Raw genomic sequence first — 288,358 nt, forward strand, 5'->3', positions numbered from 1 at the left:
TCTGTGCTCCCAAAGCTCCAGCCCAAGGCAAGGCTCTGGTGCTGAGGAATCTTGTGCTGCTGTGAAACATGACATTTATAAAGCACAGGTTCCTTCTTTTGAAAATCAGCCTTTTCTCTCTGTGTCTGTAGAAGACACCATGTGAGCAGGCTCACAGCCCCAGCTGCTGGAGCTGTCCCCCAGACATCACTCCCTTCCCTCCTGTGCCTTTGGGGTTGGGGTCTGAAGGTGTACAGGGCTGCTCTGCAGCAGACTCCAATTGCTTTTTGTAGGTGGCTGCCCAAAATAGGAACACTTGAATATTTGCATTTTTTAGAGGATGATTCCAGTCCTCAGCTCTGACCACTTATATTCTTTATTCCGTGCTGGATCTTGAATTAGAAAGGATTTTCTGTTCATTTTGCACTGGAATAAATTGAGCATTGGTAGGAGCAGTGATTCTGGTCAGTGGTGATGGGAGAAAAGGTCTCTCTTCCCCTATTGCTGCAACTCTCCTGGCTTCCCTCCAGCTTCCATCTGTGCAAAATCAGAGGGAGGACTGTGAAACACCCCAGCAAACAGTGGTGAAAATATCTTCTCTGGGGCTTTGGCAATTCTGAATGGAAACCCTGGGTTATTCCAGTGCTGGACATTGTACAGGCCAGCCTTATCTCTGCTGATATTTCAGTTCCTGTCTTAGACCCAGCAAGATCATCAAACTTCACATTGCCCCTGGGATCTGTCCTTAGGGGTATTTTTGACTTTGAATCACTCAGTCTCATAACTTGGCTCTTCTCTCACACTTGTCATGAAGTTGCATAATCTGGGGTCTCTTGCACTGGGATCTTTTCACTGATGTTTTCCTTTGGCTTTAGTTTTATGCAGTTTTATTTATCAAATCCTTCACAAAGCTTCCTGCTACTGCAGGCAATAATTATTCTTATGTGTACAGACACTGCACTAGAAAAATTTCCGTTGCCTCTGAACATACCTGTTTAGTATTAAAATATGGAGTGTGGCTATTTTTGGCAATTGCCTTATAATGGTCTTTGATGCAGAGAAGTTTTCTGACCACTGATTTTGTGGTCAATGCATCCTTCTCTCAGACCTGAATGTTCTGTTGCTTATGGGTTTGTATTTTACCATTGCCACATCTCCATCTTTAGACATTCATTTCCTTCTATAGCTCTGAAGAGCAACACTTTCTTTAATTATTTTTCTTCTGTTACGTGACAAAACAATTCTTTGTTGATTTGACCACTAGCACTTTGAAACCTTTTGCCTTGTTTTCATTGTTTTGTTATGTCTTGCCTGAGCCAGTGTAGCTCATCAGCTTTAATTGGGGAGAAAGCACAGGGTGTGTTTGCTTTTCTCTGAAAACCATTTTCTGCTTCATAACAAATTTTAAAGGCCTATAAAATTAATTAATAGCCTGCCTGTGTGCAGCTGGTGCTGAGGGGAAGCACAGCCTGCCCTGTCACAGAGCAGCAGGGAGTCCACCATCCTCTTCCCCCTTTCTAAAGGGGATAAAACACACACTGTGTGTGTTTTGGGGCTGGAAATGCTCTAGGAGTAACTCAGCAAGCAGCCAACCCTCTGCATATCAGCAGTATTTTCTGCTTGGAAAGAGAGGTAGGGTATCTCCAGGAGTGGGTACAAGCTGCCTTTCCTCCAGCAGCCCCTTCCCAGCTCCCATCCCAGGGCTGGGGGACCAGCAGGACTGTCTGGAGGGGAGCAGGGGCTCCCCTGGCAGTGAGACAGTTTGATTTCAGCTCTCTGGGGGTTCAGGGAACATTTATTTCAGTTTGGCTGCAGCTGAGCCCCTGGTGCTGCCAGTTCTGCCCATGGTGTGCCCACACAGCCACCAATTGCTCGGAAAGGTTCACAGCAGGGATGGTGGCTGTGCTCCCTGCCTTCCTCTGTCCTACACTGCTGCAGCCCCACAAGCTCAGGGCTCTGCTCAGGCTGGCTCAGAGGCTCTGGCTCTGGACTGGGCTGTGCACAGGACCAGCCCTGGATGGGCAGGAATAAGGGGTGGAGGGGCAGGAATAAGGGTGGAGGGGCAAGAATAAAGGGTGATGGGGCAGGAGAGAGAAGTGCCTGGGGAGGAGGCTGGCACTTGCCTTGTTGCAGACATGGTGCCGAGTTTTTGCCCTCTCTGATGAAGACACAAGGATTTCCTTCCGAAGGAGAGCTTGAATAAGGGTTTTGAAGTCCTGGTTTAATGTACCAAGGACAAGCACCTTAAGCAGCTGTGTTATTGCCTGTCCTGGACTGAGCTCTCTTTTGCAGCCTTGGTCCCTCCCAAGGACCATAGCTCCTTTCTTGCAGACGTGATTTCTTTCCATAAGCTGTTGCAGGGAGTGGAAAGGTCAGTGACTTTAATGCTTTACTCTGGAACACAGATGGAGGAGTGCTCCAGCCCCTGCACACCTTCTCCCACTGTTGAGAGATGCAGAGTTTTCCCAGGCAGGTCTACAGTGGTCTCTTAGTGTCTTCTTACTGATTTATCCTGACTCCAAAATCTTTGTTATTTTCTTGAACGCTTTGTCTTCTCAGGGACCTTCAGGACTTTTGACTATTAAGTTGTTTCAAAGTATTAATTTGCTCTGATAAACATTAAAAATAGCAAAGAAAAGGCCACAGTTGACTTTCTCATCGTGTGACTTGCAGAAATAAAACCAAGCACAGGCTCATTTGAATTTAAAGAGGTGTGCTCCTGGCTGGACAGCCCTGAAGGGTGATGCCATGGGTCTGCAGAGCAGGGCAAGCAGAGGGCTGAGGATCAAGGCAGGTGTAAGTACAATAGGAGGGGCAGAAGCACCCCGTGTTTGGGTGAAGTGTGATGGCCCAGGTGAATATGGATATGTACTTTAGATCAGCTGTGAATTCCTGCACTATCCTCACATGCTCCTTATGGAGAACAGATCCTCCTGGGTGTGAGGCCTCTGCTGCCTTGTCGTCATCTCTTGTCTGCTGAAAGCCCCACAAGCATTTATCTGGGCTAAGTAATAGCCACAATGAACACACCTCAGTGCAATCAGAGCCCAGCACCTGGCCATGCCGATGAGGCTTGGGCAGAAGCCAAGCTGTGTGGGTGGAGGGTTTCCCCAGAGGTCCTGGCAAACGCAGGGCCAGGCCATGGATTGATTACAGCTGTGTGTGAGGGGTTTAAAAATAGCTCTCAGCTTTCCAGAGGAATGTATTTGTTATGGAGTCATTTAAAGGCTGTAGTAAGAGATCCAGGAGCAGCCTCTGGGAGCGAGCCAAGAGACAGAGCTTCTTCTGGGCACAGTGCTCCCTGGAAAGGCAGGCCTGGGCTGCTGAGCAAGGAACCTGCTCCTGTTTGTTTGCCCTCTGTGTTCAGGGAAACAAGGCTCTGTGGATGTCTCACAGGATAAATAAACATTGCTGCACCAAGGATATGCTTGAAGTATCATCCATTGTATTGCAGTGGAAACAACCTGGCAAGACCCCAGTTATTGGCTAATCCTCAGGCCAGATGGAGGTAAAAATATGTTTCAAATGTTAATTAACTACTTCATTTCATGTCTGATTTTCTGGTTTTAAACAAACAACTAAGGAGGCTTGGTTAGCCAATATATTCATTAGTGCATCCTGGTTCACTGCTCAAAACCACGAGAACTCAGCCTTAACAGTGAAATTGTTAGCTTGGGTGTAACAGCAGAGCTAATCACTAACATGTGGGGAGCACAGAGCCAAAAATCTGCAAATGGACAAGGCAGGGAACTGAAATAAGGGACACACGTTCTGCCACTCTGCAAGAAAAAGAGGTTTCCACCTTTTAGATACACAGAGATCCTAATTGACTTTATGATTATCCTGGTTTGAGGTACAGGTGTCTGCCAATAAAGGCAGGAGCTTCTCTTTGAAATGGAGAATGTAAACCCCCTCCCTCCAAATTATTATTGTGACTTTGAAATTAAAGGGCTCTCAGGCAAAGATATGGGAATTAGGAATAACAGTTCTTTACTAGGAAAATTAAAACAGAAATACAGTATTACAAAGAACAATCCCAAAAAACATTGACAGAGTCAGAATACAACCTGACACCCTGTCAGTCACTCAGGGTGTTGGTAGCAGTGCCATTAAATGGTGGCTGCATCCTCCTGCAGTGGCAGATGTGGTTCAGCTGAAGCAGTGCTCCTGTAGAAGGTGCAGTTTTCCTCTGAAGCTCCAGGGATGATGTGGAAAGGTCCAGTTTTTCTCTGGAATCCAGTGGAAAGAAGTTTTCTTGGTGTCCAAAATCTCAGTTTTTATCTAGGTAGGAAAGGCTTGGCTGCTCCCCTGGCTGGAGCATCTCCCTGTGGGATGATGTAATTTTATCAGTCATACAGTGGGACTCAATGGGCCAGCAGCAGATGATATCTTCCTGGAGGGAGGATGGGCTGTGGAAAAGATAAAGATGATTGCCCCAGCTGGTTTTAAAGATGGCCCATTAGCAGATGGTATGTGTCACAGAGATAAGGAAATCACTGCCCCACCCAGCTTCAACAGATGGTGATAGAATACACATTGCTGGCCATAGCAACACAATGATGGTGATGCATTAGGATGAAAGGAGCTCCCATGAGTGTGGGAATGATTCACAGGTTCAGGTGAGTGTTTTCCCAGATAAGATCCCCAAACCACATCTCCAGCATACACACTAGGATGGGTGGGAAAGAAGCAGTGACATTCAGGTTGGCTAGGGCAGAAAATGTGTATGGCTTCAATGGAAAGGCTAGAGATCCCTTAATTAAGAGCAAAATAGAAGCAATGGTTATGACCTTTGAGGGAAGAAAAGGAGATGGAACAGTTGTGCAGGGCAGGGGGAGATGGTGGAGGCCAGGCTGGGGGGATCCCAGTGTAACACCATGGACTGCAGGGTTTTGTGATCTTAGTGCTGTGATAGACTCCAGTGAAGTGCAGACCTGGCAGCACAGAGGAGCAGAGGCACTGGCCGTGTGTGCAGTGAAAGTGGGTTAGTCCTGTTAGGAATGAGAGCTTGCTGAGACAGAGGGGAGCTGGTCCAGACCTGTGGCTTACCCTGCATAAATCCCTGGAATTACACTAGCTGCACCAGCACGAGTGAAAGACCTGTTTGAGCCTGGGAGGCTTTTGCTGGAGAACAAGTTGGCTTGTTATTTCAGGGATAAGTTTTTGGAGATGGTCACGAGGAAAATAACTTTAATTGCAAGCAGTAGGCATTTGCCTGGTTGCCTCTCAGAGACCAGAGCTTTTGCAGTGCTCTTGAACGTGGGTTTGCAGATGATAACCTCATCTTTTGGCCACAGCATGCTGTGGGTTTGCCTGCAGGGTTACATATGTTCAGGAAATGACAGGGAGATAGATGTGTAGAGAGATATCTCACTGTGCTGACTAGATGCAGGCAAGCATCAGAGTGTCTGAAGGCTTTGTGCCTGTCTTTTGGGACCCTCTGCTAGTGGACAAATTCCTCCTTTTGGTGCATCTTACACCCCAGCAGCTGGCACAGAAAGGCAAGGCAGAAAAACATCCATGCTGTAAGCTGCACATCCTTCCAGCGGCACCAGCCTAGAGCTGTTATTCAGTCTCACATCTCAGGGAACAGATTTGCCTCCTACAAAGAGGCACATGGAGGAAAAAGTTTCTCATAGTTACAAAAAGATGGTGTTCATCAGCTTCCAGACCTGCTGCAAGGAGGAGTCAATTTGTAAGACACAAGGAAAAAAAAATGATGTTATCTTTTTCCAGACAAAAGATGTTTTTTGAGTTTTGTACGATCAAGTAAGTGCAGAAATGTGATTGTTTCTTCTCAGGTTGAGCCTTGACTTCTATTTCCTGGAATAAGTGCATGCACGGAGGTCTGAGTGCTCCCAATTAGATGACATAACCTTTCAGCCTATAAATCTGCATTTTTGTGAGCACTGCATCAGATTTGTTTTGAGAAGAGCCTTTGAGCTGTCTCAGAGCTATAAAAATATTTCAGAATAAATTTTTTATTTTATTTTATTTTATAATTTAAGAAAAATATTAACATTTGCTGCAACAAATTCAGTTGAATTTTGAGACTCCAGTAGGACATGTTGCTCCCTTTCGTGGCTTTTCCCAGCATCTTCCCATAGTGTGGACACAACCTTGGCTCTGATTGCTCCCAGGAGCCCTGCCAAGCACCCAGCATCACTGGGTGAACACTGGGAGCATCCCACACCATCCATTCCTCTTCTTGTTCTTTCCAAGGAAAGGGACAGGTAAGAAACATACCTGGCTGCACAGAGCAGCAAAATAGTGCAAGATGTAATTTTAAGACATGGGTTAATCAGTGCCAGGGTGGTTAGCTCACACTGCATTCCTATAAGCAAGGGCTCTTCCACCCTGAAAAGGTGTCTGCCTGTTGGTCAGACATCTGGCATGCTGGGCAGCAGAGCTGAAATAGTGCTGACAGCAGGTTCCAAACACTAGGAACAGCAAGTAGCAAGTTAACTTTAGGTGTATCAGTGACTAGATATGTCATGCTTTGGAAACATTGCAGCAAGGTGAGCTTTGAGAAGGAATTTACAGGCAGAAATGATAGCTGCAGGTTATGTTTGTCTGGAGTGGCCTTCATCTTATTCCCTTTTCTAAGGGGAAAATAGTAAAAATGAGGACAAAAATAGAGGTTTTATGTTGGCTAAGCAGCCCTGAAAGGGTTAGAAGAGAAAATCCAAACAGCAGAAGTGTTGCTTAAAAAACCAGTTTCATGATATTTCACAAAATCTGAGTTTTTCCTTAGCTGCCTTCAGTTACATAAAGGCCTTTCATCTACCCAGGTCAGTTGATCTCTGATCAAATTGCACAAAGCAGGCAGCTCATTAACTCTCATTCTGCACTCAGTGTTTTGATGTGCAGATTGCTGACAGCACAAAAAGTCCTTTCTGGCTGTGTATGTAGGGATAATAGCAGTATTGATAATGGGTACCTGCTGCAGGCAAAACACAGGGGATCCCCCATCTCCTCAGCATTTCATCTCAGGAGTAATGGCCAGGGAGCATGAAGAGTGATTGTGGAGCTAAACCTAATACAAAGCTCCTGTAATTGAAAGCCCATTACAGCATCTCAAGTCAGACTCTTGAAATAAATGCTGGCTTTTAAAAATTCCTGCCATTACTAGCTAGTTATTGATTAAAATAATGATGCATTTTGTTTTTATAAAGGTTTTCAAGCTTTCTTGTGTACAGAAGAATTCTCAAACACTTAACAATTCCAGGCATGAACAGTTTATTTGAACATTCAGCTTGCAACACTGGAAACTACAAGCAAAGAACTATTGTGTCGATGTAGGGAGGCAGAGAGCTTCAGTCAATTAACTGGAGTTAAACAGCATAAGCTATAAAACATTTACATTTAATGGATAATTTTTTAACTAGAGGATGTTAGACATCAAAGCTGGTATCTTTTAAAAGAGAAATAGTTGGCAGCACACCTGAGTGCTCGAATGATGGGCATGCAACTTTGTGGTTGTGCTTTGATCTCTTTCTCTCTGCTCCAAAATCATGAAGGACCATGGAGAGAAGTCAAATGGCCCCATTAGAGTCAAATGCTGGTGTTCACTGAAAGAACAAAAACAGAAAGCAAACAAGAAATGCATTGCTATGATGCTTGTGGGCTTGGGGCCCCCAAAAATCACAGTCCTGCTGGTGGCACAGCTCTGCAAGCACAGCATAGGCATGGGCTGCTGTGCTGCTGCTCACAGCCCTTGCAGCTTGTGCAGACAAGCAGCCAGGGTCTGCAGCTCTGCTGCCCACATTCCCAACTCCAGTGGCCCAAAAAACTTTGTCTCTATGAATAGCAGTCAAAATTAGACCTAAGGAAAGTTCAGCTTTAGTGTCAAGTGCCACTGTTTCATTATGTGGATTTTTCAGAGCTCCAGCCAAACCGGTCCAGTGCTGCTTAATTGCTTAATATGATAAATTATGTCTTTTGCCAACTGCTTGCCTAATTATGTATTTTATTCCTTGTAAACATCATCTCTGAGACGATGGAAGGGAGGCTGTGCAGAGTTTCCATAGCCAATCTGATGGGCTGGAGTACAGCAGCCATTTCTGCAGCTATATTTATCTTCCTCTCATCAGTGTGACTGACATGGACCTCCAAGAAGTTATCTTCACTCTTCAAAATGAGGACTCTATTTGTCACTTCTCCAGGGAAGCTGTTTTGGAATCTATTACAAAAGGTTGTTTACCTCATCTCCCAAGGACTTGCATATTTTCACAAAATATCATTTGGCCTCTTGCCATGTTTTCAAGCCAGAGTGTCAGAGGCCAGGCCAGCTTTGGGCAAGAACTGGGAGGCTCCTCTCTGTCTGAACTCCTCCTCCATCACACCAAGACACACAATTTTGGGGATTTTTTGGTGAATTTTAGTGAGGACCAAGCAATTCTGACAAACTAGAAAAATATTGTTTCTGAAGCCAGTAAAAGTTGAATTTCATGTATGACCAAGCTTAGTTTTTTAAGCTGGGGGTGCAGGGACAGGTTGCAGGTGGATGCACGAGATGGTGCCAAGCACTGAGCAGCCCAGAAGGGCAGCAGCTCTGCCCCTGGGAGCTCCCAGCAGGATGTCTGTGGGCAGAGGGATCCAGAGGAAGGGGCAGGGGGAACTCACTGTGGGTCATGTTCCGCACATCTCCCACCCCATTCCTCCTGTCAGGCAGCTGCTCCAGAGCAGCAGGGGTCGAACAGGCAGGACCAAGAGTGTCCCCGGGGGCTCCACCACTGCCAAACCCTCCCATCCAGCAGTGCCTCGTGAACAGAATGCAGCTGTCACCTACAGACACTCTGCTGAGCTTCACACACATTAATGTTCACATACTGACTGCTCTTTCTCATCTTTAATCATAAAATAAGCTGAATTTCCTATTTTGCTCTGCAATAGGAGCTGTACTTAAAGTAGTGCATTTTCCTGCTGTGTTCCTGCTATGTTTGAATTAAACTTGGTCATAATAGTAAAAAAGAAAGCATCAACCTCTACATACAATCTATTTGTACCAAGGGAGGTGCATAATGCTGTGCTTTAAAGTGGTGATCATTAGAAACAACTATTTGGGACATTACAGCTGAGGAGAAAAGCACCCAAATCATCTCTATCAGAACTGCAGAATATAAATCTCTAATAAAAGTCTCTGTTTCGTTTATCAACTGCTGAAAACAAGAGGTGTTTAACTTCACAGGATTTAATATCAGTTTGGATTTTTTCCTTCTGGTAGTGCACAAGATGAACCATGCCTGGTTGAATTTTGAGAGCAGTTCCAATCTTGCAGATACACTGTTAAAAGAGAGCAGATCACAGAAAAGAAGACAGAGGTCTCTTTACAGAAGTCTGTATACAAAGTGTGGGCAAAACTGCAGAAACAACCATCAGAGTCACATGTGACAGCTGAACACCCTGCCCACAGTTAGGATAAAAGGGCAGCTCCCCCTGGGCAGCAGCTGCATGATGGATGGCTGCAGCTCACTGCACTGCATCTGCACAAGAACCTTGAGTATCTTTTTTATGCACATTCATTCATGTGAACAGAAGCCATGCTTCCTGTGTCGAAAAGAACATTAAAATATATTTCCACAGAAATTCCAAAAGTTATTAGATTTATCCTTGCTTTCTGTGAGTGATATTTATGTGCTTCCCAGCTTTTTTATTCTTGCTTCCTTTTGTCCCTTTTTTCTTTAGGAGCTGAATAATTCATCATAGAAGGAAGCACATGGATTTTCATTTTTTATTTTAGTAAAATAATACTTCAAAGAAAGCAGTGTCAGAGGTTTGCTTGTTGTGACTCAGATTTATGGAAAAGACACTTCAAAGTCTCTGGGATCTCATTTCATCATGGACATATTTGTAGGTTTACTCTCAGTCTTATGTTTTCTCATTATAAGCTTGCAAAAATTATCCTCAAATTTAAGGAATTCTGCCACTACAAACTGTATAATTTGACTGACAAACATAATAAGATCATGTAATTTCATTCTCTGGTCAAAGCAAAAATTTTTAAAATATTTTATTGGCTTTTTCAGGTGTGGGGGGGGCATGTGTTAAGCTCATGCTGAATAAATTAGTAAATTTCATCAATATCAGCTGAGAACTCTTCAGCTGAGGAAACTATGCATTTTTGGAGACTATCTTAGCAATAAAACTGCCAACACAAAATTCAAAACCTTTATCTTTTTTATCTCAGTCACACTTAAAAAGCAAGCTATGTTTGAAGGAGAAGTTTGTGATCAGGTGCTCCAAAATTCTCTGTTTAGAAGGTTGACAGTTCAGTACTTCACATGGGACCAACACCAAGAGCAAAATGGATCATCTTCAGAGAGAAGGCTTTGGTCAGCACTGACTGGCTTCAGAGCCAACATCTTCACTGCCCACTGTGATATTTAGCTCTTCAATCTGTCTGACACTCGAGGCTCCCAATAACCTGTTTATATGACCATATAAACCACTTGGAAGGTCTGAACACAGCTGATCCCTACCAAAATCTAAATCTCATGTGTCTAACAGGACTAGCAGGATTGGAAAGGTCTGGGGGAGTGAGGAGCTGTGACACCCGGCAGGGAACCTCTGCTGACCACACAGGCTGGCAAGCACTGTTGGTAAAGCTTGCAAATTCAGATGAAGTAATTGGCAAATTGTCCAGAAAGGCAGGGTATGCATGGGTTAGTTTTGCTCACTCAGTGTCCCACAACAGGATGTAAAGTTTGGGTAGGAGATGCTAGAGGTAGAAGGGTCTTAATCCAGACTTTCCTTAGGGTTTTCTCTCCTGTATGCCCACAGAATGGTCCTGTCTTTAGTACATTCAGGAATTAGATCAGAGTCTTTGTTTGTAGCTCTTCAAGACAAAGTGCCAGACCCATAATGTCTCTGCAGCAGTAGAAATGATTCCTTCTGCCTTTGCAGCCCATGAGCTGTGGATGCTTCTGGCAGGAGAGGCTCTCACAGCTGCAGGTCCTGCAGAGTCTTGGTAAAGCCAAACCTGACAGGGACCAGCTCAGAGCCTCAAGGGATAGCTTTGTTTGGGTTTTGGCTCTGCTGTTATCAGGTGAGTACAACACATACTTAGGCACTCATTGCACATCATAGGTGCATCTCTTTTATTGAGTATTTACCTTTTAAACCATACTGTTTAAATACCTACTTTTTCTTCTAGAGGGTAGCAAATTCTGCTCACCTCCTGCTTCTTTGGGATTACTGGCATTTGTCAGGGATCTGACACACTCAAGTCCATTGCTCTCCAAGGCACAGAGATTTGGTTTCCACTCAGAGCTATTATTCAGGGCTCAATTAGTCTTTATCCTGTTTTGCCTTCAGCAGCTCAGCAGAGCTCCTTGCAGTGTGCACTGTGCCATGTGGATTGTTTGGGGACTGTGCTGGCCTCTGTCTAACACACCAGCTTGCCTCACCCTCTCCTGGATTTTCTTCTGGCCCAGCAGTTCTCACCCAGCTGTAACTGTCCCCAGGATTTCCCAGAGCCAGCAGTGCATGTGGTGTTTGCACAGGCTCAGAGGGGAACCCTCTGTTGCCAGTTGTAGGGGCTGACAGGGCCCTTTTTGTCCTCCTTATGCTTTGCATGTGAATTTTGTATTGTTTCCAGACAAAGTGAGACTCAGCTGCGTGTGCAGCTGTGTCTGGAGCCCAAAACATTTTTTCTTTTCTTTCTCTTAGAATTGCAACGTGAAAAATGTCTTATGCTCCTTTTAAAGAAGCTGAGCTGATTGATCTGACATCAGTGACATTAAGGTGGGCAGTGAATGGACCCCCTTGTACTTGCAGAGCAGTGGAGGCTTTGGAGCAGGGCTGCAGGCTTGATTTTTCTCACCCAACAAACTCTCCAGTGACATCAGCTTTTTTTTTTAATAATAGAAATCTGCAGTTTTGGGTGAGGATTCAGCAGTACATTTGAGGCATAGCTCTTACTCCCTTAAGGAACAATTGAAGCACATTTTGAAGCAAACACACTTCAGCAAAGTGCCCACAAATACTGCAGTGAGGGAAGAGGCTTTAAAAATCTAAATTTGGATTGTTAAACTTTGGTTTGGTGTGGCTCTTACTTTGAGACTTACCAAGAAATGCAGGCAATGTGGGTGGTGCTAAAAAAAATGTATTTCAGTAACATTTAAAGTCTTCTGACTTTTTCCTTGTAAAAGTAGATCATTCATTTTCTTCCAGGCTGGGTGAAAGCTGGGTTACCCTGAGCCATGGGTGGCAGCTGGGCAAGTCTCCATGCCACTTGTCATCTGGCATCAGCAGTACACATCAGTGCATTCCTTCTCAGGTGAGTGGAGCTGGGGATTGTGTCACCTCTTGCATAAAAAACAAATCAATTAAATATTTAGTCTTTGTGACTGTGGCAACTTCTTGAGTTGTTAGCTCATGCTTTTTTTTCTGGCCAATTTTGTGCATGTTTTGTGCTACAGAAAGCAGAAGCATTTTGATCTATCAAGCTGAGACAAGTGCCCTTCCTCACGCAGCATCCAGTTGTGTCTAAACCCATTAGCTCTTTTTTAAAATGCTGTCACCCTTCTTACATAAATAAATACCCAAGAGAGAATGAGGGAGGCAGGGGACAAAAACATACTTAGGTGTGGATATCCATGTAGAATTTCTTAAGGGTGCCTTCGAGGTAGGGAAATATGCAATTTCTGACTAGCATTCCCTCTGTTGCCTTGCTTGGGGCTTGTTTCCCCTACTTATGGGAAGGGCAGAGCCTAAGCTATTGACAGAAAGCAGCAGAATGGGCCAGAGAGCCAAAAATCTAGAAGAGAGTTAGTCTGGTGTCCTAGGTTACAATATAAAGATATGCCCAAAAGTATGTGTACTATCACCACCTGCTTCACCAGGTGGGGCAGTGATTCCTATCTCTGTGGGAGATATCCTCTGCTAATGGGCCAGCTGTTAAAACCAGATGGGGCAATCATCTTTATCTTTACCATGACCCATGCTTCTTCCAGGAACATATCTTCTGTTAATTGAGTCCCACTATGACTGATAAAATTACATCATCCCATTGGGAGATGCTCCACCCAGGGGGACAAGCCAAGCCTTTCCTACCTAGATAAAAACTGAGATTTGGAACACCAAAGCAGCCCTTACCCACTGGTTTCCAGAGCACAAGAGCTACTAGATCTTTCTACAGGATCATTACTTCAACAAGAGCACTTCCTCTGGACTCCAACCACCACCCTAACTAGCGAGGTGTCAGGTTGTATTCTGACTCTGTCAGTGTTTTTATTTCTTTGTACTAGTGCATGTATTTTATTTTTCTCTTTTTTCCTATTAAGTTGTATTTCTGACTTGGAGTCTCTCACTGGTTTTGCTTTCAAAACCATTACATCTGGCTTGTAATGCCTGTAGGAAATCAGTATGGTGGGAATGCCAGTTCTTCCCCTCCTCACATTTTCTAATTGCAAATGGCCCCATCCTTCACCACCTTTGTTCTCAGCTTGTTTGATGGACAAAAGAGCAGGTCCTGCTCCCCCAGAGGGTTCTGGCACTCCCACCAAGTCAGCTTCTCCTGGGCTTTGCCTCCAGGAGGGAGCTGAGCAGGAGTGCTCGGAAAATGGGATTCCCATCTGGGGTACCCAAGAGACAAGACCAAATGTTGGGAACCTGTCCTGTGCTGAGGGTCAAAGAGGATTTCCAATTTACCTGAGGGCATGTGCACTCCCTACCCCTCAGGAATAATTGGAAATACAGAATATACACAGCACAGCCACTGTGTGTGTAAAAGGGAATGGTAGACTCCCAGTCTGGGGAGTGAAGGTTCCCCAACCTCTCTGTGGTTGTGCTTGATATCACCAAAAACCACCAGGGCATAAGATCAAATGATGCATCTTGTGTCCAAACTGTTGGTGGTCAAGAAAGAGGGCAAGAGGCCACACAGAGGCTCCTGTAGGAGGGACACAGAGAGTAAGGACGTTCCTGTGCTTGCAAGGGAACAGCACCAAAAGCAGTTCTCAGGTGTATTCTCACTTCAGGGATGTTGGTAGAGTGGCTCTGCATGCCAAGGCTAAAGTTTGCTTCTCCTTTTGCATGTGATATGAATGGCTTCCCCCACTCTAAGAAAAGCCAGCTCCTTTGAGACGTCCCATGAGAATAAGGAATATTTACTTTTTCCAGGTGCCAACCCTGCAGCTGGATACAAGGTGAGAAAGAACAAGGAATTTCCTTGCCTTGTTATCATGGGTTTAAAGCCAACACAGCTGACTCATGGATCTGGTAAGAGATCCATAGGATCTCTCCTGTCTCTGACTGGTCTTCCAGCAGTGAGTTCCACCCACCCTAGGAGCCCCCTGTGGAATGGACATCAGCCTGGTGGGATGGGACGTGGTCTGGGGGATGGAGGCAATCCCTTCTGCTCAGCACTAGGGAATGTGGGGAAGGGTGCAGCCTAAAGCAAGCACAGGCTAACCCAGATACTGCCTGTTCATCTCCCCATCCCCTCTCCTAAGTACCAGCCCAGGCTCTGGACCAAACCTGGCTCTGCCCAGAGGAACAGCTCCCAACCAGGGACTGCTGTCCCTGTGTTAAATAGACACCCATGAGCCCTGTGCAGTGCTTTGTGTGTCTGCTGTCACAGTCTTTGATTTCATACCTAATTTAAGGTAGCTGATGAAACCTTAGATCACTTTGATTTTTCTATTTCCCTGCTCTGTTTTCTCCTTTGTTCAAAGCTTTGTTAATTCTCTGTATCACCTGGTCCCCTGAGCAACTTCTTTCATCTTGGGAAGGAAATTAATTTAGCAGTGTTTTTTTAAATTCTTGTCCTATGCCCCATAGTGTGAATAATGTATGTGCTACCAAAGCCATTTGTAATTAGTCCATTGTGCTGCTAAACAAAATCTTAGGACCCAGGGTTTTGATAACAACAGATAGGAAGGCTTTTGGCAAATAGGAGGGCTTTTGTTACTGGTTATTTTTTTGTGCTTCACTTTTTTTGGTCATATGCTCTTTATCTCTGGTATTGTGGTCTGGTCTGGTCTGACTGGTTGATAGTTTCCATTTTTAAAGAAGAAAATCACTCTGTGAATCCATGATAAACAAAGACCTCAGATAAGTGAACTTCAGTGGGTAATTATTTCATTGTTGTAGTAACAAAAATGAAATCCAAATATCCTCAATAGTTCAGATGAGGTAGCAGCAGGGTGAGTGACTACCTGAGCCTCAAAGTGTGCCTCTGTTTTGCTAAGAAGTCCTTGAATTCTGGTTGATTATTTTAAATGTTATTATTTATTTCTCATAAGTTCATAACAGTGTGCCTGTCATCTTAAAGATATTTACCAGTAAATTTTTGTGTTTGTTCTCTTTCTCTCTCGGTCTGGATTCTGACACCAAGATATATTTGTGTGGGCAGTCTAAAGCCTCCTCTGCAGCCAGCCATTATCCAGGAAATGCTCTGAAAAGCCTTTCCTGATAAATCAAAAAACATTTATACTTCCAAAATGGCTTTTTCAGCTCCAAGAGAGAGCAATAACTATTTCAGGTACATGCTCCATTAGCCCAGTTATGGTTATTAACTACACTAACAGCTTCAGCTAATAATATGCAAAGTTTGAGCCTCAGGATCATTTCTGATAGTGAAGAAAATATGAATATTTATCAGGGGGGAGATTTAGCTCTTTAAAAAAAAAAAAAAAAAAGGAAAAAAAGTGTTTTTTTAAAAAAAAGCAGTTAATTATATACCTCAGGTAAAATACTGACCTAAATGGCCAGGTTTTTACCCTGAATTTTTGCCTTATGTTTCTTTTTAATTCCTAACCAAAGCAGATAAGGATGATGCTAATTGCAGGGTTGTACACAGTTTCCAAAGTGCCCTGTGGTACCACAGGTCAGGCTCCTCCCCTCTGCTTTGCCTGCACCAGGGAGGTGGACTTTGTCTGACGAGGAGCACAGCACTGCCAGCCCCTTCTGAGGCCAGAAAAAAGGTGTTTATTGCTAAAAACACTTGCCCTGCTGCACAAGCAACCTGCATCTCACACTGCCCTTTGGGATAGCCTGTGCTAAATGGGTTGTGAAAGGCTGAGCAGGGACAGGGAAGAGTTCTAGAAAGTTGAGGACCAGCTTGGCAAAATTCCACTTTCTCCCATTTGACACCTGATAGGATTTTTTTCCATGCCTTGATCAGATATGTTGGTTAATAAACTCAGGTGCAGGGCAGCAGCTTGCCTGATGAAAATCAGTAATTATGTTTCACTTTCCTTGACTGGAATTTTGATAGCCACAGACATGATTAATAGGATTTTCTGACCATTTCTTAAAGAAAGCTTTAACTCCCAGGAAATCATTTAGCATATGGGAACTGTTACCAGGCTTTAAACCATCAGCAAAGGTGAGGGATAGTGACAGACTGAGGGAGCAGTATCATCAGAGGAGCTCTGACATCTTATAATTATCTTGGAGAATAAGCTGATGGGAAAGGACACAAACAGCCTAGTGACAAATTGGACACTCCACACTGCACCAGTGGGGCTGCAAGGCATGGATATTCTTCAGGGGACTGGAAATAAAATTGGATCTGTGATAACTTGGAGGAAGTAATACCACCCCTTCTTTTGGAGTGTTTAAGGAGGAGTTAATATGAGGAAGATGCCCATTTATCAAATAACTTTATTACAGCAATCAAATACAGTTGAATAAACCATAGCTGAGTGTTGGTATACCAAGCACGAAGAAATTGCACTGTGTTCTCAGAAAGAATTTTTTTTAAATAAGCTTTTCATCTTCTTCATGTTTGAAATATCTAACACTCAGTTTTAAACTGGCACTGTGGCAAGAAGCAGGACTCAGGAGCAGAAGTTCTGGGGGCCATGGTTTCCATTTACAGCTGTGCAGTTTTCCCATGCATGATGAGCTGCTCGAGGGGAAGTGTTAACCCACACAGCCCCAGTGGCTCTGGAGCTGTTCAAGCCTGGATTTTGAGGACAGAGAGCCTTGCAACAACCTGGTTTTGGTAACCAGGAAAGGCAACTTTGGCAGGAGCTTCCTGTGCACTGGGGGTGCCCCCATGGAAACCCAGAACCCTGAACCACTGGAGACCTCCTGGAGGGAGCAAGCAGCCCTGGGGCAAGAGAGGGGCTTTGCCTGGCTGGGTGCTGGCTCCTTCCAGCCCTCCTGCCTGTGTCAGGGTATGTGCCACACTCCCACCACCCTCCCTCCATGGAATCTGCCCCAGGGCAGCCCTGCTCACAATACTCCTCTCTCTAATGGTATCTCCTCCCTGTCTCTTGGCCATCAGGTGAGGAGCTCTGCATCAGTGCAATCAGTGCCCTCCTTTCTTGGAGTGCTTGGCAGGGGAAATTTCTCTTTAATGACACAAAGAAAATCCAGGACTTGCATTTCAGGAGCTTTAATTCCTTTATCACCTTCTTTTTTTGGTTGATTCTTTGTCAGGAGACATGGCTTCTTGCTTGTACTTCATTATTTTGGGTTCTGCATTCTTCCACTCAGACCATTTGTTCCTTTACTCTCTTCTAAAGGGTAAACTCCCCTTCCCACCAGCTTCAGTGAGATTTAGACCTTGTCCACCCATTCCCACTCTTACATCCAAGCCTGCTTTCCCCACGGTGGTCCTTCCTCCTCCCCCTCCCCACACCTCTGTGACTCCCAGACTTCCTCTTCAGCCTGCCCATCTCCTTTATGGTCCCCACCTCCATCCATTTTCCTGTGTCCCTCTGCCCGGGATCCTCTTCCAGGATGTTCCAGGATCTTCTTTCACCCCCTCCTGCTCCTGCTGCCACTCCCTTCCTCTGGCACTCACCCACCAGCCCTGGCACTTGCTCCTCCTCAGCAGCAGCCAGACAGATCCATCCTTCAGGAGTTTCAGGTCAGGGGAAGGACATGGCAAAGAGAGTCCTGGTTCCTATTTTCAGGGCTTGATACCAGAAGCTTGGCTGCTCCAGAAGTGCCTGGTTTTCTCTGTTCTTGTGGAAGTGCTTCCAGAGGGGTCACCACCATCTGCATCTGGAGGGGACAGAAGCAGGCATCCACCAAGCTAGGACAGGCTCCCAGAAAAACTTCAGCTGTTGAGTCTTTGCAGCTTTTCTTAAAAGCTTGCAAGTGTGGTTTTTCAGGCAGCCTGAATTTGGAGCTCTGCATAGGTGGGATACAACCCAGAGTTTATGGAGCAACTGCTGGCATCTCCAGATGGGTTACAACTCTAGCCACAAGGGCAGGAGGGGTAATAGTCTTATGGGAGAAAATATTTGAAATGTTAATGGTGGAAAACAGTTCTGTTGTTTTCTTGTTTATATCACAACTGCAAGAATAGCTTGGGTTTATTTAAACAAAAAACAAACAAACAAACAATAAACCCAAAAAAAAAAAAAAAAAAACAAACCAAAAAAAATCCAGCCTGTAATAGCTGGAACAGCAATCTGTAGCCCACTGTAGCCCAAATGGCCAAGTGCTGCCATTCTTCTAAACATCTCACTGTGGCATCTCATAATGAGAATTCCAGGCAGTTTTAACAACATCAAATGTACTTGGGCAAACTTTCAGAGGGATTTGGTGTCAGCTCTCCAGCCTAATTGTGGGTCTTCAGGAGAAGCCTCATGAATATGTTATGTCTAAATAGCTGGAAATATGCTGTGACACTCAGTTAATTCTCCAAAATGTAGATAATTGTGCAGTCATGGTGAAGACTGATAAGATGTATGATTACTCAGAAAAGAGAAATCGGTTGTGAATATCCAAGCTGAGTTAGGCACATGAGATGATACAAGAGGGTTTCCTACTCAATAATAACATTCTTATCCCAACTTCAGCTATTGAGGCTCCATGATGCCTCCAAGACATTTGTCTGAATTTCCTGTGCCAGATAAAAACATGGCTGATAAAATATTGAACTATGTGTTGGAGCACTTTAAAAATGTCTCTGTAAGACCAGAAACAAAATACTTCAGTAAACAAAAGTATTTTCTTCACCATTGGATAGGATGGAGGTAGATAGCAAGGGGTATGTATGGCAGTGGCAATGTATGTGACCTGGGGGAACTGTTAGAAAAAGGTTTAAAAATTATGAAATTAAAACTTGGTTACATTTCTGCAACCTTTATGTGCTCCTCCTGCTGCAGCAGAGAACTGCTTGTCACTGTGCCCTTCCCAGCTGGTGGCCTTGTCTGCTTGATTAGAACAGTTCTGAAAATGCAGAACTCCTGTGAAATGTAGTGTGCATTTAGGAAACAATCATAGACATCACCAGTCCAAAGATACAGTGCAACACCCCTTCAGTACTTAAAAAGTTATTATGAAGAAATTTGCCACTATTTTTTATTAATGTATGTCTTAAAGACCTTTTTTGTGTATCCTATAAAATTACCAAAATGCCAAAGTGAGGGGAAAATAGATAAAAATGTTGATGAACAATTCTATGGGGTGGTCAAATGTACTACAATACTCTCAGCTAAAATGCATCAGCCAATATTCCTGTCAGTTTGAACTCTGCTGAATGACACTTTGTAATGATTTCTTTCTTATAATTCTTTACATGCTACAAATTTAATATTTTTTCTGGAACAATTATGCAAATCTCACAATAAATAGAAGTTGTAATATATTTGTGTGGTAGCACCTAGGAAAACACTCTGCAGTTTGTCTGTGTTTGAAGGATAATTCTTGTAATACAGGTTTTGAGGGGAGGTTTGTGATTTTCTGCTGACTAGGTTAATTATTTTGTACCACGTGCTACTCTGCTTTTCTGAGCAGCTTGGTGGGAATGCAGCAAACTGATCTGGCCTTTCACATGTGAGACTGAAGTGTTTAAGGTGCTGCTCTGAATGGCTGGTGCTTGCTACACTAGGCATTCAAGGTTTTTCAGTATAGTGATTTGGGGAAGAGCTCGCCCCAGCCCTCCAGGGTCTGCCCATCAGTCTGAGCCTGGTGTGGACACAACCAGAGGGCTGTGCACTCTGTTTGCCAGCACAGATAAGCCATTGAAGGCACAACAAAAGAGGTTTGTGCTCCAAATGCACTTATGCTCTTTGGTTTAGTGCATTTTATCTGGCTGCTTTGAAGCACAAATAGTCCCAGAGCTACATGGAAGGGAGACTGGCTTGTTCATCTAGGAAACCATGTGAATGCTTGAGTATAGCAGAGCAGCTGATACAGAGTGAAGCAATCATGTTTTTTTTTTTGCCAGGCTTGAAAGTAGGTGGTTCCTGCTATGAATACCAGATGTGTCACCAAGTGTTTCTGTGGAAAACCAGCCATCAGTCCTGGAACCACATCACCACTCTCTCTTGGCAAACAGATTTACATCTGTTAGGTCTGTCTGGCTTTATCCTGCACCATCTGAATTTGGAGGACAGAAGGTTTAGAAGTCTCACCTGTGAAGAGATTTCTGCCTTGCTCTGGACCATTTTAGTCTTCCAGCCATCTTCCCAAAACCTTTCCCTATACAACTCTCCAAAAGGACTTGCTCAGGCTCATTTATTGACTGTCCTATGCTCCCTTGTCCTTGGTGAGAAGAGCCATCCACACCAACCTGTGTGAAGCACACATATAAATGGAGGAAGGCAGTGTGCTGTCTTGCAGGTACTACAGGAGAACATGTATGGTTAGAGCCAGCCCAGCCCAGTAAGTCCCAGGAAGTCAGTTATTGATAAATCAGAGTGTGTTATTAAGGTTATTTTCATTAGCCAGTGAGAATATGGGGTTGTGGTTGCAAAGTGCCAAAAATATGCCTCTTTTCATTTGTGGTGCATGGGGAACAGTTGCCTTCTTGAAACCCCAAGAAATAATGCATGAAGTCTGTGTCACATTTTGTGAATGAAAAATGTGGCCAGAGTCTAGACTAGAGAGAAATGCATTTCAATGGGAAATGAAGAGAATGCATAAGACTTATTTTTCTGCAGGCTCTCAGCATTTTCACTGCCTCTGATTCCACTGTAGGGTTTTCTCTACACCAGGATCTTCTGAGCTGGCTGTACCATCAGATTCAACTCCCAGTCCTCCTTGTTCTTATGGAGGTGGAATAAAGCCTTCATTTCCTTGGAAAAGGAGCTTGCTTCCTGCTGATGTTACATAATACTTGAGCTTTTCTCTCCCCAGACTCACGTTTCCATCTGTGGTATTCAGAGGAGTGTCCCTGGAAATTACAGAAATGGTTGTGTCCCTGCTCCTGACATGATTGATGCAGATTGGCTTCCTTGACATGGTGCATTTGGGCACTCAGGTATGGTGAGTCTGGCTGGTGTCTGCCAGGGTGACTCTGGTTTTGAAGGTGGCCCTTTCCCTGTGTGGTTGGTGGAGACACAGTGACTCCAGAAACCAGTGCTGAGTGACATCTCTTGTAGGAATTTGACCCTGGGAAGTTTTTTTCCACTTCTGATATATACAAAGCTGCATTTCTGTTTCAAATCTACTTGCTTTAATAGTAGTAGTATCTCTACTCTTGCCTTCAACACAAGTATAGGATGTCTGAAACAGAGATTTTTGTCTTCCCCTTAAAGTGCATCTTCCTTAGGTATTGGGTAAACATCTTCATCCTTGCACTTTCAGTCTGGGCAGCATCCTCAGACTGAATGTCTCTAAAGGTCCTCATATCCAGGCAATACCCACTTCTTGCAGATTATTTCAGTGCAATTTTTCCATATTACTGTCTGACTATTCTCCATCCTAATTGTCTCATCCAGATTTTCATATGTCTCAATTATTGCAAGGTTATTGCCCTGCCAGGATATTCACCCAGATCCTGCTAAGAAGGTTGTTTTCCTAGCTTGCTGTTTTGAACATGCCAGCTCTCTATCCACCCTACCATCAGTTTCCCTCCTCTCCTACAGTGCTATTCCATTCCTTTCCCTGGCAGCATCTCTCATACACTGTCAAAACATCCGTGCCTGCCCCAGCAGGATTGCCTCCCACCCTTTCTCCCACCATCTCCCGCTTGTTCCGTTTTCTTACAAGCACTTATGTGTTGTTTGTGCTGGAAGAAACTCCTTGCAGTCATCCAAAATGCTGCTTTCACACCCCTGAAAACTTTCTGAGCAATCTTTTTTGTTCTGCCACCTGTAACCTGCTTAGGATAGGAAAGTGGCTGGGATGTGGACAGAAGGAAGCACTCCCTGCTTATTGACCAACACTTTTGGGCTGCTTACCTGAATTTATCTTTTTTTGACATTTAAGGGCAGATGTTAGAGTCAATGTGATACCTAATGGTTAAGGTAAACAAGAACTGGCCTTTTGTGCCAATCACTTAAAACAGTGCTTAATTCTCCTAGGCACGGCATTAATACCAATGAGGACAGCAAAAACTCTCCAAACACACCTTTTCTCTGACACATTTTGAGAAGTGCCGTTGTTTCCCTCCAGCCCTCAGCCACAGGTTGGCCTTTTCCTGCTTTGTGAGGCAGCTCCTTTGGCTCAGAAAGGCTCCAGCTGGGATCTGGCTGCTTACCACTGCAGAGGTACTGGCTCAGCACGGATGCAGAAGGCAGAGTGAAGGAGAGCAGTGCATGTGCAAGGAGCTGCTCTTCCTCTCCTCTGTTGGCACTGACCACAGCTTGTCCTCCTGTCACTCAGAGGGGCAGTGGGACTGCAGCCCCCACACAAGACAGCCCTCTCCCATCTCCCCTGGTCATCCATGGCTCTCCCCAGCCTTGCATAAAGCAGGGATATAACACTGCTAGGAATTGTTAAGGTACACAATCAATTATTAAGGTCAGAAAAGACCTCCAAGGTCATCAGGTCCAGCCATTAACCTCACACCACCATGTCACCACTAAACCATATCCCTACGAGCCACATCCACATGCCTTTGGAACACTTGCAGGGATGATCTCACCATTTAAAACTGGTTAGAAGACCTTTGTGTTTTATGAACCAAAGACTAAAATACTTCGGCTGTGTGTCTTGTGTTGCAATACAGGATGTGGCCAGCAATGTGTATTCCATCACCATCTGTTGAAGCCAGGTGAGGCAGTGATTCCTTATCTCCATGGCACACATTATCTGCTAATGAGCCATCTTTAAACCAGCTGGGGCAATCATCTTTATCTTTTCCACAGCCCATCCTCCCTCCAGGAAGATATCATCTGCTGCTGGGCCATTCAGTCCCACTGGATGACTGATAAAATTACATCATCCCACTGGGAGATGCTCCAGCCAGGGGGAGCAGCCAAGCCTTTCCTACCTACATAAAAAAAGATTTTGGACACCAAGATACCTTCTTTCCACTGGATTCCAGAGGAAAGAATCATCCCTGGAGCTTCAGAGGAAAACTGCACCTTCTACAGGAGCACTGCTTCAGCTGAACCACATCTGCCACTGCAGGAGGATGCAGCCACCATTGAATGGGACTGCTACCAACACCCTGACTGACTGACAGGGTGCCAGGTTGTATTCTGACTCTGTCAGAGTTGGGATTGTTCTTTGTAATACTGTATTCCTATTTTAATTTTTCTAGTAAAGAACTGTTATTCCTAATTCTCATATCTTTGCTTGAGAGCCCCTTATTTTCAAAATTATAATAATTTAGAGAGAGGAGGTTTACATTCTCCATTTAAAAGAGAAGGTCCTGACTTTATTGGCAGATACCTGTCCTCCAAACAAGGACACTGTGTAAATAAAAAAAAAAAAATCATCACCTGATTGAAAAAAATCGTGTCCTTTTAAAAATTAATCTTTCTAAAACTTAATGTTTATTAATACTAATAGTATGAATAAAAAAATGGCCAAATTTTTAATTCTTAAACAATGTGCCTCTAAGAATGTCACTCTAAACCTTCATTGCAAAAACTTTTTAAAAAATTTCTGTTATTTATGTCTGCATATCTTGCAGTATATTATGACGTCTGGGTCATCTCCTGGCCATCACAAGCCCATTCAAAGCACCAGCCACTGTCACTTGTGCCAGTGCTGTGCAGGTCCCTGTGACCCCTGGACAGAGTGTGCAGAGCAGCCCTCTCTGTTTTTCACAGTAAGTGCTCTAAGCTGCCTCTTTCCCCATGGTTTAAGCAGTCCCTGTTTTCAGCCCTGCTGGGGAAGGTGACACCCCTGGCACAAAGCAGCATGCCTGGCTCCTCTGAGTCACCATGGCTGGGTGCTGGCTGAAGCCACAGCTCTGCCAACATGAGACCCAGGGGTGGTCTGAGCAGCCCAGCTCAGGCATTGGGTCCCCAGGTGACCTGCAGGGCTCTTCAGTGCTGTGTGTGAGAGAGGAGAGCACAGCTAGCAAGGGGCACACTAATCACATAAAGGGCTTCATTGCCTTCATTATCCCAACCACCAGCACACCTGGAGTGCCTGGCAGTGCTGTGGGGCAGGGGAGGGGGTGTAAGGGTGACCCTCACACCAGGTGTGCCAGATGTTTGTAGAGTCAGAGGTTCTTGTGGTGGGGGCACCTCTGGGAGACAGACTGAGCTGATCTGGCTTGTCAGTCTGAAAATGGGGTGACGGGGAGGTACAGTGCCACATGATCCTCTGATGAACAACTCCTGCTGTGGTAGTGTTTAAGCAACAAAGCTCATCAAATATCTGATCATTCAGATGATAAATGACCAGATATTTGATACCAAATTTGGGTTTGGTATGGGATCACATGCCTTAAATTTGCCCTCCTGTTTTCATCCTGCAGGCTGGACTGATGACTTAAGTGGGGATTTCTCCTTTCACATTCTAAAAATATAACCAGAAATACAAGTAATGTCTTTTTAAAGGGAATACTTCTGAAGACAATGAAGCTAGATAAAACAAGACAGTGTGTATGGCTTGAGCTATCAGTACATTTTTGATATGCATACAGAGAGATTTTGCTGCTACTCTGTCCTGTTACAGCAGAGGAGTCTCCATTGCTGTGCTGGCCTACATGCATTCTACTGCTTCAAGAAATCAGACACTCAGTAGGTTTGGATGGGTTTGTCTTTTAGTGAAGACTTGCTTCTGGAATTAATCCCTCTTCAGTTTAAAAAGTTCAGAAGTTGATATGGAACTTCTGGGCCTCCCTTAGCAGTAACAGATGCATGAACTTTGAATATGTTGCTATATAAATTACAGCCTCATATTGGTACTTCTTGGCAATTGATACATAAAGGAGAGAAAACACAGCCTAATACCAATGTAGAAATTGCTTTATATAGCTTACATTTCTCTTTGGAAGCACATTTTATTTTTAACGTTACACTGGTTATTTCCAAATATAGACTGTGGTGAAATGCAGCCAGGGGAGAGAGAAATGAGCATTTGGCTTTCCTGCTCCTGTCCACGTTGGTGCTGCTGGGAGTGAGGCACCTGTCCTGCTGCTCCTCTGGTTTCTGTCCCACACACTCCTCTCCTTCCCAAAAACCAGGAGCAGATCTTGGACCTGCATTTCACACCTGCCTGTGCTGGGCCATTTCTCCCATCACACATCCATTTGAGGGAGGTTGTAATGCAGTGTGAACGCTGGCAGGCTGGGAGAAGGAGTGTGGCCCAGGGGTGATATTTTGGCACAGAATCCAGGGAATCACACGTGCAGTGATGTCCCTGCTGCAGGTGAGCAGAGCTACTGCCCTGGGTGGGCAGAGTGCTGAGCTTCAATACTTGCTCTGGTACAGGTACCACAGGGACTTCAAACTGAGTTTCCTTCAGCCTCACAAGAGTTTGGCCATGCAATATCACAGCCTGCTCCTCTTGCTCACTGGGATGCTGGGCAGGCTCATGGGCCAGCTCAGAACAGCAGCACCCTGTAAGCTGCAGGTCTGGCTCAGGGGCAGTGGGCAGCACTGTGGGCATCCTGAGCCGTGGCTGCCACTTCATCAGACGTGTGGAGGAGGCCCAGGAGAACCAAAACTTGCTGGGGGAATCAGAAGGGGAGGACTCTTCTTATTATTAGCCCTGTCACCCGATGACAGCCACACCTCAGACGTCCACCCACGGCACTTCCTCCTCCTCTGAACCAGCTGCTCAGCTTGGCTCCTCAGGAAATGCTCAGCCAGAAGCTCATCATCCATATCTGACTCCCCAGGGTAAAATTAAACCAGCCTGGTGTCAGAGCAGGGAGAAGGCACAGCTGGTGCTCAGCTTGGGCTCCTCATGGCCAGAACTGAAGGGTCCAAGGGCAGTCAGTGGAGCAGTGGCTTTCCTGGACACCCATCACAGCAAAGCCATTGCTGAGCTCCTTGTCTGATGGCAACTCACTTCTTTTCATTTTCCTGCCTCTCCTACATTTAAACATGTTCAGCCTTGCACTTACCTCTAGGAATTCTTCAGCATTTGGGATGACATCCAGGATAGCACCTTTTGTTTGCAAATTGATTTAGTCACCTCTCAAGTCCTTAGCATAGGGGCTGTGCATTAGCTGGCAATGTTACACGTGCTCTGCTGGGGAATTGGAGATAGATGAGAAGTTGGGGGTGTTTCAGGAGCTCTCCATACAGAAAGCCTGGGGGACCATCATGACTATAAAGTCTGGTGAGAATTCCCCAGTGGCCTACTAACACAGATTTTTAAAAAAGCAATTCATAATTAAGCTTTTCCTTGAGCTCCCCTTGTAATAGTGCTGGTGCTTCTAATGCTGTAGGCAGATATCTCTAGGGGAATTCATATTTCTTAAAAACCCAGTTCTGAGTGACATCTTGCTCGTCTCCTGGAAATCTCTGGGGCAGAGGCTATGGCAATCCAGGGGCATGAGATAATACAGGCATTTACAGATGGCAGATGAAAGGAGCCTGATCCTAACCTGATCCCAGACAGCACCCCAGAATGTGGACTCATAGCTGCACCTATGCTGCTAAGCTCCATGGAGACATAGGGGCAGCAGGAGTCCCTCCATTCTCCTGTCCCTTGTATCAAACCTGTTCAACAGCCTGTTTAAATACTAATCATTTGCACTGAGCCCCTTATTTGCCACTGCATGTGCCATGCTCTGGAGGATCACAGATCTCACCCATGAAACAGGGTGGTTTTGGGGTTCTCCTGCTGCAAAACTCAATGTGTGGTTTGTACCTGTTCTCCTTGCAGTGACTCTGCTGCTCTCCTGGATCCTGGAGCAAATGGTGTTTTCATCCCTGAGGAGGGCTTAGCAACCCCACCTGGGCTTAATGAGTAAACTTTTATTATCTGATAACTATTTGGGGGATTTTAGGTGTTTTAGTTGTGTAAGATAAATCTGTGCAGAAAGTTCTACCACCTGAACCCAAGTTCAGGCTGCCCTGGGAGGTTTTGTTTGCAGGTAGGAGGTGCAGTTTGTTCAGCTCTTTGGAGCAGGAAGGATCCCTGCTGAGCATCAGCCTTGGGTTTAGCTTCTGCTGAGGGGTGGCAGGGAAAAGGGGTCCCTTTGACAGCCCTCTCCTCAAACCTCCCTCCAAGGTGAAACTGCTGTGGAGAGAAAGGCTTACTTGGCTCCCGGTGAGTTACAGCAAGACTTAAGAGACTCTAAAATCATCCCTGCCACTGTCTGGCTGCCTCATCTGAACAGGAATTAGATTTTCCAAATTGCTATTAACAGTTTGTCACTTGGCATAGAAAGTCTGGCTGTGGGTTCAAATCTGTGTGTATAGTCTGGATCTTGACCTGACTGCTTAGAGCTCGGTTATTTTAATAATTTTTTTTTTTAAGTTTCTTTACTGGGTTATTTTATTCTATGCTATGCTAGTCTATTTTAGATGTTATGACTGGTTGTGATTTTGCAGCCTGGACAGTACTGCTGGCCTTGGATGGAGGGCAAGATAGACATCCTGCCTGACACCTCTCCTGGAGGGCTTCAAGGCAGCAGAGACATTTTCCTCATGGTGCAAGGGTCTGCAGCACGACAGAGGACACTGGCTTTGTTTTGACAGAATGAATTCCCAGTTGCAGGAGCTGTTCAGTGTCATTAGGCATGAAGGCAAAGCTGGTGGTAGGTGGATGCCTACCACATGCCAAGGATTCCCATCAGCTGGCAGAGTACCTCACCCCAATCTTAGCTTGACCTGGTTCAAATAAATCCTCTGCCAGGGATTGTCTTTGCTGCTGGCTTTAAATAGCAACATCTTCATTAACTTAAACCTTCTCTTGAGCTTTGTGGCTGCTCTCCCTCTGAGCCTTTTCTGTTACCCCAATCTCTGACTGACAGACCAATCCTTCCTATGCCTGGTGCTAAAGGCTCCAGGCTTAGGGGGATAGTTTAAAGCTGGTGTGTGGTCCATGGGCAGCAGAAATTTGCCCTGGGAAAATATCTCCAACAGTCCTCACAGAGGAGCAGGCATCTCCCTCCCTTCCTTCCCTTTCAAGGTGCCAATAGAAGGTCTCACCCAGCTCCTCCTGATCAGCTGTAGCACACACCCTCATTTATTACACAATGGCACCTCATTACACAGTGTCACCCTTACAGGTCTGCCCTTTTATTCTAACCCATAAGCTCTCAGTTTGCTCATCATCCCCCCAGGACAGAGCTCAAAATCCCATCACTGTAGGTGTGATTTCCCTGGGGACAGGACATACTGCCACCAGGTTTTGTAAAGCCATAGCCTCTTTCAGTGTTGAGAACTGCAGCAGGTTTTCAGTGTTAAGAACAGGAGCAGTCTCATCTCATCCACTGGGGTTTTTGGGAAGGGGGGATATGCTTCTCAATCCTGCATGCATAAATCCATTAGTCAAGACTGGCAGACAGAAATGTGGAGCCATGGATCACCCTGGCCATCTCCACATGACATCTGAGGAGGGTCATGAAACCACTCAACCACGAAAAGAAGCTTGGATGGCCTCCAGGGAATGAGGAGGATGAACCCTACAGCTCCCTCAACTCTGAAAGGGAAGCCAGATCTCAGCACAATGACAATTCATATCCCCTTGGAGATCTGAGCTGTAGTGTTTTTATCTGTGCTAAACTGCAAAATAACCTCTCAGAATACTGGCTGGGGAGTAAAAACCCACCTGCTGAGATGGGTAAGTGCTGTAGAAATGGAATAATTTATATCCCTCTTTGCCAGAGTGAAGCAAACCAACAAAAAGCCCATTCATCTCTTTAATAAAACCTTTTCTACGTTTTTGTAATCAATATGGCTCAGTTCTTTTTTATGTAGCACAAGCCTCTAATTCAGCTGAGTAAAAAGTGTACTGTAATTTTGAGAATCTACAAAAGCTCTAAATGTGATGTATTTAAAAACATCTATTCTGACTAAGTAGGAAGCAGAGAAATTACTTACATGACCATTAGGGATGGAGTTTACTATTTCAATAATTACATCTCTGGTAAATTCAGTGGCTTCCAACAGTGTGGACACACTTAACCTTTTCCTTAAACCTTTACTATGTTGAAATAGCCATTTAAATAGAACTTCTGAGTCAAGGCATGATCTGATTCTTTCCATTCTTCTTCAAATGCATTCACACCCAGCACTGCTCAGTAAGCTAACTTGATCTGGAACAAAAACTACACAGATTTTTGGTACTCATGAAAAGCTCAGTTTCAAGGCTGGAGAGCTTTTCACCCCTAAAGCATAGCAAATCAGTCAGGAGAAAATGGAAGTGGCTCTGGGCAATCTTACTTTCTCAGAATAAGTTAAAATAAGTTTAAAATAAAGTTTAAAATAAGGAGAGAGAGGTGTTTATAGACTCCCTGCCATCACCACTGGCTCTGTGACAGGCTCTTGCTCCTCTGAAACCCCAGCCAACAACTCAGTCTCTTTCCAAGGACTCTTCAGAAAGGCTGGAGGGCAGGGAATACTGCAGCTGTGGGCAACCCTCTGGAGCTGGCTGTGGCTGGATCTGCTGCTCCTGCCCATTTCTTTCCACATGCTGCATGCAAGGCATCATCAGCACCCTGTGAATCTGCAAATCCTGGAGAAAACCAACCCAACTTAGTGTATTCCCAGGCATTGCTACAACCATTGGGTTCTGCAAACAAAAAGAGATTCAGCTCCCTGGTGAATCCAAGCTGCAGTTTGTCTTTCTTGTGCTCAGGCATGGCCACAGAAATGGGGATAAACTGCAGAGCTCAGGGCAGGTGGTGCCACCACCAGCACCAGAGATGGGCCAGAGAAGAGGCTGGAGTGTTTCCCTGCACACCTTGGAGCAGACTGCACAGTTTAGTTCTCATTCCTGTACAGTTATTCACACATGCAAGGAGGTCTGGTGACACAGGCAGGGCTGCCAACCAGCCTCTGTGTCACTAGCCAGCTGCCCAGTGCTGGGCTGTGCCTGCCTGCAGCTCCTGGCCACTGGACACACATCCCAGAGGGTGGGTGACACCTCATGGTGCAGCTCCTTGTGAGAGCTTTGCTGAGTGGGTACAATTAATGGCTGGAGAATGACATTTAAACATGTGTTTGATGCTTTCTCCTAGAATTAGGGCAGGATTACACTACTTTGCACTCTGATTAATTCTTTCAGCCTGCAACTGACATCAGATTTGCATAAGCAGTGTAGTTCATGCTTTCTGCTACCAAACCCCTAAAAGCAGGATGTTTTTCAGCTAATATTTTGCTTTCAGTATTTCACATTTAATTTCCATGGTGCATTTGTCATCGTTCAAGAACATACAAGAACATTGCCAGCTCTGTCATTAATGCCAGCTCAATAGAATAGTGTCAGAACAATGATGCTATCTTGCTTGCATGAATTTCTGCTTTTCTGATAAAACTAAAAAATTCTGAGCCTTATAAGGGTAATTTTTTTCTGACCCTGCATGTTGCTCTCTGCCCTACAGACCATTTTGTTTAGCCCATGAAATTCTGTGTATGGACTCCCTCACCATGGGGATGCTCAGCCCCAAGCCTGCTGCTGGCACATTTGGTGCTCACAGTTTTAAGACTGTTTATGCAAAACAGAAGATTGCAGCAATCATAATAAAAACATCACAACACTGCAGTGAGAGGGCTCTGAGGTGGAGCTCATGCTCTCTGCAGGCTCCCCTGATATGCTCTGGAATACCTGCACCTGGCAGCCACACCCTGTCAGACCAGCAGGGTAGAGACAAAAGCACAGGAAAATAAACTAGGGAAAAAGAAGATCTGCTTTCTGCCCACTCAAGGTTCTTGTCTAGAAAGGGCATCTTGCATTTGTTCCAACTCCTGGTTCATGAAACACTTCTCCTTTCTGCCCCATGACACACAATATTTTCATTACATTGCCCACCAATAAATCCCCAAAAGAGGAAATATTTTCTTCATTTGGGAAGTGTGATTAAAAGACCTTGATGTAAAGCCACGTTTTCATATGAAATTTTTGTGCTTTTATCCAGCAATGCCACTAAGCCTTTACCTGCCAGGGAGGGACAAATGAAGCATTCTGTATTTTTCTGCTGGAGGACAGATCTTTCCAGTAAACAGCAGTGGGTGCTCAGGTGTGGAACTCTGCCTGTTCAGACTGTTATTTGTGAATATTACAGGATGGCTTTGTTTGGGGATGTCATAGTTGGTATTTCAGTTGCAGATGAAGTGCCACTGCTCTGGAGGTCTGTACAGTCCCTCTGTCCCTCTGAGCTGCTGTCAGGGTCACTTGTCAGTGTGGGACTCATAAGGGAGATGAAACATCTACTGATTTTTCCATATGTCACAGACAGAGACAGATGCTCCAACTGAAGGCTCCCACAACTGAGAGAGTGACAAACCTCCCTGTTTGTCCAGTCAGGTGTATAAAAGTAGAATCATAGAGTGGTTTGGGTTGAAAGGGACCATCTAGTTCCAACCCCCTTCCATGGCCAGGAACATCTTCCATTAGACCTGGCTGCTCAGAGCTCCATCCAAAGAGCTTTGAACACTTTCAGGAATAGGGCATCCACAGCTTCTCTGGGCAACCTGTTCCAGTGCCTCACCACTCTCACAGTGAAGAATTTCATACTAATATCTCATCTAAACCTACCCTTTTTCAGGTTAAACCCATCAGCCCTATGGAAGTACTCAGGATGAAACAATAATTAGCAATAATTTCCTTGTTTACAGGAAAGGCAGAGTTAGGTCATCAGTAAAACAAAGCTTCCTTGCTGTAGCACTTGCTCTAGAGATCAGCAATACAGGGTTACAAGACAATTCATACAAATTGGAGACCACAATTCTCACACTCCATTCCCCACTGCCAAGCTTGGAAGAGCACTGGACAAATCACTGGACAACCCAGAAAATCTTTGGCTTTGAAGAAAAACTTGCAAACAGCAAAGAAGGGACCTAGCTGCTCTGCAAACCAAACCCTGTAATCTGGAAATAAGTGAGATATTGTGGCCAGCAGCAGTCTCTGAGCAGGAAACCAGGGAGCTGGAGAGTTATCCTGCTGGTCCAATGTGGGCTGTGGGAGAGACTGAGAGGATGACATTACAAAAAGTTGAGATGGTCTGGGGATGAGGAATCAGTAAAAAATGCTTTGGGGCATTGAACAGAATGGGAAAAGTGAAGAACAATGTGAAAACAGGAACCATGTGAAACTGTCCCTTCAAAAAGTGCTCTGAACACAGTGCCCTGACTAAACAGAGTGGATCTCTTCTGCTTTGGAAATGTCAGCAGACTCGCTGTGGCACTGCAGTTTTGCTGGGTTTGTGCTCAGTGTGGATGCTCAATTCACACCAGTGCTGCCATGGTGTTGAAAGTCAAACACTTCTTGCTGGGCTGCAAATCACCTGGCAGAGCCAAACCCCAAACTGTCCCTACTGCCCCTGCAGATGTTTGGATGTAGTGAACAAGAAAGAAGCTGAAGCAGTTTTATCCAGAAGCTCACACTGACATTTTTATCCCATTACAGTCACACACACACTCAAGGAGTCCAAACACATCAGGCCAAAGGGCACTACAAGAATTCAAACAGTTTCAGTCTCTTCTGCAACTGCTCAGTCTTGTTATATCTCAGTGTTATTTCTCACTGAGTATTCAAGCCATAAATTCAGACACAAAAGTTGTTTCTTCCCTCTCCTCCCTTGATTAAGCTGCATGGCCAGATTAAGCCTGTATGGATGTTGTAATTTCCATGGGTGAATACCAACCTTTCCTGAAGAGCAGTGGAAAGCTGCTGGGCTGTGTTCAGCCTATTTGCTGAGCTCTGAATTTACAGTATTGTTTATCAGATTTCTCAATATTTACACTCAGTTCCCATCTCAGTAAACAGATGACATATTATATGATACTACTCCTCAAAAATCCCAAGGAAATAAAAAGCAGAAACCTTTTGCAGGAGAAACCCACAAGTGCAAAAGATGTTGAAATTATCTTCCTTCCAATGCCTTTTCTTTGTCCATAATTCGTAGATAACATGCAGTTCATATGTATGTAGAGCATGAGCACTGTTAGAAGATAGGCATTGCTTGATGGGCTCAGATTCTCAGTATTTTTAACTCACACAGTGACAATTTCCAGATGCTTCAGGAGAAAGATTTCTGTAAGGAATGATAGTAGGAAGGCCAGCCCCTAAATCAAATTCTTCATTACTGAAAACTTGGTATGTGACAGAGGGTGAGGAATATACTCTGCATTTTCTGAAGCCCAGTTGGGTGGAGAATGAGAAAATGTCCCTGTTCATCTATCACTGCCTGGCCCTGTCTGACTCCTGCATGGTCCTGGCACACTCCATGATCCCTGGGCATTGAGTAGCCCAGGTGAGTGTCTTTTCATGAATGTGTTTGAGATTTTTCTTCTTTTACTAGAGTATGGTACTGGCCATACCTTTCACTTTGCTTTGTATATTTCTTTTGCACTATTTCTGTTTATCTCTGTTGTCAGACAGTGACCTACAGCACTTGGTGATGCCACTGCACACGAGCTGCCATTGGCCTTTCCACCTTCTGCACAGGAAAACCTTTTGGTAGCAGCCCCAGACAAACCTTCTCCCTTAAGGGTATTTCATCTGTGCTTTAGAAGCAAGGAGGACAGCTCATGAAATAAGGGGTGTTTCCAAATCTGTGCTGCATCCTGGTTTTAGCTGCTGTCCCTGCAATGCTGCTGAGTCTGAGAAGTGCCCCAGGGAGGTCTGAACAGGACAATGTGGGTGAGCACAGCTTCAGGAGAGCCAGGCACTGAGAAGGCAAACAAATCCCTGGCTGGGATAGGACCATGGTATGTGGCTTTTCCCTCAGAGGGAGAAAATCCCTTTTACTTTATTGAAGGAATGCTGTTGCTACTTCTGTATTGCACTTTTCTGTTTTTAATTAAATTGAATAATTTTACATAGTAAATCAAGAGGTGCACCTGCAGTAAGCAATGTAGATTGGGCAAAATGTTGATTTTAATTATGCTAGGTTTATTCAACCGTGTTAATGCCAATAACTCCATCTGGCTGGAGCAAGAAGCATGGCTTAGCATTTATTTCCAGGTATACAAAGCTTTAGTTCATGCAGACTGAAAAAGAGATGAGTCATTGAAGGGAATTTGATTGCAATGTTTTATTTAACAAATTAATCTTAAGCTTCAAGAACATAATAATAGCAAATAACATGATATGAACTTCATCTACATCACAGCTATAGAGGGGCATTCCCTGCATATAAATTACCTTAATATGGTGCCAGTTTTGACAGTGGTTTTAATTCAGTAATCTATACCCCAAAGAGTTAAACAAATGAGGTGATTTTAAAGATTATGTTTTATTGAATAATAATGTAATGCTTTGTTATAATACAGACTAGCTGCTAAGATGTGGCAATTCTCTTTTGTGTTTCCTGGTTCATATTAATTCAGTTTTTGTTAGGAACAGAAGTTTTCTTCCTTTCTGGTGCACAAAGGAAGGTGAACCACCCAGAGACAAGAATATTTTCAGAGGCTGCAAAGCTGTCAGTACAAACTCATTCATTCTGCATTTGGACTCTGAAGAATGTGCCAGCGATGAAGGCCCTATCTGAAAGAGCTGTGTGCTACTTTTTAAGGGAAAAAGCCAATGTACAACCTCATTAACATGAGTTACTGTTGTTAAATAGCCAGGAGATATGGAAAGAAGCTGCAAGTTGGCAGGCCCTTGTGGTTCATGTGCCAAATGAGTATGGAATTGAAGAGGCTGCCATGAAAAGGTAACTTCTTGCACGGTGAGTTACAGTGCAAGTGCCTGAGCATAAACAAGAAATACTTTAGGGGCTGGGAAATACTGAGATTTAATTTTCTTTTTATTATTAAATAAATTCTTCCTTTTTAATAGCAATTTCTGTAAAGCTGCTTTTTAAAGAAGTCAGCACACTAGATACAAAGCAGATATGGGATATGAAGAGCTCAGCTTCCTAAAAGCTACCACAGTTGTAGTCCCTAGCCCTGAAGTATGTGGCTAATCTCACAAGTATTTGCACAGGCTATGCCTGAGATGTAAGATTTACAATATAAACCATAATGGAAAACAGTCTCTTTTTCAGACAGAGGTTTGCCCAAAAAATACAAATAGTTACAGTGCTTCATTCTCAGCTGATTTTGTGGAAAGCAGAAAACCCAGATCCCCCTGGTCTTCAGGCTCAGCTGATTTTACCACAGAGTTTCTTCTCTTTCATTAGAGAACCCCAATGTACAAGAAGCAAGAGCTGAATTGCTTCATATTAGGGACACAGCTGCAATCAAACAAATCCCCTCTGGTGACCAGGCTCTCTCTCCTGTCCAAGGAATTATTCAGAATGTGCAGGACAGGACTGCTTTGTTCCAAAGAACTCAGAGACCTGGGAAATGTAAAATACAAGGTGGCTATTAAGAAATGGTAAACAGAGGGATGTGTACATTGTGTTGCCAGTACTGGGCTGGGCTCAGCCTCACTGCTGAAATTATATCCCTAACAGATGTCACTATGGAGGGAAATGGTGGAAAAATAATTAGTGTTAATGGCAGCTTAGTAAATTAAACTAGCAGACTCAATTACTTGGCACTCCTGTCTTTGTAGGTGCTCTGAGAATCCCTAGGATGGCAGATAGATGGGTCTGGATCATACAATCACCAGATGATATTTGGGTTGAAATGCAAAAAATGAAGACACAAGTCCCACCATAGCAGCAAATGTGGCATCCTTTAGGCACAAATTTTGGATACTAGCTTGTAGATTAGTGTGGTCAGTTGATCCTGGCTGGACCAGGTGTCAACCAAAGCTACTCAGTTACTGCCTTCCTTAACTGGACATGGGAGAGAAAATATAACAAAAGGCTCATGGGCTGAGATAAGGACAGGGAGATATAACTCAGCAGTTATTGTTATAGGCAAAACAAAATCTATTTGGGAAAATTCATGTATTGTCAATCACAATCAGTGTACGGTAATGAGAAAATAAAAAGCCATAAATTTTAAAACACCTCCCCCTCACTCCTCCTTTCTTCCCAGGTTTAGCTCACTTTTGAATCCTCTGCCTTCTCCCTCCCAGCAGCACAGGTGTGCATGGCATGGAGACTGGTCAGTTCATCATGGGCTGTCCGTCATTCCTTCCCCTCAGGCTGTCTGTCATTCCTTCCCTTGCTCCAGGGTGGGGTCCCTCTCATGGGAGACAGCTCCCAGTTCTCCAAAGTGTCCTTCCACAGTTCAGCACACCCTGCTCCAGTGTGGGTCACCCATGGGGTGCATCCTCCAGGCACAGCCTGCTCCAGTGTGGGTCCTTTCCATGGGGTGTATCCTCCAGGCACAGCCTGCTCCAGTGTGGGTCCTTTCCATGGGGTGCATCCTCCAGGGACACCCTGCTCCAGTGTGGGTCCTTTCCATGGGGAGCATCCTCCAAGCACAGCCTGCTCCAGTGTGGGTCACCCATGGGGAGCATCCTCCAAGCACAGCCTGCTCCAGTGTGGGTCCTTTCCATGGGGTGCATCCTCCAAGCACAGCCTGCTCCAGTGTGGGTCCTTTCCATGGGGAGCATCCTCCAGGCACAGCCTGCTCCAGTGTGGGTCTCCCCTGGGTGACATGTCCTGCAGCAAACCTGCTTCCATGTGGGCTCAAGTCTCCACAGGAGCTGCTCCAGCATGGTCATTCCAGGGGGTCCCAGCCTCCTCCCAGCACCCACCTGCTCCAGCGTGGGGATCTCCACGGGTGCAGGTGGATCTCTGCTCTGCTGTGACCTCCACAGGTGCAGGGGCACAGCTGCCTCACCACAGGCTGCCCCAGGGCAGCAGGGGAATCTGCTGCAATGCCTGGAGCACCTCCTTCCCTCCTTCTGCACTGACCTCGGTGCCTGCAGAGTTTTTTTGCTCACATATTCTCACTCCTTTCTTCTGGCTCCTGTTGCACCACCATTTTCTCCCCTTCTCAGGTACATTATCCCAAAGGCACTGCCACTGCCACTGATGGGCTTAGCCTTGGCCAGTGGTGAGTTCATCTTGGAGCCATCTGGCTCTGGTGCTCTCAGACACAGGTGAAGCTTTTAGCAGCTTCTCACAGAAGCCACCCCCATAGCACCTTGTCTTGGTTTGAAAGACAGGTGTTTGCTAAGAAAGGCAGGAGTCTTTCTTGAAATGGAAAATGTTAACCCCCTCCTTCTAAATTATTATAATTTTGAAATTAAGGAGCTTTTAGGTAAAGATGGAAATGGGAATAACAGCTCTTCACTAGGAAAATTAAAATAGAAATACAGTAATATAAAAAGACTGGCAGAGTCAGAATACAGCCTGACACCCTGTCAGTCAGTCAGGGTGTTGGTAGCAGTCCCATTCAATGGTGGCTGCATCCTCCTGCAGTGGCAGATGTGGTTCAGCTGAAGCAGTGGAACTGTAGAAGGTGCAGTTTTCCTCGAAAGGTCCAGGGATGATGTAGAAAGGTTTGGTTTTTTCCTGGAATTTAGTGGAAAAGTGTTGCCTTGATGTTCTAAATCTTAGCTTTTATTCAGGTTGGAAATGCTTGGCTCCTCCCCCTGGGTGGAGTATTCTATAATAAGATGATGTAATTTTATCAGTCATACAGTGGGACTCCATGGCCTATTAATAGAAGACACATCCCTGGAGGAAGGATGGGTCATGGAAAAGATAAAGAACACTGCCCCACTTGGTTTTAACAGGTGGTCTATTAACAGGAGATATCCCCCTGGAGATAAGGATCACTGCCCCACCTGGTTTCAACAGATGGTGATAGAATACATACACACCTCCACTACCAAAACATGCAATCCCAATACATTCAGGGACCAGGGAGAGAGCTCCTCACCCCATGATGTAAGTCTGAAGGAGGAGAGAGGGATGGAGGATGAGGATGAAGGACAATTCAGAGTCTGAACTGCATCTCTGAATTAGGGTTGGAATACAGTGCCATAAGAGGCAAGGAGAAGGCTGCACATCACTGTGTCTCTCACTGGAGAGGACAGAGTGTCCATTTCCAGTGCAGCATGCAGTACATGCTGGAAAAAATTTTGAGAGGAAGGAAGGGGTCTGGTTTGGATCATTGCTGTGACAAAGCCTACAGAAAAGGACTGACATTATGCTGGAGGACAAAAAATAATAACCCCCTGTTTGTCTGCCTCTGCAGAGCATGGAGAGGGAGTGGGAGCTGGGCTGCTGCCCAGGCCCAGCATGGCCCTGCTTTATTCAGATCCAGATCATGCTGGAGAGGACAAGAACTTCCCCACCCACTTAGGGTCATGGCCACGCCAGTGTGCCCCAAGGAACATGGTAACCCTGGCAGGGGCAGGGCAATCAGGACACTCGGGCAGACATGCAGGGGAGAGAGCTTCTGGTTTTCTTAATTTTTGTGTCACATCTATCCAAGCAGTCCTTTCCACTGTGAGACCTCTGTTCCCTGCTGGAGCCAGCATTCCTGCCCTGCCCCAGCAGCACTGCACTCCCTGCCAGGGCCTCTCTGCTGGGACAGGGCTGCTGCCCACGGGGCTGTGCAGGGACATTGTGCCCCTTCACTCAGCATGTGCTCTCCAGAGCAGCTTCATTTACAGGAGATGCAGAAGGGAGGAAGATGAGCATTTCTGATGGCATTGGGCTGGTGGTTGCCTGCTGAGACATTCTCCTATATTTTGGTGCTGATTTTTGTTTAATATATTGCCTGTCTGTGTTTATTTTACAGGTGTTTATTTTGGATAGGGCTCTGTTTACATTTCTGTTTTTACGTGGAGTGCACATATGTTGATGTTTGCTTTGCCAGGACTTGGCATTCCTCCTCCTCCCTTCCTCTCAGCCCCCACTGTGGACAAGCCACTGGCCATGGCCACCAAGCTAAAGGCTCCTTTTCTCTCAGCCCACTTTCCACTCACCAGCCCTGGGCTCCTCACCAAGTCAGCTTTGATAAAGCATGTTCATGCTTCAAAATCCTTCAGAGCATGGTCTCAGCACTGCCATCCCCTCCAGCTCTCTGTGCACCAGAGGAGGACAAATGTGACATTCTGCACAGGTAAAGCATTGAATTACACCACTGCAAAAGGCCTTTCTGCTTCTCCTCTCCTGGCAGTGACCTGGGCTCAGCAGGAGCTTCACCTCCCCCTGGGCCATGTCTGCACAAACCCAGCTGCACTTTTTCCACTGATTTGTGCTGAGGTGCTGGAAAAGCTGACAAATCAGATCTTTCCTGTCCAGCCCGTGAGGTTAGGTAGGTGGAGCTGAATTATTTCTTCAGAGGGAAGGAAGCCACTGAATACCTTGTACATGAGGCTTCCCCCTCTGTGCCAGCTAAAAAGGCACAATGAGGATGTGCTACACACTAACTGAGCTCTCACTTACCAAAAACCACAACTGAAGTTTCTAGGAAACAGGGAATAACATTCACTCAACCCTCACTTGTGGATGAGCTCACTCCTTTTCTCCAAGTTCTTTTTGCAGCAAGCTCCTGTTTTACTGGCAGCTGCTTTCCAACTCTTCTGTTAGAAGTTTTGGATTCTCAGCCTCTTGTCCAAGATGTGGGCTTTGCTCTGTGGTCCCCCTCTGACACCATGCCACCATTCCTGCTGTTATACAGCAGCCCTTACCAGGTTCACTGGAGCTCCAGTGATGGGAAATCCAGCCTGGTCACTTGAGGGCATTGCAGACCTCTCCAGAGCAAACCCTTGAAGTGATGCTGAGGAAGGGCATTGTGAAGTTTGCAGCACAACAGATTAATACACTGTTACTCCTCTGGAAGAAAATCCATGACGTTTTTATGACTCTTACAGGTGGATGCTGAGATTTGACAATTAAAAACTTGTGACCTCTTGTCTATTCTTGTGTTTTTATATAATTCATGGGCAAGAGCTGTGTACATGCATTACATGCACTCAAAAAGTCATTCACCTGAATGTGCACATGTATTTAATATCACTTGAACTAGCAAGCTAATAATCTCATTTGAGTATGATTCTTCTGTAACACAGTTGATTAACAAAAAAAAAAAGAAAGAAAATCTGATGAGAGAACTCTCTTCTGATGGTCAGTCAGGACAGTGTCACAGACCTCAGATCTGTACTGAGCCCACAGCTTCTCACACTGGTGGTGGCAGGTGACATCAGTTACCTCCTATGGGGTAACCTCTGCAGATGCCACAAGAATAGCTCTGGTCAGGAAAATTGTGTTTCCAAGCACAGTAAGATAGGAACACATGTAGGAACATATATAATCACTCTGCCTGACTTTGAGAATGACAGCACTGCTCTAGCTCTTGCAGGGACACCTTTCCCCAGTTCTTCTCACACCTGGATGAATGCCTGTTGGATGCCTGCAACCAAGGACACCCATGGGAAGGCATGGGTGAGGAGGTGAGGAACCACTGTGGAATTGTTCTTGCAAGAGGCAAGGATGAGCCTGGGTGAAGGAAGAAGGATGATTTTCTGGATATGGAAGTACCCATAGCATGAGGCCAAGGTTTGGGTTTGTGTGCTTTAGGGACATGCAGGAGGGACAAACTGGGGACTGGTGGATTCTCCCTGGGGACAGGGAGAGCCTTGGAGCACAGAGCAGGCAGCCTCAGGCCCTGCCTCACTTGCACTGTCTTCCTTGTGCTCTCTCCAGGGCAGGATTTCTTTTACTAAAACCAAGGTCCAAACCTATGTGTCACTCTGAGTGACTGCAGGAAAGTGGAGCTCCTGGAGCTTCTTCTGACTGCAGAGTTTGGTCCATTTCTGTCTGAGAGCACACAGGTACTGAGACCTCAGGAGCTGGTACAGAGATGGAGTCAAAATGTTTTTAACTTCACTGGAAAAGGGACAAGCCACTCCCTGCAGGCACCTTTCTCTCCTCTGTGACTGTGCCAGGGGCTGAGGCGCCTTGCTCAGATGCGATCTGGCATATTGTATATAGTACGTACATATACAATATATATATATATATATACATATACAATATACATATATACATATACAATATACATATATACATATACAATATATATATATATTGTATATAGTTACAAGGTTATAACACATATAATTAAAACCAATTTCAGACTATTGTTGGGGAGCTCTGACACTTGAAGATCTTTTAAAAAATCTAAGTTATGGTGGTTCTAGACTGAAGGGATGCCAAATTCAGGATTTTAAGTAGGATTTCTCATTACACATTCTCTTGACTTTGTACAGCCTCTCTCATGTTCACAACAATTTATTTCTTTTTATTTGAATGTATTTGCAAAAATACTTGTTTCCTTTTCTCTGCATGCCTCACCTGCATTCAGATAAACTTTTTTTGGCTCATAAATGGGACAGTTTTGGTTTTCCACTACAGACTCAGCATGTTTGCAAAACACTTAATGACAATAGACATATTTTAAAGTTAATTACTGAATAGAGATTGAATAGGGGTTCTTTTCATATTGCTGCAAATATGCCCCACGCCTCTATTTCAAATATTGTACTTGTTAGTCACTTAGGCCCTTGTCCAACAACTTTTAATATCACTGGAAAGACTGACGCTGGCTGCAGGGACTGCTGGATTAGGCATTACAGTGCAATAGTTCTGACACTTGCAAGCCTTTTAAAGCTGTTTTTGCTCATATTATTGTGAGATGTGAGGCTGGTTGTGCTCCCAGCTCCATGTGTAAGGAGGGAGGGGTAGCTCTGGGGGGAATCCTGGCACCATTCTCCTCGTTGCCATCCAGTCTCCCAGCTTCTCACTTTATGGTAATTAAGAGATTTGGTCCTCACTGCTCGAGTGGGGCTGCTCCCAGCCAGCTAAATGATATAAAATAAGCAGACATGAGGCCAGGCATCTTGCAGGGCAGCTGGCAGTGGCTGGGAAACCTTTGCAAAACTCCTGCCATTGCTGTAGGTCAGTGATTAAGTGCTCAGACAGCAGATTAAGAGAGGCTGCTGGGGACAGCTCCGAGCCACCACTGGCAGCAGCAGAAGTGTGAACAGGCACAAGTAGCAGGATGTGTCTCCTGAAGGGCTACAGATATGTGAAACCAGGTTCTCAAATCACTGTCAGTGCCTGAACACACCACAAGTGCTTTTGTGTGCTGAGTGAGAAGAAAAGTGCCTCCAGGTCCTGAGCCAGCCCTTGAAAACCACCCCCAGCCAGGCACTCTCTGCTGCCATGATCCCTGCTGAAGCAGGACTTTCCTTAGCAAGCTTGGATCATCGTCCTTCTCTGCTTTTCCCTCCTCCTGCTTCTCCTGGCTGCTCATCCTGGGCATCCCACCTCCCAGTTCCCAGTCACAGCCCAGCTCTCCATCCCCATCCTCACAGTCAGCTGATATTGGCAGTACATCCCACAGTTATTAATCTGTTACCAATTTATAAAATATTCCTAGAATTGAACCTAAATCTTGACATTTCATATTTAAAGAGGAAGCACTGTACTGCAAAGCAGCTAAAGGTTGTGCAGGACCCCTTTCACACAGAGGCTGCTCCAGGATATGGGACCTCCCCAGGGTGCAGTAGACCATTCTTCTTATTTGGGAACTGGCCTCTGGGTGAAGGAATAGACTGGTCAGAGATCTGGGCAGGGGGTCTCACTCATTTCCCATCACTTTGCAATGATGTTGGGTGCTGGACCACATGGCCCTCAGCTGCACAGACTCCAGGTGTCTGGGTTATTCATCATCCTTCCTGCCCTCCTGCTCCTGTGACAGCTGCTGGCACCTTTTCTTCCTGGGATATATTGTTTTTGGAAAGAACACAGGTGCTGATTAGGACTCAAAATAATAGCAAGGCAGGGTTTTAAAAGGTGTGGTGGGAGGATTAAATAGAAATAAATAGAAATAGAAATAGAAATAGAAATAGAAATAGAAATAGAAATAGAAATAGAAATAGAAATAGAAATAGAAATAATAGAAACCCAAAGCTTTGCAGTGTAGGTAAACTTTCAGTGGGGTCAAGGGGAGGGGGATGTGACACCTGCCTGTCCCAGCAGGTCTGTGATGTCTGCTGTGTTGGTCACACACATGCTGAAAACAACTCCCAGTCTCCTGAACTTGTTAAGTGTATCAGCCCAGTGAAGTTGGTCTGAAACATTTTTAACTGTCTGACTCTGGGTGCATTTCCATTCTCCTTGGACCAAAATCTGTCTCTGACTATGGTGAACTAAGCAGTATGTGTCTGAAAAAAACCAAATAGTTTCCAAATGTTTCAGGCTTGTTCATGTAAAGAAGTGTCTCATAAATATCACTGAGACTTTACAACTAACCTCTGATATAATTCATTTACTGAAATCAGGGTCTGACTTGAAGGGTCTACACTCTGAACCACCACAGATGTAAAGTATTCAGAGGGAGCAACATCCTTCTCAGCTCTCTCAGGGCTGGTTTTGGCTTTGGGTATGAATCTCTTCAGAGGAGTGATATGCCCTGCAGCAGCTGTGTTGCTGTCCCAAAAGCATTTTTCATTTCTCTATTGATTACATCTGGACAAGCTTCACTGGGTAGGAAAGCCCAGTAAGAGAATCAGCTCTGTGTGCTGAAGGCTCTGGCAGAAAGCAGGAGCTGCATTACAGCTGTGCTGCATTTCTGTAACAGGGTCTCTGGTGGTGCCACTAATGGAAATAACTACCACATTTAAAGCTTTGGTATACTTTCCCCTGTTCCACAGTATAGGTCATGTATCATAACAGTTTGGAGGCAGCAGGGGCCTTCAGGCTGCCCAAGGTCTACTGGTTTTAGTCCCATTCAGCCCTGGTTCCATGTGATGCAATGTAAGTCTGTCCTGGATCCAGCTGCTCTGGTACTCCAGAGAACCTCCCATGATCTGGGCAGAGCTGTTTACACCCATGTAAGTAGGAGTGGGACTGCAGATTATAGATTTTTTTTTTTTTTTTTTTTTTAAAGCTAATAGGGTAGCGAAACCAGAAACAAAGACAGCTTTGATGATAGTGAATAATAGACTTCTCCAGACTTCTGACACAGTTTATCCTACAAACCCTAAATTCTGGAGTGTCACTAGCCCTCCTGTTTAGTAGGATGCAGAGTGAGCTACTCCCAGCACACACAGGACAGGCAGGACTGCTCTCCCCCCAGGTCCCAGTGCTGGGGCTGGTTTAGCTGGGCTAGATCTCAGTGCTGGGGCTGGTTTAGCTGGGCTAGATCTCAGTGCTGGGGCTGGTTTAGCTGGGCTAGCTCAGTCCTGGGGCTGGTTTAGCTGGGTTAGCTCTCAGTGCTGGGGCTGGTTTAGCTGGGTTAGCTCTCAGTGCTGGGGCTGGCTTAGCTGGGCTAGCTCAGTGATGGGGCTGGTTTAGCTGGGCTATCTCTCAGTGCTGGGGCTGGTTTAGCTGGGCTATATCTCAGTGCTGGGGCTGGTTTAGCTGGGCTAGCTCTCAGTGCTGGGGCTGGTTTAGCTGGGCTAGCTCTCAGTGCTGGGGCTGGTTTAGCTGGGCTAGATCTCAGTGCTGGGGCTGGTTTAGCTGGGCTAGCTCTCAGTGCTGGCAGCAGATGAACAGGAGGCAGAGACTGTAGGGCCCATCCAGAAGGTTTGCAGGTCTGTTACCTGTGCTGTGACCCAGTTCTATGGGGCTGTACAATATTTGGAGAGAAAGTAGCAGGAACTGTTAAGCTTTAACTTGAAGACAAAGAGGGTGGGACAGCTCAGCACGAGTTGAGCTCAATGCAAGTTCCACACATTGAAAAAGAGACCTTTGCAGAAAAATCCCCTGAGAAGAGCTGCTAGATCTGAAGATCAAAAAGCTGCCAAAGTGAGGAGGATCATTTGCCTGGAAAGCTGTGAAAATTACAAACCCCTTTTCCATTTACATTGCTTTGTGTCTCTTTCAAAAGGGCATTAAATGACCAGCTTGCACAAGATGCCAAAATGTCATAACTCTTTCTTGAATGCAGCAAAACACCTGAAATTTAGGAAATCTGCCTTGAAGAGACCCAGACAACACAAGAATTTTTTCTCCATGCTGGACAGAGATGTATTCCTGGGAGCATGGTTCCTGCCAGAGGATGGCCCAGGGACAGCAGCCTGCATGCCCCAGTGGTGTCTGTCCTTGTTCCAGAGTGGTTGGACTGGGATGGAAGTAACTTCCTTCAATTGTTAATGGTTCCAGAGCTGCTATGCACAAGGGAGAAAATCAGGCCTATATTTTCCCCAACATGCAGATTAATCCAGCATGAAGATGGCTCTCGTAAAGTCTCTGCCTTTGTTGTATTGCCCTGCTGTTGAAAGTGCTGTATCCCTCTGGAAGATTCTTTTTTTTTCTTGCCAACTTGCCAGTTTCCACAACAGTTTTGACACTGTGGGGCTTGTTTCACAGACCCTCTGAGCTCCTGTAGGACTGCTGGCATGAGAAGAGCTGCAGAGAGTGTGTCCTGTGGGTTACCTTCTGTGAGGGCTCTATGCCAGACTGGGTGCCACATCCAGGATCTGCTGTGCTGTATATTAGCAGGAGCAGAAGATTGCTCCTTTTGCCCTGCTTGGCAGCTAGAATGGCATCTCTTTGATATACTGTCTTTGAGCATGTCTTCATCTCCTGTCTCACTGTGCCCCCCGAGCAGCTTTTGAAACCACTGCCCAAATCCAGTCAGACTGGCAGAGTGTCCCTGCTGGGGAGATCTGCCCTGAAAATACAAGTTCCTCTGTATTCCATGAAAACTAATACCTCATTAAAATAGATCCAAATTAACAATCTTCCACCCAATGATATACAGAAACATATCAGACCCTTTTTATGCAGTTTAATCAGTTCAGACACACTGCTAAACCAGCATGTGATGGAGCTTACCCTTACTAGCATTATCCATGTCCCAAACCATCAGTGTGGGGTAGCAGGAGGCTAAGGCAGAGCATGGCTGGTCTGTGGGCACTGGGGGTGAGCTGGGTGCCCCACAGAGGCAGCTCAGAAACAAAACAGAAGGACTGGAGGGATTCTGGAGCTGTCTGCAGATGTGAGGGAGGCTTGGGAGCCTTGTAGTGAAGAATCAAAGGGGACATGGGGCAGGTCTGGGGTCACTGGTAAGGAGCATAGGGGCCATAAACACAGCTCCAGAGGAAAATAGGTATTTGCTTTAACCTCTTTCATAGCAAAATAGATTTATGTCAACCAGTAGCAGGAATCAGTTCCTGCTTATCCTAGAGCTTCCACTATTGCCTTTCCTAGCACAGCTTTAATTTTAGATATATTTCTACTGGCTTATTTTGCTTGCTATTTCAAAAATGAAAGGCAGTGCTCATGATAAGACAAGGCAATATTTTTCCCCTTTATTTTCACCTACTCCCTTCCTTTTGGTCAGCTACCTTGATCTAGTCCTGTCCTGTCCTGTCAATGTCATGGTGGCACTTTCTCTGTTGTGTAAATTCAATTTAGTGTGTACCCACAGTTTAACTGCTTCATGTTCATTGTTGCTAATCCACCAAAGACCTTAAAATCCTCTAAAATTGCCCTTTGGCAATGTGAAAATCTCCCTCATCCAATTCATTTTCCAACAGAGAATTTCCAAGAGATAAATCCAGGCTTATTTTATATTGTTTTTGTTTTTGCATTGCCTAGTTATGAAAAGTTGTGTGACAACAGTTCAAAACGGTGACTAACTACCAGCATAGTGGAACTTGCTTTTTTTTGCCTTTTAGAAATGATTTGTGCCTTTTTTCCAGAACAGATGTACCTTTTGGTAAAACAATTCAAAAGAGATGCAGACAAATATGCAATTAAAAAGCTTGAACTGTGTCTCCCTTATATTGTGGACAGTATTTTCAAGGAGTCACTGCTCTTTGCCAAACATATATTTTGAAAAGGAAAGTTTTGAGTCAAGTCTAACCAACTCAGCAGTAAGTGAAAGGGGAAATAAGTCATTGCCTCCCTTGTATCCTCAGGAAAGTGTCCATGGGATAATCAGGATGTGCTTGGAAACAGTGATGGCCACTGCTCCATAACCTCCATACCTTTTTGAAAAATGTTTTTTTTTAATCTTTATTTATCTTACTGTATGCAGTCTGACCAGAGCTGAAGGGAACAGAGCTGAGAACTAGCTTTGTTTCCTCCAGCCAGGTAGGCTTCCCATGCCTTAAGCATCTCTGCCCCTTCCTAGTTTGAGTTTGTCTGTCCATCCTCTGACACTGTGATCTTCTTGCATGTAGGCAACACCTCCATCACCATATTTCACCAGCAAAATATTGCTTTTTGTGCCATTATAAATTAGAGCATTCCCAGGCTCCACCCTTGAGGATCTCTGCCAGCCTGCTCCAGCTTCAGGAAGTTTTTGTCCACAGTTCCTCCTCACCTAACAGTTCTTGTAGCTTGTATCTTTTCTGTTTTTTCTGATACTTACCATATTGTATCATGTTGGGTAGCTCAGCAGGGTCTAGGTAAATAACATTTCCTTTGGCCATTAGAATCCTTCTATAAAAAGCAGATATTGGCTAAGCTGAATGCATCTGTTTCATAAAGTTATGGGCTTGTATTCTCTTCTTCTGTGTTTGTTCCTCCCTTAAAATCTGACTTTATGCTTTTTATGCTTTTTATGCTATAAAGACCAGATAAAGGAACCCATAATTGTGAGCATTACTTATAGTCCTTTGACTAGAAACAGCCTGAACTAGAAATATTTGTTAGAACCTGCTGCCAGACTTGCTGTTTAATTTGCCTGCTGTTTTAATTATGCTTTGCTTCTTAGATACAGATCATCTGGTCTTTTGATTCAAACACATTAAAATCCTTCAAATGTTATTCCACTGGTAATATTCATGCCCATATTCTAAGTCCTATCTTTGCTCCTTGTTCATTGTCCTGTTGTACCACAGATTGAGATGAAGGATTAAATTTGTTTTGGGACTATACCCAGATCATCTTTAGCTTGGATGTCACTGTTTCTCTACATAGTAACTCTCTTTGTTCTTGTCTTGCTGGGCTGGCTTGCAGCACTTAAGTACTTGGGTGAGTTTCATTTGCAAAATTAACATTGTTTGTTCAATACATTTCAAAAACTTCAGTCTCTTTTTCACCAGTTTCGGGTAACATTTTGTCAAATTCAGCATTAATAAAACTTCTCTCTCCCATTTGAATCTTCCTGAAGCAGATAGAACATGCAGCTGTAGCACCTTGCACAGCCCTGGAGAGCACAGGGCTCTGCTCTCTGGCCCCAGGGCAGGGAAGGGAAGGGCTGTGAAGGAGCAAACAGGTACCACTCAATGCCTGGGAGGGTCTGTGACCACCTGGGAGAGGAGGCTGAGCAGGACTGGGTGACAGCAGCGCTCACACTCAGTGAGTCAGGAGCAGAGATTCTTGCAAATACCTGTGTTTGTCTTGTCTTTGCATCTTCTTCAAAAGTTAATGCATTTGTAGCTTAGAAGCCATCCTCAAACTGGGGTGGCATTCACGTCCTGAATTAAAAAACAGGGTACACCAGCTGGAAAATGCTGCCTTGATAGCACAGAGGAGGGGATGAGGGCGAGGCTTGCTGAAGTCCCTCTCATGTCAGTGACAGCTTCCCTTTTGCTCTGGTTTGTTTTGTTTTGATGAGTTTGGTTGCTGGGATTTAACACAGCTGGGTGACTGTCCTGCTCAGAGATAATGTGGGAAAGCAGCCACAGTTTTCAGTCTCTGTGAGAGTCCAGGGACATCTGCTGTGCCTGCAGAGGGACTTCTCTACCAGGAACAGGAAGGTACTTGATGCAATGAGGCCTTTCACTCAAAGGACAGCATAGCTCTTAGTTCCTGATAAGGACAGATAGCAGCCATAAATGCAGCAATATTGGTAACTGGATCTTAAAGAATTTGGCTGTTCCTAGGTTGTTTTTATTTTATTCTTGGGGCATTTCTACATGTTTCCGGCAGGCAGTTGTCAGCTCTGTCTTACTTGTGCTCTGCACTAACCAAATACTGAGTGTGGCTGCCTTCTTTGCTTGGTTTTGGTGAATTTTTTTTTCCATGTAAACCTCACTTGTGGTTTCCAGTCAATTCAAACTGGGGCAGAGTGAGCTCATACCTGCCTGTGAAAAACCATGTGTGCTTGCACACCCATGGAGTCAGCTAAGGCAGCAGGAAGGCTGAGTTGATTTGTGGGAGCCTGCCCTTGCATTCCAGTTCACTAAAGCACTGTTGGGCTCAAAGCACCTCTGCCTGTTTATCTCTGGGGTCCTATGGGGGTACCTTACATGCAAGATTGCTTTTACATGGGGACAGCGTGCCATGGCATCTGGTCTGGTTTCAGGGGAGACACAAAACACCAAATGGAGACTGGAAAGGTCTCCAACACTTGGCTCAGAGTCCAGAGTCCGAACAGACTCTGTGTTTATCATCATCTGTGGAGTGCAAGATGATTAGAGAGAGGATATTCTGCTGTTGTCTGCCCAGAGACTGACAGCTTTTGGTTTTGCTGCTGCCACAGATGCCTGGCCATGCAGTAATCACTCCTGCTGCTCTGTGCCTTCCTCTCCTTGCAGTGCCAGGCTGCAGAGCCTGCAGTATGAAAATCCATGCACTTGCCTTTGGGCAGTTGCTGTGGGCTTGCACTGCAGGTTATTAACTGGCATCCACACATTCATCCTTCTCACAGCAGGTCAGGGCACAGGCAGCAGCAGGTGCTGGAAGAGGCAGAAGTGAGAAAAGGGATGTCAGAGGATGGAGCTGGCCACTGCTGTTGCAGTTGCTGATCAGGCATGGCCAGGTCCTCCCTCTCAGCTTGGACAAAGAGGGTGCTGAAGCAGTGGAGGTGGTCTGTGTCCCAGCACAACAGCTTCTCTGGCTCCTACTCATCTGTTTAGGAAATGTATGACAAATTTATCACCACCTGCCTTTTGGATATCAAGAGGAGAAAGGGGAAAAGTATCTGTGATCAAGGAAAGGGCAGACACTTGGTGTAAGCCAGAAAACAGTTGCCAAAAATGCTTTCATTCCTATCTCTTCAGCAGCTACTGACACCAGGAAACCTTTCCATATTATCTGTGGAAGAAGAAGTTAGGGAAGCGCCTGCCAGAGACACTGTGTAACAATGAGTGCAAGGACAGCAAGTTGCATTCCAAAGAGCAAAACTCCAGAGCATTCTGAACCCACCCCTTGTTCCATTCTGACCCCTGCCTGCCCAGGCAAAGCTGGCAATTTAGGCTTTACCCATCCAGCAGTGAGGAGCAGCAGAGTTTAGCTGCTGGGGCGCTGCTGGTAACTGGGAGGGACACAGAAATGTCCAGGTGAGGACTGGCAGAGCATGGCAGCAGAGTGGGTTGCTCATTGTGTCCCAATTCAAGGAGATTTTCCTCATGGCATGATGGTGTCTGGGTGGCAGTCTGGAGCTGGGTGAGGAGGAGGAGGCTGGCAGTGACCAGCCCATGTCCCCCAGGCTCCCTGGGGCTGATGTGCAGGCAGAAGCCTCCTTGGCAGGGGTGCACACCTGGGGTGGGCTGCAAAACACCCCCATCCTCTGCAGGGGAAAGCAGGTTTCCAGTGCCAAGGGCTGCTCTGACCCCGAGGGCTCCAGAGCCATGGGAAGTGCTGGTACACTGTGTGTCCATGAAGGAAGGATAACACATGCTCTCCTTCCTGAGGGTGGGCAGTGAAACTCCACCTCAAAGGTGTGCTGAAACTCACTTTTATATAAATTGGGCTGTTCACAAACTGGGGTATTTAACAGAAGTGTGATGTAGCATTTCCATGTGAAACTGCAGGCTGGTGGCTGGTGATTTGCTATTACAAATTAAATACTAGCAGCTACTCAGATAAGATAAACTGCACGGAAATGGACAGCAGCAGCTCAGGGGAAGGGGGAAGAAAAAGAGGGAGTGAAAACACAGGAAAAGAAAAGTAAAAAAACCCAAAAACATTTGAAATTTGCCAGATGTGATTAACACTGCAAAGAATTTTTTAAAAACTGTAAGAGTTCCTTTCAATATATGTGGGACTAAAATACATGTCACCAAATTCCTGTCACTGATTTCTCTTCCATTCTCCTTACTGGTGAAATATTTCCTTGGGAGGAAAAGGGTACTTCTATCTTGTTTCTTTGTTTTTCTGTACTGCTATCTCTCTGTGCACAGTTGGTTTCCACGATGCTGTCAGGCACTCGGGCTCCCATCCAGCAAATACTTAAGCACACGTGTAACATCCCAGCCAGGGTAAGGTTATCCATGTGCTTAGATGACTTTGGGTCAGGATCTTGATATCTCTGCAGCTCAGATGTGACTTCCACACAGTCAGGAGGAGAAGCAGAAGAGCCAGACAATTAGAAAATGTTTTTCTGAGACCACAGAGATCCTGGCAAGAAGGCTCAGGGGGTGATTCGCTACCTGAAATACAATTTCAGTCTGGATGAAAAACTGGTAAATCAATTATTCTCCAACAAGTTCTGCTTTCAGGCATTGCAAACCATCAGCAAATTCAGGCCAAATGAGCTGGGCTAGGTTAGGCAGTACAAATATCAGAGTTTGAGAGGAGAGGGTGGTCTGTGCTTCCAGCCAAAGAGGACTCAAGGATGAGGGAGGGTGACCACCAGCAGGGCAAGTAATGCTGGTCCTGCCCACACAGGTCTTGGCTGAAGTGCCAGTGCAGATGAAGACCTTTGTTTCCAAATATCCTTAGCCTGTTTTAAAATGCCCTAAGTGCTTTCTTTGATCCAAAGTGCATTTTTTCCCTGCATGTTGCCCGTAATCAATTCTTCTTTGATCCAAATTACTTTTCCTTCTTTTCTTTCAGTTTGGCCCCTAGATAAGGACACACAACTCAAGTGCATCAATTAATGGAAAGCATCCATCCACATTCAGCAGCTAAATCAGTCTTCTGGCTGGTCCTTTAGGAGGCACTGTGATTGCTAGATTATGGGATTTTTTTTCCATATAAGAATATTTCATTTTTTATCTAGTCTCTTAAGTTTTTGAGCTGGTATCCTGGTGGTTCTGTGCCAGTGAGATGGGATTCCTGCAAGGGTGATTCCAGTCTGGCACACTGGCTAGTGCTCAGAGGCTAAATGACTGTTTTGGCTGCCAGCCTCAACTCCCCTCACTGTCCTGGCTGTGGTTCAGGGAAGAGCAGAGGTTTGAGGTCCTTCACAACAGGAGGAAAGGCATGAGGCCACCCTCCTGGGGGAGAGGTTTGTCTCTGCAGGCTTCAGTGGTGCTGTGACATCTGATCTCTGGTCCAGGAAATGGGTCCTGGCTCCTTTTAGCTGCTGGGGTAGGTGCTGTCCTGGAAGAAGTGCAAGGTGCCAGAAAGTGAGTTTTATCTTACTCTATCTTTTAGCTTACTTAAATTTTATACTATTTTGTCTTTATGGTTCAAGATGCTTTTCCCATCTAAAGTGAGGGTGAGGGAGTTCCCCAGAGTGAAGGTGAGGGCACTGCAAGGGAAATCCAGGAGAATAAGTCGAGAAAGGAGAGGATGTAGAGACATTGGCATAGGAGAGGAGATGCAGGAGGGATGCACAAGCCCCAAAAGTGATCAGTTCCTATGAGGAAGCAGGTGCAAGCAGAACTTTTAAAAGAAGCTGTTGCATATCTCAGCAGTAAAAACCATCAGTGCAATACTGCCTAAGGATAGATGATGGCATTATTTAGGCTCAAATGCCAGAAAAGTTGTTGCAGACCAAGTGATCCCTTCTACAGAATATGTCACAAAAAGGCAAATCACACTGAAGAGCTTTTCCCACCCTCCAGCAGCCATGAGAGGCTTTGTTGGGGCCAGGTCCTTGCTGCTGATGCTTACACCCTCACAGTCTCCCTCCAGGCTGGGGCTCTTCTCACCATTAGGAAGGGTGCTGGGGCATCCCCAAAGCCACTGGTGCAGCACAGGAAACAAAAATCACTGCTTTGGAAATCAGAGTCTTCATCCTCCCTGGGAACAGGAACTAGTGGCAGTAAAGAGCCATGACAAATATATGGAGAGTGCAGGATCTTCTTACAGTACTGCATTCCTGGGAAACCATCTTCCACCTGATTGGACTCAAACAATAACCCTTTCACTGAGTCTCCATCAGTGAACAGGGTGGGCTGAACCACTTTCCCTTCTTGTTTTTGTTTGAAACCCCCCTGTGCTAGTAGTGCCATGACAGCTGTATCGAAACTAAAACGTCTTTTCCTGTGGGTTTTTTTCCATTTTGTTTTCCTATGAGAGCAAAAGTCAACATGACAAGTTTGCTGAGCCCTGTTTCTTTCTCTTTTTTATCTATGCAACCAATGCCAATGGAAACATTAGCCACTTTTCCAAACAGCAAGCTGCAGAGGCCAGCAAAACACATGTGGTTTGTTCTTTATATTTATTAAATCAAAATCATGCCTACTTGCCTTTTTCCTTCCTTTTATTTTTAAAAACAGTGAAAAGTAATGAGTGCTTGAGGGAAGATTCCAAGATGAAACAATTTCTAAGTGTTGTTTTGATAAGAGGAAAGCCAGGAGCAGATTCTCAGCTGCTTGCATGGACGTGGCTCCTTCCTGAGAGCGGGGATTGACGCCAGGGAAGATCTAGTCTTGTGGGTTCAAAGATCAACCCATATAGAGTTTCTGCTCCCTGCATGTCTCCCATTTTATGGGCAAACAAATGGTATCTATTGTTAGCTCTGTAGAGACAAAAGAAGTGCAGGGGGGAAAGCAGGATGGTGCCCTACCTTGTAGTGCTGCATTTGTGTGTAAATTATTACACAGATCCTGGTACATGTGTGTTATCTATGATACATGTGAGATATCTATGTGTGTATTATGATACATGCATACATGACACAGTTTCTGCACCCAGTGAAGTTCTGCAGACTGTCCATCATCTAAGGATGAAGGAACCCCTGTTTCCTCCATGGGCCCCAGACCCAGAGGGGTGGGAGGGACAGAGGTGCTCCCAAATGTGACAGAAACCTCTCCCCAGGAGGCAGCAGGAGTGCCTTTGTACCATGGTCCCAGATGGATGCAGTGCATTTGTTACTCAGCAGGCTTCAGATTTTAAACTGAAGAATGTTAAGGGTTGGAAGGAACCCCAAAGATCATCCAGTGCTGACTCATATTCAACTTTCCATTGACCAGGACCCCCAGGTCCCTTTCTGGGGTGCTGCTTTCCAGCCTTTCATTCCCCATTCTGTACATCCTGGGTTACCCCATCCCAGGTACAGAATCCTACACTTTCCCTTGTTGCACTTCAAGTTGGTGATTGCTCAATCCCCTTATTTCTCCTCTTATTTGCTCCTTTTGATGCAACCCAGGGTTCAGTTGGCTTTTTGGGCTGCCAGCTAAAACTAAACCTACTAACCTAAATGAATCTAAACTAAACTAAACTAAACTAAAAAAACTTTAAAAAACCCTAAGCTTTCTAAATTAAACTAAGATACTCTAAGCTTTCTAGACTGCCAGCTCATGTTGAGTTCTTCATCAGTCATCAGTCACAAGTCCTTCTCTACACAAAATACCTGTTTTGTATTTTTCCTGTCAGTGCCCATGTCTCATTGCTTTGAGCTCACTTGTTTGATTGAAACTGTAGAGGAAGCTGTTTTAATGTTGGGGGTTTTATCATAGAAAAGCTAATTCAGGGAAGATAGGTTTTCCTGCCACTTCTAGCAGGATACTTCAGCTCACTGAGGGACAGATGCTGTTGCTTTCATTTCTGCATCTATCTGCATGGTGTAAGGTCTCCTTTGACCCTAGTCCTGGAAAGCTTTGACAGTTGCACCATGGAGAAGCAGGGATTTCAGTCAGCAATTCAGAAAATATCCCTGTGGAGGAGCCACATCACTGGGGAGGTGCAGGAAAACCTCTGCCAAGCCTTGGGAACTGGGAACATCCAACCCTACACTGCCATTATCACCTGTTCTTCAGAGCATTGGTCTTTTTTTTTCACTTAGTTTCTTTCAGCTGGCTGAAAATCATAACCCTCTCAACATATAATTAGTATCCCCTTACAAACACTGTGCATGTTTTAAAAACTCCTCCAAGCTCTTGTGCTGCAGCAGAAATAACCTGTAAAGGTGAGTGAAAGGGCTGTTTTTATGCTGGAGGATGAAGGTGCTCTGCATGTGTCTGCAGGTGTGGAGGAGCAGACTCACACAGAAGCAGGGCAGGTGCAGGTCCTTGAGTCTCTGTGAGAGTTGAGGTTCTTCATCCTGGAGAAGAGAAGGGTCTGGGCAAACTGTAGAGCAGCCTTCCAGTACCCAAAGAAAGATGGAGAGGGACTTTTACAAGGGCATGTAGTGACAGGACAAGGGCTACTGGCTTTAAACTGAAGGAGTGCAGGCTGAGATTAGATATTAGGAAGACATTATTCTCTGTGAGGGTGGTGAAACACTGAAACAGGCTGCCTAGAGAAGTGCTGGGTATCCCACTCCTGGAAGTGTTGAAGGCCATGCTGGATGGGGCTTTGGGCAACCTGATCTAGTGAAATGGAAGAAGGATTGAGAACAGGTGATCTCTAAGGTCCCTTCAAACTGGAAGCATTCTATCATTCTATGATCCTGCCTGGCTGTCTCTGCCAGATCTTTAGGGAATCAGCAAAATGGTTGTTCTGAGTGTTTTTGTGATCATCAAAATGTATGTTCCCCTTTTGTGAAAAGGCTTTTATAAGAATTAAGAACCATTAAAATCTCTCAGGTGCATGCATTTCTGTCAGACCAATAGAAAGGAATGCACTACACAGTGTTGAGAGATATCTTTTTAAACTGCAAACCAAACTTTACGTAGTATTGCACAAACATTGTCATTAAGTGAAAGAATACATCTGTAAGTTATGATACAATTTTATTGGTGGGTGTTGACATGAAGTCTCAGCCTTCTATATTGGATTAATATGTGGGATTATGTACAACACATGTAGTAATCAGTGGGGTTTTTAAAATTCATCACATTATTCTTGTTTTGTTAAACAGTCACAGGTTTCCTAGCTAATTGCAAATATCTTCTTTTTATGACATGAGTTCTAGACAGTGGGGGCTGCCTTATTCTATTGTAATAACTCTTCAAGCCCTCTTCACTGCTTTGCACTGAGCTCAGGGGGCAGCTCAGGATCCCAAAGGGTTTTGCCCTCTAGTACCAAGTGGCCAAGAAGCCCCAGTGCAGTGCTGGTGCTGGTTGTTGGTAACCTGTGCTGGAGATGCCCTGCTTACTGAATTCTGTGTGAACCAGCACTGTCTGTTGCTGATCCCAGGCTCACAGAATGATTAGAAGGGACCACTGAAGGTCAGCTGGTTCAATTTCCTTGCTCAAGCAGGGTTCCCCAGAGCATGTTACTCAGGATGGTGTCCAAAAAGCTTTTTACTAACTCCAGAAAAGGAGACTCAACAATCTTTCTGGGCAGCCTCTTGCAGTGCTCTGTCAACCTCACAGAAAATAAACTTTTTCTCAGGTTCAGGTGGAGCTTTCTATGTACCAGTTTCTGCCCATTGCCTCTTGTGCTATCACTTGGCACCCCCTGGAAGAGCCTGGCTGCATCCTTTTGATACCTTCCCTTCAGATACTCACAGACAATGATAAGGTCCCTTCTCAGTCTTCTTTTCTCCAGGCTGTGCAGGCCCAGCTCCCTCAGCCTTTCCTCATAACTGAGGTGTTCCACTCCCCTAATTTTCTCCATAGTTCTACTGGACTCTCTCCAGTATTTCTTTGTCTTTCTTGAACTGGAAAGCTCAGAACTGGACACAGCACTCCAGGTGAGGCCTCAACAGGGCTGAGCAGAGGGTCAGGATCACTTCCCTTGACCAGTTGGCAGTGCTTTTCTTAATGCAACACAGGGTACCTTTGCCCACAAGGGCACACTGCTGGCTCATGGACATTTTGTTGTCCAGCAGGACCTTCTCTGCAGAGCTGCTTCCACCAGGTCACCCCCATCCTGTACTGGTCCCTGGGGCTGTTCCTCCCCAGGTGCAGGACCTGCATTCGCCTTTGGGTTTCAGATGGTTCTGCTCTGCCCATGTCTCCAGCCTGCTGAGGTCCTTCTGAAGGGCTGCACAGCCCTCTGGGGTAACAGCTGCTCCTCCCAGCTTTGTGCCACCAGTGAACTTGCTGAGGAGGATCTGCCCCTTCATCCAAGTCACTGATGGGTAAGTTAATACTGGACACAGTATTGAGCCTTGGGGAATACCATGAGCTACAGGCTCCCAACGAGACCTTGTGTCACTGACCACAACTTTCTGCTGTTCAGACAGCTTTCTTTCCACCTCACTGTCCACTCATCCAGACCTGATGAGCTCAGAAGCATCTTCTTGTTGCTGACACTTAGTCTTTCCTCCCTGCTTCTCACAGGTGAAAGTCTTTATCTTCTCCAGCATCCTCTGTGTGCTACTCCTGGCACATGAATGTTGTGTGGCTCTGGTAAGGTGGAGAGAGACAAAAAAAACGAAATTTGGAGAAAGGAGTGGATTTTAGCTGGAGTTACGAGGAAATTGGAGACACTGGTGTTGTGTCTCTTCCTGCAGGAGAAGGCTGCTCAGGTGAGTCAGAATCAGGTGGAGACATGCTCTGCTGTGTCCCCCTCCTGTGATGTTTTGCTGGGAGAAGTGCAGGTTGGCAGAAAGGGACACGGGGCCAGCCCACAGCCCTGCACAGCTGCTCCCCCCATCACTACAGCACGGACCACTGCTGCCTCCTCCAAATCTGGGCAGAGCCAGGGCGACCAGGCAAGTGTCTCTGTGGATGTGAATAAAACTTCAGCTGTGTGTCACTTGGAAAGACCCTAAAAAGAAAGACCCTAATTTTAGGGTCTTTAGGACCCTAACAGCAGCACATCACTGAGGCGCCTCAGCCCCCTCCGAGGGCGGCTCTTGCGCCCCTTTACTCGCGCAAACGAGGTGTGTGGTGTCTGTTTTTCCGTCGGGGTGGGGATGCCGGAGTCAGAGCGTGTTCCGCAGGGCAGGGCAGGGTCGGCAGGGACGGCAGGGGCTGGGGCTGGAGCTGGGGCTGGGGCTGGGGCTGGGGCTGGGGCTGGGGCTGGCGCTGCGCGGCCCCGCGGTGGCTCCGCCGTGCGCGCAGGGTGACAGATGACCTATTGAAATAATTTGGGAGCAGGGCTGGCGTTGCCAGGACAACCAGCGCTCCTGGCCCATGTGACGGCCCTTGACGTCAGGGGAGGCTGAGCCTGGTCCGTCAAAGCCGGAGACACAGACGGAGCCGGTGGATGCTGGAGTCATCCCCGCCGCTCACCCCGGGCTGCCGGAGCATGGACTGCTAGCAACCCGCATTTCTGCAGCGTGAGGTAACCCTTCGCTTTATGTTCTCATCACGTTTGGATTGTTTTCCTTTGAAAATAATAGATTAGAAAGCAGCTTGTATCGGTGAATGGTATTTTTGTTTTTCATTTGTTTGTTTTGGCTGGAAGTTTGCCTTGATGAACAAGCCCAGCACTATCAGATAAATGCAAAGCAGCTTCCAGTTGTTAATTCTGTGTGTAGATGGCAAAACGGAGTTAAATATAGATTAATGATCCACGAAAGGAGAATAAAATGATATCGTTCTCAATTGACACTTTAGGGATATAAATTAACGCGAGTAATCCTCGGCGAATGCATTCGGGAGTTAAAAGAAATGATGTTTAGGCATTGTGGTTTTTATACCTCTGTTGGAATTTGTAGTTTTTTTCGTGCTGCCCGGTTCTGGCGGGTTTGTACCCGGTGTGTCCAGCGAGGGGGAAGCCAGCAGTCGATGCAGCCAGGAGCAGCTTCGAATCCAGCTCTCAAAGTTGGAGCATTTCAATCATCTTTGTTCGCTGTGCGGAGTCCCCGCACCCTGCGCTCCCCGGGCTCTCTGCCCCTCTCCGGAGCACGCCGTGCTCCTGCTGCAGGGTTTACAGAGGAAAGAATCAAAACCTCCCTGAAAAATCATCCCAAATACGCCAGGAGAGCAGCACTGCTGTACTACGGGCTTCTACCCTCTTTCTCACAAGCACACACACACTGGGCTTGTTTTCTCTCTCTCTCTCTCTTTTTTCCTGTCGTGCACTGAGAGCAGTTAGAATAGCTAAAAAAAGAACTGCAGCATAAGCAGCATGATTTTTCAATCACCACAGTGATTGAAAAATGAAATGCTATTTGGGTCTTTTTGTGAAAACAAGAGGGAGTTTGAGTCTGTTTCTGTATTGCGCTTACTCCGAGGTGGCTGTCGTGGGGAAGGATATCCCAGAGCTCCCGGAGTTTAGTGCCACAGGCTGACTTTGTTTGTGTGGGAATATATAGATTTGTTTTAAGAACAGATTACAGCTGAAGCATCATGTGCGTGGTTTCCTGGAAAAGTATGTTAGATCTTTCTTATCTTCTCTAATTATATACTCCTGTTCCCTTCCTCCCAAAGTTCAAAGGGTTTATCGATGGTGGTAATGATTCTCTAAAGCAGCTGCTGGTCTGAAATGATGTGGAGCTACCAAACAATTAAAACACAGCGCAGTAAAAGATATTTAAAAAGCTGTAAAAATTATTCTAATATTATCAAATGCAGCATAAGAAATTGTTTGAGAAAGAGAGCCAAGACAGACACTAAAACCAAAGGCACTTCTCTAAGGAAGTTATGGCTTAGTGCTCTGGATTTCACTGCACTTGGCATTCTCAGCAGAGGAAAGGATAAATCTGAAATGTCTGAAACGTCAAAACCATTTCACTTGGTGTTATCTCATCACTTCTTTCCAGTTCAATGCTTATGCCCTAAAACACCATTGTTGGGGGGCTGAAATATTTCAAACTGTCATTATTAAATTCTTCACCTGATGCCACTGCAGCAGTGCATGAGGAATCTCGGCTGGCTCCTCCTGGGTGAGTTTTACCCCGGTTTGCAGGAGCCTGGCTGTGCTGGAGGTGTTGGCAGCCCGTGCAGAGCCTGGCTGTGCCTTGGGTTCTGGTGTCCCTGCCCTGGTGACCCTCCTGGGCTGAGCTGGGCACGGCTCCTCCCCAGCTGCTGCAGGGAGCTGTGTCCCAGCCCACGGCAGCACATCCCCCTCCATCACTTGTGACTTCCCCAGACTGGAGAGGAGACAGGCAGGTGGTTTATACAGCCCACCACCCTCTGAGGTCTGCTTGTTCACCAGCTTTTACTGCTGGGGTAAGTCTGCACAGGGACCAAGGTGTGGAGTATAGGGACAGATCTGAGCTGAGTGGCACCTGCCATTCAAGAGAAGTCATTCACCCTCATGTCTGCAGGGTTTTACTCCATATGTAGCCATCATCACCTCCCAGGTTTGACTTGTGATGATGCTCAGTGTGGGCTGAGGCTTATGCTCATTCATTTAGGCTTGAATACAGTGTCCTGTAGCATTTGATGCCTTGAAACCACCTGTAAGGGGAAAAATAATTAATGCAACTTTTGATCAAGAGCTGTGCATTAGAAATACCTCAAAAATCCCTTCCTCATCTCCAGATGGAACAAATCTTTCTTTACATATCTTTCAGACATATCTTTCTTTAGTGATACTGAGGTAGTATTGAAAAGGCTCTAACTCAACCTTAGAGTGAAGGATGATAAACTGCTTCACATTTTAGCAGAAGGGTTCTGTACATGCTGTGGCAAGAGGTCTGAGAGGCAATGTTATAGGAGGAGCTGGTAAGTGCCACTAAGGTTGCACAGGGATGCCTCCTGCCTGGCAGAGTGGCAGCTCTGTCCCCTCTTGATGAATCTTTGGGGGCTTTGGGGATCCCATCCCCAGGCCACCCATTTTGCCCCAGAAATGGGAATGAGTGGCAGGCAGGCAGCTCACGTGCAGTGCCAGAAATGCACCTGGAGGTGACAGATCCCTGCTCAGGAGGGAAGGGAATGGTGTGTGACAGCCATCCTGGGGCTGTGCCTCTGCTTGGTGATTTCATGCTCTTGTTTTCACTGGTCAGCCCTGTACCAAACCCTTTGGACTCAGGTTTACCTTGGCAGTGTGTGAAGCTGCCAGGCAGTGCCATGCCAAGCATCCTCCATCTCTGTGCTGCCATGCTTCCACCCACCATGAGGAAGGAGCAGACAGCCTGTAGGTTCCTTCCCTCCACCCAGAGGGGAAGGTGGCTGCACCCATCCTTCACCTTCTGCCCAACACCACAACTGCCAGTCTGCTTGGGCTTGAAATCCTCTGACATAAAGAGAAAAAATGTGAGATGCACGTGGGCTTGGCAACACTCTACCTTCTTTTAGGGAGTCTAGACTGACCCTCCTGCTTCCATCAGCCTTGATGCCTTTTGCAAATGTCAGCCCTTTGCACACTGACATGAGGAGGGGATGATCTGTTCCTGCAGTCTCCTTGTCCATGGTAAAGGGTGAGCACACCAGCAATTCCTGAGGAATTGGAGCACTTCACCTTAGGAAAGACCTTGGCTGAAGTCACGTCTGAGCTCTCCTCAAGTCACTTCTCACACAACTGGATACAGCAGGGAAATCAAAAGCAGATGTGAGCTGTTGATGCCTCTAGCCTCATAATAATAACACACTCAGTGTGCTCTACCTTCATCTGCTTGACTTGATGGGCAATGACAATCTAAATTTAGGCTGGAACCATAATAAAACCTAAAGACCCCTTGCAAAGTGGAACAGTACTCCTTGAATTTTTTCAAACAGAACGCAATTTCTGCTGACTTTTTAAAGGTCCTAGCTACTGGTTAGGCAATACTCATGGGGGAATAAAATCCTCTGTAGAGGGTGGCAGTTGTCAGTGGGAACTGATGTTTCAGTGTGGAGTTTCAGGATCTTAAATTACTTTTTTCAGAAGTTGTTTCTCACTCTGCTAAAAATCATTACATTGTGCTAATTTAATGTCTGCATCAACATTAGGAACAACTGGTTTAATGATAGCTGAGCTGCAGTAGAGATTTGGTATTTTAACCAACAGTTAAATAACAGAAAACCACAGCTTTTCCACACAGATGCCATGTGTAGGGTGCTCTGAATGCAAAATCAAAGCTGACCTGACTGTTGGTTCCAAGCTAAAGCAACAAAAATCCTAACTCTGGAATGTTTTTGGTAGTCATATTTTAGAAATAATCTTCTACGGTGGGCCAAAATCTGTGCAGACAGTTATAGTCAGATAACAGTTTAAAAAATAGACTATGTTTTGGCTGTACTTTTGCTGCTGTTAAATTTATCTTCTTAAATAGCAGGGAGTATGAGTTGAGGGTTGAGAAACAGTAATTTTGTAATTATTTTATATGGATTGAATTATTCTGTCATCAAATTTGCATTTCAGACAGCATTACAGTATGAAAATATAATTAGAAACTGTAATTCAGGAATTGCTGAATGTGATATTTCCCAGAGGGAGCACTGTGTAGAAGCTGCCCTTACTACAACTTTAGCAAATATTGAAATCTTATAGGTGGAAAATGTGAAGGCTAAATTGTAAAAGTTCCTCTCTCTTCTGTGGTCTTCCCACACTGTCAGCTTTCTGCTGAATTTCATTTTTCCATGAGATTCATTTCCACAGAATCATCTAATCTTATGAGCTGAACGGCTCAGATCCTGTTCTGCTGAATTTCAGTCTGGCTGTGCTGATAGCTGCTGAATTGCTTTCAGCCATAAAATGACACTGAGATAATGTAAGGACCTGATTTACATGCAGAAAACCAAGAAGCTTGTAGTTTGGTCTGAAATGCTGGTTCCAATTTGTCCAGCACCTGAAATTCCCAGCCACACCTCCTTTCACAGAAGATAGCTGGTTTAGCTCTGTTTATCTTCTTTTGTAGTTCAGTATTTTTTGCAGTACATGTTTACAGTGTTGTGTGAAGTTTTAGCTGTATAAACCCCACTGGTGTCTATCCTTATGGTTTTTATTCTTGTGACAATCTATGGCTTATCATAGACATACTAGCTGGAAACAAACATGTCTTGTGTTTTTTAGCTGGGCTTCTGTTGATAAATCCCATTACTGCTGTTTGAGACATGCACTTTTTAGGAGAGCATCATCCATGGCAAATTTTTCACCTTGTTGGGTCAACTTTTTATGTGAAGCAAAGCCTGTGATGCACAAAGCAAGGATGGCATTGGGAGGCTGAGTGTGGGGCTGCTTGATGCTTTGATATCCTCATGCATCTGTCACAGTCCTGCTGAGTTACAGTCACAGAGGAAATGTGAGGAAAAGGAGAACCAAGGACCTGTGACTCCAAGGATGGCATGGATAACTGGGCTGGCTGTGACATGGCTCCTAGTGACTGACGGGCACTGTCACCCCCAGGCTGCTCTGGGGATCAAGAATGTTTTCCCATGGCTGCACCCAGCTGCACCCAGCCCTGTCATTTAGCCTGGGTGCTGGGGAAGGTGTCTGTCCCACAGCTCACATTTTGGGTGATGCACATCCTGCTGCCTGTGTCTGCTATTTGCAGTGTGAGCACAGGACAGGAGCTTCAGGCTGTCACTGCAGATGACCATTTCTGTCAGGAGGGTACAGTAAGCCAGGATGGCTCTTTAGGGACAAATGCTAGGTTACAGGTGGGACATGAGCAGTTCCTGAACATCACAACTGCATCTTTGCACATTTACTTAGGAACTGCAAAGGAGCAGGAGGCAGCATTTCAGCTGAGTGTGCCTGCACATCGGAGCTGAAAGGCTTTGAGACAGGTTTATACCTGCTACATGTGTCACAAAGCCTCTTAGCTGTGTGCTGGATTTCATGGGAATGGGGCTTTGGGAGCAGCCCAGAGCCAGGCTGTCCAGCCACAGGGGCAGGCTGGACCAGGAGGGATGGGACAGGGGGAAGGAGAGCCCTTGGCAGGGCTGAGCCCTTGGCAGTGTGCTGGTGGGATGTGTCCAGGGCAGCTGCTGTCATTTCTCCTGCACTGCTGCCTCTGCCATGCAGGCACCTCTGGCAGGGCTGGCCCGTGTCCCTGGGCATCTGCAGAGCAGGCCAGACATGGCTTTTGTGAAACTGAGCTGTCTGAACGAGTGGGAGACTGAAATACTCTGCCTGTGCTAGCAATGTGCAGTGATGTTGTTCAGCTGCTGTGTGATGTAGCTGTGGCTAACAGGGCTGCTCTCTCTCTCTTCTGGGCTCAAAGCAGGGCTGGAGGAGCACTGCACACTCAACCCTTGTGCAGTGCCTGCTATTTGACCACAACAGTTTCATGCTTGTTCTACTATTATAAATAGAAGAGACCAGCTTTTGGAGGCACCCAACATTGCTTGTAGAGAGGTTTTATTAGACAAGCAGATCAGGTGGTTTACAGGTTATCACCCAAGAAAAGACAGGTAAAGCTGAAGAAGTCCAAAGTTGGCTTCTCTCCTTACCAAATTTCCTGACTCCCAGAGCAGCAAGATTTCCTGATTATGGCTCATGCAATTTTTCTGCATCTCCTCCAGGTCTACAAAAACACAGTGGATCCAGCAGATATGAAGTGTCTAACTTCAGCTAAATAACACTCAAAGAGACTTCATGAAGCAATTCAGCCCTGAGAAGCTTTAACTCTAAAGAAAATATTCTGCTCATGTTGTGCTCACAAATCCAAGATGCCAGGGGGACACGAGCACAAAGCTGTTGATTATTTCCCCAACTGCTATGTGCTTCCTATCACAACACTATTCTTTTGTGCAGAACAGCAGCATGATTGCAGAGCCCTCTTCAGCTTTACCATCTTTGCAAGCCCAGGTCCAATTAGAGCAATTATGTCTCAGCAGAAGCACTGTCTGCTGTCCTCTGGACCTGTCTGTCAAGCGTCCTATTCATCTCTGTTTGTCTTGTATGGGGCTTTTCATGCAAAGTCCTTCTGACCCTACTGAAACAGTCCCACAGAAGGGTAGCCTGCATTTTTACTTCACAGGCTGATGTGGATGAGAAAGTACAAAATTACAGCTGGCCAAGGATACATCTTTCAGTCTAACCATGATCTCCTCTCACTTGAGTATTATTGCTGATTTGACACAGCACACAGCTTTCATGTTCAATTATTTCACTTCACCCTTCATTTTCAATTACTTTACTGCTAAAAATTGAGAACATTATCAGAATTCACAGTTCTTTCTTGCCATGTTCAAGGGTTTCTTTAATCAAAATCTCCAACATGAATTGCAAGGCATGTAATGTTTGATGGCACATGATATTAAACCACTTACAGCTCTGATTTCTGTGTAGACTCTCTGGTCTCTGAGTTACTGAACAGTTGCTGGGGAGTGGGAACTTCTGCAGAAAGACCATTTGTGTTTTCTTTGCCTCTCCTGAGAGGGCCTGATGAAGGAGCTGAGTGACTCCAGCCAAGAAAGTTCCCCTTGTCACCACTAAGGTAAAAGCTGAAAAGCAGAACTCACTGAAAGGCAGAAGTGCTGGGACTTGGGAAGGTCAGAGGCAATGCAAAGAGGAACTCTTTCTGAACAAAAAATAAATATTTATTTTCTTATACTACTCTTGGAAAGGAAGATCCAGGGAGCAGTGTTTAGAGTTGTCTTTATGAAGCAAAGATAATCCTTTTCTGACAATCCAGAAATGAGATTGCCTATGAAAAAGCATCCCCCATCCCTACTGGTGGCTCCACGGCATCCATGGCAGTCCTGGCCAACATGCACTTGTTCAGAATAGGTTTTCTTTAGGAACTGAAAACATGAGCTCAGACTTTGGTCGTTCTTCCTCCAGTATCATCAGGGCAGTGGTTCCCCCACATTTGTTTCCTATTTTGCCTCTCTCCTGCTAGGTTTTAGCCCAGAAGGGCTGCTTTTGTCAGGAGGAAGTGCAGAGCCATCTGCAGTAGTGGTCCAGATGTCACCAGTGCCTTTCCCTGGCACAGGATGCTGCAGGCAGGAGAGCCGTGCCAGCCTGGCCAGGGCTGCAAAGAGACCTGGCTGATTTGGCCACTCCAGCAGCAAGAGAAATTAAGAGCTGATGAAACAGCAGTACTCCACATCAGCTCCATGGGGGTCTTGGTGAATCTGTTAAAGATGAGTTTATACTGCTTAACTAGACCTGCAGCCTTGGCAGATTCAATTTCTCTCCTTGCAGTGATGGTGTTTTTGCTGAGAACCTGGGGCAGGGCTCTGCTGCTGTGCAGAGCCAGACCCCTCCACTCACCGTGGACACACAATGTTTGTGATGCTGCAATTAGAAAAATACAGTTCTTTCAGAGATGACAAAAGGTGACAGAAGCACTAGTGGGGTGACTGCTTGCCTGACTTTTACCCTTGTTGTTAGACACTGGGACCCTTGCAGAAACCCCACCTCAATTCAAGGAATCTGATTAGAAATCAAAGAGTATTTCACTATTAGTTCACCATGTGCCAGTTATTGGTAGGCTGTGGTGTTGCTCCAAGAGCTTGTGGTAAGACACACCATTCCTGCATGCTGCTCCCACTGTGCTTGTGGATGGCACTCCAAACAGGTGCTGGGGAGGCAGCTGGGAGAGAAGGAGTTAGAACAAGACACAATTACCTGTTTAAGACATTCTCAGAAATAGCAGCTTTTCTTTTGTTTGCTGAATTCCACATGCTTTTAGAGTGTTATTCTCGTTATTAATTTCTTTCCCAAAATAACATTTTTAAGCAGAGGAATGACTTGAGTGGGGAGAAGAGGGGATCTGCAGTGAGATAGCTGCATGCTCCTGTGTCTGCAGTGAGGGGTATTTCAGAATTTCAGGCAATTTTACTTCCTCACTGCCAAGCCCATTAATTCCTTCCTGACAGCCCTTGCTTCCTGGGGCAAGCACTGGGCAGTGTGCTCCTGCTGTCCACTGTTTCTATAGCCCAGCTTGAAATGAAGCATCTCTTGCTGGTGGATGCTCCTTTGAAGAAGGAAAGGATGCTTTTGGAAAAATAAGCCCAAAGGAGGCTGGCTCCAGGACTGGTGATGCAGGCAGATGCCACTGAGCTGGGATGCAGTTCCAGCCCTCAGAGCACCTTGTGTATCCCATCCTTGGATGCTGGCCCAGGAAAGGAGCTGCTGTGGAGGGGCTCCCTGGCAGCACCCACCAGGGCTGGCCAGGGACCCCCCCTTCTCCCTCACAGGCATGCAGCCAAACACAATTGAGCTCCAGAAACAGGTGCCAGCTGCCTTCCCCCAGGGCTACAGGGAGGCATGGAAGAAAAGAAGCCCTGAGAGGAATTAAAAATTAAATGCTCATGGCAGAGGCTGGCTGTCACCACATCTGAGCAGTTCACCTTCACTCTGGCTGGCTGGCTGCCCAGGCACTGAGCAGCAGCAGAGAGAGGAGCATCCCATCCTCACTGCCTTCACTGCAGACCAGCCAGCTCTCCTGGTGGGTGGATGAGGAGGAGCTGCTTCACTGCTGCATGCACACAGAACTGACCAGAACAAGCAACAAGTGCCTCTTGGTGGAAATCCCCTGAGCCCCCTGAAAGGCATCACACCCAGAGGTGGCCAGACCCAGATGAGTCACATCCCCCTTGAAGAGATGCAGCTGTCCAAGGGTGGGGTGCTGAGAAGCTAAACTGGCCACACCACAGCCCTCTCTGTGTCTGCAGTGACCCCAGCAACAGGTGTGCTCAGTGCAGGTGCAGGCTGAGCCCTCAAACACTTTTGGGCATTTGGGGTGCAGGGTCAAGCCAACCAAGGCTGGTATTGGGAGGACAAGGGCTGAGCTCCATGGCCCCCCTTGGCACCCTGTCCACTCCTTGGTGTGCACATGCCCTGAAACCCCTTCAAAGCCCCAGGAAATTCATCACTAAGCCCAAGGGCCCTTGCAGAGCATGTCCCAAATGATTTGAATTTTGAGTCTAGTACATAATCCCCTCTTAATATCCCACACTAGGTAAGCATTTTCTTCCCCCAAGCCTTGATGTTTCTTGTTTTGACACTAACATTCAAGTAGATGCCAGGCTACCCAGTTTCCTGAGATAATGGCTGTGTCTGTACTTTGGGCATTGCCTTTATTCATAATAAATGGAATAGGGGCAATCCCAGCACCAGAGCTCAGAAGTCAAGATCCCTCCCTGCAGTCCCCATCCCAGTCTAGCTCCCAGTCAGTTTCTGTCTTCCCACCCTGTCTCACTGGGCCTGTTCCAGGGGGAAATAGCCCACGGTCACTATTCCAGGAGGGTGCAGAGTTCAGTGGCATGGACAAGAGAACTTCTGTGCCAGCTGGCCCCCATGCCGGGGAATGCACTCAGGTGCATTTGCTTCATAGCCACAGGTGATGTGGTAAATGTCATCATGCAGAACTGGCTGAGAATCCTTGGGGGGAAAAAAAGAGCCTTAAAAACAGAAAAGTGTTTTTTTCTGAAGCCCAGGTCTAGGCAGAGCTCATGAGCTGCAGGCTCTTGCCAGGAAATCAGCCCATTGGAGCATGACAAAAAGGCTGGCAAGTCCAGTCTGTCAAACAAAGCTGTGTGGTTCTAATAGGACCAAAGTGAAGGAAATGAGGAACATGGCTGGAAGAAAGGCTAAAGAAAAGCCTTTGGTCTACAGAGCACCAGGCTCTTTACTCCTCTAGAGAGAGGAACATTTTCATGTACACTGCTGACATGATTCTTTACAGAGTGTGGGGTTGGTGCTGATTCCAGCTGTTTCTCAGTACATACTCTTTCCCCTGTGAGGCTGTTTTAATCCTTTTCTAGTTTACAGTCTATTTCTTTTAAAGATGTGAAAAATGCAGAGGTCAATATCTACTACTGCATCCTTTCTGTTCTACCATTTCTCCACAATAAGTAAATTGTTATCTGTATTAGCCTTCTCAGCAAGAGACCAACATGTTCCACTCTTCTAATGCTGTCTCATGCCTAGAATCTGTTCTCCAAACCCTCCTTTGCCTGAAATGAGAGCTGTGCTCTGCACAATGCACTCTCCAGCTCCCTGGGGACTGCCCAGCCCTGCCTTTGCCACACAGCCCTGTCAGGAATTTCACATTTCATTCTGCAAAGAGAAAAGTGATGTTCAGGTGCTGTCCTCGTAAAACTTCAGGGTGGAAAGAGGTCAAAAGCAAAGGAGATAATGAAGTTTTCCCCCAGTACTTCTGGTTTTGATGAATTAAATCTTTATGTTTTTGACCTTGGAGCATAATGTCAGTAGGGTTTGAGAGAGCCAGGGGAGCATTTGCCTATCTCTTGGCCTGTGGCTTTTCAGGTAGGTTTGATTATTTTAATTACTTCCTCTGTTAGGAATATCTTCCACTTTCCCTGAATTTCCCAGGCAGATCTGGGCACAGATCACCCAGTGCCAGTGCTACATGGAAGCCATCATATGGAACTCTGATATTATTTGCAGATTTACATCAAAGTCCTGCAGAGCGTGAGGATACTGACTGAAAACTTTTGAACAGTGGGGTTTAGTAAAGCAGGACTTGGGCATGAGTGTGTGAAAGCACAAAGTTTTCCCTTTTCACTTGCAAGCAGGAGTTGCTGTGCTTGTATTGCTGCAAACAATACAGGGGATTTGGGTAGACCAGCATTAAGTCAATTTTTCAGAGTCATTGAGTATGTTTTAATCCTTATTAGCCCTGAGCAATTGGCTCCCAGTGAACTCACGGAAGAATAGGTATAATTAAAGATCTGTCTTGCATGGCCTGCTGTGCATTTATAGCTCTGCAACTGCTCTCTGTAGTGAAACAGAAATATGTCTTTCAAAGGAAAGCTCAACAACAGGAAATATTTCTTTCAGAAATATGAACATAAGTGTTTCTTCCAAGAATCATCAGATAAAAGCAAAAGCGTTCTTAAATTTCTAGTTCAGCTAAGCACCTGGCTCTAATCTACAGTTCCTTGACTTTGTTCATTTTTTAACCCAAATGGGATCCTATTTTAAGGCATTGTTATTTCATCTGATAATAGAAGTCTATTCAACCATTTGTGTGTTTGCATTTCTTGTTCTGTACCATATTTTGCATTTTTCTTCAATCTTTCCACTGAAGAATCAGTGTTGTCCAAATTACCTCTGCTCAACTGGACATAACTCCCTATTCCTTGCTATTTAAAGTTGGTTACCTAATTCTGCTGGTGGGTAATTTTGATAAAGACTTCACAGAGTGCTAAATCTGTCTGCAGAGATGACAGAATGACAGGTTTTTCTCCCAGCCATTGCAGAGGTTCATGATTGCTGCTTCTCAGGTGTCTGGCACAAATGGAAGTGGCACTGTTGTGGGACGTGCTTGTTATTCAGGCATTAGCTTTGAAAAGCACTGGGTTATTGCATGGTTTGTCACGTCTGTTTAAGCACATTGTTTCTGAAACTGCTCCTCCTCCAATCAATAAGAGACTCCATTAAATTGTATAAACATATTAAGAAAAATAAGAGATTTACTCAAGAAATCGTTATTGCATTTCATTATAAGCTACTGAATCTAATATACAAAGAAGATTGCTTTAATTATAAGTGGACAAAAGAAAGATCTACTCTATGTTCTCACTAGGCAACTATCAGCAGCATGCACCTTCATCTAATGCAGTCATAACAGGTAATTAGGTTTGGTAGCTCCCCTGGGAACAGCAGTTAACTCTATTACACAGCCCCCAAGAGACAGTGACATCAGGTGGATTTGTAAGGTTTTGTGGTATCTGTTTGCAGCTGTTTTTTCTTGCCCTGAGGCAACTCATGAGATAGCCATAATGCAGGCAGAGGGTTCAGATAATGAGCAGTTGATCTCCCCATCTCATCTCCGACCAGTTTCACTGCTCTTGGTGCTGCCCTCTGGAAGCTCAGCAGACAGCAGGGAGCTCTGGTGGCCCTCTGTGCTGCAGGCCATGCATGGCTACTTTTTGTTGTGCAAAGTGAAGTGCCTTGGTGCCATTTGCTGGTTTGTACTTTATTATTTATTATTTATTGTTTCAAATCCTGAGCAAACAATTTTCAGAGGAGAAAAACGTAAAGCTCAGCCCAAGGTGGTGTCCTAGAGCAAGAGCTCTCTGCTGCCTGTGTTGTTCCCTGTTAGGTGGACACCTGTCAGCTGAGTGAAGGTCTGACAAGCAGAGGAATTCCTCCACCTGTGTCATGGTGTGGCTTGAGGGAGCACGAGGCAGCATGGTGCTGTCCCACTGTCACAACCACTGCTGGGCAGAAGGGTGGCTGTCAGCAGGTTTAGGTGCCTGCAGCCTCTGACCCCATGTAGGGTCCAGAAGTGCCGGGTGAGCATTCTGTGCCATCCTCCTGTGAGTCTCTGCCAGCCCAGGAATCTTGAAAACTGATCCAGCTAATCCAGAAGCACATGACCAGCTGGTAAAAAAGATGAAAAAATCCTTTCCTCCCTCTTGCTGTGCCTCTGTTCAGTCAACACTGCAGTGCAGCTGTCATCCAGTAATTTTCGTGGAGTCATTAGAAATCTTCAGATGAAAACAGTGGTATTAATAAATTATTGTGTTTCTTAGAGGAGACAAAAGGATGACAATAAAGAGGTGAAATTTTGTAGGAAGCTTGAGTTACTCAATACTGAATAGAGACCAGGCACGTCTGTAATTCACTTTCGAAGAAAATGCAAAACTTACTATTTCATGATTTGGACAACAGCCTGCTAATCCTCTTGACTCCAAGGTTAAACCCAACCAGCTGTGAATTTTATTGAGGTTACTTGTAAATCTTAATTTCAGTTCAATTTTTTGCTATAATGTATTGCTGCTCTCGGTGCTGTCTGATGCTTGAAGGGACAGAGCTGGCCAGCTTTCCTGCCCTGTCTGTAGCACCCTGGCACTGCCTCCTCTGCTTGCATAAACCTCCCCCCCTTTCCTGCCACTCCCCATCACTGATGTGTGCTGGGGGGCGATCACACAGTGCAGAGAAGATAGAGATATCATGAACTTGTTTACTTAACACCACTGCCTTTAGCTCTCCTCATGGTGCTCCTCTGTGCCAGAAAAGCTGCCTGCTGTAAGAAGCATGCTTGGGTTTTTGGATGCTGTTTCCTTTCTAGAAGTCAGGACAATAGGGGACCTCCTGACTCTCCCAGTCCACTGCAGGTATCCACATCATAAAAACCCTCTTTGTGGATTTTTCAAATTGCATTTTCCCATGACTTTGGCTCTTTGTCTTGTGATCTTTGAAGAAGGCTGTTCCACAGACTTTGCTGCTCTAGTGGTTTGAGATTTGCTTCTCATTCCCAGCCAAAATTTATTATGGCTAGTTTATGCCCATTTGTTCTTTTGCCAGTATTGTCCTTCAGTTTAAACAGCTTTTCTCCTTCCCTAGTGTTTACCCCCTCTGATGTATTTATAGACTACAACCATATCCCCTCTTGGCCTTTCTTTAGCAAGGCTAAACATCCAAGAGCCTCTGGTCTCCTCTGAGAGCACAGGCTTTCCATTCCCTTATTTGGCTTAATAGCCCTGCTCTGCTGCCACTGCAGGCCAAAATCCCTTTTCCTCAGTGTGTTTTCCTGGCCATGTACTACAGTAATCCAGGTGAGCCCTCATATTTCCAAAACCTGCTCATTAATAGCACTGGTATTTCACCCTCCCTGAATTCAACAGATTGGTCTTGGCAGGTTAATTAGAAAGCATCACTTGTCTCCTGCAGGACACATCATATTGGTATTTTCCTGTTATCTTATGGCTACATAAGTCCTCCAGTTCTTCCTCCTGCTCCGTCATTTCTAGTTAAGAACATCAATTCTTCCCATTGCTCCCTCACATACTGCATTTTGCAATAAGGAATTTCACCCCTTTGCACTATTCCAGTGTTAAGATTGCCCTATTCTTCTTGTGGGCTTGTCTGGTGCCCACCTGATGGTGACTGTCACCTTGGTGTCAGCAGAAACTGCACTGCTTTGAGATTATTATCCTGGTTATTAATGAAAATGTACAACTGCATCCATCCTGAGACTCAGCTTAGAAGAACCCTACTGTAACCACTTTCCACCTGAGATTTCTCCCTTGATTTCAGTTCATGATCCTGAAAGAGGAAACATCTGCCTTACTCTGTCCAGCACGTCTCCAGAGGAATGACTTGCTTCAATTTTACCCAAGTGGTTTTGGATTAACCTTTCTGTATACATCTGTGTATCTATTAGAAATGAATGCTTATGCACTGCTTGGAAAGCCAGACTTCCTGCAGGGTTTCCATATAAGGTCAATTCTGCCAAGAAACTTCAATTTTAACCTCTAACATTTCTACAACCTCAGTCTGAGATCTCCCTTCTGCAGCACTTGCCAATTGTGGTGCTCAAGTTGGGATGTTAGCTGATGTGTTTTGCTCAGTCTCCCAGTGGGTTACAAAGCCAAATTCATGATTCAAATGACTACACTTATTTTTCAGACTTTTTTTAAATGGGAATTTGGAATGGGGTGAAAATTCTTTTGTGTTCTGGCATGTGTCCCTCATATCTTGGCCTGTAGAGCAACAGCAAAAATGATATTTGTACCCTTTACATCCAAAATGTGTGAGACTATAAATATCTTGTAGTCCCAAAACATTCCTGCTTGTTCTTCAATCAAGACTGTGAGATTTCTCCCTGAACATCTCCCTGTGAAGTCTGACACACATCTGACTGTCTTCTTTGTGCCAAAGGGCTTAGAGACTTTTGTAGGGGCTGTTGGTGGACATCTCACAAACCAAATAACACAGCTACTTCTCTTTTAGGCTCAAATAGATCAACAGAGGAGAAATTACTGAATATTTAGCTGTCCTTTTGATGACAGGAAAATAAGTCCTTGTCCTCTTTCCCATGAGTAATTCAGGTTTTGTATATGTCTCAATGTTATCAGTTACCTCTTCTGAATATATTGTATAAATGAGAACTGAATGAAGTGAATGAGAACTAGTTCCTTTAAAAAGAAGAGGAAAAAGAAAAGGAAAGGGCCTTCAGAAATATCAAGTCAGTCTAGTTAAGTTTGTTCCCTGCTTGTAATTTAACTTTTCTGTATGAACATTAGAGCATTCTCTGATCTGAAGAACAAGCTTGCACCTTTACATATTGCAGGCTGCAGATGTAGTGCCTACATCTGAGGTGTAAAACCAAAGACCAGATACTCCTGTGACATGCCAAGCTTCATCTTACTTGTTTGGTGGACCAGTTATCCTGGATGCTGCTCAAAGAATAGTTGTTTGGGGGATTTTTCTGCTGAGCAGTCAGGTAGAACAGACTTTATTTTGTTATGAGGTTTCGTTTTCCAGCCATTTTTGCTAAAATCAAGGAACTTCACACAAAGAAGGAATTATATAACTCAATCTGTCACTCCATGTTGAGCAAACTGAGATTGTGGTTTGCTCAAGCAATTTTGTGAAACTAGCCTCCCATATTTCTGTTTCTACCAACCCATAAATTTGGAATTTATTCACTCTCTCTCTAGATTCCATTTAGAGGTGGTATTGACTAGATTTCTATAGCTTGTGTAGAGGCAGTGAAATTTAGATTTCTGAATCTGGAGTTTTCTGTAGGTCAGTAATGTGGAGAGTTTGATATTAAAACAATCCCTCCTGAGCTGTTGTTGAAGGCTGTACCTTGTCAAAGGTTGATTCAAAGGTACAGCACTATACATACTCTGGCCAGCCCAGCCCCCTTGCTCTGCCCAGGTGAACCTGGGGGCCGTGGTGTGAGTGCCAGCAGTGGATCCCTTCCACCAAGGAAGCTCTCTGCTCATCTGAACCTTCAGAGGAACACATCTGCTGGTCTGTGCCTCTCCTGACATCACAGGGCACGGCCTGGGGATGAGCAGAGCTGGGTCCCAGTGCTTGCAGAGCTCATGGCACCAGAGACATCCCTGGGGGCTGCACCCCCTGTGCCACCCCACAGACTAGTGCAGAGTCACACTGTGCAGCCTGGAACCAAATTTCTTCCCCTTTCCTCCCTTCCCACAGCATCATCTCTTGCTGAGGAAGGTGCATGTAGGAAGCATCCAAACCAAAAGCATAGGCAGGGGAGTGTGCCAGTCTGCAGCTGCTTAGCATCTCAGAAGGAAGACTGAGTTCCTTGTATCTGACAACTGAGATGCAGGCAGTCACTTTATTGACAGAATTAATTCATATTCCAGTCCATCATGTGTACAGATAATGCACTGTGGGATTAAGCTACTGTAGCAATACATTTCCTAACCTAATTTTAAAAGATAAAAGCTGCAGTGAAGTGGGGCTCCATGGCACACTCCACTCCGTTCAGTTTCCAGCCCTTCGGAAGAGCAGGCGAGAATGCCCTTCCTGCTGCTCTTCATCTCTGACCTCCTCCTACAAAAGCAAGTTTTCCAGGGAAGGAACTAGAGCAGCACTAAATCTCCCTCCCTCTGACTGCCACATCTGCTGTCACTCTCAGCAGCTCACGTGAGAGCTCGCATGGAGCAGATGTGGATGTTCCCTTTCCTCCAGGGGAAATAAGGAGTGCTGTCTGCACCAGGAGGAGACCTGCCTCCCTTGTGTGCTTCCTCCCCTCCTCTGCAGCAGTTCCTGACCACCCCATCCTTCCAAGGAGTTTCAGACAGCCACAAGCACTGCCAGTCCACTGCAGCTCTGATCTGCAAGCAGGAGTAGCTGCTGAGCACTGGTGGCTCATGAGATGCTGATTCCCACTGGCTGTGGCAGCTCAGCAGCAGGAGGAGGAGGAGAGAGAGCAGCCTGTGGCACAGTGATGCTGGGTGCACACCCCAGGCCTTTGCTCATGGTTTGGGGTCAGATGGTGTCTGGGGATTGCTCAGTACCCACAGGCCTCCTGAGGCAGCAACTGAGGCACAGATACTGCAGCCAGCAAGGAAATCCCAAGAGCTGAGCATCCTGGCCTGGATGGCAGCTTGCACCTCAGCAGTGCAGCTGCTGCCCAGTCCATCCCTGCAGCCTCAGAGGTGGGAATGGCTCTGCTGCACTGTGGTCAAGCCCCAGGGAACCAGGGGGCTGCATGTGCATGGAGAGCTGTGCAGAGAGGCAGCCAGGTGCCCCTCAAGGCATCACAATCAGAATCAGAGAATAGATGAGGTTGGGAGGGACCCTCAAAGGTCATCGAGTCCAAACCCCAAATCTTAACAGGTCACTGATTTCCATTCATGATTGAGCTGTCTTGCACTGCTAGTGAGACCAGAGTTTCCTGCTATTTCACTGAATTAAATTTTCCTCTGGCCATGCTGCAAGGATGGTATTGTTAGAAACCACAGGCATGAAGCCCATGTAATGCTGGTGGTAGTAGCTTTATTTCTCTTGGCCATGCTAGAGGGGTTCTCACACTCCCCAAGACTTCTGTCTTCATATTTGAAAAGGCAGCATTTACACTGCAGGCTCCAGCCATGTGCTTGGTATAGGCAACTTTAATATAATTTTAAGCCATTGGTCAGGACAAAAAGAAATCTTTGTGTTGATATGTTGTCTTCCTTTATGAAGGCTAAAGTGTTTGATGCTCCAAACAGTGTGCTAAAAGAATCTGCAATAAGGAGACAGTGGCATCTTGTTTGCTTGGAAACTCCTGGGAAAAAGTATTCATAGCTTCTGTATTAACAAAATCCAAATAAATTAGTACTGTTGATGCTGTTTGAGTACTTAGAATGCAGTTCAAAAGGGACATCACACCAAAAAAAGGTAACATTTTCAGGTACTCCTACCCTGCCCATAATTACTGCCTGCACAGAAGTCTGCCACAACTGAAGCACCTGCAGCAGCTTCCCAGCTGGCCTCTGGCCAGCAGCTGAGGCTCACCCCAGCTCTAGATGTGAACTCAGACAAGGTTTACAGGAAGCCTTCAGAAATAGGAGTTGGTGGTTTCAGCAGGTTCAGCAGCACCAGCTCCCTGCTGCTCACTGCCTGCTTATTTTCATGCCATTTTTTACCATTGCATTTCAAAGAGAAGCGTTTGCAATTTTTTTATGAACTAAGGTTGATATCAGGCACTAAAGTGGGGAAATGTTTTATGTCTGGGTTCTTTGGCCAGTATGCACATTGCTGCAAAGTTCCCATTTAAAACAGCTGTCACCCAGGTGTGTAAGGCACTCTGAAAAGCCCTTTCTTTCACTGTTAGCTCTTGCTGCAAATGGTTCCAGTCACCCTGCAGAGCTCCAGGAGCTGCTCATCACCCCTGAGCACAGCACACCCATGTCACCCCCTCCACCTCTGCCTCAGCTTATCTTCCCTTCTCTCTGTGATTTTTATTTTGTTGGGCTTTGTGTGACTCATGGCCTTGCTCTCCACTTGTGTGTGTCTGAGGAGCTCCATGCCTAGTGGGATGCAAGGTGGAATGGGCTGTGGCCACAGACAGAGTTTGGGGAGTCTCTGGAGGCAAGGTCAGAGGCTTTCAGGAATCTGGTCAGTTCTCTCAGTTCTCTCCCAGCCAAGCCAAGGAGGTCTCTCAGCTCAGTTCTGCAGGATCTTCCAAAAATGCTGCTTGTAGCTGCTGGCCATCCCTCTGATGTGAGCAGGGATTGCTTTGCTGATCTGAGGGACAGAGACAGCTGCATGTTAGGGAAGTCTGGCCCAATTCCATCATGCTGCATTGTCATTTTCCAGAAAAGTATTTACCAGCAGTTGCTCCAGCCACTTGCCAAAAAAAGAGCAGTTTTTCTTCATTCAAACAAGAGTGAATGTGGCATTGGTACTACATACACGTATTTTTATACTTGGTAGTTTCTCACAATAAATGTGCCACATGGCATAGGCTGAAATTGTATTAGAGGAAGCAGCACACACATCAGAGCTTTGGTTGTAAACTTCCAGCTCAGAGAAGGAGATGAGCAATCTCTATGTTCTATATAACTGCAGATATTTCCTTTTTCCTAAGCTGGTGTCTGTTACCATGGCCACAACCCTCAGAGTTTTCTGGCTATTTTAAAGTCATTACTAGAAGTGAAAGAGCAGATGTTTAATTACATTCTTATTCCATTCACTAGGTACAGCTGACATTTTAGAAGTCCTCAGTAAAAAAATGAGTCATTTTTAATCATTTATCATTTTCCTAGAGAAAAATAGCAAAGTTAATTAATATATGCCAATATATTACAACTTTGTCTATGAGTTCTAAGTAGAGGTAAGGAAAGCAGTTTCTTGACATCCTAAAGACTGGGTATTAGATTGGTATTAGAATAATCAGAGGTAAGTGAAAACCATGCTGTAGAAAATATACCAGTTCTTGTCCTGGACACTGACAACCCCAAAGAATTGAGAATGTCCTTTGAACACTCTGGTTTCCACCCAAACAAACACTGTTAAAGCCAGAGCCATGTATTTGCACATCACCTGCACTGCCCTGCTGCCCAGGTGTTGGGACTGTCAGTATCCCCAGTGTGGGTACAATCCTCTGGGATTTATCAAAACAACAAACTTCTCACCAGAAACTTCTTCTCCACCACATTGTGGTATTTCTGATTTGTGGATAGAGACAATAATTACTCAGGGGATTGCTCAGCCAACAGGATGCAGGGATCATGGTCCCCTAGATGTCTCATGGATTGTTCATGGTATGTTCCTCTCTGCTTAGACAATATTACCACTTGTGTCACAGAACAGAAGATTATTCTATTCTATTCTATTCTATTCTATTCTATTCTATTCTATTCTATTCTATTCTATTCTATTCTATTCTATTCTATTCTATTCTATTCTATTCTTCTATATTCATTAAAGCTTCCTGTGCTCAGGGTTGCCTAAGTCCAACATTTTGTCTGTAATGTTGGTGACTCCAGTATGTGATGAAAGCTTTGTCATCTTCCTGTGCACACCCCTCCCCACTCTTTTCAGGCCAAAAGAACAACGTGATTATAAGAAAGATCAAGTGTGAGGTAGGTCCTGAATCCTACTGAGGCTGGTATGTAACTTGTTTTATACTGAGAAATGTCACAAAAAGGCAGCCTCTGATGTCTGCCCACTTCCAGGGACAAATGGCTGCAGAGCAGGGACTTTTGGGTGTTTGGCTTGAGCACATTTGGATAGAGCAATCCTACTTCTCATCCCACTCTTATTTTAAGTGTCTAAACTTATTTGGATCTGTGTCTGGGCTCTGCACTAAAGATTTCCTTGGTGTTCTGAAGTGTTGGGAAGGTGAATGCACTAGAGAAGTGAAAGATGTGAATTCCTATCTCCATATTCAGGCTGCTCTCCTGTTCCCTCCTACACACAGGTGTTCTAGACCAATGCTGTTAAACACCCTCCTCAGTTTTCTTCACTCAGAGCTGCTAGGTATCAACTTCTAATGTTCATTGTTTAGCTGGTTTGCTCAACTCTTCTTGGTGGTGGAGTTTGCTTTAGCTAGTACTGAAGCTATTAGTGTATTAGATGACCATAATCTCATCAACAATTATGCTGATGAACACTGATATAAAGATTTTGCAAACTGGAGCTAAAGACAATGACAACTGTCTTTGACAGCTTCCTGTCCTGTCAAAAGTGGAGCTCACACTATGGGGGGAGACCCAGAATGGGACTGGAGCCCCAAATGGAAGCAGAGATGCCAAAAGAGGGAGTTTAGTTCAGGGTCAATGGCTGCAGAAAATCCCATGACAGGAGATGTGTTCAGTGTCCAGCAGCTTCTCAGCACCCCTGCTGCTGTGATGTTTACAGAATGCCCACACACAGCTGCTGCTGGGCAGGCAGGGCAGGAGGTGGCCAGCAATGGATGTGCCTCCCAGCCACTGTGCAGAGAGTGCTGGCTGCCCAGCAGTCCCTTCTCTGACCATGTGAAGCTTGGCTGTCACGTTTTTACTTTTATTTTTGATTATGCAATTATCTTGCTAAGTTGCAATCTCCTGGGATGCTGTAAAAGCTGCTCTTGCCTGTGCAGAGTCTGTAATTAAATATGACCCCTCTCATATGGTGCCTACAGTGCACCATGCACTATCCAAAACTCAGTTCACCTGTTTCTCAGAGATGTCAGTGTCATTTCCATAGTTGCAGTGAGTTCAGCAGACAGGAGGCTGAGCTTTGGGCTTTAGGAACTCATTCCTTCTGGAGTAGTGATATAATGACTTACCCTAGGTAATCCAGCCCTCTGGCTGGGGCAGTGCAGGACAGACACAGCCTTCTGCCACAGAGAGGCACAACCAGCCTGGAGCAGGAAAGGAGACAGGAGGGCATCCATGCAGAGGACAGCACACATTTGGCAATCCCTTACCTAAGGCATGTTTTCAGTTTGCAGTGCTGAAGAAAAGTGCCTTGCTGACAACATCTGCTCGATGCCCCACGCATGGCTGAGCACATCCCTGGCTGATCCCAGCAGCTCAGCAGAGCCCAGGTTGTGGAGCTGCAGTGGGCTCTGTGCTGAGCAGCCAGGACTGCTGGCCTCACATCTGCCCCAGCCACCAGGTCTGAAGGTTCTCTCATCACAGTTCAGTGTGGCACCCACCTCTGCACCCTGGGTTTTACCTACATGATAACCTAACCAGGGGCTGTCTTGTCTTCTCCTCTTGAAAGTGTGTCCACCCAGTTAATGCTGTGTACATCCACACACTTCATATAAATAGTTCATATATGTACTACATGAAAAGATAAAGATGAGTTTTCAAATTCAAATAGCTGGAAAAGTTGAAATTTGGGTAATCTGTGTTTTCTCTCTCAACTCTTCTAGAGTTCATCTCTTCCACATAACAGAGCACATATATTAGTGCAGTCAGCTATGCCTTTCCAATATAGTTCATTTTTGTGACACCCCTTGGAAAGTGGTTGCAGAAATCCAAGAGTGGAGTCTCTTTGTGAATAAGGAAGACAATTTCAGAGAGGGGGAATTTACTTACAATTCAAAACCACCCCAGAGTCTTTCATTCAGTGCATCCTCAAGTAGAGAGGATCTTGCAAATCAGGGGAATCTGCCCAGCATCACACCACAACTCTCCCCACAAACTGTTTGAATGTACAAGGGGATTACATGCATGACTTTCCTAGAAAGAATAGCTTTGCCCATTTGCTTGAGTCCTATCACTATCTCAAAAAGTATCTGGAGAGTTTTCCATTTTGAACAATCCTATCTATGTGCCTTTGTCAGAATGAAGAAGATGCATTGTTGTTCCATAGTCATTACTTTGCACCTTTCAGTGGTCTCAGTGTGTTCCTAGATCATCTCATCAAGGACCTGCAGTTTCTTCTGTGAATAAGCTATTCTAGACATTTTTGGTTGAATTTTAGTTAAATATGCTTCTGTTATCAGCTAGCTTTGTAAATGAAAGGGATCAGAATATATAAAAGCTTCAGAGTTCCCAGATGAAAAAGCTAATGTCTCATATGGCCATTCCATAGATACAGGAGTGAAAATCTGCTGAGACAGACTCCTGCAGGAGAAAAAATCATCAATGCTTTTTTTGTTTGTGACTACTTTCAAAGTTCACATACAGAGGCTCCTTTCTTTGAGTATCTCACATATATTCTGAAGAAAGAATATTTTAATGATAAACTTGAGCTGTCTGATCTTCCCTGAGCATCTTTGTTTATTTGGGCCCATTTCAAAGCTATGCTTAAAAGATCTGGTATTTTTTTAATAAAAAGTAAAACTAGTGTCTAGGTGAAATGTGTAAAATACTGGGATGTCCATGCTTGTGCCTGTCCAAGGGGAGCTGGACAGCACATTCTGTGTTCAGTGTAAGGCCCCACATGCTGCCTGGCACAGAGGGCATGCAGAGGTTTGTCCCCAAGCTTTTGGAAGATTTTTGGACTAGCAGGCCAGTTCTGCCTTCTGCCTTGGGGCAGAAGGAAATAAATCCCCTGCATGTGTTCACAGATGAATAACATAAAGTTGACCATGAGCCAGCAGTGCCCTGGCAGCCAGGAGGGCCAGCCCTGTCCTGGGGGATCAGGGACAGCATCACAGCCAGGCAAGGGAGGGATTGTCCTGCTCTGCCCAGGGCTGGGGCAGCCTCACCTCCAGGGCTGTATAAAGGCATTAGAGGACACCCAAATGATGGCAGCAAAGATGTGAAGGGCCTTGAGGGGAGCTGTGTGAGGAGGAGATGAGATCACTTGTTCTGTTCAACCTGGAGAAGGACACTGAGGAGAGACCTCAGCTTCCTCATGAAGGGAAGAGGAGGGGCAGACACTGATCCCTGCTCTGTGGTTCCTGTGACAGGACCCAGGGAATGGCCTGGAGTTGTGTCAGGGGAGGTTTAGGTTGGGTATCAGAAAAAGGTTCTTCACCCCGAGGCTGGTTGGGCACTGGAACAGCTCCCAGGGAAGGTGACACAGCATCAGCCTGACAGAGCTCAAGAAACTTTTGGACAGTGCTCTTGGGCACATGGTGTGACTCCTGGGGATGGTGCTGAGCAGGGCCAGGAGTTGGACTTGATGTTCATCGTGGGTCCCTTCCAACTCAGCTTGTTCTGTGGTTCTTACACCTCCTAATTGTTAAGATGATGGCAAAATCTGCTTGTCTGCAAGATGAGTGTTCCCAATTCAGGGCTGCCATCTGCCTTTGTTTCATGCTATATTTCATTGCCATCAGTCAAGAATTAGAGAAGTCATCACTTGAGTGCATGGACATTCATGCTCATATAGTGTGAAACAGGTGCTGTCATCAGGATGGTTTAGCAGTATAAGAGACTTGTAAGGGAGGTGATATATTTTTATTACAAGAGTTTATATGCTGTGAAACATCAGAATGTACCTTTGGTGTATACTATTGCAGACTGGCATCTATAGGAAGAGACCAGTAAAGGATTTTTGCCTGAGCTGGAATGAGTTCACACCTGGAAATAAGTTTTTTCCTGAGGTCTCCCACTTGGTTTCATGTAGCCCCCCTGCTTTCCCAGTTCATCATCTGAATTCAATTGTCCCAAGAACCAAGAAGTGCCAGGTGAAATCAGGCCTTGCCAAAGCCCCTATGTGCATTCCAGATGTATTTGTCACCAGGTATAATACAGATCTTCTAAGGCACCATCTGCCTCCTTTAAAATGAAGGTGAGACTGCTCCAAGGAGGTTAATGTCAACCTCCTTCTCCACGGGTATCCCTCCCTCTCTGCTCCAAATGTGCTAATTACCCTTTTCTGTCACCATTATAGTGCATTAACAATGATAAATTTGCAAGCCACCTGTTTCTCCGCTATTGAATCTCAGGGCTTACTGCTTTGTCTGACCTGCTAAGGCACTTGAGAGAGTCCATTTATTTTTACCTCATTAGGGGGTCAAATAAAAGATTTGTTATGACCCTCCTTCACAAACACAGCTTCTTAGCAGCACTATTTAACCCATCTCATCCAGTGCTGCAGTATTTAGCTTTTTCTATCTGTATCACGTGCAAAAGTTGGTGAGGACACCCAAATTCTGTGCTAGTGAGAACACCCAAGCTTGTGCTGGTGAGATTGCCTCTGGTACTCTGCCAAGGAGCAGCACAGAGCCCCTTGGGAGCACTAACACAGATCTTTGGGCAGAGGACAGACCCATTACTGGATTCCCAGTGCAAAACTAAGCAGTGAGTGAAGAAGGATACACAGAACTTGTTTAGAAAGACTTTTTTTTTCCTGCATAAGGAACAGGAAAAATCTAAGTGGTGAGCTGTGCATTATTTGGCAGCAGCTCCCCAGTTTTCAGCTTGGTGCTGGGGGTAGCAGCAGTTGTTGTGCCAGGACTCCATCAGAGCCTGTCACTGCCAGCACACAGCCTCACCCCTGCCCCATACAGGTTTGGTACCCACATGCAGCACCTTGTTGTGGCCAGGAGCATCAAGGGGCAAGGCTTCTCCTCCTGATAGCCAGTGGTCCTTGCTAGGGGCCCCAGCATGGCCATGCCCCCAGCCCCCTTGGAAGGATCTGCAGATAGGCATGAAGAGTGCTCCCAGGTCTCTGTGGGATAAATCAGGATTTATTCAGGGACTGGGAACTGAGGGCTCAGATGGGACACCCCTGCCCACACAGCAGTGTGCACACTTGTTTCTGTGCCCATACACAGCCCAGAGTAGAGATCCCATCATTTCACTGAAGTGCAAGTAGTCGAACTTTGGCCTCCACTGCTTTGACTACAGAAGAAAACAAGGGTCTAAAAATAAGGAAATGTTTGCCTCTTGGAAGTTTTCTTAGCAATTAATCTAAGAATTATTGATGTTTCTAATTTTGTCAGAAGAGGGAGGACCATCAGCCACACTCAAAAATACCAGGTCTTAGCTGATAATTCATAAAGTGGAATGGCGTTTTAATAAGTTGCCAGAAGAAAGGTTTGCTGCCAAAATCAAGGATGTTGCTCTATCCCAGTCACACTTCTTCATCAGGGAAACTTCCAAGAAAATTTTGGCTTTCTCCCAAAGTCGTTGTGTAGGATTTTTCTTTTTTTTTTTTCTTTTGAGTGCCTGAAAACCAACTCCAAAGCCAACTTGACTGCCAACCTTTTAAAAGAAGTAATGACAATATATGCTAATAGGAGGTTTCACAAATCAGTATGAGGTCACTAAAACCAGTTCCCATCTGATCACACATGAATGAACAAGGTGTGGGTTTGAACTGTGTTCCTGATATGATGATAGCTCCATCTTTCATTCAGATTGAGATCAAATGTTATTACCAAGTGCTGGGTGGTAAACCATTGATAAGTCACTGTTTTATCATCCTGTGGAGACTAATTTGAAAACATCCTTGTTTTAATGTAACTGAGTGATAGATTTTAAAGCACCTCTCAATGAAATAGATACTGTTGCTTAATAAATGGCTCCCTTTCCTAGAATATTCATTAAAAAGCAGTGAGCCTCATGGAGTACATCCCTCTTTTAATAAAGAAAAATCAAGTAGAAAATCAGAAGGTTTTTTTTTTTTTCATCTTTCTTGGAGGATTCCTTTGGTAATTCACAGGAAGATTCCCTGTGTTGCTCACTGACTTAAGTGACTTCCCAGTGAATTCATTAGAAGGTCAAGATCTGAGACTTATTTGGTGGAACAGGATTTTTTTATTGAATAAGTGATTTGTATGGTGATTTTATATGGCACTTTAGAAACAGTGGGCTGATTCTTCAGTGCTCACCCTATTTCTAGGCAGTGGAGCTTCACTGGTTTTCAAAACATCAGTAGCAGAGGAGAGAATTAGGAAATACTTGATGCATGAAGTGAGAGGAAGCATGGAATGTCTGAGGAATGGGCTGGGACAGCAATTATTGGTGAAGATTATGTGGAAGGGAGAATTGCCTGCTGAAGATAACATAAGGACATCTTAAAAGCTGTATAGGAGGACATAGACATTTAAAATATGAGACCTTTATTTTTATAAGGCATGATACTGAGACTGTAAGAGGTTATTACTGTAGTAAGAATGGATCATACAGGCATACAGAGCAAGAAAAGAAACTGGAACAAGTGTCAGAGACAGAACTCTACTGGTGAGATTATGATTACATAAGAGCACACATCACTGAAAGGACCTGAAATATTGGCCATCAGGTAAATGGTAAATATTCCATTAACCACAGGCAAAATATTCTCATTACAGTCAGCATCTCTCATGCTTACATCCATTTCCACTCCTTTCCATGTCTGAAAAGTAATGCTTCCCAGGAAAAGGAACCAGATCATCAAAATCTGAACTTGTGGTTAAACATTGGTGGTGATGCTGTTCGGAGTTTAGAAACTGCTCTTCAAAGAGCAATACTGATATTCTACCACTAAGGCAAAAGCAGCAAGGCAAATCATTAAAAGATTAAATGGTAATAGTTTTCTATTAATTAGATATCAAATACATCTTTGCTACATATTTCTTTGGGATGATTTAACTAGAAAGAGACACAGAGATTAAGCCATAGATGGTCTTCTTCCAAGGTTTCCAAACCCTTCTGCTTCAGAGATGATATATTTCATTGTTAGGATATTGTTTAGGTGGTGCATGGCATCAAAAATGCCATTATTTGCAAATGCTTATAGTAGGAATGGACATGCATAGGAAATGCAGAAAAGCTTAGGAGAAATTATGTGACAGACTTTTTCAAAGATAATAGGAAAAGTGAGAAAGACTGTGTTTGTTTTAGGGAGCTAAGGAATAGTAGTGGAAAGTAAGAGGTAGGGGAAAAAGATAAAGTATAGGAAAGAAAGGACAAAGTTTTATATACAAACACAGTAAAAGTCCTAGACAATGAAAAATGGGAAAGGCACTAAAACTCACACACAAGAATCTCAGAGAAGCTGACATCTTGAGAAGAGCAAAAGTACACTGGCCTAAAAATGTAACAGGATCAGCTTTTCTGTTTATTTACAGTCACTAGGAAGTGGCGAATAGTGACATTTTATTTCATGTTGAATAGAATCTGGTTTTCCTGAAGTTAAACTTTGGAAAGAAGCTTTCTGTTACTGCCACTTCTGTTCTACAGCAGTGATACAAGTTGTTTGTTGTTCACATGAGAAAAAACAGTTCGTTTGTTTGAAGACAGTTATCTGATGGACTTTGTTTATTTCCTCAAAGGATGTTAGAGTGAAGGAAGAAGTGCTGTTAACCCTTTCTTTTGTGAAGGAGTTCATTATCTTGAATTTGCAGAAAATTTTCAGTGATGGCAGAAAAGTTTTTGATATCATAATTCATATTTTTCTGTCGCGATTTCATCCTGGGTTTTACACATTATTTCTCATTGCAATTTGTGCAATGCTATAAACTTGTAAAAAATTTAGTTGAATTCATGCAAACAATTGTTTACTATACTCTGTATAGTGACTGTATCATACATGGCATTTCAAAGGTTCCTTTGTAAACCAGTGCTGCCTGTGAGTGTTTACTACCTAAGTCAATATTGAGAACTGCTAGGGTTTTGTTTATTGATAACAGGCCATAGTAAGAACATGAAGGTTATACAAGCATTTGTTTACACGTGTGTCAGAGACAGAGAAGTGCAGCAAATTATTTTTGCATTTCATTTGTCAAATGTTTTTCTCTGCCTCTTAAGGGAGTTTGCTTACCGACCTTTACCATGTTGTTCAAACTCCCAAATTCATTCCTGTTGAGTAATTTCTAAAATCAGGCAGCACACTGTGTTATGCATGAGGCAGCACTGGGTAGGACACAGCTCTGTGTTTTTCACAGCAGGCTGTCAGGGCTGGATGTCATTCTGACTTTGAAAATGAACACAAATCAAAATATTCTTCCAGTAACTTTCTAGATTACATCCAAGCTAAGTTTCCCAAGCTAAGTTTTTTTTCAGGTGTTTGGTGCTCAGAATCTCCACATTAAATGCCTGTTGTACACCCCAGATCCACCCCCCCAGGTCAGCTGTCCTTGCAGAGTGGGGACAAGGAGGTGCTCTAAGGTGGCTTGAGCAATCATCAGATTGTCAGGAAAAAGAAGAGGTACTGTCATCACCAATGGTAACCACATCCTTGTCCATGGAAACTGTCCAGGGGGAAAAGCACCTGAACTGGGGTCCAAGGCTGAGCTTCTCAAGCTGGCTGTATTGCTGGAGGGGCAATTATTTGGTTTTCTTGTACCTTATTTGCAGCACAAAGGTTGTATGTGAAGACAGAAAAGAGGTCTTAGGAAAAAACAGCAAAGATATTGTCTTAAAACAAAATTAAAATATTACTTTAGTACATTTGTGCTAAAATCCTTCATGTCAGCATATCTTCTCAAGTAGAATTCATATTATGATTCATCTGGATTAAGTTAACTTTTGAAATAAAATATATTTATTTAACTGTTAGTGTTCAAAAATAGGCATTTATCATGGAGCAAATATTCTATTTCAATTATCAATTCAAAACCTTTGTAAAATGGAAGTAGCTTACTGTGCTGCAATTTGGGAATTACAAGTTTCTTTCAAATGTAGGAGCTGTAGGCTGTGCCATATGTCACTTGGAGGATGTTTTCTCATATATTCACAGGAAAATCTTGGATTTGAATGATGAATTCCATGAACTTGGCAATAGAGCATGAGGAATAAAATAGAAGTGGCTAGCCTCAAACTCCCCTAGACAAGCAGAAGCTAGAACTTGCCATATGTCATTGACTTCCATGAGCAATGCTGAGCAGTAGAACATCACCCTCTCTTGCAGCATTAAATACTGCCCTAAGTCATTAATACAAAGCAGATGGCTTTGTTGTTGATTAGAGCTGGTTAGAGTCTGAAATTCCCATTCCAAAGGAAATTTTGACATTTGTATTTATTTTCATTGCATATTGGAGCAAAACATCAGAATTTCCCAGTGGGGTGGATTTTAAAACTGCTCTGGAAACACCAAGTTATTTCACTTCATTGGCATTGAATTGTTTTCCCAATAATATCAAATCAGTGTAATTCCAAAATTAATCAAATATAAATGCCAAAACAAAATTAACAAACACATAAAGTAACACTGAAACATTCTGCCATGTTAAAAGGAAAATATTAAATTGAAATTATAAATTCTGACATTTTTACAGAATTTGTTTTCTTGAATGTGACAAAACATTTTGATTTCAGCTAAGTTGCATTACCTGCTGGAAATGGGTTCTACTGAAAAAATGCCCACCAAGTGTTGTTCATCCAGGGCCAGTAATGTACAAGATCATCTTGCAAGTTCAAGGATGTAAAAATTCTGAGAAATAAGACATGCAAAAAGAGAAAATTAACACAATATATGCAGTTTGGCAACATCTTTGAAGACTGCTTTAAAAATTCCTACAACTCCCACGAAATTCCTTTAGTCATCTAGATCTCTCTTACATTAGCTCTCCTTTGTTCAAGCACATTCAGGAGTGCTAAATACTGGACAAATCATCCCTGGCAGGGAACTTCATATTTATGAACTTGTAAACTGTGACATTATCTCAGTGCATCTTGTTTCCATCTCCTTAGCAAAATTCTGGTCCTGGCTGCCAGAACCTCCCACTCCCAATCTCCAGCTGCCTACTTTCCTGGAGAAAGTTCCAATAACTCTCTTCAAAATGGAACAAAAACTCACAGTTGCTCTCCAGGTAGGAACCTTCACAATCATTCCTTTCCCTATCATAAGAACATCTTTAAAAATATCTAGTTTGCCAGCTAATGGCTCCATTTTTTCCAGTATCACCATTTTATTTTTTTTCTGTCAACGCCAAGTCTCTGCTGTGGGGTAGGAGACCATCTGTTAACAATTTTTTTAAGAGCAGTCTAAGCACAAATGCCACTCTTTTGGAGTCACATGCTATTTATTTACAAAGATAAAAAAAAAAAAAAATCAATATCATGAATTCACATCAGCTTCTCACCTTACTGTGTGCAACAGTAGCTTTCTGCTTTAGTTTCCACTACCCTCCACCAAGGCATTGCATATAAGATTACATGAAAGGACCAAACAAGATGTAGGACAGATGAGAAACCCGATGAAGCTGCTGCTGGGTGAGCTTGGGGGCTGGAGTGCTCAGGTGCTCTGGGGAAGATTGTGTTACTGCACAAGGGAGAGAAGCCCTGCAGAGGAAAGGAGAACAAGCTGGCTTTGACGTGGCTGGGCATGGGAGCATCAGGGTACAAACAGCAGTGACCCCTGAGCAGGAAGGGTGGCTGGTCCAAAGCACTCAGACCCTCACCAAGTACCCAAATCACAGGTGCTACTTTCTGGCAGGTCTCAGTTTGCTCCATACAGGTGCTTTTTGAGAGACTGCCTATTGCACAGGTGCCCAAAGGGAAGGAGTGTTTTGTTTGAGAAGTGTGACTTTAATTGTGGGTGCTAGGCACTTGGGAAAATGTGACCTTGAGCATTTTAGGAAATGTGGCCCAGAGAGGTATTGTAACCAAAGAGACTTCAGGCTCACAAGTTGCTTAATGGGAGACACAGTAGCTGCAGAAAATTTCCATCTTGATATATGGTGTTCTGAAAGAATATTGATCAATAAAGTCACCTCCAGATGGAACAGGTGAGAGATTTTGCCAACTCCCCTGCTGTCAGCTTAACACCCATGTTTATAAATACTGCAGATGTCCTGAGCTTAGTGGAACAGCTGAATGCAGTAAAATCTGGAAAGGCAGCCTCCTGAGGGTGGATGTCCTAATGTACTGTTAGCAAAGTCTCTCTTGCCCTTTGCCATACAAAATTAGGCAAAGGCAAACATACTTTTGCAAAAATACTATTTCCATAGAGTTTTAAGAAATCAAATACATAAATATATATCTAAGTCCCAAAAGAGTCATCTGAAGCCTGCCAAGGCAAAGATTTAGTTATTTTAAAGGCCTTAGATCATTCTACCCAGGGTTAATGAACAAAATGTTGTGGTTTTTTTTACACAGCATATGGTAAAGTGTTGTTTCTCAACTTCACAAATGAATGATTATGAACTAAAAAAAGCATGTGAATATTGGCATGGTTTTTATTGTTGTGAGTTCTAAAAGAATTAGCAAGAAATGAAATTAAATAGCAAGACCTTTTCTGAGTGTGAGAGGAGGGGTAAACAAATCTGTATTAGTTCTTCCTCTTTTGTCTGGTTTATCTTTTTTTTTTTCTCGTTTCTCATTAAGGAAGAATAGGTAACTTTCAAGCCATTCTGGATGGGTGGAGCCTTGCTGGCCCTGGGGAATGACTGTCCAACACTCACAGCATTATTTTTGCCCTGCTCATAGAGTAGAGGCAGCACTTCCAAAAGAGACTCCAGACAGCCCAGGACTCTGAGAAAGGCTGAAGTGCCAGATACCCTTGTGTGCACACAGGAGCCTGCATTCACACCCTCCTACACCATGCAGGGTCACTGTAGCATCTGGGAACATGGATTTCTTTGTATGTACCTCCAGCAGCCCTTTTCCATTTGTCTTCAGTGCCTGAAGTTACACCTTAACTGAGCAGACAGCCTTCCTAAAGATTCCTAGGTGTGCCCTGTCTGAAGCAGCAGAGATTTTGTACAAAGTACAAAAGAAGATAGCTTTATTTCCCCTCTGTGATAGCCAGGCTGTTGATGCAGCAGCATCAAGTACCTGATTGCCAGAAGGTGGAGGACAGACCTGACTGCCCCTGCAACCAAAATCTGATGGGTAGAGGTAGCCCATTACAGACACTGCCCTTTGGTGGATAGATGTACACCAGATTTCAGTCAGGAGCAGCTTCAGAAACAAGCTCTGGGTCTGTAAGGCAGGGCTTTAAGATGGAAAGAGTGACCAGCCATGACTGAGAGAGGAGTCAGTACACAGTGGGTCACACTCTACAAATGCTCATAACATGCTCATGTGCCTAATCATCCTTTTTGTACCACCAGGAAATGCTTTGGAAACACCTTTTCACTGATACTGAAGGTGATGCAAAGGTGAGGGGTGAGACTGTGTTGGTCTCAAAACAGCTCCAGCTGAGGCTGTGAGCATTGCTGGGAGTGACAAGCACAGGCTCTTGTCTAGTTAACCCACTGGTGCTGGAGACCCCAGCATTTACTGATGGGCACTGCCTTTCTCCTGCATCCCCTCCTCCACCCTCACACCAGCCCTCATTGCTAAAATGCACAAAGGAATTATGAGAAACAGGAGCAGCTGTAGCATTTCTCAGCCAGGACAAATCTGAAGGGAGGAGAGCTGGGCTTTTGATGTTACCCATGAGCATCTCCAAGTTTGAAACTTGTGAACTCTGAGCAGCTGCTCCTGCTTGGACTGCCCACCTCAACCAAAACACACAGCTATGAAGGATTTGCTTTTATTTTTTGTTTTGAGTTTCTTCTGGGGTTCCAAGAAAGCACAGAACAAATACTGTCAAAGGAGAAATTAGGGGCACCTTTGGTAAGGGAAGGATTCTTAGTAAGGGACTAGAAAAACAGGAAGGTGACACTAAAAACAAGAACTTAGAGCAGTGAAAATGTCAGGGTCCTGGAATCAAACTAATCCTGACACAAAATGAGTGAATATTGTGATGAACATGTTTGGAATTGGATAGCACATGACTCCTCTTCCTTCTATTGATGAACAAAGCATAAATACTTCATGATGATCCCAAAGTGAGATCCACATCTCTTCCTTGCATTTTTTCCTCTTAATTTCTTCATTAGTCTTCATTCCTCCTTTTTGATGTCAGCAATAGTTTTAGCCAGACATATTTGGGTACTTGTTTTACTGCACTGCAAATCTGTTTGCTCCTGTTCTCTCTGAATATTAATAAGAAAATGACAGATTTTTTAATGAATCTTGCTCATTAATTTCATACAGTTTCTGCACTTTTCCAATAGAAAGAGATAAATGGAGGGTGGTAAGGCTTGAAATTTTATTCTGCATGTATTTATTTTTTTGTTAAGGCCCTGCGTGGTTTTTAATAAATTTGGCTTTCTTTCAAAAATATATTCCAAGATGCTGTTAAAAAATAATAAGCAAAAGCCTTTCTTGGCAAGCATCTCCACACTGGCTACTCAAATGAACGTGTGAAAACAAACCAGAAATAGCCAGAAGGAAGCAAAGTGGCTGCTTCCAAGAGCTGGGGGGGCTGTTTTCTGTGGGATGGAAATAATTTAAAAAAAAATAAAAACCTCTTGACCAGGCAGTGCTAGAGACAAAAACCAGAGAAGTTGCTCTTCCCAGCACAGCTCCTGCTGCTGTGACTATGCACTGTGTCCCACCAGGGATCCTGCACTGGCACTGGAATTTCCAGTGGGACAGTGGAGAGAAGTGCTGGAGGTGGCTCTGACCTTATGAGAGAAATTTGGCTTTTATACAGATTGTGTTCACCAAGCCTTGACTTTTTCAAATGCACATAACTTCCCCCTTTCTGTAAGGGCATGGGCATAGATGAACCAGAGCTGCATTTGATCACTAATAACAACACTGGATGACAAATAACAACAGAGTTTGCAGAGACTGACACATTGTGGTGAACTGGTATCTGGTATCTGAAGCAATGACAGCAGCTGACAGAAGGGAAGGAAGAGTAGTTCTAATTTGGTGAAGTTTGATAACAGGGCAAAATTTTGGCTGGGAAGCCCTGGGGAAATATCTCCAGACAAAGTTTCATGATCCAAGATGCACTTGATACCCCTCCACTCACTGCTGGGTAAGGGGGTGACATACTGCAAGGTTTGGTCAACCAGGACAGAGCAGCACCCCTCCTCTGAGCTTGAGACAGGGCTGAGCTGACAGGGACAGGCAGGGAATGAGCTGGCAGGGCTGCCAGAAAGTGATGGCAGAAGAATTCAGCATGAGCCAGAGCCCTTTGTGCTGGGCTGTGCAGGCAGTGACAGAACACTGCTGGTGGGTAGACCATGAAAGAAGGTGACATCCCTGCCATTTCCAGATGTGCAGACAGCTTGAGAAATGGATGAGTCCACCTGTCACACATCCAGGTTTTCAGTAATGATCTGACAGGAGGAAAACCACAGCAGTGATGGTGAGTGGAGAATTTCACTCATACCTCAGAGGGGCATTGCCACAGCGACTGACTTGTGCTGGAGCTCTGCTTTCTCACCATTGTTAGGTAGCAGAGCTGGCTCAGAGTGATGTTGTCCTGCTCAGCCTTTAGTTCACTCCAGCAGTCATCAGGAGCTTGTGCAGCTGCTTGGCAGAGATTGAAATCCCACGATTGCTAGTCTAGGGAAAATTCTCAAATTATGTGTTAGAAATGCATTAAAGACAGCATTGCACCCATAAGTGGATTATTTATTGGAAACAGGTCAAACTGTGTGTTAGAAATCAAGAAACAGAAGTTTCTGAAGACAAAAATCACAAAATGGAACTTTCATTGCTTCTTTCTGAAAAGTTTTCTGCTTTAATTTTTACAGAGTTGGTGTCTGTAGCCAAGCCTGTGGTGTGATTCACCTTGCTGTTCCCACCAGAAAAAGATCAGGCAGGACTTGTTTTCAGACTGATTATTCAGACCTCTGGGGTGCTTTGTACCCTGTTAGCTATGAAGTACCAAATAGCCTAAAATTTCCATTTTTAGAACAAGGCTTCCCTGCACAAATGCCCCCTTCTCATAATACTTTTTACCAGCACAAGACTTCCCCTAAATGAAAATTAAGAGGTTGTCTTTGGCAGAAAGAGCTCAATTAAAAAAAAAAAATGCATGGAGTTTTCTTTAAATGATGGGTGTCAGGTTTGAAGAGTAAAAGCACTGCTCGAAACGTGTTGCTAGAACCTGCTCATGGTAGCAAACCTTCAACAGGAAAAAAGAAAACCTTCATTTTTTGAGGAAATACGTTTCATTGCATGTTTGCATTGCCTGTTGGTTTGCACTGCCCTGGTTGCAGTGGCTGGCTGTGTGCCCCTGGCTGCTGCATCTCCCCAGCTGCTGCAGGGCTGCTGCTCCAGCAGGCAGTGTTTGCCTCACTGAGGTTTCACACTGAGCTGTGTGTGAGCAGCAGCTGCTGGCAGGGACTGTGGCTGCACAGGTGCTCTCTGCCCTTCTGCCCTGGCAGAGCTCCCTGTGCCAGGAGAAGCTGCAAGAGCAGCACTGTCTTTCTGTGTCTGTCTGTCTGTCTGACCTGCTGCACCCAGGGAAAGCCAGCAGGGCACTGCCACTCTCTGCTCATGCTGAATCCTCACAGCCAGCTCTGTCAAACACTTCTGTCATCTTCATCTTAGCAATTCTGCACCTGGACCTGAATAGAGGAGCTCCAAGGATTTCCTTTAAGGAGCATGGCCTAAGACATCTCCTCCAATAATCAATGAACAGGGATTCTTTCCATAGCAGCTGCTTTGAAACACTTTATGACACTTTACTTCCTGATATTCTGTAGTTGTTGGCTGAAATGGTGTGAGCCTTTCAAGTCATAAACACATCACATTCTTTTACCAAAAAATATTGCTTTAAGAATTAAGACCTTTTGATATGTTCTATGTAGTAAGTCATTCATATATATTATATCTGACACCATTGTATGAGAGGAAGTAATTGCAGAAATTACTTCATTAACCACTTAATTTGTCTTTTTTTTTTACTCCTACAACATTTCTCAGTATAGTCAATATTTAACTTGGCCATTGGGATTGTTGTTGACTACTTACCTACTGACTTGCTGTATTTTGAACTTTAAATCATTTATTAGAAATTTGAAAGATCTACAGAAATGATAAAGTGTGAAAAGATGCCTAAAATAATTTTTCAATTTTATTTTGTTCTGTGCATTTATATATCTGGCATCCTCTTAGCTTACTGCACTCTGCCTATAATCCCATCTATTATGAAGAATCAGACAGTCTATGAAGTGATTGTAAGGATCTTCAAGCATCTTCAATGATTTTCTGTACTTGGACTGCAAAAACATTTTGGTCTGTTGTTGATGGATAAAATAGGCACAATGAATCCAATTGCTGTGGTTCCCAGAACACCATCCATTAAAAAGGAACAATTTGGAGGGCAAAGAACATGGTAAAAATTCATCACAAGGGGACTCAGGAATAATGCTACTATTTCTGACTGCATCACCTGGCATCACAGTAGCTGTGGATTTCAATCTTGTACTGCAAGTCACATATGGTTAGCTCTCCCTTCCTCCCTGGAGATCACAGGTTTTTCTGGATGTGATGTTCTGCAAGGTTCTGTGGTTTTTATTGTTTAGTGAAAACACGTTGCATTTACAACATTGTGCAGCTATGAAGGAGTTACTTTTTAGAGTGAAATACAGTCTGATTGGCCACCTCTTGAAGGACACTGCCTGCATCTTACCTCACTATATCATTTTTCAGAAGACTCTGGATTAGAAATGTGCAAGCTGAGTTTTCCATTTCCAAATGTTCAAGTTATTAAGAAGGGGATTATAGGCTAATTCTAGCTCATTCCTACCTTGCACCTAGTCAGCAGTCTGGTGTGGAAGGTGCTGCCCCTGGCACTGAGGAGGAGCTGCTGGCCAGGGGTTTTGGCAGCTGCTGCCTGTGCTGGGGTTCTGTTAAACTGTGCCACTGCAAACTCAGCCTGGCCACTTCCCTTGTCCAGCTGCTCTTCCATCCCATCCATGGCAGACCATGTTGTTTGGCCTGACATAAAGCCTTCTGGCTGTCCTAATGTGATCCATTCCCTGAGCTAATTCCCAGCTTGTTTGTTATGGGCCCCATCCAACACCTGTGGGAGGCAACACAACATTCATCTGCCTCTTGGACCAAGCCTATGGAACAAGGACTTTTTTGCTATCTTCAGGGCATCAGGAGCTTGGATTGCTTAAAAACTGTGCATCATATTTTGATCAGGATGAAAACGTAAAAGGCAGTAGAAAAAAATTACCTTTGAGGTGGCATCATCCATTTTCCAAGTGTTTTGGAGGCACTTTGGAGGAAAATATATTGTTTGGTCAACACAGACAACCAAGCCCCTGAAACTGTCAGGAGATGGAAAGGCCCCATGGGTAAGGATTCTCCACCCTTCCCATCCTCCTGGGTGTGACCAGGGAAGCCTGTTCTCCATGAGCTGTGTAGGCAGTGTGTTCAGACAGGACATATAGTCACCAAACTATGATGCTGCTTGGGTTTTGCCTTTTTTCTTTTATATGTTCTCTGTATTCTTCACACATGTATTTGTAACTATTGTTTTAGTGACTAGTTTTCCCAGTACTTTTCCATAGCCTTTCCCTAGGCAAGAAGACCAAATTCCAGAGCTCCAGGCCCTAGGGGTACAAGACCCCAATGCTGTCTTGGTTCTTACTGGAAACCAAGGCTGAGAGTGATGAGAGAACTCCAAAGAAATGTCTTGACCTGAAGGAAAATGGTATCACCACTTGTCCTCCTAATTAGTGCTTTCCATCAATTATGCTAATTTCATAAAAGCCATAAAATCTGTTCACCCCTAGAGAGGGTAGGCTTTTGCAGACTTCATTCCCTAACTGCCCCTGAAGGCCTTCCAATAAATATCCACTCTTATATTACCTCCTTACTAAAACTATATTGAGTTTCATTTCCACGTTGGCAAAAAGGAAACAGACAGCCATTAGTGAATCCTGGAGATACAGATGGATATAAGATGGATCCCATAGTTTTACACTTAAGAAATACAGCATTTTGGTCATTTTGGTCCAAGAACACAGGAAATTAAAGAATCAGTCCTTTAGCTGGGAGTTCAAAGTCTTTGGGGAGAAAGGAAGCTTCCCACAAGAAAAAAAAAAGCAGCATCAGCCTAGGGGAACCTCAGTTTCTCTTCCTCAAAGCCAAACAGAAGAGACAGTGGATTAGCTTCTAATGGTGGCACATTTTTCAGTAGCTGCTTCTGTCGTGTATTGATACTGTCTGTATCATTCTTCATCTTTTAAAAGTAGTATCTTGGTTAAGAAAGAACATTTTATTGAATGCTCATTATCCATTCCAGCCATCATTATTAAATCCATTTGTGGGCAAGAGACTCCATTCTGACAACAGTGTGAGTCATGTTTAAATTATTTTGCAATTCTACTTTAGTCATCCATACATCATATCTTAGTTGTGACTGTCATTCGTGTGACAGATTCTCAGGCAGGTTTCTGTCAATGGTGAAGGTCTTCCCACACTAATGTTAAGCTTACAGTAAAACTGATGTTGCCTTTTGGAGCCAACACACTCAGGCTCCAAAACTTAAAACCTAAAGGCATTAGACATTAGTAAATGTGCTACACAATGTGATATGTACCAACTTGCCTCAATGAAATATAATTAAGGTGATTTAATATAATGCTTCTTAATGGTTAATTTAAGGGAAATGAATTTCCAATTTCATTGTCTAGGTACTTTTTTTTCTCCTTTTTTTTTTTTAAGAGGTTTTTTCAAAGAGCTATGACCACCCAGATTACGATTAATTACAGATTTTTGCTACAAGAAAGATTAAAAAACACAGTAATAGTTTGAATGGGGGAACCCACCGCTGATAAAATCTCTTCAGATTATATCTTAATTCTGAAGTAAAATGGGAATTGGTCTGTGCCAAACAGAAGAGGCAGTTTCTGTGCTGCTTTCTGGTTATAAAGATATATATATATATATATATATAGGGCTTTGGAGCTGCTGGTTTCAGCACACACTGCAGTTGCCCCTTGGTTCCATTTTGGAATAAGACCAGGGGAACACAGGCCTTTGTGTCACTCTGGTTTCCACCAGAGATGTAAAAATTGATCTCATTAGGCCAGGTCCTCAGGACAGCTGGGTGATGGGATGGAGGGTGTGCTGCAGCACACTGCTACTGCTTAGCTGTGCCTTGCAATTCCACTGCTTACCTCGTGATCTCAAGGGCAAAACAGAATGGCAATAAATTCAGTGTAATTGCTGCTCTCCAGACTGTCAAAAGACAATGTAACCCACATGTAGATTAAGTTTATTAATTTTTTCAGAGTATACATGTAGTGCTGGACATTGTCCAAGGTTTCATTTGACACCCAAGAGTGAACTATCATCAGAAAATTCAGAATAGAGCATACTGTTGTTCTGCACCCTCCAAGCTAATCAGTATCAATAATTACTAATAATTTATATGTGTTTGTTTTTGGTCTGCAGGTAATACTTTAGCTCCAATATGGGAAAGCAGAACAGCAAACTACGCCCTGAAGTCATGCAGGATTTGCTGGAAAGTACAGACTTTACAGAACACGAGATCCAGGAGTGGTACAAAGGCTTCTTGAGAGACTGCCCAAGCGGACATTTATCTATGGAGGAGTTTAAAAAAATATATGGAAACTTTTTTCCTTACGGGGACGCTTCTAAGTTTGCAGAGCACGTATTCCGCACCTTCGACGCCAACGGAGACGGGACCATCGACTTCAGAGAATTCATCATCGCCCTGAGCGTGACGTCCAGAGGAAAACTGGAGCAGAAGCTGAAGTGGGCCTTCAGTATGTACGACCTTGATGGGAATGGCTACATCAGTAAGTCAGAGATGCTGGAAATCGTGCAGGTATGTGCTGCTCAAGGCACCTGGGCTCCCCCTCGCAGCAAATTGTGAAGCAAGGTTGTGCTGAGACACTGAAGGAAAAACTGGCAGCACTGGTTTGTAATCCTCTATAACTGCTTGGGTATAAAGTGCTATTTCATTTGGCAAAGATTATGTCACAATTCAAGCTACAGCTTAAAATCCACTGCAAGTTCTTCCAGAGCAACAGGCTGCATGGATATTTCTTCCCTAGGAGGGCTCGAGCACAGCAACTAACCTGCTGATAAATATGATTCTCTAACCTGTCAATTAATTATGATTAATTACAGTTGAACCAAGAAGGTATATTAGAACAATCAGGCAATGTACTTTTAATGAAGGCAGGTTCCCTCCACAGTAAGAATCAAATCTACTTTGAAATCATTTTATTATGAAGAACCAACTCACATATTATAAAGGTGTTTTGTCTGCTTAATTCCAGTTAGGTCAGCATTATAGAATCCTCCTAGCTGTCCTCATACTAAGTTGACAGCATAGATAAACCTTATCTGAGTAGAGGATGATTCCATACATGGCTTCTTTTGTTGTGTTTTCTTGTTGTGCTAGTAAGAGTCCCACTTCAATGGTTTTCTCCAACATGCTTTTGCCCTTGAGGCACATCACTCTATTGAAAGATTTAAAAAATTTTTATATGGCAGTGTATTTACACAGCTTGAATCTGTATAATGCAGCACTGTCAAAAAAAAAACCAAATTAAAAAAAAAAAGGAAAGCCTATTATCAAGATCCTTTCCTTTCCCTGGAAATTTTGAAGTGCTAACAATATACTGTATTATTCAGACTTATATTTGCACTGAAAACCAAGGGAAAGTAATGCACACAAATTACAGACTGTGATGGCAAGCTGTGTGTAGGGAGTAGCCTAATGGGTGATGCTCCTGTCTTTCTACCAGGGCCCTTCTCACACCCTTCAAACAGTGGCCAATACAATTGCAAATCTAGAGTTTGTTTTCTTTCACTTGGTCTGTTTTGTGTCCCTGTGTTGGAGTTGAGGAGCAGGACCTCCTCTCTGTGCCATGACAAACCCTATTCAATATTTGCATTAGAAGATCCTCTGTTCCTTACAAATCTTCCTCTCCCCAAGCAGGGTAAGCAGCCTGTCAGTTATTGTTTTCCTGGCTGTATTTCTCCTCTTGAAGAAACAAAGAGAATCCCAAAAGAACAATGTAGAGCATAGGAAACACGAGGAGCCAAAGCCAGGGGACCATCACTCCTCAGGAGGGGACACCTGGGGCTGCAGGACCCTCCCTGCTGTCCAGGAGCCCAGGAAGGCTCAGTGCTGACAGGCAGCACAAACCCCCAGGCAAGGAAATCCACAGACAGGCAGAACAAGGCCACAAATTCGTCCATGTCACATGAAATGAAAATAGCAGTGGCTGGATTTTCTGCAGTGAGCCAAACAAGGACCAGCAAAGCTGGAAGCTTCTTCCAGTTACCCTAGATCTACTTGCCAACAAGTCTAGAGGCTGGAATGCTCTGCCTCCTCTTCATATTTCTGTCAGTACCAAATCACAGCATTGTCTTTCACAGCCATGATGCCTTCATCAGAGAAAATTGCAGCTTAGGGGTCAGGGTAGGGCAGCATTGTGTCCATGTGTGTATCCAACCCTGAGCAGCACTTTGTGCACAGCCCTCAGCCTGCCACTCCAGACATCCCTCTGCATCCTCAGGAGCTTTGGCTCTCTCCTCCTTTCAGACTGAATGTGAAACTCAACTGCATGGTGCTTATAATCTCACCTCATTTTGAGGGACCACACAAAAAGCAGTTATGGAAGGGAAGTGAACAGCCTGAAAAACAGTTATTTCTGTACTCTGGATTGGCAGCAATTTTTAAACCCCAAAAGCTGCCCTTTCAGTGATGGAGCTTCCCCTAAGGCAATGAGCTTCTGGATCTCACCCTGTTCTCTTCTGTCAGGTTGTTTGAATGCACTGGTCTCCCTGCATTGCACTGGTCACCAGGAGATCCTCCCAGTGGGATGGGATTTGTTGTGTAGTCTCTGCAAACCTGTTCAAGCTGATATCTGAAACTGAAGCAGATGAGCACATTTTCTTGCTTTGTTGAGAGGTTCCTTTGAAGTACAGTGATTAGATACAAGAAGCCAGCAAACAACTATCACTTTCATTTATAAAAGATGATTATTTTTTCATATGGAATGACAGGATTCTCTATCAAATGTCTTTCTGGGGGCCCTCAGCCATCACAATTTTTCTGAAAGTGAAAATCAGAACTCTGACACAGCTCTGATATATGTCTCAAAGGAACCTATTGCAAGTCCCTTATCTAGCATACATTTGCAAATTGATAGAGCAGGATTAAGTTTTCATTTGGATTTTTGCCTGAGACAGTACATCAAAATGAATGCTAAAAGAAACACCTTTAGTCTAAAAGTCTTAGTTTCACAAAAAAATGCTGTCCCTGTTACTGTGGAATTACTGTATTTTAAATAGCAGAGGGGCAAGGCACACTTTTCTTCTTTTTCAGTCTGTTTTTCTTTGTGCTTTTTTGAAAAAGTGCAGTGATTTCTTTCTCTGCAGTGATTTCTTTCTTTGCAGTGATTTTCACTGTTGTGCTGATGCTTCCTTGCATTTTCTTGCCATTGCTCTGGCTAATCTAACAGCACTGCAGGCACTGCAGGCACTGCATTCAGGACATTGGGGTAACAGGGGTGGCAGCAGCAGACTGGACCAGCAGGATTGCTGGCTAAAGTGTCCCACAGGAGCCCCCACCACTGGCCAGTGCCAGGCAGCTCTCTCAGGCCTGTTTTCCTTGCAGAGGGATGTGCTAGATGGCAAAGCAGCTGCATTCCCTTAAGCTCCATCGTGCCCTTAACCAGGCAGGCACAGCCCAGTGCTCTCACCATTCCTGTCCAGGAGCAGTTCTCCAAAAATCCCTGCTTGCAGATCCACATGGAGCCAACTGCACAGTTTGGAAGCTGAAGGACTTTAGTGGTGGCTCACAGTTGTAGAGCCTCAAAACAGAAGGTGCACAGGATACTGCTGTACTTACCAGGCAAGCACATCTGCAGACTGCTGTGGGAAGAGGCTTCATAGCCTGCCCTCTTGACAGACCTGGTCACAGCTCCTCTCAGATTCATGCCTCAGGCTTTTCATGTCTCCCATATGTTTACCTATAATCTAAATAGACCAGTCCACTCAAAAATAGCTGCAAACCAGTTAGAAGATTTGTTCCCCTTACTGAAACAGGACATATTTGGCTAGTCTCTTAAAATAAGAGTTCAAATGGGAGATGGAAACCTTGTTCTAAGGATACATTTTTTCACTGTATGGACTCAAAAGGCATTTTAAGAATACTGAGCAGAGACAAGAATAACACTTTCAGTCTAATAAAAACAGAGCACACACGTTTCACTTGCTGGGATAGCTTATTTGCAAGCCAGGAAGACACAGAAGCTGGTGTGGGAAAAAGCAAAAGCTGATATGGCTCTGTAAAGACAGTGTCAAAAATCTCCACAAGACTGAGAGGAAAACAATTTTTTTCAGACCAGTCATTCACTTCATGAGACTTCTAGGCATCAGAATTTATTTCAACAGAGTAAAAAGAATCGACTGAAAATGTGTGCTGCCATTGCTGCTGCCACCACCATAATGAGCTTTCTGACAGTCTGCCCAGCACACCAGGGAAATCAGCCCTCACCAAAGCTTCTGAGTGCAGCAGAGGCAGCCAGAAACTGGGAGCAAAACCTGTGTGAGTGGGCAAAGGGCTGGGATTTGCCCTAAAATCACCCATTGCTGGAGCTGGAAAATGAAAGGAGAGAGTTCAGCAGGGCAGCAGATGAGGCTGGAGCCTGTGCTTGCTCCACAGGGCTCTGGAGGCACAACTTGAGGGATTCAGGGGTGCCAGGGAGCTCTGAGGAACACTCCTGCTCAGCTGTCAAAGCTGCCCTGACTCAGGACACTGCTGACAGGTATCAGCTTCCAGTGCTGAGCACCACTGATGGTTTCCAGCCCAGCCTCTGGAGTGGAAGCCCTGCAGCCTTTCAGTGCCCAGGGTTAGTCCAGCCCAGCTCCATGTAATTATTGCATGAAACCAAATTCCTTTCAGAATTTGCTCTTTCAAACATACAATAAAGGGTTTTGTGTAGTTGCACTGAATTAATATGGGGCAAGTCTCAAGATTCTTAATCAGCTTCAGCTGGCTTTTCCTTTAGGAAAACTTCCCAATGAACTTCTGAGTAAGGACATAAGAATTTGTCCAGAGTAACCATTTTCAGCATGAAAGGAACGCTCACTATGTTATTCCCATCTGGCTTTCCTAGAATATCTCATCTGTTATTCCCTTCACACGCCTCTGTGAAAAGGACCCTGTAGGATGAAGTCATCCTGAAGTGCTTTTTTTGTCCTAAAAATCTGCATATTCTTACTATGGTTACTTTGATCAGGGTAAACATGCCCTCACTCCCAGTCTGGGGCATTCCTCCCACACTTTCAATGCAGATTCTCTGCTTTGCTGTCCTCTCACCCAGAGAGAAGGAGTGACCCCTCCACCTCTCTTCCTACCCCAGACAAAAGCCAGACAGCTTCAAATGCTTAAACACTGGCAGATTTATAAGCCTCCTCTCTGCTCTGACCCTTGCAAGCCTTGCATGCTGATGAGGATGAGCAAGGTCTAAACTCTTACTGTCCACCCTCTCCAGTTTTTTCCTTCCCTATTGCCTTCATCCCCCAGCTCCCCCATCCCTGTGTTAATGTGCTTGCACGTTCATCCTTTCTTCTGTGCTCCTGGAATCAGAGCACCATGGCTGTGTGGACAGCATCCCTGCCTCCACTGGGGCTCTGCCCAGCACTCTGGAGCACAAATTCTCCTGGGAGAAGTGAAGGGTGAGCTGTTGGCAGAGGAGAAGCCAGCAAGGTGGCCAAGGAAGAGGATGATCCCTAGTCTGAGTGTAAAATGTCTGTGCTGCTTACTGGCATCCTCCATCTGTGCTGTTACATTCCTGGAGCCTGTCCTTGGGGATCCTGAGCCAGAGGATCTGAGCTGCTAGGCAGAGTGCCTTCATGAAGGAGAGAGGGGAGAGGGGTAACCCAATGAGAAATCTTGGCTTACCCCAAAGATCCCCCTCCCAAAGCAGGAGGAAAGGAAGAACAAACAAATAAAGCAGTCAGGAGACAGCAGGTGACAGCCAATGAGTTGCAGTGGGCAGCAGAAGGGGCCAGTTGGATCAGGGCAATGCTGCCTTGTGCTGGGATGTGCTGCCCATCCACATGGCTGGGAGGAGCCCCCAAGGCCAGCACCCTGCAGCCCTCTGGGTGCTGCTGCTCTCCCAGGTGGGCACTGCAGATCCCCAGCACAAAGCCCTGGTGTTTACTGCTGCTGCATGCTCAGGTTTGCCACCAGGGTTTGGGTAACCAGTGCACAGACAGATCCTCATCCTCGTTTCCAAACTAACATTACCCCTCTTTCAGGAGCAGCTGGTACCAAAGGTGACAAATGCATTTGTCTGTGCAGAGAATAGCTATGGGTGGTAGTGGTGCTCTGTAGGACCAGAACATCTGGTCTCTGTGGAGCAAATTGTGAAAGGCATTTTGAGCTGTGCACACACCAGCCCCCAATGAAAAGGCCACCTCTTTGATGGCCACCTCCAGTCTTTGTCATCTGTGAGATACAGCAAATGCAAGGAGTAGTGACTCTCTCTCCCCACAGACAGGATGCTGACAGGGAGATGGGGCAGAAGCAAAGGCAGGGTGAGGAGACAAGTGTGGTGAGGATGAAGCCTGTGTGGCCAAAGCATGGAGATTCATCACAGCATGGGACACGACCTTGGTGGTCTGGCTGTTCCTCCAGGCTCTGGGAGCTGCCACAGCCTAATATGTTGTACAAATGATAAATTTGTCCAAAGACTGTTCTAATAAGGAAAAATGTAACCTTAGTCCAAACCCAGATGGTGTTTGACCATGACTAAATAAAGAAACACAGTATTTCATAAAGGGGAGTGAAGAGGGAAGCTGCATGCACTGGTGCCACCCAGCACCCTCAGCATCCAAAGAGCAGGTCTTGCTGCTGCTCCAAGGATATTCTGCCTGCCTCTGTCAGGAGAAGGTCATCAGACCCTTGCATCAAGATAACATGCTTCTAACCAGCCCTTTGCTCCTGTCTGTCTCACAGGCAATCTATAAGATGGTTTCTTCCGTAATGAAGATGCCAGAAGACGAGTCAACACCAGAGAAGAGGACTGAGAAGATCTTCCGCCAGATGGACACCAACCGTGACGGTAGGCACCCAGGAGGGTGCTGGGGCTCCCAGCCCCTGGGATGGTCTGCAAGCCCAGCAGGGCACAGGCAGGCAGGACTTCACCCTGCAGGGCTGCTTTCCCGGGATTCTCCTGGCTTCCCCAGCTTCCTTCCACCTTGCCTGTCTGTTGTACTGCACTAAGTTATGGTTTGTATATTGCACTGGATGGTTTGTCCTGCATTCACAGGGTCTGTGGAGTTCGTTCAGAACTCCCTTCACCCCTCCCCACCAGCGGGATTTCATTAGTTGTGGTTCTGTTTTTACCCTCCCCTCTACCCAAGTTTAAAATTCCCTGCCATGTTCTCTCTCTCTTCCCTTGGAATCCATTTGGGAATAAACTCCTGCATAATATCCCGGGAAAAGGGAGCCCTGCTAGCCCGGTACAGCATGAGACTCTTAATCTCAGGGTTGTGGGTTCGACCCCACGTTGGGCGCCAGCTGCGGGTTTCTTCCTTCTCTCTGGTCCCTCTGGCTAGCTCCAGACCAGGGGAGAGTGAAGAACCCACGTGGATAAAGGCAAAAGACAAAGGAGGCTCCCTTTTCCCAGGACAGAGTTCAGCAATTTATTCCTGAAGGGATTCCAAGGGAAGGGAAAAAACCAAAGCACAACCAATGGGATCACGCTGGCGGGGAGGGGTGAAGGGAGTTCTGAACCAGCTCCACAAACCCTGGGGAATACAGGACAAACCATCCAGTGCAATGTACAAACCCTAACTTAGTGCAGCACAACACCTGTCCAGAGGCTTGTCAGGTGTGTGCAGCCCAGCAGGTGTGCTAAGTAACCCTTTCTTTTCCAGGAAAGCTCTCTCTGGAAGAGTTCATCCGAGGCGCCAAGAGCGACCCGTCCATAGTGCGTCTCCTGCAGTGTGACCCCAGCAGTGCCGGGCAGTTCTGAACCTGTCCTTTGGATTAATTATGTACCTGCTTTTTTTTTTTTTTTTCTCCTTGCCAAACAACATTCATGGTAGTGTTGCCTCTGTATGGCCAATTATGCCTTCATTTGTGGCATCTTATAGCTTATTTTGTTGTGGATTAATTATAAGAATGCTGAATTGCTCTTAACAATTTGTCCAGAGCACGAGCAGTACTGTTTTAAACAGATATTGTGGTGTTATCATTGTTTTTAAATTTCCATTTTGTTTTTGTTTGTTTGTTTGTTTGTTTGTATCTGTTTTGGAAAGTATGTGTTGAGGAGGAGTAAACCAACAACAAACCCCTTGGCAGCAAGACACACTGACAGATTTTAGATTGCTGCTTTAGTTGTTAGGTATTCACCTGCAGGACCTGAAAGTGTAGTAAGGCTGAACCAAAGGGGTTGTGATGGGTGGGGTAGGATTCACCTGGAACCTCCTCTCCTGCCCAGGAGGCACCAGCTAAGATCAAAGGCAGGACTGGGAAGAAGTATGGAAGTGCAAAACATGTGTGGGGTGTATCATCCACTCCTATGCCTCGTTGTTTCAATGCTGTGAACACTTTCCAGATTGTGAAGGAGAAGGGACAAAATGAAGGTTGACTTTTCTTTACCAGGTTTACAGTGGTTGAAGTCATATCTGGCTTTATCTGTAAATTCAGCAATTTGCAATCCTGATCTCCAAATCCACAACTGACAATACCTCTTGCCGTTTGGGATCAGCAAAAGCAGACACAGACATGAAAAGCTGGGTCTTGGCAATGAACTTAAGGGAGATACATGTTGAATGTGAAATTTTCAGGTTAGTCATAGAGCAGTTGCTACTAGGGAGAGTGGGCATTCTTGTGAGGAACTCACCTGCAGCAGCTCCAGCTAAGGCACACCTGCTGCTCTGAATGCTCTTGCACAGCAGGAAGTTTTGGGGGTGTGTTTGTCTCTCTCCGTGTAGCTAACAGAGTTTCTGGGCCTGCTCTTAGGGGAAGGCTGTCATCAAAACTTGTTTTAAACATGAAATTGTAGCATTTATATTTCATTTATTTTAGTAAAGTTCAAAAAATCTGTACTGAAATGAGGAAATGGTACGCTTTATGATATATTTATATATATAAAAAATTAAAACAAAAAAAGATCAGCTCTTGAGAGAAATGTTGAATGTTTATCTTTCCGCCTAGGTACAGGAGATCTGAAATTTGCTGCTGCAGAATTTTATCCTCTGGTCAAAGTTGCTGTATGCAAAGCTAGTACACACATGTGGGATTTCTTAGGGACTTCACAAGCGCTGTTGCAAAAGAAGAGCTGGAAAAGCTTTAGAACAGAAGGCATTATTCTGACTAAATTGGCGTTAATCAGTCATTAGCTGAAGTCTGCTTTGTGATCCTGTTGGAGAGCTACCCATGCAGGCAGGCACGGTGTTGGGAATTCATGAGCTCGTTAGAGCAACCTTTGTCTGACAGGCAAAGCTGGCATTGTGTCAAGTGACCTTGTAGATGCTAATCCCCAGTAGCCTTAATTTAAAAAAAAACAAGTAAAAGAAGTCTGCTTTGCAGATGATGATTAGCTAAGTACTAATTAGAAGTCATGAATAATCTTCTGTGGTACACTAACTAGCATGTACAATAACTGACAGAAGCAATCCTATACTCAATTTTTCTATAGTATTTGCTTTGCCAGGTGTGAAGGGCAAAGCATATTAAGAGAAAATAAAAGTAAATTGAAAATAACATTGTTAATCTGTTGTACTAAAATTTTTATGAGTGGCTAATGGCACTCAATAAATGTCTTCAAGCACACATCTTTGTCTCAAACAATCAGAAAAATCCAATTGATGATGTATTTCCATTACATTCATCAAAATACTGAGCTGAGATGAGTGTGAGAAAATAAGAAAGTAAAGGGGGCCCAACCACAGACACAATAGATTTTATTACCCAGCACTTTCAGGTGTCACAAGCAACACTGGCAAGTTTTGCACCAATTCTTCTGGCTGATGAAAATGTTCCCTATCTCCTTCTCCCAGATATTAATTAGACACCATGTGCACAAATCTAACCCTTGGAAGGACAGTCTGCCTGCCTTCCTCAAGGTAATTTTCTGCTTTTTCTGGAGAGGTTCTGGCCCTCTCTCCCATGCCCATCACCTCAAGGATTTTGACAGTCATGTACTCCAGGGCTGTTTTCCAGCAGAAGGCTGGCCAGACTGCTGGGGGCTGGAAGGAAGGTCAGTGGGCATGCCCTGGTCAGATCTGCCAGCCAGGAATGGCCAGTGCTGCTGCCCCAGCTGCTCCAGGGTGCTCCATCACCATCCTTGGGGGGACAGCACAGTGACACCACAGAGCCCTGCTGAGCTTCCAACCCCCTGGCTGGGGGCAGGCACCCACGTCCAAGGCAGCCCAGACCTGTGGAAGGCTTACTCCACTTACTGAAGGTGAACTCAGATACCTTCTATGGTTCCATCTTCTTCTTAATGCTGGGAAAGCAGCTGCATGTGACTGAAGCTTTTAAAATGCTGCCTTTTATTTAAGTGACTGCATACCACCTCTTTTTCATTCTACAAGATACTTCTGGCTCAGAACCTAATCTCTCAGTTTGTTTTTGCTCAGTAGTTTTGGGGTGTTGGGGCCAGGCTCACCTCCTGTGTCACTCCCACACAACACATGTTTGAAAGCACAACCTGTGCTGTGACCCCAGGCCAGCAGACATGTAATGCATCCCACAGTTCACAAAATTTGGAATAATAAGAATTAGCTTACAGCTGCAGAGGTCATGGCTGCAGATAAGGCTATTGTCTAAACATTTACAGAGTGAACTAAGGTTATTCTTTTACCTGACTGCCACTGGTGATTGGTATTATTTTAAATGATTAACTATTCCTTTCTTTCTCTCCCTCTGCATGTACTTAAAGAGTGAGTAGTAGCTGAAGTTGTGATAGGAACACCTGCAGACCTCAAATCAGCAGGATAATCTGCACCTCAGATTGAAATTTTCTGCTTTGCTGTCATTTGGATTTGCAAGCATAACTGCCTTCATAAAGCTTTTGAAGGCAAAGTGGTGTATCCTGTATAAAATAGCTCAGTAATCAGACTTTTGAGTGATTCATTAGCAATATCTCCACACAGGAAGGATGGCACATATTATTTCATATCACCTCTCAAGTTTGTAGATGCATTCTCTAGTTTTACTTGAATGTGCAAGAGGCAGCCCTCACTATGTGTTGTCCAAAGGATTAAATGAGTACATCACACATGTGGACTGAACTCATGGAAAATGCCAGTCCCGTTTATCTGATGTTCCCAGTCAGCTTGTCAAACTCTGGGCCAGAAGATGTGGAGTGAGGACTATGACTTGTGAGTTTTGCAATAGCCTGTCTCTGTTTTAGGGTGATTTGGGAAGGGAAAAGGGAACACAACCCTTTTAAAACCAACACGTGTTCTTGTGAGCACGTAGAGTTTGAGAGGGACTGAAGAAACATTTATGTTTCAACATCATTTGAAGCCCTGTCAGTTCACAGCTCAATGATGTTCCTGAGGTATCCAGGGCTATGCTGTTCTTAGGAGCCTGTAGGATTTTTATCTTCTTCCTGAAACATTCTGTCCTTTGTTGTTCTGTGTTATAAGGCATAACCTCCACATTTTCTGCTGCTTAAAACAGTAATCCAGAAGTGTGTAAATTCCATAGCTGGATGAGGTCTGTGTGCAGAAATATTGCACACCAGCACAGGAGGCAGTCACACATGACCAGAGGTTTGATCACTGTCTCTGGGGGCTGAGCCCCAGGACTCTCCCCACTGATGGCAGAAGTGCAATAATGCAGCTTAGCTTGATTTTCTTCCCCTGCAGATCAGGTTAAGTCGCATTACCTTGCATTTGCTGTGGGCACAGCCTGGTCCCAGCTGACTCATGGAAACTTGGTGTACTGTGGTAACTTGATGAACTTGATGTTGAGCCCTAATCTGCAGACTAAGCTGAGATGAGAAGATGGCCTTGGCCATATGTCTCACTCAGTCCATGTGACCAGAGAACACGGTGACAAGTGGCAGGTCCCTGGGGACATGGGCAGTGAGAAGGGAATATCCTGCCTCAGAACAACTGCCTGAGCTGAGCTGCCTCCTTTTAAAACTCTCCTTTCTAGCACTGCTGGTGTAAGATGCAACATGACAGCAATACAGCAGGTCAGGATGGAGGAGGCATCCTTCAAGAGGTTCCTTTTGCAGTTTAGCCTACAAGTGCCAAGTGAAACAATCAGACAAGGCTGATTGCTGGCTGGACAAGTCTTCCTGAACCCAGTACACCACCTGTACACTTCCAGTTCACCATCACCTCCTTTCCTCTTTGTCATGGTGCTCCCTCAGTTTCCTGGCATGGCAGCCCTGGGCTCAGCAGTCAGAGGCTGGGACCTGCAACAAGCCTGGTGGAGAATATTTCACCTGCCCTTTGCAGAGGCATTTGGATGCATTCCTTTGCTCCATGTCTTACTAAGTGGGATCTCATTTAGGAGTCTTATTAAAGAGGGGAAAGTTGTTTTCCTTGATGTCACAGGCTGAACTTGTGCTTAGAAATGCAGAGAAACTTGGCAAGTGCCAGAGAGCTGAGCAGTGCTCAGAGCTGCATGCAGAGTTTTCCACTGATTGTGCAGCAGGCAGCTAAGATAAACAGCAGAGATATGTCAGACACATGGTGTGATGTGTGTGAGATAGGGCTTGACTAGAAATGGCACCTTCTACGTGAGCAGCTCTGTCTGCTGCTCATTCTGTCAGAGGTGCTGACAAAATGCACTCTAAAATTAAGCAGCAGAGCTGTTCACCATACCCTGGCAGGCAGTGAACAAACAGCTCCCAGGATGAGCACAAGGTTTTCCCCAAGTGCAGCTGAGGACAAAACATTGCCTGTAGGAGTTCATTCCTGGTCATGGTAGAAAAGAAGAAGGGGAAGCTCCGTGGATTCTCAAAGCCCAGGTGTCATTTTGAAGGCTGGGGACAGTGGAATGAGCACCTGTGTTTTAAGCACTTAGAAAAGACAGCAGGGATTGTAAACTGGCATGGAAATCAGTGATATTATAAACCAGGCCACTGCTGGGGCACTGCAGAAGCCATTAGGTGCCTCTGGCCTTCAGTGATGGAAGCATCAGCTGGATGTGTCAGTCTCCTTGCCCCTTGCAGAAACTAGCCCTGTATACCATGGGTATCTAAACAGCATCCCTTATTCCATCCAGGCTTTTGCTGCTGCTGTTTCCAAATTATCCATACTGAGGAGTTGTTTCTGGGGTGAGGATTTTCACAGGATAAGATATAAAGCTTTTCAGATGTACTGTCCATATCTTAACAAGATGGAAAGGCCAGGTGCAAGGGGCTTCTCATTGTTTCCCACAGGCTGTGTTATTTTAAAGTGCAGCTGGGATTAAGCTATCACCTGTAAAATGCTGACTAATAAGCAAAGCAAAGAAAGAGTTGTAGTGAACAATATGAAAAGACTAGAGAAATGAAAAACTGTAAAGACATGCCTGCCTGTAGCCCAGGGTCTGGATTTACACAGTGAAACCCTCTGACAGCAGCCAGCACAGAGCAGCTCCTCTACTCCAGCCCAGTCAGTGGCACCTCCTGGGCTGCTCCAGCCCTGTGTGTGGAGGCTGGGGCTCTGCTCCTGCCTCAGACATGCTGTCTGAGATTATTGGGCAGGCTGAGGGCTTCCTAGATCTCGAGGCACACAGCAGCCACCCACGCTCTGGGTATTCACTTACTGTGCCCCTGAGATGTTTCAGATCTTCCCCTCTCGCCCTGACCTTATACCAAAGATGTTCTCACCTTCCCAGGGCGTGTGCTCAGGGTGTCCAGCTCTCCAAGTCTTTGCAGCCACCTCCCAGCTGCCATCCCCAGCCTCTGTGTGCACAGATAACAAACACCAGCCCTTGACATGTGGAGGAGCCAAGCTTGAGGCACCTTAATGGAACAGCTTCTTATTTGGTTTCCCATCTTTGGCTCACCTGTGTGTACCACACTATTTCCTATTATTAAGTAATGGCATATTAAACATTTTATGGGCACACTGAACCCCTGAAACAGCAGTTTGCATTACTGTGTATGTGTTGGTTGAGGCAGTGCAGACTGAATCAGCCTGGGGCTCGCTCTCTGCTGCCCTGCTTTATCCACAAGAGCTGGTTTATTCCAGGCTGGAGCAGCACCTTCCTGTGCATCCCCATGCAGTGCCCCAGTCCTGGGAGCACCCAGGTGCTGTGGACCAAGAGATAATTTTGGCATAATTCTATCAGCTGGAAATACTTCTTCTTCTCTGTCAAAAACAAGAGTTGGGGGTGTGACCTCTTGTCTTCTCCTCCCTGGGGACAGGAGTTTCAGCAGTGTTCAGGGCTGGCCTCACGTTTCCCCACCAAATGGGATGACAGGATGATGGTGATTAGCAAACCCACCTGAGAAAATCCTCTTAGATTCTAAACTTCATTTGTGCTGCTCATTGGCTGCACTCAGAGGGAAGATTAATGGGTCCAGTGTGGTGGCTTGGGGGAGAGCTTGCAGTTCCTTGCCACCACCTTATTTCCTGTCATTATTCCCATTTGCAGGGCAACCAGATAGTTTTTTATTTTTTTTTTTTCTGGAAGAAATGAAAATTCAAGTCCAGGGTTTCAATGCAGTAAGGATCTAAAGACATCATGCTTGATGTTAGTGGTACAAATGTTCCACAAAATCATGTTTCTTTGGTATTTTGTGTTTAGTTTACTTATTCATGTTTTAAGCATGACTGTGATTTATTTCATTATTTTGGATCCTCTTAGATTCAGCCCAGCTGGTCCTTCAGCTCTTATGGAGAAGTCCCAATGATCACAAGAGCAGAACTGACTGAGAATTACTAGCAAGGTGGGCACATCATGCCTGGTACAAATGAAGAGCTTAATTACCTTAGGGATTTTTTTGTCTGCACACTTGCTTCAAGGAGACAAATTGAGCTGCATTTCCATTTGTTTATCTCTTCCACTCACTCACTTCAATTCCATCCTAGCAGTCTTGTAGGTAACATTTGTATATTCCACATTATTTTGCTCTGGAACTTGAAGTGACCAATATTGTCTTCCTCTGACAGGAGTACTTAGTAAGTTTTAATTTTTAAATGCTGCTGAGTGAGTGATGTGATGGATGCAAAAGTAATTACACATTTGTGTGCTGGCTTTGGCTGTGATAGTTAATTTTCCTCACAGTAGGCTGGAATGAGGGTCAGGTTTGGATTTGTGCTGGAAATAGTGTTGCTAACAGAGGGATGTTTTCATTTTTGCTGAGCAGTGCTCACATGGTGTCAAGGACTTTTCTGCTTCCTGCCCCACACCATCAGCCAGGGAGCTTGAGGTGCACATGGAGATGGGATGGGACAGGCAGGACAGCTGACCCCAGCTGACCCCAGGAACACCCCAGACCATGGTCAGCATATAAAGAGGCAGAGGAAAGGAGGAGGAAGAGGGTGACACATTCAGAGGGATGTCATTTGTCTTCCCAAGTCACCATTAGCTGTGATGGAGCCCTGTTTACTGGGGATGGCTGAACACCTGCCTGCCCATGGGAATTGGTGAATTAATGCCTTGCTTTGCTTGTGCATGGGCCTTTTGTGTTCCCTATTAAACTGTCCTTATCATGGTTTTCTCACTTTTACCCTTCCAAATTCTCTTTTCCATCCCACTAGATGGGAGTGAATGAGTGGCTTTGTGGGACTTAGTTGCTGTCTGGGATTAAATCACAACAATTTGTTTAAATTTGGGCAGATATCTTTCATGTCATAGAAACTAATAAATTGAGATAAAACATGGCCAAGAGCTGAATGGATCAAAGAGTCCAGTTCCTATTTAAGCCCATGACCATTCCACAGGGAGAGCTTTCTCTGTTCCCTCAGGCTGTTGCCTCATTGCAGCATAGAGTAGACATAACAAATTGAATTCTTAATGATCTACTATGAGCAGACTCACTGCAGCAGCATGGAGTTCAGTATATCCTGTGTCTTGGCAAAATTAGATACCTCTCTAGATGAATGCTTTGTAAGCAAACCTACATATCCTAAGAAAGACTTTTACTATTCAGAAAGGAGAGGGACAACTATGAATTAAATTAATTTGGTCCGCATATTTTTCTTACAGCTGTCTAGAATTGCATGTGTCCTGTGTGGTGTTGCCTGTAGCTGTTGTGATGTGTTAATTTCCCCCTCTGGCTCTGTTGTAAGCTCATCTGGTGGTTCTCCAGCTGGTTCTCTGCCAGGCAAAGCCCATGAGAAGGACATGAAGAGGTGAGCAGCTTCCAGGCACACCAGGGGCAGCTTTTGGGGATGTGCCCTGTGCTGTTCCATCTTTGGGAGCCTGTACCTACAGACCAGCATGTTAAACCTGCCTGATAAAATGGAAGTAGATGATCAGGCCACCAAGGAGATGGAGAATTTGGAGGAGGGTTGTGTGTGTTTTGTGCCCCCCAGCACGTGCACGGTTCCCCCAGCTATTAGCTCCCAGTTAGGTCCTTTCCTGAGCTCTTAGTGTTAGAATAAAGTTTTCTTATGCTGATAATGTATTTGTATTATGCAACTTACTCAGAAAACAGAAGATTATCTTTCTGTGGCTGTCCCCTCCTCTCGAGAAGCTGTTCTCCCCTGTACATACGATATGCAGAATGTATGGGAGTCTTACCAGCGTTGGTTTGCATTTTTAAGACTGTACTAATTAATGTGTGATACTATTGTGTTTTTGTAGTGGCATCTTTGATGTAAGATGTAAAAACTATTTAATTTTTTTTTTGTTATTGTTCTGCTTTTAGAGGTAGCACCAAGGACTGCATGTTCACTAGAACCAGCCTTTTCAGGGGCTGCCATAGCTGCACGCAGGCACCGGTGTTCACCCGGCACGTAGCACCTGCGTCCTTTTAACAGGGGTCAGTTTTGAGTGGAAACTAATTCTTCCTGCAAATCTAGTTTTGTCTTTCCCTCTCTCAGATCCAAGGCTCCCCCTCCCACGCTGTGTGCCAGCCCTGGCCCCAGGAGCAGGCCTGGGAGGAATGTCTCCTGACTCGGGGCACCCCGCTGGCATCGGGCTCTCACCCCACAGCTCACCCCATGCACGCTCCTTGGAACCTGGATTTCCTGGGAACTGCTGGCTGTGCCAGCACAAAAACGGTGGGCTCACATTGCAAGACCATTTGTGCAAGTGACTTTAAAATGAATTAACTAAAATTGAGGGGAATTAAGGAAAAGAAGAGCCTGAGCGGCTATTCTAGGGTCAGAATCTTATTGGGGTGCTTAATATAGCAAGAATTGGGGTAAGTCCCTAAAAGACAGGACCATTTGGGTGGCTTAGGTCTACGTTTCTTGTCAGGTTCAGAGAGTGAAGTGGGGCTCAGATCCAGCCTTTCAGGCAGGCTGTGTTCCTAGATAGACTGAGCCTGAGATGCTTCTCCAGATAGTTTTGTGGGCCAAAAGACAAGACATGCTGCAGCTTAGGAGTTACTTTTCTTTCAGGTTTTTTTTTTTTTCTTTCATTTTAATAGAGAAAGCAGTTCAAACTGCACCTGGCAAAATGACTGACTTCAAAAGCATGTTTTTCCTTGTTATATAGACACTCACAAAGCAGCATTGCGTGGCTAAAAAGGCACATTTGTGACAGTTTCTTTCTCAGTGCCAAAATATATAAGCAGTATTGTTTGAAGGGAAATGAAAATTTTTTTACTGTATTGTTATTACTGTTGAACAAATATATTGTTTTTAAATGTTAGATTTTGAAGACTTTTGTATTGTAAATTGTTTTGTGACACGGTGCTTTTTCATACTGGAATTACTGATTGCACCTAAATATTAATTATTGCTTTCTTATATAAATATGTGACCTTGAACAATCTTGATGAAAACCAATGTGTGGTGGATACCAACAGTTCAAAAACATTCACCTACTGAAATCCCCTAAATGTTCTTTCCTACTAATAAACATTCTGCTGCAGCTAGCAATGGTGTGCCATGTGCTTTACTCCCTTCACTGTGCAGCCTTAAAGCCTCACTGCTGTAGGAAAATTCCAGGTTCAGGGGGCTTTTTTAGCCCCTAATGACTATGACACCATCAAGGGAGCAGGATGTGGCAAGGGAGCATGGGCTGGCAGGGTGGCTGTGGTTAGTCGCTCAGAGATGTGGCTGATGAGGCAGCAGCAGAGCTTGTCACAGCAGGGGCTCCTGCCAGCCTCAGACAGACTCTGGGGGGGCTGGCTGATGCTTCTGTGCACGCTCCTTCAGCTCCTCAAATTTTTACCTAGGTTAAATTTGGAGCTGGGATTAGCTGAGTACAAAAAGTAATTTAAAGCCTACTGGAAGGTAACAGAAACCAGTGCCTATTTTCTTTTGAGATTAATAAAAATAGCCTATTTGTGGAACTGCACATTAATATGAGCTTGAGACAGGCTGGAGCCTGAATGAAGCATCAGTTACAGTATTCAGGTATCTCCTGTGCTCGGTGCAAACAGGCTTTGTTACACAAGCTTCCAGTGTGCCAGACTCCCTGTGATGTACACTCTCCTCGCCCTCCCCTTAGGGCCACCGTAGGATTTAGCATAAAAAGACTGGGTGTGAGGAGGTGTTTGTTTGTACAGGGGTGTTAAATCCTCCACTCACCAGCCTTGCTGTCCCTCATCTCGCTGTCTGCCCCAGGCACTGGAGCGTGTTGCACTCCCACAATCCCGGAGCGGACCTCCTCCACCTGCGGGAGGGGGAACCTGTGATCCTGCAGCTCCTGGCCATCTGTGAGTAGCGTGCTCCAGAATCTGTCGCTGTTTTCTGCAGCACAGGTTGAGCCAAGAGACTGGGAAGGTGCTGAACAGCACAGCTTTGCTGCTCCAGTTTTGGTCAGGAGCTGGAGGTGGAGTGTTTTGCTCCCTGCTCCAAAAAGGGGTCAGTTCTTCTTAATGACCTTTAATCAAGGTGTCCCGAGTCACCTTGTAAAGCCTGGCTCAGCCGTGCCAGGCACAGTCCCACCCTGAGCACGCAGTGGGTGCTGTGGTTCCCATCAGCCAGCACACTCTCACCCCTCCACGGCCCCGCAGATGGAGCACTGCCAACCACGCGGCCTTAAAGCATTTGCATTTTAAGAGCCACTCAGTAAAACTGCTTCCTATAAAACATAATTAAACATCTAGCACAGGCAGTGCCCAGGAAATGTGATTACCTTAACGAGCTCCATGGGAGCTGGTCCTGGCTCACCCTGCACTGAATTCAGAGCACTGCACTCCTCCACCCCACTGTGAGACTGTCCTGCTGCAGCTTGGGGAATCACCCTTTGCTGAGGCAAATGCTTTCCCAAGCAATGTCCCACCTACTAAGCCGTTCTCACCTCCTGAATCTTGTTTGAAAAGCCAAACTCAACCGGTGGAGCATAAAATGTTTGATGAAATGTTTTACTCAAGATGTGCAGCCAGGCAAGCTTCAGTGCTTTTGGAGCAGGTGTGGGTAAGGATCTCAGTTCAGGTGCCCAGGAGCCACAAAGATGTTTGTCAGTGCTTCCAGCCAGGTCCCCAGGAACTCCAACAAGCCACAGAATCACAGAATAGTTGGGATTGGAAGGGATTTCTGTAGTTCTTCTGCTCCAAGTAGGGCAAATGAGAGTTGGTTTTCCAGGACCATGTCAAGGCAGCTTTTAAATATCTACAGGGATAGAGACTCCACAACCTCCCTGGGCAACCTACTCCAGTGCTTAGTCACTCTCACAGTAAAAAGCATTCCCTGATTTCAGAGGGAACCAACTGTGTTTTAGGGTATGTCCACTTGCCTCTGGTCCTGTCACTGGGCACCACTTAGAAGAGCCTGACTCCATCCTCTCTGCACCCCATCCCTTCAGGTATTTGTACACACTGATATTATCTCTCCTGGAGAGATGTAGTAATACACGCCACAGCAACAGAAATATTATGTCATACATAGGAATATTTATTTTTTTCCTTCTTAAAAATGTACAAAAAATAAAATACCTGTATTTACAGCTTATCAAACCCCTCTCCCAGTTGCAACACTATTAAGTTACATGAGCTATATTCTTAATATAAAAGCACACTATTTATACATTGTTTCCTTGTTTGCCAGTAAGACGGCTTGTCACAATCTTTGGCACAAACATTCTTGTTTGTATCTTGTCTCAATTAATAGGAAATGGAAGAGCATATAAACATTTAATAAGCTTTACATTTTATAAGTAATAAGATACTTCTTTCCAGTTCAACTTCAAACAATATACAGCATCTCCAACAGCTAGAGAGTTTAGATTTTACTAATTGTTTGAATTAATTTACATTTAAACAATTCATAGAATGAAAGAGAAAAATATATAAGAAAGATATTTGATCTCTGAATTCCATTGACCAAAAACTTTGTGAGAGAGGACACACAGGAAAAAACATTATTTTCTTTGTTGTTTACAGTCAGTGGTAATAATCCTCCAAAATGTCTTGATGGAGTTATCACCGTGCATCCACAAAGCTTCACTCAAAGGATGCACTTTATTTTGGGGATATCAGCACCTGACTGTGAGAAAGAACTAGAATTTGAATGGGATTTCATAATAGAACATCAAATGGACGGACAAAGTGCCAAATCTGCAGCAGGAACCAAAATTAGAAGTATGTTCTCCTTTTTGTACCTCTCTTTCAGAGTCTTTCAAAACAGCATCTACAGACACTGCAGTGCTATAACTCTTCATAGGGAAAATGCACTGAGCAGCAAGCCACTCTTCAGGCTGCACTAGTTAAGAATCAAAACTGCTGTCTTGAAGAAGAAAAGGAAATGAGAATTTTGTTCCTTTAAATAAACAACCACAGCAGTGCCACAAAGAGACAAAAGGAGGTGAGGCAGATATTCCTGTTCCCTGCTGAACAGTAGCCAAATCCTACTTCCATTTAACTCATAATATTTGGAAGATCCAGCATTAATCAATATTTTTTATCAAAGAGAAGCAGCATGCATATTTTAAACAATACACATGTAAGCACTATGTACTCCTCAGGACATTTGAGTCAAGCAGGACACAAGGCAGCCACTGCTGCTTCAGAAGTTTGTTTTACTCATACTGCCCCTTCCCCACCACTCTGATGGGCTGATTTGAGCAGCAAGGTGAACCCTGAGAGCTCACAGCTTGCCTCAACCAGGATCCAAGAGTCAGTGCTCCTCCAGCAGCTGCTGCTATAACAACTGAAGAGGTGTGGCATGGATACTCAGCCTTAGTGCTTGTGATGCACCTGCCTCTGGAGCAGAGAAACAAAGCCCTCAGACCCTGGCAGATAAGTTAAGGGCAACCATCCTTACCTAGCTCTAGTTGTTGTTTTAAAATAATCTTATCACCAATCTAGCCACCCTTCCTGATAACTTCATTGAGAAGTAAGAAGGAACTAAGGGCAGGAATCAGCTTTCCACTACCAGGAATTTGCACACTTTAAGATGTATTTAGAATGGCTTTCAGTTAATCTTAGAAGCAACTTTCCTTTTCTGGACAGTGGCTGACTGAAAGCTCCTAAAATGACAATGGAAAGATATGTCTTTAAGCCCCAGTATTCTTGGAGCATTGTACTTCTCTCTGATCCTACTCTGCTCCTCATCACAGGATGCTGCAGCACCCAACAGATCTCAGCTCATCTCGACCCAAATGTAAGACAAACCACCCCCTTAACCTAAATGCTGGTGCTGCCAGGACAGCCTGTCCTTCTCCATGATCCCTAAATTCTCACTGGCCTTTCTCAATGCAGCACATTCCAACCCAGGCCAGCCCCAGGTGCCACAGGCATTCCCTTGGACAGCAGGTTTGTTGGGAGCAGAGCCAGGGTCAATTTCTGCATATATTTACTCCTTTGCTTCACCTGAAGCTTCTGTCCAGATATCTTGACCAGCTAAGAGACACCAACAGAGAAATACAAGAAATAACAGTATTGCTCACCAGTCCAATGTGCTGGTCCCAGTTCCTAATGCCTCCTGTCCAAATTGTCCTTTTTTTTCTTTAAGAAAAAAATATCTGGGATAAGTCAGCAAAGACTTTTTATCTCAGTCTGAGCCAAATAGAAACAAACTGAACCATGATAAATCTCTTGTATTCCCAGGATGTTTGCTCTTGAGCAGGGTAGCAAGAGCATCTTTGCTGGAGTGCATTTTTATATGAAGTTAAGGAAATTACAACAGAACTCTGCACCAGAAGGGGAAAGAGTGCATGACAAAAGAAAAGGCCAGGAGAAAGACAGAATACACTCTTTGCTTTACAAGCATATGTAGATTCTGGGTATGTTAGCACTGATGCTACCAGCCTGAACCTTTTACAGTTTCTGGTCCCACAGAAACCTTGACATGTACCTAACATATACATTAAAGGAAGATATTTTAATGGGATGCTACTGCTAATAAAGTTAAGAAAGTGTGAAAGAACTTACAGGACAATTCATGCAGATATGGCCAAATCAGACTGCTAAGTTATCCCAGCTACTTTGCTTGATGTAAATAGCTCCACACAGCTCAAAATACTACATAAGCCCTGTTAAACTAACCACCAAATAATAAAGGTTGTGTGACTAAAGAGAAAAGGTTTTAGAAGGAAAAGAATAAAGACTGCATGTAGGAAAGGACCCACATTTCTGTCTGTCACACAGGACACATGTGCAGTGAATACAGAATAAAATGCAACTGAAACTCACGGAATTATATGCTAAGTGAGTAGCTCTTTACAACAGCCAGAGGAGCTGGAATGGAGAGAGAGAGGTGCTGGGTTTGGATGTCATAGACATTCAGGCCTTGAACCCCTTTCCTGGTATGATTTTAGCCTGCACAACTTTATCTCTTCACAGGATTCGTAAGATGGGTGTGGAATTTAATGGAATAATCACGTAGTTCACCTTGGGTTCAGATGCAGCCCTTGAGAGAGAGACCAATCTTCACACCTCAGCTGTGAGATATTCAGTCTCCACTGGAAAAAAATTGTTCCAGTTTTGGCAAAATATTTACATCAAGCCCAGGTTTATATATCACCCAAGTGTCCTGGGAATCACAACAGAATCATTCAATGGAAATACGAGAGCAAATACACTTAAAAGGAAGAGTCTGAAGTCCTGTTTCTTACAGTCTAGAGGAATGCTTTGATGCACAGACTGCTGCAGAAAGAACCTTCCCACCACAGGTTTGAGAAAAGGCCACTTTAGGAGCTTCTATTTCATCAAAGGAAGACAACCAGGAAGAAGTCCCTTCTGCACCTCTAGGCAAACCAGGCAGCAGACATGCAGCATCTCTTGGATTTTGTTACAGCTGGGTGGGAGACTCAGGTATCTACAGCTGGGACTTGGGTACCTAAGTGGGCTCCATTGTTCCAGAGAATCCAAGATCCAGAAGCAGAGTCTGCTCTAATATTTCAATATATAACTGTGTGAGCAAGCATGGAGCATATGAGTACAGATTCAGTTATCAGCTTCTCAGTACACACTCCTTAACAGATTGCAGCAATTTAATCCTCTAGGAAAGATTCTATTAAGCCCTAAACCAAATACATATAAAAACATAGTGGCAGTAAACATGCCCACATACAGTAGTTAAAATATATTATTGCATATTATAAACATTATATACAAGGTTAAAATGGTTTCTTTACCATTTACTTACAAGTGACATTTGTAGATGAATGCCATACTTACAAGTCCTCATTGCTACGTGCTGAGAACTACCAGAGGTATTTGGCAAGACTATACAGTATAAAGATATATGGATCAGTCTGAGCAAGTGAACTGTCAGCCACTTTGCCCATCTTTAGCACTGCAACAGATTTTTAGCAATGACAGAAACAACTACTGGTAAAGTGATTCATATCAGATTTCTGAAATTAAACCAGCATAGTTACAGAACATGCTTTAGAATAAGCTTATCCACACTGAGTATGGATAAAAATGCTGCATTTCACATTTGCAGTGGATCATCTGGTTACAAATCTTGGGGCTGGTAACTGTTTGAACACTAGTGAGTAGGGAACAATAAATAAGGGACCAGGTTCATGTGGTCTTGTGCTTGACAAACCCAAGTCTATCTGCAGTGGGTGCACATGTGCAGAATGGACAATATTTTCAATGCAGTCTTGTAACAGTTTCTCTAATCAATGTCTGTCAACTTCATGGGGAATCTGGTTTCCAAGAAGGATGAAATGCTGTGGTTCCTTACAGAAAGGCTCTGCCTGAAGCTAGATCTCTGTCAGTGTGATCTTGAAGCCTTCAACCATGCTCTCCATGTTCAGGATGAATGTGTCCTCGTTGGAGTAGTGCTCAATAATGTTGTCATCCATGTTTACCAGGATACTGGTGAAAAAGGCAGAAATCAATGTTTTTATGTACTGGGACACTGAAAGGGAAAGCTATACACTCTGCCACACTGCTTCTCTACAACACAAAACAAGACTCCAGCATGTGCCAGTACAGGGTCACTAGTGGGAATCATCATCAAGATCTGCCCTGTACTCTACAGTTTTTGGATTAGAGGCTGCTTCTTGCCAAAGCAGTTAAGAGACACACCAGTGGCTGGACTGTTAACACACTTAGGCTATCTACAGCTGAGATGCACTTCAAATCCCTGGCAGACTCAGCTAGCTGGTGCTTCCCATGCCTGGCATTGGCTCCCACAGGGACATGTCTGTGCTACTCCTCAGGCATGCCATGTGAGCTGCTGCACCTCTGTGTGTGAGCTGCTAACAGGAAGCAGTGTAATTTGTGCTTTGTACACAGCTCACTGACTTAGAACTCAGCTTGGATGTGAGACTATCAACAATGACTATTAGAAGTATATATGAGTGCTCTTCTCACTCTTTACCTACAAGTGTTTCTTCTGTCACTCAGAAAGAAGCAAAACATGAGAAGTTTCACCTGTCTTCTCAAAAGCTAAAGAAATCCCAGACACAACAATGCCCTAAGCTAGAGTTACAGCTAAAAATAAATGATTGGTATAAAATTATATTGCTACAATATGGTGGTTAAATAGAACTTAAAAAAAAAGTTGAAGTGATTTAGTTTTACGACAAGGAGCAGAAGCTTAGCTATTCTAAAAGTCCAGCTGTGTTCATGTCTAAATTTTTTCAGCTGAAACCCCTGCAGGAAACATTTCCTGCCTGTCTTTCACAATAAGATAGTGGCCTACTTCTTCCTAGCACAGCAGGAAAACTCCACACTGCATTCACAGCAAAGGCAGCATCTCCCATGCCCTCCGCAATGTTATTAAGCACATTGTCTACAAAACAGACTTTATCCACATATCCACAAACTCTTTCTTCACAGTAAGCTTATGAACAGTGATCAGACATAGATTGGAGGTCCATTTTTCCTCTCCTGCCATCCCTTACAGTCTCCATAGACATGAAGATTTCAGGCACATAGGTGTGTCTTCTGAAACAGTTTGTGTTGCCCAGCATCATGAGGCCCCAAGTATAACTGGGATCTCTGAGTACTTCTAAAGGATCCTGTAACAGATCCTTAGTTAGTTAGGTAACTAACTTACCCCTTTTTGCTCTTCTTATAAAGTTTTGCAATCTTTTCAACTGGCAGCCCGTATTTCTCAGAGATCTGAAATAATAAAGATAAAAGAAATATCACTAAAGATGAATAAGAAATATAAAATTATCATCTCTTACCCTACATAAGACATCAAAACAAAATCTCTGCAAACTTTGACAGGATACTTATACAGAAAAGTCTGTCACAACCATATCATGCTTTCATTTAGAGATGACTTGGGAAGCAGTAATCCTTAACAGCTTAATCAAATTCCACAATTTTCTCCATCCAGAAATTTGGATACTATAGTTTTTATAGGGTGTGAGTCATCAGAACTGCCCCAGCATCTCCTAGTGCTGCTCAAGGAGTCAATGCTCTACCCAGCTTCAGATTTTACCAGGGAATTTCAATCTGATCTTTCTGTTGTTTCTTAATCTGATTATTTTGGGCTCCAGCCAGGCACCAACAGGAGGTGATGGATCAATGGAACAACGAAAACACACACATTTCTATTTCTCAAAGGCATTTCAAGGTTTGTTAAGCTAACAGTATTCTCCATGATGGTACTTTTTTCTGAAAAGTATCTTCAAGGTACCTTTAATTGTGGTAGGGTTACTGACATCAAACACATGGGACTAAGAAGCTTCTGCATTGTTGGGAGGGTGACTCAGTCTAGTTACTAGAGTAGCAAAATGAAAACACTATTTGGCTCACAAAACATCATCTGGGTATATAGATAACAACATGAGATGTCACAGCCAAGTGTGTTATCAAGGTAAAGGACTTGTAAAATAAACTTCTTACTAAAGCAACTAACACAATAAAGCAGAAAATACAGTAAAACTTTAGAAGGAAGAGCTACTTAGCTGGCAAATCACCCATGTCAACAAGTAATTCTTCACTAGGATTCTCTGGCATTGCTTTGCAGCAGTGTACTAGTAACTTTTTGGATGTCTATTCTGCAGTGAATCTGTGGTGTGCTTATGAAGATGATGTCCCTTGGCCCTTCATCTGAAACAGGTTCACTTTCCAAATTATGATTCTTCTCTGAGGGAACAGGTCTCACAGTTCACACTTTAGAAGAGGATTGCCCCAAAAGGCAAAATAGTTACAGAAAAATGACTTCTTTTTCCCCACTGATTAATGTTTGTGGTGCTCTACTGCCAAGCAAAGTAAGTTTCTAGCTCTTCCCAAGTGGTTGCAGCTAAATAGCTGACTATTTATCTCCTGCATTAGAGAACTGAAATGCATAATTAAAAATCCATCTTAAGACTGTCAAGCATCAGTCACTGTAAAATCCTTTCTTTGTGTTTGTATTCAGAGTTCTGTTGAGAAAAGGTATTTTAGGGAAGTATATTAAAGCAATTATCGAAAAGAGAAAATGGAATGGATAAGCTCAGCACTGAGAACAGATTCAAAGAACCACAGGTTGAACACCAAGCATGGCTCCCATATAGACAGCCAAGATTCTCTAAAAGAAAGAATTAATAAGCTCATACTTGTCTACATCACCTGTAATAGTATAATTGACATCTTAGCCCAGATAAAGTTTTATACTTAAAAACTAGCCCTAATAATGCACAAGGGTATCAGCCTGACAGGTGTCATTCTATTCTTGTATTCTATTCTATTCTTGGAGTATTCTATAGCATAACTCCAAGATTCTGAAGAACCAATAAAACACTGAAAACAGTGTCCTCTATTAGCACACATCAGTGGCTAATAGAAAGGGGAATAACTGATGAGGTACAATAGACCCATCCACTCCCTAAGTTTCCACCTAGCAGAGAATAAAATACAATCTGAACTTGGGTGGTATTTGCTACTTCAGTTTCATTTGCGCCAACATTTCACTGGTTCACTGTTCTTTTACTCTTTATTATCCTCTGGGTTTGCTTATCATGAACAGAATGACATCAGATAAACAATCTGGTGTTGAATTTTTGTATCTGTGCCTCTATTGTACCCCTAAATGTAAGTTTTCATGTAAAGCAATTTAAAAAATAGCTCAATTTCATCAGACAGTGGAAAAAATCCTTAGTAACAGTAACTGGAGAAAAACTGGCAATCTGAAACTGCAGAAAGTGTCACAACTGTGTGAACATGAGGAAAGGATCTTCCTCTCTGGGTTGTTAACTCTGAAGCCTCATGATATAGTAAAGATCAGCACTTGAAGACACTTTTCACTGACTCCATGCAAATAAACAACCCGAGCAAAACATTTCTTGCCAAGGAGGCTTAATAGCAGCTAATATACAGCATTCTGCACATTCCAGCATAAATCTTCCCTAGGATATTTGGCATAACTAACACTCATGCATTCCAAATGTTGTTCTAAGCAGTTTGGGACTCTGGGACATCACTTCCTACATAAACTATGAGAAGTTGGGCTGAGAAAGCCTTGCCTGTCACACTGCCTATGACAGGTGTAGGATTTATATTACATGCAGGGATTAGTGAGCTTTGCAAAAGACTTCCAGCTGACTGAATAAGCACATTTCTCAGGAACCCCTGGGATTCAATCAATTATACCAAACAGCAAGCTGTGGAAGCAAGGCTTTAAGTGGGGGTATGGGAGAGCCTCCCCCTCATGGTCTCAATTACAAATGTGCTAAGTCCTGCTGCAGAACTGGAGAAAGCAGAGAGCCAGCATCTGCTAGGCCATCTCACTTAACACCTCTTCTCAGGGTGTTCACTGCCAGCACAGGGGGACCACCACTTACTGCCAACCTCCACACAAAGTAACAGGATTTCTCACCCGAACCCAAGCAGGCTACATTACATTTTAAAAAGATATCTTTATTTGGAGGAATATTTTTCCTTATCCTCTCCACTGTCCATTTGTCAGTCATCTGAGCAGAGATTTCTTTCTGTTAGGATGCCCAAAGCAGTGCGACAGTCTCCCAAGTGGCACTGAAATAGCTGTCTGGGTGTCCCTTTGGGCTGCAGTCCCCTAGCATGGCAAGCTTGTCTGATTGCACAAGCCACCAGAAATGCTCTCTGCTGGAGTCAGGAAGCCAGACAGGGCAATATTTGGGCAGGCCAAGGCATGTAGGAAAACACCTTTACCAGCTTTTTGCTATGAAATGCTCTAGTCTGTTGCCCTACACTGGCTGGAAAATCACATGTATAGGCATCGATAGATATCTAATAGTCTAAGCTAGCTCTATTGAACTCAGCTGGTAGCTTTCAATTAAAGAAAGACTTTGGGAGATGCTTGAATTTCCCAATTTGAACTGTCTTCTGCAATTTGAATAAATATGTGATTTTGCACAATGTAAGACTGAGGTACCTACTGAGATCCACAGTTATCCTGACTTTGGATCAGGCTGAAAGCAGCATGTAGAGCTGGTCAATCACCATATATGTGTGATGTTTTGCTCTTTTCTGTTGATTAAGAGTGACTCGTGAAAACCAAGTATCTGCATCGCTTCCTGAGATGTGCAACATTTCTGAAACCCAAGACCTCTAGATACTTGCCAAAAGAAAGATATCTGAGAAAGAATCTAATTGTTAATTTGGAAAGGGGCTATTCATGAAAATAAAATAAACATAGGATCTGAGAAAACCATATCATTAATAACAGAAAGTTAGGAAAAAGTCAAATATCAGGAACAAGGACTAACAAAAAGAAAAAAGTAAAATCTATAAAGAGAGAAGGAGGGTATGACTGAGGATCATTGGAGCTCTCTTTCAGATCTGGGGCTCTGTAATACTCAGAGGCTCAGTTCCCAAATTCTTAATACTGAGACTAGAATGGAGCATTTAGGATACACACAATTACAAAATTGCATGATTTGCTGCAATGACTGTAGGGAGATATTTAAGAATGTGCACTTTGACAGCTTTCTGGCATTGTTTTATCCACAATATCCTACTGAAGAGAATTAAAATTTTCTGAATGTGTTAGTTCCAGTGAACTGGGACATTTTACAACAGATTAGATTTCTCTGGTGCCGAAAACATGCCAGTGAGTCAGCAGCTGCACTGACTGAGTTATGCAAAAACCTTTCCTGCTTCTGCACCAGCTTTGTTTTTGTTACATGATGGCTAGAGAACAGGCATGGAGAGGCACAGATTACTGGAGATAAAATATTCCTGCTAGTTTGAACAGTTATAGAAGAATTATAACATACTTTTCACTTCCATACAAAGACAAGATGAAATCGTGTTGCAGCTTACCATGAATCAGACTGCTGCCTCTTGAAGCAAAGTCTGGTTTTTGTTATCCATGTGCTCTGCCTGACAGCTGAGCTGCAGTCACAGCTAACAAACAGCATCGGCAGAAGCACAGCTAGGACATCCCTAGCGTGCCACTGACTCTCCTCAGAGATATCCTCATCTAAATAGGTGCTTTAAGCAACTTCACAAACCCACAAATCTTATTCTGCCTTCTGCAATTGGCCAAATATTGACCAAATAACTCAATCTTTACTGCATTAAAAGTGTTCAGTACATGCAACAAGATACTGTGACAGTTTTGAGAGTATAAATATACACACTTCTAGCACTTGGCTGAGTTCTCTAGGGGCACTTTCATCCATTTCTGTTTTTGCCCTACATGTAAACCAGGCTGGAAATCAACTCAGCATCCCACATGTCAATCTCACATTCCCGCACTGAAGCAGCGAGACACATGATTATTTCTTAACTGTTCCCTTGCCAAATTTCACAAGCCATCAGCTCATATGAACAGGATTAAACATGGAAATACCAACTCTTATGATGACAACTAATGGGTAACAAAATAAACTCAAAGAAGCAGAAGATAACTGGTAGGTAGGTCAGGCTGTAAGTGAGGGCTAGAGAAGGAATTTGAGAAAACATATGAATGACAAGTCTGCACTGGCTCAGCACCTGCCTCTTACATGCTGAATAGCAATTGCACAATGGCCATATGAAATTCCCACAGAAACAGTGCATCCTTGGGCCTCTTCTTGGAAACCAGTCTGGGAATGTACTGATAAGCATTACAGGAAAAGATTCAACAGGCTCTGAAACATCAGTTCAGAAGGAAGCATTTCAGAAAACGAAGCTTGCACCTCTCTCCTTCCCTGACACTGGTTAACTGCTGCTATTCCTCAAAGCTCAGGTTGCCAATAATCAGCTTTGTGATTCTGTTTAAGCCCAGTAACCTGCTGACAACATTGAATTAGGAAAATGCCAGCATTTCAGAGCTGCACTCCAGAAATCCTGTAAGAAATGCTTTAAAAGCACTTGAGAATAACTTCATCTTTATACTATGGTTCATCTCAATAATACATGGAAAGCCTCAAGATTTTCTTGCCAAGGAAGACAAACAATGTGATGACATTGGATACTTACAGCTTCCATTAGCCCCTTTACTGTTGGTGATTTCAGCATCAAAGCATCAAACACCTCATCTGTCTCCTTCCTCACATACAAAAGCACTGAAATAGAAAGAAAAAAATCAAACTTGGAGCAGGTTCAGTCAATTGCACAGATTAAATATCCAACACTGAATAGAAAAACAAATATTAATCCATGACAGATAAAATGAAGCACTGAAGACAGTTTGCACTTAAAAAGATGTACCTTTAATATCATCAGTGATCTAGACATGGACAACACATCATAGTTGCATTGAAAACACAGTATTGAAAATTCAGCAAATTTATGAAAAATCTCTATCCCCTAGAATCTAAATTTCCATTCAAGAAAGAAGCTAAAAATCACTGGGGTCTTGTCCCTTGGTTATAGGACAAACACACAAGTTAGGTCTTCTTAAACCTCTGTCTTGTCTTGTACTTCTCCAGGCTTCATCTAAAAGGCTGGAAAAGGACATTCAAAAAAAAGCAAGTCTGGGTTGTCTTTAGCTGTGCCTTTGAAAGCAAAATCAAAGAAAAGGTAAAGAAACAGTTGTCTCTGACATTACATGCAGATGACTGCAAATGGCCTGACCAGTATGAAAATAAATACTGGGAAAAATGAGTTCAAAGTAATTTGAGACTTTACAGGGGAGACATTCAAGAGCACAGCTGGCAGGCAGGCACTTACCAGTGTGCCCACCTGCTTAGGTACCCAAATGCCATTTCTGTTTCTTTTCCTCCCTCAGATGCCCTGCTAGCTGTTAGTTGTCCACAGGCATAGTGCCCAGCCCTCTCTAGCTTTTGTTTTCTTCACAAAAAGGTAAAAGGAGGAACCTTGCTATAACATAGCAAAAGCAGAGCAGACATGTACAAAGCATATAAGCACAGACACTAGAAAAGTGTTTTAGGCATCATCTCACAACTGATAAGTAAGAGGTTAGATAAGATGTTCTGCAATTTATTTTGTTTCTTAAATAAGCTGCCTTTTCAAATAGCACTGCTGCACATGAAGTACAAATACACATGCACAATCATGTTTGTGTGACAAGTTACAAATTACATTGGCAACCTTTTTTTTTTTTTTTTTTTTTTGGTAGATAGAAAAGGGCATCTTTTGAAACTGTAAACTTTCATGGTATAAGAGATATCTTCACCATAACTCAAAAGATGAACCAAAAAATATGATGGTATTTTTCATATGGACGTAATTGGGTAGAAGTTAATTCTCAGACCAAGACTCTAGCAGGATGGACTTGGGCCCATTGTAGCTTCTTTGCCCAGGTTTTGAAATTATTGGGAAAAAATCATGGGTAGCTCAGCCCCCTGACTCAGCTTACAAACCAAACATGCAGGACAATGTTGGGTGTTTTACATCTTCAATTCAGAAATACCAGCCAAGAAACTGCTACCACAGCATGCAGAGCCACATCCTTTTCACCTATATTTTGGCAACTCTTTTGAGCCTGGCCTGGGAGCATCCTTTTAATGGACTTAGAAGCTGAGAGCACTTTGGGTCACAACTGAAGCTGTCAAAATGTTAAAAAAAAAGAAAAAAATTCCACACCAGGAGTTAAATTTTGCTACACCTGATATGTTTAATCGCATGAACAAGCACTCACTCAATGGGCTAATTTTACTAGTACTAACACTTATACTAATTTAGTAAACCTTTTCCTTGTGACTAGAGGGTTGTCCTGTAACTCCTGGCTTTGCAAACATCTGGAGCTCTGCCAGCCTTAGCAATTACAAATACATCTGAAAGGAGGAAAAAAAAAAATCGCTTGGTACAAGGTTAAACTTGGGTACATTACACAATCCCAAGCTTTACCTCTCTGTTGTGCTTGGTGTGCCAGGCAACATTATACACAGAGAGGCAGGATTAGAAAGCACATGGGGGGTTGTCAGGTTTTTCTTTACCCTGACAGGTGTGAACCCCCTGGCTTTGATTCAGTAGAGCACTTTCCCACAAATGACTTGTGGTGACAGCGATGACTAAGGAAGCCCCTGTCTCATCCCTGCCCTTACGCCCTCTTACTCTGGCTCATCTCAGTAAATTTTCCTGGATGACAAATTCTCTCAAGCAGCAGATGTGAGTGAAAAAACAACTCTTTTTTTGAGTTATTCTTCAAACAGATCAGTGTACAAGGCAGCCTTCATGCTGGCAGAGCAGCAGAGAGAGAGCAGAGGAGGGAGAAGGGCTGCAAAGGCTCCACTGGGCTCAGAGCAGAATTGCTACTGAATGACTGTGACCACGTAACACAACTCACGTCCTCTGATCCTACTGTCACCACATTCACAGCATCTAGATTTGCCCCCTCTAACAGTACAAACTACAAGATTTGGAGGAGAACAAGGGGGAAATCTTGTACAAGTTAATGAGCTATTTTTGCCTGAAAGTTAAAAAATAATTTCATATTTATCTGCTCCTTGGTCTTAGTCCTTAACCTTCTTACCAGCACTGAAAGCCACTGCAGACCTTACTATTCTTTAGATATTAAAAAGAGTTGCAAAAGATGGGGGCATATAAATTTGTCTTTAGTTACTTAAGAAATATCCCGAAGACATCAAATTGCAGAGGGGCAAACAGCCTTTGCCCAAGGCAAGGGATGTCATGGCACCAGCAAGACTTTTGGAAGCCAGGCCACCAAATTGAAGATTTATGTGTGAATGCAGAAGAACAATGTTAGATACCTCTTTTAAAATTGTTAGTACCAAAATACATGAGGAAAAATGAAACTAAGGATACAGTGAGACAATAAGACTTGGGGCATTAAGGAGGTCTGAGCCTGGGCACCACCAGTGCTGTGACTGGCATCTTATGAACAATGACTGTGGTCTCTATTAAGTAGTCTCTGGATGAAGATGTGGTACATCTTAGTCAAGGAAAGAAGGGCTGGTAGCTGTAATTTGGCTTTTCTTTCTTACATGCAGAGTTTTTGTTATTGCCCAGGCACAAATTCCCTTGGATAGCTCTTAACCCCCTGATGGTTATGAATTCAAAATGTTTCAGAGTAGTTCAACATGACTTTCCTGAGAGACAAATGTTAGACAAAAAATTACTTTATTGAAACTGAGAACTACAAGACTGGAAATCCACCTGATCTGTAATTCAGCTCCTGGATTTATAATTAATGGGAAACTCCCCATGAAATCTGAAAGTGATTTGAAAACTTATTAAGAACTCAAAACAGGAAAAAGCCAAGTCTAGGCAAGTAACTAACTGTGGTGTACATTTGGTACAGATTAACATACTTCACATTTCTGTGTTGGGCACTTCGACTTCCCTTAGAGGTCAAGGAAATGAAAGAATAATTCAAAAAGAGGCAGCTAGCTGAGTGAGAATATGAACTTTGTTCTCAAACCCCTTCAGACCTATTCTCTTGAAGGTTGCCCTTGAATATTTTTACTTCCACCAAGACAGTATTACAAGTAGGTCCATCAGGGAGAGGTGAGGCCACCTTCAGTTCTTCAGTGGGGCTTGGACACCTCACTGGATGCTACTTACCTGCACTGCTCTGCTAATGAGACACCTTGGGATTACATTGCTTTTAATGTCTATTTTAATGCATTTTTTCACATATCAGACCTGCTCTCTCTCAAACATTACACCTGGGCCCCATCTATACCTGCTCTCTAGGTGTTATTGATTCTGCTGTACCAAGTAAATCTTGAGAAAAGAAGCTTCTAATGCTGGGGGAAAAAATCCCAAAACATTTTAATACTCAGTGAGTTCTCTGGCAAAGACAGTGTTATCAAATGAGTAGATTCAGCTGAGCTGCATGCCATCAGCACAATACCAACACAAGGATGGCAGGAAGTTCACCAGAGCAAAGGCCACACTGGAAAAGCCTTGGCCTCCAGCCAGCATAGTCCAAGATGAGAGAAACACTGAACAGGAAGGGGCTGTGAAGAGACCATCCTCCAGCTTCTCCGGTTCTGTGCCTCTCCTGGATTTAATAATTTTACATAGTTTTGCCACCAGCTGAATTTTTTTTTCTTTTTAATCTTACCCTTGAAAAGCTTACTAGTCCTGAATGAAATCAAAACAAGTAACCACAGCAAAGGACAGGAATAATCAAAGCAAAGCAATACCTCCTTGCAGGCAACTTCCTAGGCTTCCAGCTGGGAAACCAAGGTGAAATTGTAGGAAATGACAGTTCTTTATGTAGCTCCTCATGGCTGTCATCTTCTGTTTGACAGAGTTCTCATAATGTGACTTTGGCCAACGTCTTGGCCAAATGCAAGTCCACGGTCAGTGCTGACCCCACATAATTAATTTAAGATTTAATTAAAAGAATCATATGTTCACATTATTTCAAGAAGATATCAGTCTCCATCCTATAACCTTCCATGCTTCTCCTGGTTCAAGCACACCACCCGAACCGACGTGGAAACTTTGCAAATGCAGGTGTGTGGGAAGTCATTTCTATAGAGCTCAAAGGAGTCTTACAAATGGCACAACTAAGAAAAACCCAGTTCACTTCTGTACCTTGTTGCTTTGTTCTCTCACAACCTGACAGGTGAACCTCAAAATACTTGCAAGTTTTAGTTGCTTAAGTTGGTCAATAAACTAACATGACAGAACTCATGAGACTGAAGGAATGGCAAATATAATCCAGAGTTTTAACTGTAACAGTGTAAGAAGTTATCAGGGATGGCGCTGCACTGGAAGTAATTATACCCAAAACAGACTGTGGACAAAACCACCTTCACTGCAAAGTTTAACAGCTCAACCTAAGATGTTGCTTCAATGTTACTCAACTTAAGCTTCACTTGTAGCAGACTGGAAAACAGGAGCTGGTAGAGCATATGAAATGCAACTGTAATAATACCCACACGGTCAGTAAAAACAGTTAAGAAAAACTAACTCTTAAACAACTCAGTTACATCTGCTGGAAGATGTCTCTCCATGTCTTATATTTCTAATAGGGTAGGAAATTTCTGAGATTTTATTCCAGCCAATCTAAGTCTGCAGTCAGCAGGAGTTTGCCTGTTAAGGTCTCTGTATGTGACCCAATGCATCTTGCATATTTGCTTGTGATCTCAGATAGAACAGAAAAGATGAGCAAAAGTTAAAAATAGACCATCACAGATTTGCTACTAGAACTTCTATGAACTTTGTAGCTTGGCCGAGAACCAAGAAACTTTCTAGCTTTTTTTCTATACACTTGTGTCCTGATCCCTTCTTGAGAGAGCATAGTCCTTTGTTTTTTTTAAGCATTTGTTAAAATGCCTCATTATAGCCTGGCAGATGCAAAGATCTCTTCTCCCATCCACCCGTATCTGCACTAGCATCCTACAACTGACTTTATCCAAGCCACACCTGCCCTTCCCAGCTTGAGGTTTGAGTTCCACAGAATTATTTTTAACTGCTAAGAATTGACAGTTACCTCTCTTCAGACCTTCTTCTTTGATTTGTTTCAAAGGGGAGGGACCAAACTCTTCCTCCACAGGCCGAAAAATCCTTTTGACCAGAACACTGCTACTAAAATACACAAAACAGGGACCATGTCATAGTAAAACTGTGCCCACATCAGAAGAGGAGACAACAGCAACAGTCATGACTCACTTTGTACTTTGACTAAAACACCCACTGGATACTCAAGTAGCACCAAAAGCAGAAACTGCAAGGATTTAGCTTTTGATGCTTATCTGAACTACCCAGGCCTCTTAAATTGCTGAGACTGACTGGCTGGGACAGCTGACAGGAAAATATGTTCCAATGTTACAGACTAATTTGAAAACCCTTAACTGTTTAAATATTGAGGGAATGGGGGTGGTTATTGCTTGATGCAATAAACCTCTTTGTTTTTCAAATTCCACTATAAGCCTTATGAAGAGCATTAGTTTCAAAAAGAAATAAAAATGTCTCATGTTTTCAAGTCAGTGCTGGTTGCAGGTGCTTGGCCACTCCCTACCACAGGTCACAGGTTTATGGGAGTGTAGTTATGTTACTCCAGAATCTCAGACTTGAGGGCGTTCACTTGGGGATTCAAACAACTTACAAAAGCATGGGGCTGGCACACAATGTGGGCTGAAGTTCAGCAACCCATATTAAAACCTTTATTTCAAAGCATCTCTAGCTATTAAAGGGACTTTCATCAATTCATCCAGTCCCTCCAGAGTCAGATACGGGCTACTCCCATTTCCAACCTTTGTCCTTCCCAGGTTCCCTGTTGTCTTTCTGCCTTTCTCTTCTGGCACTTGGCCATTCTCTATGCAGTTCCTATATTTGATGCATACACGTGTGTGCACTGCTAAACAGCTTTCAGGAACGCAGAGCTCAGTGCTCCAATAAAAAATTCCCATTTTTTAAGTTGAGGACCCTCATGCTTACACAGATGGCACTTTTTTGTCAAATATATTGTCCTATCCCTGTATTGAACCTTAGGGCTCTTTCAATTGGAAATGTATTAAAATATAGACATAAAAAGCAGACAATTTACATGGGAGAACATGAGGGAAGGGGGAGAAAGGGGTCAGTTTTATCTGATTTCATATTTTGTATCAACTTTCTAAGAGATTAAACCATTAACTGCAAAGCTTGTGAAACAAAAAATATCTTACCCTTCTCTCTCGTCATCTGTATTATAGTAAACCTAGAAGGATGGAAATAAAAATCAATTATTCCCAAAATTCAGACACTTGCTTAACAGAATAACTTCAAAAGGGAGAAAAGACAACAAGTGTTTTGCAGTTTGTCAGACGATAAAAATCCTTTCCTCCTATAAAACACAAACACCTCTAGTTCTAGCTGTCATCTGGAAGAAGTGTGGCTTGGGGAAACTGCTGTTGAATATCATCTAGTGGAAATATATCAGTTATTTGAGAGACATTACCCTCTTCCCTGGTTTATATAATTTTCCCAATTATTTTACAATCTTCTAAATCAGATTGCTACTCACCTAAATTACCTCTAATACAGATTAAGCCACAACACTCACAAGCTTTTGTATGTATTTAATACTCTCTGAAAATCTAATTAAACTACAAAGAATAAGATGAAACTACAGGCCTAATGGAAATACAATTACTAATGGTAGAGCTGAATATTTTTTGCACACACTGTGGGCAGAAGCCCAAGTCCAGTTTTGTGTAAATCCACATGGCTCAGAGTCACCAGGACCAAATTTACAACAGCAGGAAATGCAGCTGACAGTAGCAGGGGAGGTATAAAATCCCAGTCTGTTGTCCAACACCTTACAGAGCAGTCAGCCAAACTCCTCCCAGCGTGGCTGCACTGCAGGTCTGCACCAACACGTGCAGCAGCCGTGCAGCTGCTGAGCTGCGGTGTGAGCGCAGGGCAGGGGCACCGGGCACTGCAGCCGCTCCTGCCGGGCAGGGAAAGCCACCCCAGCACTGCTCCAGCACTGCTGCTGGCAAGACTCAGCTCCCACTGGGAGCCTTCACTGTTGAGCCTGAGCAGTGAAAATAGCTCTGAGGTGTGTGTGTGCAAAGCTGAGGTCTGTAACTATGAGTTACAGCAATAAAAGACATGGCTGAACATTGCCTAAGAGCTAGGAAATGGGGATATTTTCCAGTTAGTTTAGAAAATTATTTACAGGATTATAAATACTAAGGAATGCTTCCACCGTCTCCTGTTTTGAAACAAATCCACATTCTGGTTTGAAAGCCATGAGGACAGAAGGTACCCAGCACTGATATGTGAGTGGGCGTCTTTCCAATTTGGGAGAGTAAGCCAGTGACAGCTGCGATTACAATGTCTGCACTCACTGTGCTTTGCTCAACCACAATTCTCACTGCTTCAAAATAATTGACAATTCCAACACTCAGTTTAATTTAATCTTCATCATTTTACTATTTTTCAGCAAGACGCAAATTAAATTTCCTCATCAACTATTTGTCTTTATAAACGCATGCATAAAGGTCTCCTTTTACTCCTGAGATGTTAATAAATAACACATTCATAGTAAAAAGGTTGTCAGAGCTGACCCTCCAGCTCACGTTTTCAATTTCCCAGCAGGTGATGAAGTAGAAAAGAGTCAAGTCAGGAAAGACTTCCTTATGTTTACTAGTAATAATAACTGCCAATACTGAGTATTAACATTAGTATGATGGTGTTTTGCTTGGAAGAGTGAAAATACTTTTTTCAAGGAATTTCCAGATCTGTAGGAAATACTGAGAGAAGATGGGTAGTGGTGTTCAGTAACCCTACTCTTGACCTTCTTCCACGTGTAAGAGCTTGGTCTTTGTTTTCAGCTGGGACAGGAAGGGGGAATCTCTGCTACCACAAGGTGGCACTTCATTTCACCAAGCCAAAGAGTGCACTTAAAACCAGATTGTGTTTCAGTCACAAATCAACCTTATATTTAAAAGCAAAAGAATGACAAAACTGTAACAAAACCAAACTATTCAGCTGTCAAAGAAGTATAAACTCCTTCTTCACACCCAGAACTGAGAAAGGTACTTATCTCTTGTAAGGTCTTCTGTAACTTGTGCGCCAAAACTGCATTTACCAAAATAAGAGCTTAAACAAGCAGCCCCTAGGAACAGAGATTTATTTCACTAAAACCTGCCCCAGAGCAGAGGCAGCCAGGTGGCAACTGGGCACCTGTTCATGTCATTATTTCCTACCTGTCCAGTTCTTTGTAGGTTTCCAAAGTGAACATCAGGTATGAAGAGAACAGGCTGGGAATCCAGGTCAGCCATTGTTTTGAAGAAGGTGATATCACTCTTTTTCTGCAGAGGGAGTGCACTCAACTTCCCTTCAGCTGCTAGGTGAATCACAAAGCACAGGATTGTGAAAGGAGGCATGTTAAGCATGACATAGCCCCAGACCAAAAAGGCCCACTTCACTCACCATTATTACATGAGGCTTGGGATGCCTGGCCTTTGCCTTTCTTCCTGTTCTGCTTTCTCTCTTCATCTCGGATTTTCCTTTCTGCTCCCTGATGCAAAAAAGATAACCCACAGATATTACCCAAAGAGGAATCACTGTGAGCATTGTACTCTGCAATGCCTGGAACTATAGCAATAAACACACAAAAAAGAAACTGGTTATTTCATTGAAGACAGATCTGTCCAGTCTGTTGGGAAGGTACCAGGCTTTATATGGATCACCTGTACCTGAGACTCAGCTGGCACATCCAGTAGCTCCCAGGGCTGAAGACAACAAGAGGAACATATCCACATGTTGGTTTGGAGGAGCCAGGACAGGCAGTGTGCAGTCTGTAGCAGGACTGATGCCAGCACAACTTGTGCAAAGGGCATCCTGGGCCCAGCGCCTTTGCAATGACAGAGTGCTCAGGCCAAATATTTTGTGTATATAATGGTGTAAAACACCAGCAGGATTGCTATCATTTTTCATTATGTCTGTGCTGAGGTCTTCCCTAAACTCTCCTCCACCCACTTTGTCTGGGAGTGGCATTGCTTCACTGTAGCCAGCTGTGCAGAGCCTTTGAGAACTGACAAAAAAAGGCTGTGCTGACAGCTTGCCAACACTGCAAGGGTTCTTACAGAAAAATGCAGGCATTTAAAATTGGGAGAACCTCTCCAGAAATAGGAAAGCAATGTAGCACTGCCCTATTAGGCACCAGGAGCTCCTGGGAAGTTGCAGGCTTCTGTTATGTAAATACACTCTCAACAAGTTTAAAAAATAAAACTTGTTATTGACATAAAAAGCAGCAACACCTCCTTTGAAGTTCTCCTAATTTACTTTATAAATAATACCTATCACATTTTGAAGGATAATGAAGATCCATATGCTCCCAGACAGTTGGCATGCAAGATTACAGATTTTTTTTCCAAATTAAAATTAGAAGTTTCTTGAATAGAAAAGGAGGGGAGGGAGGTAAAGAAAGCAAAAAATACCCACTCAAGATGGCAAAATTCACACATGAGTCAATAAACCAAGTTTAAAAAGAGTGCAAGGAACAAAGATGTACTCCTGGCTGTGATCTATCAGTAGATTTCCAGAGGCTGAAAGAGCTGGAGGAAGAAATAGCTCTTTAGGAAAATATGAATGTGTCAAACAGAAACACTGCCTTCAGACCAAATCCCAGTCCAGCTGTCACTCACCAACCTCAACCACAGAAGCCATGGGATTCACAGTTATGCACTTCCCAAAATTGTTTCTAGAGGTACATTTGTAACATTTAAAGCCACCTGTTCTTTTTAAGAAAGGAGTAAAAATACACATCACAGGCACTGTTTGGCAAAAAAGCACATCCTAAGAAACCTGTGCTGCACAAAGGGCTCTGCCAGGTGGCCACAGCCCTACCTGCCACTTGGTGCTGCTGCTCTGCTGCTCACAGGGGAACAGGATGAACCACCAAAATATTTAATACATGGTAGCAAGTGCGAGTTTCCTCTCAGGAAAGCAGAAACTGAGGACGACTCAGCCTTCTATACATAATAAAAAAATATATGTTTTACTGATTTTCTGTAACCATGAATTTGGTGATGCTTCACAAGTTTCTCTTCATTCATTCATTCATTCAAGGCAACACACCCCAAGATCTCTGGGGTGCAGGCAATCCCTGAGCTGGGCAGTCATTCCCATCTACCAGTGTTTATTTGTGTCACAGCCACTTCACAAATGTGGCAACTGCAATACTCACAAAACTACTTACCAGCTCCAGTTCCTTTTGAGCTTGGAGCAACAGTCATGGCACATGGCAGGAGCCAGCCAAGCCTACAGGATGGATGTCACTGTCACAGGGATAAGGCCACAAAATGATCTTTGCATACTAGAGCATTTCTGCTGTGTAGTTTTGACAGCTGAGCCATCTGACACATACCTAATAAACCCCACTTTGCACATCACTTCAGAACAGAAGAAATAAACCTCTTACAGGGGACTATAAAACTATGCTGTGAACAGTGAAATAATGAAATTGGTTCTTAATTTTTTCATTGATATCTTGTATAAGTGCAAGGAGTACTTCTGCTACTAATCATTAAAAAAAAGCAGCCTATGAAATTCAGCTGATTCAAAGTATTTTCTTTCTAATTCTTCAACTAATTTAAACTTAAGTCTTGCATTCTAGCTCCAGCCTGACAAAGCCCTTGCCCTCATAAGGACCACTCCCATCTCCACTCTGATGCTCATGTGTACACTTGCTTCTAGTTCCAGGCTAAAGCATTCCATATCTCATTGGGCAGGCACATAGACATCAGCCTTCTTCTCTCCAACGCTGAAGATTAATAGGCAATTGGAGTTGCTCAACAGTCTATGATAGTCCATTTTCTCTATGATGTTCCACACCAAAAACCAGGACACAAGATCTGTATATATTCCAAAGAACATGTGGTTTCTTTCAGGTTAAAGAAAACTGGATTCATTTATTTTATTTTGGATCAATCTTATGGTATTTGCCAAGTCAAGTTCTGCTTCTTTTCAGCAAAGATAATCACATGTAGAAAATCAAGTAGCACTGAAGTCTCAGTTTTTTCATACACAGTGGCTGAAGCATCGTGCAATATATAAATATAAATAGCCTGTCAGTTTCCCTGACAACCTACTTAAGGAATAAAAATTATATATTCTTATAATGCAGCATCAGTGATCTGCACAGGATAAAAAAGTTGAAAGGGCAGAGAATTAGCACTGAGAAAACAAGATGTGGACTGTAACGAATGTTTTGAAGATTGCCTACTGAAAAAAAAAATGGACAAAAGACTGGAGAACAAATAGGGAGTATGGTAAAGTCATATTTGTCAAGTAACATTTACAGCCTTTGCAGTGTTTATCTCCATATATTTATGTCACAAAGCACATGCTGGATGTGAATTTATGTTGTTTACATGTAAACTAATTCTAAAATTAAGGAATTGCTGGAATAAATACTCAAATACATATAATATGTACCACTTAGCTAAATGCAATTTTATTTCTTCAAAGATAACTCTTTCTATGACAGCTATGCTGTGTTGCAGTTACAAGACATTAATTTGTCAGCGAATGTTCTTAAAAACTGGACACCTCCACCTGTGATTTATCTAAATGAATATACAAATACACCCACTGGTCCTTAAGAGGCACCACCATTGCAGAAAGAAACATTTGTAATAACACCTCAGGCACAGAAATTTTTTTTCTTCCATGTTCCAAAATGAAAAACATTTCATACTTAGGCAGGAGGAATTTACTATGCAGTTCCACTAGTCCAGGTGATTGTAATAAATCAGGTACTTTTCTCATCAGCTTCTCTTTTGAGGCTGTCAGATTGGAGCATAACAGTGCAGTTCATACTTTCAGAATTTATAAAGATCATTATATGTTTGCTGGGGTCTTTTTTATGTTCCTATAGTATCTCTTCAATTGATCATGTCAAGGAGGTGAGCAATAAATAAGTCTCAGCTTCATGGACTTTCCCAAAAAGGCAGCAAGCTTTGGCCATGTCACTAGAGGGAGAAGGACAGGCTAGAAGGAGAAACTGAACCATTTACCACCACCCTAACCAGAGCCAGGGTTTTTTTTGACATCTTGGAAGGACAAGGATACCCAGCCACACCAGCTACCTTCCTCTGAGTGTGATGAATTCTCCCAGTGCTACCAGCAAGTGGAAATTCTCCAAACATTTATTTACTTACAAAAGCCCTGTGACAAAGGGATGTTGGTAAAGATCTGGCAGCATGAGTTTGGGTAGAAACAAGAATTCATCTCTTACCAAGTGCCAATTAGTACAAACTGTCATGTGAATTGACCTCGATAATTTTCATTCACTCAAATCATTTTCACACCCGCATTAACTTAAAAAGCTCTACATGTGTGTATACATTTATATTAAACAGATGTATAGACTATTATCAATACCCTTGAGCCCTTCAGTTCCCACTTCCAATACATTTTTGATGTGAATAACACTTTAACTATCTCTGTGATCTTTCCTTCTGCTCTGAGACAGTTTTGATTAATAGACTCAATATTCATTTCCTGCTTTCTAGTCTGGATATTTGAAGCTCCAATTTAAGCCAATAGATGCAATGAACATGTATTATTCAAAATCTCCACCAGTTGTATCTAGAGGTCACCCTTGATGAGTTTGTGCTCTGAATTTCCTTCCTTTTTTTAAATAATTCAATTCTTTCTAACTGTTTTTCAGAAACAGGTAGATGAAAACGACTTGTTACTTTAATATTTACTGAGCTTTTAACATCCAGCTGTAGCTTCAAATCTCTCAATATTTGACATTCAAAGTTACAGTTAAAAGCGTAGCATTTTGGCTGTGAGACAACCTCAGTGCATACATTTACATTCGTTACTTCTAAAGATTTTCCTCCACTAACACAACTGACTGATTAGCCCTCAAGATCTTGTTGTCACGACAGCAACAAGGGAATGAACTGAAAAGGGGGAAGGAGCAGCAACACAGAGACCTGAAACAGTTGAACTCTTACCCTTTCCATTAAAAAGTTAATGTTAGGTTTTGCCTAGGGCATGGCCTTTTGTCTTTCTATTCCCATAGTAGGATGGCAAAACTAATTTGGATAAATTTCCAAGTCACTTAAATAGTTATAGGCTCCTGAATCCCTGAACCTTGACAAGAATCCAGGCATCAGCTCCCCAAAAGATCTTTCTCAGCATGGAGAAAGTCATCAGCTGGCACATGCCAAACAAAACTGAAAAGTTGACACACTCTCTTTGAAGTATCATCACCTACATTTTCTACCTGGTGATATACACAGCTGGCCATGACACTGTCTAATTCATTCAGGAGTTATCTATGTCTGGGTGCAGAAACATCTTACTAGTTTCCACACAGGAGTAGTTATACCCATAGCAAAAACCAAGATTTTACTAAAGAAGGTGTGAACACACAAAAAATAGTTACTGAATTACAAAATGGGAATGGAGAGTAATTTTTTGTATTTTACTTTTGATAAGAAAATCCTAGCAACATAAGAACTTCTAAAATAACTGTTTCTAAGCAAAGCAGGGGGAAAACCCATCAGCTGTGTCACTGGAATTTTCTCTTTTCCACTGCATCCTAATAGGGAGCTTAGCAGACATTCACTGAAAAGTTAATTTTTCTGTCAGAAAAACTGACATGAAGTTTACCTGCTACCTATCCCGGCTGTAAGAGTTAGAAGGGATTACATCAGCAGACTGCCACTTACGTGAGCCTGTGATCAGCACTGACCTTCCAAATAGAGATATTTGCATTTGCACTCTATATTACTTTTTAGATATTCCAGAATCATGACCTATAACATGCTGTTCTTAAACAGTCCGACTATTGCTCACAAGCTGAGGAATCAAGGCCAAAAAGGCTGCAAAGCAGTAAAATAATTACATGATAATCAGTTAGATTTGTGATACAGCTGGTCCTAATGCTATGATGAAAAAATACAATCCTTTAAGGAAAGAAACAGCATTTAATTAGGTCTAAAATACAGCAACAATAAACTGCCTAAGATTCCTCCTTCATCCATGGTAGGTATGCTTTCCACTTACCTTGTCACAAAAAACCTTGATCTGGCAGTAGGCTCGGTGGATAGGTTTATTGCTGCGGTTGTTGTAGCTGTAAGTGTCGATCTGAATCATCAAAGGAAGCCCTTTTACTCCTTTTTGTGAGGAGAAGTCTGTGCTCAAGCAATTCACTGTGATGAAAATCTGTGTGCCAGAGAGATTACTTTTTAAAATGTGGTGCAAACAACAATTAAACTTCTGGAAAAACATGACAAGAAATATGAAACTAAAATAAAAATATTTTAATTCTATGAGCTGTGATCCATGCTCTGGCAATTCACACATATGTCCTCCACTTCTGTCCAGCAAAGGCAATCCTGTGCTGGGGAAAAGGACAAACTTGAAAGCCATATACTGGTGCCTCAGTTTGGATCAGAACCACATTTGAGGTTAATCATTTGGTTGTCCCAACTTACCCTGCTTTGGTTCACACCAGAGCTCAGAATACATGAACTAGATTCTTTTTGGAAGAGCCAGACCACAAAGATATGTTCTAGGAGCACTCCTCAGATATTCCAGCTGCTCACAGTTGCTCAGTTCATGGGAACTGACTAAAGATAATCCAAGATAAAACTTCCTAAAACGTGCCTCATGTGAATGTCAGGTCTTTAGCCCATACTTATTCCACTCTACAGCTCTGCTCTGTATGTTTGCACTATTCATTAATACAGATCATCCTGCTTCACCTATTCCAGCTGCCTTAGATATGGCTTGTTCACCTGACAGCTAATTCAAATTCAGTGGGACAAAGATAAACTCTACTTTTTTTTTTTATTTTAAAAATTTTCTTCACACTCTCATCAACACTACTGCCTTCTCCATCCCATCAGTAGATACTCCTGTGTTTCACTTTAAGGACACTTCACTGTCTTTCCTCAGTTTTAAAGATGCATCTCACCCTGTCTTTCAAACTGGGAAGGAATTTTTTAAATATTCGTAAAACTACTCCCTACTTCTTCTCAGAAGCTCCCTTTGTTACACAATACATAACTTGATACTGCATTCAGAGTCACAGAATCATCTGAGCTGGAAGGGACTCAGAAGCACCATCGAGTCTGGTTCTTAAAGTGAATGGCCCATCCAGGGCTGGAACCCACAACCTTGGCATGATTAACATAATGCTTTAACCGACTGAGCTAGCAAGTCCCCTGCTTGTCTATACTTCAGAAATCCATCTCTTGCTCTCCTTCTACAACATAAACTTACAACTTGCTGGCCACTAATAATCTCCCTCTCTTTAACTCAATTGGCACCATGGGACAAGGTCTGTGTTATCTGTGCAGGATCTGGGAGAAGGATCTCCCACCACCAAAGTCTTCCAAGGACTATTTTGATGTAAAGGAAGCACTATGAACTGAAATACCACTGATAGCTTTCAGTCAGGATGGTGTGCATAAAACTCAGGAGATGAAACTAGATTAAAAATCTAATTTTCAGCCCAGTGAGGAATATGCGCTTTACATAATAATTTGAGGCAATTGTGTATTAATCTGATTCTACTTTTCACTTGCCCTTAGCTTAAAAAACACCAAACAAAACAAAACCCCGAAAGTGTGAACCTACAAAAAGGACTGAGAAAACTGGCAGTACATGTCTCCTGAACCAGGAGGATGTGAATTGAAACCTGCCCCAGAAGAATAAGGAGACACTTAGGAAAGAAGAGTTCTCAAACTGGTCTCTTAGTCTCTCAAACAGACCTGATGCACACCTCACTGGGCAGAGGAGAAGGCAGAAGGCCCCTGGGGTCTGGGAGGATTCCTGAAGGAAGAGCTTGAAGGGCATCCCCCCTCCTCCTCCTCCATTCCACAAACAGGGAAAATAAACCAATAGTGTGAGTGACCAGTATGCAACTTCCCTAAGAAAGACAGCTGAGAATAAAGAAGGGCTCCAGCAGGGCTGGTGGGGGATACTTTACCCTCCTGGCAGAAGTTAACATTACAGTCAGGGTCTTTATGATGGAGCCAGAGCAGCTTGTTTGCCTGACTGAGCTAATGGCCCCTCCTCTCTGCTTCTGATTGTATCGCAGAGCTGCATTTACAAATGAAATAGTTGAACTTTAACTGCGGAGAGAAGAGGGAGGCAGGGAAAGGCCCTAGGTGAAACTCTGATTTTGAAGCTGATAGTGTTATTTCTGTTTCAAATTACAAGTTGATCTCCTCCAGGTCCAAAGATAAGTGTAGACACAGCGAATACGCCTTTGAAATATGACAGCCTGAATTTTCATTTGCCTTCAGAACCATTTATGGTGTCAGGACAGTGGTTTAAAGTGTGTATGAACACACAGCAGTGGCATAAAACAGAATCTAGTCTTCCTATATTTTAGGCTATACTTCTGCACAGGGATTTTCCAAAATGTACGTTCAAATGTGAGAAGACATGCAGGCTTTGCATCTACCTAATAGTTTGTACATCTCCCACCCTTGCTGGACACCAGCTGAGAAGCAAAAAAAGATCTTACCCCATCTTAAGCTACATACACTGTGTCATCTCTCTCACTGCCTCCACAATCACAGAGCAGAGTAGGAACGGCTGGGGAAGAGAGACCTTACGGTTTCAAGAGTCCCCATACAGCAATAATAGATTATTCAGCATGAATAATAGATCGATGCTGTGAGACTCAATATCTTGTCCTGACACTGTAATACATCAGGATCTCTCTGAGGAGCAATGACTGTACATTCATGCACATGAAGTGTACTACAGTCATATCATTTGCACCTCACAGATAGACAGATGGATTTGAATTAACACAGATCATTCATACTGGGGAAATTTTCTGTCTCCACGCAATGCTCTATTAACTTTCCTGTAAAGCATCACACTGACTTTGGATTTGGAAAGCATGGGGGTGTATAGAGGGAAAGGGAAGAGGATATAAGATTCTGTTATTTATTTTAGGGTCTTTTTTTTTTTTTGCATGACTAAAGATTTGCACCAATGCAGCAGGCTGCTATGCTGAAGAGGACCTGGAGACACATTGGGACGGTCCCCTTCTCTCTCCCCTGGTCCGGCCAGAAACCACCTCCCCAGAGCAGTGACCTGCTCTGAGCAGCACTGATTTCAGCCATTTGTTCGAACACAGCCTGCTTTGCCCTTTGCAACACTCACCTTCCCCCTCTTCCCAGCTCCTGTCTGCATGTACTCCTACTCTCAACGAGACAAGGGCCAAAACAACTCCATGGGCAACCGTAAAAAGGAGTGCTGCTCTGCTTTCTTGGAAGATATCCAGATTTAAGACCTCCTATGCTGTGGTCTTTTGCATAGTAGAATTAGCATGGTTAGAAAATGTAGAGTTAAGCAGAAGTAACAGTAGCCGGAAGAGGAATCAGTGTTTCCCTCCCAAGCCCTGTCTACACATGTCTTAGAATTATATTAATAAAAGTGACTATGATTGCACCCAAATTCAGATACGACCTTTTTTTTCCTGTGCAAACTGGATTTTAGGAACGTTTTGCTATCTGGAACATATTGTATAATAGTCATTATAGTTATGTCTTTTTTTTTTTTTAATGTCAGCATATCTTAGATTGGAGCAATTAATGGCAGAGTTCCACCCATCTAGTCTCCAGCTCAGGCATGCCATTGGCAATTAAATAGTAATTTGGAGAAACATTTGGTGCTGAGAAAGTTTCACAAGTGGCCTAATATAACGACAACTCTTCCGTTTGTTATAGAGCACGTCTAGAAAAAGGTGTAGCTGCTATTATGAGAATTATTGTTTGTTAAATACTGCAGCATAATTAGGGATGTACAAGACACAAACACAGAAAGCTGTCTTAAGTGAAAGCAAGGCTCAGAAGTGCATTTTCCTTTTAATCATTTAATTCAGCCAACATGACTTTTGCTATGGTCTCAGCTTACACACTAAAGGTCTACAGTTACGAAACTTCTAATATAAGCCTTTTATTACTATTTACATTTCCGGCTCTCATTGTCTCAGAAACTGCCAAGGGCAGAAGGGAGGGAAGAGTGTGTTACGGCACAAAATAAGAAACTTTAAGCAATTTCTCCACTGAATACTGGCAATACATAGAACCCCAGTGACTGGTCTCTTCAAAGTCTGCTTTAAAAGGTTCCTCCCTCCAGACTGTAACAACAAAGAGTTAAATGACTCGTCTCTCGAATTACTAACATCAATCCCATCATTCCTGGTATACACAGAAAGTGTGGGTTTATAGTTTCTCCTACCAGCCGTTACCGTATAAATCCCACACAAAGGTAAGACCTTTGTTTTATTTCAATACAAATGTCTCCAGCTAATGTTTACACTACTCTTTTGAAGCTTCCTCAACCCACACCACACCCCGGCAACTACATAAAAATGCCATTTGCTTTGAATCCCAGATGCATACTTACCAAGCCATTTGTATACACTGAATTTCAACATCATGTGCTACCACAGGTTAACTCTTCTCTAATATATACACGTGTGTGTGCATGTCTCGCATCTATATATACACTCATATATATATCTGCTCACTCGCACAGACAGACGTGGTTTATTAAAGTAGCTGCCAAGTCTAATCCTACATAATTTCTGCTACTAACTCCCCAAAATTAAGCCTCTTTTCCTTCAACCTTTAAATTTTTAGAGAAGATGTTAATTTACTTCCTAATTAAATTAAATTAGATGTAACTTGAGAAGGAAATTCACGATTAAGAAAAAAAGAAATCTTATACTAGTCAAAGCCTGTCCTAAGTAACACTAATAACATTTAAGAAATATGGATTGTCACAATACAAATTATTGCTAGAGATAGTGCTGCTCTATAAGCTTGATTTTACCATTGTACCCACTGGAATTGGAGCTCACTTTGGTCCACAATATCCAAGAACCTAATCCTGCAAATCACTCACTCTTTGAAAACGGCTTATTACGATATGAGCTATGCCAAAACTCATTAAATAACTGGAAAGGTTCCCAGAGGTTTCAGCATACTTTGGATTAAAGATCTACATTTTGGTTAAATATAGCAGGCCAGTGATTGCACGCAAGTATACACAGCTCCTGCACTCACTGAAATCATCTCACTCATCTGCCAGCACCTGCCTGAATAACACAGCCACAAACATGTCTGTTTATTGCATGTCCAAGTTGCAGTGCTTAGCAGAAATCTGTAATCTCTTGATATTACTGAAAACTGTTTGTCTCTTTAAGGTGGCATTTTTTTGTTACCAACTGTTGATTGAAGACATATCTTTGATTTTAAGGCTAAAAAGTATTTTCCATAAAAATATGCAATTAATTGTTTCAGAAGTAACACCATCATAGCCAATTTAAATGTGCCAAATACCTACCAGAGAGAAGACATATCTCAAGGAGCTGGTATGGTTTATGACAAATATATGATCCTTTGACCAAGAGAATTCTGCCTCTTTAATCATCAAACTAACTTCTCTCAGTGCTAACACTGCAAGCAGACAGATGAATGTCTCAGAAATTCAGCTGAACTCTGTTTAAGAGCCTCCACTAGAACTTTGTCAACTAGCCAGATACTGCACTAAATTCTCTATAGGGCAGCAAGGCAAATATGCAGCTTTTAGTATATTATAAAGACTTCAAAAAAAATAGTTTAAAAGTCAGCCAATTCTTGTTAATTTTGTTTGTTTCCTCATCTTTTTTAAAAAGAACTCCTTTAAAAATACCAAACATAGCACTTGGGTTCAACCAAAGGGAGACAACAAATCACCTAAACCATAAATGCTACATATTTATAAAAGAATTAAATACAGGAGGGAAACAAAGATGGATTGTACAAAACTGTTCTCCTCTTCCTACCCCTGCTCTCTTACAGCAATATTTGTGTCTTAAGAAAGTACTGAGTTTGACATGGCTGTAGAGCCTTCCCCTCATTTTCCTGGATCCTGCTCTGAGCCACAAGCCCCATGGTGACCTTTAGAAAAGAGCCTCAGCACAAAAGGATGTTGTTCTAGGAAAGGGTAAGGATGTGCCAGGACTAACTCTGCTCTGCCAGAAGGCAATGGGGACTGCTGCTGCCAACCAGGCACAGCAGAGAAAACATTAGCAGAGTGGTATTTCTGACTTTGGTGCTTTTTCCTTAGTTCACAGAAAGCAATAGTGTGATTATTCCACATCTTGACATGCACTTGCCATGACTGCAAGATTCCATTCCTGTTGATTTGTTGTGCCAAGCAGCAGTTGGAAGATGACACACCAAGCATGGTGAACTGGAGCCAACAGCCCAATTCCATTGACATTACTGGGACAAGAGAGAGAGGCCCCTACCCGTACCCTCTAGATTCCTGTTTGTTCCACTAAGACCCACATGAGGTGGTGCCTTCCTTAGCAGGCTTACTATAGCTGGCAGATTCTGGCTGCCACACTCATTCTCATACCCTCATCCTGAAGGGCTCTGAGGGGAAGGCCTACTCTGCCTGATTTCAGATGAAGAGAAATATGGCTTTAAATTAGTTGCCATCCGGGTGGAGTAGGTAAGTGAGCAATCTGATGCTCAAGATAGATCTTCTAAATGTGGAATTTAGTTTTCCAGGAGAGAGATGTATATTTGGTTAGGTGAATTCTACTGCTTGTCTGATTTTCCACATCACTCCCCAGTGCACTTCCAAAAAGAAGTTTGTTTTCTTTGCTTCTTCCAGGGCCAGTAGAGTACTGCATCACATCCCATCTCAGAATCCCTGAGAAGAACTGTTGTGTGCCACTTTTATCTGACTTGGAAAAAAAAGGTTTTTGTGCCTCTGAGGGGGTTAAGTTTTAATCTTGAAAGTGTGGTGAAAATGGAAAACAATACTGAACAGAAACAATGAAGCCAGTTGAAAGATCATCATTCAAAAAGCTTAGGAAAAGGGAGTCTGTAATTACGCCTTGAAATTCTTCATCTCCCATGGATGAGGTAATTGCTGGATTAAAAACAGCCTTCAGTGACTTGCCTCAGAACCCACAGCTTTCCAATACTGCAGGGGCATCCTAAGGGAATCCCCAGACCCAGTGCAACCAGTTATTGTACTATACTTTCCAACAGGAGCAAACATGGACACAAATGTGTGTAGAGAGGGAAACACTTTAAGTGCAGACAAAGTGATAAGCTTTCACATACAAGCTGATTTATGCTTATAGCCAAACATTAAAGCATGTTATAAATCCTCTCTTATCAATACATTTACAGTTCAAGTTCCTAAAAGATCAGATATGTAATACCCCAAAATAAATATGCATAAGCCAATTTGCATTTTAATAACTACTTCCTGCAAAAATACAAGCAGCTTAAATTTCACTCCTAATGCTTTTTTTAATCCAGTAAGAGTCTTTATTTTAAAATCTTAGTTCGTTTTATTTCCAGTGATCATTGCAAAAGTTGCGTTCTTAATTTTCTGGCACCCAAAGCAAGAGCCAAGTAAACGGTGTGAGAAAAAAGTCCGAGGTTAATTCCTGACATTACTGGATACGACTTCCTTGTTCCTAGATCAACATGGGTGTCTTGCTAAGTCAAGCTGCAAATGCAAATGCCTTAGAGAACTGCCAGCCCTGGGACAAGACTGCCATATGCTAGCTCTGGTAGTACTCCTGTAAAGGTCCTTGAGAAAGACTGCTGTGTTGGAGATCCCAAATCAGTATTTGCTTGCACAGTGATTGCACACACACACAACAGTCGCCTGTTGTGACTGTAGAGGACAACCTACAGCTGTATTTTGAAATGGAAACACATAATAGGGAAATATTTGGCACAGTGAAAATGTAATCACTACATGAGTAAATACAGCTCCATTAGCAACTGGGCCAAGTACAACTCTGTTTATCAAGGTCTGCTTGTGAAAGAGCTGGGTGATTTTCAGAACTATTGTCTTTGCTTTTAAGATATGCATCAGAGATAAAAATCCCTGTTACTACAAGCAGTCAGCACCTTCACTCAGGTATCAGGACAGTGAGTGTTAACACTACTCATTCAGTGCTCAGTACAAGCTGTCAGAGGACTCACTCTGAGGATGCAATGTCTCTAATGCTGCTAGAAATGCAGTGGACAATTGTGCATGAAGATGTCTTTGTATTTGAAAGATTCATAGCTTTATTTGAACACTGGACATTTTGTATTCAACATGAAAACAGTATCAGGAGTTTGCCGAGCTCAGTGTTTGCTGTTTATTAACTCTACATCCTCAAGAGTACTGCATTACCCCCACTCATTTTACACAGCCTATTTCCCTTGTTGTTTGCTTTCCGGGGGCCAACTTCTTCTTATAATTACCGGCGGTTTTTCATTTCTCCCACACTAGTCCATGCAGTTGAAGCACTCTGACAGCCTTTGTACAGCCTTATCTGCAAGAAACTAGTTAAGGTGTTCTGATGTCCTGGTTTATAGGTCCACTTAACAGTCACATTCCTGAATGAAAAACCTCATGCCTGAGGGTACTTGACCATTAAAGAAAAAAAAAAAAAAAAAAAGGTCAAAAAAAAAGCCTCAGTCCTCAAAAATATGTTCATTCCCAATTGCAAAGACAGTCTGTGTAACGATAGAAAAAATAATGGTACCAACACAAAAGAAGGCATAGTCTGACTTACAGAATATTGACTATTGGAGATGCTTAGAGTGTAGAAAGAAAGTTGATAATTTAGAGAAAGAAAACATTCAGCTTGTGTCTTACACCTGGCTTTGCAAATAGGAAAAAATATTTTACTACTTCTCAGGCTGGGCACCTACCAACAAGCCCTCTTATTTGTCAGAAAGGAGAAAAGCAGAACAATGCCTAACAATGGATGGTACTTAAAAAGAGATGCCATCTGCATGGCTTTTCCTTACCTTTGCCTCCTCGTTGACATCCCAAGTAAAGGACACAGCATTGAATGCAATTTCTTCAATATTCCCAATGGTATTAAAACTCTCCTTGTAATCAGCTGTAAGTAAAAAAATACAAGAGTCATGAAAAAACTTGAACTTTGTTTTAAAACTCATAGTAATTCTTTGCTTCTTGAGATGGGTTGTCTAGTGCATCAAAACTACCTCTTATATAGTTTATTATTAATTATGAATACTCTTAATTGCAAAGAGGTAATATAATGCAACCTGAGTCTAATGCATAGTACATCACTAGCTAATGTTCTTGCAAAATATTGTTGGTTCTCAAAAAGGAGTAAGTGTGACTCTACTGGCAATGAGTCAGTGCATTGATTAGCTTGGCCAAGGAATGGTCAAAAATGGAAAATGAACTGAAAACTACTGAAGCATTTAAAGGGACTGTTCAAACCTTGATATTAAGAAAAAACATGGTAAATCCTAAAGAAGCTGTCCAAAAGTCTAAGAGCTATGACTGGAGGAAATCATCAGTGTGCATTTCAACTTTCACAGGAATTGCTTCACTCGATGCTAGATTAATATTTATGTATTATTAAAAAAAAAAAAAAAAAAAAAAAAAATCAGAAAGCCCCCAAAATCCAAACCAACAAAAAAATGCCACACCAAGAACCAAAACCACAAAGATCCTTTTTCCAAAGTACGTACACTACTAAAACAGCAAACAAACAAAAAAATAATTTTAATTTGTCTGACTATAAAATTTGCACTTTCTTCTCACTTCTTCCCCATATGTTGTTATTATTATCATCAATAAACTTTTGGAAGGAATGAAAACCAAAAGGGAGGAAGATTTCAAAGTTGACTAACCCTCCCCCAAAACCAGAAAGGATGGAAAACTATGTAAAAGACAACTCCCAAGTCATCTTTTAATTGAAAAGAGGAACAAGCACTGCTTTTCTTTCACTTTGCTGGACAGTTTAACACATTTTCTTCTTTTTGATGACAGATTAAGAGAGATACCGGGTAATATCTGCTTGATTAAAGGAACTTCCAGATCGTTCACACTAATGGAATAACTCTCTCTGGGACAAACATTTTCTAAGAATCCCTCGAGGGTTGTAACTGGACTCATTGCCAGAGGGCTGAGATCACACTCCTGATCTAAAGTTTGCCCAAATCTGTCCTTCAGAAGCATGCTGATTCTTAGCTTTGTAATCAGTTATAAAAAGAGGATGTTTTTGTATTCTGTGAGAGACACAAATGGTTTCAATATTCATTCCCTTTGCCTAAACTGTTGGTCTCTAAAAAATAATTTCTAGGTAATAACCGCTCTAAAATCATTCATAAAAAAATTGCTGCAAGAAGAATTACTTCAAGTTTGAGACACACAATCAGTATACTTTTCTCTCATTTGAAACACAAGAACACTAGCATCTCACTGGTCAAATAAAATCGTGTCCCTGGGACACATGAATGATTTTTGAATACAATAAAAAAAAAAAAAATTTAAAAAAAAAAAAAAATCACTGTTTAGACCACAGGACCAGCACAAGATATTTGGTGATGCAGCAATTTAACAAAGTGTTTGAGAGGGCAGGCAGAATTTTCATTCCCACCTTGAACCCAGATCTCCTTTCTAACTGAAGTCATTGGCTTCACCATCTAAATGTAGTGTGGGGATGCAAATGAGAGGAAAGACACATAATAGTTTAATACGTATGTGCACAAATCCACCCGTCTCTTAAATTTATGATTCACCAGAAAGTGCTTCATGCAACTGACTGCTGCATATGAGCATGCTGTGTAGGAGCACTTTGGAAAGACATGAACAAGATGTCTCATAGAAACACCTGTTTTCTTGTCTTAAAAGGCTGTTAGAACCTCACATCCCATCAACCCTTCCCTTTTCTCAACACATGCCTCTCCTTGAATTGCTATACACAAATCTCATGGAGTGCCTATGTGACATTCTGTTAAAAAGCAGAAGAGCATCCTATTCCCCTCAATTTACAGGCAATTCAAGAAAGCTCCTCAGTTGATTAAGAAAGCATTTACACCTATTTGAATATTTGAAAGCTGTTAGTGACTACAACTTTTCCTCTTCTGCTGTGAGTTACTAGAAGGAGAAAATCAGGGTTGTTCAATGTGCAATAAATGACTGCATAGGAATTATTTCTTCTTTTGTTACATAAATTGCATATTAAACAATGGCAAATTTTTAATGTTAAACATTAATCATGCATTACATGTCATGGCATACTTTTGTATTGTGCACATAAATAATACAAACTATCCTGAAAAAAAACAAGGGTAAGTTTCTTTGGAGCACAAAGCCTCCACACCCACTCTTCATATTTGAACCTGTTCCAGTACGTCAGATTATTCCACTTATTCTAAATAATCAATATCCACTGCAATTAAGTACTGTATTCTTTATTTGACATTATTTTAAAAGAAAAAGCCAGTGATCCAATGTCACAGCACCGTGAAAATACAGCTGTTTTCCCCCTGCCCCCCTTACTCCTAAAAAAAAATAAACATGCACCTTATACTCCTTCTTCAGAAAAATCCATTATGGTACTTAGCCTAAATTTTGGAAAATACCTTACCTTCTTGCTTAGTAAATGTCAAGCCCTCATGTTTATTTATCAAGTGCTAAGGACTTTAAGACATGTAAATATATGCTTATCTTATTAATATCAACACATCTTCAGATCTGCCACTGCACCTAATCCATTGAAGTATCCTTCCTCCCAGCCAGTACACAAAACAAACAAAAGCAGTGACCCCTGTGTGTCTGGAGTGAAGAAGCAAGCCATTATTTTCTCTGACATCCAGAATATAACAGCAACCCAGAAAGCAAACACACAGTTCCCTGCCACTATGCAAAGCCACACAAGCAAAGTCCCCCCCATCCATCTAAGATCTGAACAGCTGGAACTGGAGCATCCCAAATTAATTTGATCCTCTGCCTGCTAAGTGCAGTTCATAAACAATTAAAAAGGATTCACAGATGTTAAATAGGCTACAAACATCAAATTAAAATACGAGTAGCACCCATGGAAGAGGTGATGCAGAGTTATGGACACTCAATGGACACAGGGCCTGTGTAGTTAACAAAGAGACTTGTTAACTCAAACATTAACTCAGTATTTAGAGGACCCCTTCAGGGATCTGAGTTTTTAACATAGAGGGAAATCTTCATAGAGCCATTCAATATAATTTTGCATGGAAGGGACCCCTAGAGGTTATCTGGTTGAAGCAGGGCCAACTTCAAATTTGGATTAAGTTGCTCAGTTAGCAACTCATTTGATGATGAAACTAGAAGATTTTGTTAAATGCAGCTTGATACTTGTAAGGGAAAAATAATCAGGAACCATTCTGACCTAATAAGCCAGTTAGCCATAATGCCAAAGGAAATGTACTTCAGAAATACCATACTTTTAAGACTTAAAGCTGTGTTACAGTTGTTCTCAAGAAAACACTACTGAGCAACATTCAGGTCTTATTTTTTTTTCTGAAAATTGAGGTGAACCATGCTCTTACAGCTCTTATATCTGACAAGAAGTGCTATATCAGTAAGTCTTACTACACTGTGCTTTGCTCATGTTTGCAGTGCAAATAAAGAATACGCACCAGAGTGCCTCAAAAGTCAGCACAGAGCTATTTCACCTCAAACTAACGGGAAATTAAAAGACATTCACTTTAACACAGGTAAACACACAGCTCATGCACAGCACCTATTTTGCAGAGCACTACTTTACAGAATTTGTATCATAAGTTAACTTGTTGGGGTAAGGCAACTGAAATGTGCCAGGACACCACAAGTGCAGTGGAGTCAGAGGGTGCTGGCACTACAGTAGAGTAAGATGCTCAGCACATACCTTTCAAAAGTATGAGCATTACCACCATAAGCTTGTAGGGACTAGCAGAAAAAAACAGGCAGCCTTCAGAAAGGGCTGTGACGTGGCCTATTTCTTCTCTTAATGTGTCATGATAAAAGTCATTTTGTCTGGGGTGGTGGTTTTACTGCATTAGGTACCCCAATCGGCAAGAAGAGAAAATGCGGGGGGGGGAAGGGAGGAAAGTTAATGAAAAGTTCAGCCAGAATAACAATAAGAAAAGAGGCAGAGAGGAGATTCTGGAAGAGCTGCTTGGACAAAATACACTTGACCTTAAATAACACCCAGGCTGAGTGGAAACTGCATCATTTGAAAATCTACAGGCAGTGCAGTGATTAGGACCACCTGGGGGACAGATTCCCTGATCACCCTGAAGTTCAATCGCCCCCTGAAGTCTCCAAATGTTCTCTGCCAGTAACCCTGCCTTGGTTTAGCCCCCCTCTCTGCCCCCTCTCATTCCTGCCATTCAATGGTTTGGTTCCCTCAGGCGGTCAAAACAAGATAGACTTTGTGTGCTTTGGTCTTGCCGACTCCTTTGACTGGAATCCGTGCAGATGGCTGCATGTGTAAACTGCCCGTGGGAGGGGAGAAGCGCTTGATGTCTAGACGCTGCCACTGACTTCAGCTTCAGGCTCCTTGGCAGCACGTACGTGCTCTTCCTCTGCTAAAATCTGCCGAGCATGCGGCCAGGACAGCTGGGGCTGAAATGGGCTTGTAAATACTTCAGATGGGGCAAACAGGTCTCTCAGGAGAGCACACCAGAACCTGCTTCTCCCTTGCTGCTGACACTGTGACTCAAACTCTACAGGTGTAGGAATCCTGCACGCTCCTTTGCAGCCACCACAATGACGACATCTGCACTCTCAGGCTGCAATTCCACATCAATTAGCTAACATAACTGTTGCTGGATCAAAGACTGGATAACCCCTTGATAAAATAAAGGGAACAGACTCTCTGCCACACCTGAGGAGGTGCACACCTTGATTTTCCAGTGTGGTACACCACTAAAGACACATGCAAGGGGCAGCTCTTCTGTGCAAATATTGAGAACTTTCTGCATGGTCCCTATCCCAGCTCCATAGATCACACAGTCCTAGCAGGAATGAGTCATTGCTAAAAACTGTGGTAGAAGCCATGAAGCCATTGCCAGTATCTTCCACCATATTCCTGTGCAAGGCACCAGAGTTTTCCATATCTGAAATCTTCCCTGAAACATCTGGAGATCTTCTTCCACTCACCAATGTCAAGGACTCTCTGTTTAGCTGTGTGCTGCCGGGAATGCCAGTACTTCCAATATTTCAGCTGTTCATCTCTGTTTTTATCCTCACTGAAAACAACCATGACCACACTCTATGAAAAACAACACCAGAGTCACATTAGTTAAAATAATTAATAGTCAGGAACACAATAATTAAAATCTCCATATGCCTCTAACTCTGATCCACCACCCTCTCCCAGTACTTTGGTTGTAGAAGACTGGGTTTTAATCAGTCCAATACTACAATGTACTTAGACTCAGGACAGAAGAAATGAAGTTGCAAAATAATGCAAGGCCCAGGATTATGTTCTTGATAGTCGAAATAAAACTTAATCATTTTCTTAGTTTTAAAAAGTCAGCTTCACTGGCTAAAGGCAAGACATCTTCAGTTTAGTATATACAGTCCAAATACCCTTTTTGAGAGCAAGACTCTTGCATATATGTGTTTAATGACAAATTCAGTGTACCTATTTACTGAATCTTTTTCAAGTTTTCAATTCACGTTTTGAATTCACTCTGTTAAATTGTGATTCAAAGGAAACAGATTGAATTTTTATGTAAAATTTTATACAAGCAATATAGACTTTTTGAAAAAGCCCTGCAGTAGGCAAGCAAAACAACACAAAACAATGAAAGAATGACCACACCAATTAAAATTAAGTGAAAATAAGTCACAAAGAACAAAAACTTCACTTTTAAATATCCTATTTTACTTTCACCCTGAGACAGTAAGCACATAAAAATCACTATGAAGCTGCTTTATAAGCCAAGGAGGTGGATCAAAATTGATTCATCATCTGTGTCCCCCCACACAGCCACCACCATAACCTTTCATGTACTCTTTGTGACCTTCTACATCCCACCTATAAAAGCACATCTTCCATGTCTATCTAGCCTCTCCACGGGCACGAGACATGGAGTACACACTGTGGAGGAGTCCTGGGTTATGCCTGTACCTGCTGGGTGGACGTTGTGTGTGTGGCCGGCCAGCTGATGCACTAACCAGAACTGGCCACGCAGCCTCGCTTTTCCACTAAGGACAGCACTAATGCTTTTAAAAACCACTTACAGGGAACTTGTAGAGGTTTAATACCTTCAAAACCTCTTGCCCCTCTGTTAGCTTTGGATTGAATTGGCAATAAATTCAACAGTCACTCAAGTAGGGGCCTGGCAAACAGAAGACGATTGTGAAAGTTGCACATGGTTTCACAATCTTCTGTCAACTACATCTTCCAGAAGGATGTGGTCTCACCTCTCCTTTATAACTTCCACCCTTCTGCTGCAACAGCTTCAAAACTCATGTGGCAGTGCACTGAACCAGGCATATGAGGACTGGTTTTCAGTCAGAGCAGTGACTTCCTGATTCCTGTTTCAGCTCTACAAGTGCTAGAGCTGGAACCACAAAATGGGAAGGAATGGGTGGCAGGGAAAGAGATTATACAGCAACAGAGAAGTTTTAGATCAGATTCAGCTAACAGCCTCATGTCCTAGGGAAACCAGGCTAAAAATTAACTTCTAATTCAGGTTTCCAAATCATTGCCTCTGTTTAGGAAGAGTCTCTCTAAACTTCATGTGGGATAGAAACATATAGGTTGTTGTCTGCTTCACTGCTCACATTGACTTTCATTGGTTCCTTTGACTAAAGTCAAAACATTTTTAGAGTGCTTCATGTATTTGGATGGGAACATTTTTGCAGCCTCATACATATGCAGCCCTGCCAGCTTCAGGGTAAAATTTACAGGGCTCATTGTTCATTCCAAGGTTACTGGGTTAGGATTTGTTAACTCAAAAACATTACCAAGGAAATCAGGAGGTCCATTCACCAGGTAGATGTTGCTGAATACACAAACTACAGTCATACACACAGAATCTAATTCATTTTGTTACACTTCTCGGTAAATGTCAAGGGAAAGCTCACACTTATACAATTAAAATTATTTAAAATTTATGGCACAAATGATGGCTTCAACTCTTCACATTTACTCTGAAATGCACTGGAAAGCAGCTGATGAAGTTAAGATAGACTACACAGTAGATGTGGCAGATCTTGGACTCTTTGCCTTATTCATGGCAGCAAGTTCACCAGTGTTAACTGTATATCTATGTAATCACCATTCTGCCAAACCATAAAGTGAGGCTATCACTAACTCATAAGATCACATTCTGAAACAACTAGACTGCAAAACATTTGTTACCACCATCAATAAGGTGCTCTCCCTCCTTTACATTGAGCATGAGAATAAGCTTGCTCTGATCTTCCCCCACGAAAAAAAAAAAAACTATAAGCCAATCACCACAACCATATCTATCTGCAGAGCTCCATTCCCACCTAGGAAAGAAAAGGGACCATACCCTGACTTTGCTGATGGGATGCCGGAAGCATTTGTTGTCCCCCGTCTCGCTCAGGGTGATGGCATAGAACTGTCCTTTGTTCAAGTAGGTCATGGGTCCCTCCCCTTGCTTCTGACGCAGAGACTTGGTGGCTTCTAGTGTATACTGAAAAGTGCTGCTGAAAGGACAAGGAGAGAAACACCCACAAAATCCATATCACTTTCTCCTATTCTCTTTCATTATGTAATTATTGCATTGCATAAGGCATAAGAAGCTAATAACAAAATTCCAGGAAAATGTCACATAGCAATTTAAAGTTGCAATTTTCTTTTTTCAACTTCATCAAATCCCACAATCAAGCGTAAAACTATCTGGACTGTAAGTTTCTTGGATCAAAGGCTATATCTGTACTTTCTCTGAAAGAAACCATTATGAGTTATAAGACTGTGTACCCCACAAAGAGGGGATTCAGTATGATCTGCACAAAAATCATCAACTCGACAGACATTTAAACTTAGAACTGTTGCAGAAAAAGAAATAAATAAATGAATAAATTTTCAAAAAACCCAACCAGAATAAAACACGTTACAAAAGATGGACATAGAGAACGGAAAGTCCAACTGCTACTTTCAGCCACAGTTCAAAGAAGGAAGATACAAAGATAGAAAAAAAGAAGGGACAGTAAGTTCATTTGTTTATAGACAACATAAAACAAGGGTTTTATAAGCTTTCTCTTCAAAATTGATCAGACTGAATGAAGTGACAGCATTTAGCTTTATCTTCAATCAAGTAGCCTCTCTTCAGAAAAATACCAGGGAAAAACAGTTTCTGTGTTGAAATTTTAGATCTTAAAAAGACCCTCCTTCAGAAGAACTTTCCAACTTCAAAGCATTCTCAAACCAGGAAAAATTAAGACTCAATTAACTAGTGAACTGTTAGCTGGAAACAATTCTCGCTAAGCCTCTTCAGCCACCACCTCCAATAATGGACGTGAACAATAATCCAATAAAAACGATGCCTGCAGCTCCTCACATTCTCTGAAATGAAAATAATGTTGATCTTGCAAAAAAACCCAAAAGACAAGAAAGCAAATTTTGTTCAAACTGCAAACTAAGGAATCTTAATGCAGAGTCCTCATGAACTGGAGATACAGTGGAAGCACTTTCACTAAGGTTTGAATTCAGCAAAGTATTTAAGCAGTGCTGGAGCAGAACCAAAAGAAAGAATGTGTGCTGAGAAGGGCTTAGAATGATCAGACACACACAATGCCATAACAGAACTGTCTACACTCTGCCAAGGGCTGGTCTTCTGTTCCCTGATATCCTGTAGGTTTCAGGCAAAAAATATAAATCCCAGACACCTTGCACATGGCTAGTTTTGGAGTCTCTGTGCAGTACCACTTGAGAATTTTCTTCTTGTTTCCAATTGGCAAGCAAAGCATGCCTTAGAGTAGGAGGATTACTCTCACTCTTAAAACTTATTGCAGTCACTCAAATTGTTATAAAACTATTCTGAACCTCACCATGAGTCCCAACTAAACCCCTGTGTAATCACTAAGATCTTTGAGCAGGCTTCCAATTACTTTCATATTTACCACTTCTTTTTTCAATCTGGAATTCTCATTTCTGAGCCTCCCACTTCCAGTTAAACTATATACATCTTTCCTAGAAGTTTTCTTAATGTGCGCATTCAGAGGTCTCATTCTTAATAAGACCTGGGCTGTAATATTAAAGACTTAGATGTGTGAGAATTGGTAACATTACCAATGCTTCAGGATTCAATTTTACAAATGTTCAGTGTAGTAAGTGAGCAGCTTTTGCTAAATATCAGTTTCATATCTTCTATATATATAGAATGATATATAATGACTCAGTTCTGAGTTCACTGCAGTTAATGATTGTTTTAACATCCTTCAGAAAAAATATCAAGCTGCAAGGAACCTTCACCACAGTGGCAGATCCACAAAAACTACGTAGGCATGTTTCATGATTCTAAAGTGAGAGTCATCTCTCAGATATAAACAGTACTATTCACAAGTATGAAATAAAACATCAGTTTAAAAACTTTAGTGATTATAGTCTTTACTAGATAAAGGCAGTCTGCATCGTTTGCTACATACATATACAACAGTATTCTTTTCAAACTTTATTCTTTGAAGCTTTTGGACATATGACTAGTGCATTCTGCCATCCTGAAAAGATTTATCACGACCTGGCTGTGAAAGCTATATTCTTTTACCTGGGGAACCTCTCAACAATTTTCATCTTGCATATACTGGGCAGGGATTGGGAGCTTCAGGGGAATTATCAGTTTGAAGCAATGCTGAGGGAAGACACTAGATGAAGATATAAACTGGTCAGATGCGAGAGCTAACATGAGCAAGAGAATCAGGGGAGACTGATGCTCAACAGCATCAAGGGAGTCCTGCAGGTAGCCCAGGGTGAAGAAAGGAAGGGTGGCAAGTGGACACAGGCCCCCAGTACATTCCTGCCTGATGCCAGTCAAAACACTGCAAAGCTTATGCCGTACCTTGTTTGTTCATAAATATATTCTTCAGCCCCCACTGACACACTCCGATACTTCTGAAAAATAAGACCAAATAAATACTGTTTGATAAAATTGAAATGCAAATACCAACAGAAGTGTAACTATGTTTATTTAAAGACAACTCAGAAGAAACCATCGACCATTTAAAACTCAAAATACCTAAAATGTGGAGCAGATATTAATATGCTAGTCACATTTTACATAACGTTAGAGGTTGATATTGTAAAGAATGCATAATTTACTTACCTAACCTCAAAGAATTTGTTTGTACTATAAAGAACTAAGACACTAAGCACAGCTAAACAAGAAAATTAAAGAGATGAGAACAGTATATTTATAACTGTTAAAATTGTATCTGAAAAACGCAGCAAGCGATTGACCAAAGTGTCCACTACCACAGGAATCTATAAAAACTCCTTCAGTATAACACAACTAAGTCACCCCATAAACGTTTTGAAACCATTTCTAAATATGAATTTATAATGTGTTTGAAAATTGAGTAAGTATTACAGCAAATCCAAAGCCAGTCATTCTCACAAGTACTTAGGAAATACTTTGCAAGCACTTATGAAAACTAGTAAGAACAATTGCCTTCCTACTTCTAAATGCTAACTTTGCCTAAGTGTCTTTTGGTATGTTTTGACATTTTGCTTCATGGTTTCCCCACACCTGCTCCATCCAGCTGTGCCTACACAATAGTGGCTGAAGGAGCAGCCAGAGCATGGCTGGGCAAAGCACATCCTGGGGTTTGGGCAGTTGAGAAAAACAGAGACAGGCTCAGTGCTGAGTGAGGCCGCAGCAGAGTGGCAAAGCTCTTCCTGCTCCCATGCCACTTGTGTGTAAACATTTGGGGCTAGAAGGCCACCAAGAGTGGCACACATCTTCCCTAACAACTACAGCTGGGGACCTAGTGAATGCACTTAGAAAACCACTCCACCTGCTTAAAGCAAGCAGATTTGAACAGATTCTTTCTTCACAGACTGCACAGAAATCCTAGATGACAAGTACTGCACCCTGTTATTAAGCAATCATCTTAAAAACAAGTAACAAAACATTACCATTGCAACAAAATTATTATAACACAGGATTTGGGATGCAAAACCAACATATAGATGTAAACTTCCTTTTTACATAAAAATTTAAGAAGTCTGTATGTTTTTCAGCTCTCTGCACAGGGCAGATGCACTATTTGGGAACCTCTCAGCAGCATGTCCCAGAATAAACCAATGTAATGGAATAATTTTGCTACAGCACCCCAGGGAAAGCCATGAGTATGGTACCAGAAGAGCCATTTACTACTAACAAGTAAAAATAGCGGAAATAATATTATTTGATAATTCAGAGCAGTGTCTCTAAGCCAAGGTTTGAGCATACTGATTTTACCATGGAAAGCTAGATTTCTTCATTATTTACTCTTTTAGTTGAGTACACGCATTCTCTATCTGAAAACGGATTTCACCCCCAGACATCCTGGATCTGTGTTGCTCATGGAGACAATGTACTTTTCTATAATACACATACACAAACACACAGTCAATTTCTCATATACTCAATCAGGGCAGCTCAGCCTTAACGTACCTTGCCTCGTACTTTTGTTACATTTACAACTTTGTAGATCTGGGAGGAGAAAAACTCTAGGGGAGTTTTACCATCTAATATCTCTAATTATTTGCAGAGGTATTGTCAGCTTTAAATTGCCATTACCTTTCTACAATTCCAACTTGTTTACATTATTCTGCAGCAAGCAAAAGCAGCCAGAGAGTACTTACCATACTAAAGCTGACTAAAATTACTTTGACTCAGCATAACTGTAAAATAGTTAGAAGGAGCTCTCCTTGCCTTTTTTCTCCTCGTTCCTGTACCTATAAACGGAGTGGTTCCTTGCCTGTTGAATTCTCTGTTCCCCTCTATTTGTCTAATTCTGCTACCTTTTCTTGCTTGTGTTGCAGAAGAGAGCTTAGTGCAACAAACAGCTTCCGAATAAATTACTTGGGTTTATCCAGCAGCAGAGGCTATTGCTACTCATTTGCATTTTCAAAAGGACATCTAGAATTTCTGTTACAAAGTGGCCATTTCTTACTGTTATGAATAGGTCTGAAGGTAGGTCTTCTAAATGGTAAATAAATCTTTCAGAATAACAGCTATCTTCCACTTGACACAATATCCCCAAAATCAAACAAAAAAAAAATCAATATTCATTTTCTCAGAATTCTCAATAAATATCTTTAAAATTGTCTTCTGAAATGCCTCATGATGTTTCCCTATAATCAGAGCACAGACTGATGGGAACACAGCAAGGAGTAGAAATTAATTTGTTGACACAAGCATCACTGTTCCTCTAATGGCTCTTACGGACAGTTCAAATCTCCTTATCTTGTTTACAAGCTCAAATATCCTTATCTTGTTTACAGCTTTTTATTGCATTCTTAGATGCTAATTTGAGGTGGAAAACTTACTTCTGTTCCTCCATCTTTGAAGGTGTCACTGTAGGTACTGTCAGGAGTACTACGCTGATCATCTTTAAGATAATTTGTGTGGGGAGCAATGCTGGACACTTCATATGGTTCAAAGATAACTCCTCGGTGCTCCTCATTTTCTCCTCTTGCATAGTGTGTTTGTGGGGTCATAAAAACAGGGGTGAATTCCTCTGCTTTAACCACAGTCACTGTGGACCCTGTGATGGGCGTTGAGCTCCCAGACACATTTGTGTTGTATTCCCTTTTGGATGACTCCAAAGGATCCTGGTTCAAGGAAAGGTTAACTGGCACTGTCTTCAGGACTTGCACACGGTTCTCTCCCCCACTTAAGTTATTCTGAGATTCCGTGGTATTAAGACAATTTCTGTGAGACAAAATCAAAAAATGTTATGAACTGTGCTGATAGAGGAAATCTCTTCCTTAAATAGCTTAATGGTCTTAAATGTCAGGGAAGAAGATTTTTCAATTCTGATAAGCCACTACCATAAGAAGCAATACATCAACAAACACTAGGCAAAAAAAATTGTGAGGCAAACAGAGACGTCCAGAGCTCTTTAACAAATGGGGAAGATAATGCACTTGATTTGACTTGTTACAACAAATGCTGGGTATCCAGAGTTGCTCTTGCCTTAGTTTATAATTTAGATGAAAAAAATCAATTCAGCAGTGCAACAGCCTTTAGACACAAAATAAGAATAAAGAGTAAGGCAGAGCATAGATTAGTCACAGTAGATATTTTGCACATGAAATAGGTAGAATATCAACAGCAAAATTAATATGCTGGTGGCATGCCACTACTGTTTGCTTAACTGGTACCAATGCTGTTCTAAAAGAGCAAGCCCAGGAATTCCATTGTAGCAGAGTAGATCAGTAACTATAGTGGCTGCAAGGTAACCTCAGCAGCATTCCCACAGCTACCCACAGTTGCTATTGAAAGTAATCTGATTGCTGATAGTAGTTACAGTGACATAAAATAGTTAACTCATAGAATTTTTAGTAGATATAACACTGCTTTGTTTTCAACCCAGGAGAAATGCTCTGACACTACGGTTCCTCTCTCGGCTTTCCACTGAAGGCCAGTTTTGTCAATCACACTCAATTCAGGAATTGAACATCAGGAATTTCTCTGGTGTTTGTAGAAGAAAAACTGTCCAAAAACCATTTCATAGCCTATTTTGAAACAGTAAATTTATACTACTACCTATTGAAACAATCACCTTATTAATAGCTAATGGAGACCATCTAATGCTGTCACAAATCAGCTACATTGAAATAAACCTTGCATAGCTCATCTCTGTCAATTTTATACAGAGATACCTTCCAGTATGTAAAAACTTCATTGCTTTTGCAAAAATATGCACTTTTAATTTCTGCAGTTCTTAATAGGAGGCATCATCCTTTGACTCAAGTCACTTTTTGGCCTACAGAGAAGAGCTGAAAATCTGAGAGAAGTGAGAAAAACTGTTTCTGTATTTGCTGGGTAGATCCTAATTTATGTTAAATAAGACTCTATAAATGAGATTACTGAGGCCAAACTACTCACTTTTTGCCCTACAACAGGAAAACAAAGAACAACGGCCAATAGCTGACTGTCAAGATAATCTTATTTTACTAATCTCAGCAGCAAAACGACACCACCAAACACAAAGAGTGAAACTCTCAGCTACCTCCCAAACTGCATGTTTGAGAATACTATCCATTTTTTCTAATCAATTAGAAGTAAAAAGGAGTAAAACGTAGTTTCCAAAACAGCCTTCATTTTTTTAGGTTTTGAAAGTAAACCATAAACCCCTCAGACTCTCGCAGATCCTTCAGTTCACAACTGATCAATACTTTTGTTAGCTGGGTGTATGATTTTGAATAATACTGTACCTTTTATCTTGGTCTTCTTGATTATCACTCACTTTGTTAACAGACAACAGCCTTTTATCTCTGGGAACCTGAGAACAACACCAGGCATGGGGTCAGGTAAATGCAACTGTCAAGCATTTGCAACTTCAGACTGCTCTACTGCAACTACTAGAGAAATGTAACTAAAAATGTAACAGTGTTGTCTAGTTTACAGATGCCAGGAGCTGCTTTTCTTTGGGAGGCTGATTGTGAACAGAAAGATAATTTCCAAAGAAAAAACATAGGAATTGTTTTCTTTTCTATTTCTTGGGCACACCAGTCAGGAGCAAAGCACTCTTCTTCATGTCCTATCTTTTGAATATCAAGCTAGTCCCAACTATCTCAAAATCAAAGCTCTTATTATTCCAAAAACACATGCATTTTTTACAGAATAAAACAAGATGAGAAGGAAGCTATCATGCTTTGATGAGCTCTGCACCAAGACCATTTTAGCTCAAACAAAAAAGGCTTTTCAATTAAACCATAAGTGCCAGGTAAGTCCTTCTGTTAGAGAGAAGCCTGGAGAGTGCAGGATTCATACCTAGGGAAAGTTTGTGGACCTTTCCCTTTCCTAGTACGGGGACAGGCCAGGCATGCTGGTATGTCATCAGAAACACTGACTTCTGCTTTGTTGACTACATCAACAGCTCTGAAAGGTAAAAACCCAGTCAAATCTGGCCCCTTGACAGACTCAGAATTGACACCGATTGACTTAAAAGATTTGCATTCCCTGACACAAGCACAGATATGAAATCACCAAGGGCAAAGCTACTGCCATGACAGTATTTTTCTTCTCTTGCTGAGACATTAATTTGGGAACTAAAACTTCTAATCTATCTTTTACACAGGAAGACGTATACACTCCATCACAGCAATTAACTACGGATTAAAGAGTAAGAATAGACCTAAGAATGGGCTAAAGCCATGCTTTTTACTTCTAAACATTTTAAAGAAACATCAGAAAAATATCTGATTTTAGAGAAAAAGCAGTATTACAGTGCACTCCAGTAGCCAATGATAACATCAACAATAACTGCAAGACAGCAGCACAGTCACAGAGTTCTATCCAGAGCTGTTCTTTCTTTTAGGGACATCCCCTTTCCCTGTTAAAATCCTGTTGGTTAAAAAAACCTCTTTCATTTATTTTTCGAACTGGGATAAAAGCCACAGTTGACATACATTGATTCCCCTTTTAAGATTATACATTTATCTCTGAATGACAGTCTATGTATAGGTAAATGCCACTACAAGAAAAAGGAAAAGTTAAATAAACCAAACAGTGAAATTCAAATAATTCCTACTGACTAGAAAAAGTAATTCAAAAATATTATTCAGCATGTCAGAACAAATGAGCCAGATTACAAATAAGGACAATTCAAGAGTCTGGTGAACTGGAAGTCCTCTACACTTCCACATTACAGCACAGAGGTTAACCTTTAAGTTTGTGTTTGAGAGTATCAACAAGAGTAATAATTTCTTCCCTATTTAAGGCAAAAATAGTTATGACTGAATGCTGAAAATAGTTTTTGGATGTTAATCCCATCTTATTCCATCTGAATCCCAAGTCTTTTGCAACTGCCTGGAACAAGGAGCAGACATGTCTTTTAGAACATGGTTTTGAGAAAAAAAAAAAAAGGGTTATATTCTAGTTTTAGTACAAAAAACCCTCAGATTAATGAGCTGCTACATACAAAGGTATTACTAAGAAGCCAATACTCCAGATGCTTATATACAGCCTTAATTTTATATAAATCCATATTAATTTCAGACTCTGGCACTGTGGTAACTACATCAAGCAGAGAAAAGGATCTTTTTTCTTTCTCACTGGGAACAGTTTTCGCTACTGACAACATAAGCAAGGAACATCTCTTGAAACACAATCAGCAAAGCAATTAAAATAATATTTAACCATAAGGTTGATATATATACAACCCCTTCTCCTGAACACTCAACTAATATCACAGAGATTACAAAGAGGAGTCCATTCATTAAAAGCATTAATATTAATAAGTACTAAAAGCAAAGGTTTTAATTCCTATTCCTGTTATTTCATCATGAATTACAAGGGGACCTGGCATTGCTGTGCTGGCTTTCAAACATCATCTGTCCAAGGCAGCCATAGATGACTTCATTGTTCATTTCACTGCAGCTATTTCATACTCCAGTGCTTGGGATGCAACACTGATTCTGTTTGCAGAGTACCAAGGGGTCAGCATGCATTTCAGAATGACATTTTTGCATTTATTTCAGAGATGCACTCTGTAGGACTCTCCTCTGATTTCAGCAAAAAATCTCAACCATAGCTTTACTTAAGCACTATGAAATACATATATATTTTTAAAAATGTTACCAAAAATCATATATAAAGCCCTGGCTTTAGAATGTGACAGACTGAAACTGTGTCAGGGTTTTTCTTGTAAATTGACTTAGATCTCTGGCTCTGTGTCCACCTCCATTTCTGTCCTGCAAACTTCCAGTGCAAGGGCTAGACCTCACTGTATGTTTGTATACAGCCTACTGCAATCATTATACAAACAAAAATAACATGGGAAATTGTCAGATGAGAGATACCCCAGTTAAAGAGCAAACTAAAACATGTGTGGAATGGACCAGAAAAGCAGACAAATGTACAGATGGACAAGGCCTCCCAATTTACACTTTTTAAAGAATACTTCAAGTATCATCCAATCTTCTTGCAAAGGAAGAAGAACACTATGCTCAAAAAGAAAACATAGTAGAAAATTTAATATGGAAATTCTGATACTGCTTTTTTCTCTCCAGAATTAAATACATCAAAACTGTTTCAGATGGGCCTCCTACAACAGAATGGGTGCACGATGGAAACATTAGAGAGAAAAAAAAGATGCAGTGACTTCTGTTTTTGAAAACTGGCTCTTTTGATGCCTCTTAGAGTGGTCCCTACTAGTGCAGCAGGGAGGGATAATGACAGAATTACCTACTTTATAATAGTCATACAATAGGCCAAGAGCAGCAGCACTGTCCTCATCACCATTTATGCTCATCATAGCCTTGGTAGCTGCTGTTAGGGGATTCTCCAAATACGACTTCCAGGCTTCATCTTCACTGGTGTAGGCTCGTCTGGTGTTGAATGAAGTGTCATTTGGCACTAAGGCCACAAGTCGCTTGTTACTGCATAGACAGGAAGAATAAAATTGTGATCCAGAGGGGATTACTTTATTCACAAGGCATGGTAAAGAACATCAAATACCTCAATTAAAGTTATACGATTACATCAAGCAAGCATCTCTGTATTACACCTGGTAACAAATATTTATCAGTATTAGCGATCTTCAGTACTTAAAAAATTTAAATGTGTGCAGATATTGTGATAATAATGCAAATGCAGTTTTACTAATATACAGATAGAGCAACACATATTTTAAAACTATTTGAAAAAAAAAATGAAGCAACAATATAAGAACATTTTGCCCCAGTATTTTTGCTACATGTACATGTGATTAGGGGAAAAAAAGCCCCAACATTTAACTGACATAAGACATGAATGAGAAACAAGAAAAAGCACCTAATACTAATCTAGGGTTCACCCAAACAGAGTACAGTTCAGTATTTATTAAGTGGGTACACTTAATTCTCTGCTTTTAGAATGCAACCTGTCAGTAATTTCAGGGAAGCTTTCTGTAACAGGACATGAGCAGTAGGTCCAGTGGATGGAACAAAAGTAAATATATTTGGTCTCAATTCACATTTTATCATTCACCACATCTAGTTATAAACGTATGGTAACACACACAAGACCATTAGTGAGTGGCATTTGCAGCAAAGCAGTTTCCTCCAGCCTGAAAGTGGTACAAACTGACCAGTGCTTGTGTATACTGCATGAGAAGCTGCTGCACCACAGCTATGGCTGAAATTTCCAGTATAATGGAAACATAGATGAAGATAATAGCACCTGCTTCTGCAAACTGTTCAATAAACGTATTGATAAAAGAACTGCACTTTAAAATATGTTGCAGATCTATTACATAAGATAGTAGGCAAACAGATTAGGCATGGGGAATAGTAGAGTGAGGGGTGTGCTGCTTCATGGGTGTTACAAGAGCACTGTGAAGAATTGTGGTTCGAGTTACAAGTCTGACAATGAAACTTTTAACACATTACACCTTACAAATTTGAAAGCTACAGAAATGGAAGAATAACTAAATTACCAACTGTACTGGTACCTGTCTTCCACATAAAAGCCAGTTTAGTAGTCAGTCTCCTCTTTCTGCTCTGCCCTACCTGCACCAGTGCCACCTCCACAGATCTAACCCAACCAACTGCTGCTGTTGCACAGAGAGTGGCATTTAAACTGTGCAAACAAGACTTGTATTTGTTTTCAGAAACAGGATTTGATAAAAGCACAACTGAACCCACACAGTAAATGCTCTTGGATGCTGGGAGCATGCCTTGCCTGGCCCCAAGCTGCAGTGGCCAGCAGCAGGCTGGGGCATCGCCAGAACTGCCCTGTGCTGCAAGTCCAACCTGCAAAGTGCGTGCTCCAGTGTTTAAGGAAGAGGAGAGGGATGGTGGAGATTATAATCTCTATGGTACAAAGCACTGTTTACAAGTTTCTTTATTTAATGAAAAACAAAATAATCCATGTGGTACACAGAGCACGATTTTATGAGCTCTGTGGGGGAAGAAAGCATTTCATAGCTTCATATCAGAAAATACATCCAGCTACAGTGCTGACTCTATTTTCCTTTCATATAGAGTAACTGGATTTTTTTTAGGACCCTTCTGCCTGGCTTTTGCTGAAGATTTTTTGTTCCTCTTGTTTTCATGTATACATTTGTGTTGTTACAGGTTTGCTTCAGCAAGTGAAGCTGAGCATAAATTAGGAAATACAGAGAGAACTGCTTGCCCTTTCAATACCTTATTGTTACCAACTCAAATCAGATTTGCAACAGCCCTGCTGTTTGTGCCAGAGGTAGCTGAGGGCCTGTTTCCACTCTGGAGTAGTGAATTCTCCCTGGCTCAGAAGCAATTATTCCAAGCAAGGATTCTCCTTTCCTCAACAAAGCTCCCCTTCAGCTGTTTTTAAATCCAGGCTGTTTTACCGCATGGGCGGCTGCCCATTGCAATGCACAAAATCCCGCTCACCTTCTTCCTGTAGCAATCTTCCCTTAAAATCAATAACTGCCTTTTGTTACTCAGAGCACTCACAGCCCTGCAACAGTCATAACTGGTTTATGAGCACTACAGTCAGACAGCAAGATCCCTTTAAAAACACACCTTCTATGGCTTGGGCTGTGCTTGTCTGTAAAATTCTGGAGGGGAGGAGTCAATCTCTGCTGCTCTAACTTAGCCAAGATGATCTTAAAGCAATGACCAGAGTACAGTCTCTCAGAAGTGTATATCTGATTGTGTTGGGGATAAGCCAAAGCAAAGGGGATAAATGCTCTAGAAAGAGCAACCCAATAAGTAAACAGTTGGGATGGTTTGAAAGGCACAGGTGCACAGACAGAGCCTTCCCAACATCTTTCCAGAGCATATTTTTTCTAAAACCTCAGGTTTTCACATTTGAAAACTAAGTATCTGTCTCCTCTGCCTTGAGAGATGGTCTGCAGCAAAATCAACTGACACACTCATTGTGTTTACTCTCCAAACAGACTGAAACAATAGCACTAAGAAAAATAAAAAACTTCCTCATCACCCCTATCCCTGTAATCAGCTCTGTGGGAGGTTAATGGTCAGAGCTAATTATCATGATTTAACATAGTCAGTCATTTCAAAGATTATAGCCAAAGCAGTCAGCCAAAACAACTGGGCTCACTTAAAGAAAACTCCATTAAATAACGCTGTTCAGATGAGAGGGAGAGTTTCTCTGAATAAATGAGATTTGTGCATGCACACATATTTTCTTTCCTTTTTGCACATCTACTGAACCTCCTTGGATGAAATGTGACAAAGGTAGCAAAGTCCTCCATAATCAGAGGAGATAAATACATTGTATTTTAATATAGGCCAAGAAAACCCAACATCTGAGGTGAGGCTCTACATAGATAAGCTCCCCATGTCCTGTCAGTCATATTTCCATGACAGGGCAGCCCCAGGACAGCTGGCAGCTGCTTGGGAGGAGAGCAATTCTGGTGGTACTGGGACCAAGGGTGACACCTACGAGTAATCTCACTGTAGAGCGGCTCTGACCATCCCAGCAGAAAGAAAATCCTAATTTGGAGCCTGCAATTAGGAGATCCATAGATCTATTAATCTTACCAAAAGCTGAAAATCCATCAGTGACCACATCCACCAAGAACCACACACTTAAGGAAGAAAGATAGGCCAAGATTGCAAGACTCCCACTCAACCTGACCAGCCACATCAGCAAATATCTGCTGTAGCCCCAGTCACACCTAAAAACCTGCTAAAGAGCAGAGAACAAGAGCAACCCCTGCTGAGCCCATTCCTCACCCGGCCGGCCCACCACCCCTCTATCTGGGAGTCAGGGTGTGTGCTAACCAGAACACAGCTGTGAGCCAGGCACTTGTACAAGCTGAAAGCACGCCCTGATTTTATCACGGAGAAAAAGCTGAAGAATTCAGGATACTTTGTGTGTAAAAAGTAAACGTTTCCTTTCAAGCTACCACTTGAGCTCCCCCACGAATGCAAAATGTTTCCATCGTTTTATATCAAACAGCAATAAGTGTGCGAGAATGAAAGGTATTTTCTGGGCAATGGTCTAGCTAGGACCTAGATTGCTCTGACACCAGAGCAACTTTATGTCAAGACTAAACTTCAGGCAGCCTTTATTTCACAAAATGTTTTTTTTTTCTCCCCACTGCTTAGTAGATATTTTCCTGTTCATACCATCCAAAATAATTTGTATGTTTTCATAAGACATACATCAATTTTCCAGACTAACAGCAGCTACAGTGATTTCTTGAATTCTTTTACAATTGAAGATTATGGAATTTTATAAAAATTTACACGTGTACTGTATAAATATAAAGATATCCAAAACTTCGTTTCATTTCAATTACTACAGTTCAACAATGTAAACTGGAGAGGTACATCGTACTTAACATCAATAAATCAGCTAAATGGAAAGGGCCAGCCTTTCAAGCTCTTCCTCGGATTAAAGATAATGAACATACAACAGCCAGCCCTTTAGGCTATAAAATCCTACTACAGGCAAATTCTCACCCAACTTGATGCAATTTTCGAATTAGCTTACAATGAATCAGAATTGCCCATTAACACACTCATGAACAGTGGTAAAAGGCTTGGTGATTAGAGTTTCTTTTTTATTCAGAAAAAAGATGTCCTGCCTGCCAGTCTCTCAAAACCTATTTTGATGCTCAAGAGCTTTCTCCTGGATTTATAAAGTTCAAGCACGGCTCAACTTCTCAGCTATATCTGCCACCGAGCACAGAGCAGACCGATGCAGTCATGCTGCATCAAGTACATCAGCATCCTGCTCCATCATATGCTCATCCTCTTCCAGTTGCCGCTAGTGGGAAAGAAAGCCTCTTCCTACCTGCCCCACATCTTTTGCTTTGCCCAGGAAATTCAATCCTGAAATCCAAAGCAGATTGTTTAGACTGCCAAGGTAGGCACCTAGCCCAGGCATTTCCATTTTTTAACTATGGGGTGTTTTGTTTTTTGTTTGACATTGCATTTGTTAAAAAAAAAAAAAAAAGTTACAATCAAGCTGCTCTATGAATACACCCACAGACTTCTTCAGCCCGACAATGCAAGAAGACCTTCCCCTCCCTGCAGAGGCTAGGGGCCATATGGGAACACACATGACTTGTGTGTGAGGCAGGAGAACGGGAGAGGTTCCAGCTCCCAGGTTTCAGCCTGCCCATTCTTACACAGTGTGATAAGGGCACCAGGCACTTCTGCACACAACGTCTGCAAACTGCTCCCTCAAGAGAAGGGATACAAAGCTTTGGTCTGTACAGCTGTTATAAAGCATCCAGAAATTTTAACACTAGTCAAATAACTGGAAAAGGCAAGACAGACTCAAGCCACCCTCGTTCTCAGCCCAGCACATCAAGGCCTTAGGATACTTATCATAAGCCCCTTGTTAATTGCATGATAAGGTGACCAGGGCAACTGTCTCCAATCTGCAAATGCTGGGAGAAACACAAATTCTAAAACAAGCTTCTAGCCAAAGGGAGGGCTTCTGCTTGCACACAGACATGCATCACACACCATGGTGCATTCTGGTCTTTCCTCCAGTGTACAGTCAAAGAAATGGTGAACTTGTCGAACACCCATGTTTCATTTTGTGTGACAAAAGGTACAGGAGCATACTCTAGACACATCCAAGAACCAGAAAAGAGAGCAAAGTTCCCACTTCGGTTTTGATACAACTAAGGAAGGCAGAATAGGATCATTTACAAACACTTCAGTACCTCTCAAACCCTCCCCAAGTTTATCTTACACTTACACAAACCTTACTTTAGCTATAAGACAACTATAAAACAGGTCTAGAACAGATGTTCATGCAATTTGTCTTAGAACTAATGCACATACATGTGCATTCACAGGCATAAAATGAAGTACTATAACCATTTAAAATGCAGGACAGATCCCACAGAAACTGAGTAAGTTAAACTTCAGATTCCAGACCATAAATTTCTGCCTGTGCTCATTACACATAGAAGTATAAATCAAAGCTAGTCCTAGTGCTTGAAACCATTTGTTTCAAAGACTCTAATGTTAGTTTTGGCCTAAGTTTACTACCTTCAGAATATTAATCTGCCTACTTGACATCAAGTTAAAAACATAACAAAACAAAAAAACAAACAAACAAAATACCATGAAAAAAACCCCCCACAACTTGTGTGGCTCATTGCAAGTTTTGATTTATTTAGTCAAAAAACAAAAAACCAAAAAAATTTGAGACTTGTCAGGTTCTATGGCCAAAGGTATAATTAAATAATCTGCAATATTGTTGTTGCAATTAGATAATAGGGTTTCGTTAAAGCTACAAAGGAGCACAAACATTTAACGAACAGGAAAATTATGGCCCATGTGTCTCAGCATTTTGTCTTTCATAGCTGACAATCACACCATTCCCAGAAGCACAAGAGGTCTCCAAAATATACCTAACCCAATCCAGTGGCTATATGAATATACAAATTAATTGAGAGTGAAGGGGGGGAAAAAAAATAATCAAAGCATTTAGACCACCAGGAAACAAAAAGGTAAGATGCCCTCTGGCCCAGAAGTCCATACCAAGGAAAGAACTCCCATTAAAGAGGCTGAGTCATTTTGCATTCTAATGAATGCAAGTTTGGGACTCTTGCAATTTTGGGACAATTATACTTTTTGAGCACAAGACAAATCTGAACAAGATTACACATGTGAAATGATTAAAAGAAATTATTTTACCATCACTAAACACTCTGAGAGGAAGTAAAATAAGATATTAAGAAGAGCAACAATGAATGGCAAAACAAACTAGTTTAACAATTAGATGCCTAGTAGTTTTATTTGTTTTTACTCTGAACCAAAATAACTTGAGCATGCAGTAGTGATCAAGAGATCAAAACAAATAGGTGATTCATTAACATTGACAAAAAATTATTTTTAACTACGTCAAAGCGGAAGTAAGAAAAAGAAATCTGACACTAGGATTAAATACATACAATAAATGTCTACTGAGGACTAGTTCAAGTAAACAATTACTTACTCTGGGACAGACTTTTCATACCTATGATTTCAAAGACTTTTTCTTGTTTAACTTGCAATAAAATATTATTTCTACCAGACAATCTTTTGTTACTCATGTACTAAGACCGTTGCTTTTTTATTTTTTTAATCAATACAAAGTCTCAAAAAAAGGACAAGTCTCAGCACATTTGTAAAAAAAAAAAAAAAAAAAAAATCACTGACAGACATCTCAAAAAATGAGGAAAACCTGAAGCTCACAGCATTTCTGCAGGAGCTGAAAGAGTTGATCAGAATTAGCAATTATTTAGCAGTTTCATGGCAGGCCATGCTGTTTTCCTAAGAAGAGTACTTCAAGTGTACATAGCACCCAAGGTTGTTTTAGCTGACTTGAAGCAGCAAGAAGCAGGCTGTAAAATTAAAAACAGGTCATGACAAGGCTGCACAGACCTCCTGCAATTTAACCTGACCCTTGGCCCTGTGGTCCTTATTCATTCACTGCTTCCACAGAGTTAATGGAAATGGAATAGTTACTGCACTGATAGCACTGATTGCTGCTTTTTCAGGATATTAAATCTTTTATGCAGTCCAGAAGGAAAACATTAATTCAACGAGCAAACCCAGGAGTCAAGATTTCCCACAAATATTTTTTATAAGCATGCTAACCCACACATATATTTCATAAAACTACTTAAATACATTATTATGGAATATAATATTTCTTCCCCAAATCAGAAAAATTAACAAATCTATATATAAAAATATATAACTATAAATAGATAAATACATATAAAATAAATCTATATATATAATATATATAATCTTTGATGTTTGAGACATACTCACAATCTATAGATATATTGCTATATTTGACTTCACAGTTCAGATGTACTTAATATGGTCTCCTTGGTTAAATATTTTGTAAGCAACCATTGTCTTTTCTAGGATGTCAGCACTGTAGAAGAACAGAATAGTATCCCTGTATGCTAAGATGTCTGAAATAATTACTTCTTTTTAACTAGCTAATACTGTCCTAATCACAGATAAAAAATAACTAATGAAGATTCATCCCAGGATTAATTCCTAGATCAGCATTTGAAAGTGCTATTTTGTGTATGTACAGAAAAAGAATAGCTTAATTGGCTGCTTCCTAATAAAAAAAAATACTTAAGGTAACCACTACACTGGATTAATATTTGTGAAAACGTTTGCAATAAACGTCAACTGATGTAATATCACTTCCCCTTCAGACGTCCCAGCCAAAACAGTGACGATGATGTCCCTGCTGACCTTTCCATAGGGAAGAGGTTATGTGATCATTACAATCAAGTTAAAGTGACCTGGGAAAATCCCCTCCCTCCTTCTCGGCTTTGATCTTCAGTCAGGTCTCAGACTCCAGCACCAGAGAGGCAGTAGTGTAAACAGCAAGCCCAAACCATTTGATACTCTTACTCCTCTCAGTTAAACTTATGGTTGCAAGTTCTATGAGGTTCTGCACACTGATTTTACACCTTCCTTGCACAAAAATGGTTTTCTAGGGAACATCTCTAACAGCATGTCTGCCATTCAAAAAGCACAAGAACTAAAAACATCTAATTCCTGTTTCTCCGTTCATTCCCAGATGAGTAACACTTTCAAAAATTAATATTACTGGAAGCCCTATTCAGACAATTGGCTGTGGGGGGAAAAATATTAAGTGATTTGTTACCTAATTGCTACTTAACTGCTGATGAGAAACGTTTGACCCTTAAAGAAAAAAAAACTAAGAACAAAACACAGAATCATATTGTAAATTACAAACTCCCTTTGCATTAAGTTAAATAATAAGAAGACAGTAAATTTACACACTGACGACAAAACAGTAAATCAAAACCACCCTGTGAAGAGTAAGATCAATTTCTGCCACGGATACTACCAAGCAGCAAGCTCATGTGAACATGCCTCCACTGACACATGGGAACAGGTCTAAACCCATTCCCACCTACGTGCTTGCTCTCCACTCGGTTATTTACGTACAAGCACATGCTCTGCTGCAGACCCAGGCTGCCCCAAGCCCTCCTTTATGTGGGCAGTCTGAGCATGCCCCAGCTCCCTGGTGTCCTGAGCAGCTCTGCACACCCTGGGCTGCTGTTAGACCTACGAAACAGAGTGGGAGGGACACACAATTCCTTCTGCAGAGGTTATAGTTTGAACAGTTATTTTCCTAACACCTGCCATTTGCTTGCAGTCCCTGCTGCATATGAACCCAGACCGATGAAAAATGGATGTCAAAAATAACCTCAGCTCTGAGCCAGTTCTTTAGCTGCACAACAGCTCTACTGACACAGCTGAGAGGGTGGAACAGAGGTAGGAACAAGTGGCCACAGCCTGCTTAAATCGGTATTACCTCTGAAAAATGCATGTGCAATCATGCCTTATCTCTCCTGACCCCAGAGGTTGTGGAAACAAGCAGACAAAACCCAGCTTAGGCAGAAAGACTAAAGGGAAAGACAGGGAGATAGGTGTACTATCTTAAGGATAATCTCCCCTTCCAAGCTCCTCAGTTAGCATGAGAATAAAACACCTGGTTCTTTAGCATTTTCACCTAACTGCCCATCTTCCTCCCTTAAAGCACTAGAGAACCTGTTTCTACTGCTCCCTCCAAAGAGGGACACTGCAGGCAGCCCTGTGTAGTAGTGCAGAAGGGTCTATCACTTCTCCAGAAATGCCAGCAAGTCGCACAGAATGTATTGTGCCACATTTTCTATACTCCCTCCCCTGCTTAGTCCTCTGCACCAGCATTTTAGTCGCACAAGCACCACAAAAACACGTCCAATGACTCTGACAAATCAACTGACTTCAAAATAATGAGCTCCGCTCTCCAGTCTTGCCTGTAGGGAAGATCTGGTTTAAGTAAAAGAAAGGCCATGTGGAGAATAAAGTACTCTCTAGATTAGGTTCTAATTGGATATAATTAGAACCTTAAAAAAAAACCTTCCCATGCAAACTCCTCACACCAGCCTATTATCTTATTCCATCTGGTCATCTCTTCTGGAAACAAATGTATTTGTCTTCTCATATTACACTTGCCTATAGAGAGAATAGGGGAATTCTTTACTCTCCATTTCCTTCTCAAACTCTTACCTATCACCTATGAATTTTCTAAACACCTTAACCAGAAACAGATCACAGGCATACCTGCAATGGAGCAAGTGCTGTTACTTGAGGTTGCATGCTCTGCACTGCTCTTAAGTTCCTCACAGTGGTAACAGCAGCAGCACTACACAGAGCAGGGGATGAAGAGCATTAATCTCCAGCCTCAGTAGCTTACACGTTTGCCATATTGTTGCTGTTGGAAAGGAAGGATAGTCCAGTATCTCAGTAGCATCCCAGACCCAGGGGGAAACCACTTTTGCCCTGGTGTCTTACATGAGTTAGGCTTCTTCTCCACTGTTTTTCTGATTCGAAGCTGACTATGGTGTGAAGTTGCTCTTCTGACCCCCCCTCCATATTCCCCTCCCATTAGCTGCCCTTGATCTGCCGCAGCCTGGTTTCTGGCTGCTGAAACTACTGGCAACTAGGCTTAGCCAGGAAGTACCTTACAGGCCCCTTTCACCTTCACACCACTCTGGGACTCCCGTTGCTTTGGGATGGCCTCTATCACCGCTTATCAGCTCTTCCACAATAATTTCGTTCCCCTCTCAACTGAAGGGCTGCTCTTTCAGCCGCTCCTTCACTCACCCGTACCCCCCAGGGCTCTGTCCTTATCCCCTTCCTCTCACTTTAATCATTTACTGCTCTAATCTGGCCACCTAAGGCATTAGTTCTCATCCCAGCTCAAATGAACTCCTAAACGCCACTCTCAACTCCTGCCCAAACCACTTTAATTTCATGTTTGTAGCTACCTTCGTACAACCCCACCGTCAGCTGATGATTGAAAAGGCCAGGTCTAATATTTTTGTTTAATCTTTCCCCTCTGAACCGTCCTGGATCTTCCCCATCCGGGGACCCACCCCTGCTGTGTTCTTTTGTCGGGTAATCTCCTTCTTTCACTCTTTGACAGGCAGGCTGTCACCAAGCCTCTCTCCAACATCAGACTCCTCCTCTCCACCTCCTTTGGCACAAAGGCTCTGGGGAGCCCAACCAGGGCTGGCGCTGAGCAGCACCAAACGTAGCCGAGCTCACACCCGTGTTTGGGGCACTCCTACCTGCACCGGGGCAGCAGTCAAACAAAACACCTCCCGCCCTCCATCTTCCTCACCCCGTAACTCTGGCCAGCCGCCTCCTGCAGAAGCGCTAATCACCCGAGCAGGGAAAATGGCCTTCCCGCCTGGCTGCCTCACGGGCTCTGGGCGCCACGCCGGGCCCCCGCCGCCATGGCGGAGCGCGGCACGGCCTGTGCGAGCCATTCCCCGGGGTGAATGACCGAGCCTGGCCCGCTCCGCACCGGGAGCGGATCACGGGCCGCGCCCTCCGCGCCCACCGACGGCGCTGCCCGTCCCGGGGACACCGAGCCCAGCGCTGGTCCCTCGGCGGCCCGGGGAGCGCCCCGCACCGCCGCTCCGTCCGGCCTCGCCAGGCCAGGCCTGGGCGGGAGAGGGGCTGCGGCGGGCCCGGGGTCGGCAGGAGCGGGAGCCTTCCCTCTCCTCTTCATCCTTCTCCTTCGGCCCGCTACTGGGAAAGTTACTTTTTAACTCCGCCGGTCTCCGGGCAGCCGCGGGCCCGCCCGGGCGTCCCGCCGGGAAAACAAGGTCAGGACGGCGAGGCAGAAGGCGCCGCATGGAGCGGCCGGGAGCACCTGGGCCGAGGCGGGGCCTTCGTGCCGCCGCCCGGGCCCCCTGCCCCGGCCCGGGGGAGAAGATGGCCGGCCCGGCCCTCCGGGGATAAAAGCCCTTTGTTGCGCCAGCACAAAAGCCAAGAAGTACTTTACGTCCGAGGCCTTCGGCGGGCGGAGGCCGCTCTGCTCTTCCAGGGCCAGGAGCTCTCTGTCACGAAAAGCGACCCTCGAGGTGAGGGGGGAAAAAAACCAACCAAACAAAACAACACAAGCAAATAAATAAAAAACTAAACTAAAAGGGGAGTTAAACAACTAATCGCGCAGCCCCAGGGCCAGGCAGGGAGCGAGGTGCGGACATGAGGCGCAGCCTCTCCTCGGGCGCTCCGCAGGGTCCGTGCCCGGCGCGGGTCCGGAGGGAGCCGAGGAGCGGAGCGGCCCGGCCGAGGGGAGCGCGGCCAGCCCGCGGGCCGCCCCGCGCAGCGGGCGCAGCGGCGTGCCTGCGATCACTTACTTGTCCGTCTCTTGTGACATGTTTGATCCAATGAACTCTCTCCCCTTTTCCCGGTGCCTCCGTCTGCCTGGCGGAACTGGACTTTCAGGTCTGTGCAGGTGAAGGTGTGCGTGTGAACGCCCGGGACGGCAGAACCAGAGCTACTGGTAATTCTGCTTTCCTTGCCCCCCTCTCCCGGCTCCGCAGCCAGCCGCCGAGGCAGGACAGGTAGAGCCCCCTCCCCCTGGCATGTGGGGAGCGGCGGGGCTGGGGCGCCGGCGGGGCTCGGCACGGGAGAGCGGCCGGGCCGGGCGCGCACAGGTAACTTTCCCGAGCGGCGCTGGATTCTTTCACTAAAGGAGCGGGGAGAGGGGCGAGCCGCACGCTGATTGGGCGGCGCGGCCGCCAGGTGCGCTGCCATTGGCAGAGGCGCGCACAGGTGAGGAAGGAGCCGCCGCCGAGCGCCAGGTAACGAGCGCACCGCGCGCCCGCGCCGGGAGGCACCGCGGGGCCGGCGGCGGGAAAGGAAGGGAAGGAAAAAAAAGAAGAAGAAGAAAAAGAAGAAGGGAGCCGGCGCTCCGGCGGCGGGCAGTTCCACCGTCCAACAACGCCGCCCTGCCCCGCCGCGCTGAGGAGCGAGGAGCGGCGCGGGGCCGCGGCTGCCGGGGAGGCTGAGCCTCACCCGGGGCTGCTCCGCGCCATCCCCGGCTTCGCTGGCCTGCGGCTGCCGTCCAGTAACGCCCAGGGAGGTGTCGCCCTTCGCAGAACAGTTTGGAAGATGTTTCTTTTTTTGGGTTTGGAGACTTTTTGACCTTTTTTCCCCCCTTTTAATTTTTTTTTTCTTTTGGCGTTACTACGGTTGGGACCAGCTGAGTTTGACATTGGTGAATGTCTTTCTGCAGAAGGCACCTCACGGCAGGAGGATAAGGTGGTGCCAGGTGATGACGCCCACTGTGTAGATCTGAGAGCTGATACCTGAACTGGGGGGGATGTTGATGATGGATGTTGAGGGGTCTGTTTTTTCAGCTGGAAAAGAATGGGAAAGCTGGAATGGAGCGTTTATTGAGGTTCTGTCATGCAGGGATGGAGTGGAGAGGACTGTAGATCCATCAGTCACCCTTCAGCCCACTACAACCGACTGTGTGCTTTCCCAGAGGAGCAGAGTGGGTTTACAAGGGACAGCCAGATCGGGCTGTGGGGCAGCAGCTTTGACCCTGATGGAGAAGGTGGGGGAGGCAACCTGCTTGGCTCAGTTTGAGACACGCAGTGGAAGGGTAGCACCGAGCCTCCCATCTGCTATCACCCACTCTCAGTCCCCATTCCTCCATCAGAGACAGGCCAGGACTGCATTAACCCTTTCTGCTGCCACCTGCCCTCTGGAAACAGCTTTCTATAGTAGGCATCCAACTTCACTGCTGACAACCTCTGCTGTACAAATCGTGCTGAATGTGTAAAGAATGCACCAGTATGTGGGGTAGACCATTATGTTACTTATCTTTGCAAGACAATTACCTAAATTATTTCAAACCAATCAAATTTATAATGTCTTAGGTGAAGGGAATTTTCCTTTTTCTACATTCAATTTCATCAGATCACAGAATACACTGAGTTGAAAGGGATTCCCAAGGATCATGGAGTCCAGCTTCTGAACTGGGGAATTTCCTTTGACAAGGGAATGTAGTAGGAGGGATATTAATGGAAATTCATGTTTGTATAACCAAATATATATGTATATACACAGACACACATACATGTATAAATATGTATAAAACATGCTATGGTCTGGGGCCTTATCTTCCTTTACCTACTGCTGCAGTTGAAATCAAAGTTGATTTTGCTAAGTCTGTGATATTATGGGATCACAATCAGGCACAAATATCTATTACTGGGTGCAATTCCTTATCTGTGGTCATAGTAACTAATAAAATCAAACAAATTAGTATAAATCGGTTTTAAGTCAGCATAAACATAGTTCCATTAAGATTTATCACTTAAACTACACAGAATTAGAAAAATACTTTACCTAGATCAATGACCCTTTGATTGAACACAGGATATTAGTTAGCCATTGTCTCTGTCCATTCACCAGTCACAGGAAAGAAGCATTATACAATCTGTGAATCCAGTGAAAAGTTGCCAGTGTGGCCATTATTCATGGTGATGCTTGTATGAATTGTTTTGTATAGTACATTTTGAGGAAGCTATAAGGCTTCATAAAACACAAGAGAAACAGAGTAATTTATTCATAGCAAATGATGCAGTCATTTTGAACACAGAATTTTATGTAATCTTAAAATAAGTTGCACCTCTCAAATACATCATCTCTCAAATAAATTACTATATACTGTTTTCAAGAAATAGTGGTAGAATGCTATAACAGTTTAAGTTACTGAAGCTCTCCCTGTTAACTGCAGAAATTATAAGGTTTCTTTCCCAAATAGTTGTTATGCTGAAAGAAACTTTGAGACCTGAAAAGGTTACCTGTTTGAGCACCATCAATAGGATTAACACCAGTTCAGGTATCCTCTTTCTCTTTTGAATTTTCCAGTTTTAAGAAACATTTAGATGTTATGTGTTTGTTTCCCCCCCTCTCCCCTCCATTTTTTTCCATATGGAATGCATAGGAAGAAGGAGAGGAAGATCAGTGATGAGCACATTTGAAAATGCCACCTTCCCCAAGGTAGAAATGCTGCTGATATGTGATTTTACAAGAAAGAAAACTGCATTTGATGCCATCTGTAGTCCTGGACCAAACCCAAACTGTAACTCAAACTGAAATGGAGTTTGTTGTTCTAGTACTGGGTCAAATACAAAACTGCCTTTAGCAGCCTGCTCTCAGGAGAGATCCTCTTAGAATGGGGTAGTCAGGAGACTGAATTACTGCTCACTGTCTTAGGAGTACTTCCAAGGTCAAAGTTAGGAATATAAGTGGAAAATGCAATAATGAACTCTTGATTTGAGGTTGTTGGAGATGAGAACTATTATTTAGTTAGGAGTTGCTTATATAGAAAAATATACCCTGAAAATGATTTTAAGCAGGAAGGTAGGCATAAGGCTCACAGTTTTCTGGATGAGCCTTTTGCTTCACACTGCAGGCTGGAATCAAATTGTCAGAGTCCACCTCTAGCTGAACAGGTCAAACAAGTCCTACTTAATCCAGCCTGATGCTCATTCTTCATGATCTACAAGATTATTATAAACTAATCTGTTAGTCATTGAAACATCAGATAATGTTATTTCTGGGCAGACCAGTCTCGCTTCCTGAAGAATCAAGGCTGTGTAGAGCAAAAATAGAATAATCATGCCATACATTATTGAAAATCCAGGACTTGTCTTCGAAGTGTACAGGAAATATTTAACATGGTAGGCTACTGCTTTTCATACTGTGCTTGCCTCTTTGTTTGCACAGTAGCTGATAGTTTTCTGTGGCATTGTAAGGATTCAGTGGAGAATTCAGCTGTCTAAAGCTTTACCTCATGTTTATGCTATTCACTCCACAGCAGCAAATGTAGTTTGGACTTGCCAGCACTGGGTAAAGGAAATCAAGTGTACAAATAAGGCTTAAGTAGGCTTACTAATTGCACCAAGTACTTAAAATGCACTTCAGAAAACTATTAAAAGAAGTCTATGAGATAAAAGATGTTGGAGAGATATTTATGTCAAAACAGTGTTGTAAAGCAGTTCAGTAAGAGAGCAGATGTTTGGAAACAACTGTTTTCAGTAGGCAATGATTACCACGAATTTTTATTTGTGTCTTTCTGTCACTGATGGCTGTTGATATATAATGTATTCTCTCACAATAAGTTCAAAGATAACCACCTACTTACTAGTTTTGTGATATGCAACATTTACTGTTAATCTTCCCTACAGCCCTTCCTTTGTAGTCTTCTGTATGAAACTATATTGGAATTTGTGCAGACCTTGATCCTCAACTGACTTCAATGAAGCCATCGTGTACATCAAAATAAGCTTAAAAGATTGCAGTGCGACCTTCCTGTACCCCAAAACAAGTCATCCTTCTCCTCTAAGAACGAGTTGCTGTGCACTGTTAGCTTCAAGAAAGTGATTCTAAGTAACCATGATCCTGGTAACAGTTGACTTTGAATGTTTCACAATTAGCTATAAAATTCCTGTTGGAGTAGGAGATTTTGTGATTAATGGCAAGTACTTGTGGATTTCTGTAATGCTGCCTGGAAATTGCAGCTTGTGCTCCCCAAACAGGTCTGCTGGGAGCCTTTTAACAACCACAAGCTCTCAGGTACCTCCACATCATGTGTGACAGCAGCAGCTCAGCCAAGTGGAGGGTCATGGAATATCAAGCATTTCCTGGCCACAGAGTAAGGTGTGAAGCTGGGTGACACTTTCTATATGAAATGCTGATCTGCATTTCTTTTAGATTCATTAAAGCAATATGGAAAGCAATATTCATCAAAGGAAATATATAAGGGAAAAAAGGAGAAGCTTTATTTATTTTTGTTTTGTTCATTTTAAGTGTAGACTTCATGATTCTGAAGCATAACAAAGTTATAACATGACTATCCTATATATCTGCAACACTGCACTGAGGCTGTGTGGCACACAAAGTGTTGTTTCAGCTTAAAACAGAAGTAATTTTTAGTGATGAAAAACCTCACAGTATGTCAGTCCTTTCAGGACTGACATTGAGACATTGATACAGGAGAGAAGGTGGCAAAGCCTGGCAATAGATTGGAATATTAGGTGCAAACTTGATTAGCAGACATTAAATCTATTAATCTAATAATCTATTATCATAAAAATCTATTTCATAAAGATTACTCATAGTTTTGGAGCCAATTCAATAGAATTTAATATACAATGATGGCTTTTCTGCAGATGCTTTGATCTGCCTGGTAGAGTTTTTTTAGTGATTCATTCAACCATTTTTAAAGAGTGGGAAAATACAGTTAGATCACCTAATGACAGTAATTTTGCTTATAATGTAAAACTCTAGTGTGAAAAAAGAGTAAGGAGACATCTCTGAAAGACAATTTCAGGTGACATGGGATCCATGACTTTGGAAATGTGTCGATTATGCTGACATTAAAATTGTGTCCTGTCTCTATGGGGCAGAGCTAGAGAATGTAAATAACCTGACCAGTGAGAAAACTGTTGTGAGTGCATCTTCCTAAAGCTTCTTTTGTTAATTGACCAGTCCAGTTTCTTGTGTTAATTGACAAGGTCTTTGCACCATAGCACAAAATTGCAAATTGATTTTGAGTCATCCTAATTCAAACTGTTTTGAGATGAAGGTAAAGTGCTGTTGGTTTGTTTAGGTTGTAAACAGCTCTAGGGGAATGTAAGAAGATTGTCCTAGTACCTATATTTTTTTTTCCTTTAATTACTAAATTTTTTTTAACTGGCAGTGGTACTTTAAACCCAACTTTTTATCAAAATTTTTTACATTTTTTCTCCTTTTTCTTTCTTTTCTCCTTCTCCTTTTTATCAAAATTTTAATTTTCTCCTATTTCTTTTTTCTCTTTCTTCTTTTTCCTCTTTCTTCTTTTTCTCTTTTTTGCCATTATCCCTTTCTTTTTCTTTCTCTTCATTTTTTCCTCCTCTATCTTATCTTTTTCCTTTTCTCTTTATTTTATGCCTTTTTTTCCCTTTTTTTTTTTTTTTTTTTTTTCTCACTTTCTCTCCTTCTTTTCTTCTTGGCAACACAGAATGCCCAACTCAGCCCAGAGTTGTTCTTGGTACTGCAATGGGTGTCTGGGGGAGATGGGCTGGTGCTCTCCAAGTTCCATGGAGATCCAGACTGAAGGCTCTGACTGCAGAGTGGGAATGGCCAATTCTGTGTTTGCCACCAAGGATGCTGCTCCCAGTTCATGCCAGTCAGTCCCTGAACTATTATGACCAGCAGAGCACCATTCTAAAGGAACCTGAAATAGGGATGTGATCAACATGGGGCAAAACCAAGAGCTTAAATGTCTTTGCATTGGTTATAAGTATTTTGAGAGTTTAAAAATATAGAGAGGCTCCACAGGTCTAAAATATTGCCCTGCAACAATAAGCATTCTAAAACCCATGACAAATGTGTCTTTTTGCTCCAAGAATCTGCCTTAAAATAGGCATAAGTGCTCCAGAATGCAGAAGGTGAAGGATGGCATATAAACAATTGCTTGTTTACTTTTCCCACACTCAAGAACTAGAGTAAATGCAGCCCATAGAATCCACAGAAGTATTTTAGCAGTAGGAGTTGGGAAACAGAGCCATGGACTTAGCAACCTGTTTGCTTAAAATCAGTGTAGTTTTCCCTTAAAATAGGTCAATACTATAATCAAAGAGAAAGGTACTTTAAAAGTCACAGCAAATGGAAAAAGCTGCTTTCAGAATTTGCTGAATAAGAGGTGGGGTTGATAGCCACTGGGCTATTGCTCATTTATCCTTATGCATGCCCACAGAAGGAAGCAAATGTTTTTTTTATTTGAAGGGCAGAGGATAATGAGGATTGTCTGGTGGCACAAAAGGGACCAGTGTTGGAGCCAGGGCACCTCTGCAGTGCCTTGTTCTGTGGAAAGGTCACCAGACCCTGTGTCTCTGTTTCTGTTTAAGCTTTTTCAGCTCTGCCTTTAGTACCTTTACAGACAGGTGTAGCAGTGTGACTTTCTACGACTTTTTGGTATTCTCTTTTGAGATACAGGAGTATTTCAGAAGAAAGCCTCCAGCTGATTTCACTCACAAAAGTAAAGGCAGTGTATAATTTTACTCTAGCAAGCATTTTTGGGCAATGCAGGCTCACAGCTTGTTGCCATAACCCTTGGCTTTTCTTACTGCCTGGGGTTGGTTCTTCAGTGCTCAGGAGCTTCAAGATCATTTAGTCCATGGACTGGGGAAGACCCCAGTTTAGATCCCCTGCAGCTGCTTCGTCAGCCTGTGCTATCAGGTTTGCCATCTCAGTGATACCATGTTTATACAATGCACATGCCCTGCATGCACCTACAAGCCTGCTTTATCTCTGCTCAGAGTGCTGTGAAAGTAGATTTTGCTATTCCTCTGCTGCTGGAAGGGCTTCCCTGACACCCAGGGAGATGTGATAATTATTCTATCTCAATCTGCCCATGTGTTGTGGGATAGCCAAACCCAGAAATCAGGCTCTCTCTTACTTTGATGGGTTGGTTCCAAGTTGCTTTACACCTCGGTTTTTTTTTGGTTTTTTTTTTTTTGTTTTGTTTTGTTTTTGTTTTTTGGTTTTTTTTTTTTTTTTTTTAGTAACTCTGTGTGCACTATTACACCACCTAATTCACTACTGATTTTTTTTCATTGTCTTTTAATGCAGATTAAGACGCTATGCAATTCCAACTTCTTGGAATGTTGCACACCAGTAATGTATGCTGCTTTTACCCTACCTTTGTTTCTCTTAGGTCCTAGTTTAAGAAAGGACCAGACAAAACATCAATGTTTTTTTCAATGGTTCAGGATGCAAAAACTTCTTAATGCCCTAGACACTGTGTGTAAATAGGAATTGCACTGCAAATTTTCCCTCCTTTGTTTCAGTAGAGAAACAAAATTTTTTCGAATAAATGAATTTATGATATCTATGCTTTTCCCTTACCTTTTTATTTCTATTCCTTTTTCTCAAGTAAGAGGAAATTTTAGCTTCAGAAAGAAGCAAGGTGAAAGTATTCTGCAGCGAAGAAGTTTAATGTGGCTCCAGGACAGCAATGTTGAGTATTTGCTTGTCTCTATTTGACTTGAAAACAGTACCTGGAGATGGCTGTTTGTTTATTTGGTGTGTTTGGGTGTGAGGGGAAAAGCAGGCTGATTTACATTTACATTTCTTCACTGCTTTTTTCTCTAGCTCCCACACATGAGCAATAGCCCTGCAGGGAAGGGTGGGGCAAGCTGTGCATGTTGCTCCTTATTTCACCATAAACTTTACTCTGAGTACTAGGACTTTTAAGGGGAAGGCAGACCCTGCTTTAACACCGTTGGAATTGTGAGTTACCCCTCTGCATAATCCACAGTTAATGTGCTTGGGGAGAAAGGTGAGTACAATCTATGTGATTCCAGAATGAACTAGCTGCAGGAGGACACTTTCAAAGGTTCAGGAAACATTTGTGAGAGGGAGCCCAAACCAACACCACACAGTCTCCCAGCCCCAAGACAGAGATATTTGTTTGGTATCAGGGAGAAGTTGGTTAAACTCTTTCAGCCCAGGCTGAAGCTTTGAAGCTTTCAGGGAAGGTGTGCAAGGCAGACGTAGGGAGGTAGCAGCACCTCTCCATTTTATACGTGAGGTTTTTGAGCAACAAACTTGCCAAAGGTTATATGGAGAGCATGTGCAAAGCCAGGAATTTATTACCCCTTACCCAAATCTCAGGCTGGTGCCAAATACAGCTGGGTAGTTTGCTGAATGCTTCAGCCTGACTCCTGGAAAGTATTCTTGCATTCCCAGTGAAACCAGTGAGTTCTCCAGTTTACAATGCATTTATTTTTAAACTGCACTGACAGGGAATATGTTTTGACAAACGTGTGCCAGTGTTGAGTGCTTTGTGGATTCTTAGCCCCTGAAACATTATCATGCCTAACTTCTCATTAAACCTGCTGCCTGGCAGAATCCACCAGTCCTCCTGTGAGCTCCCAGGGAAAGCCTGAGAGAGTGTGAGGTGCCTTTCTCAATCTAGCCTTGCCTTTTTTTTTTTTTTTAATCACTAGCAAAGCTGAAAGTAGAGCTTACAGAGGGAGAAAAATTCCAGGTGAGTTCCACTTGCAAAATTGACAAACTACATATGAAATGTGATATTTTAAATCTCATTTTAAAATCTCACTTTATCAGAGCTAATTGGCTCAGCCTCTTGGTGCAGCATAGGTTGAATTTTGAATGTTGCATTGATAACTCCAAACTGACACCAGTATCTACATAGAGCAGCTGATGATACAGTATCATATCTGACTCCAAGGACACATCTTGCCTTGGGCAGAGTGGAATTCTCTCTCACCAGAGATTTATAACTTGATGAAGTCTTTCTCAGTGTTATGTATGTATGTATGTATGTATGTATGAAGTACAGGTGGTGGACACTGAGCTTGGTACCACAACATGGAGCAAAGCAATCTCATAGAGGTGATTCCTGTAATATCCATCCCTGAGGCCATAGTGATGAGCAGGCAGCAACTGGAGTAAAAAGCAGGACACAAAAATGTGTCAGAAGGTCCTGTAACCTTAGTTTTCCTGGGATCTTATTTGTAAGGTGAGGGGGAATAACTGCATGCTTCAACCCTCCTCATTGCAGCAAAGTTGAGTAAAGCACATGTGTTGGAGATCTCCAAGAAATCAATGTGTTAGAATCACCACTGGATGGCTGAGCCTGGTACAAGAGTGTGTGGCTACCCAAAGGGGCTTTTTCTCTCCCTTACCCAGGTCATGCATTTCTGCCCTCTGGTGTCCCAGCAGCAGCCTTGCTCTTTCATCTGCCTGAAGCCTCTTTTCATTTGGTTTGGTTTTTTAAATAGGGTTAGTTTTCAGGCAGGTACATAGGTTGGTTTGATCCCCTAAAATTCCATTGCCAAACTGTGGGAATGCTGGACCCAATAAAAGGAAAGAGGCCCACCTCTTTTGGCAGCAACCTGATTTTTGCTTTGAGCTAAAGGGATTGTGAAAGTGCATGCAAAGCAGTCTCTGTTCAGGGTGAACTAAAGCCTTCCAAGTGTATGCACAGGGAATTAATCACAGCATTTGCACAGCCCTTTTCTTCTAGAGTGTCACACATGGCTGGACCACATGCTGTTCCTTGGCATTACCAGGAGATGTGCCATCACCAGCAGCTCTGGGAGCAGCCATTTACTGGATGTTTCAGCTCTTCCAGTGGCTGGAGTGGTGGTGAATTTCTGCAAGTGCAAGACAGGATCAGCATCATGCAGTACCAGTGAAGCTTCTGAATTCATAGAAGTGTATGGATGAGTGCAGTTATCTGGTCAATAAGGTATTCTATAAGTCACAAGTGAAATTACCATCTTTTCATTGAAGGATGTACATATAGAAGGTGTTTTTACAGAAAGTATTATGAAGAATGTTGCTTATTTAAGTTGTCCTTTGCACTACATATCCATTCTTTGCTTTGAAAGCGACTCCACTGCTGGTTAAGGTTTAAACCTTAAACCTGTAAGGTTTAGACAGTAGATGCCTAAAGTTAAATATGATGTTGTGGCCCTCCAAACACCATTGCAACATGGGGGATGGGGAGCAGGAATTTCCCCTTGATGTGCTGCTCCCTTTGGGTTCCAGAGCTTCCATCAGGGCAGGGAGGGGGAAGGGAGACTAAGGATATCTGAAAATCTTCATTGTCAACAGGGCAATTATACACATGCCAATTACCTCAGTTTAAACAACCAATCACACTATAATGGGGAGAACAGTTTAGAGCCTGAGGAAGGTGCTTTGAAATGCTTTGCTCAGAGATTCCCTATTAATGCAGAGAATTGCCCCAGCAGTTCTTGGCTCCAGCAACTGGAGTTTGGTAGCAATGACAATGGAGCTGGGTGGATTGAGAGATGGATGGGAGTGATATGACAATACAGGAGTTAAAATTTCAACCATCATGAAGCAGTAGCCAGTAGCAAGCTGGCTGCAGGCTTGCTGTGTCAGCCAACACAAATCCTTGATGGCAGTGTGAAGGAACTGGAATTTTTTGTTGCATGTATGTGTAGGCATTGTCTTTGTGTCCAAGAAATTGCTTTACCTGCACTTTACTGACCAGTCACTTTCCCAGGAATTCTTCAGCTTCCTCTAGCTTTGGGTCTTTTTAATCCTCAAGTAAAATTTTCTTCTTTGAAGCACTATACTGCTTTTTAAGAAGGCCTGATCCTGTACTGGATGGAGTCTACTGAGAATCCTCCTAATTTTGTGAGCTCCTGATCAGGCTTGAATTCAGTCTGTTTGCAGGTGAGTGCTGCTACTTGCATAGTTAGGCTCCTCACTCTGATTTTAGAAGAGGATTCTTCCCATGGCACATGGCTGCTCCTCTTCTAAACTTCCCAAACATTCACTGTGTATAGTCCCTGCTCAGTCTGGGACTGATGCACTGGTTTTGTCCTCCTTCACTCAGCAGAGCTGCATCATCTACATCTAGGCATGACTATCAGTGCAATAAGGGCAGACATTTCTCCTCTACATGCAGAAGTGAATTCCAGTTTTAACACAGTACTGATGTGTCACATTTTCTGTGAAAGAATACAAGTAAATCATATCCAGGTAATATAAGTGTGTCTGTCAGCTGGAAGAGGACTATGTCAGTTTAGGCTAATAGCTGCCAAATAATAGATACACAGATGCTCTTAAATTGGTTTAGTTTATGTCTGCTGGCCCTGACAATTGGAAGAAAAGATAAATATACACAAAGCCTTCAAAGCTGGGGGTGTTGTGATGCTAATTGAAAAGTCACCAAAGGAAGCCTGCATGGTGTGTGGGAATCCTAGTGCATGAGATTAGTGGCTGATGAGTGGCTGGGAGCTGGAGGGCACTCCTCCAGCTAGCTCACAGCACAACAGGCAGCTTGGCCCTGGCAGGCAATGCTTGCCCTGGTCCTGGCAGTGCAGCAAGTGTGGAGATGGGGAGATGCACGCAGTGCCAGTGCTGCAGCAGATTCTCTGTATGTGCACAGAAGCAGTGCCAGGGACACTGATGTCTCAGTGGCTTGCTGCATCCTGAGCCACAGCAAAGATACAGGCATCTGAGAACTGAGCTCTTTTTTATTTTAACACAGGCACAAATCCTGTTATCTTACTTTCTGCTTCCTTTGTGCTGTGTTTGCAGCAGATGACAGCACACTCTGGAGGCCCTCAGCTTCAAACCTTGCTTTAGAGTCTGAGGTGAATGCACACAGATGGTGGCACCCCCTTCTTTGCATCATGCTTTAGAGTCATGACATTTAAAATATAGAGACTTCATTTGTCTGCCAGTGTCTTGGTATTTCCCTACAAAGCTTTTCCCTGAAGTACAAATGAAGTACAAGAATCAGAGATTTAAAGAACACACTTCTGTCATGACTCTCTGAGGGTGGCCTTTAGAAAACTGTAGGAATTGGTATTGCTGATGACACCTCTGAACTAACCAGGGCTTGCTTTGATTAGGCACGCATCTCTTTTTGTCAGTTGTTTTGCACCCATCTGTGAGAATCCCTTGTTTATTTCTTAAATTAAGAAAGGTTGTTTCATAACTCTAAAGAGTTACACATTTTCTTTTTGTGTTACATTTGTTTTTCCAAATCCACAGCTTTAAATTACTGCACAGCCTCTCGATTAAGCTCACTGGTACCAAACCTCACACAGGCATCAAGCACCAATACCAGGATGGGTCACTTCTGAACACCACAGAAGCCTGAAAACTTTCTGTGTCACCAGCTCTATGAATAACACTGTTTTGCTCAAGCTGGAGTCACAAATGGGATAATCCCATAAACCTGTGGTCACCAGCAGTGGTCTGGGACTATGTGAGCTGTTGGTTTTAGTCAGTTTTTCTGGTGATCAGTGCAGGAGAACACCTAGTCCAGTTTCTTTAACCCTCAAGTCAATCAACTCTCTTCAACCACTGTTAAAGAAACAGCTGAATTACCAGTAAGGCTAATTACAAAGTGGACATCCTCTATATCATAGCTACATTGTAAAATTGATGCTATGGGCAGAGCTAATACATAGTTGTGAAAAGGTAACAGTCTTTCAGACACAGAAGTTCTTCTGTGAGTCTGAAAGAGAAAACCAAATTATTCTGGCCCATTCTCAAAAATCCTACAGAAAGAACAGACGTGACAGCCCTAGATATGGACAGTCAGCTGTGTCACAGATAACACCAGCTTGCAGAGCAGCCTGGAGAGCCCAGGTGCTCCAGGAATCTTAATAGCCTGTGTGAAGCAACAAATTCCTGAAACCTTGCTCTTCGTTCAGTAAATGTTTGTCAAACCAGGAATGAGAGATACAGGAAAAATCAGCATTTTCTGGCAAAATTATTTCCAGCTGGTTCTAGGTGGGTATTAGTAATGCAGCTGTCAGTTTTCACATGATGGTTTTTGAATATATACCCTTTTATTAGTCATCTTTTAAGATATCTTGCCTTTCTACCTTAAGCAAAATACCCAGGGGTACCATTATGGGTGGTTTCAGGTGCTAGTGGACAGTAACATTATGATATCCATGAAAGCTGGTCAGTGCAGTGATTGATGCAGAATGGGAATTTGGTGACAGTGCTGCAAGCTGAAAGACATTCCATGCTGGAACCTGGCACAGAGCTGGGAGAAGACAATGTATCTGAATAACCTCCCTGTAAGGTGAAAAGGGAGAAGAATCCCAAATCAAATATATTCAACTGAGTAGAACTTGTGAAGGGACCACTACTTGAATAGTTTTTGAGAGGAATCTTAAGAAGACAGACTGGCCTGGCAGGCAGGTTGCCTCTGCCAAGATGCTGCTTCCTTTTGGGAACCACAAGACAAAACATTTCCCGTTTTCTTCTGGCCATATTGAAATATCCCCTTCTCCCTTCTCTCCTGCTTCCTGCCAGGCTTGGGGTATCTCTTGCTACTGGGTGAGGAGAAGTAGGGCCAGACCAGCTACTTCTTCATAGCATCTATTTGAAGTCAAGGCTTGATCATGGCTGCTTGTCCATGGCTGTTTGTCCATGGGTTCCTCTTTGCTTGGGGAAAAGGCCCTGTCACAAGATCATTCAGACAACGCAGGTGGGTGTCAGCTGGCCACTAACAGTCCAGACATCTCCCCAAAGTGCAGAGGAGGCTCTGGGAGAGGGACTCATCCATGCCTTGGCCTCCAGATGCTGTGTCTGGGCAGTTCCTGTGCTCCTGAGGAGTCTTGTGGGGTTCTGTGTATGAGAGAGGACAGGAGAATACTGTGAAGGAGCTAAAGAGAAGGAGCTGCAGAGGAGTTTTCCAGTAGGAAGTGTATGTGCCCCTTTGGGTCTGCAGGAGCCCAAAGCTGAGCTCAGCTCCATGAAACCTGTTAGCTCAGATGTAGACACCAGGATTTCTTCTGGTTACTGAGTCAGTTCCTCATGATTTAGAGAAGGTGCTGGAGTGAGCTGAAGTTCTACAAGCCTATCTGATGGCATGCCAGCTAAAAACTCCTCAAGATTAGCACAAAGCACTAGCCTGTTCCAAAGAAAAGCACCAGACCTCATTCTGCAGCTTTTTTTTTATTAAAATCAGAGATACCATTAATATGTTCAGAGGGCTGGAGCATCTCTTCTATGAAGACAGGCTAAGAGAGTTGAGGCTGCTCAGCCAGGAGAAGAGCAGGCTCTGGGGAGACCTTTTGGAGTGGCCTTCCAGCACCTAAATCTACAAGAGAACTGGAGAGGGACTTTTGAAAGGGCATTTAGTGATAGGACAAGGGGGAATTGCTTTAAACTGAAAACTGATTTTGATTAGGTATTAGGAAGAAATTCTTCCCTGTGAGATGGTAAGGCACTGGAACAGGTTGACCAGAGAAGCTATGGATGCCCTATTTCTGGAAGTGTTCAAGGCTAGACTGGATGGGGCTGTGAGCAACCTGGTTTAGTGGAAAGTGTCTTGAACCAGACAGTCTTTCACCCAGACAAAACCATTCTATGATTATATAAAATAAAAAATTGAAATGCTTCTTCAAATAAGGTGCAGAAGCCAATTTGCCTTGCAAAAGCTCTCTTTAACAACTGCTTTCTCCTGGTAACTTCCAAATAAAACTCGGCTATTCCAAAATTAAAACCAAAAAATTTACCTATAAAAATGTTAACAAGTACCCATTCCAAAATAAAATTCTGTGTTTAAGATGACATCTGAGAAATCTACGTAAGTCTGGTTTAACTGGGGTAAAGCTAAGGTGAGAGACAGGTCAAAATCAAGCTTACATGGAGGTTATATGCAACCTCTGCAGAGAAAGGTTACCATCTCACTGGGCAGATCATGTTTCTGTTATTACCAATAACAGTCTGGTTTATACTGTTTTCTCTCCCCTCTTTCCTAAGCTATGGCCTCTGACAGCTAAAATATTCACACAACATCTGGGGTGAAGCTCTGATGAGACTGAGTCATGTTACTGATTCAGAAGTGTCCCAGATCATATCACATCACCCACTGTGAGAATGTGTGGGTCCCATCCCCAAGGTAGTCATCCTCAAACCAGAGAGATTGGTAGAGTTGGGATAGCTCTGCTAATTTGAATGTTGTGATTTATAGCTGTAGTTTTTCAGTAAAACCCATTTTTTATTTTATTGCATTTTGATGCTAAAGCATATGAAATCTTAGAGATATTTTCAGTGAAAACAGTCTGCCTTTTCATTTATGCTGTAAGGCAATGACTTATCTGTACAATTAGCAGGAGGACCAAACTTTATGGTGGAGCAGTTTGCTCTGAGCTGCTTTCTCTCGCTGATGTGCTCAGAAAGCTCTAAGGGGGGCACAGCCAGCATCTTCCAGCCTCACTGGGTGACAGGAACAGGCTGCTGCCTCTGGCTGTGTGCAGAGACCCCCCTGCTCCACAGGAGCTGATCCTGTTGTGCTCTGTGGAACAAGTCTGAACAGGGTGAAATGAAGAGGAAATGCCAGTTCCAGCCCTCCCAGATGGCTCTGAGTTACTCTGTACACTAACTTTTTCAGCCTCGGGAGGTTTTGCATACTAGTTCCTCACCATCCACAAGCTGCTTTTGGATCAGCCCTGGAAAGCCACCCCACTCAGGTGATTTGGGGGATGTGAGCTCTGTCCTGCTCACTGCTCTCCTCTTCTGGCAATCCTCTGCTCTCCTGCAGGTATTAACACGTACAAGAAAGCTTCATCACAACAAATAAAACCACAACTTGCCACTTCTGGTTTTTTTTTTCTGTCCCTCAAAGATACCATCACTCTTTTAAATCCGCCCCGGTAAAAACCATCAGCGGGGCTGCAGAAAGGTCAGAGGTGTGCTGGTTTAGGATTTCGTGGGAACACAGGGCTGCGCGGAGCCGCTGGACAGGCGGCAGAGGCTGCGCCGCTGGAATGCGGGGCTCCGCCGGGCAGGTGCGGCTGCAGCGCCCAGATAGGTATGTGCATGCACAGCATTCCTGGGAATCGGCTTTCCCCGGGAGATGCAGCGATGACTGCAGGGCACAAAAGGGCTGGCTCAGCCCGGCCTCCGAGGCGCTGGAGCTGTTTGCGAGGTAAAGAAATAAAGTAAATAGTGGAACAGGAGAGGAGCTGTGAGGAGCAGCTGCGCTTTTTTTTTTTTTTTTTTTCCTTCCCTGAAGAGAGAAGAGTTTTGATTCTTCCCTGAGAATCCTGATAACAGGTAATTTAGTGTGATCTGGTGTCATGGGAGATAGAAACAGAAAAAGGGGAAAACCAAGCTCGCTTGGCACAGGATAGATGTGAAGTGGGGAAACCGTGTCTCGACTGGTTTAGAAACAGTTAAACAGCTTATGTGCAGCTACCTCAACTCTGCCATAGACAGAACCCAAGCCTTATCGGTTTATTGAATAAAACCACTTTATCTGTGGCAAGTGGCCCCACTTCCATCTCCTGCAGCAGTCAGGGAAGATTCCTGCATCAGCCCCTCCCTCGAGGGAAGCTGCTGTAAATTATGTAGACAGTCAGGGGCTTTGCAGGTGGGTTTAAGATGTTTCTTTTTTTTTCCTCTAACCACTGCAGGTGACACTCCTCTTTTAGCTCTTTTAGGAACAGAAAGGTTTGCTCATTCTTTTCATATTTTATTAAGCCCTTTGTGAACAGTCTTCTGTGTTTGTGTATTTCCACTTTGGTGTTTCATATTTGACAATTGAGCTATTGTGTGACTTCGGAGAAGCCACATCCTCTTTCCTGGTCTCTGTATTCTCACCTGCAGAGTTGGAGCAGCGAGTCCCTTGTTATTAACCACACAAAATGCATATTACCTGTACTGCTAGTTATTAACATGTATGCTATTACAGATACATATCGTACAATAATTCCTTTGAATCTTATTTTAGTGTGATTCCAAAGTATTCTATTTTTAATAAAAAATGCCATGTCTTTTTTACTTATAAGCAGCTCTCTGGCTGAGAGAACTTTGTCCTTGGGGTACCAGCTGATGTCGTTTGAGGAAGAAGAAATCCAAGTATAATTTGAGACCATTTTCCTTGATCTTAAAGGACCCAGCATCATTTTGAGTAATTATGCATTATTTGTACACTGTTATTTAGTAGGACCTTCATTAAGAGGGAGTCTCTTTGCTCAACAGTGTGTGGGCCAGTAAATGGTCATTAAGCCTGACTACTGGCTGACACAATAGCAAGGTTTGTATTTATTCTCAGTAACTCCACAGGAGCCACAGAAAGCACTTCAGAAAGACAGAGACATCTCTGCACTGGGGATCAAACCCAAGCAAAACACAATCCTTTCTCAGAAAGTGCTGAAATACATGGCAAGACCTGTCCCTCTGTCCACAACCACTGCATGAGAAGCTGCAATTTCCTGTCCTGTGTTGGACCAGAGGTTCATACACTGCACTGCACCCCTCTGAGAGCCCCTGCCCTTTGGGAAGAAGTCAGCAGCACTCTTCCCCTTCCACACATCCTTCATTCTGAGCCTCAGACTTCCTCAGCTGGAGCTCGGATCTGCATCTCTGCATTTCACATCTCTTAAGTAAATACTCTGTTTCAGGGATTGGTCTGACTCCCATTTGAACCCTGTGTAGTTTTTACCTCCATAATGTTTTGCAGCCATGAGCCCCACAAGCTATGAGGAACTTCAAATAATAATTTTGTTTATTACAGGCCACACTTTTGACTGTGGCATTTGGCATCCATGGTACTGTGCGAAACAGCAGGCAAAATAATCTTTCTGTCTCCCATTTACTGCTGGGCTATCCATTCTGCAGAGTTCTGCATGCTTTGGTATGGTCCATCCGTGGTCATTTTGACCTTGCAGCATTTCCAATCACCTGCCCCTTGAGAGGGAACTGCATGCAGTGTTCCAGACCTGGGATGCTCTGCATTGCCTGGTGATGTAACAGTGGTTTCTCACATTCCCGATGTTGCTTCAGCCCTGTTGAGCATGGGAGCAATCAGAGCACACCCAGCAGTGCTTCCACCAGACTTCATAGTCATGATTTTGCTGCATAGTTGTGCTGCATAAGCACAAATGCCTTTTGGGTCAAGCAAAGAACTCTCATCCCTGCTGCAATTTTATGCCCACCTCTGGGCTTTGTGTCCCTGTGTGTTCTTGATCACCCCATCTACTTGAAGTGAGTAGGAAAAGTGTCAGCAAGATTGTTAATGACAAGGGGAGCTGCACAGAGAACCTGAGCCATGAATAGTACTGAGTGATGTGCTCTTCTGGTCCTTAGGAATGGGAAATTTCATGCTCACAGGGAGACCAGACCTGTTAAGGTAGAAGAGAAAGAAGGTGCAGTACCAGTGGCAGCCTGGTGAAAATGTTTTGCCTCACCTTTCACTTTCATAAATGCTTTCTGTGAACTCAAGGAATTCAGCCCTTCAGTTTGGTGCTGCTTTCTGCTATATCAGCACTTTAGGCAGAACAGTTGGAAACATTCAAAGAGTGGGATTAATTAAAGGTGACTCAGAAGCAAATGGGATATGAAGAACTTGGAAAGAATGGAAGAGTAGCTATTGTACACAATGCTTTTCCAAATGAACACCTGGAGGGATGAAGCTATGGAGAGCATGGTTTGGGAAGCAGCCTTCCCACTGCACAGTGCAGTCATGGTGATTAAACACACCTTTGGGAAGCACACACTGTTTTGAAGGGGCTTTCAACCATCATCAGGTAAAGCTCACAATGAATGACTCAATGCATGTTAAGAGGCAGGATGACTCCACTTGCTATTTGGGTTCTGTACAAAAGGTTAGCAGTACTCCAGGCTGAACAAGGACTCTGTTGTTCACTGGTAACTACCACTAAAGAGTCCACTAGATAAAGTGAGTCATAAATGGCATCTGAAGTAGACTTTTCCCCAGCAGAGGATATTCCAGCAGGAAAAGGATCAACTCAGAGCAATTCACCAGCACAGGTTGTTCCCAGGCAGCATCACTGCCTGAGGAGGAGCAGAAAACACGTGGCCTTATTCTCTGTGCAGTGTTTGTAGAACTTTGGTCACCATAGCACCAAGTCACCAAATACAGAAATGTCCTTCTCATGATTCATAACTGAGCCCACAGTGGCCATTGCTGTAGCCAGCCACCCTCTGGCTCTGCCCAGTGTGTAAGAGCTGAATGGAGCTTTGCTGGGCACAACAGGCTGCTCCATCCTCCCAGCATGCTGCAAACAGGTTACTACACCCAGCAACTCTTTATGAGCTTTTTCTGGGCAGGTGAAAAGAGCAGGTAGTTCAGTGGATTATTTTACACAAGAATAGATCTGAGAGGTGTCACCTGCTATTACCAGGGTAAGGATTCAGAAACACTTTGTTATGAGACCTGGGGTTCAGCTCCCTATGTCCAGATCTATTCGGGAGGAAGTTTTCTGAAATAGTTACCAGTTTAAGGCTGATAACCTAGTATTAAGAAATTTTTGTCCAAATGGTTCTGCTGCAAGTGGCAGTATGAATCGAGAAAAAGACATTCTTTTTCCCAGTTTTGTTGTTTTCAGACATATGAACAGTTCTGCCATTCCCATGCTTCAGAGAAAGATGCTGAAAATCAGCAGCATGGCATCAGGAGAGGCTGACAGAAAAAAGTACTGTTTCAGGAGTCTGCTTCTGAAAATCCCTTTGAAATTCACATTGCTCAGCAGTATTGTTAAAGTCAGCAGATAAATACATTTGGGCTTCCATCCATATTGGGCACATGCCAGGCTATGTGTGACCTAAGGGCAGACCCCTCTGCCTCTCCAGAGCTCTCCTGCTGGATAAATACCCTGGGGGCAGAGGTGCCCTGTGAAGACAAGCTGCCCAGAAAGGCTTTCTGAGTTGGGACAGAGGAGTGGACCACAACAAGGAGACAAGGGTGCAGAGCTGAGAATGTGAGCAGACAGGCTGCACCTGGGAACCAGAGCATGGGAAGCACTGGGCTGCAAGGGGTGGGACCTGGGCACAGCAGGGCTGAGTGAACACAGACATGGGCATGGAGGGACCAGGACTTTTTGAACTGGAGAGAACTCTGAGCTAACAGAGGTAGAAGGAAAAGTGGTGGGTTGGTCTGTGAGTAACAAGGGCTAAGTTTTGTGGTGGGGACCTGGTCTGTGTAAGACCAATGACTGTGTGTGGCCTCCTGCTTCAGCAACCTTGTTTCTGCCTTCCCCTGCTACTGGATTGCCCAGAGATCTCAACATTACTGGCACTGATTACACTACCAGGAGCTTCATCACTGCACCTTCCAGATCGTCCAAATGGAAAGGCAAGCTCAGAATTACTTCTAGTTCCAAGAACTTTCACCTTCCTATCAACTCTCCAAGGTCCTCCAAGCCTTCTGTGCTGTGGCATCTCCAGTGGGTGTCATGAAGCTTCTAAATCAACAAGTGCAGAAGCCCATGGGAGTCTTTGAATATTTATCAGCAAGATTTGGTGTCCTGCCTCTAAGAATGGTGGGGAAACTGCTCCTGGTTAAGGCCCATGCTGCTGAATGGATGCCATAGGAGAAATGCTTCCTCCCCTTAGGAGACTTGGTGGTTTTCATAAAACAACAGGTAGCATCGTTTTCCTCCTTTTGCTTCAGCTTTTCACTACAGAGAGACCATTTGCATGATTATTTACTGTGTAAAAAGGCATGCAGGAAAATTTAATACCGTTCTGCCTTTGAATGCAAATACCAGATGCTGCAGAGCCTCAGCCATACAGATTTTTTAAAGAAAAAAATCCCTCTGTCCTTATCATAAATGAAAAATAAATTATGTATGTATTTTTGAAAGATTTCACCATTCCACACTTGGAATATGGTACTAAAATGCAACCTGAAATTATGTTTCAAATGTGAAGCTCAAAATAGTAACCTAAAAAGATGTTAAAGTGGAGGTGGCCCAAGAAATTTGTCTCTGTCCCATCCTGTCCCACCCCATTCCATCCTTAATCCTGGGAGATGAGCAATGGAGCAGCCTGGTCTGCAGGAAGGCATTTGGAACACAAAGGTGGATTTTTTTTGTGCACCATTAGCAGCAGAACAGTGTTTCTGTCTGGAAGGGGGGTTGCTGTTGGAGGCAGCAGAAAAAATAATCACGAAGTGCTTTGGGTAATATTCAAGGCTTCTGTCAACACCACCCAAATTACCAGAGCACTTACCATAGAGGCAAACCTTGGGAAATCACGTCAAGTGTTTAGCAACTAGTGACCTCATAGTTTGTCTTATTTGAGCAGTGCAGGATAAAAGCCTCCCACAAAGCCTCAGCAGACAACTGACATGTCCCAGCCTGTTTCCTTCAATGGTTAAAAGAAGTTATGGCAGCCATTTAAATAAAGTCTCCCTTTGTCTGTGCAATTATCTCTGGAAACAGCACAGGGTGTTATGGGCAGCCTTCACAGGTAAGAGGTATATCTGAGGGCCTATGCAGCACTTTGGGAAGCAGTTTAATCTGGTCTTGGAATGTCTCATCATGCTCACTTGAAGGAGACCACTTGCCCTGGATGTCCAACTTTTGAGGGAGGACAGGTGGTTTTGCACAGATTAGCCCATGACAGAAAGCTTCAGAAGGAAAATCTGAGTGTGTTTCTTTACAGAACTTTGTCCTCCAAGCCCTTTTAAGCCTCCTTTTCTGTCAGCCAGCAAGCCCCAGTGGCTATGCCAAGGCAGGGGTTGCAAAGAACAGTTATGTGACAAGATTTATTGGGAAATAAACCAGGAGCACCTGATGTCACCAGGCACCCCACAAAACACACAATACAGGATTATCAGGTTCAGTCTCCACGCCAAAGCCAATGGCAATGCAAGGCTGGTGAACATCTCTAGTCCACTCCTCCCCTTTCTCAGATGCTGATGTGTAAATCTAGCCTAGAGAACATTTCAATTCCACTTATCCCTATTGTCTTGTGAAAAATCTTATGGTCTTTACAAATGCACTCTGTGAGAAGCTGAATGAGGCATGGAGTCAAAAGGAAATTCACCTTTCTGCCCCTGGAAGTGGTTCTGCTAAGAACTGAAATAAGCTACAAATGACATTTTCAGAATTTTTTCCTCCACAAATTCACAGACTGGGTGGGGTGTTTTGAAAGAATGTTTTGATATGAGAAATGTCCCATTAGGTTTTACTCCATATTCTAGTGATTCAAAAATCCTTAGTGAAATGACACGTATTTCCAGACAGGTTTTGTAAATAAATTGGAACTAAATATTTTAAAGCTTCTTTCTCTCTCTCCAGGAGCATAGCCAGCACTGTGAGATGCCCTGGAAGAAAGGACTGTTGTGCAGTAAGTTACAACTTTATGACTGTGTAAAAAAAAAAAAAAAAAAAAACCTCAGACAATTGTTATACCTGACACTTATGTATGAGTGCACAGAAACAATCTGACATCTGTAAAATCCTTTGCCAACCTGGTTTAAGCTCACCTTGTGAAAGAAATGGATGCTAGTCACTTTTACTACTTGCAGTGCAGAGACTGAGTATTTTAGAGCCTGTTAAATAGGCTGGGTCAGACCCACAGATGATGTAAAACAGCCTCCTGTAGTTACTCTGACATAGCTGTGGTCACAGAGGGCTCTCTGCAGTCATTGCCCAACTGGTGCTGCCCCAGGAGCTCTTACATCAGGTACAACCCCCATGAGCTGCAGGCACAGCAGCCTCCTGCTCCAGCACTGCAGCTTCCACCCCGTGTCCCTGCTGGAGGAGCTGCAAGGTGGGCCAAGGTGCTGTGGGCTCTGCCAGCCAGCCAGGCCAGAATTCCAGCCCTGCCTGGCCCCAGCCCCATCATGCTCTCCTGATGTCTCTTTTGGAGCCCTTTGGTCCAACCCACCCATCCCTGCTCCCTTGCTGCTGCAGTGCTGCATCCATGAAAATGGCATCTTTGGATAGATCCAGCCATGCTGGAGAAATGAGCATTTTTTTAGGGGAATGTAAGGACCAATGGCTGTAATGTGCTTCTCCCCACTGGAAAAAGGGAGGAGGAGCTGCCTGCTGGCAGTAGGTTGTGTTAGCACAACACTGCAGGATGACTCAATTGCTCAAGGTAAAAGGGTGGTGAAATTTCATTTGAGTTGCTGTCAACTGTGAAAATGCACTTATCACAGACTTCTCCCACTGTCATGGAAAGAGACTGCATCCAGTCTTCTAGCAGCAGCCCTACAGCTCTCGCCCTGTCCCGCTCTCAAACTCCATGAGATGGGAGTGACAAGGATAAGATGCTCCAGCCACCCTCTCCCCTGGCTGAGCTCCAGCCAGAGGCAGCTAGACGCAGTCTAGCTTAACTTCCTTAACTTCCATGGAGCAATACAAGTCATGAAATCCACCTCATGAGACATTATGAAAAGCAACTCTCAGCTCTTTCTCAAACTTCTAAGGTTTTATTCTCTATTCATGGATAACTCTGCCCACATATCCTCACCCTCCAAAGTTGTGCCCCTCAGTGTTGTATTTCCATCTGGGCAGCTCCCAGCCCAGATAAGCTCTTTTAAAGATGCCACAAGGAATGTTTGCTGTGAAAGTGGAATTCTCCCAGCACATAAATGGGGAGGCCACTTCTTGCAGTCAAAAGAGAAGACCCGAGGGTCTGCCTCTGCAAATCTGTAAATCCCAGTGACTGGAACTTCAGCCTGCAGCAAGCTGAGCAGACTTGCTTTTAGTTCTTTCTTGAATAACAGCATCAAAGGTTACAGCTCTTGTGGTGCTGGTGCCATCTAGTCATAAATTTAAATCAGAGTTTGACTCTGCATTGTCCCTCGTGGATTTTATGTCTCAGGTCACTCTTTCCCAGAAGCTGAGGAATGAGCAATTACATGTCTGAACTTGCAGTCATAATTCTGTGGCCAGTTATCAGACATGATACATCAAGTAGCTTCATCTGATTAAAAATGACTGTGTACTCTTTAGCTGCAGTACTCCTCAGTCACACTGAATGTGTGAACTCATGAATGATGCTCATGTGAATAATCATCTAAAAGAACTAGAGGTTTTTTCCAACTTGCTCACCCAGATCTGCCTCTACCTTTGTTCAAGAGGGCTCTTTCCCCTTGTTCCTGGTGTTTGCTCTTTCACTTTCCCTTTATTTGTCTGTATTTTAGGGATATGCTGTAAGTGTCACTGCTTTTTCCAGTGTTGCTGGCATTTATCTCAGAATCTTCAGCTCTGGTGTGACTTCCAAATGTCCTTTCTCCCTTGTTTTCATGCACTCCTACCTGGTCTTGATGGTTGGAGCATCCTGAGTTTCTAGCTTAACTGAGTTTGAAAAACACTACCACAGCTCTGGCCTTTGGTCCCCATCCATGTGTCCAGGGCACCGGAGGCTCCTGCACCAGCCTCTTCCACATCTGATTGTCAAATAAAGCATCAGTTGCTAGCAGCATCCTGGGGGGGCTGGTGTGTTTGCAAAGCTTCTCTTGGCAAGGGGATAGGGCATCTGCAGTTGCAGCCAAAGAGCACAGGCCTCTCAACAATAAAAATATGTTACTTTTTTCACCTCTGGACTGTGACAGAGTTGAGGAGGATGACTGTGGGTGCAGAACACTACAAGAAATTGGATGAGCATCAGCCACCCAAGAGCTGTGGGGTTCATCCCCACCCCTTCTCCTGTGAGCACAGCCTGATGGACCATGGACCATGGCATGTTTTGTGTCAGATTAAAAACTGGTATTTGCATACAGAGATGCACAAAGCCCACCAGGATTTTAACTCTCCAGACATATTTTTCACACTCCACTGAAACCACTCCAGGTAGCAAAGTGTGAGACTCTGCAGGCTGCATCTCTGGGAGAAGGTGCCTGTCTGTGTCCCAGGCACTGCACAGCAGGCAGCCCATGCTCAGAGACACGGTGTCTGCTCTCCTGGGAAGCACCTCAGCAGCATGCAGTGTGTTAGGGCTTCTTGAGAAATACTTTTGCATTTCTTCATGCCTTAAATAATTGCTTAAGCCCCCTTCCCCCCACTGCTCACATGCATTTCAAATCCTGCCAGTTTTCCTCAGGCTCATGGTGCAGAGCAGAAGGTTGCATGCTGCAGCATGGCACCCACTCCCAGGGAGACCTCTCCCCTTCCCCAGCTCCCCCATAAGCTCTGCCCCTGGCATTTGCCCCTGATGGAGCAGCTGACCCTGCAGGGGACAGCAGAGAACCTCACTGCATGGACAGGAGTTGTGCTTGACCACCCATACCCAGCCCAGAAAGCAGACACAGGCCAATTTTACATACAAGTAGTGACAGAGGCACCCTCAGCTTCCCATCCAATGCCTGTCCCAGTGTCCAGAGAGGTCTGTTCCTTCACAGTGCCAAGCTCCCCACAAGCCGCTGTCCCCAGCCCCTGCTGCACTGGCTGATGCTCGGGGCATCTGATCCCCCCAGTGACACCCACTCTGCTCCTGATATCCACTGCCAAACTTCAACCATTTTAACATTAAACTGTCCTGGAGGTATCTACCTCTAGCCTGCATTTGAGCCTTGGCCAGGATTGGTGGGATGGGCTGGCCATTTGCAGGAGGAGCCTTGGGCCAGGCACTGGAGTGCTCACCCTGGGAAGAGCAGGTGGTTTTATCACCTTTCTGTTGAGATTCCTGACATCACTGCAGCTTGGCATTGGACATGGATCTTCCTGTGCCTGTGAAAATCCACCAGATCCCAGGCTGTTTGAAAGCATCCCCATAGGTACATAGCAGATCTGAGATCCTGTGGGGTTTTCTGTTATTGATGGCTCATCTGGCTTCCAGGAACCACTAACTGCCAACTGGAGGCTTTTTTGCAGCAGGAACATTTTGAAAACCACTGTCCCATGCCTACCCTCTGGTGAGTGATAAATTGCAAGCTCTCATGGACACTTTTTCTACAGTTTGGTGGGGGTTTTTTCTCTCTTTCCTCCCTCTACTCTTTTATTTTAGTGAAAATGACAGGTAGTTAATTATATGTCTGACATCCAATTGAGTCAGCCAGTGGCTTCACAGCTCAGCAGGGGAGGACAGGCAGATAAGCAGCCAGACACACAGACATACACACCCACACATGTATGCACACATACACACTCACACAACACTGTACAAGTTGTTTCTCTTAGAAACCTGGATCTACAGCAATGATGGATCTACAGTGGTTTTGGCCAGTGGTGGACATTTGTCAAAGACAGTGACCCTTGGCCAGGATGGAAAGATGTCACTCAAGGGAAATGGGACTGGCTTTTCCCTTTATGCTTAAAAATCCCCAACAGCTTGAAAATTGTTCTTCAAAGACTGGTTGGGTGACATGCCCATGGCACTGGACCCTGCTCAGGCCACCCCCAGGCCCTGCAGGGGCCCCAGCTGGAGCAGTGCTTCTGGCTTGAGCTGAGATTGAGTGAATCCTCACTGCATGTCCCTGCTGGGGCCCTGGTCCTGACACTGCCCAGCTGATGTGCTCTTGTGCCTGCTGTGAAAGCCCAGCAATACTGCTTTGACACTAGCAGTCATGAGAATAATTTCACTGCTCTCTGTGGGACACAAGTGTACTCAGGTCTGGAGCAGCACTGGTGACCCCAGAGGAAGGACAAGCCAGAGCATGGTTTGATTTAGGGAGCCATAAATCACACACAGGGACACAGTGGGAATAGGTGGGTTATTAGGGGCAGTATTTGGGCATATTCCACATTTTCTCTGGGCTGGGGCCCTGTGCAAAGTGGATACACAGGCATCATTGGAAAGGGACCTCTGTCACCTTGCCTCTGAGCATGTGCCCTACAGTGTGGGACAGCCCTGTGGCCAGCTGGGGTCAGCTCCAGTGCCATCTGCCACAGCAATGACAAGTGTCCAAAGGTGTCTGCACTGGGCTCAACCAGGAGCTGATCTCAACAAGGCCTGTTGAGAAACAAGTTCAGACACTTTAGGAATTGCCCTCTGTCAGCCTCTAATTGCTGACTCTAGTAATCATCAGCTGATGAGATCTGAAATTTGGATCAAGGAACAGCTTAAGCAAGTGAGTATTGCAACAACAAAAATAGAGAATTCACACATGAACATTATTTTTTGCAAGAATGAATCTAAGCTCTTACTCTGCCAGTACCATGCAACAGCACTAGGTATTTCCAGAAGTGGGGTTGGATGTGGTTGTACTCCAGAGAGGGCTTTGCTCCAACATCAAGGTGCAAAGGATTCAGATTTAGTCTGAGCCAAGATGACCTACAGAGCCAGGTCTTTGTGCCTGGGTTTGCTACTGCTGACTTCATTTATGAGTATGGGCACAGGGAAGTTGTGCAAGCCTGGTAATACGTTTGCACATTTAGAAGGCAGTGGTGCAAAACCACACTTGAGTCACAGCTGAACACACTTGATGGAGAAGACATTGATATATTTCACTATATTTAGATCAGCCTAGGTCTTCTGAAAAAGCAAAAACAGCAAAAAGGAAGGAGGACAGAGAAGGCTGGTAAAGAGTAGGTCATAAGAGTCTTTCATATGGCTGTTAAAGAGTAATGAAATGAAAAGAGCAAAGAAAATATTAACACTTACTTTGCACTCTGGCTGCATTCATGTGTGTCCACTTTATTTAGAATTGGAAATCTCCTAAACTTGGCAAAGTAATGGAAGACATAACAGAATGCATGTAGTTCCAGCCTGGCCTGTATCTGCTGGAAGAACTTGTTGAAATAATTTCTCAGGGTCTGGCTTGAGGACATTCTGTGGCAGTAGAGTTTATATTCTTATTGCTTTCTAGATCAAAAGGGAGTGATTTAAGGCCTGGCCTAAAACAGGCTCTTTTAGAGAGAAATAGAAATGTCAATCCAAATTTTGAAGTTCACCCCCAAAGGGGATTTGGAAAAAAATTTCTGAAAGAAGCGAAGCAGTGTTTTATGGGCATCTTCCACCTTCAAGAATGCTGAATACTTCTCATACCTTCAATCAAAAGTAAACCATGAGAGTAAAGAAAGGAGATTTACTCAGCCAAGCCAGCAGAGGCCAGGGATGCAGTGCAGCACCTCCAGCTTCACCCTCCACTGGGGTACAATGGCAAAGTGCAGAGTGCTCAGAGCAGGACTGACCTGCAGGGTCTCCCTCACACCCTCTGAGCTGCCTCTCTGATGAACTCCTTTCCCTCCCCACCCTGCCATCCAGCTCCATCCTCCAAAGTGGAGTCTGCCTCCAGAATCCCTACAAGAAAGCCCAACAAACAAGGCTGCTGTTCCTGCATTTCTCAAGTTGCCAGCAGTGCCTAGGCATTGAGGAAGGGGCATTTCTGCTAGATCCTCAGCTGGATTTAGCAAAATCACAACCTGGAACTGCAAACAGCAATTCTCAGGCAGATCGTGGGGCCTTCAGTTTCAGAAGCAGTACAAGATATAAGTGTTAATTTGTGGTTAAGGCATATTTATCTGGAACAGCACTGAAGGGTGTCTTGGCCTTTCCTGTAGCACAGCACTGAACTGCCAAAATACAGAGGCATTAAAAGTTAATAAAAAGGTCTGAAACACGTTCATTAAAATACTTGGAAAACTTTGCAGTTTGGCTTCGTACCATAGAGTATGTGAGAACTTGACTGGGCTTGCCTGCCTCCCTAGCAGACTGTCTTGACTTAATACTCACAAAACCATCACCTGGCGCCTGATGCCGTGTTAAAAAGCCCCTGCCACGTCAGGTACTGTTGTAATTTGCCCTGGAAATGCATCTGAAGCAAAGGAATGCATGAGCACAACTTCAGAGCTCAAACAGGGAAAATACTGGCTGTTACATAAATCAGTGGATACAGATGGCATTTTGTTTGTTTTAACCAACAGCCCAAAGCTTCAGGGCTGGTAACTTTGCCACCCCTCTCTGGCTCATCCTGGCTTTGGATGGATGAATGTTGCAGCTAGTGCTCCCAGAGCTCTGCAGATAACACATTTTCAGGTGTCCTGGCATATCTGGAACCATTTCAAGGAAAATCCAGCCCTGTATTTGACCTCATTGTACTATTTACTCACCACACTAATTAGGTTGGGCAGAGGGAAGGCCAACAAGACAGGCAGGATGGACTATTTGCATAGCTGCAAGCGGCTTCTATCTGATGGAGTGGAGTGGATTGAACTATAGGTGGATTGTGGGTCAAGAGGTTGTTTGAGTTTCACATTCATGGCTGCCCTCTCCACAGCCAGTGCTTTTGTCAGCTGTTCCACACACTCTGTGCTGCTGCCCAGTCATGAGCTGGGGCTGGATTCAGGCTCCCAGGGATCAGGATTGCTGCGGTTCTGTGTCCATGTGGCACCCTGGGGACAAACCCTACAGGGCTTCACTGGAAGTGCCCACTGTCCATCTCAGCCTATGGCCTGCCTGAAAGCCTGAGCCTTGGCAAAAATTTGTCAAAAGATGAAGCCATCTTTGATCTGCTATTTGCTTTTAGGGTAAAAATTAAAAGATATATGAAGCACAAGCTTGGGATTCTTTGCCTAGTCCTTGATCCTCTTACCCCACCCATTTCTCTGGGATGCCAAGCCTCTGGCTAACATTCCACTAGCACAATTAGGGTTATCCTGCTTCATAGTGTTTATCCTGCCTCCTCCAAAATGCAATGACAACCTTGGGACCAAGACACAGTATTAGGTTTTTCCACCTATCGTAGCATCTATGAGTCCAAGGTGTTGGAGTTGGTGGCCTTTGGCCTTTTCCCTAGATGAGCTCTCAGAGTTTTCAAGTATAATAAAAGCAGCCTTATGGGTTTTTTGAAGGTAGGATGTATTTTACCAAGGAAGGTAACTAGTTAGCACTTTTCCTTTTGCCTAGATGAGAGTTTATAATTATGCAGCATTTCTCCAGCAGTGGATTGTTGTTTCCAGATGTGCTTCCTTTGGGAGCCTGCTGCAGATTAGAGCTGCATGTCTCCCACCCTGCAAAATCCCAAGGCAGGGCTATGTGGAGGCACAGGACAAGTTCAGAACAGGCAGACTGGGACCCATGTAGCACCACGTGTAAGGAAGACAGAGGAGAAAGGATTTCCAGCCTTCCTACTCACATTCTCTCCCCAAAATTACTTCTGCTTGAAGAGCATCACACAGCCAGCACCTTGCTTAGTTTGGGAGACTGAACCCAAAATCTCAGTGGAGGAATCACACATTAGCATCCCTGCATGGCAACCACAGCTCTTGGGACAGTCCTGCCTGTAAACACCACCACAGTCCTCTGCACCCTGGAGCACAGAGTGTCATGTACATCCTGTTCACAAGGACCTCAATTCCTGGCAAGAGCAGCACCCAGCTTCTCCAGATCCATTCACCTGTCTTTTCTTCACAGGAAGCTCACTGAAAGACTTCCTGATAGGAAAAGATCTCTGCTGAAGAGATGGAAAGGAGCCCCACACAGTGGAAGGTATGCACAGGCCTTCCTTCTATAACTTCTCTATTATCAGTAAAGAACAAAGAAAGAGCAGATGTATATCTGGTGTGTTTACATGAAAGCTGCAGTATTTACTGATGCTTTTAAGGTCATATTTTACCTCAGTCAAGCATAAAAAAATGTAGAGAATATCTTGCAGTTAGTTAGCTAAACATCTTCTTCTGCCTTTCTATTGGGTAAGGCAGATACTCACAATAAACTTTATCTGGGCGACAGTTCAAGGAACTGGCAAGAGAGCCTAAAATCCACTAACTCAAGGTCATTCAACCACTCAAGGAGACCAGGCTGACTGAGAAATGGCCATAAATGATCACATTTGATACTGATTGTAAAACAGGGGTGAGTCTGAACACATGCTCCTGTGGGAGAAGCATCATCTCACACTGACAGGCTACTGAGGCTTGTATGAAACGGCCCAGACTCCTCTGGGCACAGAAAGATAATTTTCCACCTAATCCCTGGGAGTTCTAATCAAAGCATGTACATACACAGGAATGTGGACAAATCTGTCACCTAACCATTCTGACAGAGCTATAAATCCAGGAAACTGCAGTCTGGAAACAGCCAGGACAAACCCTGGGTACTCCTGCCATCACACCAAGTCCTGGCAGGGGACATTACCTCTTGTCATCCTAGTAGCTTTCTGGGAGCTATGTGGGCACCATCACTGTGGTATCCCAATATGTCCCAGCAACCAGCAGGATGGGGAATTTTACAAATAAAGACAGCTAAAGTGAATGGCCTGTTTTCTTGATGATCCATGGTTCAGATAAAAAATATTGTGTCACTTGAATGGAAATCTAATGCTTTGTGCACTGAAAACACCCTTCCTAGCAAATTTACTCTCAGGCTTAGTAGTTAAAGCTCCCCAGCTGCATTCAAGAAATCACATAGATGGCCAAGTTGTTCCCAGTCAGCTCTGAGGTCTCTGGCCCTGGTCAGTGCAAGAAGCAGCATACTAACTAAATAGTCCAATTCTGATCCAGTAGTTGTCCAGGTATGTTGCTACTTGAAGCTTGCAAGAAAAATTAGGAGAAAAAGCAGAGAGTTCCCTTTTGCCCTTTAGAATGGAAAGTCTATTTTGCACTGCTGCATCCCTGTTATCATTCTACACTGTCCACCATATAGAAAAACTGATGTAATGTGAGCTAGAGCAAAGCCTATTGGGAGGTACTAACACAAAAATAGAAACCTCCTACACTAAATAAAACCAATGCTGTGCATGTGCTAAGACCTGTGTGAGAGAGACTGCTTGTAAATATTCTTTGCAGTCTGCGTAGGAGTTGTGTGGAGGCAGCCTGAAGACCTCCAGCAGCAGAAAAATGAGATAAATGGGCATTTATTTGGCTGAGCATCTGGGGAGAAGGGTTTTAATATGTGCTAGAAGAAAGTGGAGATTGCAGTTATCAAGCTGTGTCGTGATGGACTTCAATAATAAAGGCCTGAGCTGCCTTGTACAGCTCCCACCTCGTGGAGGAGGGTTTCAGAAAGGTGAGAAATAGTCTCTCACTGTATCTCTTCTCTCTTCACTTGGCAGCTCTCTGTGTTTCTTAGCTAAAATTATATAGAAAGATGCCACAAATTTACTGTGCCCAGCAAACTTCCATCACATGGAAATCCCCTTCCCAGCTGAAAGACTCTGTATTGGAAATGCAATTGAGCAATGTGAACCATTTTTTTAAAGATTGGATGTTCAAGATCACTGTTCAGGAACCCAATTAAATAGTTTGCTTTTTTCAAAATCATACAAAATCCTACACTTAGGATAAAATATTTCAAATTAAAAGCTTCATATTTCACTAGTGATAGTAACAAAATATAGAACTATTGAAATTTCAGACATCTCTATACTTTTCTCACAAAATTATAGGCAAATAGAAGTCCCATCTATATTAGAATAAGGATTTAGTATAAGCTATTTAAATCTATTCCGTGAGTTTATTTTGTTAATTGTAGAAGCTTCAGAGCTCCAGAAATCTGACAGCTCATGAACATTAAATATGAGCTCAGCTCACAGAGACAAATGTCTGTTTACATTTAATCTTTGTTTCAGCACAGCATAAAGGGGGCTTGGTGCTCACAGAAGTGTGCCTGGCAGCTGGACTAGAGCAATGGGAATATTCCCATTTATGTGGAAGGAATTGGGAAAACTGATGTCAGCTCTGGAAGAAAAAAACCAAACCTCTACTTTGTGCATGCTACAAGTATGCAAGTACAAGTTGTGAATTTACAGCCTTAGCCAGTTATGCTGACACAATTAAATTGCCAAGTATGGGTGCAGCCTAAGAAGGCTCCTTATGTCAAACAATGGAGCATTTTCTGTTGCTGGTGTAATCATGTGTTACAGGAATCTTGAATCTGAAAAGCTGACCTGAAAGCTAGGTCTTACTAACACCTGCAAGAATACAGGTCATGCAGGATTCCCCCTACAACAGCCCCTCCTACCCTGGTCTTTGGGCACTGACTTCCATTACTCTTCTGGATGTGATGGGTCATGGACTGACAAATGACTTTTCAAAGGAAGCACAGGAATGTCCTCCTGGGCATCATTATACTAATGCCTATAATTTAACTTCAACAGTATCTTCCCTGTGGTCTCTCCAGAAGGGGAAGTGTGATCATCTTTGAAATTATAACGTCCTATAATATAAAATTAGTACATCTGCATTTGAACCTAGACACCTAGGTGTTCCAGGCCAGGCTGGATGGGGCAGATCTAGTGAAAAATGACCCTGCCATGGCACAGGAGTTTGAATAGATGATCTTTAGAACCTCCTTCCAATCCAAACCATTCTGTGATTCTATGATCCTATGATTCCATGATATCTTTTCCTCTCCTGAACTCATTTTAGGTACTATTCATATAAATATATATGCACAAAGATATGTGCATTCACTGGCCAAAATGAGACTTCAGAAGTACTGGCATGAGCATGTGCAAGTACTGGCATTAAAAAAAATATTCTGCATGTTCTGTTTCTTATTTCTTCAAGGCAGTGTAACTCCTGGTCTGGCATCCCAGCATCTACTGGGCCATTCTCAGCCTTGCACATGATCACACACATGTGGGGATATATACCCAGGAAACAGCACTGGCTGAAGACTGGATAGGATTTATAAATCAGTCAGAAAATGCAACACTTCCTCCTTGCTGTCGTGATACCCTCTGGAATGTGGGTGTTCTGGAACTGGAACAAGGATGGAATATTTCTCAAATTTATGCAAGGACAACTGCAAGCATTGATTGGTTGACTGATTGATTGAAATCTCACCTAATCTGTTTGTTTGTGATGCTCTTCTCTGCACCTTCAGACAATCCATTGGGAAAGCAGGCAAACACAGCTTTCCAGCTGACATTCAAAAGAGCCCTGAGCCAGGCATGAAGCCTGGCCTTGCTCTTCTGGTAAGCCATATGTTAAACACACTGGATTGATGCCTTCCATGTATCAGAGGCTCACAGTCATGCTGTGACTGATTAATGCAGCATGATGCAGCTCATGCAGCAGCTCATGGGCCACACTCCCATCCAGCCAGTCACCTCCTTCCCCTGGCAAATGGCTGCATTCATAGCAAGTGGTGTCTGAGAGCTGAACATCATCACCCTTACAGCAGCCAGCCCAGAGCCCCCAGCTACTGCTCCACTATTTCATCACATTTCACCACATTTGTGTTACCAGCATGGTGTCATCAGTTTATGTTACTGCCTCCTTTCCACTTCTGGTGACTCAGTTGTGAATAAAGCATTAAATAAGGTCCATTCCAAGCCAAGTCCTGAAGGTATTTCACCTCCATTTTCTGTATTTGCTTCCGGCATGCTTGTTCTCATTCAGTCATAACCCACCTATTATCTTCCTATTTATCAGCTTTCCTTACATTAAAATTCATGTTTCTCCAACATAAGATAGAAGTTATTTGGTTTATTTCAATGTCTTGGTGCAGATTGCATATGCCTTGCCTGAAAAGGTCAGGTATCTTATCTAAAAAAGGCACAATGATAATTAGGCATGATCTACTTTGAGCAAACTCATGTTGTATTTCATCCCATTATCAGTTACCTCCTGTCTCTTTCCTTCAGCATAGTCTTTATGTCCAGATGATTGAATGAGCAGGAGGTGAAAAGAGAAAAAGTTGGTGCCCAATTTCCCTGTTTCCCCACTCTGCTCTGTATCTGTGACATTGCAGTCACTGGAGTCCATGGAGGCAGCCTAAAACAAAAGGAACAAAAAAAGGAGTAAAGGCATGAGCTCACATATGAAGCTCTCCCATGGAGCAGGAACTGTGAATCCTTCCTGACAGAATCTGTTGCCTCATTAAACTCAGAGCCCAAGGGGCATGGTTGAATATAGATTAAACACTTTTATTAAATTATTAAAAGATAATTAAAAGGATTATCTTTCTTCACACACCACTAACTGTTCTCTGGTAGGATTAGAAGGACATGAACTCCTTGGCTGAAGAGCTCTTGATCAGATCACACCACAAATTTATCAACATTCTCTGTACAGTTTGGCCACCATCCAGAGCAGATACCACTGCAGATGAAGAACTGCTCTTCTGCACCAGGGCCACAGCTGCATCTTCAACTTCCACAGTGCCTCTCCATTGCAGAGACACACCATTTTTGGGGAATGCAGTGATATGTGGATATGTTTGCTTTCCACATGCTGCCTTTGGAAGCAGACAGCATGGCAAAGCTCTTGCATACACTCCATGCCAAGCAAGAGTGAGACTGGCTGGAGCACTGCAGAGCAGCACAGCACCAGTGCAGCCCAGGGCAGCCCTCCTCACCCTGTCCCCTGGGCACACAGGCACTTGTCACAGCAGCAGCACAGGGAATGCCCACATGGCAGGTGCCAGTGCTTAGCTCACCATCAGCTTCCACCGTGCTGGAGAAGCCTGGGCATGGTGCTTCAGAAGGGCTGCAGCCCAGACAGGCAAAGCCTGTGTGCCCCTCCAGCTGGGTACCAGTATGGGAGTCATCACTTATGGTCCCAAATGACCCAAAATGAAGGGGTGGGCACAGCCTGCCAGCTAAACTCTCCCAGAAGACTAGAAAAGGAGAATAATGGAGAAGGCAACTACAGTCCTGCCAAGCATGTCCCACCCCAGGTTCCTCTGCCTGTGCAGCAGCTCAGGGAAGCACTGCCTGTGCAAAGCTTTGTGTGCAGCTGGCCAGGCACTGAGCACTGCCTCAGGCACTGCCCCAAGCTCTGTGTGCAGCTGGCCAGGCACTGAGCACTGCCTCAGGCACTGCCCCAAGCTCTGTGTGCAGCTGGCCAGGCACTGAGCACTGCCTCAGGCACTGCCCCAAGCTCTGTGTGCAGCTGGCCAGGCACTGAGCACTGCCTCAGGCACTGCCCCAAGCTCTGTGTGCAGCTGGCCAGGCACTGAGCACTGCCTCAGGCACTGCCCCAAGCTCTGTGTGCAGCTGGCCAGGCACTGAGCACTGCCTCAGGCACTGCCCCAAGCTCTGTGTGCAGCTGGCCAGGCACTGAGCACTGCCTCAGGCACTGCCCCAAGCTCTGTGTGCAGCTGGCCAGGCACTGAGCACTGCCTCAGGCACTGCCCCAAGCTCTGTGTGCAGCTGGCCAGGCACTGAGCACTGCCTCAGGCACTGCCCTCACTGTGCTGCCATCCTCTCTGCCCACTCCTACACACCCAGCTCTTCCACCTCAGCAATTTAGAGAAATAGTGATGGGCCTGCTTCCAGATACCTCCTGGCTCTGCTGGGGCAAGGTCCACCCCAGGAACCAGACCCCCAGGAGTAGTGCACTGACATCCTTTCACCCCCCAAATTGTAATTTCTTTGCCTCAAGCTATGTCTGTGCTCTGCAGATCACAATGCCCAGGAAGGCATCCTCAGGGGCCTACAGCAGAACACAACATGCCTGGGAAATGCAGTTTAAGACTGATTAGTCCTTCAAAACCATTCCACATGTAGTTATAAAGCTGCTGTTTCCTAAACTGACAAGACTTTCTATCAGTGCAAACCCTTCTAGCATTCAGTGAACACCAACAATAACAGAAACAAATGACAGATTATTCATGTATAATTGGTATGTTGAATGGAACATGGTTTAAAAAAAAAAAAAGTGCAGTGGTAGAAACAACAGCATGAAGCTGAGACAGCAGAGGTTTAGGTTAGATATCAGGAACATGTTTTTCACCCTTGGAAACAGGTGGAACAGGCTCTTCAAGTTGTCACCTCACCAAGCCTGACAGAGTTCAAGAAGCATTTGGACAACACTCCCAGCCACATGGTGTCATTCTTGGGGTGTCCTGTGCAGGGCCAGGAGTTGGACTCGATGATCCTTGTGGGTGCCTTCCAAATCAGCAGATTCTATAATTCTAAATAAAAAAACCAATTCTCACTTCATTTCATTATGAGCTTGAATTTTACAGCTGACTCTCACAAAATAGAGCAGAACCTTTTAGCACTTTTGATACTGTACAATCTATAAAACCCTTTATTTAGGAAGAAAACTTAAAACATATTGAGAAAACAGCATTTTCCTTCCTGCTGTGAAATTAATGCACTAGCTCCCTCATGGCCAAGTGGTAGAGAAATATAAAAGTGATTTTGCCTAAATACTGATTTCTCTGTTTCACTTTGTTAAGTAGAGCTGATACATCACTCCTGGTGCTCTTGTTGGATAATGTTAAACAATAATGAGGCAGAAAATGTAGACTTCAAATAAGGCTCAATAATAAGGACAATAATAAAATAATTGTCTCTGAGTTTCTTTAACAACATTTATTGTTAAGCAACTGCACTGAAATCCACCTCAACTTACCAGCTTTTAAATGAAATGAACAGTCCCAAAACTGTTGACATTTTGACTATGACTTTTAAAATACATTCATCTCTATAAAGGTTAACCTAAAATATCTTGAGAGCTCTCTCAGTTTCTTTGAATTTATTCAAGTCCCTCAGCAACCAGGACATAGTCATTCCATATAAACTATGCCTCCTAAATGCTAGATTTGAAGAGGATCTTGCCTCAGAAGACACTGCATATGTTGGCAAGGGACAGCTCTTGTTTTTCTTGACATTTTCGCTGCTTGGCATTTCAGAGAAAAAAGAGCTTGTTAAACAGCTAGTTAATATGCTGGGAATGACCTTGCAAAGAGAAAACAGCATGAGAAAGAAGTTCTCATGAAACTCACACTTATGTATGTGAGCTTGGATTGACTGAAAAAGGATGAAAAATGGTGCAGTGTCCAAAGCTGCAACCCACCCACCTCTGGCTTTGCCCAAGCAAGCTGTCAAGCTGCCTTCCTGTATAAGAAAGGGCTTTATGGCCAGATCATACCTATCTGTGCTTTGCAAGAAGGCTGGTGCCCCATGATGGCCATCCTGGAGGCTAGGCTCCAACTATGGCCTTCATTCCAGCTGGTGATCCCAGTCCCTGCTGACCACAGCAACAGGAGTTTCTCCCAGGACAGTTTGGTGGCAAGGAATATACCATGTTTTAATTTTAAAAGATTCAGAAATAGAATCCAGGACGTGGAGAAAAAGTCTTTGGAGAAGATACATCTGTGGTCTGAGACCAATCAAATCCCTCTGTCTTGCTACCACTGTTCAAGTGGAGAACATGCCCTTAACCAGAATATATCCTCTCCTTGAGGACTTAATACAGATGAAGACTTCAGAGACCAGATTCTCAGATGGCATAAATTGGCATAATTTCATTAGCTGAACCAGCTAGACCCTAATCTCTGGTTGCTGCAAGCTGCATTTGAGATACTTCTTTTCCTACACTTCCTGGATGACTATCATCCTTCTGACCATCATTATATTATGGTAACCACAGAACAGTGTTTTTTCCCCTAGACAGAATTTGACCACAAAACAAAGAGTTGTCAGAAGCCTCAGGAAATCAGCTGGTCCATCATCTACTCTGCAGCAGGATTAGCTGTAGTTGCACTGTAGACTTCTTCTGTATCTTCAGATACCAGAGCCTATGGATATTCCCATTCATTCATAGCAAGACAAAAAGCAGAGGGAATCTGAATCTTTACAGGTGCAGAGAAGATTTAGAGGCAGCTGCTCACCAAGATCCCACCTGGATATCAGGGTGGGATTGGGCTGGGAATAGCAATGAGCTCAAATTCCACATTGGGATCCACCAGAAGCATTTTGGTGTTTGTATAGGCAAGTGTAGCAAATGGCTCTGGCTGCTGCTGTCGCTGATATTCTGAAAGCTTGGAAGAAGGGGAAGATACTCTGTGTGGTTGGGCCAAGGGATTATTTGGGTTCAATTTATATGCATGGACTAAGGACTCAACAGTACTCCAAAGCGGTGGGAAATGAATGCTCATTCTCCTTCTGCATGCTGTAAGGTGATTGTTATTCCAGCTACCACACAACTGTGTCCTAGCTCTCTCCAGACCACTTTTTTTTATCTGTGGCACTGTGTTCCTAATGGATTAATGCAATGATTTAGCAAGCACAAAACTAGCCACAAGTAACAGACTGAGATCTATGAAAGATCATTTCTCCAAGTAAACCCCATGAAATTGAATTACTGAATGCAGAGAGTCCTCCAGGGAGAATGCTCCTGTGCAGAAGAAAATAATTGCCATTTTTCATTTGTTCTACCAACATTTTATCTTATGGTCAGCTGTAGTTTTCAAAACAATAGTAAGACACTAGACCAAGTGTCCTGACTTTGCAGTAACACCCCCACAGATAAAAAATAGAATCTGGTGTGCTGACTGCATTGTTGACACAGACAAAAAAGAGAAGTCCTTCTTGCCAATAGAACCACTACCATATGATTATGAATTTAAGGTCAGATAATCATCCTCCAGTAATTCCTAACCTAATCTAATCTCACTTGCACTTTAACATCCAATTAAAAAGACATATACCACAATAAGCATAAAAAATCAACCAACCTGCAGCAGCACCAAACACATAAACACGTCCACAACCTGAATGGGGGATAACACCTGACAGAAGTTCTCAAGAAGAAGATCTTATCTGTCATTTCTCTTGAAGCATCCCTGTAACTTAAATCAGAGTAGAGCATGCATGGACTTTCTCCAACGCATACAAAGGCACAAGTCATAACCAAAAAATTTCAGTGAAATTTTTCTGGGGGATCCACAGGGAGATGGTATTGTGTGTTTCTAACTGCTCTAAAGGTTTGGTAGAGATATTTCAGTGCAAGTGCTATCCTTGAGTATTTCTTCAGCCCAAAGCTGGACACAGCTAGTAAAGTACTGAGCCTTGCAGAGGTCCAGGATGCAGGCATTTGTAGAAACATGTCCATGCTTGTGTGTAAAAGGAGAAGGCAAATAAAACCATATAACAATACAATGTGTCAAGATATCAATTATTTTTTCCAGCAATTACACAAAGACTACACCTTTAATTAAAATTAAATTATAATACCTCTGACCCATGTCTGGAAAGACAGTCACCATCTTCCCAATGGGGCAATGTCAGACAGTGAGTTTCTGTTCTCCAGGGGGTCAGTCGTAAGCTGAAAATCTCAGCTGAACCACCACTATGTGTTATTTGGAAAGCAGCATCCTCCTCATGTGGTGGTGTGGAAATGCAACAAGAATTACCACAGCAGCTCATAAAAAAGACCAGGACACAACTGGAGGGCCAGGCTCCTGCTCCTGTAAGGAGAGTGGTACAGTAATCCCCTGCACTGAGCTAGGATTACAGGGCACAGCCTGAGATCCTGATCCTCTCCACTTTCCTGCACTTCTTTGCCTTCTTGAAGTTCACAGTCTTCTCCCTAAGGAGATACTTGGCTGAGCTTAACACTCTTTTTCCCCAAAAAGAAACCAAAGGAGAAGGCAGAGGTGACTGGCACCCTGTTGCACCATAATTTAGTGACTGGTGAGCACTTGTCCACAAAGTGGAAGGCCACCCCTCCTTAACATGATCACAATCCAGGCTTTCCTCTGCCCACTTATATATAACCTCAGGCTTTTTCTTTCTTCCTGCTCCAGATCTGCCTTCCTCCCTGGGCCCAGCTCTGCTTTTGCCAGCCCCAGTGCTGGTGGTTAGATAATACAAATAATAATAAAAACCATGGGTTTGAATGCCTTCAGGATGGAATGAGCATTAGATCCAGGTGCTTCCCAACTCTAACCAAGAATGTCAGCCATTATGCTTGAGTGGCAAGCAGAAGTGCCACCAAAAAGTGCCACATCCTAATGATGGCAGCTACAGTGATCTCAGAGAACTGCATAGGGGAAAAACCAGGCTGTAAAATGGTGGACTTCAGGTTTCTTCCTGCTAAAAGTCTAGATGCTGGGGGAGTTTATGTGTGCCTACTTTCTCAGTGTAATCTCCTCACTTCCTGCATGTCTAGAGAATACAGGTACTTTAAAGAATTACAGAATATACTGAGTTGGAAGGGACCCAAACAGATCATCAAGTCCAATTCATAAGTGAATGATCCATACAGGGATCAAACTCACGGCCTTTTTGTTAGTAGCACCAGGAGCTAATAGAGTCAGGCTGTGCTGAAGAATGCCTTTTGGATTGCTTTCTGGAGGTATTTCACCAAAATCCAATTTCAAACACTCTGGCTTTCACTAACAGTTGCTACTGAAACAGATACCCAAGAGTTTCATGTCATAATAGCAACAGATAGTTTTGGTTTATTGGGATAGGAATTAGAAGTGGCATTAAATGTAATTTTAAATGAACCCAAGTTAAATATGAGAAGACAAATACTGTCATTCTGCCAGGGTGCTTCAAATCGTGTTATATGCCTGGTTTTAAGCATTGGACCTTAGGCTTTAATGACAAAGGTATATTTTGCCTCAGGAGAGTTCAGGAAATCCCTTTTTCTAAAAGATATAGCAACCTAATTTAGTTTTGGTGTAATTCTTCTGCTGTCAATCCCAAGAGTTCATTTTGTTTGCTGTTTCCAAGCTGGGAAAAGACTCAGGAAACAACATGAAAAATGCCTTTTGTGTCACAGCACCTGCCATGCTAAAGCCCAGGCACACACACAAGATCAGGGACACATTTGGTGTACAGTGGACCAGGGAACTGTATCTTTCAAGGGATCTCCTAAGATTAAGCCTCAAAACATTCTGCATGACCTTGGGAAAAGCACTTCATTTTTCTCTGGCTAGGTCTATTGTATAAATTAAACCCTGCCAGGGGGATGTTCCAGGGCATTGGAATTCAATCCTGTATAAACTGTTGACATAATCCTTGGCATCAGTTTCACTGAAGCCAACTGGCAGTGTCCCAGACAATTCCCCACAAAGCTCAAGTCAGTGCAACCCAAGGCTGTTCCCAGCAGATGTGAAGAAGGCCAGCCCCTGCACTTTGGAGGGAAACTCAGGGAGCACAGCCTGCTCCGTGCCAGTCTCTGCTCAACAGCAAGCCTGGGCATGTTTTCTTGATGGGTACAAACACATCTGATCCACCTAAAATGGAGATAATGTGTTTCCTTTATAAAGACCTGTGTGATTTAAGCATGCAACTACCATTATAGTTATTGCATACACATAGCAGGACTCCCCATAAGATTATTTGAAAGCACTTGTAAATTAACTGTCTTTCCCCTCTCTGAGTACCAGGGAACAGCTGCCAGAAAATACATCCTATAGCAACTTCATGCTCACACCTACAGGTAATGCCTGGCAGAAAAAAACAAGGGACTAGCACAGCAGCCTATGGGGCAAGATTTCTAATTTCCTGCTTTGTAGATGCAGGAGAAAAGATGTTTATGCATTGTTCTCCTCCCTGTGAGAGAGCAGAGTGGCCTTGTCCATCTCCAGAGGTCCTCTGCTTTAGCTGAAGCTCTCTTTCCCACCTGGCAATCTTGCCACAACCACAGGAGCCATCTGTGCTTGTGTGATGGATGCACTTTTAGCACTTCAACAGCTTAGAGACAGCCATCCTCTCTTCCAAAAAACAGCTCAATTGAAGAGCAGTTGGTGATGCTGCAGATCAGCTCCAAAGGCCAGTAGGCAATAACCTGCAACTAATGCAGAAGAATGAAAAGGAGTTAGAAGCAGAGAGAAAAAGTCCCCATCTCCTTCTAGAGCCACTGCTTCCCTTCATCCTTGCCAAGTATTCTGGAGCTCTTCACTCTGTTCGAACCTCTCACTTGAAAAAATTTTACTTAAAGATCCTACTAGATGCACAAACAATTGGTATCTTCTCCAAGTGCTTTGGACTTCAGTGGGTTATGAGCTGGATTCAAAATTCAAGTAATATTTCATCCACATTCCAGCCCTCACTGAAAGGCAGTCACTTATGGGATGGGATGCTGGAGCTTTGTAACAGCTCCTACTTGCATTAATTACCAGCCTCCACAGTCAAGTCCTTTTTGGCCAAATGGACACACAAACGATTGCCAGCACTAAGCCTCTTCTGTTTGTTCATCATGAAGCAGCCGGATCTGTCACTCTCCCATACTCTCCTGCCAAAGAGAATCGAACTGGCTACTCTTGATTTAAAGTAGTGCAATTTTATATGTAAGTAGTCTTTCTAACCAAAAAACATACATCTCTTTCATCAGTAATATAGGATAATATGGTGCGTGCAATATAACACTGACACTTTCAAACAATCCTATTTTGGAAATGGGCCATTCTGAGGCTTTTGTTTCCAGCAGCATACACTTCCTCCAGAGCTGTCAGCCTTCACCTCTATACACACTCTGTGTGCAGGTGCACTATAGTCCACAGCTGGAACTGTTTTTATTAAATACTCTCTGTATAAAAACCAACAAAAATCGAACTGATAGTAACTATTATGGCAGTTCTTTCTCGAAGATTATGGAAGAAATCTATTTCTGATAAAGGAAGATACTCAGCTATGTCTTGAGCCAGCAAATAGTTGTCTAAATGTTCACTAGCCCATTTTACAGAGGGGTGTGTTTGCAACAGGCTTTCATCCTAAAATCATGCCCTCTGCATAGATGATCCTGTAACCTTCATCATCTGCTGTTCTCTTGTCTCATTTCTGAATGAATAAAATAATTATTGCACACTCCAAAGGACCAACTTTCAAAGAAATCTTACAGCTGCACAGAAGACAGAATGGTTCAGCCAGTGGAGAATTGATGAACTGGCTGTAACAGAATTTACTCCATCACCACACCTCTCTCTCTTCTGATGGCAATATAGAAGTAAATAATGATCCTACAAAAGCTGAGTTTGGCACTAGCTTTGTATAAAAAATGAGTATGCTTCATTGCTCTCAGAAATTTTTAAATTAGATGGATTATGAGCTACTGGGCTACATTTTTTATGTGTTCTTTTGGCCAAGTTCCCCTGTAGACTAATGAATTGTCCAAAACCCTCTTTCCCCACTATTCCCAAAGCGGAAACTTTCTACAACATTTGCAAATAGCTGCACTTTTCAGAAAGGCAGAAATACTCTCAAATTTAGCTACATGTTTGGCAACCTCTATCCTGGACATTCACAGAACTCCAGCCATTGCTTCTCCCACCTCACAAAACAATGGCTTTTGACTGACAAAGCTTAAATTTTGACTCAGCCAAACCACAGCACAGGTACATGAAATCCGTGGCCAGTTGGCACTAGCTCAATCCTGGAGCTGATGGTACCTGCCCTTCAGATTTTCCAAAGGAGAGTAACCTTGCGTCACACTATTCAATGCCTCTTTTGTTCTGGTTTTAATCCTGTGTCCAGCCATGGGTTTATGTGACTCCTGAATTGCTGTCAGCAGGAAAGATGCCACTCGGTGCCATTTACAAGAGATTCAGTACCTGCAGGCTCAAGCTATGAGTCAAAAACAACAATTATGGGAAAGTAAATTATGCACAGAGCAGCAAAAGCAAGCATGTTGGAGTAATGCCTATTATGCAGAGAAAAGCCAGTGAGATGAAGTTGTGTTATTAAGGTACTTGAAAAACAGAGATGTAGGTATATAGGCTGAAACCAGCTCCATTTTTATTTTTAAAAAAATTATGCGAAACAAACACGTATTCGGTTTATTATACAAAAAAATACACTCGGTCCAAATCATGCTATTCTCATGAGGCAAAAAGATTAAATGGTATCACTTGTTTTTTGTGGGCCACCTGTGGAAGAGGGCAGTCCGGGCCGGCTGAATCGGGGGCGGCTCAGCGCAGCCATTTCCCGTTTTTCCCCGGGCTCTCTCCCGGGATCCCTCAATGAGGCGGAGCCAGCAGGAGCTCCCGCACACCCTGGCGCAGCCATTTCCCGTTTTTCCCTCGGGATCCCTCCGTGAGGCGGAGCGAGCAGGAGCTCCCTCGCAGCCATTTCCCGTTTTTCCCCGGTTCCCTCCGTGAGGCGGAGCGAGCAGGAGCTCCCTCGCAGCCATTTCCCGTTTTTCCCCGGTTCCCTCCGTGAGGCGGAGCGAGCAGGAGCTCCCTCGCAGCCATTTCCCGTTTTTCCCCGGTTCCCTCCGTGAGGCGGAGCTCCGTGAGGCGGAGCGCGGCCCGCGCTCGGCGCTATGGCGGCCCGGGCCCGCCGCGGCTCAAGGCCGCCATCTGGCGGCTGCGATCGCGGCGAAATGGCTCCGTGGGGAGAGGGGCTGTGAGGGGCTGCGGGTCGGGATAGCGGAGCGGAGGGGCTGGGAACAACGGAGGCGTAAAATCCACAGGATCGGGGCGCCAGAGCATCATGAATAAGGGCCAGGCTGCCGGCCGCTTGCAGCCCTCCATGAGGAGCGCGCCCCTCGCCTGAGGCGAGCGGGGCAACTTTTACTTCACGTAGAAATTTATATCTTGACGGAAAACTTAGTAAGGAAAATGGAGGGGGAGGGGGGGGGAGGGGAGGAGAAAGTGAGTGTGAGAATTTCGAAACCAGAAAGGCACCTCTATATCTGATGGAAGAAAGAAGGACTTTCTCGCTCTCTGCTGGCTGTGTAACAGCCAGATGCACTCTGGTGTTATTTCACAGAATCACACAGTCAATTAGACTGGAAAAGGCCTCAGAGATCATCGAGTCCAACCTATGACCAAACCACCACCATGTCAACTAAACCATGCACTGAGTGTCATGTCCAGTCTTTTCTTAAACACCCCCAGGGGCAGTGACTCCACCACCTCCCTGGGCAGCACATTTCAGTGCCTGATCACCCTTTATGTGAAGAAATTCCTCCTTATGTCCACCCTGAACCTCCCCTGACAGCTGGGAGAAGAGGCCAGTCCCCATCTGTCTACAACCTCTGTTCAAGGAGTTCTAGAGCGTGATAAGGTTCCCCCTGAGCCTCCTCAGAGCCTGCAGATACCAGATAGATAGAGGACTGCTCCACCTCATTTCCCTGCCAAACTGCATTGCTTTGAAATTTCTCGTACCATTTGCCTGCCTCTGGCTGAATTTCAGCTTGAAATTTTCAGCTTGAAAAAATAGTTGTGCCAGGACCAGAATTAGTTAGGGGTGAAACACTTCTTCTTGCCCATGTTAAAATCATCTGCAGTCATTTTATACCATCAAACCCCACAAATTTGTGCAAACTTGAGTGAGTCCCTACTTTGAGGCATGAATTTGGTAAGGAGCCAAAGGAATGTAATTTAGCCCAAACTATTAAAATGTTAAAAGGTGTAGAAAATGTTCTTCTCGGTAGGAAATTTTTAGGCTTTGGCAGCTAAAATCCTTGTAGATGTATTAAATTCTAGCCTAGGACCACCATGTATAAAGGTGACTTTCCTTTCCAGAGGCTGCCTTTGGGAGCTGCAGGCTGTATGGTTGGGTGCTTTGAATTCCTCCATTCGGTGGTTTGTGTGCTTAACTAACCCCTAGTGATGGTTCAGAGAGCGGCAGCTCGGTGCCATCAGCTCAGGGACTGCCACACCCTCCGCTCAAGCAGAGGTGGGTGTCATACCATGGATGTTTCAGCTGTGACCCACGTCGCCCATGTACCGTGACCCATACAGGTGTGGCTAGGAGGTCATGTGGTGGATTTGTTTTCCAATTTGGTCTTTAAAAACCTGGGCAGTTAAACATTCACAGAAGTTAACATTAAGGTCACAAAGCCACACAAACCACTCCAAAACACAGAGGTTGACTGTATAGCCATCATTCCAGCCCTTGTGCATCAGCATTACCGGGTGTCTGAACCTCAGACTTGTGGCTTTGGCTGGATAGGGCTCAGTCTGTGGTACCCTCTATATCACAGTGATGGAAGCCCTGAGCGTGTAAATATCAGTGCTGTAGCAAGTCCGTGTGACACTGAAGAGACCAAGCCAGGGAGTCGTGCAGTTTAGTACTGTTCAGTGTCTGAGCACGAGGAGCTCGGGTGCAGCCAGACCGCAGCCCTGCCGTCCCACAGCTCCTGTGTCCCCTTCCTCGTGGGCTTGGCAGCCTCATGGTCTTCATGGGCGGGAGCAGGACAAGGAGTTTCGTGGTCTCTGAGAGGTCAGATGTTTCGGAACCTAAGGTAGACATGAAGAACCCAGCATTTCTGCTGTTAAAAAAACCTCATCTCCAAAATAAGAGAGATCACTAATTCGTACAAACATGCCTTTTCAGTTTGCAGTGAGCTCTGCTACTGAGAGCTCCGTGACTTGGAGGAGAACAAGCTTCTATGGAGGAAGCCAGCTTTCACCCACCACAAGCACACAGCAGTACAATCTCAGAAACGCGGGTTCTCAGAATCCTGGTTCTCGAAGTGAGGGTAAGTCGGGCAGCAGCGGGATTTCCCCGTCCCGGAGCCGCTCCTTCTGCGCGGTCAGAGCCCACCCCCTGCTGGGGGCTCGGCTCCGGCTGCGCCCCGCTCCTGCTCCAGCTCCGCAGGCTCCCGGCATTTGTATCCGCATCACACAGTTCCGTCTGGCTGCACAACAGGCAGCTCTCGGCAGCACAAATACCGGCTTGTAGTTGACAGCACGCTGCTTTCCGAGATCTGCAGTCTCCAGCAAAAACTGGCGAGAGACTCAAGCCGTTAATTTTGAGGACTTGGGAAAAATTTATAGCAAAAGAATACTTCCTTTCTAGATTTTGCTATATGCACATAGTGATGAGTTTGGTTTGTTTGTTTGGGGTTTTTAAATATATTTTTTCTGTTGTTTTGGAGTTCACTTAACATGTACGATTTTCAAATATTATTACTATAGCTCCAGTAGGGAAGCAGCTTATCTGGAGGGTCAGGGAAATCCCAGCCTTTGGTTGTCCTGGTTTCTTTCAGTGAGGAGGGAATGCTGAGGCTATGAAAACTACCAGCTCTTTGTCATTGGAAATCTCACAAGTTTGGGAAGTGACTAAGCTGTGGTTTTGGGGAGACTGCCTTTTATAGATGAACAAGAAGAAAAGAATGCTCAGTTTGTGTGAAGTTAGAGACCAAAAATCTGAAAATGGTAGCAGAGGCTCAGGAAAACCTCTGGAGTGGGTTGTCTGTAAGGCCAATAGGGTGGAGAGAAGGCAGAGCAGATAGCAGAAACATTGCTTGTTTGACTTCTTGGATTGATTTTTCCCAAGAACACACAAATAATTTCAAACCCTGAAACCCAAGTGTTTAGTAAACTTCAGGTCTTCCTTTATGTATGCAGTTGTGATACATATGAGAATATTGCTTGTATTCCATCAGATTAAGTTGACTGTGGGAAGGCAGTCCAAATATGCTTCACAGGGCATGCAGTGAAGGTTTTGATAGTCCTATATGTAGAACAAACTAGAAAATGCAGTCAATTGACCAGTTTCCTTTCAGACAAATTCATAAGATCATGTTACCATGCAATTCTCATGACAGATCAGTAACAGGCTGCGGAGAGACCTCCTGTGAGTTTCCATCTTGCCTTTTCAGTAGCACAAGAAATTTCTCTGGGAGCATCTGGTGGGAAGACCATTTCCACTGTGTCCTGAAATTACCTAGACCACAAGGCTTCCACAAGAAACTGCTGCTCCAGAAGGCCTCACAGATCAGCTGCCTAAGCAGAGTGAGTCTTCCTGCTTTACTTCTGTTTGCATTGATTTTCAAGAGTGCTCATGTTTCTGCCAAGGCTCACTGGAAGGAAGGCCTGCAGGGCTTTAACCATCAGTTTGAACTGAATTTGTGTTGACTCTTGGACCCACAGGATATAATTTCTGGTCAGCTGTAGCCTTTCCTGCATGCTGGCACATTAAGTGGTGGCTCTGCATTTCTGAGAACTGTAGGCTATAATTTCTAGTAAAATCAGCCATTTCTTTTTACTTTTCTATTATTTTACTCTTTTACCAAATGAATCAATTAATGATTGGAACTCCAATGTCAAGTATTGCTGTACCTTGCCTAGAAGCCTGAACTGGCAGCAGTGAGGAACTTCCACCTGCAGGACTCACCTTACCTTCTACTTCTGTTCTCATCTTTGTCTTGTCCAAATGTAGTACCCCTGGGGCAGGGACTGACTTCTGCCTTGTGTTTGTCCCACACCCAAATGATCCTGCTCCTTAGACAACAGGGCTTCTGATTCTTTAACACATTTTCGGAATCCTGAGGGAGCCTTCAAGTCCTGCTGGGGTAAGAGGTGCTGCATTGCCAAACAGACTGCAAGCTATGTGGTGGCTAATTTACTGGCACAAAATGACTGGGTGATCCAGGCTGATCTGAGCCATAGCCTGATACTGGATATCCATCCAGGAGGTATGGGGTGTTTTTTCCCAATTTTTTTTATTTCCTGGTTTGGCAGGATACAGGTTTTTTGATAAAGTTACAAACTCAGTTGACAGGCTAAACCAAAGTAAGGTCAAAGTACAGAAATTATAACTGGAAATAAAGGTTGGCAACTCTGAAATAAATACCAATTTTGACCTCTGTTTTTTTAATAAAAGCAAAACATTGAATTCTACCTCACTTCCCATCAGGGCAGCTAGCAAGAATGAGAACAGCACATAACTGACTAGTCATGTACATGCATAGGTAGGAGCCAGATACTAAGCAATGTTCATAGCCCAGTGGGATGGGAGCAATATACATCTGGGGCTTAAGGGTACTGCTACTATGTAAATTAGAAGCAGCTCCCTTCTCCACCAGTGGTAAGGTTGAATGATGTCATTCTTGAGCACAGTATGTTCCTTTTAGTGGGCTGAAATTTGTTCTACTAGCTTTGGAAGTTAGCATGCAGGTATTTCATGCTTTTGGTTAACTATGCATTTGTTAACTTTTCAGTTAGGTCACGTGAAGGGCCTGCTCTCTGTGTTCTCTGAAGACCTGGCCATATAGGCTATGCCAAAAATATAGCCAAGACGAGCACTTTGCTCCAGATGTAAGCTGCCCTGATTGTAACTCCTGCACACTGTTAACAGGCTTCCATAAGTGGAAAACCAGCATAAAACACAGATTTCTCTGGACTTAAAACTTTGGTGTTTTTACAGTGTGTTATGTTTCTGGGCAAGAAATCTCTAGATGCCAAGTTGATAGGATATTCAATACCCCCCTATAAAATGTTTATAGTTGGGCATATCTAAGTGCACCTTTCTGTTGCTAAGTGAATATGATTATAAGAATCCCCCATCTGAGAATCAATCAGGCAACTGCAGAGTGCAGAGAAATTCCTTCCAATAAACAGTGCAAGCATGAGAGAGCCATTCCTGTCAGGGCCTAAGACCCAGAGTTCCTCCCAGTATCTTCAGCATTTCCTGGTGTATAGACCTGAGCATTAAGTTAGTTCGTTTTGGATGACAGAACTGTGATTGAAGCTATGCACATAATTTGCTTTCACAGTATAGATCAGAAGCTTGATCCTACCCTAACAAAGGCAGACCCTTAGTGGTTCTAGTATCACCACAGCAGTAGCTAAATGGCAGACATCAGATTATTCTTCATAAATATGTGCTTTTACAGTTTTTCAGAAGTATAAAATTTGCATGTACATTTGTAAATTATGTATGTGGCTCAGTTGCACAGAACAATGTATCTTCTCATACTAGGTAATATATTTACATGACACTGTTACAGCTATAGGGTTGTAGATTGTTAGCTTTACAAGTACCCTGTCCTCATTCATATCTTATAAGGACATACTAAAACACCTCTATTATGTAGTTTGCAAACATGCCAAACTAGTGTATAAAATATGCTCCATGGTTAAATGATCTTACTATTCTATGAGCAGGAACTATGTGATCATCCTCACGTTAAAATTAGTCTCTTTATACCACTTTTGCATTCAAAAATGTTTGCTCATTTATACAGGCTGTAATAAGCTTTAGAGAGCCTTTTCAAAAGTATCCTTGGTTTCCATTTGATATCCATTATTGCAGAAAGCCTTTCTATAAGCTGAGTATCTTAGTAAGGAACTTGACAGAGCAGGCACACAGATGTGCCAAGTGAGCTCCTCCCAAAGCTGCGATGTCCTGGGGGACAGGCCAAACCTCCACCAGCCACTGTGAGCACCCAGCTCTGGGTGTTTTTCTGGCTGCCTTTGGGAGTCCCACCCGTTGTTCAGTGTCTCAGGCCTTGCAGAAGCACGTTTGACTGAGGAGCAGACCCACAGTGGCTGTAACCCCTGGCTGCATGGTGGCTGTGTCACTGCCATCTTGCAGCCTGTGTGCTGCTTACAAGAGGTCACCGATGACAGTGCATTTGGTCGTGTCACAGTCTCTTTTTATGTCTCAAACCCCCTGTAGAGCATGGCACATTAAGCAATCAGCTAAGCAAATTGGACCCAGGAGTGCAGTAGAGCATACTGCAGAGAAAGGCAGCAAGCTGCTGGGAGAGCTGCATGTGTGACCTTACACAGCACTTGTCCTTTAATGACTGGCTGAGGCCAGCAATGCTCTCAGGGGGACAGCTACATACTCACTTCTGGGCGCTGGTACCATGCTACTGGAATTCTGCCACTGTGACTAATCAACTCCCTTAGGAACCTCTGAGTTAGGCTGAACATTTTGCAAAATGCTTTTATTCCCAAATGCACCGGTAAGGATGTCCAGCTGGTCTGGATGCACAAGACTTCACAGGACACACACTACACAACCAAAGGTTAATAAAGCTAAGGTACAAACTTAAAACCGTGTTTGTTCTTTGAATAGTTCACCAGATAATGTGATTTTCCACCAAATTCGCAGCAGATGAATTATCAGGGTTCTGCTGGCTTGTCTGACATGAAACCTGTTCTGCTTGAGGAAAGGAAGAACTTCACGCAAAGGTGCTAGAGAACATGCAGCTGGGGAGCACTGCTACCTCACTGTTAGTCAAATGGAAGAATGCCCCTCTTCAGCACAAACTCTATTCAGACTCCTAACAGTCTCTGCCAGGTTCCCTAAATACCGTCTGTAATAACTCTCAGTAAGTAGAACTGGGTGCATTTAGTCTGCTGCGTGCTTTTAGAAATCTGTTATGCTGCAATAAAAAAAAACCTGGACAAGGTAAGTTGTGACAATCCATTTCCTTGGCACCCAACAGGCACTAATGCCCACGCAAAAGAGCATGTAGGTAGTTCTGTTGAGCTCCAAGCGAGCAAAAAACACTCTGCAAGCCTAGGATGATGATAAAACCACAGGGAGTTTTGATGTTAACTTTGACCAGCACAAAAGCAGACCCTTTTCATTAGAGACTCCATGGTGAAATTAAATTGTCCTCCTGGCTCTCCTGCTGCCCCTTGTGGGTAAAATTATATGTGTTTTAGCCTCTGCCTAAGCCCAAGGCTTTAGCTACGCTTTACCTTTTTTCTCTGATATAACTCCTGCCCTTAGATACCTTGCCAGTAGCTTCCTTAGAGTTTAATGTACCATCTTCAGCCTCACATTGGCAGGACTCCTCAGCTCTCTCTCAAAGTTCATCAGTAGAGAGGATTGTATATCCATAAAACATTACAGTGCTTTAGTAGGTGAAAAAGGCAGTAGCAGAAGGCAGTTTTGTATGTAATGCTATCTCTGCACTATCATTGTTTATCTATTCAGAGGAAACCTGCAGTATCTGTTGTAAATTCACAGAACAAAGGAATACTTCTTTTCTGCTCTGTCTACACTGGAAAATAAAGGGTGGCTAGCTGGAAAAAAAGTAGAAATACAGGAATAACCATAAATGAAGTGGTGAAGAAGCTAACACCACTTAGTGGATGCAGACTGAGAGAAGAAACAAATTTATCTGCATCAAAGGTTCTGAAGAATTGATGTATAAAATACAGATTTTTAAATTTAGGAGTTCTGCAACCTGACAGCAGAACAGTAAGCACCATACCCATGCTTACTAGAAACAGTGTTTCTACAATTAGAACAATTTTTGAATAAAAGAATAATTAAGACCTAAAGGTAAGTAAAAAATTATGTATATAAAATGACTGGGGCAAAGTCAGCTGGTATCTCAACTTTTTAACCTGGATGCTAAACTTTCAAGCTAACTTGCTAATCCAGGTTGATCACATTATTCTTGTCTTGGACTGGACAAATATCCTTAGAATTGAGTTTCAAAGTGAATAAGGAGCCAGCACAAGACAACTTAATCAAGGGGTTTCTGGGTGGGAAAGAAAATAATATTGGCATTCCTCAAGGTGTTGTGCCTAATAATCTTAGAGAGTTTCATTTATTACCATGGTACAGGTAAGAAAGTTCTGAGGTCTTGTCAGCACAAAAGAGGGATGGAATATTAAAAGCACTGCATACCAATGGTGCCTAAAGCAGTGCAAATAAGATGGCATTTTTTGGGCAGAATACAAGGCATATTTGCAAGTAGGAGCTATTTGGAGGTTAGATGTCAAAAGCAAACAGTTAATTAGGTTTCTTTGTTAGTGGTACAGAAAGAAGAGCACTTCTGGAAGTTCAGTCTTACTACTTGAGAAAATTTATCTGGCATGACTCTCCTGTGAGAGATGTGTCATGCACTCAGAAGGTAGAAGTGAAGCGTACTGTTCAGTCAGCTAAAGCTGTGTCAGATTAGTCTGACCTTCAGAAGAGGATGTGCTCCAAAAAGGGCACCCATAGCTCTGAGAGTGCTGCAGCAAGGAAGGAATGAGAGTAGAGATTGATTGACCATATACTGACACTGATGGGTTGGTTGTAAAAAAGGCAAACAGATACTTTATGTATCCAAAGAGGTTCTTCTGAAACACAGTACTGGCTTATTCCCAGGCATATATAACCAGAGCTCATTGGTGTGAGTTCAAGAGACCTGTACTCAAGGAGGAACAACTCAGGACTGAACCATGGGCAGAGAAAGCTGCAACCATCAATGGGAGAATGGAAAATATCTTTATTAACAGTGCCTAAAAGAACTGGGCTTGTTTCCCCTCACACAGTGAAGGTTGAGGGGGCCTCTGTTGCATTTTTAAATGTATCATAACAAAGGAAGAGCTTTTAAAAAGGATCATAGTCTCGTTAAGAGTAAATTTGTACTCAAAATACAAAGTTCTGGAACTATCAGAGCTTTTGGTATTGTCCAAAGACCATTTTCAAAATGTCGCTTGACATGTTTGTAATCAGGAGTTTTTTTGGTTTGGGTTTTTCTCTGAGATAAATATCATAGTGAAGGGTCCTAGAGAAACAAGAATGTTTTACTATTATTAAAACCCTTACAATGAGATCTTGCTTTATTTCTGGTTCAGGCTTCAATACTGTACCTTCTCAAGCACTTTCTCAGTATCAGCCTATTAAAGAAGTTGTAGTTGTAAAGGAAATTTTCTGATAGTGGGTGAGTTTTGCTGAACTGCTAGTCTTGCCTGAGAAATACTTACCAGCAGCTTACTCCCAGAAACTCCTGTGCCCAAGAGGCAGTATGTCAGGGGAGTTCTGATGCTCAGGATACATAAATAGCAAGGTGACATTAGATAATAGGAATCCTTGGTGGGCAGTAAACTGGTACTTGTCTGTGACAAGCTACCCTCACAGCCAGGAGTTGTTTTACAAGTCAGCTGTGTTGGAAGCTGAATGAGTGAATGATACTTCTGGACTGTTTGCAAACATGCTGACTTGTGGCCATCATTAAGAATCAGCCCCACTAGTCTGGGTTCAGTGTGCAAGAACTACTTCCTTTTCTGCTGGCAATTCTACAGCTTCCTCAGGCAGAAATTTGCAAGTGCAAATAAATGGAGGGAAGAACAGGAGTCTTTAAAAATTTTACTCTGAAGAATTGCAACCCAGTTCTTTTCATGAGCTTTTAAAGATCTTAATTTCAGTGATTGGTGTTACCTAATGTTTGATTAGTCTAACATACAGACAGATTAGAGTTGTGAACTCAAAGTGGTTGCCACAGATCAGGACTGTCTTCTGGAAATGCAGTCCAATTGGTCCTCTCTCCTAGTACAGGGTAAGTCAAGGACTTGCAAAGATAAAAAAGATGGAGGCAGACTCTTCTTGAGAACCTTTTCTCTAAAAGGAAGGGTGAACTGGAGGAGACACAGCAGAACAAATCACTCAGTTCATCATTGTTTTCCCATCACCCTGTTCCAAAGGATCATGGTGTGTCTTGCCACTGTTAGGATGAATGTCTGAAGGTTGGGTCCTGTAAGAAGGATGCCAAAATGCTGTTTACATTGCAATTTTTGTTCTGACTCTATGAAAAGGAGAGGATGTAATAGAGTTCTGGGCCATGAGGCCAAATGGTGGCTGGGCTCTCAGGTTTTCCAGTAGTATTCTTGATGGGTCAGTTGTTGCAAACATCTTTGGGTACGTATTGGTGGCACAGTAACAGAACTTGTCCTCTGACCACTAATGAAGGCCTAAAGTGGAGTTTGCAGAATACTTCTTTTTCCTCTCAGTACCATCATTTTCTGTAGAGAAATGTAAAACCTTCTTCCTGTTACATGCTTTTGAGATTCATAGAAGCTCTCAGATACTCTCCTTCTCCATCTCATGCAAGTCAGGCTCAGCTCTTAGTCATGCAGGGAGGAGTGAAGTGTTGTCTATATGGCTTAATAAGTGCTGTGGTAGTGCAGATTGCTCAGAATTGCTGTTGGGGGCATTGTGAGAATGCAGTGAACTTTTGCAGTTTTCCTAGAAAGTAGGACAGGAGCAAAGAGGCAGCAAGAAGCATCTCTGCAAGGCAGTAAAGAGGTGTGAGACTCCTCTGCGGGGGCTCTTCCTCACTGATTCATCTGAGAGCTGTACTCCCACTTTTCATTTGAAAATTAACTTCTACCCCTCCCTCGACTGTAGTTGTCTCTAACAGTGTTGGCGTCACCTTTACACCTCTTTCTCTCACAAGCCGTGTGGGTGGTGCTAGCTTTGCACGTGAAAACACTGGCTAGTGCTCAGCCTTGCTCTTTTGTTCTGTAGTGGTCACCATCGGATACACTTCCTTTTACTTTGTCAAAAATGTTTCCATCGTGGCAAACTTAGGGATGGAGATTGCTGTGAAGGGAGGTGCTCGTCCTAGCACACAGTGGGTAACACCAGCCAGCAGAGACACGGGGGGAAGGTCTCCGCTCTGGAGCTCCAGCACCTGCCTCACTTTTTAAACACCCGTGAGACAGTCTTGCATTATGTGTGAAATGAATCCATCAAAAATGATGACAGGGGAGCATGGATCAAGCTGCCAGATGGAGGAAAGACATACTTACAAGACTCCTTGCTAATCATACTGAATGTTTCAGATGGGAGCACAGTGACTCAGAGAAGGGAGCTGCTCTTCTGTCCCCCATGCAGGTCTACTATGGTGACAGCATATTGCCATCCCATGTGGGTGGTGGCTCTTTGAGACATGAAAGGAAGCAGTCAAGAGACCTGGAAATTTGAATTCTAGAATTACTTTCCCTTAGGTTAATTCAGTCCTTCAAGCTTTCAATTTCCTCAGGAGTGAAACAAACATTCTGATTCTACAGCTGAATGTGATGGCCAAGTCACAACTTGGCAAGTCTGGCGGTATCCAGAGTCAATGGCCTGAATCCTTATATGCTGACTTCAGGCACATCACTTGCAGGGAATGGCCTTTCAGGGATGTGACAGATGTGGCCTCATAGTCACCTTCCAGCCATGGGCCCCTGCTGCCCATGAGATCCACGTAAAGCATCAACTTGTGAGGAAAATCACACTATGAAAAGCCAGCGTCTGTAAAGGAGAGGCTGCAGAGGAGGAGTCCTGCAACTTTCTTTGAATAAAAGGAGAGAGTTAGTTGGGGCATATACCCACAGTGTTTTCTCTCTCAATGTTATTGAGGGCACAGCCTCCTTTTATCCTAAACTCCCAGCTGCATGTTGCCCTCTTCCTTTGCCCATTGGCTGAGGTACTAAGAAGATACAGCCTTCCCAAATTGCCTACCACATATTCCCCCCTCAAATCTGTCATTTCCCCCCAAGGTTTAGAAACTCAGGCTTGTACAGACTCATTTGTCAATTTTAGGAGTCAAACTGTCTGAGTTATGTAACAAACCTGTGGCTTGAAGTTGGCAGAGATATTAAGACCCGTTTCAAAGACGTTAACAACCATACCCTCACCAAACATGGAATTATTTGTAGAGACCTTAGCACACACTTTTCCTATCAAACTCGTGTAAACCTGTAACCTCTTGAAAAGTTCCTGAATGGTGCTTAGCCTTTATGGATTGAATCCTGTATAAAGATTAGAAGCAGTGAGTCGAGGCATCTCTAGAATCACAAAATCCTGCTTTTTAATCCAGGGCCACTTGCTGTTTGAATGGGCACACAGGGAGCAGGAAACAAAACTCAGCCCATCACTCCTGCAGAAACAGGATGCAACAGCAACACACCCAGAAAGGTTTGACAACATCTCACCTGAAAAATGAGTCAACAGATCAGCATTTTGAGGAGTGAGTAGAAATTTTCTGTTCCCAGGACAACAGCACTAAGCAAGGTTGAAAAGTGATGTTTTCTATTATTGTGGAAATGCAGTCTAGTCTGCAGCACCCAGGATGGTTGTTTTCAAGGCTGATTTCAGCATTACAGTCAGAGCTGACTTAATCAATGATAGTTTAATATCCTTCTCACTTGCTGTTGTCACAGCTGCTGCTGCTTCATCTTAGCAAGCATGTCACAGGGCAGTCCATCCTAGAGCAGTATGGTTTCCTCAAGGATGAGTCTCTTTCAGACATACCCACCACAAAAAGTGGTGTCCCATGTAAAGACCAAGATCAGGGTTGCAATATTCAGCATGAAAAGTACACAGGAACTCAGTGGTAATTGGAGAGCTATTTCTGTCCACAAATGTTTCATGGGTGGTTTCGGGTTTTTTTCCTAAACTGTAAAAATAGAAGGCATGATGCTGAAGAAAGATATGCTTCTTTTAGGCACTGGAGAAACTGTGCAGTAAAAATTAGCCTTTATGCAAAGATTAATCCTTAAGTAGGAAGGGATGGGTCTCTTAACACTGCTTGACTTTTCCACAGGAGGTTTTGTATTTATAAGTGATTGTTCCTGCTCACACAGAAAACTTCTGTCTCTTCATCTGCTTCCCTGGAGACTTCTGAACTTGTCATCAACCTCATATCCCAGTCAGAAGAACACTTCCCCACTGTGCAATGAAAATTTATCAGCTTGTCCTTCAGCATGTCTCAACAACTCAGAGATTATTAACTCATCTTTCAAGTGATTAATACTTCTGGGTGTTTGAGAGGCATAACTCTGGTACTTGTGAGGTGCTGAGAGGCCACAAAAAAGGAGACAGAAAGGGAATGCAAACGGTGACATTTTGGATTGGGGGCAGACTAACCCTGCTCTAGTTCAAGTCTTGTACCCACTCCACCTGGGTCCCGTTTTAGCTGGCCTCTGTAGCCCCTGCAATGCAAACAGCAAACAGCCCCTTTAATCTCCTTCCTTTGTATGACAATCCAGATCTTTGGCTTCTCAAGGGAGTACATCTGAGAAGAAGTCATTTCACTTAAAGCTTCCTAATTATAGCTACGTTGACAGCCCCAGTTGTAACTCCTCTGCTAAGAGATTTTTAGTATTCATCTGTAGGCACTTCATTGGTCGCTGCAGAGTTCCTGTCAGTCATGATAATTACTAATTTGTTTTAACTTGCCTCAGAAGCATTCCTAGAATTTATGGCTGTGCTGTGAGTTAATACAGGCCTTGTTATTCCAGCTTTGCCCTCTACTACAACAGAGATATGGCAGAAATGCAATGTATATTGTCATCATGGCCTGTCTATATACACTGTGAAAATGCACGATCCCAATGTATATATATTTCAGCCATGTACAATACCCAGCAGCACCTTACTATGAAATCACTCCTAGGATTGCTTTTGTGTCTCTGCCTGCATTTTGAACAAACACATTGTGTTTGCATATAATGTGTGTGTATATAATTTTCTAGAAAAGTTGGTCTGCCTGTCCTTGCACATATGACTGAGGCAGCTAATAGGGCTGCTGCATTCAAATAGAGTCAGGTCAAGCAAAGAAGAGCAAGGCAGGACAAATGATAAAGACTATTTCAGTCTTGTTTCAGCCAGGCAGGCATGGGTCCAGTGCTTTTGTCCAAAAGCTCTCATATCTTGCTCCTAAACTGACCCTGACAGCCTTGCAGAAAGCAAAGTTGCATCAGAAGATTGTCATGTCTCATGTTACAGCAGGGGATGTCCACAACACTGCTTTGCTGCAATGCAGTGGTACCAGTAAGGAGCACCCAGACCATGTAAAACACAGGGCAAGAGTGGCATAAATACAGAAATCTGTGCTATAATAAAAGGCTAATGTTCTCACCATAAAGTTGGAAATTTAGCAAAATTTCCCTTCCCCCTTAATACATACTGCATGGCAAGCCTAGACCTTCACCCCAGCCTGCACACCAGCACTTCTCCACAGCATGTCCCTGCCATTGGCCAGCAAGCCACCCCAGCAGCCCTGATGCCTGTGAACTGCTCCCCCAACAAGCCTCCCCCTCCACTTCCCACACACCTTTCTGCCTCCCACAGATATTGAGTGGCTTTCTATGCCATGAGGAGCATGACAGAAGCTTTTCAGCTTGGCCCGGTAGAGCTCCTTCCTCATTTTGTCTGTAATTTCTGCACCCCTGTAGTGCTGAGCCATGGTGGTCAGCCTGGAAAATGCAGTCTTCTGCAAACTTCCCTGAATCCCCCATGCATGGCAGAAGATGGGGATTTGCATGGAACACCTCAGCTCTGCTGTGCTACTGGTCTCAGCAGAGTTCCTCGAGCATGTATCATAAATTGTTCTAAGTGTGCCAGAGCTGTGACTTTTTCAGCTCTGGTGCCCCTGTTACCCCTGTGTCCATCCTGACCAGAGGCGGTTTCGTTGCACACCCTGCTTTAAGACCTGAGCTTTTGGAAGTGCTGTGGGCATCTCTGTTTAGTTGTAGCCATTCCAACAAAGAGTATCATGACATTTTTCTCAAAGCTAGGCAGGGAGGGGCCCCTGGCAGGGAAAGCAGACTTACTAAGCATATGGGCTACCCCAGTACAGTCATTCTGCCCAGATCAAGATTTCCCTTTGTCAGTACCTGCCCTTCACAGGAATACCTGGGCCATAATCCCTACAGAGACCAGTCCCAAAGTCTGAAGCATGATAGCCATTAAGAATTTAAGAACTTAGAAGAGGTTCATTCACTGTGTCATATTACAGATAATGCTATTAATTATTTTGAGTGGGTATTGAAGCAGTAAGACTGTGTGTTCCCTGCAGGAGAAGGCTGCAGCACTGCTCTGGCTTTTGATGTTACTGTTTTATCTCAAAGACCCATCATACAATCAGTTCTGCTACTGGTCCTTGAATCCAAAGAATTTCTCTTCCGTCAAACAGAAAGTTTAATTTGATGAACAGACAGACATTTCAAAATGTGACCTTTCCCAATGTGAAGTACTGAGTGGATGTATTATTTATTGGTTTTCAATTTTTCCACAGGCAGACATGTCTATTCTGTCAAGAAGGTTAAACAAGAAGATGTTTAAAAATTCATTTAAGTGCAAATGCAGTCCTTACTAGTGTAGTAATTCTTTCTCTTAACTACGCATTTAAGAGCAAGATGTGCTTATACAGGAGGATAAATGATAGCTTGTCTGAGGCAGGACTGACAGCTTGTAGATATCCACTGCTGGCTGCAGGTGCAGCTTAAATTGTCTCCAGCCCTTTCCTTGGGCTCGCTTGCCATCCATCTGCTCTCTGAAATTGGACTGTCCTTTAAGAGTGGAGTGCCTCGGTTTGTCTCAGCATCTAAGCTCAGGTTCTCTGGAGGGCACAGCACTGAGGTGCTCAGAGCAGCTCCAGCCACACCAGCTGATCTTGCAGGGCTCTCATTAGGTGGGACAGGGCCTTGTGCAGGGGTGCAAGTGAGGGAAAGGCTCTTCATTTTGGAAAATTGCTCTTGTCTCCCTCTGGAGTAGGAGCAGAGGTCACCTTGGAGGTCACATGCAGGCTTGTCTCTTCTGGCTCCTAAGCATCTTGATAATTGCGAGTGACTAATTCACAAGATTGTCTTTTCTTCCAGACCAACGTAGCTTAAATTTTTCCAGATTGGTTAAATAATATTTCCAACAGATGCAAGCAAAAACCCCACTAGTGGATTGTGGCAAAGTAGAACAATTTGCTGAGAAATCAGTTCATTTGATTGGAAGCAGTACATTATATGCGGTAGTGAATCCTTTAGAACTAGAAAAATGTGCATGAATAATGTAAATAAGAGCAGCATTTTGTACCCATCTTTCTGGGAAAATAAGTTCTGACAGCTTGTTGGATTTGCCTCTTCTGGCTATTTATGATGGTGACTTAGAAACTTCCTGATTGAGTGTTCAGTCAAGTGAAAAGGAAGAATAAAACCAGCATAGGCTCTTACATGTTCTGTTACAAAAATTGACAGTGCCTGCCCCTAACACAGTGTGTTATTCTCCCCTGCCAAACTGGGGCTGGGCCCCTACACAGATTTTGTTCCCGAGCTCTCGTTGCTGACACCATCCTCCGATTTACACTGTGTAACACAGAATCATTAACATATGTTGAACAAATTTTAATTCCTTCATAATCAGGAGTAATCAGTTACACAAGACAAAAATAGTAAGTAAAAACTGCAGCCCAAGTGATAAAAATAGCCTGACTGAAGCAGTGAAGATGGAAAACAGCAGAGCTTGTGGCTGCAAGGCCAGGACCTGAGAGTCCTCCTCTTCCTCTGCCTCCCATGTGCGCATTCATAGTCTCAGTGCAAGGTGCCATTAATACCCATGGACCATGAAAGGGGGGTTTTTGCACCAAGGAAAGGATTTTTCTGTAAGATCTCTAGACTCTAGAAGAAAGGGCAGGTTTTAGAGTGTTACATAGCAGGCATCACAGCCCAGCTCCCCATCTCACTTTTGGCCCCCAGCAGAGTCCCTGCACGAGCAGCCAGACTCTGAGTCTGACCAGTCCAGCACATCTTTTTGACACCCACATCACCTCCTTATCCCTTGGTGAGAGCCACCCTGGTGCATGCTGGCAGGTGGGCATCCCAGGGGCACTGGGGAGCAGTGAGCCCCCTCCCTGCAGCACAGCACCCAGCATGACAGGTCAGCACTCACAGTCCTCACACAGCACTCCTCTCCCTTGAAAGCCTCTCAGATGAACCAGAAGCACTGTGAGCATGAAGCACTGTCCCCTGGCAACTCCCAGAGCCCACTGCAAAGTCCTCATCTTGCCACTGGAGAAATCTGGTGGCACTGTCACATCCTGCTCTTTGGGCTCATCAGGCTTTGGGAGCTGCAGAGGGCAGATCCCCTGGGGCACAGGAAGAAGTGCCTGGCTCTGTGTCTGCACTGCCTGTGAAATGTGGTTAGCATGGTGTGGAAGATGTAGGGACTTCCAGTCTTTTCCAGTTTTTTGCCACATTCTTAGCATGGGTGCGTAGAGGAAGAAATTAAGCAGCTCGCTCTGCTGTTTTTCCTCTCCTGTGACCCAGGTGACAGTGAGTAAGTGTAGTGCCCATGATATACTCTTATTACCATAGTAACTCAGCCAGGAGCTGATGCCTGCACGAGTAGGTGCCAAAAGGGAAAGACTGTCTCAGGAATAAATCAGCTCTCTGCTAAACAGGTGCATTGTCCCTATCTGCACTGGATACGCCTTAGAAGGCAGTGGGGTTCCTCTAGCACACAGTGACAGCAAATTACACCTTAGGTCTAAGTCTCTGCTTGCAAAGCAATCTTCCTGAAGGATCTAGAATCTTACATCTAAACAAAAAATTACCCACCCCTTATTAGAATGATTTTCAGCAAGGGTCTGCACTGCCCTCTGCATTTCTCCTATTTGCTCTGAGGAAAGGACATGGGGTGCAGCTCCACGTGTGCCACCTGTGAGAGCACAGGCCTGTCTGCAGTTCTCCAGAACAGCAGCTGCTCCATGCAAAGAGGAGGCCAGCATTAATGCTTCACCTTAGTGAGAGTGGCTGGAGCCTCCAGGCACAGGATGGCCTTGGCAGCACAGTGTCTAATCTTTGGAATCTCTGCTCTGTCTCTGGTGTCCTGGGATGAGAAGGCCTTAGAACAGACTGTGGTGGTGAGACAGCCCCTTGCTCCAGGCAATACCATCTACCTGAAAACCTCACAAAGCAGCTGCTGTTTCATGCTCTTGCCATCACAGTGCTCCGTGGGGTCTGAAATCTCTGTTGCACACCAGCAAAGAAACACAAAGAAGTCAGCAGCTACCAAGGCCATCAAAGGGATATGTAGCAGGGCAAGGATTTGAAAGCTCAAATCTCAGGTGAATGTAGTATGAGTCCATAGGTGATCTCAGGGTCACACATCCTTTTCTAAAACAATTAAGATCAAAGAGGGCTACTTCAAGTACATGGAGTTTTCTTCATATTTTCTTCTTAGTTTTGCCTTTTGGTAGTAACCCTTATACCAGCATTTAAACTGCTGGTCTAACATTCACCACTGTTATTCAGGGCCATACATTTCTGCTTAGTATCCAAGGAGTGAGTGGAACACAGAGGAGCAGAATTAGACCATTTTGGCAGTCATGGACACCACGACTCTGCAAGGCAACATCAGATAGTGAACACCCTTCAAACTCCATCCTTCCTGACAGCCCAGGACACCTCCTTTGATAAGATGGGAAGAAACATGTCCATCGCTGACATTACATTACATTATGGTGGGAAGTAGCAAAGTCCTGCCACACAACCCTGCCTATATGGGTGAAAATGTTTCGTGAATATTTTCAGGTGCTGTTAACAAGTACAAGGGCAAGGCTCAATTATGCAAGGTTTCAATTTCAATTTTCTGGTCAGCAATAGCTCAAGCTCCTTTCTACCCCTACCTAGAAACCTGCAAAAGGAAAACATTCTCTTGAGTCCTGAAGCTGCACCAAAACAATATATACATATATACATATATATATGTATATTATGGAAGAGAGGAGAGCTGGTGTGTTCATTTGGAAACACACTCATAACTCATGTAGATGGGATATATATATGTGTATGAATGTGTATGTGTGTGTCCGTGTGTCTGTGTGTGTGTGTGTGTGTCTTTGTGTGTATCTGCTCATTTGTGCATATAAATCCTGAGAGATCTCTCCCCTGCTGCTGTGGATAATGAACCTCTGTCCTCTCAGAGCGTGAGGTGGCAAGGCTACCTGGGCTCCTGTCCCCATCTCACACTTTTCTTTGTCTTTGGCCCATAAAGGCACCTGCTGACATTAACACACATTTGAGCAGAATGTCCAAAATGCTTCACTAGGCCAGAAGTAAGTATTAAAGAATCCTATCACTGGGTCTTCCTGAGCTTTACCAGCAGATAGCAACAGGTGATCATGCTGCTGGCCCATTTTTTCAGGGCTGATACTGGAGCCAGGGACATGCCACAGGCCAGGCTGGGTCTCAGCACACACAGGACAGACACAGATTTCCTGGATGGCCTCTCCTGCTTCCAGTTGTAGCCCCTCATGGAAACTAGAGCCCAAAGGCATTGCAGTCATGGGGCTCTGGAGAGCTCTGCCAGGGCAGAGGCTTGTTTCAGCAGGGCTGCTTGAGGGAGCCCACAAAACATCCCCCAGAGCATGGACAATGGCTGCAGACATGACTGATAGTCACACTAGAAGGAAGATGTGCTTGGCCAGAGCCAAGACTGCCATTCCAGTGCTGCCACTGCAATCAGACACCATAGTACTGAAATATACTGAAAAATAAGAGTAAACTGGAAGATGGGCCTTTCATTTCCCTGCACCTGAGCTGCAAGGAAGACATTTCTACTTGAAAGGGAAATGAATAAATGAATGAGTCGCTGCTTCTGTTACAGGAAAAATGAATGGTGTTGTCATAAATGTCTCGACAAAGCTCAGTGACAGTTGCAGAGGACTATTAGCATTTGTCCTTGTCTCACACCTGTGTTTCTGGGCAGCACACACCACTTGTATTCCAAAGCCTGACAGAGTGCCCACCACCCAAAATGTACCAAGCAGAGTATGTAAGTCCCAGATAAATTGAACTCAGATGAACAAAAACACAAAACTTTTGACTGAGTGCACACATCACAGAAATAGAGAGAAATAGTGTCATTCTGGTCTGTGCTCAGTCAGATGAGCTCCTAGTCCTAAGGAAGATCCCTGTTTCATTTACCTCCCTCTTCAACATTTCATTTCATTTCATTTACCTTCCCTCTTGCCTTTCTCCTGGAGTTAAGCTTTTTCTTTTTTAATTTTACATTTTCTGAATCTTGAAGGAATTCACCTCTGCTACACAGCAAGAAGGGTTTGTTTAATACAGACCACCAACAAAATCTGAGCCTGCACAACTTACACAGTTCCTACCTGGATGAAAAACACCATCTCTGAGTCCTTATTGCTCATGCATGAAACTCAGTGGTGAGCCATTGAGCAGTCAGGAGGTGTTGGCAGGGGAGAACAGACACTTGTAATGGCCACTCCTGCTTTCATAGCAAAATCTGAGGGGCTAATAGGCAAGTAAGTAAAATATAGTAAGTGTGGCAGTGAAGAGGATCCCTGTCCTCTGGCAATACAGCTCCCATGATGGGACTTTCAGTCAAAATCAGACTTGGACAAGTTACTTTGAAAGCTAATGCACTGTTTTGCCTCCTTTTCTCCTGAGATTCTCATGCAAAAGTACTTGGGAATGCCTTAGAATTGTAAGATTTATGTATAAAAGTTTTGTTGCAAGGAAGAGCTTTGTTGCAAGGCTGACTTGCCAGCTCATACCTCCATCCCACTGGGGTCAGACACCAATAGCCATTGTGTCTGTACAGACCCCCAGAGCACCTGCCCCTTTCTCTTTGCTAAAACCTCTTTACAACAGGACAAACCAAAAGGTTTGCCAGTCCCAAGCTTGTCTCTAAAATACTAATGGAAACAGGAAATGGGATCAGAGACAATGTCAGAGCTTTGTATGTGACAGCCTGCACTTAAGGAGTCATACTGGAAAGAGTTCAGGGCAGAGGAAAGATGAAAAGGAGAAGAAAATGGAGATAAAAGTCAGTGGAGCAGCTGGAGGGTGTGCTACAGCTGAAGGAGACTCTGCATCTAATGACGAGATGACAGTGTGCAAAGACATTTGAAAGTGGAAGCCAAACTGGGAAGACAGATGAAAAGCTGGGAAAGGCAGATGCTGAAGTGTGTGTGATCATGGAAAATGGTGTGGAGAGAGAATGAAAGTGGGAACAGCAGAACAGAAAGTTTTCTGAAAGGAGAAGAGATATCTGTCAACTGCTCTATTAGGTTCAAAGGAAAGCAAAAGTAGTCAGTGGCACCTCAGCCCTCTCTGCAGCAGGTGGCTTGCAGACTCCCTCCTCACCAAAGCTCTGGGGAGTCACAATTAAATTCAATGAAGTGGAATTAGATAGGTTGAAGCGTTGTAGCATGGCAGTGTGGGAAGTATGGAAGGTAGTTTCTAAATCCACCTGGAATTTGTTCCTCTGATCAGAAGGGAAAATTGTGTTCACAGACCTGCTAAGAGCCAAAAAATAAAGAAGTTCAGGTTTACTATATGGTGGCAAAACACTGGCTTCTGTAGCAGCAGGGGAAGGAACTGTGGGTGGCCAAAGCCCTGAGACAGATCAAGTGTAAGGCTCCAGCCCTGGACCTTGCACCCTTGGGGCTCTAGGGATCTCAGGAGCACTTTTGTCAGGGTGGTGTTCCTAGGAATCATCTTCCTTCTCAAGTGTGAGGACTTTGTGATCTCTCCACAGATGTCTGCAGGCTGTTTTCTGGGGAACAGAGGGCACTGTGTGCACTTTGTTTTCAGCAAGGCCATCTTAGCCTCAGGTGTGTGGAACTGGATATTTAAGCACACATACCCTGTCCTTGCACTGATTGTCAGCCAGGTGAGGTCTCTCCTTGCACAGGGGTAATAAAGATGCCTGCTCCAGACCATGCACTGGGATCTGCAAAGGGCCTACTTCCATTAAAACCAACAGTCTGCCTTTGGGACAACCCTGAGCTTCCTTGTTCTATCTCAAATGACAATGAGAGCAGGAGAGGTGTGACCTAAACCCAGCTGGGGAGCCAAATGTCAGCATCCCCAGCTCTTCTTTCAGGCTCAGTAGCTCTGCAAGCCTGGGTCACTGTGGTGGGTTAACTCTGGCTGGACACCAGGTGTCCACCAAAGCTGCTCTATCACTCCTGTCTTCAGAGAGACACAGGAGAGAAAACATAATGAAAAGTTTGTCGGTTGAGGTAAGGACAGGGAGAGATCATTCAGCAGTTATTGTCATGCACAAGCAGACTCAACTTGGAGAAATTAACTGAATTTATTACCAATCATATCAGAGTAGTATGAGAATTTAACTCAAATTTAAGAACACATTCCCCCATCTTCCTGGGCTTAACTTTATTCCTGACTGTACCTTCTGTCAGCAGTGCAGGGGGACAGTGCAGGGGAACACGGAATGGGGTTGTGGTGAATTCATCACACACTGCTTCTACCACTGCCCCCTCCTCAGGGAGAGGATTTATTACCCTGCTCCAGTGTGGGGTCCTTCTCATGAGAAACACTCTTCCATGAGCTTCTCCAATGTGAGTCCTTCCCATGGGCTGTAGTTCTTCACAAACTGCTCAGTGTGGGTCCTTCCCACCAGGTGCAGTTCGTCAGGCACAGCCTGCTCCAGTGCAAGTCCCCCATGGGGTCACAAGTTCTGCCAGCAAACCTGCTCTAGCAGGGGCTCCTTTCAGGTTCACAGGTCCTGCCAGGAGCTTGCTTTAGCATGGCCTTAACACAGGGTCTGAGCCTCCTTCAGGCATCCCCCTGCTCTGGTGTGGGATCCTCCACAGGCTGCAGGTGGATATCTGTTACACCTCACCATGTTCTTCAGCACAGGCTACAGGGGAATCTCTGTTCCAATTTCTAGAGCCCCTCCATCCCCCCTCCTTCACTGACCTTTGTGTCTGCAGAGTTACCACTATCACATATCTCATTCTGGTCTTCTCTGGCCACAATTGTTTCTGCTCAATAACATTTTTCTCTTACTAAATACATCATCCCAGGGTTGCTGCCATCAACACTGATGGGCTCAGCTTTCCCAGGGGTGCTGCCATCACCACCAATGAGTTCAGCTTTGGCCAGCCACTGCTCTGCCTAGAAGCTGCCTGGCATTGACACTGTGGGACACAGAGGAAGCTTCTAGCAGCTTCCCACAGAAGCCAACCCCTATAACCCCCCACCCATGTCCTCCAAAACCCATCCACATAAACCCAAAACATTCACTTCCCAAACCAGGAGTCCACGACATCCAGTGGTGGCTGTACCACCATCAGGGAGTGTAAAGAAGAATGAATGGAGGTTAATCCCTTAAGACAAAATGCCTCATAGTGGCCAAACCCACAGACAGGTTGAATTTTGAACATGTCCCATCACAGCCCATGAGTTAGCCTCTAGTGTGGCATTTTGCATGCTGGTGGCCATGAGGAATCTCAGGCACTCACCAGTTCAGGTCTTCCCATCTCAGCTTGGGATGCTGTTGCCCACTGTCTGTGAGACATCAAGGTCTCAAAGATTCCTGCCTTATCTGTTCCCTGGCACCCTTCACCAATGTTCCAAAACTCCCAAAATATATAAATATATATATATATATATATATATATATATGCAGCCCAAATCCAAGGTTTCAGCAGTAGGAGCGATGAGAACCTGACAGTATGTTTATGCTCCCTCCTGAGTGAATCATACATGTGCAACTGCTCTGAAAGATTCAGTAGCTAAGTTCCCAACATGAATATGCTTCATTAGTTCCATTTACTTTTGTTTCTATTAGACAAACGTTTCTATTTGTCTCACCACACAACACCCACAAAGCAGACAAATAGCTTTTGCCAGCTTCTGTTAAGTTGTTTCACACCAGTAAAGACTAGTTATGCTGGTCTCAGGAAGTCGACCTACATCCTTTTGGATGTTATTATCTCATCAAATAGGCCAACTTTATGCTAGCTAGTTCTTGCCCTGTCTTGTTTCAATCAGTTGGCATAGTGGCTCTTTTTTCAAGGATTCACATTTCATTTGCATAAGAACGTTAATGGAGTAATTTCAGATATAAACGCCCAGTTTAACCCTGCTGTACCCTTAGGAAAAGTCCTCTTCACTGTGAAGGCTTTTTGGCATTTCCCTTCTCCTCCACTGGCTAACAAAGGCACACACAAGAGGTCAAGCTCCTCTTTGTGCCAGTTTCAAAAACAGTGTCTTCCACAATCACAAAACATATCTAACATTTCCTGTCTGGCTTAGGCTAAAATCATAATATGTCTTTTCCAGATGGACCAAACAAACATAAGACCAGAGTAGGCAGGCCAGAGAATCTTACTGCAGGCCAACTTCTGAACTTTATATTCAAGGAGGGTATTATCAGCACACATGGCTGGGGCAGTACCTCATTGAGAGCCCTGTTTTGCACATTTCACCTGAGGCAATGATGCATATTTAGAACAAAACACAATAGTCCCAAGAGTGGAAAATCCCAAATCTTCCTGCACAGGGCACAGAGCCCAACTGCTGGGGTTTAGAACCAAACACCTTCTGTTTCTTGCTTTGTTCCCCACGATTTTTGCATCCATGGCCACACTGTAATATTCCCAGTTCCAGCAAGGAAAGATTAGAAAATCTTTCTTTATCGTTGAAATAGCCTGCACCTCACTGGTTTCTGGGAGGAGGTGGTGGATGTCTGCTCAGGCCCCTCCAGCTGAGCAGATATTCCAAGCTCCAGATGCCACTCTCCAGCAGGGAGGGAAGCTGGTGCCTGCTTCATCCCACCCTTCACACTCACTTTCTCTTTTCCTATGAGCTGTAAAGAAAGATTGTGCTTTGTCAAGGTTAATGAGATATTTATTCTACATTTGATCTCTCCATTTAAAGCTTAATTACTGCCCTAGAAGGCTCAAGTCCTTGGAAATCAACGTCCGAGTAAAAAAAGATGGAGCTCTCAGCTATTTCACACTACATGTCAGATCATGTTATGAGGTACCTCTATTATCTGTGAGTCAGTCAATCGTAGATTTTCCTCAAGCACATGTTACCCCCCATTGTCATCACCCTCCTTCCTTGATAGTCCCTTTCAAGACACTCTCCCCCCTCCCTCTGTGATGCCTGTTTGAGGACACCCAGCTGGGGTGCATGGTCCCCAAGACTGGGATCCTTCAGCCCCTCAGGAAAAGTTTCCTTGCCATGAAGGCACTCCCCTGTTTGGTTGACAATCCCCCTGCAGAGATACTCTCAAGCTGTCTGCATGATGTGCTACCTGCCTGTCCCCTGGAGGGGTGCATGACTCCCTGGGATATAGCTATGGGCCTTGAATGACAAGGCGAGAAGACAAAGAAACCCTAGAGAAGCAAAAAGGGTCACTCCAAATGCAGGGTTAGCTCCATACACAGCCTGTGCACACCCTTCTGCAGAGGCTGCTGGCTGCACCAGCCTGCTGCAAGGAGTGGTCTTGCACCTCAGACATCTCCATGCAGGTCCCTGATGCTGCTCCCACTGCTGCCAGTGTCCCACCCCAAGGCTTTGTAATGAGATGTCAGTGTCACCTCTGTTATCTCCATCCAGCCTGGGTAACATGGCAGAGCCAAGTCCCATGGTGTTGCACCTGGGCAAGAGGGCATTTGAGCAAGAACAGCAGTGGAGGGCTCTGCCTGCAACACCTCAGCACCACCCCAGATCCACTGACCAGTGATGCCCACCCAGCACCTTGCAGAGGAGCCAGCATGCCCTGTCAGACCCCATCCTGAACCCAAGCATTCCTTAGCTTGCCTGCACTTTCAGAAGGCTAACATGACAGCAATCCATCAGCACATGGGGGCAGCTCAGCTTCTGGGCTGAGAAGTTCTGGGTGTCTCTGGTGTCCATCACAGTGTGGGTGCTGCTACAGCTCGTCATCATTGTCACAAAGCAGCTGGTGTGAGCTGCATGGTGTGGCACCCAGCAAACAAGGAGCACCAGGGCTGGCACAGCACAGCAGGAGGCACAGGCATGGATTTGACATCAAGCCCCAGAAGGAGCAGTACTGGATCACAGTGAATGTGCAGGTGGCACTGTGGATTGAGATGTCCTCAGTAGTAGATGTCACCATTCATCTCATGCACACTATCAGCCCCATGGAACCCAGGACCAGGATACTGATGCAGTTACTGGTGGGGACCTCCAGAGGCTGGGGACCTCCAGGGGTTGGGGGACTTCCAGTGGGAGATAGGGACCTGCTTGGAGATGTCTGAGGGGGTTGGGGACACCTGTGGTGACAGGGACCTCCAGGAGTAGTTAAGGACAGTGGGAGGTTAGGGAGATCCATGGGTTGGGAGTGTCCAGAGACACAGAGAACACAGAGGGAGGGGGTCAGGGGTGGGTGATGTCCCTGCCCCATAGTGACCCTATACCCAACACCCTGTGCCTCTGCTCCCCCCTGCATATGGCTGCAGGTGTTGGGAGCCCCTCTGTGGGGGTGTGTTGGGGGAACTACAGCCAAAAAAACACATCAAGTCAGAAGCTTCTGCCAGGCAGGATGCAAAGCAGCACAGGCCTCCAGACTGCGTCAGCACAGCACATTACGCTGAGCTGCACTAATTAGTAGCCTAAAGAGAAACAACATCCGCATGGATGAGCTCTCTCTGAATCGAGTCTCCCTGCAGAGACCTGGCTGTGCATCAGCCCTTTCTGCAGACATTGCACCAGTTTCCAGCTCTGGCTCCAGGTCACTGTGCTGTCTCCCATGCTGAGGTCAGGTGAACCTGGCAGGCACCTTCTTGGAGAGCTGTGGTCACTCAGGCTCTTAGAACCAAGATGTGCTGGGCAGGAAGCTGAATGCTCTTCTGGAAACACTTCTATTCAAGGCCCCACAACCTCCCAAAGAGGCAGGGTAAATGGGTCAGGGGGAGGTGCAAGTAGTGACTCCTCAAGTGCCAGCATGAACTTTTCCATTGGGATATGTTTCTGAAGTCAGGATTATGTGTATTCTCTGAGCTTTATATAGTTGCTTCTGTAAAGAAAGGAACAGTCATATGTCAAATGTCTTAAAAATTTTTAACAAGCTCTTCACCAGAAAGACAGTTATTCTGAACAATTATGTTTTCAGTATGGCCCATGAATACGTAAATATAAATGATTATATTATAATCAAAATACTGGGGCTCAACAAGTGTGATTCATGGCTCTTTGCAAACCACCCTGAAGTTAAGGGAGCAGTTACGACTCATCAAAAATACATAAATTTAACTATGGGCAAAAGAAAACATTTTTAAATGTAGCTGCATGCCTCTTAAAGTCTTGCTACATTTAAGAGGTCAGTGTCCTTCTAAGGCCACTGCTACAATTGCAGTTATTCACAAGGGGAAAACACTCAGCCTCTGTATTTCAGTTTGAGATAGCTTGGTGAGATCAAATCCACAGAATGTGTCCAACTTGCCTTTTCAAAGCTTAATCTTTAACATTTGCCTTGATATAACACAGTTGTTCTATTGGTAGTTTAGACCAAATTGATTTAAAATTTCTTGGTTACCTAAAGAATAAATAAAGAGAACAGCAACCAGCCCCCTCCCATCAGTGCAGGAAGGGAAGAGCTCTTTGGCTCTCTGTATCAACCTGTTATCCCCCAGTGCAGGACTATGCAGTGCTGCACGGGAAACATCAATTTATGACACTCCACAGTCTCCAGCTGAAAACTGCTCCTCTCTTGGAAAAACCTCTTGTTTAATGCTTGCCTTAAACTATCTTTTGTTTTATTATACTATCAGCAACATTTATTTGAGCCATTTCGAGTATTCCAGAACAAGACACTATTGCTCTTTTTTCAGTCCTCATATTTAAAAATAATTGCTCGAATTGTAAAACAAACAAACAAACAAACAATAATAAAACAACAAAAATCATCCAGTAATAATAGAGGTGAGTGTCTCACCTTCTGTTGCAATAACATGGTTAAACAATTCCAGATGCCATCACCTCTCTAAGAGGTATTCCTGCTTACGACAGCTCTGACGCAGGGAGGGGAAACTCCTTTTGGAAGTGTCAGGACATGCCCAGCAGTGGCAATGCGTAACGTTTCCTGTTATCATGGGATCTTTCATTAAGTGTGAAAGGAAAACAAGGTGTGTTGTGCTGGAAAAGCAGAGCTGCTTGTACTGTAGGCACAGCCCGCGAGGTGGCAGAAGGAAGCGGGCGTCACCGCAGGCTCAGCCAGCTCAGCCTGCACTTCTCTTCATCACTGGTGGCTTGAATTTTAAAAAGGAAGGCAAAAGAAAAAAAACAACCGAAGAATAGAAGCATGCCTAACTCTCATGTGCAAACTTTCCTAAAGAGGAGGATAAGCTACTAGGAGGATTGTTTATATACATTAAAGACAGAGATAAGTGCAAAAACAAAGTGCACGCTTTTAGCACCCTTTTAGCACTATGTCTTTCAAAATGGTAAGAGAAATAATAGCAATGGCTAGGAATTGTTTTATGGCTCTTAGTGAAGTGATGGCTGCCAAGAAGATGCCTTCAGACAGCTCTGTTGCAATAGAAATTTGCAACAAAATTATCAAACCAGTTCTCTACTAAGCCCGCCTGTCCTGTATGTTTCTTAACTTGTTTATTGACCAGGTCTATATCCAGCAGTAATTAGTTAAAAAAATAAAACACTGAGAGCTTGTTCAGCTCTTCAACCTAACACATTTTGAAATCCTGAAGGAATGCAATACATGAATTTATTGAGAAATCAGCAATTAACTTCTCAAGCTCCAAGAAACCTGGGTCCTAATGAAGTTTCTGAGGGAATGCCACCACACACTTTACCCACACAAGTCCGCAGCTCCCTCCTCTACAAAGAAGACACACTGGTAGCATTACTGAGCAGCATTTCCTATAGACATGTACTTGTAGGATTTGCTCCCTGGCAGAGCTGTGCCTCAGGTAGGAGAGTCCTATAGATATTTCTTAACTCCCTTTGCAGGATTCCCAGCATGTCCTGCACCTGTTGGAATTATCTGCTGAAGGAAGCTCATGCAAATACCTGGTTTCATCCTATATTGCAAAGGAGGTTTAAGTGACAACTGCAAGATACTGTTCTCCTCAGCAACATAGCTTTAATATTAGTTCCTTGGGACAAGACCATAGAAAACAGAAAAATAATCTGTTTAACTCTCCCAAATAGCAAGGGTAGGAAGGCCAACATGAGCTTATCACATCTCAGAGAACAGAGAAACCCATGAAAAACTTCTGTGTGTCTGCATCCCGTGCAACCCTGTGCATGCCCCAAAGAGAAGGCTGTGATGAGAGCTTGTGCTGCTGCATCCAACCACAAAGCATGAAGTCTCAGAAAACCAGTTTTACTCAGCCTGTCCCTCACTCCTGCATGCATGGCTGCTGGCCTGAGATAATTTGTTGTATTTCCTAGATAAAAGTGAGTGAGGTCACCTTAGACTGTCTTTATAGTAGATCTTAATTGGATTGCCCATGGACTATGTCCTTTCCTTGCCACGTCTGCTCTGACAAAGCAGGCTTGCTGGCCATTGCCTGAGGAGTTTTCTGGCTGGCTGAGCTGCCTGTGCTCTGGACTCTATGGAAGCAGGTCCCAAAGCACTCAGTGCTCACTGGCTCACCCTGCAATGCCAGCCCTGCCTGCACAGCCTGCAGAAAGCACTTTAGGAAGGGGTCCCCTTTGCTGTGACAGTATTTCTGCTCCATGTCCCTTTCATTAACTTAATTCTCCATAAAGCTCCCTCACCAGCAGGCTGACATCACCACCTCAGGAACTGTGGTGCTTCTTGCAGATCTAGCACAAGTCTAAAGCACCCACCACTGGGAAATGTTCCTGCTCTCGTGCTCTTTGTGTACCAACTTAGGTTCTTCTGCCTTAGAAAACTCTTAGTCCTTTTTAGTGGTGCCAACTTTGTGCTTTTCTGTCATTACAAAGTTTAGTACATTTATAACACCTTTGTGTAATTAACATTGCCATCACTTTCTGAAAATCTTCATTTGTTTCTCTTATGCTGCAGTTTTGGGCTAATGCAGATATCACCAGCAAAAGGATGACTGTAAAGTCATTTGCACCTGAGAGTTTCTTTGGATGTAGAGTCAGTGCTCTTAGTTTAATAAAACTCTTACCTTAAAAAGCAGTTGAGCAGCACAGTTAAGAAATCTGTTTTCCCATGGATTTTTAGCTGGATTCTCTGGTGTCCAGCAAGACACAAACTTCCTCCAAAAAATTTGCATTGATGGGATGCAATGTCTCTTCCATGTATATTTTGTGGTGTCTGAGAGCAAAGCTCACAGCAGAGCTCTCAGGACCTGGGGAGGATGCTCTGTGCATGGATGGCTGCCTCTGCTGATTAACTGCTCCCTCAGATTCTGACTGAAATCAGCCAGTGGGTCCAAAATTCCTAGCGGGACAGATTGAATGGTTGTATAAGCCTCCTCTCCATGGGAAAATGCCCCAGAAGAATACATGGTCAGATCAGCTGTGCATGTCACTAACTGTGCTCTGAGTAAGCCAATTTACCTCAACCAGTCCGGTCCTGTTAATAAAATGTAACTAGTAATATAGGAGACGTGGCAGCATAGCCTAAGTAGGTCTGATAACATTGTGTATGGAACAGAAAGTTTAAGATAAAGTCAATGGAAAGAATTTAAAGCTGGGTGAGATCTAAGGCTGAAGCAGAGTCCTGGCATGGTTGGGACCCCTGTACTCAGCTGAGCTTTTCCATTTCTGTGGCAGAAGGACCCTCTGTGCTTGTAAAGGCTCCCCATTAGAGGAGAGACTGCTGGGAACTGATTGCAGGGTGCTACACTCCTCCTGAAGAGAAATCCCTTAAAAATACTGTCATCGTCTTAATTGTTGATTATGTCTGTTGGCAACAGAAAAGAAATGAGAGCTCCTTCTGAGTTAGTGAGCTTGCATGGACCAGGTCAACATCCTGCAGAAGCAATGGATGTTGTGCTAGAAATAAATTGGACTCTACAGCTTGAATAGATGCCAAGGAGCAGTTCTGATCTCCAAAACTGCAGCTAGCAGACCATGAAGAGGAATTGGCATGAAAACACAGTGATCAGCTGTCGAGAACTGCAACATGTCCTGCAGATGAAGAGCTCAGGGCTGGGTACCACATTCTCACAAAATGTGCAAGTTGCAAATGAACAATCCCACCTCTTTGAAATTCACTTGTGGGCCTTCTGGAAAGAATTAAACACAGGCAACAGCACTCAAACCAAAAGCAGAGGTGGGCTGGATTTCTGCCAGTATTTCTCATACATAAAACTGCATTTAATAGAGAGCAGAACCAGAGAGGAGGTCAAGTACATCTGTTCATGGAGCATTTGCCATGCTCTTAATGCTAATGGACCTGTGCATGACAATGGCCATGAGCAGTGCCGTCCACAGTATGATGCAGGATTATCTTTTAGAATGCCTTGCAAACAAACAAAAATTCAGCAATTTTTTGTCCCATCTTCCTTATATGTTAAGGAATAATGTTATTCCTACTTGACATTATCTGTCATGATACTACTTGTGTCCTTATCCAGACTAGGGCTGGCTAAGGCTCTGCTGTGACATGAGCCTTTGAATTGCTGTGAGCCCCCTTCAAAGTCATTGCCTGAAGGGCAGCAGCGGAGATGTTATTGGAGCAGCTACCCCAAAGGGGTTGGGGTTTAACTTCTCTAGGCTCTGCTGTATCTGTGGTAGAGACTTAGATAGCAGGCTGGAACATGTTTGCTGACACCAGGCTTATCCGGTCTGGACTCAGCCCTTTCTTTGAAGAATGGATATTGGATACTTTTTGAGGATTACTGGTATTGTGCTGGATATCACTACTGCAGTCCTTCTGTCACAGCACAGTGGAACAGCTGTTTCCTCCTTAGTCTAAGTAACAGGATCTTGAGACCCTTCCAAGAGGCCAAGTGACACTTGGTCAGAAGTGCCATGACTAGGCTGTGCCAGGGCAAGTAACCCTAATGCTATAAGCTTTGTCTCTCCTCTCACAAGCAGCATAAGAGCTGCAGGCACTCAGGAGCAACCAGGCTTTCTACCATATGATCAAGTTGATTCATCATTTCTGCTCCAGTAAATCCCACCTAAAACTCTTCAGGATGTACTAAGGTTAGATGAGAGGCAACATGCAAGTATACCTGCTGGTTTAATATCTCCTTGCCATCATGCTTTATCCTAACTGTTAAAGACCAAGTATTTTGACTGAGAAGGCTGTTGGCTGAAGTGGTCACAGGTTTCCACAGCCACAATGCCTCTGCCCAGGGCAGGATGCTGATGTGGGGAGGTTTCTGTGTGTTGTGCAACACATCCCAGAGAAACTGCAGCCACATCTAACATCACCACTGAGATTTAAGAATATAACTGTCCCATCACAGGACAGCTGAGAGCAGGGGATCCAGCATGTGAGGTCAGTGTATTCCACAGGATGGTAAAACAGCAGAGATGTATAGTGAGCCTGCTGTGACCCTGCAAACCATGTCCTTCACTGGTTTTTCGGTATTGCCATATAATTCTCCCCGATAGCCCTTGAAGAAATTCACAGAGACTTGACTGGAGTATTTTCTCTTGCCTAGGCTGCTCTAAGCACAGGGGTGGTTCCTCCCATCTCCTCTCTTTCCCAAGACAAACATTTCTGCCTTCTCTGAAGGTAGGTGTGGTAAAAAGCCACCTCCAGTGCTGAGGCAGCAAAACCACACGTTCTTTCCTGTATCATCACTGTTTGCCTAAGCACCTCGCCCTCCACAGCACCTCTCTGAGCAATGAGAGCCACAGGCTCTCGAGCTCTGTAGAGCACCAAGGTCGTTTCCTGACCCAGGGTGAGGTCTGATTGCTGGAGTTATGAGCTGCAGTGCCTGTGCAGAGCATTAGCAAGGCTCTGTGCTGGCAAGGGGCTGCAGGGTTACAGTGATGAGGAAAAGGGAATTCAAGCTTCAGAGTAGCTGTGTCAGCCTTAGTCCTTCCATTGGTGTGTTTGACATGCACAGCTCCATCTGGGTACTGTTGGAGGCTTCCAAGTCAATGGTTGTGTCAGGGCATCCACAGGGACTAGTGAATGCCAGGCTTTGCAGTGTTGGTTGTGGAAACTTTGCCTAGCATATGGGAAGGGACATCTAGAGAAAGATCTGGGGGAGACCCTCAGGACTTCAGGGCACCCAGTAAAGTAGTCAGGACAGTAAGCCCTGGACTTGGTCACCCTGGAGGGCAGGCGGTCTGCAGCACAGTCTTGAGAAGTCAAAAGAGGAATTCAGGTGTCCTGTTTATAGCCTGATGGCAGCCATGGGAACAGACTGGGAGCTGACTGTACAAAATCTCAAAAAGTAATTTCTAATGGGAAGCCATCCTCACTGCCAGTCTTTTTTGGTAGTGCTAGTCCCATGAGGACCTGTTCTTACAAAGTACTATTCAGTACTAGTTTAATCTCCTTGGTTTATCAAACAGAAAAGTAAAAAAGGATCTGGTCCTGATTTTAAGTATCTCTGGAGAAGATTCCTCTCACCAAGGAACTCTACTGTGACAGAGAAAAATGTGAAAGCAATAAGCCTGGGAGATCCTTTCCAGGCTAAATTTAGTTTGCTTAAAGGTGCACATTTGAAAATAGGGAACAGGTGAAGTGTGCAAATGATCATATTGTGCAGGCAACCTTTGGTTTGGGCTTTGAACAGATGGAGTTGTTACCATGAATACTGGGACATAGGGAACAGCACCAGGAAAAGTCTGGGACTACTGGTTTAGAGAAGGGTACCCTGGAGATATGGGAGTAGGTGCAGAATGTTAAGGGGTTGCACTCTTGGTTTGGGGATGGAGAGAATGGACCTTGCTGGTATTTAAGCTGCTCCTGCCTATGCTTAGACAGGATCAGGCCTTTGTATTCTAATCTGGTCTTCTGGCCTATGGAAGCATTGTAAAAGACACTTTCCCACTGGGACAAACAGGCACGTCTCCAGCACCAGCCATTTCCACTTCACTTTTTTATAACTCTTTAGCCAGGTTGTAAGGGCAGAGTTTTTCAAATTAGCTTTGCAGACCAGTAGTCAGATTAAAATGAGTTGTTGTTTTTTGCGTTTTTTTAACCAGGTATTTTAAATGAGAGCTTTACATTTTTCTAGTCTAGGAAAAATCTAATGTGCAAAGTCTGTGCCTAATGTTACCTCACAACCAGCTCTTGGGATTCTTCTTTAAGTGCCATTCTGTCTTGCCTGATTAGGGATGTGTGCTTTCACAGAAGCATAAATTCATCCTCCTTGGTTTTCTCCCACAGTTTCCAAGCAAAAGCCAGGCTAAAGGATAGAGTGAAAAAACAGCCCACTGACTGTGCTGCTGAGACATCAGCCATATAGCAGAAAAAGGGTTTTCCATTCCTCCACCCCATGGCAGTCTGTCCTCAGAGTACACTTATGAGCATCTACTGAGACATGACTTCATGTATCCACAGTAACTCAGCTGCAGAAGTTCTGGCAATTAGCACAGACATTCTGTCTTGCTGCCCCACAAGTAAAGTATTTTACCTCTATATAGCTGCCATCTTTTGGCATTGCTGGCTCCTTCCAGGAATGTATTTTCTGTTTTGCTCCACATCCCATAGCACATTCCTCTGGTGCAGCAGTCTGTGATGTTTTGCACAAAGAAATGGGATCCAGTGGCCTGGTGCAAACCAAATCATTCCCCTGATTTCTCTTGCCAGGTCCTGTTTATCCATCAGTGTTTGTTAGCTAGACCTTCCTATGTTCCAAGCGCTGTCAGCAGCTGGCAGGAAACACTGGCAATCAGAGCAATCCCCACAGCTCACTTTGCAGCAGGCTCTTTGGATTCCTGCCTTCAAGTCATGCAGTGATTCCAGAGTGAGTGTAATGGGGCATCTGAAAAGGAGAAAGTTGAAATCCAGCAGATGTTTCTCACTGCTCTCTTCCTGAAGCAGCAGCCTGCTGGGACTGAGCCAGCACTGCTAACCTGGGAAAACCAGCAGTGCGTGTGTGGCACTTTCAGATGTCCAAGGCTGCTTCCCTTCCATGGAGAATATCCTACAGCTGCAGAGCCCTTTCCTGTGTACTCTGTGCTTATTCTCTCACGTGTAATTCTGACTTGCACCTTTGGCCTTTTGCTTCCTTATCCCGCAAGATTTTATGTGCTGTTTGGAAAACATGAAGAGCTTCCCATCCTGCCTTTAGCAGTTCTAGAATGGCAATGAAATCTGCATGTGAATAACTGAAAACCAGATGGAGAGGCTGGCTCTGGATGAGTTGCCCCTTCCTCAAGGTACAATTAATAATTATTATAATAATAAGCAGCTATGACCATGTTTCCAGTATAAGGCTGGAGTGCTGTAGATGGGCTGAAGAAGGAAGTAGAGTGAACACTTGGAGCCACCTCAACACAAGCATCTCTGGGTTGTGCAGCCATTCAGAAGCACAGGTTGAGGGATGCATTTCTCTTCTTGAGACTAGAGGTCAGTTGTCAACAATGCTGGCATGTTTGTGAGAGGTTTCAATCACAATTGCTGCAGGTTTTAACATGCACGTGACACAGTGTGGGGATTTTCTTTATGCCTCATACATGCATTTGTATTGCTGGAGAGGAGGGAAACCTTGGTATTCTGAATTAATTAAAAATGCACAGATATATTTATTTTCATGATAAGGCAAGGACTTCAACACGTACAAGATTCAAAAGCATGAATGGAGGGCACAGGCAAAAAAAAAGGGAATGATTAATTGGAATGAATTTAAAAATAGTAACTGTACGTAATGCTGAGCAAAGCTAAAATCTATTTTAAACTGTTTATACAGAACGGAAGCGTATGTTCTCAAGGTCTCCAGTTTGTCTGTGTGGGTTGGTCAAAAAAGTTGTGACACGCTGAGAAAGGCATTTGTGCTTTGTTGTTTTTAGCAAAACTCACTTCCAATGAAATGGATTTAAAAGAGGAGAGGCTACAAAATACTTAAAGGTCACAAGGCAATCTTGGCCCATACTCTCCACGGGGTGCACATGCCTTGAAACGTTTGAGGAACTGCATCTCCATGCTTCTGACTGCCTCCATCTGTCATTCTTCATGAGCCTTTTCCTCACATTTTGTCTCTCAGAGGATATGGGAAGCTCCTTATTGCATCCTCCCTTGTACATTTTTTTGTCCTTCCAATGGAGAGGAATCCTCACTGTAGCAGTTATGTCCATTTTTGCTGGAAAGGGTCGGGATCTATGGGAAGAAGAACCACCAAACCCAGAGAAAGGACAATTAGCTGTAGTCTCTGTGCCACCAAAATCTACCATTGACTTTGGGACACTTCCTTGGGTTTGTCCTAATTGAAAGTTTGGTGGCAAAAGTATGTCTGCAGGCTGCCTTGCTGCACAAGAGCCTAAGCCCATAGTAGAGGTGAGGTAGAAGTGAGAGTTATATCAACTTTTGGGAAAGGTTTACAAATATGTGGCCACCTGGTACACTGCCAGCTCACTGGGTGTGCAGAAGAAGGGGGCACTGTCCTGCTAGGAAGGATAATGTCCCTCTTATGTGCTTCTGGATGGGAGCAGGAGTACAGTGAGGAGCACGGGGAGGCTGGCATTGTGGTGGACATCACCTGAGGTTGCCCCTGGACAGCACCTGGAGGAGGCCATCCATCAGATCTCCCTGGAACAAAGGATCTGTTCAGAAAGGCAGAAGGCAAGCCAGGAAAAGATGCTGCATTGCTGCTAATGGGGCTGGTTCTTTAAAGCTAGTGTGGAATTGGAAGGGTACCACAAGCCTTAGGTGCCCTGCCAAGAAAGTTGCATTGTTGTGCTGGCATCTTTCCAAAGCAGAGCTTAATTTTTGGCTTTCCTTCCCAGTTTGTTCATTCTCCTTTTTTCCTACCTTCGTTTTCCATTTTTAAACCTTGTGCATCAGCATACTGTGCACTACAGAACACCTAGTTCTACAGCAGCATGCAAAAGGAGCGTGCCTTAAAACATTTATTTCTGCAGTATCTACATATTGTGACTTGGTGTCATCTCGTGCCAGTGCAGTGCTAAGAATCTACTGAATCTGTGAGCTAAATAGTGTGATTTAAGATCTCACACTTTTTTTGTGTTTGCCACAACAGCAATACTGTTCAAGCCCATGAGATGCCCACACCCCAGCTCTGGAGAAGCATCACACAGCAATCAGGGTCAGCAGAAGGACAGGAGTTAATGCTGTGTCAGGGAGGCGTGAACTGGATGTATGAAAGCTGGAGCTGTGGCTGTGAAAAATGCCTTCACAGGGAAAAGAACAGTATGCAAACATGTGGGGGAGGGAGGAGGTGAAAGTCCACAAAGCCCAGAAAGGGTAAAGGAGCAAAACACTACCTTGTGAGGCCCCCAGGTTGGATAGGCACTACTGCATGATGTTTTCTATCAAATTGCACTAACTCCAGATTACAGCCTGGCTGGGGTTCTGCCCCTAATATTCAGTGATGCTGACTCTGATCTACCATTGCATCAGCCTTGACTATGCTTTCAAAGGCTATTGGGTTCAAAGCCAATCTCTGCTGCTCTGTGTTTGTGTCAACATCGATCTACATCCACAAAATCTAGTGTGCAGATTGCTGTCACTTGCAGGCCCAGGGCACCTCCTTCCCCTTCCTTCACTTCTTTAGACATGACAAGGGGTCATGGCTGGGCACCAAATGAAACTCCTCAATAGGCAGGCACACAGTACCAGCATGTTCCTCCCTGTGAGCAAGGGCCAAGGGCAGCCCTTGGCCACAAGCCAACATTTAGCCAGCTGAGATGATGTTTGATGTGACACTGGGTCAATAGTGAACACAGGAGCAAATGAACAGGAAAAATATACCACAGTAAGTGCAGCAGGGAATGGCAGTGGGAGGACCTGCCAGATGCACAGGGGCTGATTCAGAAGGGAGATGCAGCCCCACCTATGCTGTTGTGAGCAAACTTGCCCTGCACCTTACGACAACTGTTTTCAAAATGGGTGTAATAACACTCTTCAAAATGCCACCAGGTTCCCAGCAGGGAACCGTGGTGGGGACACCAGTCACACCAGGGTGAGACAGCTCAAACTGACCTGCAACAATATCCAAGTGTCAACAGTTGCTGCTGAGCAGAACAGGTATTTTGAACTTATGGCAGAAATTGCACCTCTCTGCACAGAAAATTATGGGGGGGGGCTGGAATCCAAGGGAATAAGAAATAAGCATGAGAGTAACAAACAAACACGACTATTTAAAAAACTAAAAAAACCAACAAACTAAGAAACAATTCTGCCTCACAGTACTGCTCCTTCCAGTTTCCTTTGCTGCTTCCCTCCTCAGTAGACCATGATTTTGGAATTTATTTGATCACCACATTCAAGTTTGGGCTTAAATTGAAGACTTGTTTCTAATCAATTGCCTTGTTTTCGATGCTTATGATGCTGCTACAGATTTCAGTGAAGTGTAATCACTGACACATTTTTGTTAGGCTTGGCTTGGGGTAATAAACACCTTGAATTTCATCTACCCTTAACTACCAAGGATGTTCCTGGTTTTCACTCTATTTTAATGCAGAGTACTTGGTAATATCTGTGGGGTTTGGGAGATGTTTTTAGACTAGAAAACAACAATTAAACAAGAAGCACACAGAAAAGTGCTGCAGTATATTTCTAGTAATTTTAAGATGCAACATTTCAGTCTAAAGTTTGCATTTGTTTTACATTTTAATTTCTATTTATACTTTTGTTCATACACTCTGGCTTGTTTCACCTCATGTGGGAGCAACACAAAGGAGAGGAAGTCCACAAGCCAGACAAACTGCAATTACCACAGGTTCATTTTGTCAGAGCTATGCAAAGCATCCAGCGCACAGGCCCGTCTTGCCTCTCTAACAGCTCACCACATCTACCCAATGACTCTTTGCTAACCTGCACGTGTGCATGGAAACATCCCCTTGGGTGTGACAAATAAGTTTCACACAGTGAATCAATTTGGAAAGATTATCTACAGTGAATGGGAAAATTTCCTTATTATCTCAGTAGTAGAAATCTCAGCTATGGGCACTTATATTCTTCTTTCACTGTAGTGTTGGTTTTTTTTTTTTTGTAACAGTCTCTTTGGAACGATCTCAATTCAAACCCATGATTTGGACAATACAGGGACCAGTGCTGTGACCAGAATCTACAGCACAAAGGGATAGAAGACAGAGCAGAGAGAGAAACAGTCAGTCTCCTTCCTGTCCTGCAAGATCTATCCCTTGTTCTCTAAAAGCAGAAAAAGCTTCCAAGACCAGCCAGAGCTCAGCATGTGCTTGGAAGATCTGCTTTCTTTGAAATTCTTTTCCAGCCAGATGTATAATGGGAACACGACCCTTGACAAACCCTCTCCAGTTCCATGTATGAGGCCAGCAGTCCTTAAAAATAGCATCAGCCAGGACAGAAGCTACTTTTTCACTCGTCAATCTCCTCCCTGATGAAAGCAAAACTTCATTCTGAAAGCCACCTGCTTGCAAGCAGAGGACACAAAATGCCTCCCTCTCCACACGCCACCCCACAGGCACATGCACATATGCACTTTAAGTGGGTTTTTTTTTATAGTTGCTATTTCCATAAAGTTCAGAACCTAGTGACAAGATCATTTTAATGCAGCGTGGATTGCACCATCCTGGTATAAGCATTATCAGTGAGATCAGTTTAATGTGGAAGACATAGTTGCAAAAAGCAATGTTAGGAAGATTTTAAGGTGAATGTTAGGAAATTCATTTTTTATCACAGGCTTATGTTTGACTGTCTTAGACGTTGCGACATCTGGACCAACTTCCAGTGACTTAAGTGTCAGAAATTTACTTTACAGCTCCCTTATAACTGCTGTCATGCTCTAGGCAAGACTCACGATAATGGCCTAAAACCTTCACTGTACTTCTTCAGGGATTTGTTGTTTTCCTCTCTTGGATCAGACCATTGCAATGGTCATTCAGCCTAAGCCCTGCAAAACATCAAGCTAACACCTTAGAGTTCCTCTGGTAGCATCTGATGTTTGCTGTTTTTCCCCAGACACAGAACTGTTCAAGATGCCAGGTTTTGAAGCTACAATTACTCAGTGAGTGGCAGAATGTGATCTCCAAGCAGGGATGCTGCCTGTATTTCGCCTTTTCCCAAACAGGTGCATAACCTGGGCAGAATCCTACGAAGATATCCACAGAAAATAAAGAGTTTTATGCTTCCTTACAGGCCTGCCTACATCTGTACTCATGCAAGTCAATAACTTTCAAAACGTGCAATGGTTACAGCCTGTAAACTTTTGCAAAATGTGTCCAAACCAGATGTAGTGCACTTCAAACTTGAATACAATTCTGCTTCTCATCGCAGGCTGTTTCCTTCTACTTAACCCTTCAAGCCCACACACGGGGTTCTGTGTGCGCTGGAGCCTTAACAGGATCCCCTGTCTCCGCCATCCCTGCCAGGCTCCTCTCCAGCGCCTCTCCCGAGCCATTTACCCGGATCCCACTGAGCAGAACGGCGCTATTTTTAGCGCAGAGGAACGCGGCTGGGAGCGGGCCCGCGGGGAAGCGCCGGCGGCCTGAGGGCAGCGCTGCCGCATCCGCGGGCGCTGCGGCACCGCCAGGGCTGCGCCCCGCACGGCTGCTGTCCGGGCTGAGCCGGCACAGCGGGGTCCCGAGGCTGCAAAGCCGGGCTCGGCAGCCTCAGGCAGTTCGGGGCGGAGCCCGCACGGCCATCCGCCGCCGGGACGCGAACCCGCGGCCCCAGAAGCGCCGCGAGCTCCCGGCTCCGCGCCCGGCGGGCGCCACCGCCCCCCCCAAACAACGCCGGCGTTATGTAACGGCCGCGCGCCGCCATTGGCCGGTGCCGCCCGGGGCGCGCGGCGCGGGGGCGGGTCCGGCGCACGCGCAGTGCCGGCCCCGCTCCCTCCTCCTCCTCCTCCTCCTCGTTCTCCCGAGCGGCGGCGGCGGGGCCGCGCGGAGCCTCCACAGCGCTCGGCAGGGCCGCCCAGCCCGCATCCCGCATCCCGCACGGGTGAGCAGCGCCGGGGAGCGGAGCGGGGTGGGGTGAGGGGAGCAGTGCTGGCCCGGGGGAAGGGAGGCGGCCCGGCCCGGCCCGACCCGGCCTGGCCCGGCATCGGGGCGCGCTCCGCTCGCGGGCCGCCGCTCCCGGGCTGCGGCCTCCGTCCGTCTGTCCATCTGCCTCTCCGTCCGTCTGTCTCTCCGCGGTCACTTCCTTCTGGCGGGGCACGTGCTGGGGCTGCGGCCGCCCTGCCCCGCCCGAGGCCGCGGCCGCCCCCGGCCCCTGCGCGCCCAGGCCGGGCCGGGCCGGGCCGGAGCGTCCTTCGCGGGGCGGCCCCAGCCCTTCGCTCCCCCTTCGCTCCCGGGGCAGCCGCTCTGCCTCAGCTCCGGGCGCCTCTGCGAGTGACAGCGCAGGCAGCTGTCGGTGTCCAGCTTTTTACTTGAAACTCCGCTCGGGTTCTGGTTACTTGCAGGGAAATGACCCCGTGTGAGGAGGCATGGCTGTGCTGCGGGTTTCAGCCTCGCTTCCCGACAGTGCCCGTGCTGCTGCTGCTGTTATGATTTGGCAGCAAAAAATCCTGTTACGGTTTGGCAGCAGATTTTTTCCGTGTGTTCTGTTTCCTACGTGCTCGGGCATTCTTTATTTGGAGGCAGCAGGCTGGTCTGCTGGACTGAGGGTGTGCCTGATAGGGAAAACAGCACTTAGCTGCGTTGTGCAATTGACATTACTGATTTGGCCTTGAAGATGAACTCATCATTATTTTAAATGAGCTTTGGGCTTTTTTTTTGGCTTTTTTTTTTTTTTTTTTTTTTTTTTTTTTTTTTTTTTTGGTCAATTTATTCAGTAATAATAACAGTGTAAACCTTACTTTTGTCGGTTTCAGAAACACTGTTTCAGCTGTATTAATGTAACTTGCAGTATTTAAACTCGTATTTTTAGTTGTGGACATTGTGTGGTGGTTGATATTTTTGAGCAAATGTTTGTGGTCGTGTTTTCTTGTCTGTGACAACTAAAACCAGCAGTTGCCAAGTACAAAACAGCTCAGTGTGGTTGGCTGTAGTAATGTAGTACTTATCAAGGCACTAAAATACAAAGTAATATGCAAACACTTTGTGAAAGGAATTATTTTTGTTACATCTGAATATTTTCTGTCAGAAACCATCTGACTTCTGGACGATTGCTGTAATGCTGATAAAACAGAAGTGAAATAAAACCTACTGTTCCTTCTTGTGTATGCAATGCAATTAGCAATATATCTTCTTTTTTTTTATTTAAATTTTAAGTGTGAATCCAGTGTTCTGACTGAGCCATGTTGTATATAAACAGCACGAGGCCCTGGCTGGGGTGTTCTGGAGTAGTAGCATCCAGTGAAACACAGACTGGCACTTATAGTCTTACTAACATTGAGTGTTGTATCATGTGGAAATTGTTGGATGCCACATGTATTTCTCTCTGCTTGTTGATGGAATTTGTGTTGTGTTTAATTTTATTAGTTATGTGGACTTCTGAATTCTCTTTTAGCTGGTGGGGGAAGAGGAGGGAACACTGAATATGTAGTCCACTACTTCTGCAGAGGGTTACATGGTGGTGTTTGATGCCATGAAATAACTGAGCTGGGGCCTGAAGAGTGTCTCTCAATCCACAAAAGCTGCTCTGGGTCTCAGGGCTGTCACGTTAGGCACAAAATGGCCAAATGTCCAAAAATTCCCACAATACCAGTGAATTTTCACATGTTGTTGATGTTTCATAGAAACTTAATTTTCATAATGGTTTTTAAGGGCTTTTCATCCATATTTACTAGAGGTCAATCACTCTTGGATAGGCTTTTCTCTCACATTTGGAGGCTGCCTGTCCTGATGGGAGGGATTGTGTGACAGGCCAGGTGTCTCCATGCAGGGTGTCTGTCCCACAAGTACCAAACTGGGGCAAGGGCCCAGGTTTCCCAGAGGGACAGTGACCAAGCAGCTGCCCTCCTGGGAACTCCTGAGACTCTACTAGCTGTGAGAACAGTGGGCTCCACTGGCTGTCCTGTGCTTGGGCAGTGTAGTGTCGTTCTTGTGCCCTGTGCTTGGGCAGGGTTGTGCTTCTGAGAGAGCTGCACAACTGAACCGTGCGGGGCCGTGAGGGACTGGGAGAGAGACAACAGCAGAAACTGGGCTGGGTTATATAACCACATGCTGAATCCTGTCCTGTTGGTGTGCCCAAATCCTGTCTGAGGTCTGCTCTGTGGGTGGGGTGCAGACTGAATTGGGTGTCCTGGTGGGCTGTGTGCAGGTGGAGTGTGCTGCTGTGAAATGCCATGTCTTGATGCGCCCTGAATTGTGACACTTTTGTCTCATTTTGTCTTCTGGTGGACCTTGTAATGGCATATGGCAATAGCATTTTCTTCCTTTGTGCTCCTGTGTTAGGTGGATAATGACTTCTGATGGGGGCAGTCTTTTTTCTTTTCAATCATATGCACATAAATGTGGCTGATAATAAAAATACAATAGCCACCTGTAAAAATCACTTTCAATAAAGAGGAGTGACCTATTGTTCTTGGTATTACCAATTTCAAAGTAGCTCACAATCACCTACAACAGAATAAAATAATACACCTTGAGCAATAGTTAGATTTGCCTTTCTTGAAAATTATTTCAGGTTCCATAGATAAAGGTTGAGTCTTAATCTCTAATTAAAAAATATATATATAAATAACAAACCCTCTGAATTTTTTGCTATCTTTTGAAAAAGAAAGTAAGTTTCTATTAATTGTAACAGAAACTTGTAATTATTCTCACCATTGAAAACACTTTTCAAAACTAGAGTTTGAATCTTAGTAGAAGAGGACACTTTAGAATGGCCTAATAATTCTGGTATTTATTTAAGAATGATACTGAAGCCAGAGGCTTTACATAGTGAAGAGCTTGAACAGATGTCTGTTGTGTTTGAGTTATGGGAGTTGTAGGCCTTGTGGACAGAGCTCATGACTGCATTGTGCTCATGGTGATGGCTCCCCAGTCAGATAGCAGCAGCAGTTTCTCATGTTTGTAGACTAAATGTCTTCTTTTTGTTTGTAGATATGGCTCGTGGACAGCAGAAGATTCAGTCGCAGCAGAAAAATGCCAAAAAGCAAGCTGAGCAAAAAAAGAAACAAGGACATGATCAGAAGGCTGCAGCCAAGGCTGCCTTGATATATACCTGCACTGTCTGTAGGGTAAGAGGAACTTAAGTCAAAATAGTCTTGTAGGGAGAGGTCTGTCTTCCTGCCTAGAACAGGGTTTTTAGAAGATTTTATAGTGCAAACTAAAATACTTAAGTGGTTGTCTAGCTTGTTGCTATAAGAAGCATTGCATCTGTGTTATGTGACTTGCTTACAGATTACTCAGCTGTACTTGAGATAGAAAACCTGAGAGGTTGTGTTCAGGTCTACTTTGGGTAGTTTTTTGCCTTTTGTATTACAGTGGCCTGCATGTGCTGTTAGTATGAGATAGAACATGTCAAAAGTGTGCAGTCAGTTCTTGTTTAGTCTCCACATGGAAACGTATTTTTGTGATGGAATTGGCCTGTCTTGGGATCCGTGGCCATGGATGTTGCTATAGAAGGAACAAGCAGTGGTGCCAAAAGCTTTAATGTAAGCTTGATACACAGTAACTTTTAGAGAAAACTTACTTGATTACAAGAAGACAGAAATTTGAGTGCTAATCAGATTGTACTTTTCTTTCTGTCTCATTTTCCTAAATGCTTCTTTTGGAGCTGAAGGATAATCTTGCCATTTTCAAGTCAATGGTCAGTCCCAGGATAGATATGCCACTTCAAATGTCTTAAATAAGATTCCAGATTGAGGGTTGCTTACTTAAGTACTTGTAACCAGCTCCTCTTGTGAAATCAGGCTGCAGTATTAATCACTTTGGGCTGTTGATGCCTGCAACTGTGTTGTAGCAAAGGTCTGAGATAGTTCGTGCCAAGTAGAGAGTCGGTTCATGCCATTCTTGGGTATTGGTAAACTAAAGAAATAGCTTTCATGAAGATTTGATTGTGAAAAGCATCAATGTTTGTCTTTAAGGTGTTGAAAAAGAGAATGGTGAAGAGGTAGGTTTTCCACCAAACCAGCCTGTGAAGTGTAAGATGTGCAGGGAGATACCTAGTCAGAATAACACCATTGACTGACATGCCAAAGCACATGTGATAGTAGTGCTTAAAAGCACCTCCGAAAATAGGCAGGTAAATACTCCATCTTACCCTGCAGCTAAATTAGTGGTGCTTCTGTCATTAGAGCAGTGTCATCAAGGAGGTAGTTGGCTTCTGGGGAAAGAAAATAAAGGTTTTGTAGTATTATTTAACTCTTGTACTGTGCATAAAGTTTAATGTCTCTCTTTAATCAGACTCAAATGCCGGATCCCAAGACCTTCAAACAGCACTTTGAAAGCAAGCATCCTAAGACTCCACTTCCTCCAGAATTGGCTGATGTTCAGGCATAAAGTTGTCTACAGGTCATTACCTTAATTTTTAATTTATTATCTGAGAAAGGTGTGTTATAAATTGTTGTTTTAATCACCAACAACTGGGACTTAAAACTTGCTTCAGTTCTTTTAATATGAAAACTACTGTAGGTTAAAGTTATACCCCTGAACTGTTAAAAGTAGAAGAAAGAAGCAAGCTGGTTCTTACATGGATGAAATGGCTGTCGCATTCATTCTTAGTGTTGTAGGAATACTTAATTATTTAGCTCTTGCTTTGAAATGTTAGTTTTGCTTTGAACAAAATACATAAGTACAATCTGTCTGTTACTACAAAACATGTAATGTAAACAGTCATTTAGTATATTTCCAACAACTGAGCCCTTTTGTTCCTGAAGCTATGCAAGTGAATGCAGAAAAATCTAAATTTCTGTGTTAACTGTAGAAGAGATTTCCCAGTATCCAGTTGTTAGGCTGTGACTGAAAGTGGTTATAATAAAAGGCTGAAGTAAGGTAAAAAGCAGTAGTATGGTGTTTCATTCATGCAGAGGTAGGCATCATTGTGTAATGGTTCAGCTTAACTGAGTTGTTCTTGTTTTTTATAGGTGAAGTCATGACACCTATTGACTCTTCTACTGTCAGACCTTACATAACAAACCTGCAGCTGCTTTTCTAAAACTGTTGATCAGCAAAAATGAAGGGGCTACAGAAACATTCATATTTTTATGCTGTTCCCTCTTGGGCTTCATGCAAAGACAATTCTGTGTAAATGTACAGTTGTGCCCTATTTGGAAATCCTAAAAAATCAGTCCATACTTGTTATAAAAAATTTTTTACAATTGTAATTATATTGATGTTCATATTGTGTAAAATAACTCACTTAATAAAGTAGTACTTTGATTTTACAATATCACAGATTAACTCCTTGTAGAAATTCTGTTTCACCTTTCTGCATTATCTGCCTTATAAAATAATAAAAAAGACAAAAGTGGAATTTTCCCCATCCTGCCAAAACATGAGCAGCATCATTCCACTACAAGTAATGTACATTACAGTAAATTAATCTTCAAGTGGAGAGGGTAGCTGCTCAGAGTTACTGTCCAGTGTGCTGCCTGCTTGAGCCCAGCCACTAGTGGTCAAGCTGATAGCTCAAGGTGCAACACACCCCTGAGCAGCTGCATGAGAATCATGAGACTTCCTCCTATGTTTTTGTCCTATGTACTGGAGTCTTAAGAACTGCAAGCCATTTCAGATGGGATTCCTTTCCTGTGAGGGATCATGTTCCTTGAAGTCATGCACTGGAGGAACTCTGGTTATGCTTGTTATCCTTTCTATTTAGGCAGATGGCTGAGGAAGCTTGAGAGGTGGCAGGATTTAAATGCTGGCCTGAAAAATGCTTTCCAAATACTAGATTAAAGCAGCTCTGCTCTTAGTTGAAAACTGGATTTGAAAATATTTTTAATGATATTTTGAGCAGTCAACCACACATGTTCCCCCTCAGATGTTTCTGGTTATTTCTCTCTTGAAGGAATACATAAAATAGCCAGCTGATAATAACCTTCCTTCACAACTAGCTTAAAATAAGCCTGTTGGAAAAGAGCCAAAGTAACTAAAATAATATGGCTGCTTAAAGAAATTGGATGTGATGACAGTTGCAATGACAAGAAAAAACTGGATAAAAATGGCCAAGACCATTTGAGCAGATAAACATAATTACCCCTAAAATGTTCTGGGCTGTGTTCTAATCCCAGATGTACAGCACAAAAGTAGTGGAGAAACATCTGAATTGTGCTGGAAGGTCGACTATAGAAAATCCCATCTTAGGCATTTTGGAGGGGACTTAAGACCTTTAGTTACCCTGCAGTAAGAAGCAGTATTAGAATTGTTGTGATGTGTGGAGTTTACAATGGATGTAAAAATTCTGGCAGTCCAAGTAAGCCTTGCTATGCAGCAGGACTATACATCTGACCTTCAAATGGCTTCCTAAAATCTAGGACCATAGTCTCAAAGACTCATTCACTTAAAAGAATGCACTTGGTATTTTATTATATAAAGTCAAAACCTTTGTCTTTGTCCATTCATTTGCTCTTTATTGAATTAATTCTGTGAGACTAGCTTCCTGTCCTCTTTGCTGTGACAGTATCTCTGTAAATACTTACTTTGGCATAAAGTTTCTCTGTATTATAGTCACTCTGGGATAACCTGTATACCACTTAACTTTTATAGATAATGTTATTCTCCTCAGCGTAATCCACTACTGCACTTGTACACCTGACATCAGAATGTAACAATTCATTTATTTTTCTTTAATGTTATCAATACATACATCCTGACAAACTGGCTCCACAAGGCTTTCAACCTTTGCTGTATGGGGGAGAGGTACTTCAATGTTCTAATGCTGTAGTTTGTCTAAAAAATACGCTGAGTAGAAATGGAAAAGATGTTTCTTGCTCTGATTGGTATTTGATAATCTGGTTTTACTCTGGAAAATGTTGGGGGGTATATCCCTAAAGCTTGGGCCTGAGGTGAAGTAAATGTTCTATTCCTTCAATTCAGATTGTGTAGCATTAAATAAAAGACTTGTTTCATAAACAGTCTCTGTTAATGAGCACTGAAGAGCTGGAAAGCTGCATCATTAGTGGGATGGTTACCTTCAGTTACAGTTGTATTTTCAAAACTTTATGATGGTCAAGTTGAAAATACCCTATGAAATGATGGGGTTTACATGTCGGAAGGCAAGGATGATCCTCAGTTCAGTAAGATCCCCAGCTACAATAACTGCCATCTTAATTATTGAAGTAAATGAAAGCTGTGACTGAATTGTTATAAATGCTGTACTAAATGTGGCCATAGTCCTCTGTCAGAATACCTGCAATACTTATACTTAAAAGATGAGAGGAAGGACTAGTTCTCCATCATCTCTTCCTGATCTGACTGACAGCAGACCCTAGTACCTGGCTAAAGACACAGTTGTGCATTGTAATGTGTCTGACTAAAGAGAATTAAAAATATAAAACGTAAAATGTCATATTTCCTGCCTGCTTTTAAAATCAAATGTTGCTGTACCTAGAAAATTAATTTCCTGGCTGTGGACAGCCATGTAACTTGAAGCTGTCTAACTGTGCTAGAAAGAAAAATAGACGTGAAGTTTCCTTTATTCCCTTGAGAAAGATTCATTTCTGTGCAGAGTCAGTATTCAGGTGAAGGGCTCTTACTGTGTCAGTATGGACATCAGCTGACATGGATACTTGTAGAACAACTTTAAGAGGGGTTTTGGATTTTCAGAAGCCTTCATCTTCTGGGAATCTCTAAGCAGCATGTGAAATTGCATTTTAAATGAGGCTTAAAATATTCTGAAGAAAATCTCACCTTGGAGAGTAAAAAGTTAGCAGGTGTGGTTATGATGAGGCCGTCATCATGGGGACTACTGACTAATCAAGAACAGCTTTGCAATTTTTGTTCAGGCTTATATCTGTGCCTTTGCTTTACCTAGCTGGGGGCTTCTAGTTTCTTGCTGTCAAAAAGCTGTGTGGAAAACCCAAGATAGAAGTTGAAGACAGTTGCTGTGTAGCCTTAGGGAAATAGTTTATGCAGTGCTCTTGAAACATCCGTGGAGACCATCCCTTTTGGTTATTTGATGAAAACACTGCAGCTCAAGTAAGTAAAGCTAATGACCACGGGCTGTTTGCAAACCACATAGTAATGAAGGAATTTGTGGCATTTCTGTAAACTATACTGATTTATTTTCCCATCTTGATAAGAAGAGCTAATAGATGGAATGTCTTTTATCATCAGGTACTGAATGGCCTCCTGTACTGAATGGGCTTTCCCATTTTCACAGAAACAAGTTGGGAATTACTAGACTTTACTAGAAGCGTGATCTTCCAGGGTCTGACAAATAAATTTGGTTAGTTCTATAGGATCCACAAGCGAAGTAAAGGTCAGTTTGTGTTTCTGTCTACCCAGCCACCTTCTGCTGTGTGTAATTTTGGGGCCTTTGATTTGCCTGTTTAGAACCTAAGAGGTTTTAGAGTGGACTTTGAAGTCAGCTCCAAATCTCACTTTGTGCTGGTATTCACTGTGTGATTTTACAAATTCTGTAGCATTATCAGTGATTTTGCTCTAGTCCAGACAGTGGGAGGGTGTCAAATGCTGTCTGGATTTTTTCTGTACGTTTTAAAAATTACTTTAATATATTTTAATATATTGTCTATTGTGTCTGTTGTGTTACAGATTTTGTATAGGTAAGGCACAACAGAGACTCACTGAGGGAGTTGCATTATCTTGGGAGCTTTCAAAAAATGTGGATTAGGTTGTATGTATGTTTTATAATTCTCTTATGTAGCTTTTTGCACTGGGATTCCTTGGAAAGGAGGAATGTATAGCTGTCCCACCATAGTTACCTAACTGTTCAAGCTGTGTCTCAGCTGTTTCAGGAAATATGGCACAGTTTTTCTCTGAGAAATACTGTCCATTAAATATATCAAGCCAAGGTCCATGTGGCACTTTGATGGTATGGCAAATATATTTTTGTGTTCATTCTTTGTAGCTTTGACAAAATCGGTGTGCAAAGCGTAACTGAAAGCTGGAACTCTTTTAGAGGACTGTGGATTAAAGAGAAATCTCAGGAATTTATCTAGTCTTACCTCCCTTCATTGAGATTGGATAAAATCTGCCAAGACAAACTACCAGGTGTTCCTCTAACTCTTAAAAGCTTCCAGTGAAAGGGATCCCATAATCCCAGACCTTGTAAGCAGCATGTATATCACTGCTGTACACTACAAGTGGGCAGTTAGCACAGCAAGGGTTTATCCCTGCCACTTAAGTCACTGCTTACTGTCCTTATTGGCAATAGATGTGATGAATAGTGCCTTTATTTGAACATTGCTGCACTGTTCTCCTAGTCTTCAGAGTAAACCCAGTTAATTGAATCAGTCTTCATAGGTCACGTTTTCTAAGTCTGGCAATTGTTGGTGCTCTGTATCCTCTACAGTTTGTGCTCTTAAATCATATGGTCCAAAATATGACCCAAAGTGCTGGCTGAGGCTAGCACGGACTAGCTGGAACTACTAAGGTCTGGCACTTGCATCCACTGGAATTATATTACAACAACAACATTGCAGATTCATTTTGATACTGCTAATAATTTCCACTTAGTGCCTCTATTTAGTGTCCACATACTTGCCTCTCAGGGATCTCAGGCGAAACTGTTCACAGTTCATCCAAGTGTGGTATGGGGGATATTGCAGATATCCTCTTCTACTCTTTAGTCTGTATTGCTCATGAACACACTGATGGGATGCATTGCAGGCAAAGCCTTGCAGGCCCTCACTTGAGTATCTTGCTAGGCTCCAGTAAGCCTTTGGTAATTGCTTCTTGAGAGCATTTTGTAGTGCTGTGATTCTCTTTGTGGTCAGTATGGATTGGAGCCCCATGCCTGTGAGGACTGTGCAGACTGACAATGTCAAAAGTATTTACAACAGGGAGATTTGGGATCTTGTGTGCCTGTGGCCACCAGGCCAGTTTTCACAAAGAAATGAAGGGTAGTGAGGTATGGCATATCCTTGCAAATCCATACTGTCAGGCTGTTGCTTGGTAACCTTTTCATATGCATTTAGAAAGAGAATTTTATAAAAATTATCCTAGCTCTTTTCCAGGTTTAGGTTTACTGACAAGAGTCCCTTTATTTTTAAATTCCTTGTGCTTGTCCCACTACTCTCCTGGGCTCTTTCCTGTGCTCTGTGAGTTCTCAGAGAGCAACACCCATGGTCCCTGGTGACATGGCTGATTGCTGGAGCATCCTATGATAACAGTTATTAGCTGTTGCCAACTTGCAATCTGTCAAAGTCCTCTGACTACTTTAGCTTACTCTTTCAACTTCTTAACATGGTTTATTAACTTTTGAGTGAAGTCAAAAATACCATTTATTACTTATTTGTAAATCTTATCTTTCATTTTCTTTCCTTCTTCATCAGGTAATAGACCTGATGAATGGACTATACTTGGCTTTATCCTTCCTTAGATATTTGTATCTGCCTTTTAGAACCTCAGCTGTGTTTTTGGACTCTGCTAATGAAGGTATTACTGTGCTGACTTTTGAATCATCTAAAACCCAGTCTTTTGTCTGTCTCTGAGGATCTACACTGTTATATTTGCAAGCAGTGTGGTGAACTCTTTGAGGTATTTTTTTTTGCATGGTTTGCCCGCTGTCAAGCTATCAGAAGCTTTATATACTCCATCCTGATCCATTTAAGGTCCCAGACATGCAAGAGCATTCTCATTAAAGTTTGAACTTTGCTGAGTATTTACTTACCTACAGGCTAGCAATGAGAAGGAGCAGGCTGGCCCGATAGATCTGAATGTGCAATAGTTGTTAACGTTGGATATAAAACTGCAGAGCACTAATTAGACTAAATGCTTGAGTGACTTTTCATTAGATATCATACTGGCCATTTCTTCCTCTGGTTTTCAAGACTGTGGCTATACTTTAATCATTGCTGACTATCTTTTCCATATGGATGCAAATGTAATCCAACCTCTCCCAAGAGCACATCATGTCTCGTAGTTTACTGATAGAAGAGTAATTCGCAGGCTGCCTCTGTGTCTTTTTTGGTGCTTTGCAAAATTGAAGTATGCCTGGAAAACAAATCCATGTTAATTGTCCAGCATGCTTGTAGACTGTGAGTATACGCTTTAATTTTTAATTTCTTACTCATGATATGCCTTCAAATTTTAGTGGCCCTTACCTAATGATAATTTCTTGTTGATAATCACTGCATATTTTTCTATAAAATGGTTGCTTCATTTATTTATTTCCTGTGAACATTTGTGGATCCTTTGAAGAGGGAAAACAAAGTATTTCCAATCAGAAGAATAACAAAAGAGTAATGTCTTCTTAAAAAAACCCACAAAAAGTCTAAAATGTTTGAATTGTGTCATTGTGGTATTCAGAATTATTCTCATGGTCATTACTCACTTTTGTTACAGTAATGCTTAATGCAGTTGTATTTCCTGTTGTTGGAGACAACTCAGATTTTATATCACAATGGCCTGTGTGCAGTAAGGGAACTGATCAGGATGTCAGTGAAGCTCCTTTTCCTTGCCACACAAACTGAAGGAAAAAGAAGTTTTATTTGTGACTGGTTTTCTCTTGCTGCACTTTTATTTAGAAAGTAAATTTAGATTTGTTATGATTTTACAAAAATTGCTTAACTGTAGGAGATTTTCTAAGGGACATCTGCTGCTCTTAGCTCTTATCAGATCAGTGCTACAAGAGAATATTATTCTTGTTAAGGTCTAAGAAATAGTGTTTATTAAGGACCATGTTAAGAAATAATAAACAGCTGCTTTTTGCTGCTGCAGTAAATCATGCAAAGAATTTGCTGTTGTGCATCTGGAAACAAGAGCTGTTACACAGCTGAAAGAATGTGACACTGTTTGCACCATATCCACCAATAGTAAAGGAGGACAACTTCTCAGTTTCTGGGCTGACTTCTAAATGGACAAAGCCTGCCTGTATTTTTCTCAAACAATAATTGAATTCCACATCACTGAAGTCAGCAGGAACTTAATTTTGTCATGTGCTAAATACTTGCATGTGCAGAAAGCTGCTAGCTTGAACACCTTTGTAAAATCTATGTCACATATGTTATTAAAATCAATTTAACTGATGTCTGTATATCAGAAGAATTTGTGCATGGCTGGAAGATGCAATAGTCTGTCTAGAAAACATATACAGTACTGTACCAAGACAGACTTTACATATTCTAATTGATAAAGTCAAAAGTCATGTTTTTGGGGTATAGTTACTGTCAGTCCTCAAAATTTCTCCTGTTCTTTTATCATAAACCTTTTGATTGGAAACTGTGGGCAGTATGACTCTGTGGACCTCAAAAAGGTTAGTGCCCTATCAACAGAGATTTGGATACCACTCTCTTAGACACTTCTGAAATTAATTGCTTCGCTTGCTCTGTGAATCCAGCCATTTTTTCAGCCCCCAGCTCTCTGTGTTCTGCCCCACTTCCCCATTTGTGGTGGGTGAATGTGTAGGAACACAATAATATAACAGTAAAATTGTCCAGTGCTAATACTAAGTGCTAATACTGCATGACTGTGCTGTTTTTAGTCAGTGGTGAGACTTAACCTTTCACTTCCTACAAAGGGACAGAAGCAACCTGGCATCTGCAGAGGTGCCTTCTGAGACTGCACTCCTGAGCTGCCCCCACCTCGACATGAGGCTCCTGGAGCCACACCAGCAGTGTAACTGGTCATGTCTAACTGGCCCTAGGCCCTTACTGATAAAACCCTGGGCTAAGGCCAGCCAGATCTGTAGAAAGGGAGGTATCTTAATGGCAATCCTGTTCTTATTTGTGAAAATGGCTGGTTAGAGGAATTTCTGTTATTATGAGGGATGATGGAGGATTAGGGCTGCAAAATAAACTCCTGCAATGTTGGACGTAGAGAAACACTTGAGAAATACCCAAACTACAAGACAAATTTTCTTTGGAGCTTGGATTTTTTAAGTCAGAGAGGTGAATTCACACTAAAGTACCTGGTACAGAAACCCTTTCCTGAGTTCCTGAGTCTGGCAAACTGAGGTGCCTGTGTGGGGAAGCTTGTGTTTGCAGGGAGTCTGCATTTCTGGAGGAGCTCAGCAAAGACAAACACCTTTCCTTGACAGCTGCCCTGCATGAGGAAGGAACGAGAGGCAGTGGCAGGATCCCAATTAGACTGTAAGAAAGTTCACTCTGCATTTGTTTACATGAAAGGTTTGCTTTTGAGCACTTGAGGCTGGCTCAGGATTGATTGATTGCTAATGATGGTTAGGGTCCATTTAAAGGCAATAAACTAACAATGTCTTGATGAAAATGTGCTTTATATGGCACCCATGACAGATATTTTGCAAGTACTGACACACCATCCCTCTGACTAATGTAGTAATGAATGGGCTAAGTGTTGGAGTGTTTGGGTCCACCCCTCCTCGTTGTTGGTATGTCTATATCAGACCTCCTTGTGCTGCACTCATTCTTACCCAGGTACTCATCTCTTCAAGTACAATTGAACAGGCTTGTATATAATTGGTGTCTCAGGAAGAGAAAAGCTGTATGAGAACTTAAACAAAACCAATGCTGAGACTTCATTATCAGCAGTGAAGTTTATGAGCTACTTTTGACCAGAATTTGACTACCATAGATTATATGCTGTAGAACTGGCAGGGAGAGAACAGAAGTCCTTCAATTTCCAGGAAGCTCTCTGGGAGAAAATGAACAGGAAACCCCAGTGAAAGCAATCTCCATTCAAGAGAAAACTAGAACAGAAAAATAGGAACATTGAAAAGTTCCACCAAAAAAACAGTATTGTCACCTATGAACTTGACAGCCAAAAAGTGCTGCTTTCCAGTGTTTTCTTTGCAAGAGGCCCTGGCTGTCAGGCAGATACAAGCTCCACTAAGAGCTCATTGCCATTGTTACTAAAACTGATTATTAGAGAAAGTGTTGGAATGTTATTCCTCCTGAAGGTTAGTTGTTGTTTCTTAAAACAAGTAAAGCTGTTACTGTCCCCTTGGAGAGTGAATGGAAGCAGTTTATAATGAAACAGATGGTGCAGAATTTAACTTAAAATCAAGATTCTTATTGAGACCGGTCTGTCTCAAGCCATTCTTCAGGCAAGTTGGTATGCAGAGACATTAAACAAATAATCCCAGTGGTCACCCTTGGGTCAATTTCTTAGTTAAAGATTTCAGAGTGTAGGACACATTGCTTATTTTTGAGAAAGGCATCTCTTGTTTTTCTTAAGCTATTGTAAATACCACCTGTTTTAAAAGGTGGAGCCCTATCTGTGGATTCATATTGTGTTGAAACAGTCCTTCTTTTAATTTAGAAACACCTATCAAAACCAACATTATTTTTAAACCATTTTTGTCTTCCGACCACTGCCGTTTTCTAGTTTCTTCATTCTTACAGTAGTCTTTTCTTTATCCCCATTTCCAAACAGCTTTCTAGGAGAGCTGTATTAAGGCTTTCCTCTCCAGAAACATGAGTGAGCTACCATTTTTACTCCTAGTAACTCCTCATTCTTCTTTACTGTGGAATTAATCACAGCCACTCTCGGACATTTCCAACTGAATGTCTAACCAAAAGCTGTAGTTCTATACCCCTGAAAAAAACCTCTTAACCTCTTGCCCACAACTCTTCTACCCCTTCATCTTTTTTGCATTGTTACAACTATCATGTACCTTTGGATTGCCCATGAGCCCTTGGTTTGGGTCTCCATCTAGGTCCCTCTGTATGAGTTAGAAATCTTGCCAGTTCTGCCTGCCTCAGTCAGTGCTTTTTTCCAGGTCCTTGACATCTCCCTTCCAGGTCCTTGCAGCACCCTTCCCTCTAATGTCCAGCCTTCACTACACTGCCTGGCCCTCCTCATTTCCACACTCTTGGAGAGTGTTGGTGCAAATAGCTGCCCAAAGATCTTTGTCCTCATCTGTTGTTCCCTGTGTTCTCCTCTCCTCACTCTCAGCCTCACTTCCTTCCTTCAAAACCCTGCTTTGCCAGGAAGCATCCCAGAAGCTCAGGCTGTCAGGCTATTCCTGTTATCCTCCCAGTCTCTCTCCTATTTCCCAGCATCTTCCCAGCTCCGCTGGGGTCTCAAATGGCACTCACCACCCCCACACGATTTCCCCTGTTCCCTGCTTGCTGTGCAGTTGTCAGTATAGCAGCAGACAGGTAGGTTTTTTATTGCCATATGAATGTGCAGCTGGTAGAGTTAACCCAGGGAAGAGGGTTTGGGCTGCTCCCAAACCCTGCTCTCCCTGTATTTAAAACCATTGAGAACCTAAGCAGCCCTTGTTCTGAACTGAACAACCAGACAGACCTTTAAAAACCTTGGGTGTGTTTCACACTTTGTATTTAACGTAATTAGTTCCCAGGTCAAGGCTTACCACTCTGGTTTTACCCCCACTGAACCCTGAACTGACAACACCTTGCAGATGAGCTTTGCTGAATTTCCAGCATCTCCTGCCCAGCCTGCTTTCTTCTTCCTCTTTCTTGTGCTTCATCATCTCATTTATTTTTCATTTAGTGTCCTTCTCTCTGGAGGCACCTGTCTTGTGTGAGAGGAAATTAATCCCCAGCCCACCTGCCTTCCTCCTCAGCACAGTGCACAAGTGAGAGTGGGCAGTATAAAATCCACATGAGGGATCCTACCTATGCTGTTTAACTGCTGAATAAATCTTAGGAGCAGGACTTGCTGAGTCCAGTCCTTACATTTTGGACATCAGGACAAGAGCTGGTCTTTGTTTTGCAGCCATTGCTTTTACCCATAGCATCCTCTCAGGATCATTAATATGCTTTAGTCCTCTCTGTTACCCAGAGTGCAGTTTGCATGTGTGTTCTGCTGTACCCTGTATTTTCCAAAGCATCATTACTTTCTGGGCGCAAGCAGCCAGGTACTGGATTTGCTGAACTTGTCTGTGACTCTGCATAAATAGAATTCATGTATGTCTTGAAATGGGCCTATCAATTGACAAAAACATGCTTTGGATGCTGATTCAACTTCAGTTGTAGGATTAGCCTAAAATTTGTAATTGCATTTGTAGGTGCCATCTCTTCCTGCACATACATTTTCCCTTAAAAAAAAAAAACAAAGCAGCTGTTTATAATCTCAATTTCTAAAGCTTTATTTTCAGTCTTAATCTCTTGCCATTTCAGACAGATCTGCAGGAGTAATTCTTCAAGCAGCTACCAGGGTGTTGCATTCTATGGTGATTTAAATAAGCCAAGCAATAACCCCTTCAGTGATTAAAACACCTAAAAAAGTCTTTAAAAAAATCTTCCCATTTAAGTCTGTGTTAGACCAGTTCATTGGAGTGACACAATTAAAATCTTGGGGCCAAATCCTGCTTCTCCTCTTCATGTTAAGTACTGCTTTTGAGAGCAAAGGGATGAGTGAGAACAGCATTTAGTCCATACATTAATAATGTATATCCTTTGACTGACAGGGAATGGGCTGGCAGAACAAATGAAAGCACCCTGGGGTAAGAGGAAGAAAGCCTCAGTTTGTTGCTGCAAAATGCACAGGAATAAAAGTACATTTTGTTCCACTATTAAATAAGGAGATTGGGGATATAATACTGTCTCTTCTGCAGCACTTTCATTTTCTGCTCTTGGCAAAGAGGATAAAACTGTCCACAGCTGTAATTGTTCCATCCAGCACTCACATGCCTGGCAGAATTAATGGTGATCTGCAGAATCTCCTCCTCTCAGCTCTCACACCGTGTGCAGCCAGCTGCCTGTGTTCTCTGCTGCCTGCGAGCGCGTCCCCGCGGGCCGCGTGTCCGTGTGCCTGCACTGCACCTGCCCAGCTGCCAGAGCCTCCTTCTGTCACCTGCCTTTGTCCTGGGCAGGAAGGCATTGCTGTCCTTCAGCTGGTTAATTCAGCTGGCTGGAAATGGAAACAAGAGCTGCAGTGCCCCGTGAGCAGCCCCAAACCTTGTGGCTGCAGCCAGGGCAGGATGCGCTGGGTGGGTGCCTCCAGCTGCTGGCACAGGGCTCCTGATGCCCACCAGCAGCCAGAGCCAGCTTCCTGCCTTCATCTGTCTCAGGGGGTTTCATTTTCATTGCAGTTGGATTTACTGATTACCTTTGTTTGCAGGTTGTTTTGGTTGGGTTTTTTTCCACAAGAGGAATTCTAGACAGACATTCATACTAAGAGAAACAAAGCAAATTCCAGGAACAAATTACCTCAAATTTTGCAGAGTGTAATAACACTGCACTTCTACCATCTTTCCAGACATTCAATAGTGATTGTTATAGTTTGAATTTTTTCATAGTGTTCTTGTCTAGCTTTTGCCAAAGCAACACTTCCCTGTTTGCTTCTGGGCTGTTTCTCTGGATGATTTTTGTATTCATATAGTACCTGATATTTTTCATCCCTCCAGAGCAAAGCCAGAAAACTCCTGCATCAGTGCTGAAGGTAGCCAGGGAAAGTGAGTCAGCTTTTCACTTCCAATCATAAAATTAAGACTCAGTAACCAATGAAGACCTGCTAATCAGGGTAAGCACCTTGCCATTTCCTTAATTTTGATCACATAATTTCTACCGAGATACAATTATTAGAAAAAAGCATATTAAAAGAATCATGTTTGGATGCTCCACCACCCAAAGGCTGGATGGTGACCTTGCACCTGGGCACCCCTTCAGCAGAGCAGCTGAGCAGACCCCTGTGCAGCTGCATTTCTTCACCAGCTTGTCCCCACACATGGTCACTGCTGGGACATGTGCCCAAGGCCAGCTCACAGGAATGTCTGCAGCTGTTGAGCCTCGTGGATGGATTGGGGTTTCCACAACCAGGCAAGCCTGCTGTTGAGACCCAAGAGCATGAGGGAGGACAGCAAGTGTTCAAGACAGGGGTGTTGACTGCCCCACGTGACATAGGATGTCCTTGGAGTGAGATGGGCACTGTGAGGGTTGTGGAAAATAACTGCTGGTTAGGCATGAATATGTAACATCATAAATTCTTTATAACACATAAAAAGAACTACTAGGAAACAAAAAAATCATGTGCACTAGTTTCCAACCTGCCATTTGAAAGCTGGCTTCTTCAGTGGCTGAAAAGCAAGGTGCCTCGATTGAGATCTTCCTTTGGTCAACAGGAGAAGACACATCCCTGAAAGGCACAGTTTCATACCCAAGGTAGGACTGAGAAAGGGGGAAGATGTCTTCTCAAGAGACTTCACTCCTGTATGCATTTTAACAGCTAGTTTAGGAGAGACTTGACATCTAGAAAGTCAATGTGTGTGAGAGCAGTCTAAATGGCTTTAGAATGTGATCCTGGCTCCTGTGTTTCATGGATAAGCAGATACACTTAAAAAAAAAATACAGGTAATTTTTAAAAAGCATTTTTCTTGCTAAAGTGTTTTTTAAGACTTGATCCTACTGAGCTGTCTGGCTGAAGCTTCTCCAATGCCAGCCAAGCTCTTTTTGAGCAGAAGCAGGGGATATTGCAGCTCTGCAATCCCAGTGGCAGGCTGAAACCCAGGGCAGGTGGCACCATCAGCCACTGATGACCAAAGCATGCTCAGGGCATCCTCAGGCCAGGGCTGCCTGTTGCTGGGCATGTAAAATGGTGTCAGGCATGCAGCCCTGAGGTTTGGGGAGCCTGAGGCTGGCTGGCAGGATGGGAAATGGCAAAGAAAGCAGAGGGGACAAACCAGCAGCAAAAACTGGGACAGTGAGGGTAAAGGATGATTGATCTAGAGGAGAGTGAGGAAATGGGGACAGCTTGAATGACTAGAGACCAACATGAATGGGGGATTGAAGGAAGTGGGGTGCTGCTGAGCTGGGAGCAGATCTTGGCAGCTCTGGGGATGTCCACTCCCAAGCACAACATGGAGTCCTCTGCTGTGAGCAAGTCCTAGTGAAACTGGGTGCCCATGGCAGGGCAGGATGCCAGGGCCATGGACTGGGTGCTCTATGCAGTGGCTCTGATCAGCACTGGAGGGCTTGCAGAGTTCATTGTTTGGTGGTGGAGGGGTTAATTCCACACATGAAACCCTGTGGGAAGGTAGCAACACCAGACACCCACAGCTGGGAAATACCACCTACACAAACCTAAATTCAGTCTCTGGAAACCCGTTACTGTGATACTGTCTCTAACGGCAGCCCTGCAGGATCCATCCCTGCAGTGCAGGGCCAGCCATTCTCCCGTGGTCCCATGGCAAAAGGAAATGCAATCCCCACCAAGGACACAGGTTATCTAGCTCTAGGAGAGAGACAGCCCCATTCTTCCATCCCTGCTTCATTAGAACCTGATGTGAATTTGAAGTGATGAAACTGTCAGGGGTTGACATTCATTCAAGTTGGATTTACTGCTTTTCTTCATGTCCCCCAGGACACTCTCATTTGCTGGTCCATCAACAGGGGAAGGCACAAACCCTCCACAGATGCTGGTGCTCATCCCTGCCCTGACCCTGGCTCAGCAGCAGAGCTTCTGCCAGTTTAGGTGATGGATGGTACCCTAAGCTGGGTTTATGCCCATGAGGGATTTCAGCCAGGGGAGTTCCTGAGCAGAAGACCCTATTTGTTAGTACCCATGTTGCTATATAAAAATCAGCAAGGGCATGACCAGCAGATTACCAGTTTCTTCTCCAGCAGGCCTTTAGATGGCTGATCACTAGCAGTTGATCCTCAGGAGCTGTGTGTAAAACATTTTTTTTCCCAGCAAAGGGCGAGTGTTAGTTTGTGATGAGCTCCTTGCGTTTCACTCCAAGGCAGAAAAAGCAGATTTGGCCATCAGGAGTGACAAACTGCTGGAGTATCTGAAAACTCAAACAAGAAGCTCCTAGAGAGTTGTCAGATGCCTGAAAATGAGACTTTAGGATTTATTTGGATGTCTGAAGTTATGACTTGGTTCATAATTTCTGTGTAGCAGCCCCACTGCCTTGGGCTCATGAAGTTAAGGTGCTCTGACAGTTAGAGGCAGCAAATAAGTGAGCTTGTGTCCTGGTCACTGGCATACCAACACCAAAATGCTGATGGTGGGACCAAGGATGGTGCCTGCTTCCACACTTCAGGATCTAGATGGGTGCTGCCAGATTTTCTGAGCCCAAGAGTCAGAGGTGCAAATCCGACTGACTGTCCCAGGGGCTGTGAAAGTGGTCTGGTCTGTGTGCCATGGAGCTTTTGGGGTGAGCCAGGGCCAGCACAGCCTGGCCAGGCACAGCTCTGAAATTGGGTATCCTGTGACACCATCACCCACCCAGCACCAACCCTGCTTTGTGTGTGTCAGAGAGCTTGAACCTGGAGCTGGTGGGTGCCTCCAGACTAAGAAGGACATGCTCCTCTCACTGGGTACACTGGGCTGGGCAGGAGAGGTGGACAGACCAGCTGGGAGAGTTTTGCCATCCTCTGGGAGATAGTAACAGTCCAAAAATTTTGACTTGACACCCCTTTCATTATGACTTTGCTCTTTTATCTAGCCAGAGGTGCAGGGGAGGCAACACTTTCTCCAAGGGCTTCTGTGAGCCACACTGCTCCCCAGCTACCTGAGATCTGCTGTGGGAGCTGGCTGCTTGCTGTGCATCAGAAGGGATGGAGGTTGTGCTCAGTACACTGTGAAGGGAAGCAGAGGGATGCTGTGCTCGTGGCTGATTCACTAGCTGGCTCAGCTGGGTTTGTTTGTTCCTCGTTTAATGTTAGATTTTAGGAATGCTGGATGTATTAGATTCTCAGAAAATTAATCGTCAGGGTGATGCAAGACCTTTGTGCTCTTTACTACTAATCAAAGCTAAATTAATAGGAAATTTATTTCTTGAACATTACAACTTGAAGATTTGCCCATTCCCTGAATGGTGCCATGATGCAGTCAGTGGCACTGCCCTTGCTGGTGTATTGGCGTCCTTTTTTTCATCCTTCCTTCTTCCCAGTTCATTCCTCTGCTGAGAAAATCCTCATGGCCCCACTCCCTTGAGAAAACTTGTCTTTATGCCCATACCTGCTTAAGCTTTTCTGCTTTTCTCTCTCTCCTCTTTTCCTCACACAGCTCCTGGGCCAGGGATCCTTTCCAAGTTTCCCCAGATCTCTCCAGTACTACACTACCTTTCTTCCTTTCCCTCAGCACCTCGGGTGGCCAGGAAATTCCCTTAATTAGGGCATGCCCAAGTCCCTCCTTCTTCCTGAAAACCATGAAAGACCTCACCTACATAGCTAAAGCTCTGAGCCAAATCCACAGGGCAAACCAACCAGTGTGCTGCCAACCAGAGTCTGCAGTAAGGCAGGACTTTCCCTCCTGCCCTCCCCTCCTTTCACACCCTCAGAGCTCATTTCACGTGGCCCCAACATGCACAATAACACAGCTCTGTGAACCAGCACCCGTGGCACACCCCAGCATCTCAGGAGAACATGCAGCATTCTGACTGGCATCCCACAGTATTCCTGATATCTGCATGGAGCTGGGGCTCCTGCACTGTGTGGTGTGCTGGAAGGCAGTGGGGTTCAGGGCATCAGCATCAAACAGAGTTATTAATACATTCCTGTTTTGTGCAGGAATCTGAATGCTACAATTTGATCATGATGGACATGGACCAGATGCTGCAAATAGGGCTTAAGCTGCATATGTATTTCAGACTCAAGGCAGTGAAGCAGAGGAGGCTGAAAGTATCCCTTTATCCTTTGCCTTCATTGGAGAGCTTTCACATGGTGGCATGCTCTGGAGCTTGTGGAGCACTTCTGCTGGAGCATCAGGTCTGGACCCCAGGATGCCAGCCTCCCTGCCCTGATGAAGAAACGTCACCACAGATGCTTCATGCAGAAAGAGCAAAAACCCACTGAAATCCACCTTCCTTTGGTATTCCTGGGTCATGGTAAACCTGGTGTGGTACTGGCAGAGCAACCAGTAATAGATAGTGCTGTATAAAGAGCTACCAGAAAACCAAGAAAAAGCCAAGTTGGCTAGATTTGTGACATGTCAATCCTGCCTTGCAGCAGTCTGATAAGCAGTAAGGTATTCCAAGACACTGTTTTCTGTGGCTTCCATTTGTCAGTCTCTCCTATAACTGTCTTATCTTCAGTCTGTGGCTCTG

The 288,358-nt window shown here is 43.7% G+C and overlaps 3 protein-coding genes across 9 annotated transcripts; 2 read left to right on the forward strand and 1 right to left on the reverse strand.

Annotated features, from left to right (window-relative positions):
* Positions 1-57,792: 57,792 nt before the first annotated feature.
* On the forward strand, positions 57,793-115,503 carry NCALD (neurocalcin delta). 2 transcript variants are annotated; one of them, XM_056484032.1, is made up of 5 exons: positions 58,084-58,207; positions 97,945-98,341; positions 104,501-104,606; positions 105,424-105,543; positions 106,709-115,503. In XM_056484032.1, the coding sequence occupies exons 2-4, from the start codon at positions 97,964-97,966 to the stop codon at positions 105,519-105,521; spliced, it is 582 nt and encodes a 193-aa protein (XP_056340007.1). In that variant the 5' UTR covers positions 58,084-58,207; positions 97,945-97,963; the 3' UTR covers positions 105,522-105,543; positions 106,709-115,503. The 2 variants fall into 2 exon arrangements, with proteins under 2 accessions (XP_056340006.1, XP_056340007.1); XM_056484031.1 differs by having other exon boundaries at positions 57,793-58,207; positions 105,424-115,503.
* Positions 115,504-117,442: 1,939 nt separating this feature from the next.
* GRHL2 (grainyhead like transcription factor 2) lies at positions 117,443-182,726 on the reverse strand. Of its 6 annotated transcripts, XM_056485250.1 has the most exons (17): positions 180,876-182,724; positions 178,786-178,936; positions 168,924-169,113; positions 165,946-166,013; positions 164,053-164,437; positions 161,579-161,631; positions 159,071-159,227; positions 156,699-156,810; positions 151,565-151,659; positions 142,776-142,934; positions 137,178-137,265; positions 136,952-137,091; positions 134,924-134,955; positions 133,747-133,841; positions 128,352-128,437; positions 123,031-123,095; positions 117,443-121,841 (listed from the first exon to the last, which is right to left on the reverse strand). In XM_056485250.1, the coding sequence occupies exons 3-17, from the start codon at positions 168,987-168,989 to the stop codon at positions 121,727-121,729; spliced, it is 1,716 nt and encodes a 571-aa protein (XP_056341225.1). In that variant the 5' UTR covers positions 168,990-169,113; positions 178,786-178,936; positions 180,876-182,724; the 3' UTR covers positions 117,443-121,726. The 6 variants fall into 6 exon arrangements, with proteins under 6 accessions (XP_056341225.1, XP_056341222.1, XP_056341224.1 ...); XM_056485247.1 differs by lacking the exon at positions 178,786-178,936 and having other exon boundaries at positions 159,071-159,224; positions 180,876-182,726; XM_056485249.1 differs by lacking the exon at positions 178,786-178,936 and having other exon boundaries at positions 133,747-133,838; positions 136,952-137,088; positions 180,876-182,726.
* An 83,429-nt stretch (positions 182,727-266,155) lies between these two features.
* On the forward strand, positions 266,156-271,693 carry ZNF706 (zinc finger protein 706). The gene is made up of 4 exons (XM_056484867.1): positions 266,156-266,356; positions 269,404-269,540; positions 270,709-270,816; positions 271,389-271,693. The coding sequence occupies exons 2-3, from the start codon at positions 269,406-269,408 to the stop codon at positions 270,802-270,804; spliced, it is 231 nt and encodes a 76-aa protein (XP_056340842.1). The 5' UTR covers positions 266,156-266,356; positions 269,404-269,405; the 3' UTR covers positions 270,805-270,816; positions 271,389-271,693.
* Positions 271,694-288,358: the final 16,665 nt, after the last annotated feature.

Source organism: Oenanthe melanoleuca, chromosome 2 (genome assembly GCF_029582105.1).
Source record: "Oenanthe melanoleuca isolate GR-GAL-2019-014 chromosome 2, OMel1.0, whole genome shotgun sequence".
NCBI lineage: Eukaryota > Metazoa > Chordata > Aves > Passeriformes > Muscicapidae > Oenanthe > Oenanthe melanoleuca.

Coding starts and splice junctions, on each gene's coding strand:
- GRHL2 (XM_056485244.1), bottom strand. CDS start 180,895: ATGTCACAAGAGACGGACAA. Junction 169,114..180,875: donor ATGTCACAAGAGACGGACAA/GTAAGTGATCGC, acceptor CTGTCTATGCAG/TAACAAGCGACTTGTGGCCT. Junction 133,842..134,923: donor ACAGATGACGAGAGAGAAGG/GTAAGATATTTT, acceptor TGTGTATTTTAG/TAGCAGTGTTCTGGTCAAAA.
- NCALD (XM_056484031.1), top strand. CDS start 97,964: ATGGGAAAGCAGAACAGCAAACTACGCCCTGAAGTCATGCAGGATTTG. Junction 98,342..104,500: donor AGATGCTGGAAATCGTGCAG/GTATGTGCTGCT, acceptor TCTGTCTCACAG/GCAATCTATAAGATGGTTTC. Junction 104,607..105,423: donor GATGGACACCAACCGTGACG/GTAGGCACCCAG, acceptor TTTCTTTTCCAG/GAAAGCTCTCTCTGGAAGAG.
- ZNF706 (XM_056484867.1), top strand. CDS start 269,406: ATGGCTCGTGGACAGCAGAAGATTCAGTCGCAGCAGAAAAATGCCAAA. Junction 269,541..270,708: donor ATACCTGCACTGTCTGTAGG/GTAAGAGGAACT, acceptor CTCTTTAATCAG/ACTCAAATGCCGGATCCCAA.